The 288358-nt window shown below is 40.5% G+C and overlaps 2 protein-coding genes and 1 pseudogene across 4 annotated transcripts; 1 reads left to right on the forward strand and 2 right to left on the reverse strand.

Moving 5' to 3' along the window:
- Positions 1–2005: 2005 nt before the first annotated feature.
- Fam237a (family with sequence similarity 237 member A) lies at positions 2006–5959 on the reverse strand. Its single transcript, XM_012947741.1, has 2 exons — positions 5548–5959; positions 2006–2142 (listed from the first exon to the last, which is right to left on the reverse strand). The coding sequence occupies exons 1-2, from the start codon at positions 5957–5959 to the stop codon at positions 2006–2008; spliced, it is 549 nt and encodes a 182-aa protein (XP_012803195.1).
- Positions 5960–33753: 27794 nt separating this feature from the next.
- On the reverse strand, positions 33754–199219 carry Adam23 (ADAM metallopeptidase domain 23). 3 transcript variants are annotated; one of them, XM_045147781.1, is made up of 26 exons: positions 198994–199219; positions 197577–197794; positions 162061–162137; positions 118485–118548; positions 106206–106288; positions 104415–104478; positions 100564–100636; positions 99792–99865; positions 97622–97687; positions 90127–90198; positions 87752–87915; positions 86533–86617; positions 85374–85464; positions 82804–82852; positions 80496–80595; positions 77829–77900; positions 77056–77145; positions 75756–75836; positions 67853–67903; positions 66769–66832; positions 64970–65075; positions 61887–62006; positions 58797–58965; positions 56552–56663; positions 42823–42913; positions 35547–35730 (listed from the first exon to the last, which is right to left on the reverse strand). In XM_045147781.1, the coding sequence occupies exons 1-26, from the start codon at positions 199217–199219 to the stop codon at positions 35682–35684; spliced, it is 2511 nt and encodes an 836-aa protein (XP_045003716.1). In that variant the 3' UTR covers positions 35547–35681. The 3 variants fall into 3 exon arrangements, with proteins under 3 accessions (XP_045003715.1, XP_045003716.1, XP_045003717.1); XM_045147782.1 differs by lacking the exon at positions 42823–42913 and adding an exon at positions 46827–46917; XM_045147780.1 differs by lacking the exon at positions 42823–42913 and having other exon boundaries at positions 33754–35730.
- Positions 119094–152225, forward strand: LOC123460077 (annotated as a pseudogene).
- Positions 199220–288358: the final 89139 nt, after the last annotated feature.

The following is a 288358-nucleotide window of genomic DNA, read 5'->3' on the forward strand; positions in this document are numbered from 1 at the left end:
GACCCTTTACAAAAGAAGTGGTGCCAACTGGTCCCTGTTGTGGAGCGCAAGGTAAGCCTCCATCCTCCCGAACTGGTGTCTTTTCAGTTACATATAGGAAGCCATCAGCTTCTCAGATGGTTGCTAAGAGAATGACGAAACACATCAGAGAAAACAAAAGGAAAGCAAACTCATGAGTTAATGTAGAAACCTAGTTAAAGTATAGGAGCTTTTGAATATTCCTGTTCTCCCAGTTATCCAAAACTTGAGGCTGCTCCACAGCAGCTCCTTCCCCAGGGCTCCTTCTCCTGATGTTGAGAGTTGGCTAATTCTCTGATGGAATTAAATTCTGAAAACTGCTTAGACATGATTTCTAACTTTAGGAGGGTCCCAGACCTTCTGTGAAACATTTCCTCTGCTTTCTAATCACCAATGCATCTGAAATTCAAAACTTCCTGCCAATCATTAATAGACAAAGATTACAAACACAGCAACAATGCAAGATAAAAGTGACACTGTGTCTGGAATGCAAATAAATGTCCTAATTTGCCCTCACAGCAATGGACCTCATTCAGGCCGGATCAGTTTTTCTGGAAAAAAAAAAAAATCTGTAAGTTTTTCTTTTATTATTTCCACTTTTCTTTTATTTTTCTTTTTAATGCAAGGTAAACTCACTTATAGAGTTTCAATATTTAATCAGAACAGCAAATGCAGGGGCTGGAGAGATGACCTTGTGGCTATGGTGCTTGCCTGTGAAGGCTAAGGATCCAAGTTCAATTTTCTAGTACCAACATAAGCCAGATGCACAGGTAGTGTAAGTGACTAGACTTTGTTTGCAGTTGCTAGAGGCCCTGGTGTGTCCTTTCTGTCTCAAATAAGTAAACAAAATATTTAAAACATAGCAAATGCGTGCTGAAGAGTTAGCTTAGTGGTTAAGCAGTTGCCTGTGAAGCCTAAGGACCCCAGTTTGAGTCTTGATTCCCTAGGACCCACGTTAGCCAGAGGCACAAGGGAGCATATGTGTCTGGAGTTTGTTTGCAGTGGCCAGAGGCCCTGGTGCGCCCATTCTCTCTCTCTTTCTCTCTTTGTTGCTCTCAAATAAATAAATAAATAAGTAAAAATAATTTTAAAAAATATAAAATGCATAATTGAGAGATAATTTATATTTATGATCTTTTAGCAGAATTTGGACATGACCAGTGGTTAAAAAAAAAATACTGAAGAGCTGGGAGAGATGGCTTAGTGTTGAGCGCTTGCCTGTGAAGCCTAAGGATCCCGGTTCAAAGCTTGATTCCCCAGGACCCACGTTAGCTAGATGCACAAGGGGGCACATGCATCTGGAGTTCATTTGCAGAGGCTAGAGGCCCTGGTGTGCCCATTCTCTCTTTCTCTCTCTCTGTCTCTGCCTCTTTCTCTTTCTGTCACTCTCAAATAAATAAATAAATGAGAATGAACAAAAAAAAATCTTAAAAAAATACTGAAGTAAAAACTCCAATAACATTAAGTCCAATCCAAAGCTTTTATTAATTTTGTTTCCATTAGAACAATGTCTTACTCCCCAGATTTTCTTCATTCAGTATTCAAAAATATTATTTTCAAACAAGATTTAGTATCACAGATTGCCAATAGCTGATAATTAGCACATAGATTCCCTTACATGCCAGTGTGTAAGCAATGCAGTGGTCAGTGTCTCCGAATTCATGCAGTTTATTCAAGTCAAGTATATGGCATCCTAGTTCATTAACAACATCAAGCATCCCAAAACAAATGATCAAAAAAACTCTAAAGAGGCAAAGTCTCCCAATCCACAAGGCATCCATAGACACTATTTAATTCTTGCAGTCAGTTGGATGGTCAAAGTATAGTCATCATGTATGGGAATGTGGCAGAAGCCCAAAACAATGAAGCTTTTAAGTAAGTATTTTTAGACAATTTTCCATAATAATTATCTCTGGACATTTCTGTCATTTAAAATAAATAACTGGTTGCTAAGAAAATATTCATGTATATTATCCATATATAGGCATTAATTCCAAGGCTTTGTTTTCAGGCTTGCTTTTCCAATGAGCCGAGGTCCACTTCTGCGCCCATGCCTACTTTTCAGATCTTCAATCAGCTCTTTCTTCTTTAGATGAAGGAGCCTTAGGAGTTGAGAATATGTACCTGAAAATAGAGAAAAGGAACTCCATCAGGCCACCAAATAATTTTTGTATTAATTAAATACTCTTTTTTTTTTTTACAAGAAAATTGATGTTTTGGCTACTCTTCTTTCACCATCCTTTATATATTTATTGTAGGTGTATATATGTAAACTTGTATTTTTGAGGGGTTTTTCTGTCCTATGTAGCTCGGTCATATAATTTAAGTATGATACTACTATCATTTCCTAACCCCTTCATATAGATAATTTAGAAACATTTAAACAGCCATATAATCCTCCAGAATAGCCTTGACTTTATGTATATATTTTATGTTGTCATTTGTTTAACTACTACGGCCTACTTTGAGGTGTTTGAATATATCAGACTTTGGTATTACAAGTGATATTTTAATAAAGACCCTGCTAATGCATCACTGGTAGTACTTCTGAATATCTTCTTAGTGATGACTTCTAGATGGGTAATTGCTGAATATGTTGATTAGGAAATTTCTTAGGTACATCAAGGAGAAAATCAAATAGTTTCGAGTCTGTTTGAATCTCTGAAGCATGGCTTTCTCATGTTTGGTATTGAAAAATAAGGGCTGTGTACATTTGTCAGTTGAAGCCTAGTAATTAAATTCTCAGTTTTCTTTTTTCTTATCACAGAGAAAGAAAGATTCACAATTTTTTTCTAGAGCATACAAACTACCAGCCATAAGGAGTTTTGTTTTTTTTTTTCTTCTGTTCTTATGGCCAGGGCTAGATTTGTTAGAGAAAGAGGGTATCAGTTTTGACACAAATGAGATTGTGTCTCAAGATCTTTCACTTGCATGGAAACCTTTATTACCTAATGAGTTAATATGAACTCTGCTATTTCCTTTTTGGGAGTTAATGGTGTTCTCTTGACTTGCCTATTTTCCCTCCCTTCCTTCCTTTTCTTCTCCTCTCCTTCTTGCTCTGTCTCTCTTGACAGTGAGACCTATCAGAACTCAGAAGTAAATCCTGTTACATAGATCGTCTTCATGTTCTCCTCCAGATATGTCAGCATTCAGCCAGTAATCATCTTTCTAGCGTCTTTTCTCATAATGGCAACCCCGGTCCTCAGAACGCTTGGAGCTGTCCTGTGTTCCTCCTCCCATTGTGACAAACAGCCATGGTGTTCTGGTCATCCCTCACTCGGTCAACTGTTCCTGGAGAAAAGCTCTGCCAGACTTCCCTGCATTAAATAAGTGGCTTTCATGCATTCACTGTTATAGAATCACAGAGAACATGAAGAGACTTTGAAGGTCATCAAATTCTTTCCACAGCCTACCTTTCAAAGTGAAGGCACAAAGAACTAAATACATAAATTAATTGGCCCAAGGGTTCATAGCCATTTGATGTCTCATTTCATATTTGTTGGTGCAGTATTAACAAGGGTGCTGTATCATATGCAAAATTACATGAGTTAGATGTTTTAGCAAATCATGATTCGTAGGAATATTTCATTAGTAGATCTAAATTATTTGATTTGAAAGACATCAAAACAAGAATGTTTTGATATTATATGCTCACTAATTTTAGTTTTTCTGCCCTTCTGTTTGATACTGTGATTTCTCTGAGAACTATGAACACAGACACCTTCATTCCAACTTCATAGAATCCCACCCCCAGGAACAGAAGGGAAGTATTACTAGAGGATACTGTCTGGTACATCTAGAGCCTGCTTGAACCACTAGAAATGTAGTGAAGGTACTTGAAAGGAAATCTCAGTGTTCCTGTGACTGTCTAACTTTTAGATTTGTATCTTCTTGACCCACGATCCTCCTTGATTGTGATATGCTAACTAAATGGAAAACCTAGTTTCTTAATCTTCTAACAATTGTTTGTGCCAAACATTACAATAGCTTCAATAAAATGAAATACTCACTCCTACTGTTGAGTTACTTGCAAAGCAGCTCCCCTTAAGTTTGGAGAACAGCTCAGTGAACAACTCTCTAGTTCAGTGAGCAAAATGACCTCCAAAGCTGAAACTTTTCTCCATTTATTCTGTACATATTTCTTGGAGTTATGCAAAGTGAGTGCAACATTATAAGAATCATGGTGATGTGAATATAATAGTGAACCATGTTAGGAAGGGAGATAAAACCCCAACAGAAGAAAATACATGGTCTTCACTAATGTTGACACCTGGGTAGCTTCAGTCCAAAACTTTTTTTTTTTAATTGGTGACACTTAAAGACATTCATTCTGTATTTCTACCTTAGTAGTCAATCTGCTGAGAGAACATTTCATCTAAAAATGAAATTGATGTAAATAGTCATTTTACTTACCAAAATAATACACATACCTATAAGAAATATCAATAGATTATCTGGTTTCTTGGCTCATCAAATCATGAAGCTTTTTAGTGACTGAGGTGAAAACAAGCTAGATACAAAAAGGCGTAGTGCCAGAGTTGTTACTCTTAGTTGCTACATGAGTACAGCAATTGTAGAAACACATGACCATTCTCATAATTAAATTTTCAATCATGAAAATTAGTTATGCCTCAGTTTTCCACAGATGCATAAATAATGTGAATGAGCTACTGACACAAAATAGCCCTTGAGGGAATGTCAGAAAACCCACTGGTTGAAATTACATCCGAAAAGGAAGGAAGACGACATATGAATAGGGCTCAAGCAACACCTCTACTCACTTCACAAGGGACTTATTCACTCACATCCTAATATAAATAGGATACTTCTTTCATACTCTCAGAGAAGAATGTATTTGAAGTCATTTAGAATATTCACTTTGGTGAAAAGGTCTTTAATTTTTGAGGAAGTTACAACTTACTGAACATTAATTATTGGCTAGAACTTACTTATCTGAGATTCATTCAAAAAGCAACAAGGGATGAATCTGCATGCAAGCTAATATTTTACTGTTTACTCCATCAATTCAATGTTTTTAAAAGAGCCTCCCCATTTTACATGAGAGCAAAGGTGTTTGTTTTCAGTCTAAAATAGGCAAGAATTCGCATGCTGAAACTATCCCCTGGGCTTTTTACTCAACTCTCCCGAGTTTCATAGCAAGTAAACACCAGTTAATGACTTCTGGTGTCCAGACTAACTGTAAAGATTAGTATTGATTTGAAGTATTCCTTTGTACCTTTAAATTGTATTTTGGGAATTATGCCTTTCTTTATGTTGTCTTTGTTACTCCTTCTTACTAATGTTCACATGAAGTGTGAGGATGAGGATAATATGATGATGTTAAACATCTTTGTAAAATGCAAAAGGAAATGGGTATCTTTCTATGTATTGTGCCCTCTTGACATCCATCCCTTGAGAGGAAAATGTGTGATGCTCGCTTCCCATAAGGCCCTTTCCCTCTTCCTCAGAATTCAGCACATTGACCCTTGATAGACCCTTTCAACAGGTGCAGGAGCTGGAGCTGACCACCTTTTCCACTCCCTGCATGTCGCGGCTGCACTGCTGGCATTTTCTCTTCCTCTCCAGCTAATTGCCTCCTTCCTAAGCCATGGTTTCTGGAGAGGACACAGTCCACATAGATGTCCCAGAAGAGTTGGGCCAGATCCCAGAACAGTGCCCCATGCTTCAAGTTCTCAGATGACTTCAGGTAGATCATAAAGTCCCAGAAGCCAGAAACAGTGTTGGAAATACGAGGCTTCCGCATTTCCAGGAGGAGCACTGAGGAGGATTCCCAGCACTGAGGATCAGCTTGGTTGAGAGCCAGCAGATCTGTCTGGCTATGACAGAAGAAAGGAGACACACAGCACATTCCCACGATGAGCAGGGAGCAGATGAGACTCGGGGGGCAGTTGATCCCTCTTCTGTTCCCAGGATCAGCCATGGCCCTGCAACTACACCGGATGGAAACACATCAGTCCCTGCCTGTGCTCCACTCAGCAAGGGAACTAAGTGTGCCCTTGAGAACCTTAGTCCCAGCAAAGGAAGCACATCACTGTCCCTAATTACAAAAATCCTTGGGCTGGAGAGATGGCTCAGCAGTTAAGGTGCTTGCCTGCAAATCCTAAGGACCCCAGTTTGGTTCCCCACTACCCATGTAAAGCCAGATGCCCAAGGTGGCACATGTGTCTGGAGTTCCTTTGCATTGGCTAGAGGCCCTGACATATTCATTCTCCCTCCCTCCCTCTCTCTCCTACCTCTTTCTTTCTCTTGCTCACAAATAAATTAAGTATTTTAAAATGAAAAGGACCCTTAACCTCTTCCTCACCAGATTATAAACTTTACACTACCTAAAATGGCCTATTGCAAACCAAGGCTAAAACCAAGGCTACGACTATTCTTCAGATGTGTTCCTTTGTAAAATGAATGAATGAACCTGGTTTCCCTTGATTCATAAGAATATAATTTTAAAAAATATTAATTGAAAATTTTAAATCTATTACATTTCCCTGATTGTTTTTCTTTTTTTTTTTTTAAATCAAGGTAGGGTCTCACTCTAGTACAGGCTGACCTGGAATTCACTATGTAGTCTCTGGGTGGCCTTGAATTCATAGCGATCCTCCTACCTCTGCCTCCTGAGTGCTAGAATTAAAGGCATGCACTACAATGCCTGGCTTAATTGTTGTTTGTTTGTTTGTTTTTTTAATTTTAAACCTTAAAAAGCCACCTTATACGAAACAATACAAATAATTTTGCCCTTTTATGGTCATAGTGGCTTTTTAATTTTTAAAGATATTATGGCTATTAAATGTTATTATAAGCCCAAGATAGGGGCTGAAGGTGAGGATAAATACACTTAGAAACCTAAGAACATGTATTCAACCCATGAGAGTAGAATCAAGAGGCATTTTGACAAACACTTGAATTATCTGCAATTCTGATATAACTTTAATGAAGACAATGCTTCCTAATTTCTCTGTTCTTGCTGTGAAGCTCAAGGATTTAAAATAAAGGATTTGTTCCTCCTTTAGCTTTGCTAGCTCTTAATGCCTATTGTACTGAAATCCTCAGAATGGCCACGCATCATCTGAAATGATTTTTACGTTTCCACTTCAGACAAGCACAATGAGAAGTCATACCCTTGAGATAGCTGACTTTTTTTTCCAGAATAAAAGTTTATCTGACTGTCACCAAACACACAAAATGTATGTTACATGCAAACATCTTCAATGAAAAGGAGAAACCAAATGTGCACACACTGCTCACTGGCCTTCCAGGTGTATATCGCCCACCCTTTTACATGTTAGCGTCATGAAGGCAAACAAGGCACAACAGCCCATGGGAATTCTTATGGGAATATTTCTATATCAGAATATGTAATTATATTACCAGAAAATGGAAATTTCTCTTGTAAATGATAGCAAGATGTATCAAGGCATCATTAAATAAATATTTCAGAAACTGTGTATGAACATGCACATACCAATTTTGAAGTGGCATCTCTCAGACAAAAGCTCATTGAAAAATTATTTTTACATCATTAGCATGTTAGTGTGCTTTTAAATGTAAATGTAAACTAGGGTTTGCATGAGTTCTCTTCTGAATAAAAAGATCAAAGTCGAGATCCCAAAGAAAGGTTATCTTTCTTTAAGGGATGCAGGGACACTGCCACCTAGAAGTTTTTAGGAGACAAAAGAGCGGGGCGCTGTCCGCGGTGCTGAAGTTGGGGTGGTCCAGTACTGCCTGGGACGCCGGAGATATACCTAGTCCTTTCCATTCCCTTCTTTCTGGGACGTACAGTCTCTTCAGAAGATGTTCCTTAAGTTCCCTAACGAGGGAGTCCCCCAGGCGACGAGTTTTAAGCCCATGGCTAGGGGAAGAGGGACTTGGCAAGTCTTGGCCCCGCACCTGGTCTCCCACACTTAACCTCCCCGGGCAAAAACTTCGGGGACCCCCTTGGATATCCAGGTCCTGTCCCAGGTCCACCCCAGGTCCCTCCGCACTCACCTGCCCGACCCGTCCGGGTTCCCTCGAGTGCGCGGAGAAGAAGCGCTCAGGCTGCGCCCTGGCGAGTGTCTGTCCCCGCGCCCGCGTCCTCAGGGCTCCCCTGCCTCTTCCTAAGCAGTGGGAGTGTTCGGTGCCTCTTAGTCTACGTCAAAGCGCCTGCAAACTGCCGCCACCTCACGCCTCCAAGTCCATCTCCCGCACCCTCCTCTTCCCTCCTCCCCTCCCCGGAGGCTTTCCTTTCAGGAAATGAGGAGGCTTGGCTGCACACTCCTTCCCGACCCCCTACCCACGCCCACCCTCCGCCAGCCGAATGTGCTGAAATCGCTGTGCTGCTGGTGGGAAGTAGAAAGTTGGGGCTTGGCTGGATGTCCAGCTAGAGGAGTTTCCCCATCCCCACTTTCCATGCGTGGGCTTCCTCTGGGCTTAAAAGGGTGACAGAAAAAAGCCTGGAATCTTGGGGTCCAGAGAAGAAACACGGATAACCTCCCTGCCTCCACTCAGAAAGGATTTTAAGGAAATAAGGAGATAGTCTACATGTGTGAATTTCTTGGACCAGACTGAGTCTGAGATGAACAGTAAATATCCTTATGGTGTACTCTAGTTATTCTTCCCTAGATCTCTACTGATCCCACTGAAAGTCCCTGCTTTCCTGGAGGAAACAACTGGGATTCCTTTCCTTTCTTCCCCCCACCCCTCAGCTAGTTTATAACTTAGTCTCAGCTTGCAGTCCCTCACTTCTGATGGGCTCTGCTGAGTGTTGGCGCCCACCTTAACAAAAACACTCCCAGCTTAGGGGCTTTAGGCAAAAGGTCCCTCTGCCCACATGTTTCTAGGAATTGTGTTTCACCTAAAAATCTCGTCAGGATCCTGAAAAAAAACACTTGTAATCTCCATTAGCTGAAGGGTTTTGTGCCAACACACAACAGTAACCATGGTTACCTTCCAAGGGCCAGGGGCTTGACAGGGAAGTTTATTAAGGCCACAGAAAAGGAGCCTCCTCCCCAAGTGACAGCAGAAAATCTCAGGAGTCTGGAGGGCCTCGGGCTTTGTCTTGTGCTGTGAACTGGATGTGTGCCTCATTTTCTCCATCTATGAGAGGTGTAGACTAATGTCTCTCCCTTGCCCCCTATGAATATAGGACACCATAGGCAAGGTCTTGGTCATGTCCTAAACTTCAAGATGGATATCAGAGAAGTGGTCATTTTAAGCACAAGTGTGGGTGCACAGGGATAGAGCCTGGGATTTGGAATAAGTGGAGCCTGTGAAAGAGATAAGTCTCTTCATATTTTTTTAAGGTATAAGGGACAAGGCTTATTAGTGACCTGGATTTGAGATGTAAGTGAAAAAGATACAAAAGTTAATACCAAGTGTGAGGGCCTAAACTACTGGAAGTTTGAAAGTACCATCAGCTGAGAGGAAATCTGATTTGAGGAACAGGTCTGAGAGAGGGGATTTTGAACATGTTAAGGATGAGATGAGTGACATCCTAAGAGAGATCCTATGCACATAGGCAGAGAAGACATGGAAGCTAGAGAAAAGCATGTGACATGCAGAGCTAAGACTTCTGGATTTTGAATTTCATTAACACAGGAACAATTTTTAAGGCTTTAAACCATCAGGAATTATGAAAAGAGTTAACAGTAGACTGACCACACAATTTGAGAAATGCCAACAGTTAAGTGACTATAAGGAATAGAGAGACTAGAAGAATGAGGAGAGTGTGATTCTTTGGAAGCCAATGAGATAAAGCTTTTCATGAAATGGAAAGAAATCAACTACACCACATAGATTCAGTAAAGAATGTTAATAAAATGAAGGGAAGGAATTTTCCATTGGGTCTCAGATAACTAAGAGCAATTTTATCTGAATACTTGGGGGCAAGTTATGGTAGGCACAACCAGGAACAGGGTTGTAGAAAATGAGAGCATTTGTACAGAATTCCCTATAGAGTTTTTGGCAAGAAGAAAGAGGTTAGAAATTGGGTCTTGGTCATGTTTATAGCTAAGGGAAAGAAATCGATCAGGAGGGAGGGGTTGAGCATCAGGAAAGAATGACTAATAAATTCCCAAGTAAGAAGCAGTAGGAATAAGAAAAAGAAGGAGCCAAGATGCAAATGAAGGACAGATATCTCACCCTCTGAAACAGGAAGGCAGAGAAGATGTCTGTAGGCATGGAAGCCTATAGGTGGCATTGAGGATAAGGTAGGAGCAGCTGACAGAGATGGGGACTGAAGCTTTCAATTTTTCTTAATGAAGATCAAAACGCAAAGAGGACAAGTGCTAAATGGAGAACTGCAAGAGAGTTAGAAAGCTAAGAACATAAAGATGAAAAGAGAGAGAAGACAGAGACTAAAGAATGAGATAAACTCTTGATGATGTTTGAGGCCATGAATTTATAGCATACGACCTTGCATGCCTGAATGGTTTGCATGAGGCAGAGTGGTGTAATGATGAGGATTCTTATGCACCAAGTCCTGAGTGCCTGGATGTGTACCATATGTCTTTCACTTGTCATATTCCTTTCATTATAAGATGCAGTTTTTGCACAATTGACACTGCTGAAATCAGTATGCATCTGTAAATCAATAGCACATTATAATTAGATTTGCAGCATTTTCTTTTACTTGTTAAAATAATGAGATGTCTACAATTGACAGTTCATTTGACTTGATTCAATGCTTTGAGAAATTTAATTAACCTCTGTGAAACCATTTTCATGCCTGCAAAATGGGCAAAACTCTCCTTCAGAATCAGCAAGAACAGAAGACTCTTAGGATAATGCTACATGTAGCAAGTAGATTTACAATATTCGTGGGTTTTTTTTTCTCCTTGCATTGCTTAACTGACAGAGACAAAAGAATTGTCATTATGACACTGATTCCATGTTCAGATTGGGACAGGAGAGATACTGATGAATAATAAGAACACAAGGAAATCAGGGGTGTAAGCCAGCTAGAGAAAAAGAAATGATGCGGGTGAAGAGAGAAAGATTGGGAGGAAATTGGAGGTTTCACTGAAGGGAAGCAATTGGCTATAAGGGGAGCAAAGAGAGAATTCTGGGATGTGGGAGTGTGTGGTCAGGGGTGGGGAGATTCCAATTCTGATTGCAGAGTTGGAATAGACTTTCCCACTTTACTGAACCGATAGATAAGGAGTCATGACTAAATGCCACTGCCTTTGAGCTCTCCCTTGCCTATACGTCTGAAGATAATGAACTGTTTCATAGCAGCTGAAGGTGTGAGACATGGCTCTCCCAGCCAGATGGCCTACACCAGCTCTTGCCAATGGAAGTCAAGATTTCAAGAACAAAAACTTGTAAAGCATAGCTAGTATTTACTCGACACTTTTTTTTTAAACTATTTTATTTATTTATTTATTTATTTATTTAATTTATTAGTTTTTTTCAGTAAATACAGGAAGTTTGGTACCATTATTTAGGCTCATCTGTGATCTACCCCCTCCCATTAGACCCTCCTTGTTAATGAAAATGGGTCGTGCATTATGGAGTTAGCCCCCAGTTATTGGTATGATAAATGTCTCTGCAAATCATGACCCAACATGTGACTCTGACATTCTTTCCGCCCCCTCTTCCGCAAAATTTCCCTGAGCCATGTTGGGTTCATTTTTGGTCTGCTTCAGTGCTGAGGTGTTGGGGGCCTCTGAGGCTCTGGCTCTCTGATTTGGTAGGAGTTGATTTTTCTCTGCGTTGATCTCCTTCCCCTTTGTGCTGGTATCCGGTTCACAGGAAAACATCACCCTTGCTTATTTCGCCAGTTGTCCTTAGTTTCAGTTGGGCCCCTTTTGAGGTATGTTGGGGCAGATCTCTTCTTAGGATCTGCATCTATCTGGAAAAGAGAAGCAGATTCTCCAACGGAGAGTAAGTTAGCACCCGGAAAATTGAGATCACACTTACTTTTTTGATAGACAGTATGGTAGGTTTAGGCCCTCTTATACCCCGTGATTGATGGTAGCTTGATATTGTAGAGTGGGCTTGTGTTTGGGTATGGTTCTGACTTGTTTCCCAGCTCCAGCTATGGGTCTAGTACCACTGTGTGGATCAGTTTGCCAAATCAAGAGCAATTGATTCCTCACCATGGCTGTGTACCACTATTGCACTTGTGTGGGCATCACATCCGGTTATTTGTTGCTAATTAGGTTAAACAATGTGTTACTTGGACAGATCTTGGTCATTTCCCCCAGTCGCCTATGTAGCGCCTTCTGGCACTAGACACGCTGACTGTCTGGGGACTGACTCTCTCCTGGCTTCCAGCCATGTCATTCCATTTTATGCGTCAGCTGCGTATGGAGTCTTCAGCAATAGGGTCTTATCACTGGCCTTTGGTGGGTCATCAAGTACTCTGACAGAAGTCTGTCATTGTTTTGGGAAACCTTGTAGGTTTCTCTGATCCAAAGCTCATTGTGGATGGTAGGCCCAAGCTGGAAGTGGGGGTTACAGGTCAGTGTCCACTAAGAAATTAAGGAAAAAGATAACTAATATACGAAAGTTAAAGAGGAGAGAGATAGAGGGGAGAGGGGGAGAGGGAGGGAGGGAAGATGTAGGAGATTTAGGTCAGTTTTGATCCTACCCTCTCCAGTGTCTTGTGGTTCAGGTGCTTCCTGTAAGGGTCTAGTGAAGGTTCAGCCATTTGGTCTGTCTTTTAGGAAGTAGAATTTTATGGTACCATTGCCATTTGGGTCCGGATTACTGTTTTCCACCCTTTGATTCCTTCCCCGCCCTCCCATCCATCTTATTGTCTAGTCCATGAGGTGCTTGCTGGGTATGTAAGGCATCTTGGGCAGATTCAGGTTAGGTGTTGCAGATGAGTGAAACTATGTGTCGATTTTTTTTCTGTGATTGGGTAAGTTCGCTGAGAATGATCTGTTTCAGGTTCAACCATTTTTCCTCAAATTTCTTTATGTCGTTTTTTTCTTACTGCTGTATAGAATTCCATTGTGTAGATATACCATATCTTTGTTATCCATTCTTCTAATGATGGACATCTGGGTTGATTCCAGCTTTTAGCTATTACGAATTGAGCTGCTACAAACATGGTTGAGCAAATCTCTCTGGCTACTCAACACTTTTCTTCTCGTGTCATTACTTGGCAAGGGAAGCTTTGACCTTCCAAAAAACTTTTGTGTGGCTACCCCAGAATATGATCTCTGATTAAACAATTCTCACAAATTTAATTTAATTTTCCAATTTCTACTTCATATCAAGCAGTCATTTGCTTGAATATTTGTATTACACCTAAGATTTCATCCACTACATACTTTGTTATTTAAAAAAATTCTATAGCCTCTGATTTATCAGAAAAATCTGGAGAGGTTCTTGATATAGATCAGTATCTATAGATCTATAGATATAGATGTATCTTAAAAGCAAACTTCACTTATCAGCTTTATAATCATGGGAGAAAAGTGACGTACTGTGGTGGTTTGATTCAGGTGTCCCCCATAAACTTAGGTGTTCTGAATGCTAGGTTCCCAGCTGATGGATATTTGGGAATTAATGCCTCCTGGAGGGAGTGTATTGTTGGGGGCGGGCTCATGGGCTTTATAGCCAGTTTCCCCATGCCAGTGTTTGGCACACTCTTCTGTTGCTGTGGTCCATCTTATGTTTGCCAGGGGGTGATGTCCACCTTCTGCTCATGCCATCGTTTTCCCCTGCCATCGTGATGCTTCCCCTCAAGCCTGTGAGCCAAAATAAACCTCTTTTTCCCAGAAGCTACTCTTAGTTGGGTGATTTCTACCAGCAATGCGAACCGGACTGCAACACGTACCAATTCTTGCAGTTGGATGAAAATAAAAACACCACTAAACCACAAATATTAAATGGTTTATTTTCTGTTGGTCACATGATGTTTGTTTTTTTCCTATCACTTCATTTTCAAACAGCAGAATCTCTCTAGCAATTCTAACATCTGGTCAGCAACTACAGCTTACAAGGCCCAGGGCCTCATGTGATCCTGAGGAAAGCAACATTTTTTTTTTAAATGTTTTTGTTTATTTTTATTTGAGAGCAACAGACAGAGAGAGAAAGAGGTGGGGAGAGAGAGAAAGAGAGAGAGAATGGGCGCACCAGGGCTTCCAGTCACTGCAACTGAACTCCAAACGCATGCTCCCCCTTGTGCATCTGGCTAACGTGGGTCCTGGGGAATCAAGCCTCAAACCGGGATCCTTAGGCTTCACAGGCAAGTGCTTAACCACTAAGCCATCTCTCCATCCTGGAAAACAACATTTTTATCCTCCCTTTTGCCCACTTTGCTATGGCATTAAGGGATAGTCCCAGAGTTGCTTAGCTGGGAAGAATTAGGAAATAACTCTGCTCCCACAACTCAGCTTTACTTATTGCCACTGGTCTGTCCTAAATAAGGTGCACATGCAGACACATGCTCTATCACTCTCTGTTCTCTTCAGGATAGAGTCTAACCTGATTCCTTTACTAGCTCCCCACTACTGACTTTGAAGGGACATATTATGACTCCAACATACATGGAAAATAATTTTAACAAGTTATACCTGGGCTCAGTTCATCCTTCTGAATTATTAAGGAATACTGAAAAAACCAATGGGTCATTTAAAATCACACACATTCAGGTGAATAACTGATTTGACTGGCATTTGTCATCCAGGGTTGTTTGAGTTTTATGCAGTTGCACATAGAGCTAAAGAATGTGTAGTTGAGAAGGGAATTGCAATTAACTGAATGCGCCCCATGGGTAGATTTTTCTGATTTTTGCCACTTGAAGCAATTCTCAAAGACATTAAAAGGGACTTCTGATTAATTTTAATGAAATTCAAGAGCAGTTATATAGACAGTTTGCATCCTCAGCAGTGCATTAAATTTGCAAATGATGGGGACAATCTTTAAGAATAAAGTGCTTCTTTAACATTCAAGATCAGATAGTAAAAATAATTATTTTTCTCTCATTCTTTTGTGCTTTTCCATCATTTGAAAATGGCAATAAACAGGAACAATTTCCTGGAATGCCCATTGGGTTGAGTGGATGAGTCACTCCTTAGGTGTCATCAAATTCACAAGGACAAGTTGCAATAACGTAGTCAGATGATATTGAACATTGATTCCAGAATGTGTAGAAGAGAAGCTACTCAGGAATACAGGAAAAGTTCATTCATATCTTTCCCATTTGAACAGTGGGAGATACTGCAATCACCAACAAGTATGATACAGCAAGTGCAATAATAAGTAGTGATGGTTTCTTTTCTGTGGACTTCCCAACGTACTTCCATTCTTTCCAGAAGCTCACAAATATTTCCAGAAGATTCCTATGGTTCTGTCCAGCCTTGGGTTTATTTCTTGCAATAGGAACAACAGTACAAGAGTAATCATGACAGGTACTGACATTGGAAATTGCCTTGTCTTTTAAGCATCTTATTTTCAAAGGAGAACACAATTTATGTGATTTGTTTTATTTTTTTAATTTGGTTTACATACCAAGGCCACCATGACAGTGGTCTAAAGTTTTAGCAATAGTGAATTCCTTTTTTTAAAGGCTTTAATATGGCTGAGTAGCAAAACATGGTATGGAAACCGTATACAATCAGGGGGAATGGGGGCATTTGCAGCCCCAAAAGCCAGGGATCAGGGATAATCACTGGCTTTTTCCTAGAAGGAGCATCTGTGAACAGACAAATGAGGATGTAGAAGGAGAAGGTAAGACGCAAGCATGTGACAATCAGAGCAAGGCTCCCCAGGATGAGAACTTTTTTTTTCCCTTGATTCATGTGTCCAAGGGATTTAGTGCTGTTCTACTTAAGATTTGTTTACAATTTGGTTCAGACTTTCCTTGTTAAGTTTGTCTTCTAATTGCTATGTGTGCCTTTCTGACCCTCCTCATTTCCCCAGTTCTACCGAACCAGACTGGGAGAACCTCTGAGAGATAAACATGCCTCATTTTTCTCAGTCTTGATGTCAAACACAGATAATAATTTCTACTTAAAAAAAAACTTTTTGTTGACAATTTTCATGCATGTACAAAATATGTTTTGAGCAGATAATTTCTTTATCAGTGTTGGTTGAATTCATTTATATAAATAGTACCCTCTTGATTCTGAGACTAGAGTAGTGAGATTCATTGATTAGCTTTGATAAATTTTCTTTCTTAGAAAATTAATTAAGTTTTTTAAGTGCTGGGGGGGGGTCTGGAGATATGTCTTGGCAGTTAAGGCATTTGCCTGTGAAGCCTAAGGCCCCAGGTTCAATTTCCCAGTACCCACATAGGCCACATGCACAAGGTGGCACATGTGTCTGGAGTTAGTTTGTAGTGGCTGGAGCACCTGGTACACCCAATTCTCTCTCTGTGTCTGTCTCTCTCTCAAATAAATAAATAAAATATTTAAGAAGCACTTACTGACAACATCCATATATGTGTGTGGAGATATGTATGTATGTATATGTATATATGAACAATGTATGTATGTATGTATTTCAGTCTTATATGTGGGTAAAGGAACAAAAATATCATCAATTTAGTCTTCCCTTTTCTTCCTCCAGTGTTCAATTGTGTGTGTGTGAGTGTGAGCATTTATGTGGTGTGCATGCATGTGTGCATTTGTGCTTATATATGTATGTACATGTATGTGTGCACAAAGCCATTTTCCCAGCCCTCAGTGCTCAAATTGTTAATTATGCTTTCTGAATAGGGATCTTCCTTTGTGCAATTGTGAACATATCCTCTGAAATGGAATTTTTATTGAAAGATTATAATGTTTAAAGTCAATAACAAATATAAGAGTATAAAATTATTTTTCCCTGAGGGATGAATTTTTATATCTTATGACCAGATTTTAAGTTTAAGGCATTGGAAAGGAAGAAACCTTTTTAAACTTACCATAGTTTAAACAGAAAGGGCTGTATTTTTCTTATCTAATGATGTTTGGAAGCATGAGGCTACTGGTGTTAGTTCAGTGGCTCAAGGATATCAGCAGACTCTACATTTCTACAATTTTCTTTGCCATTCTTGTAAACAAAGTTTGGTTGGTTGCTCCACTTAGCAACATCTATCACTTATAACAAAGAGAGTAAGAGTATATTCATTACCTTACCACGGTACTAAGGCTTGCAATCTATGTACTACCTCTAGGTCACGTGGTCATCTATAAATGTAACCCAGCTCTAGTAAAACATTGTGTCCAGTAGTTTGGGAATTATAATGTTTCTAGTCCACAAAGTTACCCCACAAGGCAATGTTAGATAATGAGAAACTACTTATCTAATAAATTCAAGTTTAAATATGTTAGGATATCCTTTGTTGTTTATTATTCATAAAATGATGAATCTGAAAAACAGCTGCTGCTCCTTAGGTAAACTGTGGATGCAACTGAGCATTCACTGATTTAAGACTTTGAGCAAGTCATTTCATCTCTCCAATGCATGGATGCTCTTCTATGTAAACTGAGTAGGCTCAATTAGTTAATAAAAAATGTTTTTTTTTATTATTCTGTGATCTGTGGCACTAATACACAAATTTAAAATCAATAGATCCTGACATGGTGGCACATGACTTTAATTCCAGAACTTGGATGGCATAGGAGCATTGTTGTGAGTTCAAGGCCACCCTGAGACTACATAGTGAATTCCAGGTTAACCTGAACTAGAATGAAACCCTGTCTAGAACACCCCTCAGAATCAATAGAGGGACAATCACTATAGAAAATAATGAGTAGTTACTGTAGTCCATGAGCAAGTGCACTCCTTGATATGAATACTAGAGACATTCTATCATTTGCAGTATGTATTTGTAACAAATACATAGAAGAAATTGGTACTGGTCACTTAACAGTGCTAGGAATGACACAAATGTTTAAAGAGGAAGGAATGAAAAATTAATTCACAGCAGTTAAAATTAACAAAGCATAGCAATTTGGAACATCATGCAAGGATTGTAGAAATACAATATTGAAAAGGAAACCTGAGTCCCAAAAGTTATGTAAAGAGTGTTGAGAAATCCTTCTTGTAAAGTTAAAAAACTATCATTTAGTATATGTATTACTTACACATGAAAGAGGGCTAGGGAGCAGGCTCAGTGGCTAAAGTGCTTACTGTGCAAGTTTAAGTACCTGAGTTTGGGTCCCCAGAGCCCATGTAAAGTTGGATGCAGTAGAACACACCTCTGTAATAGCAGTATGCCTTCAGAAAGATGGACAGAGAATCTCCAGGAAGACCACAGGCCAGCCAGCCTGCAGAATGTAGTGATGAACACAAAAAGACCCTGCCTCCAACAAGAAGGAAGGCGATGACTGACACCCAAAATTGTCCTCTGACCTCCACATGTGTCCATGTCATGCACACAAATGCACATACCTCCCCCACATGCACACACAAACACATATAAATGTGATTAAAAAAAACCTATGACATGATTATAAAAAGAATTATGATATTAATTTCATTGAGCAGAGAAGACTCATAGTGTGGTAGAGGACATAGAGGCAGGTGATATCAGTCACTGCTAATGTTCTAATCATCTTCTTGAATGGTAGACACAAGTGTATGTGTTATGATTTTAAATAAATAAGTTAACATATATGTGAACAAAATACCAGTGAACAAATGATACCAAGAGCCAAGGACTGTGATTGATTCTCTTCTGCACACCTACATGTTTTTCTTTTCTTTGTGACATAATCTCATTATGGATCTTAGGCTGGCCTTAAAGAATTTGCAATGTAGTCCAGACTGGCCCAGAACTCACAATCTTCTCATCTTAGACTCCTGAGTGCTGGGATTATAGGCGTGTACTATACCATGACCTGATTATCCAAATTCCAAGTATAAAATAATAGAGGTCAATACCATCTATAGAAGGAATTTATCCTCACCTGCTGCTATTCATTCTTCATGTAACACAGGTGATGTAAAAATTTACTTACAAAAATTAGAAATTTCTTCACTTTTGTGACAGCTACCTATCTAACTAGTGCTAATAAAACAGGAAGGAGAGTTAGAAATGTATCTCACACTGCTCTGAACTGTAGCCCCTCTTTGCCTACAGTAGTCATGATCTATTCCCTGCTGTCACCAGTCTAACCCCTGGTTTCTTGTCTACAGTGATCAGGGCAGCGGAATGGAAAGGTTCATCCATATCCCTTCCTACATAAAAGAATGTTGAGATGGCCCAATACTCATTATTTCCAAATGTGTCTTCTGCCTGGATGTTAAGATAGATTATTAAGATAAGTTTCAAGGGCTGGAGAGATGGCTTAGTGGTTAAAGAGCTTGCCCAAAAAGTAAGGACCCTTGTTTTACTCTCCAGGTCCCACATAAACCAGACACACAAGTGATGCTAGAACGCAAGGTCACACATGCACATAGGGTGGCGCACACATCTGGAGTTTAATTGCAGTGGCTGGAGGCCCTGACCTGCCAATTCTCTCTTTCTCTCTTTCTCTGTCTTGCTATTTCTCTCTTATAAAAAAACAACAACAAGAAAAATAAGATGTATTTCAAACAACTGATGAATCCAAAAGCTAATGGACAACACAGGCAACAAAAATAGGCAAGGAACAAGAAACTGAAGTATGATGACACATACCTACACCAAAGCAATGTACTTTCCCAATATTTTGTATGCTTACATTCAGTGCTATTCCTTGTTGTGGACATAAGAGGGTATACCAATGGTCAGGAGAAGCAACAACTTTGTTCTTGGGTAACTTACATTATACTGGAGAAGGATAGCTTTACTTAAACAAATAATCAGAAAATTAAAAAGGGGAAAAGTGAAATGAAGGCAGTATTATGAGTGAGATCAAGGAGAAAGCCTTCCCTGGAAGAGCACAAACAACTTCAGTCCTTCTAACTTTTTTAGATGTCCAATTCATTCAAGCTTTGAAATCACATCAATGTTCATCTGAACAAAATCACTGTCCCTTATTCTTAGTAAGTGGACTTGTTTCAGTCACAGTCAAGAGTCATTAGGCATACATGTTGGAAACCACCAAAACCTAGCCAGTGTGTGAGTGTAAGCCTCCTTGTCATCAGGTCATTCCATATCCAGGACCCAGTCCTGCCCTCCTGCCCCCGACACACCCAGGAAACCTCAGGAATACTTACAGTGACCTATATCCTTAAGGCTAGCAGCTCCTGAAGAAAAGAACAATTTTCTGGTGTCTGACCTACCTTAATTTTAGACCCCAAAGCTAATTTCTTATTCAAGGCTTTGTGTAACATGTATACACATGATATATATAAATAATACATGTTACTTATATCATACCATCTCCAGTGCATCTAAGTATTCCATATTCAGACCAATATTCATAACTTATATATTCTTCATCATTCATTTAGTATTTGATTAAATAGTAATGAAAAAGCCCGACTGCCTGACAGACTGGGTTTGACTATCCAGTACCAACAAAAATCCAGATGCACAAAGCGGTACATGCATGTGGGGTTCATTTGCAGTGGCATGAGAGCCTGTAGTTCCTATTCTTATTCTCTCTCTCCCTTCCAAAATAAATATTAAAAAAAACCAGTAATGCAAAAGAAATACCCTTGTAGACTAGTTGTATAACAGACACCAACCGAGGCAACAATTAAATGCTAGTAAAACATTACCATTTCCTGTATCTAAGTCTGATAATAAGTTAGTGATTTTTTTTTTTAACTTACCAGTCTGATCCAGAATTGCTGTCAGAACACTGACCACCTCAGGGAACACTAATTTCACTCCAAGCAGAAAAAAAGTAATTTTAGAATGTTTCTTGTGTTTTTTGTGTTTTCCTGGTGTTTTAGAATGTTTCTTGATCCAAGTAAGAATTTTATATTCTCTTCTTCAACCATTCATTGCATCTGGCTTATTTCAGCACCCGATAGTATCAGTCAACAATTTATGCCAGAAAAATTAGTATTAGACATTTCTTCAAGTGCCCAGCAGGATTTGGTGAGCTGTTGGTTGAGAAGACTGTTGAACTTCTTCCTTAACATTCCCAGTTGAAAAACAAATTCAGAATAGGAAAGGAACTCAAACCAGTAAAAAATAAAGTTAAAGCCATGTACATCCACTTTCTCTGACCACTTTAAAAAAAAATCGTATTTCTAGGTATGACCTACCTCATTTCTAAAGAAATGTGGTTCAAACATTGTGCACAGAACCATGAACACCAGTAGTTTTCCAGACACCACACTTTTCTCTTACCCTAAAGTGATCCCAGGACAGGAAGAGAATTATGGAGAGCTGGGATTATTCTGCCAAGAATGTTTCCTGGGTTTAATGCTTCCATGATGATTGTGAAGGGGATGTGTATTTCAAAATCAATGTTTCCCTGTGAATTTTTGCTGCCAGTTACTTCTTGTATGTGTAGTTCATTTCTAGATATTTTCATGGCTTAGTTGTGACATGCTTCCCCATATTCTCATTGTTTGAACTTTTGGTCCTAACTGGTAGTGTTGTTATAGAAGGTTGGTAGGACCTTCAGAAGATTGAACCTCATTGGAGAGAATGGGTCATTGGAGGTAGGTCTTAGGTTTGACAGCCTCACCCCACTTCCTATTTCCCCACTGCTTCCTGATGGCAGATATCATGTGATCAGCCACTTCATACTCTTACCACCATGTCTTCCACCACACAGTGGACAGTATCCATCCCTTCTTAAAATGAAAGCTGAAATAAACCTTTTCTCCCTGAAGTTGCTTCCTGGCAGGCATTTGGCCACAGCAATGAGAAAAGGCAACTAGTATAGATGATCACAGTTTGTGAAGAATTTCATCGTTCTTTCTTTTTCTTTCACAATAATAAAAGTATATCCATATCAAACTTTTGAACCAGATAAATCATAACACTACTTGGCAAGCTGTCAACATACTGCAGGAGGGTTTGGGGATGCAGCCCAGTGATGGAGGCTTGTCTAGCATACACAAAACACTGGTTTTTATCCCCAGTAGTACAGAGACTATTGCAGGCATGTCAGTCATGTTGCCGGATATTTGCGAAAGTCCACTAATAAAATGGCATGTCATGTACTGATACACGAGTTGTTTGCTTTTCTGGGTAACTAGAAATTACACAGATTCAGGTAGTCAAAAAACTTCTTCCAGGAATTTCCAATTCATTTGTCTGTATAAAAGCTAGAGGCTTTTTACTCCATCTGGGCAGCCATCCACTCAATATATGTCCTGAGAACAAAGCAAAAATGGACTGAACCGACTACATTTTCCTCCTTTCATCTGAGTGCATGGTCTCATATAAATACAAGGCCTCCTTTAATTTTTTTTCAACTTCAATGAAGAAGAAATAATTTCCTCATTTCTTCCCATAGCAAATTGAATGTGGCTTCTTTTACAACTTCACACAATGCAATGAGAGAAAAAGCTACGTAACTTTATGAGAGCTCAATGAAATGCAACCGGAGCCATAACCTGCTGCAAATGCCTTTCTACTTTCTACTTTTATTTCTTAGGCTTCGCATTTCTCAAAATGCCAGCTGCCTGATGAAACACCCAGCATGTCTCGCCTCTTCTTGGTGTCATGACTGGGAGACTGGACAACTCTGTCTTCCACACTATGCCACTCTTCTCCTTCCATGTGATAGCAGCACAGAATAGCATTTTTCAACAGGGAACTATTGGGTTATCATTGACAAACAGCCAGTCTGATGATAAATCAAAATTGGTTTCTAATAAATATGGAAGAGTCATGCTAATCTCTTCTGGAATGCCAAAATGCTATAGTTAAGTTTCAGCCCAAGAAAATCCAAGTATGGACATAGTAACAGAGATTAATATTTAAAAATCACTCTTTTGCTATGCTAAGATATGATCAAAAGTGTCTTTGCTCTAAACTTAATTTCAATTTTTTCCAAATGTTCCAATATACTCCCAAACTTCTTAGTAACTGGTTTTATTGTGCATTCTATGGACAGCCATTATTAATTCCCATATCAGATGGCAACAGGGAAAGGATTCCATTCACCTCTGTGATTAACCTTTGATCTTGGGAACAGTGGAATTTAGCTCTGTAATCTTGAAGTACACAGTTTGCACTTGGTTGAAGTAATCATACTGGCTCCTTGCTGTGTTTATTCCATATTTCCCCCAATCACTTCAGCTCCTTTTTTCCATCTCTTTATCCCTTTTCTGATTCATAACACTTCCCTCAGAAATTGCTTCTTAAGGACTGGAGAGATAGCTTAGTGGTTAAGACATTTTCCTGCGAAGCCTAAGGACCAAGGTTCAATTCCCTAGTACCCGTGTAAGTCAGATGCACAAAATGGCACATGTATCTGGAGTTCATTTGCACTGGCTAGAGGCCCTGGTATACCCATTCTCTCTATCTCTGCCTCTCTCTCTCTCATATGAATAAATAAAATATTTAAAAAAAGAAATTGCCTCAAGTTTTTTTTTTATATGGCTTAAATCTGACTTAAATGTTTGTGGTTCTCAAGTAACTAAATCTGTATGACCAATGAATGCCACCACCCCCCATTTTAATAGTCAGCTGAATATCTTTGCCTAGATTTCCTTCAGCCCCTCAACTCCAGCAGATCAAAAATGAGAAACAAAAACCAAGCAAGTAGATCTTTGCTTCCTGAACAGGAATTTCTTCCAGGCTCTCTCTATGTTCCAGACCCCCTGGGAATTAAACCCAGCTTTCATGATTTATCCTTCCCCTCCCTTGCTTTACGCTCAGTCTGCTGATGTTGCTTGAGTTGTCCTTCTTCCTCCCTTTCTGTTATGTGTCTCCTGATATATATCATGGCCCTAGTATCTGAGCTGGTTTGCCCACCTCTACATCTCTTGGCCACAGTCTATATCATATGTAACTGCCAGATGGCTCCCATGACTCTGATCATGAACTGTTCATAACTGCCTCAAGAATGCAGTCCACATACAGCCTCATCCAGGGCTACAGTTCCCTCCTCACTTTCTTCCTTTGAGTACTCTATGCTCTGACAAAACCAGGGAAATTGGCTTGATGACTGTTGCAGATCGGGCTTGTTAAGGAAGCGGATTCTGGTGTAGAGTTTAGCAGATAAACTGGATTATTATTATTAGGGAGTGTTTTTCTGCACTGGTGGAATGTGGAGGAAGCTGATAGGATTGGGCAGAGATGAGTTTACATGAGGTCCAACAAAAGAATGTTAGAGCTGGTAAGACATTGTAGAACTTTCCTGAGTTGAAGTGAGAGGACAGGCCTGGATGGCCCCACTTTGGTCAATGACCAGATAGCACCTGCTTTAATGATGGTAGTTTTGTTTAACAGGAGCAACCCTCAAAATACTCAGCAAGTGATGCCCATAAGATTTCCACACCTCAACATATGAAGAAGTAAATACTTTAAATCTCAATGGCAAGTCTGAAAACTGTTTTATGGTACCCCCCTTCCCCGCAATTTCCCAGAGGCATTTTTTGTTTGTTTCTGTGAGGTAGGGTCTCGCTCTAGCTCAGGCTGACCTGGAATTCACTATGTAGTCTCAGTGTAACCTCAAATCCATGGAGATCCTCTTCCCTCAGCCTCCCAAGTGGGATTTTCTAAAGCTCTGTAGCAGACAATACTATGGATGGAATATATCCCCTGAAATTTCACATGTTAAGAATCAGTTCTGTGGTGTGACAGGGTGAGACAGTGGGGACCAGTGAGAGTTTCTCTGGTCATGGAGGTTGGACCTTCATGATTGGATTAATGTCATTCTCATGAAGATAAATTCTTACTCTTTCAGGAACTTATTTGTTATCAAGAGTAATTTGGAGTTTTCTTTCTTGACAGTGGCTCATAATAAAGCATATCTAGTTCTCATGTTTTGCATCTTTCACACATGTGGCCATGGGTTGAATCAGCAGAAGGCCCTCTCTAAGTTGGGCCACATGATCTTGGACTTCCTAGCCTCTGGAACCATTAGAAAAATAATAAGCCACTTTTATTTGTAAGTTTCTCAGTCTTGAGTATTCTGTTAAAGCAACAGAAAATGGACCAAGGTAAATTGCTCACTCTGTCAATGCTCCCCTATATTCTTACTGCTTTAATCTTTTCTCATAAGTAAAATCTCCATGGTACCCTCTTTCTGCCTCTTTCTCCCATTGCGATGACATGTCCCACAGCAGTTGCCTCTTAAGTTTTCATGGCATAAATTTTCACATCTTAAACTTAAGTGTTTATGTCTGTTTATGGCTCTCAAGTAACTATTCTACATAAACTCCACCAATGAGTACCACATCTTCTAACCTACTTTTCAACACAGTATGCAATATATGTGATTAAAAAGTGTCACATGTAACAGCTGAATTGTATCTACAAGTGTTCCATTTCTCTTCCTTTCCCTTCTGTTTCACAGAAGCTGGGCAGTGGTGGGGCCCGAAACAGCTCAACTGAGATCGACCCTGTGGCTCACGACTGCACAGCAGTAACTTGTAAGAAACGTGGAGCCGTCATTCATGCTCTAGAGTCCTGTGCAAAACAGGAAACTTCTATTGTGTTCAAGTCCCTATGTACGGTTATTCAGCTGATACTGCATACCTTCTTGAATACCCAGATGGAGATGTTCAACATTTACAACACTGAATCCCCGCAGCCATATTCACTCTTCTATCAGTTGTTCAGATCTAGTTGAAATGTTTCTATGTCATGTGTGTTAACCTGCCCGTGAGGCCCCTCCAACAGAACACAGTATCATTCTCTGTTGACTTTCTCCAGTTATTTATCTGTATTTTCCTTACTGAGTATGAGATTTCCATAACAAATGAAAAAAACTCACATTTCCTAGCTCTGCTTCCAAGCTGTAATATCCTGTAGGGCAGTGTATGACCTGCAATGTACAAAAAAAAAGCATCTTTTTACTTAGCCCGTGTTTATATTTATGTGCTGGCTGAAATAAAGTACCTTTTGATATGGGATTGAAAGTGGCAGTCTATAATTTTTAACTCAGAAGTTTTGTAGCAGCACTCTTTTACTAAACATATGTAACAGAAAAGTTTCATTTCTTCTCTTACTTGTCCCTGCAGATATCTGTCCTTTTCAAGTGAAATATAGTAGGAATTAACTTGTGACGTTTTCTTGGATATTGCTAAATGCACCCTCTCATCTCCAGTTCTAAGAAAAGGTTGGAATTAAGACTTAAAGAAGTTAGCCTCTCAAAGTGGGCACTTCCTCCCTCTCTTGGTGACTGATGGTGGTACCAGCAGCTCTCCCAGCAGGATCAGCCTACAAAGGCAGGCAGCAAAGGATTCTGCCTGATCCTCATTTCTTTGCTTCATGTTTATGTCCATAGACTGTGTCCAGAAAAGTACTTAAAATGGAACTTTCTGTGTCATGATTCCGGCCCTACCACTTACTAGAAAGGTAATCTCCAGGAAGGTAGTAACCACTTCCAATTGTGTGCTTTATTTACTATAGTGGGTAATTGAGTGGTATGTTCAAAGGATGGACTCTGAGATGCCTGAGCTTTCTTCCCAGCCTGGCCACTTTTGCATCCTCCCTGTGTACACAGGAAGTTCTGGACTGATTTGGACAAGGGTCATAAAGGAGGTAATGTTCAAGGTGACACTCGAAAATTACAGGAAGGCTGTCCAACCGTGAAATGGTCTCAACCAAGGTTAAGAGTCTAGACATCATTTTATGGTTCTTGAGATACTGTTCTTTCCTTCTCTGGAGCCACTACAATGTAGAACATGGCATCTGGGAGATCTCTCAATCTCTCTCTCTCTCTCTCTCTCTCTCTCTTTCTCCATGAGCAGGGATAGGAAAGAAAAACCTTTGAGGAAAACAATGGCCATCCACCAAGGCTGCCTCTGAAGTTGTGGGACAAATAAACACAATGAAGAGTGATTTAAAATTATTAACAGAGATTACAGTGTGATGATTAGATTAATGGCTTTAATTGTTTTGTCTTCCAAATTGTCTGCACATTTTCTACATGTAAGTTTTATAATTAATAAGGAAGTAGAAAGGTTTTCAAAATGACCAGTTAAGTTGTCCTTACCTTTATATTTTTCAGCTTCTTCCTCTTTCTTTTCCTGCATCTTTGTTCAAGAACCTTTACCTAATTTTGCTCCATCTAGAAAATTACAAGTGGAGCCCAGGGTCAGCAAAATCAGTGGATTCACTCCTATATCCAATTGGCCTTCAAAGTCAGCCATACAAAGATCTTAAAATTTATGTGGTAAAGCCTCATGTGGTTTCTAGGCAACAGACATCCACAATCAACCACAGCATTGTCTAACTGATGCTAGGCATAGCTCAGGATTTAGGTAGCCACTGAGATGTCTCTGTAGCATTGAGACAAAGGCTACTTGCCTGAGCAGATTTACTGTATCTACCACAGCCAACCGCATCTGAATGAGCTAGGTCCACACGGAAAGCACCACCAAATGAAGTGCCTTCAAGAAGGCACTCCTCAAACCGCCCGACTTTCCACAGCTGATCTTTATCCGTGCCACACTGTTGCCGATCAGCATGGAAAGTGGCAAGCTCATGAGAACAGCAGAATGCTCTTCACACAGCAGCCCACCACCCAGAATAGAAGCAGGGCCACATCTGAATGTTCATTAGAGCTATCAGACAATTATAAGGGATTATACATGAGAATCTCCTATTGTTTCAGATATGTTACATTCCAGGGGACAGCAGAATCAATCTTATGTGAAGACTGTTTCCATTTGTAACATCTTGATCCACACAGATTTTTAAATATGAATTTCACTCTTTTATAAACTAAGATTTTATGTGCTAGATGTGGTGGCGCACACCTTTAATCCCAGCACTTGGGAGGCAGAGGTAGGAGGATCGCCATGAGTTCGAGGCCATCCTGAGACTACATAGTGAATTCCAGGTCAGCATGGGCTAGAATGAGACCCTACCTTGAAAAGCCCCCCCCAAAAAAAAATCAAAAAACCAATAAATAAATAAATAAATAAGATTTTATGTGAAACCCTCCATTTTGGGCTGTGATAGAAAATTAACCAAAATGAGCCATGGCAGACTCATTTTCCATAGAGTGACTATGGGCTGGAGCTCCCCAGCTCAGCTCCATCACCCTCATCTTCACCTATCTTCTGGATGGCTCGTCCAGGTTATTTTGATAACAGCCTCTCTCCTTGGACTTTTTTAAAGATCTGTGGTGCTTGCTCTGTGGCCTCTTTGCCTACATACTCAATGCACACTAAGCCTGCTTTGTATATGCCATTTCTGGCCTCTATGGGTGCTATGATGATGTTACAAGGTCTCTTTTGCTGTGGAACAGTCTTTTCTGAAGTCATTTATAATTCCAAGTCACCACCCCAATGCTAGAGCCGGAAGACTGGTGCAGGCTCATTAGCCTCCTGGGAAGGACAGATGGTATTTGAAGGCACCACAGAGACCTGGCACACTTGTAATATGTTCTTGACCGTTCAGGATGAAGAAGTTTTTAGTTCTGTTTTGCCTTGTTTTCGTAGGACTAATTGTCAGGACAATTTGGCTTTTAGTGGTCACCACAGTCAGGTAAATATTTGAAAAGTGAAATTTGTGGTGTCACACGTACTCTTTAAAGTCACACCAGGGCCCATGCATACTCCAGTAATCAGCTGACAAGAGTGCATCTGCAAATCCCAGTAACACTATTCCATGGAACAATGAGCCATGGCTCTTCCTTTCCCTCTAGAGGCCACACCTGTGGGCAAGAACTTATTAAAGGCAAGGAGCCCCAGTGATAGGTTTATAAAAAGGCCAAGAAATACAAGCTTCCCTCCAAGGCCCAACAGAAAGATAAACCCCAATTTTGGTTGGCCTAAAAGTGTGTCTGCCCTTGGGAAGTAATTTTGACCCTTCCTTAATGGAAATACTTACTAAGTAATGCTGTAACTGCTTATGATTCTGCTACCCCCTCATTGCAGCTGAGAGTAAATTGGAATATATAAATAAGAAAGAGTTAAGAAAGTACTACACTGTTTATAGGCAAGTTCAAGACATCCTCTTTGTCACAATCATGGGATAATATCTAATAATACAGGGTTCTTAACAGACATCATAATCTTTTTTAAATATTTTATTTTTATTTATTTATTTACTTGACAGAGAAAGAGGGAGAGAGAGAGAGAGAGAGAGAGAGAGAGAGAGAGAATGAATGGGTGTGCCAGGGCCTCCAGCCACTGCAAACGAACTGCAGACGTATGCATCCTCTTGTACATCTGGCTGTCCTGGGGATTCGAACCTGGGTCCTTTGGCTTTGCAGGCAAACGCCTTAACCACTAAGCCATCCCTCCAGCTCGACATCATATTCTTGATTCAAACAAGACACCCAGAGATTAGGGACACACAATTAGCCCTGAACATTATAGGTTGTTCTATTTCAAAGAACTATGAACTTTTCCCCACCAAAATGAGTGAATCTTTGTTGAACCCAACATGGCATTAGGTCCACTTGCACAGGCACAGCCTTTTGCTCAAACACCACTTGAGCTCTTTGATCCCAAGATTCATCTTCTTCCAAAGCACCTCATGTTTTCATTGACTAAGGGATGAATCATGTCATATTTAAAGGATGCATTCTGTTCACAAATGGGGAACTATTCGCTGTGTGCTCAAAGTGTGGAATAGTACTGGATTCGTACATGCTCAGCACTTGAAAAAGGTAGAGAGAGAAGATGAAAGGAAGGCACAAGGGTGGAAAAGAAATGTAGGCCGAGTGGATCTGACTCTTGGGTTTACTTACCTCACTCCAAGGTCTGTCTTCTTCTTTTGGGTCTTTGAACATGTTGTTTCTTGTGTCTTGTGTTTTTTTTTTAAATTTTATTAGAGATAAACTCTGGATGTCTTTCAAGATAGTTCAAAGCTCACTTTTGTCAAGAAACTTTTCAGCATCACTCTCTCATCTGCACACCACTTTTTCTGTTTTACTCTAGTTCTCAAGTAGCTTAGTTTACTGAACACTTTGGCTCAGAGATTTCTACCGTTGTTTTTCTTTCCACATGTGTGTGAGAGGGAGCACCAGGGCCTCCTCCCACAGCAAGTGAACATCAGATACTTGCACTACTTTTTGGGTCTGGCTTGTGTGGGTAGCTTGGCACTGGGACATGGGTTCATCAGGCTTTGCAGGCAAGCATCTTTAACTGCCAAGTCATGTTCCCAGCCCTGGTTTCTATCTTTTCTAAACCTGTATTGTGTGGGGTATGTGCATGTATTCATGTTGGTGTGCAGGAGCACATGTGTGTCCATGTATATAAAGGCCAGAGGTTGGTGTTGGGTGTCTCCCTCTACTGATCTCCACTTTATTTGTTGAAGCAGTGTCTTCACTGAACCCTGAACTGAACGAGCTTGCCTTGTCTCTACTTCCAGAGCACTGAGCTTATGGGTGTGCACCACCACAGCCAGCACCTATGAAGCTAGGTACAGGGGATCCAAACACAGGGACTCATATTTGGTGTGATAAGAATTCTCCCACTGGGCCAACTCAAGATGTCCACCTTTAAAAGAAACTATGGAATCATAGTCGCAATGATTACTTCATGAGCTGAGAACAGTGCCCCAAAGTTCTCCTTCCCATCCTCTGGCTCTTAGACTATTTGCAACCCCTCTTCCACAATGTTCCCTGAGCCTTGTAATTCATAACAGAGATGCCTCATTTAATGTTGAGCACTCAATGGTCACTTTTTCTCAGCATTGTGGTAAGATCTGAGTCTCCCCAGTACCCACTGCCATCTGCAGAATAAAAGCTTCTCTGACCGAAAGTGAGAGCACCTCTAATCTATGGGCATGACCATAATATAAATCAAGGGCAATTTCATGCCTATGATGTATCTGTTTAGTCAAACAACAGTAGGAGCTAACCTCTACAAACCTGCACAATATTGAGCCCATCATCACTTTCAACATGGATGATAGAGGTAAGCAAAAAGAAAAAAAGACATCAAATAGAAGAGGGACTAGTTGAAAATACGGGTTCAATGGAAGTGGGTGGGGAGGGGGGGGGACAAAAAGAAGGCAATGAAGGAGATGGTGAACAAATTACAGTATGCTCATGAATGAAATGAAGATTGTCAACATCTTTTAAAAAAATCTTTCTGCTTGCTGTGAACAACTTTAAGCCAAGAATTTTCTTTCATCCCTTCCTCTCTGGGAGCTCTGGCATAGGACTGAAGCATAACAAATATTTGATAAGTGGATAATGGGTAGGCATCCCTAATCCTTGCACATTAACTTATAGGACATCTGCCTTAAATTTTACTTAGGAATTTCATATTGAAGATATGAATTATCTACTTACTTATTTGTGACAGATTTTTAACTTTTGGCTACTGTTCTCTTATCTAGGGAGTTTCCAGTTTCTGGGTCACTTTTCTGAGTCAGTTACCAAAGGGAACATGGAGCATAACTCATTCCAATGTCAACCTCCAAAGAAGAATGACTCAAAAGGATAGTATACAAAGAAAGATGTCAGATCATTTCTTTAAAGTCAAATGTAAATGATAGTCTTCTACACTTGCTTTCATAAGTATAATATCTTTGCTACTTTAAAGTATTTTTTTTGTTTCATTCATTACATGAAATGGCATTGAAACAAATGAGTAATGGATAATGGACATAAAATTTAAAGAATGTTATTCTGATCTGGATAGAAGAGGCTCTTTTAGGGGACTTTGAGATGACTAAGAGAAGATGAGAGCCAGTGAGGCTAGAAAAGTAACCAGGAGTGAGGTCATGAATTGCAGCAGCTTTTCAGTCACTTGACTAAGCTTGGAAAGTGTCCTACAGGAAATGGAGAGCCAGGTAAGACTTTTATCCAAGGATCTCATCAGCATCTCTGTGTCACTGCTGTGTCACTTACAAATGTGGCATGACCAAGGAGCACAGGGAGACAGGCTGAGACATTCACCAAGACAGAGTATAACCCGGTGGCCAGGCCCATGTGAGCTGTTGGGAAATTTCGTCTTTTGAATGTTTTTGATAATGGAATCTAAAAACCTGTGTTTTGTTTTTTTTTTCTTTTTATGGGTGGGTGTGTGCCTTGATTACAAATTTGGTACCAAGTCAAAGAATGAATGTTACTGCTAGTCATATGCTCTTTACACTCAGGAGACAAATGCTAAAATCATCAAATAAAGCCAGCAATGGTATGATCCACGGTGGCTCTTTTCTCTTTTTCATTTGTAAGAGGCAAGTGAATGCAATGAAACTGAGTCCTAATAAAGAATGTATTTATCAATAATCAGAGATTTTATTTTGCTCCATTGACTGCTTCAATTTTCAGTGAGCCTTTGATTGAAACTAGTACTACACACTGATGACATCAGGCACATGGCCATTTAACCAACAGTGCAAGAAAACATGGGGGAGAAGGTTAAAAAACAGTTAAAAACATAAAGCTACAACATTCTACATTAACAAAAGTTTTAATACACATGTGACTAGAAGATGCATACAAAAACTACTGAATCTCTGTTCACCGGCAGCCAACAAGTTATGATTTTATTAACTTCAAACAAAAGTTCAGCTTATGTGCTTAAAAATTACAAACGATTGAAATTGAAAAAAAAAATAACAATGGAAGCAACAATGACTATAAAATATGGTGTGATGACTAAAGAAAGAATTCAAGTATTGTTTGTAAAGCTTTTCAGACACCAGTCTTGGAAAGTTTGTGCATTCTCATCTTTGCATAGTAAAAAAAAAAAAAAAAAAAAAAAGACAGAAAGAAAACACACACATTACTTGGCAAAACCCCACAGCTCTATGTGATTCATGTTTCATAACATGCACCTATGTGTAGTGCTCACTTATCTAGTAGGAGTAGCAATAATTCAGTGGGCTCATGCACTATCCCAGGTGAGCAATGGAGTCAGCACACACCTCCTCATCCAGGTGCCCTTAGTTATTGCAGCAAAAGTATAGCAGGTGAAATGGGAACTTGGTCATCACTTAACACTCTTGTTTGGATAACATTAAGAAAGTGAAATGCTTGTGCTTTGGGCTCAAATTAATAAGAAGGAATATTCACACCACAAAAATTAGCAAATGGATGGCATGTGCAAGAGAAAGTAGAGCAAAGAGCTGGAAACTACGTCACTGAAAATATTTATAATCCTTTTTTATGACTTGATTGCATTATCTTTCATAGCCACACACACGTGCACAGAGCTTAAAGCGTGTGCAGTTTACATATACACAGAGATAATTTAACATTGGAGCATAGGTTTGCTTACCTATGAAGCTGCCAGCGTAACGAAAAGTTACTCGGACATTTGCCATATGTACATAGTATTTGGGGACCACTGTGGTCTGATTTAAAACACAACATCGCACATTTACAATGTCGTCTGTGAAATGCTCAAAAGTCAACAACAGATTTTTGTAACTAGCATGGTTTTGTGTCAGTTAAGTCACCTTGGTGCCTCTGGAATACTAATGAAATGCGTAGGATGTGGTCAACAGCCACTTGGTATCTTGGAGTGTGAAGGACCCACCAAGCAACGTAGTGACAGGGACAAATACCAAGAAATCCGAGTTTCCTACAACCTCCTTCCAAGCTGAAAGAGCCATTGCCATTAAGTAAAGAAATACAACCTGTGTCCTATGAAACCAGGACTAAGGCTGACCATTCTTATAGATTGCCCTGTTATTACAATATAAACATATAGCAAGTTCTCAGGAGAAAGGATGCATACCTGTATAGCACCTATTACTCAGAAAACAAGGACAGGATTTCTAAGATGCTAGGTTGCGGTCTGTGGTAGCATATAGAAATAAAAGGGCTCTTCTCCAGGGCGGTGAAACTTACATGATTAAAGATGGTTGGGGAGGGGGAAAAAATTGACTGTTTCAAGCAGTATTTTTTTTTTTTTAAGGAGATCAACCACTCTAGTCAAAGAAAAAGTTGTCAACAGATGTTATGAATCTTGCTGCCAAGGACTCATATCTAAATCAATTAGTGATTTAGTGCATAGTACAACTGTATGTATTTCTCCTAAAATGAAAAGCCTGGAGAGCTGGGCCTCTTCAAGGAGTTTCAGACAAGCTATCTTTACATGGCTGGTCACTGCACAAAGCTGGGACAACATTAGCTGGTTTGCTAACCACTTGATGGAAGCTTTCTTAAAGAAGGAATGGGTGAAAGTGAAGAAAGCCCAGAAAAACTTGGAAACTCCAAGACTAGATCTGCAAATCTGCACGAAAAGAATACGTATTTGCACATGGTGGCATCCCACCCTAGTCCAGCAAAACACCATGGGCCAGCATGGCTCTGTGAGTGATGCACGCTGACTTCCCGCCTCCAAGAACAACGAGGCCGGTGCCCCTTTGTCCCCATCACCTCTTGCACAATGGGGCTCTGCAACATAGACTCTGAGGCATAAGTATGATGCATGGATGAAATGGACAAAAATAGGTGTGAACAGAATGGAAAGCGTAGCTTATGTTTTCAAGCTTTTGACATTTAAAAACTTTTTTATTATTATTATTTAAGGCTTTAAGTTTACCCTCCTTTCACATTAATGACAGGGGGAAAAAATTGTCAAAACCAAAAACTAAAACCATGAGCTTGGCACTTTTGTGAATATTTTGAGAGGGTCTCTATTTTCTTACATTATATACATATGTTTATGATGACATCAAAAAATTTGAGACTTATCAGTACATATAACTTTACATTTACATAATCTTTGTGGTTTTTGATATGGGTTATTTTGTTTGTGCCCCCCCCTTTTGTTTATTTTTGGTTTTGTTTGTGCCCAAACCCCCTGTATCTATGGCTATATCTGTCTTTTTAAGGAATCCCAACAATTCTTGGATATGTTATAAGAGAGAAGGACAGAAACAGAGAAGGGGGGGAAATAAAAGGACAAGAGAAATGAAATAAAAACAGATGGGGAGCAAGCAACAAATTCAGATTTAGAGAAACTCTTTACAAGAAGATTTCAATACAGACAAGTGAAATGATGTGTCGAAATCTCTTATTTCCATATTTACATTTACAAAAGAATTACATAATAGCATCATTGTTCAAGTTCCAGCTCCCAAATTTCCAGAGGAGAGAAACAGACGGGGAGAGTGAATCAACAAGAGCAGGGTCCAGTGGAGTTCTGCAGAGGCTGGTCTAGAGCAGGCAGTGGGGACACACAGGGAGCGGGACAGGGCGACCATGGGCGGGGTGTGGGGAAGTATCATCAGGCCCAGGCACGTTCTATGTGTTCATCCGTCATCTTCCAACTATGAATTCCATTGCAGGTTTTGCTGAGGATTGGCTTGCTAGCTTGTAATGTATGTGCCATGCAGTTTTTACCCTTTTCCAAAATTGGATCTTCATGCCACTGGGAGTTGTCATTGATAGTAAAAGGGAAACAAACATGCCAAATCATTTAGAAGGTATTAAGTGCCAGCAGGCGGAGGGAGAAAAATCATTTGCTGTTTTAATGTTTCTTTTATTGCACTTTTTGTTCCTTTCTCCTTTAAAAAGAAAAAAAAAAATCTAAAGTTTTTTTTTTTTTTTTCAAATGACATGGTCATTAACCCCCTCCCTCATATTCACAAGTGGTAGAAGAGGTTCCTTGATGTTATTTCCAAAAGGGACAGTTTTCTTTTAGCCCATCCCCGTTACCCCGATGTCAGCTCTGTAGTCATTACCACCCAGTGGTCTTGTCGCAGACAGAGTAGTTCTAGCAGCCTGGCTGCAAAGATGTCATACCCAGAACCCCACAGTGCAAGGTGGTACTCATCCAGGGCAGCTGATTCAGATGGGGCCTTGCTGAGTAGGGTCAAACCTCCGCTTCTTGACATTTCTTCCAGGGCACGTTCAAAGAAGACGCAAGCAGAAGAGAAAAAAAAAAATGCACAATATTAATCTGATTATAATGAGAGAAAGGCAGTGATAATAACAATAGTGCTCATTCCAGGGCAAAGTAATCCACTGATAGAGAGGCAGTCCTCAAGAGAATGGGGAAGACTGAAGAGCCAATGCTTCTCTCAGTATCTTCAAACTTCCCCATGAGACTATGCACTTTCACGAAGATAAAAGAAACTTCAATTTCTTCATTTTCAATTATAGACAAGCTCTGAGGCTGAATTTGTCTCTTATTTCAGAAGTAAATGACATTGACAATTCACTAGATGAAAAAAATAGTCCTACATGGAGACCTTTTCCATGTCTTTTCCTAGGAAAACTAGAAAAAAAAACTCTGAAGGTCTTGTAGCTAGCTGCCTCTCTCCGAACCTCCAGAGTTCTGTATCAGTGGATGACTCTTGCCAAGGTGGCAAAAAAAAAAAAAAAAGAAAGAAAGAAAAAAAGAAAAGAAAAGAAAGCATGCTCTACTCAGTTGTTCTCTGTCTTGGGTATGTAGGATCTTACTCCGCCATGGAACAAGCACTTTTCATACTAGAAAGTTGGAAGACAGAGTGCACAGTGAGGTGGACACTGAGGAGAATGGACACAGGCTCCAGTTAGTCAAGCAAATGCAGCAGCAGTTTAGCTCCATTGAAAGAAGCAAGTTAAAATGCCTTGTCACAGTGTCCAGTCTCCTAAAAAGTGGTTCCAGTGTTTGAAGAGAGAGAGAGAGAACCGGCACAACACGACAAAGCAACAACATGAGTTGGTTGCAACCTCCCCATGGTCTGGCTTCATGTGGGGCATCAAGCAAGGGGCTCATGCATTAATCTGCATACTGGCAGGTGCAATGCTGCTGCCACCACGGCATCATGCAAAACTGGAGACTGTGGAGCCCCCAGATCCCTCATTCCCCTGCCCACTCACTCAGGGCCAGCTGGACACTCTTACAGCCTCTAAGCACCAAAAGAACCACAAGGGATTCCTCCTTCCCCACAAGCCATTCAAAACAAAAGTGTACCGAGTTCAAAACATGGAGAAAAGTGTTCTACAAAGCTATTTTCCCCAAAATTGACCACTTAGAGGCTTCTCTTTTGAAATATAAAGCAATAACATCTTCAAATGTCCTTTTTCTTTTTTCTTAAATTTTGCCTTGAAACATCTTCACGAAGGCCTAAATATGTGGTGTGTTGACTTAACAGGTTAATTCAATGTAGCCAAACAATCTTTGTAACAGAGCTGCTGCCTCTTCCTGCCATACATTTAAGTCAATATTCTAAAAAGCAGGCGTAGCTGGTTCTGCACAAGAAACTCAAGAGAACTGTCTGGAATGTATCTTTCACCAAAATAACTCGCTGTGAGACATGTGACCAAAGCTTGTAGTCCCTGAGTAGACATCTAAGGAACGACGTTTCTTTGTGAGCCAGATAGGTGTACACCTAACTGCCTAAGTTGGAGACATTACCCTGGAAGATCAGAGACCCTAACATATTTAGCTATATATTATTAGAAATCAGAATAAAACCAACATCTCAACTTGTCCAAATGCAGAGGGGAAAAAAATCATACACACACCAAACTAGACCTGTGTATGAAATGACCATTCTACCCACATGTAAATCCTTTACTTCAAACACAAATCAATTGCCATGTCCAAGGTCATAATAGCAATGTGGTCATGTTTTAAAAAGAAATATGAAATTCTACTTTAGCCTGGCACTCAGAAAACCTCCAGTGTCCAAAAGTGTATGATTCTTTTTTAAAAGTCAGTTTCTGAAGTCTAGATCACACCTTTTTTTAAGAGAGAGAAAGAGAGAATGAGAGAGAGAGAGAGGGAATGAGAGTTGGCATGTGAGGGCCTCCAGCCACTGCAATTGAACTCCATCCAGATGTGTGCACATCTTGTGGATCACACTTTTAAAAAACATTCTAAATGGACACCGGACTCTTCAGTCAGACCAAGAAGTGAAGCCACCCTTGAGAACCATACATGTTCACAATTCCAAAGGGGGATTGGAGACCCTTTCCTCTTCCACTGATGTCACAGCAGGGGGAAGGCAGGCTGCAGTACAGGGGAACCAGCAATGAGGACGAAAGCTGACCGTAAGGATCCCTCGTGGGGAAACTGTAAAACCACCATGGGCCACTTGTGTTGAGAACTGCCTTACTGAATTTCCTATGTGAAAGCAAAGTTCTTTTGTTCAATTTTAATATGAAAGTGCAATTGTCCTAGTTAAGTCCTTGCTGTCTCCCTTCCGGAACTGTTTCCTCTGAATACCCTCTGCTTACCAGTGTATTAAGACCATTCATTAGCTGTCTCAGCATAAGCAATATTTCTGGAGCGCAGTAAAATATTACTGTTATCCATAAACCTCACAGTGTCAGATGTGACAGATTTTATCCATTTTTTGCTGTCTCTGAAACTTTGTGGGCTTTTGTCTGATGTATATTGTATATCTGTAGATAATAATAGCTTTAATAATAGTTATCACAGAGTCATAAAGCCTTCAGATCTCCTTATAAGGATCTAGAGTTACCTACTGCTACCACATTCTTATCTTTCTATGAGTACCCCTGTCCATCACCAAGGACTCTTCCTTTCCCCTATCCTTCCTAGACCACCTGAGACTGGGCTCACTTCCTCAGGGGTCTGAGTCAGGACAATGCATGTGTCTTCCTGGCTAGCTAGGTGCCATGGCCACTAGCTAAAGGGCAATTGAGAGTGCCTCATCAGGAGTCCTGGATATTAAGGGAATCTAACTCCTTATTTTACCCTGGAATATGGCCATAGAACTTAGAAAAGTGAAGGTTGGTTACCCTGCTCATAGAGAAACTGGCTAAAATTGATTTCAGTTTCCTAACTCTGTGAAAATCAAAACACCTTCCTACCCTTTACTTAAAGAGAAGACATGTTATTATTTTTGAAAATATATAATTATCAGGATTAGGTTACTTTTTTGCACATATCCCATCAACTATCATTTTGTAGGAGTACACTGGCAAACTTTCATTCAGAGAAATAGAACATAGGGCCAAAAAGAAAGTCTTGGAGCAAAAAGTATGCTCTATGAAAATGTAACCCAAGTCATTTCTCAGATAGGGTAAGCCACATGGGATAACTGTATGCTTATTTAAATGAACGCCTTTGTTACATGTTGCTCTTACAGGCCAGCGTGGACTCTGTTGGCGGTAGTGAAACACCGTTTACCACAGGATCTCATGGAGAAACAGGTGGAATAGTGGAACATGTGATGGGATTCCAATGATGAAGGAATTCTTATATGATGGACAAAGACAGTACTCATCCTGGAATCTCATTGTCACCATCACATTCTTCCCTTCCATCACTGAGAACTTCCCTTTTCCTATTGCTATCAACTGTGGTGTTGAATGCTGAATGCATGTGCTCACATTCAAATTCCTGTGCTCAGATTGAGGGGGTGCCTCACAAATAGCTTCCTTCAAAGGACTAATGGCAACCCCGTTCATTTTTAAATGCATATGTAAAATTCACACTTCATTTTCCCCCCTAAGCTTTAGGGAAGAGACTAGTAAAATGATCTGTCAGCTACTTCATTTATTACAATGTCCAACAACAGCTGTAATCATCTAAGCATCATAATTATTCATCAGATATCAGGAGGACAGAAGTTCAATCCTCTGGCTTAATTCTGTGTAGGTGATGAAGAAGAAAAGGACCATGGGGTAAAAGAAAATAAATGCAGATATGAAGAGAATGTAGAAAAATTGGCATGTTGCAGGCCTGTGTTCATTCTTCACAGGCTGTTATAAGAGTAAGCCTTGAGAACTTAAACACCCTGGGAACTAAATCATCCCTTTTGGCTGAGGAAATGGGTCAGTGATTAAAGGTACTTGCTAAATTGTCCCTTAGACTTCTGAAACTTAAGAGAATGGGATTAATCAAACTTACTAACATACCCAGCATATTGCTTAACATATCTGAATATATAAAATAATAAGAATGTTACCAAAGAAAGCACTGTTTATGTCTTTTCAAAAATCTTACATGCTTGTATGTAGAAGTCTAACTAAAATATTTCAGACTCTATTCTGCTAAAAAAAAATAAAGAGAAGGAACCTAAATTCATGTTTGATTTCACATCAAAATAATTTTGATAAGCATTCATAACTTTACATATACAAATGTGCACCATCCACACACGTACACATACTCACATACATTCATGCTTTATATCACCTAATTCAGAAGAAATGTGGTCCAATGAAAGAATTATTAAGAAAGGCAGGCAATGTCAAGGCTCTATTTCTCATGTATATTTGTATACTTGAACAGGTGAAGATGGCCTGACTCCATTCCCACAGCTAAATTACTCGGCATGTCCCCCTACAGGAATGTGACATCAGAAAAAAAAAAAAAAAAAGCTCTGCCTCCGCCGAGCAGTTTACAGGCTTTCCTTTAATCTTAAATTCTTTAGGCGCCTCTGCTTTCTATTCTAGAAATAAAATCCCATTTCTGGAAGAATTCCCAGCAGCAGAATTTAGAGCCATCTTCTTCACAGACTATTTTCAATTTCGGCTTCTACAGAAACCTGTTTTTATTTACATTAGCTCGGCAAAATTCTCAATGGCTTTCAGCCAGTACTTTCAAATTATCTCTAATCATCTCTGAAATTCCCAAGTTGTAGGAAAACCTAAACATTACCACTCAGCACTGAAAAAGTCTATTGTAGCAAGATAGGATTAACAATTTGCAGCCTGATATAAATTATGCAGTTACTATTCAAATCTAAAGCAAGCTGTGTAAGCCACTAATAGAGTGAAGTGCAATAGCTTCACGTTCAAAACTCTTAAAGTTACACAGTTCACATCATTCTTAATCATCTTCTTTTATTTTTCTTTAATATATGAAAAATATACTTTGCATTGCCGTGTGCCTTTCTATAATATTTTCCCTTACAGTGATAATTAAAGTCACAGGGACTTGGAAGGAGCTTTGACTTAGCTCATAGGGATGCGAATCTCTTCCACAGCGCCCTCACTGTCAGCAGAGCACTGATACCTCGCTCCATGACTCAGCATCAATGCCCCACCTTTAGTCTTGCTCTTCTGATGACCAGACATCTCTCTCAGATATAGATCATCTGCATAAGGTCTAGTCCAGTTACATACACACTGATCAAAGTCTTCTCCCCCAAAGAAACATGCAGTTCAAGCTGTGAGCTAGCCAGGCCACTGTTTTGAGGTCCTGCTACAGAATAGTGTGCTCTTATCTCCAAGCAGAAAAGGTGCATTTGGTATTGCATGGGGTTGTCGGCAATCATGAATTAAAGGTTTCTAAATGCCAAGACGGTGTGTTCCAGGGCATGAGCCAAATTTCCTTTTCTTGAGTCATTTTTTGGACTTGTTAAAAAATAAATAGACTACAGAATTATTTTAATACACAATAACGTTCTTACAGTAGTGGGTGACTAGAAGTTTTTGCTGGAATGAAGCCAGCCCAAATAAAAATACATTGCTTCTGAGATGCCAGGAGTGACCTACCATCTGGACAATGGTTTGTTAAGGTCCTAAGAGAAATACAAATGTCAGATGTCCATTTTGTTTATGTATTTCTGCAAGCATGCTGATGCCAAACCCACTATTTCACTAATCAAATTCTACCTTATTGATATCTCTGTAGAAATGATGTACCATCTGATAATAAATTTATAAGTTGGAGCCACTCAAGCACTATGGTCTTAATCATTTAAACTCCATGCAACAACAAATTAATGGACAATAGTGAACTGACTTAATTTGAGTAAAAAAATATTTGATATTTTTACCTTTATTAAACATATTCTAATAGTGAGATTTTAGTTGGACAAAGCGTATTGAATTCAGGGTTAAAACATAAAATAAAAAGGAGCTCTAATGAAGGCAATTTTAAGGCACTTCAGGGCAAAGCTTTCTTGATTAACTGGAAGGGGCAAAGTGGTGTTTGAATTTGGCTAATAGTTTTATTTCCCACTTAAACATGTTCTAATAGGTCTAGTTGAACAAGTATAAAAGTGATTTTCAATGAATCTGAAGTACAGAAATCCAAGCTAGGTAATTCAGCTTAAAAAATTTTAAGCCCAATTAAATTATTATTATTCCTCTTATTATTACTATTATTTTGGTCTTTTGAGGTAGGGTCGGACCTGGAATTCACTATGTAGTCTCGGGGTCGCCTTGAACTCACGGCGATCCTTCTACCTCTGCCTCCCATGTGCTGGGATTAGAGGCGTGTGCTACTATGCCTGGCTCCAATTTAATTATTTTTGACTATACAGTATGGACTATTTAAACAGTCTTACTTGAGTTATCATTATGTAACTCAAATTAAAAAGTCATTGTTTATATAGCATGCCTGTCAGTTATATCAATATTAGCAGTTAATTAGAAAATACTAAGTGCCACATAGCTATTGATTTCAAATTCCAAATAAAAGCCAACTCAGTTGATTAGGGAATTAATGGAAGCATTTTTAAAACTTTTTGTAGTAAATAATTCTTGCAGAATAGAAAACTAATATAAATAAATAAATAAAAATAAACTTCAAAAAAAACTTCTTTTGTAGTAAATAATTAAGGTTTCCACAGCACATTTATATATAATATGCTACATGTGAAAAAATGACCACCAGATGCCTGAGATTATGCAGTTTTCCAATGGAGTATAAACCATTTTTAAATAAATATAAACAGAAATTTATATTTATTTATTTCCAATCCTGTTTTCTTGATTGTCTGTACAGAAATGGGAGTATCTTGGAAGATTTCCTCCCACAAGGTAGAATGTTCTATTGAAGAGCTTCAACTTGATTCTTAAGTGCTATGAATTCCTCCTACTTTTCATGTTTCCCTACTTGCCTACAGATGACATTGGAGGCTGCATGTTTCTTCTTTTCTAACCCACTTCTGAACAGGCATATTTATTGTTCTCAGTTTTCACTTAAAGTCTTGTAGCAGGAACTCAAAATGTGGTGATGTAAGCAGGAGAGAGAGGTGCCAGAGCCACGGAGAAGAAGACATGCGGCATTGCTTACTTAAATCCCCAGCCTGTGCCCCCAAGGACAATAGCTGCTACCAGGATGGCACCAGCGATGGAGCCTATTATGAGATTGGTGGCACTAGGACCTGCGACAAAGGATCATGGGAAGAAAGTCATATGAGCCAACTACTTTCATTACCACAGGGAAAGGCAGTTAAGTTTCAGGAAGTAAAACCCTGCTGTAGTAGGTCCCCAAACACTTAACTTGCCTTTAATGACTTAGATTAATCCAACTTTAGATGCCACAGTTGGTGAGTGCCAGGACCTACATGTCTTTGAGTCTAATGTATCTGTACCAGTGACAGTTATGTTCCCTTAAATTCACCTTCCTCAGAATTCAATGCAAAACCACCCCCATCTGCCTTCACTACACATCTTTTGTCTCTTCCTTCCCCTTCCCGCATATCATAAATTAAACAAGTGAATGCATGTAAAGAATATGCTTCATTAGAATTAAGTACACATGATGCCAACTGCGGACACAGAAAGAAGAAAAATTGCTCGATGAAAGAGCTTCCCAAGTAACACGCAGTGTTTTACAGATGCCTTTATATTCCACATTTGGAGATAGACAGAATTTAGAAGTCAAAAGAAGGCTACCAATCAATAAATGGAAGAAATGAGTCTTTACATTCAGTGGAGTATAACTTTTAAATTTCTATTTATTACTCAAAGAAATTCGAGGCTTAGAGTTATAACAAAGGAGTGGGAAGGGAAGCAGGAAAGGAAATACAGGGTGAAGTTTCTATCAACTGTTAAAGGTTGATAAATTATGGTAAATCCACTCTTCTCCTTCACTTACCACTTAAAAATCTCAGCAATGTTACATTTAGTTTAAACTTATAAACTAAGAACTGACTTAAATGGCACATCCTCCAGGATTATGCTTTGCAGGTACAGTGTTTCTAATAACAAATTCTTTCAGTGCTAGCTACGAGTCATGGTGCCAACTTTTCTAGTTTTTGTAAAATCCTCATCGTTATACAGACATCCATTTCCATATAAAGGATTCTCTTTTCTGCTCACATCAGTGCCCTCAACTGTGTACATAAATGTACGCCACCTCTGGAAACACTACGGTTGTGTGCATGATGTTTTTCCCAGAGGACACACAGCACTATGGGCATGAGTGATTGGGTGGAGGGTGGTACAATGGAGTTCCATTGTCTCTTTGGGTGCCTGGGATTCAGCATGTTCTTAAACCACTGAGATGCTACAGAACACAAATCTCAGTAGCTCTTAGGGAGGCAACAATAATAATAAATGCAGAAATGAGGACAATAGAAGCAGTTTAGCTCCTGCAGAGTGATCACTTACTATATACCCAGTTCTGCGCATTTGATATATCATCTCATTTGATACACACACACACACACACACACACACACACACACACACACACACACACCAAAAAACCCACACATGATGTAGCAATCTGGACTATTCTGCTCAACATATGAGGGAACATGGGGTTCTACAAGTTACTAGGCAAGATGTGAACCCAGATTGGTGCTATAAATCAAGGGTCAAAAAACTAGGGCCCACAGGCCAAACCTGACCTCAGCATCTGTTTTGGCAGAGATTTCACTGGAACACAGCCATGCTTCTTCATTTACATACTGCCTATGCCTGCTTTTCTGCTAGGCCAGAATGTGGAGAAGCTCCAACAGATTTGCTGTAGTCTGGAAGATGGAACAATTTACCTCTGGCCCTTTACACAAAGATTCCCTGATGAAACCTTATTCCATTACATGGATTTCTTCCCCACATCTCTACTGTGAATCAATTTTGAAACAAACATTTAAAAAATACAGTCACATGTGTGTACTGTATACCTTGGACTATTTGCATTTTGCTAGCTCAGAAAACACAGGTTGTAATCAGACTTAATTCATAATCCATGACAACTGACTCCTGACTTACAATTACAAACTAAGAAATAGAAACAAGAAGGAAAATTGAATCAGTCTGAGGAGATCTTAATGACCATATGAACATTATTGCACTATTAGTTAAGCTTGAAAGGATTAAAATTAGTCTAAATTTCACTATGTGATTTCGTTTTTTGAAAAATTCTGCATCTTACAAAATCATGAAAAACTTGGAGCTTGGAGAGAAAAATAAGTAAACTACTAAGGAATACAGTTTATAAAACAATAATAATGTCTTTTTAGATAAAAATACTCATACATTTATGTGGACTTACCTGTCACAACCAGAAATAGCAACAAAACAACAACACTGGAAAGGATGAAACACATGCTGTCAACAAGGAGTACTCTACACAAAAGGCTTTTTGATTTTGTCTATAAGATTCAAATGAAGGAGGATTAAAATTCACCACTGCAGTTAGTAGTGTTTCTGAAATTATGGTTACTAAGTAATGTTTAAAAAAATTGGGAAATTGTTTAGAAAACTGCCTTCCATCTTGGAGGAATCTCACAAAATGTGTACTCTCACTGCTGTGAATGGATTGCCTGACCTGTTGTATCTGAGTATTGTGCCACTGTTACATACTTTCTTACAGGTAAGGAGACACAAAACTCTTTTCCAGTATTTCTCCTTCTCTGGGACTAACTAACTTCACAGATTACACAGATGGGATGTGAGCTAAAAGGTACAAGCCTGAGCTGGAAGGGTGGCTCACACCTGTAACCCCAGCACTTGGGAAGAGAATGAGACGGGAGGCTTGCTGCAAGTTCAAGGCCATTGTAGGCTATACATACTGTGAGTTTTAAGCCAGCCTTATCGACAGAATGAAACCCTGTCTCAAAAATTTAAAAAAAAAAAGTAAAATAAAGCAAAAACAAGATCCAAGTCTGGTCAGTCCTTCCACCTCAAGTGGAGCAGGTTTGTGGCCTCCTCCATGAAGGTGACCTAGGCACCTTCTCCCCACCTCATTGCTCTTTTGGTGCCCAGATATCCCACCTCTAGCCTGTAAGAAGAGCATCTGTGTCCTGCAACAAAGGAAACTGAGGGCTGTGTTAACAGAATACATGCCGATGACTTGGGTCATCTGAGTAGAGTATCTGGTGATGCCTTGAAACACTAGCAATTCAATCCTTGCCTGCCAAGATTTGTGAACCAACACCCCAGTAAACACAGATGCCAGTGTGTAAAGGGATATTTCTGCCAAGTTCAGGGTTTCTGTCTGCAACCTGTAAGCATCTTGATGATCTAGTCTACTGTTGAGCAGTCTCAGGAAGCAGTACTCTATGGAGAACTGAAGCTACCGCGAGGGTGTGGACCAAATGTAGAGCAACCTAAATTTAGGCACAAGGAGAGCTGTAGTTCTGAGAGACCCCAGTGGGCAAGTGGCACAAAATACACTGATTCACACACTGCATGCTTTTAAGACAAAGCCAGCAGATAAATTGCAGCTGTCTGCTTATGGTGGTACAAGTTTGGATTTTATATCTTTAAATTCTTGATGTTCCTTGCTCTAATATATATATGCACACTTCAAATTTGAACTACTAATACAAAAAATGAAAGCCATTTCCTTAATATCTTCTTTTTTAATAATTGAGTGGAGCCATTTATTAATAAGCACATATCATTATTATTAGCTTTAAAAATGTGCTGTAGCTACTGATAGTTCTTGGTTATGCTGGTAGATTGATTTGAATGATAAAAAAGTAAATTAATTTTAACACTCCTATTAAAACACTCAGATAAAAGCATCTTGTCAATAAATTTTTAGTTCTGCATTTTAAAATTTTTTTATAAGTGGTGCAGCAAGGGAAGTTTTGAACTATGGACTTAATTGTGAATACATCATGAGCACCCCAACACTGTGTTGTGCCCCACATTCTTCCAGACAGGAGAAGGTTATACACTGCACAAGAAACCACAAGACATAAACATATCCAGATCACACCACAAATGGGACAACCACAAAAAACATTCAATGAGACAAAACAAGGAGTGGGGTTCCACGTGTCAACTCACATATCAGGCACCAAACAGAGACACTCATAAACTCGTAAGGATGCTTACTCTATTCCCCACCCTGTGCCTCCAAAAATCACCCCCAGAGCCAGAACGGTGCCGGCCACAGCTCCTATGAGCCTGCTTGTGGCCATGTTCACTGTGTGGAGGGAAAAATGGAGATTTTTTTTTTAACAGAGAAAATTACACACTAATTTCACTAATATACAAAGCAGTATCTCCAAGAAAATTTTGAAAGGTAGTTAAATATGGAAATTTTTGATTTAAGGATTGAAATCAAAACTGACATACACATGGAAGACATTTGAAGATGATTTATCTTTACAAAATCTACTTTAAAATATAATCACTTATAAATACTTTTGAACACTTAAGTCAACTAATTTGAGTTAGAGTACCTACTAGATATTAGGTAAAATTTAAATGGAGTTGAAAAGAAAATCTGTGTTTTAACTATCTGTTAATACATATTTTGTAAAGTTCTCAAACTAAAAAAATGTGTCTACTATATTTTCAATATTGATACTGTATCATTCTGTGAAAATCCTTAGGAACTCAAAAGAGTAGCTTTAAAAATGAATGCACTTTACCAGAGAGGTTATTGAAAAATACATTATAAATAATTGCAAAGTTTAGATTTCTGTCATAAAAGATGGACATTTAGTTCTTTGGTTACAGACTCCAGTGTATAACCAGGCTGAGAGAACATCAGGGGCTCTGGAAAACTGTGCAGATTGCTTTGGGCCCCCACGTGGTGAAGAGCTGCAGAGCAGAAGCTCTCAGCAGCTGTGGGTCACTTCTGTGCTTAGCTTTCAACTGCTGAAAAACAGATTCGGATGGGAATCCCCCAGTATTTTCTCTACATAGGTTAGATAACATCAGATATTAAAGTGAAAAGGCACATTATGTAGGGACACCTGTGCCAGCAAGTGCACAGGAGCATGGGAACATATGCACTTTATTATCTCTTGTTTCTATATAAGTCAAATGTATTGGCTTCAGGTCACCTCACCAATAAAAGTAGAAATTAGCTTTAAAGAGATTCTACTTACTCTGCTTACACAGACTGTGTGCCATGAGACAGGATGAAACAAAACCAAGGACTGAGACTCAAAGTCACAATTTGATATGGCTTCATATTGGGCTTATTAACCTTTTTTAGTAAAATATTTTCCCAAAGAAAGTCTTGGATCTTTAACTCTATGCAACTTCACAATTATTTCACTTCATCACAGGGTAAGTAATATGAATGAGGGTCTAGTCAGAGTTGTCCTTTAAAAAAAAAAAAAGGTGAGGGACACAACAGAAAGTAGAGGAAGTCTACTGAGAGCACTGGGGGACTGGGGAGGAGAGCCCAACATATAAGGGGGGGATAATGATTTCTAAACATGATAATGCATTATAATTCAAATTATCCAAAACTTCAGCTCATATTTTTAAATTATGAAGGCAAACACTGGAATGGAAAGGTATTCCAATTATATAGCTTCAATTTTTGAAGAAAATCATTGTATTCACAAAATAAATTAACAAGTATATTAGTTTAAAGGTTTTTGGCTTAAATTCTAAGTACTGGCTCTCAGTAAGTTCTATTATCTCTTCAATTCTTACATAAACTAGATATGATAAATTATAGGAAAAAGTGCTTCCCTCTCCCATTAATATGATGCCAAATTAGTACTTGTTGATTTAAAAATATATGACCGTGTTAAAGATGAACAAAAAGAATTTCACAAAGTCTTTTGAATTTGCTATGGTATTCCTCACTGCAGAAGCAAGAGAATTAGGTAGGCCATTATGCAGGCCTTAGAACACTGATTGGTGTATGCTTCAAATGTGTATTCAAGATAGATAATCTGCACTGAAAAGGAATAATTACCTACATATTCTGAGCCTGCAAAATTCTCTTAACACAAAGCAAGATAAAGGAGAGTGGGAAAACAGCTTTCCCAGAAGTAGCCTCTACTCTCCTTAACATGACTTAGTTTCTTTTAGCTCTGGGACACTGAAAGAACATGTATCACCTTATTGTTTGCCGTGATAATGAACAGCGTTCTCTCTTTAAATACCAACTCAATCTGTTTTTAAATTAACATGAATTAAGTGAGTGGCTGCTCAGGTGGGAAGAGTTTTAAATATATTTGAAAATATATGTTATAATTGCTTATCTGAACAAAGGGGGAAGTGGGGGGAGGGAGGGTAGTAACATGGCATATTTTTTATAATCATGGAAGTTGTTAATAAAAAAAAATTGAAAAAAAAACCTTATAAAAATCACTGAAAAAAAATTCCTTGGTTCTTTGGAGGCCTATAATATAACGTCACTTATTGTGTTGTTTATTAGGTAGCTGTATTTATTCCTTAATTCACTCATTAGCTCATTCATTCTTTATCAACAAATGCCTTTTTTTTTTTTTTTTAACTCACAGGCTCAGTTCTGTGCTGATAATGTGCCTTATTTTTCTTCCATGGAGCTGAAAGTGAGGAATCGGGTTCCAGCCAATATTGCAATCTTTATTTTAGGAGCTTAACTTTGCCAACACTGCCCTTTCACTGTATTGTTTATTACTTGGCAGAAGCCTTTCATGTTTCTGTTGTCTACTGGTTCACTACTTTTAGTCTTGGTGCCTGTTCTCTAGGATCACCTGTCCTAAAAGGTGGAATTTTTAATAAGCCTCAATTATGAAGAAACAAACTATAAAATGTCTTCCTTTTTAAAAGCTATTTTCTACATAAAACTCCTCCATCAATAAGACGGACTTCCAGCAATTAGAGGTTGTGCTGTTTGAGTCCTGAGTGTTTACCCCTTTAGAGTTTTTGAACAGGAGAGTTCCCCAGTTCGTTCAAGTAAGGCAGTGGCAGCTCCAATACTGCACCCCTTGATACTTCAAGATCAGGAGGCAGCAAAATTGTCACTAGTACCCTACCGACAATCCTGGGGTCCTACAGACCAAAGTTATTCCTGTATAAATTTACTTGACTAGAATTTAGGGTTAGAAATAAGCTCTTTATACTTTACAGCATGATGCACTTATTGCAAACATATTTCATCTTGCTTCCAATTTCAGTATGTGACACCTTAAAAACAGACTCCTTATTCTTTCCTGTGAAATAAAAGGATTAAAGTTCATTTTCAGTTATGTTGGGGGAAAGGTCAGAAATTATGAAAAATAAAATTCATTTTTTTCATTAAGCATATTATTGCAGGGCTGGAGAGATGGCTCAGGGGTTAAGGTGTTTGCCTGCAAAGCCTAACAACCCAGCTTTGATTCTCCAGTACTCAAGTAAAACCAGATACACAAAGTAGCACATGCATGAGAGAGTTTGTTTACAGTGGCTTGAGGCCCTGGTATGCCCATTGTTTCTTCTCTCTCTCTCTTTCTGTCTCTCTTTTTCTACATACAAATAAACAAATAAATACATAATAAATAAATAAAATATTTTTAGAAAGAATATTACTTCAACTGGACATGGTGATACATGTTTGTCATCCCAGCAAGAGAGCCTGATGCAGGACGACTGGGTTGGAGTTTGTCATGTGCTACACAGAATTCCAGACTGGCCTTGGATAAATAGCAAACTCCTGTTTGAAAAATTAAAATCAAATGCAATTTTAAAAATATTACTTCAGGGTTGGAGAGATGGCTTAGCGGTTAAGCGCTTGCCTGTGAAGCCTACGGACCCCAGTTCAAGGCTCAATTCTCCAGGACCCACATTAGCCAGATGCACAAGGGGGCACATGCATCTGGAGTTCGTTTGCAGGGGCTGGAGGCCCTGGTGTGCCCATCCTCTCCTCTCTCCTCTCTCCTCTCTCCTCTCTCCTCTCTCCTCTCTCCTCTCTTCTCTCTTCTCTCTTCTCTCTTCTCTCTTCTCTCTTCTCTCTTCTCTCTTCTCTCCTCTCTCCTCTCTCCTCTCTCTCTCTCTCTCTCTCTCTCTCTCTCTCTCTCTCTCTCTCTCTCTCTCTCTCTCTCTCTCTCTATCTCTCTCTCTCTGCCTTTCTCTGTGTGTCTGTTGTTCTCAAATAGATAAATTAAAAAAGTGAACAAAAAATTAAAAATATTACTTCAATTTATGCTATTAAAAAATATGGAGGATTGATGGGTGTGAGTGTTCATGCACTTGAAGGCTGGAGGCTGGAGGCTTGTGAGTTTGAGAACATCCTGGTGTACACCATGAGTTTAGGACAGCCTGGGACACAGAATGAGGTCCTGTCTCATACACTAAAATTGGAGGGCTTCCCAAATTCAGATAAAATAAACTCACGATTACTAAACCTTTAAAAACTTTTTAAACCCTTAAGCTAATGGTGGTGCCATGGTCAATGAGAAAAATACCCAAGTTATGCACAAGCATAATCATATGTTATAATCACATTTAATGTTCTGAGCCACAGGTTCAAAGCTTTGTCACCATGAAAGTCACTAAAGGACATGTGAAAAAGGTACCTGTTAGTAATAACTACCCAAGATATGATAAAAAATTTTAGGGCTGGAGAGATGGCTACAAAGCCTAAGGACCTGGGTTTGATTCCCCAGTCTCCACATAAAGCCAGAGGCACAAAGTAGTGTATCAAGAGTTCATCTGCAGTAGCTGGAGGCCTTGACCTGTCCATAGTCTCTCTCTTTCTGCTTTTAAATAAATAAATTTAAACAAAAGGCTTTAAAAAATTAAAAGCTTCTGTTTTAGAACACTGAATTCTAACACTATATATCTCCTGCCTTGTCTAATTCCATAACAAGCACTGCCAGGAGGAAATGGATCCACTTGATCATTGTTTGGTCACTGCTTCGCCCTTTCTACTTTATATTGTGCTCAAAGAACAGAAAGGTTAACTTAACACTAGCTGCAAGTGTGGCGGTGTGGAACAGCAGGACCGATTACATTTTATTTTTGACTTTGCCACTAATTAGCTGTTAACACTGATAATTAAATTATTTTTCCAATTTGTAAAGCAAATGGACTGGTCTGGACTGAACTGCCTCTAAGGTCTTTTAAATCTCTGGTTTGGTGGCTGTGTTCTTGATTAATGGGTCTGTTCTGACATTCCTAGGGCAACTGTTCCTGTACAGTTATCACTGAAATGGTTTTATATAACCAGCTTTTTTCTCTCTTATCACAGTGATGCTATACAGATAACCTTTATCAAATGAGAAAATTCCATCACATTTCAAATAAGCACTGTGAAAAAGTGTCCACAAAGTGAACAAAAAGTAAGGATGCTAGGCATGGATCTCCTTACTGGAGATGTAAATTCTTTCAAATTTCTTAAAAATTTATTTTTAGAAATATTTAGAGGGCTAGAGAGATGGCTGAGCAGTTAAGCACTTGCCTATGAAGCCTAAGGACCCTGGTTCAAGGCTCGATTCCCCAGGACCCACGTTAGCCAGATGCACAAGGGGGCGCATGCATCTGGAGTTCGTTTGCAGTGGCTAGAAGCCCTGGTGCATCCATTCTCTCTCTCTCTCTCCCTCTGTCTCTTTCTCTCTCCATCTGTCACTCTCAAATAAATAAAGAAAAAAAATTGAAAAAAAAAAGAAAGATTTAGAGTACATTCCATCCTTGCAAAACAATGGAAAGTAATTTCTTTCACTGATTTCAGTATAATTTGAGAGATGGACCAAAAGGGTTTCTGTACATGAAATAAATTAGAACGTACAAAAATGGATTCTATATAACAGTAAATTTTTCATAAAATCCTTACTCAGGACTGGGACTGCAGCTTAGTGGTACAGCTTGCTTAGCGTGTATGAGGCTCTAGGTTCTAGCCCACTATCACCTCAAAAATGAATAAGAAGGCAGGGAGGGAGGAAGGAAGGAAAGGAGGTGGGGAGGAAGGGAAGAAGAAAGGAAGTCTTTATTCACATGATTTGTTCATGTGTGTTGAGATCCGACTTCTTTGAAAATTGTGGTTGAAGAAGTTGTGAGGAATGATCTAGCATACTAAACTTGGTCTATAGCAGACAGCTTTAGTCAGTACAATGACTGCAATGGTAAAGCTTTCCTTTAGGTTTTAAGTCACCACCCCAATGAAGAAGTGAAATTCTTATTCTTCCATGAAATACTGATTAAAAGGAAGAAAATAGAGATGATTTAGCAGTTAAGGTGCTTGCCTGTAAAGCCAAAGGACCCAGGTTCAATTCCCCAGTCCCCATGTAAGCCAGATGCAGAAAAGGGTCCATGTGGCTGGAGTTAGTTTGCAGTGGCTAGAGGCCCTGGTGCACCCATTCTTCCTCTGTCTCCTCTTTACCTACCCCCCCCCTCTCTGATTGCAAATAAAAGAAAAAAAAAGAAAAGAGAAGAAAAGAAAAACAGAAAAAAACAAATCACTTCATTTCTGGCATCTTCAAATCAATAGAAAAGGAGTCATAGGATTTGCCTTTATTTTTGCTAATTTCATCTTGAGCCAAAGGCTGCAGTGGGGTATAACTGATATTATATGACTGATTCATGATCAAGAAGGCATCGTTTTCATGATGCTTCCTGGATCCCTTTCTCTATGTCTAAAAAGTACATAAAACTTAAACAAAACTCAGAATTTTTTTGTTTTATTTCTAGAGGCAGGGTCTCATCATGTAACTCAGGCTGGCCTGAAACTCACTATGTATCTCAGGCTGACCTCAAACTTGAGTTCTTCCTACCTCAACCTCCCAGATATTGGGGTTATATTGCACGTGCCATCACACCCAGGTAAGAACTGAATATTTTTAATACCCTCTTACTGCACATAGGAAACTTTTTTCTATGGATATGACTGGCCAGAGACATTGTTTATTATATATAATAAGCATCTGGGGAGGGGTGACAAGTGCCAACTAAACCACGTGGATCCTAAAAAAGATGATCCAATGTACAGTTACAAGGAAAACTTAGCACTTGAGACATTACAGAGCAGTTCACAAAGTGCTCTTGGGCAAACTGAAAATTAGTATTGACATAAAGCTTTTCATTTCTTGCTATTGTTTTTGCTGTTGTTTCCTGGTAGCCTGGAACTCGCTATGTAGAACAGTGGCTGGCTTCAAACTTGAGGTGATCTCCTACCTCATCATTCCAAGTGCTAAAATTATCTGCATATACCACCAGACATGGTCATTTTATTTTTTACATTTTTTACAAAGGGAGGGAATGGATTATGTATTGAATTGCCACTCCTTTTAACCAGAATTATTAAAATTATAAGAGCTGTAACATTTTAAAATATTTACCTTCTGTTGTTTCCCATTTTAATAGCATATTCATGGACCTTTTCATGCAGAGTGAAAAAATATAAATACCCAATTATTAAAAGAGCTAGTTTTTAATTATAAAAAATTTGCCTGATTTATTTGGAAAACTGTTTACAAAATTAACTGTTTTCCATTTATATTAATTAATCACTGACTTCTCGATTCAATCAAAGGTGTCAGAGATTCACAAGGATTTTAGCATTTTAAGGACCAATGTGTGCTGTTAGTCTAATGGTTCATTAATAAGAAAAGGAAAACATGTAACAGGAAAGAAATTTATCTAGATGCTTGTATTGATAACCTATGACTGTGGCATTAAGGACAAATTTTATAGTTTTCATAATCATTCCTGTATGTACACAATAAATATATCTTCTACAATGTTCTCTACTGTAGAAAAATTTCTACATTAAACATGCATGATTTGAATGATCACAAAGGGTTATTTTCTTAAAGATACAGTAGAATATTACCATATAAAATGGGAGAAAGCAAAACAAAACAGATATAAACGCCCTTTTCTTAGCATGTAGCTAGTTCTTTACACCTGTAATTTTAACTTTTCTAGGCATGTGGGTGGATGAAGGAGCGAGGAAATAAATAAAAACAGAAAATGATAATCCCCTATACCATCTGAAGGAGGAGGACAGAGTCTAAGAAAACCCATCTCAGCTGATGTGCAAAGATGCCTGGACAATAGCTGAGGAGCTAACATTTAGATATCTTTAAAAATCACAGATATGGGCTGGAGAGATGGCTTAGCGGTTAAGCGCTTGCCTGTGAAGCCTAAGGACCCCGGTTCAAGGCTCGGTTCCCCAGGTCCCACGTTAGCCAGATGCACAAGGGGGCGCACGTGTCTGGAGTTCGTTTGCAGTGGCTGGAAGCCCTGGCACACCCATTCCGTCTCTCTCTCCCTCTATCTGTCTTTCTCTCTATGTCTGTCGCTCTCAAATAAATAAATAAAAAATGAACAAAAAAAATTAAAAAAAAATCACAGATATGCCAGGCATGGTGGCATATCTCCTTTAATCCCAGCACTCAGGAAGCAGAGGTAGGAGGATCACCATGAGTTTGAGGCCACCCTCAGACTACATAATGAATTCCAGGTCAGCCTGAGCTAGAGTGAGACCCTACCTCAAAAAACAAAAACAAAGTAAAAAAATCATAGATATGCCAAGGAAAGAAAATGTGGAGAGAGTGAACCAAAGCTTCTCTTGTTGGAGTCTACATTTCTAAATCTGACTTCTGAAGGTGGATCCAAGAATGTTTTGTTCTAGTTTAAGAGTAACAAAAAAAAAAAAAAGTAAAAGTGTAATGGGCTCACTTTTAGAAACAGAAGAACAGAATTAGACTGTGGGGGAGTGATAATTATGCCTATAGAATTTTAATATCCTGGGTATACTAACGAAAGGCATGCAATGTGTTTTAACACAATCGCAGTAATGGAATAATTCACATTCATCCAGTCCAGGCCGTCAGGAAGTGTAGACTACACAGCTTCAGCTGCTTTAGGAATCATGTTTTCCCATACAGACTACACTGAAGTTCAGAGTTTAAATGAACTCTCACCCAAAACAAAGTTGACCCAAATGATACTATTCCTATATGAATCTTCCTGCTCCCAGGGGAAAATTATGACAATTACATACAAAATGCTATATGCAGAACCACAAAAAAGAAGTTGACGTACAATGTCATATATATCAAAATTGGTTCTAGAAACTGCTTATTTTCTGAGGTATGATTCCATGGATGCTGTGGTATGTCTATTGTGACTGAGAACTTTTCTGGATCATTAACAATAAAATGAGGAGCTGAGAATGGAGAGAAAACTGAGAAAGTGATTATCATATTCACGATTATGCTACATCATATGATGATGTAATAGAAGAGAGCAGAATCTGGAATCAGGCCCTCTGTTGGGATCCCAGTCCCCATCTCATTGCCTGCATAACAGGTGTGGAGCCTGATCTCAGGGCTTAGGTACCTCACCTGCAGTGGGCAGCCACAGATGCCTAATGTTAAAATTCTAGTATGTCTTCCCTTAATGACTGATTAAAACACCCACTTTTTAAAATTTTCTCTAAATAATTATAGTTATCTGAAGATTCAAACTCCTTCCAAATAAAAAGGATGTTCAAAAAGAGCATAAAAGGCTAAGTATTCCTCTGGAGAGATTAAAATATTGAGGAATACCCAAAACCTCAGGTAAGCCCAGATGACTTTATCTATGAAAAAAAAAGGCACAGCTTAGACCAAATGTGAAATAATTAACATTTGTAATCTTGAGGGAAAAGGGACAAGGCTTGAAGAAGAGAAAAGAAACTAGATTAAAAGAAGTCAATATGTTCATGTCTTAATTTTGTTCTAAAGTAAGATGTAATTCAAGCATAGTTTTTAACATATAATATACACAGGATCCTTAACACTGCAGTGAAGGGAACTGTGCATCTGTGTCTCCTTTCAAAGCTATGGAAAGGCGATATTGGTGCAGTGGAAGAGTGGGGAGGGATGCAGTAGGCCAGGAGTTGAAACTGAAATCACACAAACCCTTGGGTCCTTCATCCTTTGGGGTGTGAGGGTGCCGAACTGGGTCCCGTATACTGCAATCTGTGCCTGCCCAGGTGAAATCGCAGATGCACGTGGCTTCATTGCTACACACCTATGAAGAAAAAAACAGAGAGGTGGGTCATTTTCATTGTTCTTCATGGAATATTGGTGATAAATGTAATCTAAAAGATATGGGGCAAGGAGGAATCTTTAAAAGACATTTGGGATATTACTAAAAGTTTTCTGTAGTTTTGAAGACCAGATGCATAAGTCAAGTATTGAATATATTTTCTGCTAATTATAAAAAATAAAGATTAACAGAAAAAAAAATTAAATAAAATTTTCAGATGCATAGGTCAAATATTGAATATATTTTCTGGTAATTATAAAAAATAAAGATTAACAGAAAAAAATTTAAATAAAATTTTCAGATGCATAAGTCAAATATTGAATATATTTTCTGCTAATTATAAAAAATGAAGATTAACAGAAAAAAATTTAAATAAAATTTTCACCATTCATGGCATTATTCACAAAAAAAAAAAATGTATTTGGCAAAGTTGTGCTTTCACAAGGGGTTATTTCTAGAAACAAACATGCACTGACACTGTGCTCAAGAGACACTTCCAGACAGCAGAGACTGTGAGGTGAAGATGGTCCTACCAGGAGACATAAGTACACAAACATGCATATATACAAGTACACATGCATATATACAAGTACACTACACATACATACAGATGGCAAAATATAGGTGGGACACGCTGAGCCCCAGCCTTTAATTTTTTGTGCTTCCTGATCTACTGAGATGGGAGAAAGCAGCATCCTGCTATCCTTCCTTCCTTGGCATGATAAACCACTTCCTTGAACATGAGTCTTAAGTTGCTCTCTCCCACTTCAGTAGATGGTGTCAGGCATTCTGTCATGACAAAAATGAAAGTAACTAATACGCCAGGCTATCCTGCCTCCTCCTGAGCCTGTGCTTTGACCCAACCCAAAACTCAAGATCCAAATGGAACAAGAGCACCATGGACCTCCCACCACGTTCCAGCCTGTGCTCCTGCCTACCATCTAGTTTGCATTACTTTTATCTTTATTCCAGCATCTTCTTTGTTATTTTTCCTCTGTCTTTTTTCTTCCATTTCCATTTGAAAATACAACCTTTGCCTAAGACTAACTTAAATGACTATTATTATTTTTTTAATATTAAACTTAGGTCTACCAAAAAGAGAAAATTTTCCAAACACTTTGGTCACTGAATTAAACATACATAGAGATAGGAACAAGGCATCTTTTCTTCAGATGACAATTGTCCAAGCCTAACTGGGAGATTTTAGAGGTATGAGCAGCATACATGACCCGGTGTCCAGTACAGTGCGATCTGGCACTCAGATACTCAGCATTGCACTGAGAAACCAAAAGTGAGTCACTGATACAGGTCACATTGTTTTAAACTGCTAAAACACACGTGGGTCTGTAATTCCATAGGGACTGTATAAATTTCCACCCAATGTTTGAGATTTCATGATGGCTAACTTTATTTGCCAAATTAACTGGGTCCCAGGAAGCCCAATTAAACATCAATTCTGGGTATGTCTAGGAAAGTATTTCCAGATGACAGTGGAATCTGGATGAGTGAACTCTACAGAGTTGATGGCGCTCCACAATAAGGTCTGAATATGGAAAAAAGGAAGAGGAAAAGGGAAGTAGTCCTAGAAATAGTCCCTGCTAGACCTGGCACACTTCAGCTCATTTTCTCTAAACCTGGAACTGGGATTTAGACCATCAGTTCCACTGCTTCTCATGTCTGTGGACTTGGACTGAATCACACCACTGCATGTCCTGAATCTCTTGTTTCACAGGCAACAAACTATGAGAGTTATTTGCTTCCGTAATCATGTGAGCCAGTCACTCATAGCAAACATTTTTTTAAGATTGATAGGTGACAGATACAAAGATGGGCCAATAAAAAGTCTTTTTTCCTGCAGAATTGTGACTAATAGAGATGTCAAGTTATATCTGCAGAATGTGGCTAATACAAATAGCAGTGATAACAGACAGCAAAATCCAAACCAAATTAATACGTAGTCTCTTTTATCAGGTAAAGGTATTGAGAAGATCATCACTATCAGTGACTAGATAATGCCTATGGGCACAATAGAAAGGCTGAGCTGGAAGTCCAATTGCTAGGAACTCAGGATCCCAGACAATGGAAGTTCAAGCTGGAACTCTAAGGTCTACTTACCCCATGGCCTGAACAGACTTTACCCTTGGAATCAAGTGGGCAGCTGCTCATATTTAGGGCTTGAATCTGTAGGCACTTCCTGTCTAGGCACATCATGGATGGGCCACACGGTGTTCCATCTTCTACGTAGCCCACGTCCGTATCATCATCTAAAACTACATGAGCACCACTAAAGGGAGAAAGATATCCACACACACATTAGCACCAAACTCAGAAATACAGTATCGCCACAAATGAGACTCGCACTTCATGACTGACGAGGCTGTCAGTAGGCAAGGGTTTCCTTGTCTTCCCTCTTTCCCATCTCCCCTTACTTAAAGAGGTTAAAAAAATTACATTATCATTATACCAACCACCATTAGGAAAAAAAAAAGATTATTCATAGGAGGTATGTTATAGCTCTTCACTCATTCCTAGTATTAAGAACAGTAAGAAATGTTTGTGCTAAGAACAAAATCTTAGCTTAGTAGAGAAGGATTAGTAGAAAAAAATGGTATGGAAGGAAATAAACAGATGATAAGCAAAAACAGAATAAGAAAGTATTTTAAAAATTATTGTTACTTCCCCAAAGGATTTGATTACTCACAACTAAAAATAAAATGTTTCTTCTCTATTGATATCTACTTCTAATCTCTCAAAATTAGGGACCACCTGAATTTGGACAATGAAGCCATAAATACTAATAGGATATCTTACTGAATATTTTTTTGGTAGTTTAGAGTATGATATAACTTAACAAAGCTGATAGACATGTCAAAATGTATACGTTGAAAGAAAGCTTGGTAACGCTACAAATTATTTCAGGAAGGATCTTATTGTCTAAGAGCCTGTTGGAATTGCCCTTAACCTTTTAAGAAACAAAAACAGCTGGGTATTCCTAATACAATAAAAATGAAGTCTGAAGTGCTCTAAGATCTGAAACTTTATGAGTAGTGACATGATGCCATAATTGGATAATATTGTCTTGGCCCAGTGACTGCTGTTTTTCTGTATTTTGAAATGGCTGTGAAGACAATTCTAACACCTAAGATGAATTCCTAGAATTCATCTGCAGTGTTAAAGCTAGTTTGATGTATACAAGTGTTTTTTTTTTTTTTAATATGAGAAGGTTCACAAGTCAAAATGGAAGTACTAAAAAGATTGTGTAAAAATTAATTCTCAAAAAATATATGTAAACAGCCAATAAATAGAGAGAAAATAATCAATATGATTCAGGGAAATGTAATCAAACATACAATGAGATATCACCTCAACCCACACAGAATAGCTATTATTAAAAAGTTACAAATGAAGCCGGGTGTGGTGGCGCACGCCTTTAATCCCAGCACTCGGGAGGCAGAGGTAGGAGGATCGCCAAGGGTTCAAGGCCATCCTGAGACTACATAGTGAATTCCAGGTCAGCCTGAGCCAGAGTGAGACCCTACCTCAAAAAAAAAAAAACAAAAAAAAAGTTACAAATGAGTTGGGCGTGGTGGTGCAAACCTTTAATCCCAGCATTTGGGAGGCAGAAGTAGGAGGATCGCTGTGAGTTTGAGGCCAGCCTGAGACTACGCAGTGAATTCCCGGTCAGACTGAGCTACAGGGCAACCCTACCACAAAAACAAATGTTATAAATGCTAGCCAAGACATGGCGAAAGATACACTGATGGTGGGAGTATGATGGTGGCAGTATAAACCAGTGTTGTCACCAAGAAGAAGAGTATGGTGCGTCCTTCAAAATCTGAAGAAAGGTTTATAAAAATAAAATGTAATTTTTGATAACATTAAAAATCTGAAGAGAGGGCTGGAGAGATGTCTCAGTGGTTAAGGTGCTTGCCTAAAAAGTCTAACAACCCAAGTTCAATTCCCCAGTACCCATGTAAAGAATAGATGCACAAAGTAGTCTATGCATCTGGAGTCCATTTGTAGTGGCTCAAGGCCCTGGTATAGCCATTCTCTCTGTAGCTGGATGTGGTGGCACACGCCTTTGATCCCAGCACTCAGGAGGCAGAGGTCAGAGAATCATTGTGAGTTTGAGGCCACCCTGAGACTACATAGTGAATTTCAGGTCAGCCTGGGCTAGAGCGAGACCCTACCTTGGGAAAACCAAGAGAAACTTGAAGAGAACCGTCATATGATGCATTCTTGGGTACACATCCAGAGGAGGTGAAACCATCAAGCAGTAGAATCCCCTGCATACACATGTCTATTGGGGTCTTACAAAAGCCAAGATATGGGATCAACATAGGTATCTGTCAACAGATAAATGGATATAGGAAATATGGGATATGTCGGCCAAAGAATAGTGAATAATGGGGACCAGGAGTTGTTCAGTGATGGAGTGTGGATGGATATGACCAATGCACACTGTAGGCTTGTATGGAAACTCATCTGACTCCAGTAGTGTGTACAGTTACTAGGCTAGTAAAATGAACAGGTGCATTACATTTTAAAAATTATGGGCTAAGAGATGGCTTAGCAGTTAAGCGCTTGCCTGTGAAGCTTAAGGACCCTGGTTTGAGGTTCCATTCCCCAGTATCCATGTTAGCCAGATGCACAAGGAGGCACATGCGTCTGGAGTTCTTTTGCAGTGGCTGGAGGCCCTGGTGCTCCCAATCTCTCTTTCTCTCTCTCCTTGTCTCTCTCTCCCTCTTTATCTCTCTGTCTGTCACTCTCAAATAAATAAATAAAAATAAACAAAAATTAAAATAAACATAAATAAGTTTCATGCTTAGACTTGGTTCTGATCCCTAAGGGATATGATTATGTATGTGCAACTACTCCAAACTATGAAAAAAATTTTTGTCATCAAATCATTTCTGCTACCAACCTTTTTGGATAAGGGATACTCAAGTTATACTTCTACTCTTAAGATTATGACTTGGAAAAGTGTCTTGCTACTAATCATGACTATAATTCTGAGCAAACATAATACAAATAAATATACTCCTTTATAAAGGGACTCTCACCATGAAAGGTAATGATAAAATCAAAGATAATTTTCCTCTTGTGAGAACTAGAAAAATCTTAAGATTTTTGTTGTTTATAAAGTTGATTGTTTTGAAATCAGAAATTGTCATGCTTCATGAGGTTTTCAACATTTCATGTTACCTGCAGTCAATCACGCGGCCTTGATGGTAGAAGGAAGTTGGGATGATCTCCCCTTGAAGCTGACCAATAAGTGGAGCTCGAGTAAGATTGGTGCAAAGTAAAAATCCACAGAACACATCACTGCACCAGTTCAAAAAAACAGAAAAAAAAGGAAATGTCAACTTCAAAAACATCCTCAGCTTGCAAATGTTAACTGATGTTTTTAATGGTTCTGGTGACAGAATGTAGGTCCTGTACATGGTAGGCAAACACTACTATTGAGATACATCTCCAACCATTCAAATATTTCAACATTCTCTTTGCTTTAAAATAAAAACATCTGTTCAGATACTGTTGCTTGGGTGAGGCCCTCTCCTTCCTGCTGAGAGGATCAGTTTTGTTTGGGGCAACAAAGTCTAATCTCTGAAAGAAACGTCAGAGGACTCTAAGTGGGTTGTGGTTTTCTCATTCCCTCCATCTTTATCCTATGTGTTCCTCTACCCCACTCCAGGGCTGAAAGCAGCCCAGGACCCAAAGAGATGTGAGGAAAAGCCAATTAGAGAGTTGAAGGAAGAATCTTGCTTCCAGATGAGAGGTCAGAATCTGACAGAGGGAAGAGCTTGTGCTCTTACCCCTTTCTCCCTACTTTTTGCATCTGCCAAGGAATCTTGAGTTCATATGCATATGAATAAAATTCAACATGATAAGGGTTACATAGCAGAAGGGGAGAAATTGCATGGCCACTTGGTGACATGACTATATGACTCATCCCTTTATGAGAACTCTGCTACCTCCAGACTAGCTGTCAAGTAAACAGTGACTCTTACAAAACTACAAAGAATGAAAGTGGCACATCAATTGTGAGGAAATCTTCAACCAAAAAATGTTTAGAAATGCACTAAATTCCATGTATGCCATGAGAAGCGCCAATTAAAACCATGATAATATCATTGTTCACACCCACCCAGAGCAGATAGAAGTTAAAATCTGATAAAATCAAGTGTTGATGGAAATATAACACAACAACATTGTCACATACATCTTATGACAGTAGGGTTTATCAGGATAGCCATTTTTAGAAAAATGTTTCACATCATCTGTAACAACAAAAATATTTACTTCCTGTGACTTGGCAATTTTTATGCTATGTTCAGACCTTAGAAAATATATGTAAGAATATTCACAGAAGTGTAGCTGCTAATATCCAAATCACAAAACGACCCAAGTGTCAATCAACATAGAGTAAAACTTAATTGTAATATATTAATATACACATTTATAAAAACAAGACCAATGAACAAGTAAAATGAAGGACAGACTTTCATTCCTCAAAAAGCTCTTAAAATTCTAAATTTCAGAAGCAGTATATAAAATAGCCCATAAAGTACTGGGTTTGAAAACTCCTATAATAAAATACTTTATATATATATATATATTTTTTTTTAATAAAGCAAGAAAATCAGTGACAAAAGTCAGGATTAAAGGACTTCTGGGAATGAAAGAAGAATTGTCACTGGGAAGAAGACTTCTGAAACACTGGAATATTCTTTTTCTTGACCCCCATGACAGTTACTTGGGAGTTCATCTCATAATTACTTGATGAAAAGTCTACTTGTGTATTGTGCATGGTTCCTTTTATGTGCCACATTTCACAATTCTGAAAGACTTCAAATGTACATATTAATTTTCTAACTCACTGGGGTTTGGTTATTCCCTTGCCAAATATTACAAAGCTATCTTTTACAATGCTTTCATTCAATGCCTCCCAAGTATTTCACAGTCGCTGAGATGGACAGACGATCTGCTTTGTCTAGGACATGAAGTCGATGAATAAAGATAATCAAGTTCAGAGACACCCAATTCCATGGCTTTACCTACCTCCGCCTACTCACTTCACCTCAAGAATTTAGGCTCAGCAACTTGGATCACCTGTACCCACACATGAGACAAAAGACTCTGCCCACTCTATTGGTTTAATATTAAAGAATTATAGTCAAAGATTTTTTTTAATCTTTTATAGCCACCTCTAGCACCAAAGAGTACATGACCTTGCCAAGCTTCATAAAGTTATAGCACAGAGATCATTACTGTGATTCAAGCCTGGGAGAAAAATCCTCACTGTTGTAGAAGGAAAATGAAAGGGCATCTGCCTAAACTTCCTTGTTCCAGGCAGCGAAGTCACCAAGTTAACCTGAATGATAAACTATTAGGCCACAGTTCTAACCTTCTCGACCCAATCAAAAGGAAATAACCAATATTCTCTGAAAGTTTGTCATTATGAATAAAGATGGCCACAAAATATGCTAACTGGATGCCTTTAAAAGGGAAAAAATCTGATATAGATATTAGATCACTCATTAGATCAAAAGGTGACCTGATATAAAATATATTATTAAAACAAAATGAGGGAAGAACACAACAATATACTATTGTTTCACTTTGAATAGTCGTACAATACATAGATTTGTAACATATGCCTCTTAAAGTCCATTCGCTAGCACATTCACAGGTTGTATGTTTGAGCCAAAATAGAAAATTAAATCCTAATGTTGATTTGCACTATTTTGGCACAAATTATCTCTTCAAAACACGAATCAAGGGCTGGATAGATGGCTTAGTGGATAAGGCACTTGCCCACAATGCCAAGGTCCCATATTTGACTCCCCAGGACCCACGTAAACCAGATGCACAAGGTGGTACATGCATCTGGAGTTCGTTTGCAGTTGCTAGAGGCCCTAGCATGCCCATTTCTCTCTCTCTTTCTCCTCCTTCCTCCTTCCTTCCTTCCTTCCTTCCTTTTTTCCTTCCTTCCTTCCTTTCTTTCTTTCTTTCTTTCTTTCTTTCTTTCTTTCTTTCTTTCTCTCTCTTTCTGTCTCTTTCTCTCTCAAATAAATAAATAAAAATGAAATATTAAAAAAATAAGAATCATGCGGTTTAGTCCACTTCCACTTACCTCAAGATACTCCAATTTAGGTTTAGATGCATGGTTTAGGTAGTTGAAGATTTGAATATTTATTAATAATGAGCAATATTTATTTTGTGTTTGTTTTGCATCTGTGCCAGGCCTAGAAGTTCAGTCATTTCTCCCCAAACCACCCACTCACTGTTTGCTGCACTGGATCCATCGATCTCCATCCTTCCCGCAGTTTCCCTTCTCCGTGCCTTCCGTATTTAGCTTTTCATAACAGAACTTGTCAGACCCTGCAGCCTCTTTGAAATGGTCAAGAGAAGAAAATTAATTGTAGTTCATTTTGTTACTCAGAACCAGGAGCAGGGCACTAAAGTAACAACTATTTCCCCAGAAACAGAAAATAATAAATCCTGATTTGGAGCATTTTCCTATTTCAGTGGTGTAAACACGCAAGACTGATTTCAAGAAACCAATGTGATGCCCACTGGTTTATCAAATCCCTAAAATTTTAGTAACTGGCTCCTGTGAGCTAGTACTAAAAAGCTCCGATGCAGCATTGTTTTAACACAAGAAATTTTTTAACAATTCTTTGTGTGTCTAAGGTAACCAAAAGCAATGAGTGAAATAAGTACACACAGCAAAATAGTAAGCATTCTTAATCCTTGGAGATTAATTCTAAAGTCTCGGTCCATTGAGATTTTTTGTTTGTTTCTTTCTTTGGAATTTTTGTTTGCCTGTTTTCTTAAGATAAGGTCTTACTCCAGTTCAGGCTGGCCTGAAACTTGCTACGTAGTCCAAGACAGACTCAGGCTTTTGGCAGTCCTCCTGCCTCAGCCTTCCAAGTACCAGGATTATAGGCATGAGCCACCACACCCAGCTCCACTGTGATTTTACACTGGTGCTTGAGCTTTGATATTTAAATCTTTTCATTGATTGTGAGCTTTACTGTATGAACATATTGTGTACTGGACATATTTGATATTTATACCTTTAAAGGACAATGTGCCCTTATTACTTTTCCTCAGCAAAACTAAAGCACTGAAGATAAGTCTTTCAGATAAATGACATTTATCAAACAATGAAATCACTCATACCAGGGGCTTGTTTTGCTTTTGCATGTTGTCATCTGGCCCTCATGACTGAAGTTCATTGGTGAGGCACTGCACGTGTCAGTGAAGATGCTCATATTAATATCTAGGGAATATCCTGAGACTTATCACAGACCTTTCTGTTCTACAGGAAATTCCTGTGTGATTCAACTGAGATAGTGATTGAATTTATATTTTAAAAGTCTACTACTTCCCTGAGGTTTTTTTTAAAAAAAAAAAGCAAGTTACAGGGGGCTGGAGAGATGGCTAAGAAGTTAAAGGTACTTGTCCAGCTTGGAGATCTGGGATCTAATTCCCTAGTACCCACCTAAAGAAAGATGCACAAAATGATGCATGCATCTGGAGTTATGTGCAGTGGCAAGAGGCTCTGGCATGTCCATATGCTCTCTCTCTATGCTCTCTCTCTAACTCTTTCTCATTCTCTTTGCTTGCAAATAAATAAAAATACTTTTAATAAAGCAGGGTATAAAGCAAACCTGCACATATGCAAGTGACATGACAATTAACATGACCATTGCACCGAGCCCAGGCTTTGCCGTCATGGCAACATCCCATGTACGACAGCCACAGCCAGTGAAGGACACTGTTCAGTTCCCTCACTTGTACACTCGTTTTTCATAATTTTATATGTATTTATTATTATCATTATAGTTTGAGGATGACGGGAATCGAACCGAGGTCCTGTCATGCGCACTGGCACACAGCACCCCGACACCTCTGCAGTTTTAGTAGATTCGCCCATCTCCTTATGTTCATTGTTTTCTGGACTTTTATTTCTCTCATTGCACTCCAAGTTGTGTACCTCTCTCAGCGAGACTGGAAGAGAAGAACCGTATCAAAAAGAAACTGCTGTGTGACTATAAGGCGGGAAGACGTGACTTACTTGTCCCCCAGATGTACTGACACTGGTTGTCCCTCGTCTTGCACTCGCCATTGTAGCAACGACCCTGAGGACATGAGCACAGAGGTGGTGAGACAAGAGGCCCCAGAATCATTTTTCCCAAAATCCCGGTCTCCTTCTAGTTGAAGTAAAGTTTTACTCATTCCTTACTCTAATATATTCTTAATGGCCAGTAAGAATCACAAACATCTTAACACAAAGGATGCCACAGCCTTAAAGGGTAAAGCTCAAAATAGATCCCTTAATAAAGCTTTTTAAATGCAAAAATAGGCATAGGAAACTTAAAATTTGGAGAACAAAACTTACTACCGTTCTATGAGTAATACCAAAATGACTTTTTTTTTTGTTTCTCAGTGTGTATACATCTACCTGTGTGTGATGTGTTTGTACACGTGTGTGTGAATTCATGCACCATGGTGCGCATGTGGAGGTCAGAGGACAGTTCTCCGTATTGGTCCTCTCCCTTTACTTTGTTTAAGGCAGTCTCCAGTTGTTCACTGTTCCCTGCTGCCTTCCCCAGGCTAGCGGGGCTAAGAGCTCCTGGGAAGTTCTTTCGTATCACCTCCTGTCTTGCTGTCCATCTGCTGGGATTACAGAAGCCCTCCAAAACTTCCAGCTTTTACACTGGGTTCTGAGGATCCAAACTCAGGTATTTGGACTTGTGTGGTAGGTGCTTTAGCCACTGAGTCACTTCCCTAGTCCCCCCAAAATGACTTAGCTTGTCTTGTATGTGAATGGTTGGGTTATAACATTATTTTAAAGAAAGGTGCTATAAAACATTATATTTTTTCATAACATACAGGCTGAAATTATTTAAAGATGGTTGAAACTCAACAAATTAGATTTCTGATTACAATTTTTCTTTCAATCTAGATAATTTTTCAACATATATATGTATATATATGCATGCATAATACTTGGCATGAAAATAAAGCAAGTTTGAACCACGGCCCCATTAAAATTTACTTGAGTATATTTTCTTTCAAAGTCATACTCATAAAAAAGAGAAAAAATTCAAACTAATCTTTTCTAAATTACACTTAAAACTTATTGATGGCCTACATACCTGGTTTTGATTGCAGGCATATCCATCTTGCTTATGAAGATTTGGTGGACACTGAAAAATATTATTTTTAGTTGACTGCAGCAAGGTAAGTAGTTTTAAACAGTATGTTCCGTATATCAAAATAAGGGAAAATACTAGCGTGGTGAATTGGACACATTAGAATAACACAAATAACTCCATAAATAGGTTATCCAAATTAATTCTACCATTGCTAAATTTTTTAAAATGCAGTTGGATTTTTTATATGTTCCTCTTTTATATGTTACCAAAAGATTGACTAGAATAACCAATTGCATCCACCTGCCTAGAAGATACAAGTAGAAGGAATTAAAATGGACAATTAAGGAAGTGAATCAGCTTGTTATATAGGAGTGAACATATTCAGGAACTAATTTGCAAGACCTTTCTGAGCTTCCCGAAAATGTCAAATCTACATGTGACATTATAACACTGGCCATTGGCTACTTGAAAGAGAGTAAGAGAGAAATGGAGAGGTTTTTGCAATATAAGTGCTATATCACCATATTTCTGAGCTCCCAAACCACAGACTTTGTTACTGGAATAATCTGTGACATGACAGATGTTTCTTCTCACCAATTCATTTATCATGTGATTTTTACATATATTTCATTTTCCTGGGAAATTTCCCAGAGTAAGTTAAGTTAAGCCTCTCACACATTTAAGAGAGTGGGAAAGAGGTCAAATCAAAGGCCGGCCACAAAGTAGAAAGCAAATATGAAAGAAAATGATACATGTGTGAGCTAAGAAGATGGTTCAGTGGCTAAAATGCTTATCATGGAGTCATCAAGACCAGAGCTCACTTCCCCAGCACCTATGTAAAAGTGAGGTTGCAGCGGTACATGCTTGTAATCCCAGAACAGGAGAGGTTGAGACAGGAGTGTTCATGGGGATCACTGGCTAGCTAGTCTAGCCAAATTGGTGAGCTCCAGGTTCAGTAAGAGGCCCTATCTAAAAATAATGGCATAGAGCAATTGAGGAAGACCCTCAACATGGACCTCTGGCCTCCATACATACACACATGCATGTCATCACACACAAACACAAATACATACATGCATATCATATACACATGGCCATGTCAAAAAATACGTATGTTATAATGAATGAGAAGGATAGCAATACACATCAAGGTCCTTTCACATTCTTCACCTTCTCAGTGAGTGACCTTTATCCCTCCGGTGAGTCAGGTGCCAAACCAGACCTCAGCGCCTGCTCCTCAGAGTCAGCCCCTATTTGAATTTTTGTCCCTCATACTCCATCCAGTATCTCAACAAATACTCTTAGATTCACCTCAAAATGTCTCCATCTAACCTCTCTCTCTATCTCCACTGTTTAAGCTCAGCTCCAGACTGAAGCACCACTTCCCCCGGGGAGTGTGCGCTCCCACCCAAAGCCTCTGTCTCTGCCTTGCTTCCCTTTGCCTTACAGCATAAACACTCGATCACACCAGCTTCCTGCTCCAGTGACCTTGAATGGTTTTCCAAGTTCCTGCTTCTCTCTGCCTCACCCCAAATCTCTGACATCATTTCTGGCTGTCTCCCATGGCTAATGTGAGGCTTCATGATATGTCAGGCAAGCTGCCAACCATGGCCTTTTTCTCCTTTTCAGTCTCCCCACTGGTTTCTAAGGGGCTTCTCAGTCCTTTCTTTGGGGGCCTTTTTCAAATATCCCCATCTCAGCAAGCTTTCTCTAGCCATGCTCTTTAAAACCACAACTCCCTCTTCTCTTGTGCTAGCATTTTCTGTGCCCTAAATCCCTGATTTTTCCCTTCTCCATAGCCCTTATCAACAAATGACAATTCAAATTTACTTTACCTATTTGTTTACAGTTGTTCCTGTTTTCATGTGAGCCCGATGCTAGCAGGATTTTGTGTTCGGCTCCCAGTTGCCTTCCTGGCACCAAACACAACACCAGGTACATGGCAGGTGCCTGATCACCACTAGCAGACTAAGAAAGTAACTGGGCGGCCCACACAGACACAAGGAAGTTTTGCTACTCGTCACACGTCAGGCTATTTATCAAGTCCCTCACAGAAAGACAGCAGAATGAATGCAGCCTTCATACCAACGTATGCCAGGCAGTTCTACATCTGCTACAGGACGACCTCAGCTTTGCATCCCAGCTGGTGCCAAGTACTCCAGAGAGGCACTTACTGGCACTAAACCCTGGAAATCTGGGGCCAATTGCATGAAGATGGAAATTCCTATGGCCTCTTTCATCTATCTATCTGAATTCCCTCATAACACAATCATCTCATTAATCAGATGTTATTAATTATTCACTTACTCTAAAACTAATGCAACCACTATAAACAGAAATGGGAAAAAAAAAAGTCCCAGAATAAACACTGATGAGTCTAGGATTAATTTTCACATTTCATTTTGTGCTGTTTCAAGAACGAAAAACAAACTTTGGCAATTCTTTAATGACCAAAATAAGCCCCAATTATAGACTCTTGTGGCCATATGTACGATTTCTAGTCAATCTGCTTTTAGTTTAGGCTAATCAAAGGCAGTGCACACCTAAAACCCCAGCATTTTGGGAGACTATTGTAGAAGAAAATCATGAATTACATGATAGTATGGCTGACACAGTGAGACCATGACTCAGAAAATAAGTAAATGAAACAGTTCTTATCATTAATATGTTAACAGGCAAAATATGGGCTTTTTTGTTCTGTAAAGTCATTCAGAAAAGGAAAACCATAAACCTAGGTTCCTGTGAGAACAGTTCTAGATTCTGTGTCTATCTGTCACTCCATCTCCTAGCTTTATATTGGGAAAGATGACTCACCTAACACACCTTCAATGGGTCTATTTAAAACTGTGCAATGTTTTAAAAACTTATCTATAGATATCTATCTATATTTTTTAAACTTCTATAGATAAATGATCTATAGAAGTAACACTTTCTATAGTTTTCAAATATCTTTACCCAGTATCACCTAGTATTGCTTGCCAAGGATTTCTCCTAACTGCAGAAGTATTGATCATTCTGTCATTAACTGTGACTTTAATATTTATTTATTTGAGAGAAATACAGAGGCAGAGAGAGAGAGAGAGAGAGAATGGGTGCACCAGGTCTTCCAGTCATTGCAAATAAACTCCAGACGCATGTACCACCTTGTGCATCTGGCTTACGTAGTTCCTAGGGAATTGAACCGAGGTCCTTTGGCTTTCCAGGCAAGTGCCTTAACTGCTAAGCCATCTCTCCAGCCCATAATCGGTGACTTTAAAGCATAGATCAGGGATATCAGTAAATGCTAACATCATAATTAAGCAAAATCATGAGGAGACAAAAAGACAGTTATACTGCCATAGACACACTGATTCTCAGAAATGCAGAGATTCTATTTTTTAAGTTATTAATTATTGGGTTGAGAAGATGGTTCAGTCAATAAACCACCTGCCACACAAGCATTGTACCTGAGTTCAAATCCCCAGAAGTCATGTGAAGTTGGATGCAAGAGTGTCAATGTTTGCAATCCCAGTGCACCTATGGTGAGAAGGGAGGCATGGACAGGAGAGTCCCCTGGAACCTCACAGGCCAGCGAGTCTGGCAAACCCAACAGTGAACAATGACAGATCCTGCCTCAAAAGACATGGAAGGTGGGGACTGATGCCTGAAGCTGTCCTCTGACCTCCACATGCATGCCGTGACATGTACAGAACCACACTTACATGCATGAGCACGCATGCACACACACACACACACACACACACACACACACACACACACAAGTTAGTAGTATCAAATTCAAACTTCACTGTATAAAAAAGTAGAAGAAATTTTTGAGAGACTTTAACTCCATCTATCAACTTATTTATCATTTTGACAAAGTTTTAAAAATTATTAATGAGGGTATGGGGAGATGACACTGGATAAAGTGCTTTCTGTGTCAACATGAGGCCCTGAGTTCAGATCCCAGCACCCAAGTACACGCTGGGTGGGTATGGCATCCTCCTGTAACCCCAGTCTTGAGAGGCCGAGATGGGGAATCTGTGGAACAAGCTGACTAGCGAGACCAGCTAAATCAGCAAACCCTGAGATAACTGAGATACCTGCCTCAGTAAACCAAGTGGACGACAGTCGAGGAAGCTACCCAAGGTCAACTTCTGACCACCACATGCACACGCAAACACACACATATGAACACACATGTATACACCACACACACATAAAAATAAAGTTATTAACAAAAGAGCATTCTATCATGCCTCTGAGAAATTAATTTAGCAGTATGATTTTTTTCACCCTAGACACATGTGCTAAAAAGAAAATAAATCTATTTCTTAGACAATAGAATATGAGGTTTAACAAATAACCTCATTGTTTAAAAATATATTTTATTTGCAGACAGAAAAATAAAGAAAAGAGGGACAGACAGAAAGATTAGGCATGCCAAGGCCCCCAGCAGCTGCAAACAAACTCAGATGCATGTGCCACTTTGTGCATCTGGCTTTATATGGGCAATGGGGAATATAATCTGGGGCATTGGGCTTTGCAGGCAAGTACCTTAACTGCTGAGCCATCTCTCTAGCCCCAATAAATCTCATTTTAAAAGCTTTATTCCTTAAAATTCAATGAAAATTCAGGAATTAAAGATGGAGCTGAAAAACTGTATTTCTAAAAGGATGGGATGCCAAGAACTATGACTATATCATATAGATATTTTTAAAAAATGGGTGGAGGGATGGCTTAGAAGTTAAGGCATTTGCCTGAAAAGTCAAAGGACCCAGGTTTGATTCCCCAGGACCCAAATCAGCCAGATGTACGAGGTGGTGCATGTGTCTGGAGTTTGTTTGCGGTAGCTGGAGGCCCTGGTGCACCCATTCTTTCTCTGTCTGTCTCCCTCTTTCTGTCAAATAAATAAATAAAATATTTTGAATATATATATAAAATATTCTGGGGCCTGGAGAGATGCTTATTTGGTAAAGTACTCGTTGCACAAGCATGACACCTAAGTCCATGCATGAGGGAGGAGGGGACTATGATCACAGAACACTATCTGTATGTATAGAGGTTATAAATAAAAAGTTAAAAAAGAAAGAAAGCAAGCTGTGCACATTGTGGTACACACTTACAATCTCAACACTGGATAGGCTAAGATGGGATTACAGGGATTTGCTGGCCAACTAGACTACTAGCCAAATGAGTGAGGTTCAAATTCAGTGAAAGACTTTGTCTCAAAGAATAAAGTGGGCTAGGTTATGAGCTGAGCTCAGTGGTAGAGTGTGTGCTGAGCAAGTGTCAGGCCCTGGGTTCACTCCTCAGAACGAATGGTGGGGGAAGGAAAGGTGGAGAGTAACTGAGGGAGACAGGCAGTATTGTCTCCTGGCCTCCATGTGCACATGTACATATTTACATGTGCATTTGTGCCCACACATGTGATCATGAATATACACATGTACACATCCCATACACAATCAGTATCCACACAAAAATATTACTCTAGGGCTGGAGAGATGGCTTAACGGTTAAGGCACTTGCCTGCAAAAGCCAAAGGACCTTGGTTCAATTCCCCAGGACCCCACGTAAGCCAGATGCACAAGGTGGCACACACATCTGGAGTTCGTTTGCAGTGGCTGGAGGTCCTGGTGTGCCCATTCTCCCTCTATGTGTCTATCTGTTTCTCTCTCTCTCTCTCTCTCTCTCTCCATCCATCTTAAATAAATAAATAAACAAATAACTCTAGAGCTGGAGAGATGGCTTAGCAGTTAAGGCACTTCCCTGTAAAGCCAAAGGACTCCGGTTAGAATCCCCAGGACCAACATAAGCCAGAAACACAAAGTGGTGCATATGTGTCTTTGCAGCAACTGGAGGCCCTGGCATGCTCACTTTCTTTGTATCTGCCACTTTCTCTTCCTCTCTCTCTCTTTCAAATAAAACAAACAAAAAAAAATTCTACAAAAGTAACACCCTAACTCAGTAAAATAGTACCTCAGTATTTTCAATATACTTATGAATAGAAAAACCCACAATTCATTCACTGTCATCATGTGAAAAAAAATGAAAGGTATCTGTTTATGAATATATAAATATAACCAAAAGATATGTATGTAACACTTTTCAAAAAAGTTAATTAGGAAACATTCTCTTTCCAAATGTCTCCTTCCAATGATTGCAATACAGTGTAACTCCAACCACTCTGCCCTTTTACTCACTTCCACCACTGGAAACTGAAATGACTCACTGAAAAGCCTATGAAGAATAATTAAACACTATAAACCAGAAAGTCTAACGTGGGTGGAAAGCAAAGGCCTCACGTCACTCATGCATTCTCCGCTGCTTCTTTGGCCATCCATCTTATAAGGGCTACATCTGCAGGGAGAGGTCATACTGGAACCAATTTTGTCAATAATCTTTTGCTGCAACTAAAACGAGAATCCATTAAGAGACCCACTTAGGGCTTTGGAGATGGAGTAGCAGATAAAGTACTTGTTACTCAAGCATGAGGACCAGAGTTCAAATCTCCAAAACCCATATAAAGCTGGATATGGTAGCATGCATCTGTAATTTCAGGGCACTTATGCAAGAAGAGAGTGGGAGATAGAAGAATCCTGAAAGGTCAAGAGAACACAGAGGTGAAACAAGAGACCCTGACTCAAACAAGGTGGACGATGAGGACCAACACCAGAGGTTGACCTCTGACCTCCATATGCACACACATGCCCTCACACACATGCACACATAAACAAATCAACTGATAAAGTCCGTATAATATATTCTCATACAATCATGAGAAAAGAGATTTAGGGCTGAAGCGACAGCTCCATCACTAAAGTGCTTCTCTCACAAGCATGAGGACCTGAGTTTGATCCTCAAAACCCATGTAAAAAAGATGGACATGATAGACAATGGCCGCATACTCTGTGCTGGGGAGGTGGAGACAAGTGGATTCCGGGGCTTATTCTCTACCCTTATTGGCTAGTTTCAGGCTAATGAGAGACCTTGTCTCAAAATGAGATGAAAGATACCTGATAAACAACACCGAAGTTATCCTCTGGCATGCAACACACACACCTGCACCCATCCACACACATGAAAATAACACACACACACACACACACACACACACACACACACACACACGCACTTCTTTATAAATGGGTATTTATAAGAACTGCATACTAGTACAATAGAGGAAAATGCTTTTGAGGCATAATACAAAGAAGGTAGAATCTTGACCATAGCCTACAAGTCCCTGCGCGCCTAAGTCCTGAGACCCTATGCCAACCTTCTCTACATCCTCCAGCCCAGCTTTCTTCTAGTCCACTGTTTGAGGAAGCCAAAGTTCTATGCTTGTTATTTGTCTCTCTCTCTCTCTCCATTGTCTCCTCCTCCAGGAAGACACATGTGGTGGCCCCTACCTGATGGGAAGGTTCTGCTGAAGATGTTGAGACCCAGGGGGAAAATCAAGTAGTTGAGTATAAGTCATATAAAGATAACTATTTATGGAAGGGAATTTACAAATTAAAAAACATGCAGATCCTAATAAAATAAAATAAATATTTGGGCTGGAGAGATGGCTTCGTGGATAAGGTACTTGCTTATTAACCCTAAGGCCCAGGTTCAATTTCATAGTACCCACATAAGCCAGATGCACAAGGTGGCACATGAGTCGAGTTCATTGGCAGTGACTGGAAACCATGGCACACCCATATTCTCTCTCTCTCTCTCTCAAAATAAATAAAATGAAATAAATTTAAAATATGCAGATCCAAAAATCATACACCAAACTTTTCTAAAGTAAGAGTATGATGAAAAATTAGAACTAGAAAACAAAGCAAAAAAATCAAAGCAAGCCCACACATGTACTACATACTGAAAGTTTTAAAATATGGATCATATAATATATTACCTAAAACAGAGTTTGCCATACCTGGCCAGAGTCTCCAGTGCAATATTCAGTAATGTCACACCCATTCACAGCATCCCGACATTCATATCCTCGTGGCTGAAACTGCAAATCAAAACCCAGTATCAGGAGCTGATATCAATTAATATTCCAAACAGTCTTCTTCCATTTACCAACAGTCTTTAGACTTCCCCATTGTCATCATCAACCTGATCTTATAAATTACTAAAATAGTTGCAGGATAGAAACTCAGATGCCTCTTTTACACTAAAGATGACCATTGAAAAAGTCACCAAGTGCTCACATTTCAAAAGAATATGATCAGCTATGAAAAGAAGAAACACTGGTTTGCCTTAAAACGGAACAAAACACTTCATATAAACATTTAAGATTTCTCTAAGCCAGGCATGGTGACAAATACCTTTAATCCTAACACTTGGGAGGAAGAGGTAGGAGGATTGCCATGAATCTGAGGCCAGTCTGAGACTAAAGAGTGAATTCCAGGTCAGCCTGAGCTAGAGTGAGTCCCTACCTTGAAAAAAAAAAAAAAAGATTTCTCTGAAATACTGACATACATATACAACCTTCACTAACTTATCCTTGAGCTTGGATGTCAATCTTGCTTTAGCCAAAGATACACAATAAAAATCACAATGAAGAAAGGCCCATTGGCCTCAAGCAATTTATTATCTTATAGGTGATGTGGAGCAAGTATAAACTAAGCTAGAATCTTCTGGAATATGATACTGGATAACCTCCCTTGATATTCAAAAAGTAATAAAGTAATGTAATTTCACAATTTTCAGGGATATCACAGGTCTGGTAAGTGAAAAAAAAAAAAGAATATTAAAATGACCTTTCAAAAGTAACTGGTAGGTCAATGCATGTGGAATACGGCCCACTCACACAAACTGTGCCATGCACACACGATCACACATCATTCTATCTTCATGGATTTTAAAAGCTAAGTGAGAAAATGTGAGCACTAAGTAGGACATATTATTTTTAAAAAGCCAAAGAAATTGTACCTTTTCCATTCAACAACTTAATTTGATTTTCATCTGTGTTAGTAGGACATCTCAGGGTTTATTTTGGAAACTATGGGTATACTCCCTTGAGGGGGCTTTGGAGGATAGCAGATAATGAAAACCAGAAACAGTGAATAGTATGACCCACAAAAGCCAGGTGGAATTATCTATTCTACAAAATTACCAAGTAAATATGCATAAATTTGTAACAAGTCTTACAGGGCCTCAACAAGCATTCTGAGATATTTGGCTGATTTGCTGATTAGAAAAGAAAATAAAAGTATCAGAGAACTTACAAGGCACGATGTACTGTTACAGCACGGACCATCACTGCAGTGGGCCCCGTTGGAGAGTGAGCATTTCTTACAACACAATCCATAGCATTCCTAGAGAAAATATTCCATGTAAGTTAAGAACCCCACGGCTATGCACTCAACATTCCCTCCACACATAGCTTATGCATCATTCAAATGACTAGGTTTATGTAAATAACAGCACGCAGACCTTTCAGGAAGGAATTAATCACTTTAAACACTAATGCATCATGCAAGTGACTAGATTTACATAAGCAACAGTAAACAAACATTTTGGGAAGGAATTAATTCCCTTAAACATTATTGGACTGCTTCTGCCACTTCTCTCAGCAGACTGATCTCTGGTGAAAGGGCTTCCAGATCAAAGAGTCTGATCTTGTTTTTAGCACGCACTCCCGCCTCCAGTTGGCTCTGTTAACAATCTAAACACCAGTTTAGTTTTATAAAAGACAAAAATAACGTAGAACATGGGTAAATGTTCATGGTTTGGTATATTTGCCCACAATGAATATGAACTATGAATTTTTAAGAGATTGGGAATTTGACTAGACCAATCCATTAGACTTTCCAGACAAGATCATAAAGACATAACTAATGTGTGTGAGCTGGGATGAAGCATTGATCAGAAAGATCAGTAAAAGTGGGTGGAAGGCAGTGAGGCCATGGGCAATGGTAGCATGGCCTCTCACTAATGCTATTCTCATTAGCTCTGAGGAAGAGCTGGACTGAAGGTGGAGAAAGTCTCTTATACCTACCACATGGAAACCACAATCACATTCCTCCCCAGGTTCTACATAGCCATTTCCACATTCTGTGGGCTCAAATAGCTGAAAGAGATTGAGGAGGGAAAAGAAAAATATATTAGTTTATCACACAAAATTATACACCAACCTGGCATGTATATGGCCCTATCAGCAGCTATCATGTGACTCTTCTGTGGCCTGTTGTTCTGGCATCTTGTGATTGTGGTGTGAGAAATACTGTTCACTCACTAATGACACTTCCAGAAACATATCTGAAAAGGGGCGATGTGATGTCTTGGGATTTCGGTGGTGGTGAGCAACGCAGATGGCCCTCCCTTTCATGTGGCTAAGCTGTCAAGAGAAATAGATCGTTCTCCATGTTTGCTAATGGAGCTAAAATGCATTGTTAATGAGACTTGTGGATATCTAACCTGCTGACCTGTGTCAAGGCAGCTGAGAAGACAAAAAAATAATTGCCAAAAAGATAAATATATTTCAGATATAGCCAATTGTAATATATGCAATCAAGTAAATGCAAATAAACATAGGAAACAGGTTGTTGTGAGAAATTCAAGACCATCACTGTCATTGAAAAGAAAGCTTCCTTGTCTGAAATATTTAAGTAAAATGTGAAGGTATACATGGATACACAAACGTCTCTCAATCATTGCTACATCCATAGAAGAGTAAAATTTCTAGAATAATCTACCCTCCACATGCCAAGAACATGCTTCTTGATAAACAATACTGTAAACCAACTGTGGAGGCAGCTGCTTACTTATGACAAATGTGTCTATTTCCTATAACAGGAGGTAGGTTTTCCCAGGGCATGATCGCCACCCCTGGGTGAAGACATACCCCAGCACTAATACTTGAGGCCTTGGACAGGAGAGGGAGACAGGGGAAGTGTCCCTGGCAGTTTCATAAGCTCTGAGCAAAAGTTACCTCCCACCAAATACATACAAGAGGGACCTGGTCCTCCTTTTACTTCCAGGAGGAAAAACTATCTTGAGAGGCAGGGGCAAATTTAAAGCCTAGGAGTAGGGGCTCAGTGGCCCTGATCTCTGTGGTATTTTGATAAGTAGCGGTGAGAAAATGGGAAAGGACCAGGCCAGCTAGAACATGACCAACACTTGGTATCATTTTTAGGCTCCTTCTCCTTCAGTTGGGACGCTGTTTCAAACCTGATAGGAACCATGGCCACTTGGATAATTCCTAAAGTGTAGCCACTACACATATCAATGAAAGTGACAATTAACATGTGCACTGGCATGAATTTATTGACTGTAAGCACATCGGAGGAATAACTAGCTCTTTGATAGCTGCATACCCACTATTCCACTGAAATCCACAAGATATTTTTTAGCCTTGTAGTTGGTAGTTTTTTTAAAGAAATGATTCTGTATTTACTAACTTCTGAAATTGAATATGCATACACAGTTATTTTTATTAAATTCCCAAGTTACTTGAATAATTTTCTTCCTACTCACAGGTAATTTGAGAGCAGCAATGATGGATTTTTATGCATACACTAGGAACTTTAATCTTCCCAAACAAGTGAGTGTTGTTTCCTTAAGCACAATGCTTATACTTAGCTGGTAGCTACAAGGTAGATAAAATGACCATGTATATTGAAATCACAAAATGCCAGCAGCTCACATTAGCTCTTTATTATGGATTTCATCCATTCCCAAAGCTCTGAAGCTTTCAAGTTTCTGGTGCACTGAGATCACTGAAGATAGGTGGCCTATTTTAATGATACAAGGTCACTCAGGAAGTCCTGTGCATGTGTCTGGAGTTCACTTGCAGTGGCAAGAAGCCCTGGCATGCCTATTCATTCTCATTCTCATTCTCATTCTCATCCTCATCCTCATTCCCTCTCTCTTTCTCTGTAAATAAAAAATTTATGTATTCTAAAAAGTTTTAAAAGTCCTGTTTCTTTTCCAGAGCTTTGCTGAGATTTTATACAGATGTCAGACATCAACTTACCCTAACTCCACCAGTATCACTCCGTTGTGGAGGTGGGATAAATTGTTCTATCAGTTATTCACATTAGTCACTGATTTCTTTCTCTTTTTTTTTTCAGAAAAGGTTAGCACAATTTCACTTCTCTCTTAATTTGCAGAGCACTGAACATTTTCTATATTTCTATGAGGTTTATTTTATAGGAACTATGGTTTGCTATAATGGAATTTCTATGCCATCTGCAATGAGTAACAGTCTTGTCTTTTTGTATGTTGGGTAACTTTATTTCTGCACTAAGGGATCACAGGACCATATTAAATGCTTTTGGAGGCAGTGAATTTGCTGGATTTTAGAAGAGTATGATGGCTGATCATGTTGGAAGTCAAGAGGCCTCGGGCATACCCTATGATCAAACACATTCATGCTTCTGCAAGAAAACTTGCAAATATTCACTCCATGAGGGATAAGTGAAGATTTTTGGTGCAGGAGAATTTTACTATCAAATGTGTTTTCTAATATGTAGCCCCTCACTCACAGTCCTTCTACCTCAGCCTCCTGAGTTCTGAGATTACCACTATGCACTGCTATACCCAGATTATAGCTACATATTACTCTAACTCATGGGAAACCTACTTTGTGAGATGAATGTATGCTATTTGGCCCTGCTCCACAGTTAAACATAAGAGAAATAATTTCACTTTCCAAGTGACTAACCTTTGTAGGCCTATTAAAAAGACAGGCTCCGCCTCCTCTCTGTAAAAAGTCTCTGTATTCCAAAATGCTGCACTTTGAGAACTTCCGTGAATGAGATACCCTGAAGAAGCAAAGAACCATTTATGTGAATAAGTTAACGAAAACAATCATTAGAGGAGAAAATTAAAACCCATGAATTAGAACAAAAACGTTCATTCTCAATCTAGACGAATTTACAAAAGTTTTGACAAGACACTTACATTTAAATTGCTAAGTTAGCAGGATGAAGTTTATAAAAGATAGAAATACAAAGATAATCACTTAACTACAGACTTGCTTGTAGCCTCCTCAGTAGCCAAGCCTCGCAAAAACCTGTCTAGAAGCACGCTACTTAAAAGGCTCACTATAAACGGGCATGGTGGCGCATGCCTTTAATCCCAGCACCCAAGAGGCAGAGGTAGGAGGATTACTGTCAGTTTGAGGCCGCCCTGAGACTACAGAGTGAATTCCAGGTCAGCCTGAGCCACAGTGAGACCCTACCTTGGGGAAAAAAATAAAATCTCACTATCTCACCATATAGGCTATATTTTGAAGTGTGATTATTTTTTATTTACTGTGTCTCAATATAGACAAACACATTTTTAATCTATTCTGAATAAAAGGAATTCTTGAGTCTAATAGACTTTATTATAGAGGAGGAAGTTGGAAGGGTAAATTTATTTAAAAAATACTGTAATTCAGCTGTTAAAATCCAAAATTCAGGACTATGAGGAAACCCTAAGGAGATATGCTGGGCCTTCATACTCAAATATGCTGCCAGTGTATATGTCCACAATGAACAAAGAACTAGGGAATATTCCTGTGAACAAGAAGTCCTTATTTTTTTCATGGTAAAAAAAAATACTACTGGGAAATACTCATGACGTAACAAGAATACAAGATGAATACAAGCCTGTGAGTTAATCAAATTAATACTGTTCTATCAGTACACAGGGTAATATGACACAAATGATCAATATACACACAAGGTCAAGGTGAAACTAAACCACACACATGGCTTCCTCAGGAATGTCCACAATTTGGGAGATCCTTCTAGGATATAATACAAGAGTTTTATGCATTATGAGTTATGAAGGTATTTCATGGAAGTAAGTAAAACCCACCATTATTGTTAGTGACCTATTACCAAAGGTATATTATAAAGTACATTCTTCAGAAAAATGTATAATAACTTTAATAAATAAATGGTTTATTACATACTATGACTAGTCAATCCAAAAATCTCATTTAGAAATTGAGTTTAAAAGCCATAAACATGTCCATATAAAACCAATATTGTAAATGATGCTATCTTCCTATAGCAGCCATGAAGCCCGTGTACACATCGTGACCATCCATGACTCAAGTGTAAGGTGATAGTCACGTGGCCAGAGAAGGGAATTGCTTCAAAGGTAGTAGGCTGCTTTTACAGGAATATGTTCTGAAGCCTTAGGGATAATGGCTAACTGTACAGATCTTCTTTTTCCCAGGGTCAGGTGGAAGGAAAAAAAGAGGCCCTCTGCAAATGAGTGACTGACAATGGGATTCAGAAGGGCAGGGGCAGAATCAGAAACTGACAATGTACAGGTGTCTGGCATGAGCAGAAGCAGCAAGGAGACCCACGTGCAAGGAGACCTCTCTCCCCTGCTGGGAGTAGGCTGCACGGTGGAGGCCTTGGGGCAATGGCTCGCGTGGACACGGCTCTCTTTGGAAGGTCAGTGGTGCCTCAGTTCACTGAAGCTGTGGAGCAGCTGCTCTGGTTCCCAAAACTTCCACAGAGAAAAGAGAAGCAATCTGCGGGTGTGTTTGTCTACTACAAGAATGCTCACTACTTTAGGCACAAGAAATCTGATAATTAAAAAGTTTTGTTGACTCTGTGAGCAGCATATAGAATTTTTCATTACCACAAACATATTTATGAGTTCCTTAAAATGTAAATTGATAACCAAATTGATTTTCACTGAGTGCTTCAGGTAGACAGCAGCTTTTATTCTAAGTGTACTAAAACATTAATGCCTCCCTTAAACTCAGAAGCTTTTAGGCATGTGCTTGCCTTAAGGGTTAATAGATAGAAGGAGGTAATACATTTTACTTTTATCACCAACCTTAAATAAAAAATTAAAATATGAAGTGAATTAGCACTGTCAGCTTCTAAATATCAGGCCATTAATTATTAAATTTAAACTAAGCACTTAGTCTAAAAGACCAGTACCCAAGAGCTTGTGTCTCTAATTTATGCAGCAATTTTGGCAAAGGACATACATCAAAAGCCTATGCGATACAAACTCACCCTGTTTCCTCCATGATGCAGCCACCCCAAGATTCTGTGCAGTAACATTCTAGTCCAGTGAGACAATAAAAGCACCAAGGAGAAGAGGAAACAAAAGTCACACCTTCAACTTGCACTACAGTTCCTTAAAAAAAATTCTTTAATAGCAATTGCATGTGAAATATATAGGCAATGTGAAGAGAACAAAATTCATTTCCTTTAAGTCAATAAATAGTTCCTTATCTATTCCAGAAGGACAGGTTGCTTCCAGAGAAACACTGTGCCTGTCCTCACTTCTGTAATGCTCAAAGCTCAATTGGGTTCCCCTTTCCAAAGTTCAGTAAGAAGTACGCTGGTCTGGAAATAGGAAAACCTGGATTCTAGTCTACGGATTCTACTATATGGAAAAGTCTCCTAGGCATGTGAATTAGCATTTCTTGGGTGTGTGTTTCTGTTTCTAACATGGGAGCGACATCTCTCTTTGCATCTCCCAGAATGGCCCTGGGGCTCACATGTGATGGTGTGCCTGGCGTTCTCTGTGAACGCGACTCGTTCATTGTCACGGAAGGCCTCCAAGCAGTGCACTGGAAGTTAGAGAACACATTTGCTGAACTCAATGCCAGGGTAAGCCAGAGACTTGGAGAACAGTGAGCCAAATGGTTTCATAAAGGAGAGCAATCTAAAATGAGAATAATCACTCAAATAACCATTATAAGCATACCAGGAGTGACACACTGATGTAATAATGGGTTCTTCTTTTTATATGTTTTCTATTTTCTATCATAGATAAATGTATTTTTAAACAAAGACTTCCACATGAAGTTTTTTAAAACACAAAATCTAGAACTAATGGAATAGCTATCTGAATGAACAATTCACACAGGAATAGAGATTTAGAAGGATGAAACTAAGGCAGACACTAGGAATCAGCTCTTGCCCCACATGAATGCAGTACCCAATCCAGTGATGTCTCTCTGGCGCCAGCACTGGCATGCAGGGTCTTCAAACAAGCACATAAGCCTAGTGACATTCCTTTCCCATTAATCGGGATCTGTACCAGCTAACAAAGTTTTAGTGTAGCGGGTGCACTTTTTTAAAGAAAGCACATACTGGGCTGGAGAGATGGCTTAGCAGTTAAGCGCTTGCCTGTGAAGCCTAAGGACCTGTTTTGAGGCTGGATTCCCCAGGACCCACGTTAGCCAGATGCACAAGGGGGTGCATGCGTCTGGAGTTTGTTTGCAGTGGCTGGAGGCCCTGGCGCCCCCATTCTCTTTTTCTCTCTCTCTCTCTCTCTCTCTCTCTCTCTCTCTCTCTCTCTCTCTCTCTGTAGCTCTCAAATAAATAAAAAAAAAATGAGAAAAAAGAGAGCATGTACTCTGAGCAAGGAATTAGAATATGAAACTTTGTGAGGATTTGCAAAAATTCCTCCAAACTCTCAGAATTACTGCAAACCTGATCATTAATGTGCCCACTACGAGAACCAAGATGTTCATGGATATATGTTTTGCCTTTTCCCACACTAGTGTGCATCAACTACCTAAAACGTATAAATACAGGATAATGCTAAGATAAATGCTTCCTTTTCTTCTTTGGGGAAGTCAGGATTGGATGGGAGATCTTAACTTCTAGTTCTTTCATTTTCAGCAGAGAAAAGACTTCAACAGAAGTTCTAATTCAGTTATTAGTATTAGTGAGCATATTGGTCTTCCTTTCATAGGATTTCATCATGTTGTTCTGCCTTCTGCCATAAAAGAATGTGTTAAAATAGTATCTGGGCTGGAGAGATGGCTTAATGGTTAAGGCACTTGCCTGCAAATCCTAAGAACTTCATCAAATTGCTTACTTTAAATATATCAACTTATTGCATGTCAAACTATGCTGCTCAATAAAAATAAAACCAGCCTAAAAATACTTTCATTTAAAGAAAAAGGATAAAGGACAATATTTGACTATTGTGCTGATATAAAGAGGAACATAAATCAGGTTTGACTTTGCCCTGATTTTAACAGATATTAGATATTTCCATGGCCCTCACAAATTGTGATGGACCCTTGACATTTTGCCTACTGAACAAATTAGCCCTATCCTTCCATCTCTCATTTGATCAATGAAGACTGTGACACCAATAATCATTCATCGGGCATTTGTGCTGCATAGCACTTGTGGCCTTGTGTGTATTCCTTCGTGCGCCTACTTCTGCTCCAGAAGACAATTCCGTCCTCTCCCACCTAGCCTAAAAGGCCAAAAGCAAGCTCTGTCTGGGCAAGCCTTCTCCAGCTATCCTGATGTGGCTCATTTTGTGTCTATACTCAACTGGTTAGAACATAGCAGAGAAGTATTCGCCACCCCTAAACCTACTGTCCTGCAACGTTAGAAAGAGCTAACTCCCATCCTGAGAAACTTGGCACGATTTTATTGATTTTGAAATGATATGTATTCAACACTCATAGTTTAGTAATTACCTCAAGTGGCTTGATTTTTTGGAGGACAGAAATGTACTATAATAAATGACCGTGACTTGGGAATGAAAAGTATTTAACAAGTACACATATATTACACAGACAGAATGACACATGAACTGGAGTACATACTTGGCTTTCTGCTAGAAGGTTCCCATTGGATTCCAAGGTTTTGAGCCAGGCTCTGCGATAATACTTGTGCCACTGCCATTGGAAGACCATACTGTTTTTCAGAGTTGGAAGTGTGTGGGAAACATTTGAGAGAGTGCACAAAGCTAGTTACTATTTCTTAATTGTCATCACATATCATCTCAGTTCCCTACATAGAGCCTCACAACATCTAAAGATGGTATATGTTATCACTTCTTCCTTGCAATGGGGCCCAAGAAGCAGAAAGCCTCTTTTCCTCTGTAGTCATCTCTCTTAAGCATGAAGCTTTTACATAGACACATAAAAATATGTCACAAAGTCTATGTTCCAACTCAAATCCTAATAAACCAAACATATACTCAACCCAGTATAAATACACCAAGAAAGGTCCCCCACTGATGGTAGCTGTTAGAATTTCCCAGAGAAACACATTCTAGTATTAACAGTCTTATAGGCTTTCTGGGTGCTTTTGTGAACTAAGCATTTCCTTCATTAAAAAAAAAAAAAAAAAGCTAGTGTCGGACATGGTTGCACATAAGCTTTAATCCCAGCACTGAGGAGGCAGAGGCAGGAGGAGCATCATGAGTTCGAGACCACCCTGAGACCAACTCCAGGTCAGACTGGGCTATAGCAAGACTACTTTGAACCTGCCCCCCCCCACAAAAAAAAAAGCTAGTAGGGTTTAAACAGTAATATTAGGGAAATATTTATTTCATCGCATTCTAAAGAATGTAGAAGGCCAGGGATAAAAAAAATACACAGGGAGAACAAATATATACACTTTATAAATGCTTTGATTTAAACAAATTAATTCTAGTAGGAGCAAAAACAACATTAAAACTATTAAACAAACATAGGGAAAGGATTAATAAACTCATAAAAACCTAACACCCAATCCATACAAGCTAAAAATCTCAGAGCCAATTTTTAGCTTAACTTGGTAAATGTGCAGAACTATCATTATGATACCCAAAGATATCATTATGAACTCACAGAACACTCTGAGTTCTATTTGCTAACCTAAGCCTCTCATGCAAAGTCATCATTCAAACCACACATGAGAAAAGCTGTAAACTAGGCCTTAAGGACAAAAGAGATCCGATGCACATAGAGCTCTACTTAAGGAAAACTAGAAACTTACCTCATTCACACCAACCCCTCTTATGCGAGAACAGACACCTCCAAAGTAACTCAGACTGCTCCTCTTGTAGTAGAATGTCACGCGCCTTAAGAAAACAAAGTTTTATTAGAAAACCAGCATGAAAACTTTCCCCAAACTCGCCCACACTGAACAGCCTGAAAAGTGCCCTCTAACAGTATTTGAAACACTTTAAATGGATGTTAAATACTTTCTGTTGCCCAAGCATCCACTGAGCACCAACATATCTAGCACAGGAACTGAGGACACAAGAGCCAACAAATCACAGCTGCTGAGTTTTTTTTTTCTACTTACAAACATCTAGTAGTTATAAAAACATTGCTGATGGGCTGGAGAGATGGCTTAGTGGTTTGCGCTTGCCCGTGAGGGCTAAGGACTCCTGATGGAGTCTCAATTCCCCAAGACCCATGTTTGTTAGCCAGATGCACAAGGGGGCGCACGCATCTGCAGTTCGTTAGCAGTGGCTGGAGACCCTGGCATGCCCAGTCTCTCTCTCTCTCTCTCTCTCCCCCCCTTTTTCTGTCACTTTCAAATAAATAAAAATAAACAAAAAGAATTTTTAAGTATTGCTGATTATTTTAAATTGATGAAGTTGAGAGAGAAAAAACTAAAGGGTAACTAGGTAACTATGAGAAGGAAGGAAGAATTATTTGAGTTGGTTTGATTCCAGGACAGAACCAAGGAAGAATGTCTGAAAACAGCTTTGCCATGAGTAGTGAAAGGGACCAGCTTGTCATAACAAGAAAGAAAGTATAGTCTCCCTTTATTCCTTAGTCAGAAATGCTATTGTTTTCAATAGCTGTTCTATAAAGAGATTTCCTAGACTTCTTTACAATTAGGTGTGGCCAGGTGACTAAGTGCCAGCAAATAACTCGTGTGAAGTTGACACATGCAAGCTTTCAAGAAATCTGCTTTACAGGGCATTGGTTCCTCTGGAAGGAAGGAGAGCCCTCCTGTCCTTCCCATGCCTGACATTCCCATAATGGAGGCTGCAGCACCAGCTCTGTGCTTTGACGGTAGAGTCATAACCAGGGAACCAGCAACATCCCAGCATGGGAATTCTACCCCGATGACAGGGACAAGCATCAACACCAACCTTCTCCATGTCACCATTCCCCAATATGTTACTTAGCTGTCACCAGAAGGGAGTAAAGACAAAGGTCCCACCCAAAGTGCCGCCAAAGCCTACGGAAGTACACACGAGATGAGGTGCACAGCATCGGCGTGCTGCTTGATCCGCTGTCGGTACTGGGAGAACTCGTGCAGCGTCTGTACCGGGTTGGTGGTGATGTCAATGTGATCCTTCTCAGTCCAGGTCTCTACAGCCACCAGGACAACCCTGGTATTGAGCTGCTCCTTGTAAATCTGAGGGTATACAACAGGACAGGCGCAGGAGGAAAACACTGGGTCAAACATGCACGATCAGTGAGTCAGAGTCAGCGGAAGGACAGGAAGGGGGAGGTGAGAGAACATGGGGTCAGAATTAGCTCATCATAAAGAATCTGCTTATCCTTTCTTTTTTTTTTTTTCCAAGAGCAAAACTAAAGAAAAGAAATCAGACAATTTGGTCTCATGTCATCTACTCTCTTCGGAGATTATGTCCACCCCACATCAGCAACTTGAGCAGTCTGGCATCTTATGAGGGAATACACAGCAGGGATTTTAAGACTTGCAAGTCAGCACTTAAACCAATGACAGGGTCCAGAAAAGCAACCTTATAGGGGGTAAGAGGTTGGAGCTTGACATAGTGGCTCTCACGCAAGACAACCAGGTATTCTGGCAAGACTAAGACCATTCACCAAACAATATGGCTGGCTTGCCATGTTCTATACTAACTCCGGGAGAGAATCATGGACCTGCGGCCAAAAGGGAAAAGAGTAAATTTGTGTCACCAATCGACCTCACCCTCACCACAGAGCCACTCATCTTTACGATGTGACTCTTCCGCTCATTCTCTACTTTGAGCCAAACAACTAAATAATCCACACAATTAAGCAACATAAGTGACTGCTGCCATTTTGCCCTGCTTTCCAACTAATTAATGGTCTTTGAGTACATGGAATAAGGATTATCATCATACTAAAGTTTTATATGGAAGAGAGTTACATGTCTTATCTTTTTAAAATAAGCGGACTGCTCCAAAACCATATACGATGACAAAATAGAAATTAAGCTTAGCAAACTATGATTCTATTCAATCATGTTGAAATGATTAACACAGGGATGCTACCAAATAAATAGCTTCTGCACAGGAAAAGATGTGTTTAAGATTCTATTTTGCATATTCAGTTATAGCTTTCCTCTGAGCAGATTGACAAGAGGTGAAATTAAAGAAAAGCAATAAAGCAGATGTAAACTGGCACTCAGGGGTTCAATCTTAATTTTATATTACATATTCTATGCACATCAACTCATTACAATTTGCTCAGCTGTGCCTACCAGGCACATAACATACGCTAGATGCATAAATATGTTATGAATATTTACATGACCGGTGGTTTGGGGCTGTTTAGAAGGCAGAAAAGAAGGAGCTTCTTGGTGGAAATATTCAGATGCTTGGCAATTTATTAAAAGGTGGGTGATTTTTTTTTTGTACAGCTAAGAGGAACCATACAATAAATACCAGATAAAAATATATTTGGCTTAACAAAATACTACTTCATATTAGAATATGTAAAGTAGCATGTTATATTTAATTTATGCTCATCAGATTGAATTATTTATTGGAAAATAATGCATAATATTTCAATGCATGCAGTTTCTACCTAAGGCAGGAAGCAAGAAGAAAATCTTAACCACCATTCTTCGTAACTCAGAAAATGACAGAAGGAAAAATATAACCATAGTAAAGAGTTGTTGAGTTCTGAAGGAGGTGTACAATTTATCAGATTAGATTTATGTGTCTATGACACCTGAGTCTGTCAACTAGGAATAAAGTCTGAAATATTACACTATAGGAAAACTAAGATAGCAAATATACGCCTTTTAAAATAAAGAGTATTAATCTACTTCCTCCTACTTCAATCTATTGATACTTCTAATAGAAAATATTTAAGAAAAGCCCAACTTATTTTTTAGCAAAGCCTCCTTGCCAAGTATAATTTCTGGGTTTTTGGTAAGTGATTTTTTTCCATTGCTTATTGTCCTTCATGGACTCTGGTAACAAAAAAGGGAATGCTAAACCATGATTATGTGTGCATAAAAAATCCTTTCATGTTTAACTACTCTGCATTAGTATATGCCAAATTAACACACTGCACACTGGATATTATCCACATCAAATTTAAACACTGTGCCCACAGATATATACAATGAGGGTGGTAATTAACAAAAATAAGAGAAGGAAGCCACAGTAATGTATCTTGGGGATCCTGAGAATTAACTGACTCTTCGGAAGCTCTGCTAACTCTTCTGCTCACAAAGCTCACCTCACCACCCTGGAATTGCTTCACTGATTCATGACATTTTTCATTTCTGCCCCAGAAATAACCAAAGTAATCAGTGAGCAAAGTGAGCTAGAGATATAAACCAGGACATTTTTGGTAAAAATAGGTTTAAGAAAAGCAGGATACTTACAGAATCCACAAGGTTGACCACAGACTTTGCGAAGTTGTTGGTGTGTGCATGAGAAGAGCGGTGTTTCTTATACTGGGGGAAACAAAGAAGATGCACCAGTCACTGTCTACTGACGATAAATGCCCAATTCTAGAAATGAACATCAAAATTACAGAATTTGGTGCATGCCTTTAATCCCAGCACTTGGGAGCAGAAGTAGGAGGATCACCGTTAGGTCTAAGGCAACTCTGAGACTACATAGTGAGTTCCAGGTCATCCTGAGCTAGAGTGAAAACCTACCTCAAAAAAAAAAAAAAAATTACAGAATTTGGCTTGTGCCATATTACATATGGTTTTCTTTCTCTTTTTCCCTGCTTCTTCTCCCTCTCACCACCTTTTCTTTCTCTTTCTTTCTTCAATACCCACAAACTCCAGGTAATGTAAAAGGCCTACTTGAATTTAAAACTGGGAAGTTTTTTATTCACTCTAATGTCTACCTATTCACTTGTCTTATTTTCACTAAAATAACTCTTCATAGTTTATGAAAGGCTAGACCCAAAAAACACAGTCTAGAAAATAGACACCTTCCTCACTTGAAACTCAAGGCTACACAGGTTATGGTGGTTTGAATGTGGTCTTCCTCATAAACTCATGTGTTTAGGGTACTTGGTCCTCAGCAGATGGCTGTTCTGGAGGCGGAGCTTTGCTGGAGGAGGTGTCTTGTTGGGGGAGGGCTTGGAGGTGTTACAGCCAGCTCCCCTGGCCAGAACTCGACTCACTCTCCTGCTGCTATTTTCCACCTGCTGTGGCAGAGATGACGACCAGCCTCCGCTCATGCCACGCTTTCCCTGCCACCATGAAGCTTCCCCTTGAGACTGTCAGGCAAAGCAATCAACTTTCCCCCCATGGGCTGCTTTTGGTCAGGTGCTTCATCCCAGCAATGAGAAGGTCACAAAAACATGGGTCACTATGACATTTCTTTCCTAGGCAGCTCTTTAGAAGCATAGGTCATGCATTTAGACTATTCCTCCTGACGATTTCCACCCTCTGATGAAACCTTTCCTTTTTACTGTTAAAAGCCAGACAAAGAGAAGATAAAGGAAGTGTGATGACAATGGGTCATCGTGGTAATTATTTAAGGAAATAAATTAACAGAACCATGCTTTATCAATATTTGGGCTGAGCACAGTGCTGCGCACTGTAGTCCCAGTACTCACAAAGCCGAGATGGGCGGATCACGAGAGCCCAGGAATTCAAGACCAGCAAACATAACACAGTGAGACCCTGTTTCAAACCAGAACAAACATCTGGACGCATGTGTTTGTCTGTCTTTCTGTCTGTCTGAGGGGGTGTTTTATTTTGTTTGTAGCTGAGGAGATAGAGCCTAAGTCCTTGGATGTGCTAAGCAAATGTACTACCACCAAGGCTCCACACTTTGTTGAAGAGCTTTTTTTTCTTTAAAGCAAGGAGTGGTGTACTTTGCTTAACGTCTTTCATAATTTAAAAATTGAAGTTTCCCATATGAAAATTATGTCCTCTGTTGCTCCATGAGGCTACTGTTACTTTTATAACCCTAAGGAAAAAGAAAAACATAATTTAAACTAATAATTCAGATTTATACCAGAAGTCTCTGAAATTTGTCAATTATAGTTATTAAAATAATTTTATCTTTCATAAAGACTAAAAACATTGAACACATCAGAAAAATCACGTTATGCTTTTTCTCTCCTCACCTAATCCTACTTAGTATCCAAGGAACTACTTCTAAATACCATTAACATGTGAATTTGGGAACTAAGCCTCCAGCACATGAGTTTCAGAGTGAGGCAGTTTAGGAGTGAGAGGACTGCAGAGTGAATAGCTTTCTCTTGGCTAAATATAAGAACTGCCACTGGGCCTGCAGGGAAAAGTATAGGACATTACACTTCAGAAACATCAGAAACGTCAGAAACATCAGAAAGCTCTGGCTTTTAAAAAAACAATAATTTATTTATTTGCAAGCAGAGAGAGAGAAAAAAAAAGATAGAAGAGGAAATAGACAGAGAGGGGATGGGCATGCCAGGACTTCTAGCCCCTGCAAACGAATTCCAGACACATGTGCCCCTTGTACATCTAGTGTACGTGGTTCCGGGGGAATCAAACCTAGGTCCTTTGGTTTCGTAGGCAAATGCCTTAACCACTAAGCCATCTCTCCAGCCCTGGGTCTGGCTTTTTGGCCCCCTTAGGAAGTCCTACCTCTCTCTTCTGAGAAGGCCCTTCATAGGGAATGATTAGATTGCCCTTTTCCAGAAATCCTGACTCCAGACACCTGATATCAGGACTAGACTTGCTAAATTAGAGGCCCACTCATGAGGCTCATTAAAAAACCCAATCTGAGTCTTTAGGTGACTATCTCAAATCCCCTCTTGCTTCCTTGAGAAATAGGCCTACAGTTCTTCCTTTCCTTAAGTTCTGGGCTTCTCAAACCTCCTTGGGCAAGAGCTATGTCTTCCTTCCCTTAACCTCCCCTTTTCTTAAAGTTCTAAGCTGTAATAAAATCTTTCTCAACCTTATCTCTCTTGTTTGTGGATTTCATTTGTCTAATACATAAGACAAATCCAGGGACACCCCAAAATTACTGGTGTGTTGGCATACATTTGTGCATTGGCGGCAGACACCCCCAAATTCCTGTATCAAGAGGATTCATTCAGATCATCACGGAAACTAGAACTGCGATTTAGATGTGCTACATGTCAGCTGGCTGTTCAGTACTGCAGTGGAAATGTCCATTGAGCAGTTAGTACCTGAGCATGGGACTCAATGCCAGAGCCGTGGGGAAGCGGGATGCCTGGAAGCTTTTGCATATAGAATGAGAGCCCTGAGCAGGGTGAGCCCTCTGTACAGAATCTTAGGGTAAGACTCAAAGGACTTAGAAGAATAGCAGAGGTGGAAGAACTACTGAGGCACAAAAGCCAGGAGAGGAAGAAATGGCTCAAGGAAAGAGTAACCAGCTGTGTATCCAGTGTTACCAAAAGAAGAAGAGAACAGGAAAAGGCTGGGGAGGTGATGAGCCCAGGGATGAGTGCTTACATAGCATATGTTAAGATCCTGGGTTCAAACCCCAGCAACACCCACCCCCCCCAAAAAAAAAGAAAAAGAAAAGAAAAGAAAGATAACTAGATTTTCTCTTTTAACCGAGTACCTAGGATTTATGAAGAACTATGGTAAGTGTATTTGCTCCTCATAACTCTATAAAATGAACTTTATTATGCCCAGATAACATTTCTAAGATCACATGGCTGCAATTCAACTCTACTGTGGGTTGCAACAAGAGATAAACTTGCTTGGCTAGCATTTCTTATGAAACAGTTTATCAACTAATATTTATTATATATTACCAATAAATCATTATTATTAATGAGAAGTGGTAATTTGTCAGGCACATATAGAATACAGTGCTTTTTAACTAAGGAAAACCTAATGAGGTCTAAATTAAAAAGTATTTGAGCTATCATTTATTTGCACTTATTGGCTCATACTTAATAGCATAGCAGAAATGTCAGCAAAACACTTTCTGCTCATGCACTTTAACATAGCTCAACCCATTTATATTAGAAGGATTTTAATATTTATTTTTAGCTTAAGCAGTTAAAAAAAAATGTTTACAGACTCTTATCAAGCTGTAATTGGTCACAAATTAGGTTCCGCCAGCCAGGTACTAAGATGCTTTCTACAAATTTGAGAGCTTTTTTTTCTTTCTAATTGAAAGCCACTTGTAATGGGCTGCTTGTTCAAAAATACAACATGTGCGATTTTTCAGGCAGCCAATATTAGGTTCCTCTGAATTAGAGAGGTAAGCCTGAATGCAAATGTGCGCAAATTGTTTCCATTTCCTGCATGAATGAGGACTAATTTGGCAAACAAAGAAAAATGGGCAACCTCTATTTCTGATAAAACTTACCTTCACATTTTCTGATTACTGAAAACCATTTCCATTTAAACTGGCAAATTTGCTCTTACTTCCTGAATGAATGAAGCCCTTAAGAAATTTGCCTTTTGAAAACAATTATGTTAGAACTTCTTTTCAACCCAACTGTAAGAATTACCTAAACCCTGCTGCCCGGCGCAGTCCAAACACGTCACGATGAGCTCCCAGCGTAACCGGGACCAAAAGCCAACAGCACCCTCCAGACATGGAGAACCAGGTGGTCTGAGACTCCTGCTCAGTTTGTCTTTCTGGAGCGGAATTTCAGGGTCCTACTCTCTGTATGCATTTATGGCAAATGTATTTAAAATCTTCTTTCAGTGCCAAGAGACCACCTCTAAAAAGGATCTTTTTCAATTCTTAAAGGAAAATCCTTAGAAATCAAATTATCTATTGAGGACTATTATAGAAGACAATGTAATTTGGTCTCACAGCCAAAGGAATGCATTTAGTTATGTTCACCCTAAAGGAATATTTCTTTAAGTAGTAGAAAGCTCTTAGGCAATTTCATTCTATTTTGGCCATTATTGCCATTCAACTATCAATCTTGTTTTTGAATTTTTGAAGACATGTATTGCTCTAAAACTAACTTTACAAATTACAGTTCTTTTTATTTCTACTTTAAAGCCAGTCAAACATATGCCAAGTTCTTGCTCCTATAAATAATTGTTTTAATAAAATGAATTAAACTTCACCAATAAAAATGGATTTTTAAAATTAAAAATATTGTAACCTAAATAAGATAACTTTATCACGTAATAAATGGCATTATGTATAAAAGTTTTCTATGTGGAAAACATGAAGAGAGGATCTATTTCATGATGTGTAAATGTTTATAACTTTTAAAGGTTAAAACATAAGTTAAGAGTGTTTGGGGAAAGCTCAGTAGTAGAGGGCATGCCTAGCATTCATGAGGCTCTGGGTTCAATCCCCAGAATCCCCAACCCCTCAAAGAAAATGAGCAAATTATATGATGTTTAAAAAAAGTTAACATTTCCTGTCTCACATGGTCACCTATTCTCTGAGTGACAGCCTTGCGTTTCTTTCGTATGTTCCCTAAAGGAACAAGAAATTTAGAATTGCAAGTGAGCACCTGAGAACTGATGCTATCAAACCATTATTATCTGAGGATGCACTCTGCACATTCTGCATTGGGTACACCTTAATTATTCTCTACTACTTTTAAAGGTCTAGGGAAACCATGGATTTCTAAAGACATAATTTCACAACATGCCATTATCATCATGTTTGAGAAGTAGCTAAAAATAAAAAATTCTTTGCCCAATCAACCAAACTAATTCAGATAAAGGTAACATTCATGACCTCCAGGAACTCTTGTTTTTAGGCTCCCTACCTCAAATCACTACCTGTACATTTGGTTTTCCTTACAGGGGAAGACTTCTCTGAAATTTTGTGTAATTCTAACAAAATTTTCTTCTCACTAACATATCTCTAGAAGTGTAGTTAAAGGCCACTAATTCAGAAAACAAGTCTTCCTATAAAAATAAGAGAAATTCTGGGGCTGGAGAGAAGGCTTAGTGGTTAAGGCATTGCCTATGAAGCCTAAGGACCTCGGTTCAACTCCCCAGTACCCATGTAAGCCAAATGCACAAGGTGGCATATGCATCTGGAGTTCATTTGCAGTGGCTGGAGGCCCTGGCTACTGATTCTCTTTGTGTGTCTCTCTACCTGCCTGTCCCCCTCCCCTCCCCCCACTCTCTCTCTCTTTCTTTCTCTCTTAAATAAATAAAAGTACCTTTCCAGTGGCAAGAGGCCCTGGCAGGCCCATATGTTGCCTTTGTCTGTTTCTCCCTTTCTCTTTCAAATAAATAAAAATAGTTTTTAAAACAATATATAAAACGTAGTTTAAAAAAATAAAGATGTAGTTTCCAGACTCCCCTGAGCAGACTTAGCTGCTTAGAAGTTCATGTCATTTTAGTATGGAGCAAAACTTTATCATAGAGCTCCTAATTGCATTGTGCTTTGCTTACGTTAAAGGAAGGACTTAATGATAGCTGAATTTTTGTTCCAAAGTTTAATAAGGTCCTTATCCATGTCTGACCTTTAAGCATTATTTTAACATTTTTAAGCTTTTCCAGAAATGCTGCTCAATTTCCATACAAATGACTCTTAGCACATGCAATTTTTAGAATTAAGTTGTGCCACGGTAGCAAAAGTAACAACTGAACTCAAAAGTTTGGGAGTATGTTGGTAGTGCTATAGCAAGACCCTTACAGCTCAAACCAGCCAACTGGACACATCCTGAGAGACTTCTTAGATCATGACTGAGTTCATAAATCAATAGTCTCGCGCTGACAGCTTACAGCGGCACAGCAAGAACAGTTACACCATGGAGATGGCTAACATTAGGAACTGATAGTCTTCTTCTGCCCTGGGCTGGATGTTAAAACCTACCAGCCCACCATTAGCATTGGGCATAGTAACATAGAGCTTACTGACCAAGACACTGTGCACTTCAACCAGGGCATGGGACAAGGGGAATAGTTAGGTAGAGTACAGCTAAGACAGTTTCTACGTTAGCTTGGAGAAGGGCAAGTGGAGAGTGACGATTGTACTGAGCTGATCACTCAAAATGTTTTATTACTTCAGAAGGAATATGAGATTATTCATATTTCCAGTATTTAGTGAAATAAATCATTGCTTAAAAATGATCTTTTGTGGGGCTGGAGAGACGGTTTCGTGGTTAAGGTACATGTCTGCGAAGCCTAAGGACCCAAATTCGATTCTCTAGGTCCCAGGTAAGCCAGATGCACGAGGCAGAACATGCATCTAGAGTTTGTTCGCAGTGGCTAGAGGGCCTGGCGTGCCCATTCCCCCATCTCTTTCCCTAATAAATAAATAAATAAATAAGATCTTTTTTAAAAAATGATCTCTTTTTTAAAATTAAATTAAATTAAATTTATTTTTTATCTTTTCACAATTTTTATTAACATTTTCCACGATTATAAAAAATATCCCATGGTAATACCCTCACCCCCACCACACTTTCCTTTGATGCCACCCTTTCTCTCCCCTCTTCTCCCTCCCCCTCTGGGCTGGCAATGGAAACCAGGGACTTCTATATGCTAGGCAAATGACCTATTGCTGAGCTACCTCTCCAGCCTCAGATCTATCTTTACTGTGCGTGTTTATTACTCATTTTAGTGTTTATTACAAATGCTGAGTGAATCATATGTAAAACACAGAACAAAGGTCTGGAATAAAACAAAGCAGTGACCAAACACAGAGATGAAGAAAAGAAAAGAGTAAGTATTTAAAATGGAGACAAATGAGAAAAATGAAGTCTGGGCTGGGAAAATGGCTCAACAGGTAAAGGTGCTTCCTCAAAGAGCTAAATCCATTAATTGTAATCCCTATTAAGCAGAAGAAAGTTTCAAAGTTGTGAAATTTCTGTAAAACTTGTCTTCCCATCACCAAGAAACAATTTTTCAAGTCATTTACTATTACCCAAAAATGTGCCTAAATGTTTTAACTTTAATAGGTAATAAATTGTTCAACCTAAAGTAAAATCTCTTGCAAGTATATTCTTACCGTCTTGTGGTCATTAACAATCATAAGCTCCAAATATTTCATTTCTTCAAACACACCGCGAGATGGCTAAAAAATGTAAAAATGCATTATCAGAATAGTAACCATTACTTCTACTGCTCAGTGTTAAGTTATAGGGAGACCTTGAATTTCAAAAGAACTCTGGTACCGACTTTATAAGCACCCTAAAAAGAAGGGCAAAGCAAAATTTTTGTGACTATAAAGTATTGGTAAACATTCAAGGAAACTATTTCACTATCTTTAAAAGTACTTTTATATGCAAAATTATTTTTAAAAGTGTAAAGCATAATAGCTAAGTAAGTCTCCACTTCTTTAGCATTAAAATGTGACAGAATATCCATATCTACTTACAATGTCAAACCTACTTTAAGCTCACTGACAGGAATGACAGGAACTACAATTGCCTCAGCTGTGTCTTCAGCACACAAGCTTCAGCATGGGCAGAAACATCCCTTCACTGGAGTGAAAGTCCAGAAACAATGTCCTAATTCTCAGTCAGAGAACTCAGAAGCAAACACTGGCAGCTACTATAGTCTCAATTCTTCTAAAGTTTAAGTGTTGCTAGATGATGTTTTTAAAAAAATGTACGAAGTATTTTAGCCCCTGTTTGAACTTTCTTTTTCATCATGGAAACACTAATAATCATAGTTCTTTTTTCTTTATGTGCAGTGATGGATCAGTCTAGGGGTTTTAATCCTATGCAGATTATACTACTACCAAATGCACCTTCAGAGGAAGCAAAAAGCGGCTTGGAGAGATGGCTCAGTCAAGCTGCTTGCTGCACAAGTGAGGACTTGAGTTTGGATCCCTGATGTGAAAGTCAGGCATGGCAGTGTGCTCCTGTGATTCCAGCACGGGGAAGGCAGAGACATGGGTCCCTGGGCCCTGCTGATAGGTAATCTAGCCAAATCAGTAAGCTATGGGGCCAGTGAGAGAACCTGACTCAAAAATAAGCTGGGAGCCGGGCGTAGTGGCACATGCCTTTAATCCCAGCACTTGGGTGGCAGAGGTAGGAGGATTGCCCTGAGTTCAAGGCCACCCTGAGATTACAGAGTAAATTCCAGGTCAGCCTGGGACAGAGTGAGACCCTACCTCAAAAACCCCCAAAATAAGCTGGGAGGTAATTGAGAAACACACATAGTTTTGACTCTGGCCTCACATGCACACACACAATGCTATCACATATGCATACCACATACACATGCCCCAAAATCAGTAAGCAAAAAGGAGTTTTCTAAATACAAAACAAAAACAACTATACTCATAATCACCATAATATTAGCACAGGCTATAGAAGATGATGATTTAAACTTGAATTAAGTTTTTGATAGGTAGGGGTTTAATTTATTTCACAAAAAATAAAACATTCAACCAAGAATTATCTAAGATGTGTTTTCTGTACTACAATTACTCATTAAGCTATCTAGATAATTATTATGCAATCTATAAGCTGTAGAATTAATTCTTGGTTACATTGCATTCACCATATAATTACTAAACATCATTACAGCTTTCTAATCTATTATGCAAAGGCAAGGGACATAATTTCAGTTATTAAGCCCCTATATATTTATCAATGCGTGTAAAACATATAATAGTTATTGATGATATCATTGTATGAGTTTTTTTGGTAACTTTCATATCACTAAAAATAAAATGACATTCTGTCATTCTGTTCTGAAAAACATGACCAACTTCCGAGTTTTGCATAACAGAGTTTTTAATTGGGAAGAAATACAAATAAACTTGATTAGTCAATATTTTAAAACAATATCACTCCCCCTCCATTTCAGTTGACAGACATGTTATACGTGATGTGATATAAGCCATATCACCCGCTCCAAATAAAGCTACCCCCCTCTCAGTAGAAAAAATGAACTATTACTCTTATAAGAAAACACGTTAAAAATAGAGCTAGGCAATTTGTTCTTAACATGACACCACTGTGCACAGAACACTACAACTAGGATGAGAGAATGAAGGCAGTGTGCCGATAATGCTCAAGCCATGGGGTTTACGTTTGTTGTTGTGTCTTGAAGAGGAAATTTCCCAAATCTAAACTGCTCTAGGAAAACTTGGGATAGGACATGGTGACCATCACACAGAGAACCTGGGTAAAACAGCCCCACCTGTGGCTAAAGGCCACACTCACATTCACTGCTCTCTTCCTTCTTTTCAGCCACTGTAATTCAGATAGCAAAGGCCACTGGTCATTGTTGTCTGTACCTGTAGAAGAGAAAAATAAATATTAAAATGAACGCTGGATGAAACAGCAGTAACAATCATAACCTACGTCATCGCAAAGCCAAAAGGGACCATAGTGGAAAAGCACATTGGTCACTAAACACTGACACTCATAATTACAAGTACAGTACAAACAGATGACTTCCTTCCAATAATCATGAAAAGTTGTGAGCTGTCCAGGTTTCATTAGAAGAGGCACACGTGACCTGTAACCCCCAGCAGTGTCTGGAGAATGCCACTATGATTAGTTCACTCCAGAACTTAACATTTATTTGATAAACTCTGAAGAACTTGTGATACTGATACACAGGAATAGTACCACTTATCCCAAGGCACCAAACACAGCCTGTGCCAACATCAGCACTGTGAGCTTGCTTTAGGGGCAGGGTAGACGAGGGACCCAGGAGAGCTGGCCGAAGAGCAAGGGAAATTTACTAGGATGAGTCTGCTTACGAATCAGTCTACACTTGGTCACACTGGGATTCCAGCCCAACTTGACTAGAGAGTTTGCCATGGAAACAACTTTCTGTGCCTCATTCTGTGAAAGGCTCAGGTAACTTCAGGTCTACCCAGCTCACCCCAGATCTCATAGTTGTCCCACTTTTCCCAACAAGCCTGCAGCCCTACAGAGTTCTGCCAAGTCTCATCTCCTACTATGTGACATTTTATTGAAAACTTACTGAGATTCTTCATTTGCTTAAAATACTGTCCTGCCAAGGTCTTCTGGATCACATGTGGTCGGCCTGTGCTTTTCTGAAACAAAAACAATTGTAGGAAGTGAAAAATCAAGACACAAACAAGCCTGTAAGGAATAGTGTTAGGACTATCGCCAATATCTTTCCTTACAAGGGAATACTTACATGTCAGTATTTCAGCTACCAAAAGGAAAAATGTATCTTTTATTGAAACTTTCATTTTAAATAAAACAGCATCTACCAATTGTGCCAATTCAGATTAAAGGACAGTTTCATGAGCTTTAGCCGAGAGTAGGAAATGCTTATGAAAGAAACAAGAAAGGTCCATAAGCATGTGAAAATGCTGATACTTTAATACCCGAATCATGAAAATGTTTAAAAGGTGAAATCGTATTTTTTACATGAAGCTGTAAATTATTTAAAATTATGCTACCTGTAGCTAATTACGGTTTCAAGGAAGAAAGTACTCATACATTGCTGGTGGAAGGAAACTAGCAGCACAACCTGAGAGAAAGAGACTGAGTGATTTCTATCAGCAACCTCGGAAACACTCGGGTCCCTTCGTCTAGAAAAGACACTTTCAGAAACGCCTTACTGTTAGTCTCAGCGCTACATGAGCACTTGCAGTGCCCGCCAGTGCTTATCTACGTATTATCCAACTGATTCCGAACAAGCCCACACAGTACAGATATTATCCCTATTTAACAAATGAAAATGCTGAGCCTCGGGGATATACATGACTTGGTTAAAGTGTACTATGAAGCAATGATCCAATCAATTTAAAAACAAAAGTGGAAATACAGCCTTGAAAAGTTGGAAGAATAACGCTTGCAAAAAGGTGAAGAGAAGTTGTCTTTTGGGATGTGATAGTAGATGATTTCAATTCAGTTGTGTTTGTTTTGTTTTACCAAACTGCTTACGTTATGCTTGCTTCACGTGGTGCTGCAGTATTAGAGGTTGAACCCAGGGTCTTGTGCATGGTTAGCAAGCTCTGCGCCTTTGAACTATCATACTCAGGCCCCTTGTTAAAAAAAATCAGCAACTTTATTTTGAGACAGTCTCACTAAGCTGCCCATCTTGGCCTTGAACTTAAAATCCTCTGCCTCGGCCTCTATAATGGCTAAGATGATAGGCATGCACCACTGACACCCAGTTAATAGATTAGCTTTATATTCACAAATATCCTTATTAAAAACCTTTTCAATAGATTTGATAAAATAATTGAGACTTTTCTTATTTATTTGTTGCTTGTGCTAGAACATGAGTTCTCACTGGAAATAACCTGTCCTATATGCTTGACTTACTACAAAGCATACTAATATTCATAATAATGATAGTAATAATAACTCCAAGTAATAACATCAAAATATCTAAACTCAATTACAGTCAGCTCTTTATTCTGATAACAGGGGAAAGGATACCTGGAGTAATGAAATTCACAACTGGATCATCAACATAATTATGAAAACTGACTCAAGTTTTAAGCACTATTCCTTTCCCCACAACCCTGGTGAAGATGAGAACAAGTCATTATGTGAACAAAAGGTAGGCAGTAGGAAGAAGGAAAAAAAGAGAAGATAATGAGCATGTAACCATCATCCCTGAACAATATAATTATCAGTTTAACAATGAAAAACTAGGTCTTTACACATTATGATAATAACAGTTTGCATGTATATAAACCTTTTCAACAGCTTAGCAGACACTAACACATTTACTAATTCGCCAAATCTACAAAATTGCCCTATTAGGGATGCACTAGAAAATTATCCCATTTACATATTTTTAAAATTGGAGGATAATTTTTGATTTTTTGTTTCCTTCATTGGGATTTTTTTCATAGATAAGAAAGTCATTAATGAAAGCCCAACGTCATATTTCTTTGCTGAATGAGTCTGGCAATCTGGCTGTAAACAAGTTCTATGCCTGCCAGTGCAATCAGGAGAATATTTTACTTATCACAGTATTTTAATCTAGGTTCAGTTATTAGCCCTCTCAGTAGTTTTTACATGTTTACGCAAGCAACACCACATATAACTTAATGCCTTTTCTGCCTCAAAGTTGTTCTAAATTCCCATATATGCTACCATAACCAAAAAATGAGTGTGCTGGTCTAATTAACTTTTGTTTTATTTTGTTTCAAGATAGGGTCTTGTAGGCTGGAGAGATGGCTTAGCAGTTAAGGCATTTGCCTACAAAGCCAAGGGATCCTGGTTTAATCATCCAGGACCCACATAAGCCAGATGCACAAGGGGGCACATGCATCTGGAGTTTGTTTTCAGTGACTGGAGGCCCTGGCATGCTCATTCTCTTTCTCTCTCTGTCTCTCCCTCTCTCTCTTTCTCTCTCTCAAATAAATAAATAATAACAAAAAATTACAAAGATAGAGTCTTACTTTGGAATTGACTATGTAGTCTCAGGCTGGCCTGGAACTCACAGGGATCCTCCTACCGTTGCCTCTCCAGTGCTGGGATTAAAGATGTACACCACCACACCTAACCCTATTTAACTTCTATTATTAAAAGCCTACATGAAAATTACTTCTTCTAAAAATTAAAAGAAAAGAAGTTTCCAGGAGGCTGAGACAGGGGGGAAACTTAGTTCCAGACTAGCCTGGAGGACACAGTCACACACTGTACAGCTTTGCCCAAAATACATTTTCTGCTTCCCATTACTGTGACCCACTGATGCCATCACTTACCATTTTCTACCTGGATCTCTCTCTCCAACCTAGTTGGGTCCCCCTGAGGCCTTAGAACACACTAGATATGCACCTACTTCAGGGCGTATGCTTTTGTACATATCTTTGAATGTTCCAGTCTCCTTAAGATCTTTCCTCAAAACTCACCTTATCCTTGTGGACCCGCTACACCGTGAAGGTTAAGTATGAATCTCTTCTCCAGGTGACTGTCTTTGCTTGTTCCCCTCAGCAAATTCCATCTAAAACTAAATTTCATCTAAAACTCCCTATATGATTTCTAATTTATCTTTTCCATTTCAGAGTTCCATTGAGCTCGGGATGTGAATTTTGTCACAAATATAACCCCAACATCTAAAATATTATGAAACATGTAATGAGCTTTTCATATGCTGCTAGATAAATATATATATCAAAATTTAAATATGGTTGTATTCTATTAGGAGCAACCTCAGTGGAACAGAGGATTTCTAATGTAGGCTACTTCCTGTGCGTGACCAAACATTACCATCCTCTCTATTTCAAAACCACACATTGTATCATGAAGTGATGTGTTCCACCTACACATTTCCCACTAAATATTTCTGACTAACAGAAGTGGAGTGAATGTTTATAGTCACAAATTATCTAAAGAAGACAGGGGAGTGAAAATGAGAGCTGGGCTGAAGGAGGTAAGGTTGCAAATTCAAGGCTTTCCCTGTTCTTTCTAGAGACTGGGAAGAAAAGACTTGCTTCAGAATACCTAATTGTGATGCCTCTGAGCTGCTCTTTGTAGTATGTACGACTTCAGCTCAAAACTCATGGCACAGGCTGCAGAGATGGATTACTGGTTAAGGCACTTGCCAGCAAAGCCAAAGGATCCAGGTTCAATTGCCCAGAACCCACAGAAGACGACCCATGCATCTGGAGTACCTTTGCAGTGGCTAGAAGCCCTGGCCCAACCATTCTTTCTCCAGCTCCTCTCTGGCCTTGCAAATAAATAAAAATGTTTAGAAAACCCATGGCACCATTGTAGACTTGAAATGATGTAACATGTATAAATGCTTTTTGATGTCCATATGTGTTTTCTCTGTACTGCTCAAAGATAGAGATGCTAGAAAAGTCAAACCCTACAAGGAAACTGAAGCCATAGACCCACCTCATCATGGATCAGCTCCAGCGGCTCTATCATGTACACAAAGGTGTCATCTTCAAATATGCCACTGTAACAAGAGACACCAGACAAGGAGAGAATTAATAACCCCAGAAAACAACAAGAAATGACAAGTGAACAACAGTGCCATATCTTTAGTGTGTGTCTGAGCAAACATCCTTATACTGCATGGAGCTCCACACTGGCCCCAGCACTTCACTAGATAGCATTCAGTCACAAAGTATAAAAGCATACACAAAAAGCATTCAAGCCATTCCCGATGTAATTCATTATTGTCAATATATCTCCACATTAATCTGGTATATGACTTCTTTGCAGTAGGGGTATATCAGGATATTCTAGAACTATGTCCAAATAGTACAAATTTCTAGTTAGGCAAATTGGGTATTGCCTAAAAGAAAACTGGTGATTCCTTCCCATAAGAATAATCTGAAACCATCTAATATATCTAATACAAGCAAGCAGTATGTATGTTTATAAATTGTGAATTTCAATCAAGTAGTCTAAGTGTGTGTCTTATAAATCACATCTATCTTGGGAAATATGAGGGTTTCTTTCCAAGAAAGTTTGGGGAAAAGCTTTATAACATGGCTAAAACTAAGTTTTCGCCTGAGATGCTACTCAGCTCGGGCCAAAAGGTGCTTAGAGATGGTTTGTAGAGCCCGTTTCTACATGAGTGCATGGTTTCCTCTTATGGCCATCCCACCCGTGCCCAGCTAACTTCCAGCTATACTTGAACGTGACGCTTGGTATATAGCACTGAGTACTGCATGAACTAGGTCGAGTCACTTCGTAATCCCCCTGTTGCAATTTGGCTCTGGATGTCCCCACAGGAACATGTGTTAAAAGTTTGATCCCGGGCTGGAGAGATGGCTTAGCGGTTAAGCGCTTGCCTATGAAGCCTAAGGAGCCCGGTTTGAGGCTCGGTTCCCCAGGTCCCACGTTAGCCAGATGCACAAGGGGGCACACGTGTCTGGAGTTCGTTTGCAGTGGCTGGAAGCCCTGGCGCGCCCATTCTCTCTCTCTCCCTCTATCTGTCTTTCTCTCTGTGTCTGTCACTCTCAAATAAATAAATTTTAAAAATGAACAAAAAATATTAAAAAAAAAAAAAAGTTTGATCCCAAGGGTGGTGCTACTAGGAGATGGTGGAACCTTTATGATGTGGGACTTTGGAGAAGGACTTTAACTCCTTGGAGTTGTGGACTTGAAGGGAACTATGGAACTACAACCTCATTTTCACTCTTTTTTTCTTCCTAGCCATGTGATGAGCAGTTGTGCTGCCAATATGCACTCCCATGATGGGCTACCTTACCACCAGCCCAAAGCACAAGCTTGAACCTACAAACTGTGAGCCCTTAAAACAAACCTTTTCTCTTTGAAGTCTGAGATACCCCTATTGCATAAGAAGTCCTATCCCAAATTAATGTTGAAATATATGATGAAGTTCTCAAGAGCTTTGTTGTAGTAACAGAAAGTTGACTAATGCCTCCTGTCCTTCCTCTTCGTAGCACCTACCAAAATGGTAATTACATATTAACCCATGCAAATCACTTGTTGACTCTCTGACTCTCCTGCAAAGCCTAGTGTTAAAAAAAAAAAAAAAAAAAGAAAGAAAACGTTTTGCTCCCTGAAACTATTCCATATCCAGCCCCTGACTTGGGATTGAAACAGGAGAGTTACTAAGGTAAAATATCTATCTGAAGAAAATAAAAGGAAAGAGTAAATGGATTAGAGCAGGCCTGGAGGTAAGGAGGAGCCAAGAAGATTCCCACATACTGAAGCCCGTTGCATGTTGACAGAGCCACCCTGGAATCTTTGACGCCTCTGATGCTTCCATGGTAGTAACAGTGTTCTCCACCCTGCAAAGAAGAAGGTTTAATTGACTCATCTTAGGCATGGGGAGTTGTACTTTAGATTGCTCTATAAATAAAAAATCAAGGATAGGAATGTATGTGCCCCATGCATTAATAATCCTACAGGGCTGGAGAGATGACTTAGTGGTTAAGTGCTTGCCTGTGAAGCCTAAGGACTCTGGTTCCAGGCTTGATTCTCCAGGACCCACGTTAGCCAGATGCACAAGGGGGCACACGTGTCTGGAGTTTGTTTGCAGTGGCTGGAGGCCCTTGCATGCCCATTCTCTCTCTCTCTCTCTCACTCTCTCTATCTGCCTCTTTCTCTCTCTGTTGCTCTCAAATAAATAAAAATAAACAAACAAAAAAAAATACTACAAACTCCTTCTATTTGAAGTTGAAAATAGGGCTAGACAGTTATTAAACTTTTCTATAATAAGCATGTGTGTGTTTAATTTCATGGAGGAAAAATGCTTTAAAGGGAATAAAACCAATGTAAATGATAAAATCTATATACATTTCTTAAGAGTGTATTTATAGTAGACATATAACAGAGGTGATTACATAGCAGCTTCCTTTCCTTTTTTAATATTATCACATATTCTACACCCGGGTTTATTCCACTTTATAAATTATTTCCCTAATACAGAATCACAAAGCCCCCTTTATCCCCAAAATATTTCAACACACATTGCCCATTTTTTTTTTTTGGTTAAATTGCTAGTTAGTGTTCATACTATGACTGTAAAGATTGTTCACAGCATGTTACTATAATTACAGTTTCTTCCTTCCTCTACTTTTTTATGAAAAGTCTAACTTCATTTTCTTGTCTCTTTGTTTTCAAATACAATTAGGACATATATATCCCTATTACAAAGAGTTCTCCAAAACTCCTCAATGTGGTGTAACATCTCAGTTAATTTTGTCCCATTTTGTTCCTGGAGACACCCCTCTGGTTTCCATTCATTGCACACACTGTTGCTTTAAGGGTCCTGTGCAAAGATTCATGGAGGACAACCCCGGAGCCCTCATCTCCCTTCCTCTGCCTTCCACATGTCTTACATCCCATGTCTTCCCCATTAATGACCGCCATCACCACCACCATCCTCCTGCAGGAAGCACATATTCTCTGCTACTTTGTTGATAGAGTGCCATGACCAACAAATTTTATGAGAACTTGCATAGATGAACATTCCATTTTTAACCCTTGCAGCAGACACACACTTCTGTTGGGAAGGGAATGCTAGGTTGGACATTATTTCCTTCTGGCATTTCAAATGACTTGTATATAGTCTTCTAGTTTCTGATATTGAAGACTGGATGCAGTTTTAATGTCAAGTATTTTCTATAAAATCTGTTTGGGGGTCAAGCTGGGCATTTGGCTCAGTGGAAGAGGGCTGGCCTAGCAAGCACAAGGACCTGGGTTTGCTTCCACACTGGAAAAAACAAAACAACTGTTTTCAATCATTTAGGGAGACTTCATAAAGTTCACTTCACAGTAATACAGACCATGATATGCTTTTGGTGGGATCTTCATGTCTTCACTGTACTGAGTGCTCTGGGCACCTGGTGACTGAGAGTTCTTGCACTGCAGTTCTGGGAATCTATCTTTCATTGATCATTCCCTCCTTTTCATGTTTCTCCATAAACTGAGTTGCTTCACCAGACTAGAGAAGAAATGGCTGCCTGGATAGATGGGGTATGGAATGAGCCAGGGATTTAACAGCTCTCCAGCAAAACATTGTTGCCAACCACTCTCTTTTCAGATGCCTTTGATTTCTGGGCCTTTCTAGCTTTAGTGACATGGGTGGGCTTTCTGCTCCTGGCTTACCCCACCCTTCCAGAGACCCTAACAGAGCAGGAAAAGCTCCGACCTCAGAGAGTTCCCCATACATCCACTCTCTAGTCCTGAAATCTCATGGACACCTCTGACCTGCTGTCATCTCTCGCATTCTTTCTCATTTTATTTACGTCCTACCTATCCCTCAACTGTTATTTGGGTGCTTTATTAGAAGGGAATATAATATATCACATAGATATTATATATGTGAGCTGTTTTTCTCTTCTCAAATAGCAAACTTGTATGTAAGTATTGATTTGTATATAATATGTCAAGTTCTATTTGTATAATTATGTTGTGTAACTATGGGATTTATAAGGATGACTGATATCACATATCTCAGCAAATTGAGAATCTAGGTCAATATTCAGCAATTACATTTCAAACTCTTAACATGTTTCTAAAAAAAAAAAAACAAAGCCAGCAGATAATTGTAAATCCCATCAAGCTGGCCCTTTAGCACTTTACATCTCACCAGAAAGCTATGTCAAGTCATGTGGATGTTAGAAGTGAGTACACAGGAAACATTCGTATTTACTTGACATTTCTTTTAAAAAGCTATTTTTAGACCCTCCTTAAAATATGCTTAGTTCTCCACATAAAATGTCACCAAGTCCTTCTTTGATCTAAGTTTCCTTTATTTGCACTGGAAAATGATGGATGACACTCTTTGACTATGAAGGTCATTGTTACCTGTTTGACTTAAGGCAGGAGGGCTATTATCCAAAGGAAACTGGCTGGCTTCTCTGTACATTTGAATGCGGATCACCCTAGTTTCTAAACCTTAAGGGAGAATGGAGAGAACATTAATCCCTGATGTTTATCCTAGTCAGGAAGCCTTAATACCTAAACTGTATTTGAGAAGTTTTATAGTTTTGACTCAGTATTAACATTAGCAAATATTAGAAAAATTTCCAAGTTTATTGTTAAACAAATACCATTTTTTAAAGTATTACAGAAAACAATTACTTAGTAACTCTTCAGAGCTATGCTGCATTTTATAAATTGTACTGCAAAGTTGTACCTGCAGGGGTTCTGTATACAATAAACCTCGAAAGAAGACAAGCAGCAACGCCTCTTGGGCAGCTAGCATAGAAGTAAGGGGACAGTGCAGTCAGACCCCATATGAAGGACCTCATTCCCCATGACACAGGGCCGCCTGCTCCAGGGGTGACCAAGAGGATCTGCTATCTTGAATAATCCCTGTCTGACTGCAGCCAATACCTCCATGTATGGACTGGGAGACTGGCATCAAGCACTAAAAAGCTCTGTCAACAACAGTTGAGGCCCAGCTGAAACCCAACAAATTTAGGTCTCCAAGTCAGTGGTGTCTTCCAGTGAGAAAGGCCTCAGACTACTCAGGAGGGCTGCCCAGTGCCATCCTGAAAGAGGGCCCAAACTTGGGGTTGGACAAGCAGAAAGGAGGAGAAGGAAGAGGGGCTAACTCAGCACACAAACAAGCCAGTGAGTGTCCACAGAAAACAGCATTTTTCAGGTCAATCAGTTAATTACATTCAGCAAAAATGGAGCATCTGATAAGTGGAATTTACTGTCCAGTCACAGGAAAATTTAAAATCCTGGAAAGTTTACTTGCTAACCAAGCCATTTCCACAGAACCAAATGTGCCAAGAGCAAAATATTGTTCAAGCAATAACTCTGCTCCTTAAGGCTAACAAGCTCAGAATCCCATTGGGAAGTTCCAGAAATGTTCAAGCAATGAAACCCTGAAGCCAATGTATCTGTTACTGTTTTGCTATTGTTGTTTGTATGGAGGTTTTGGGGAGTTTGTTTGGGGAAAGAATGTCAGAGTCTGGCCCCTTCTTGTTGGGGTATATGGGTCATGCATTGTGGGGTTAGCGCCCTCAGTATGGGTAGGAGGAAATGTCTCTGTGTATCATGACCCAACATGTGGCTCTAACATTCTTTCCGCCCCCTCTTCCGCAAAATTTCCCTGAGCCATGTTGGGTTCATTTTGGGTCTGCTTCAGGGATGAGGTGTTGGAGGCCTCTGTGTCTCTGGATCTCTGATTTGGTAGGAGTTGAGTGTTCTCTCTGTGTCGAGCTCCTTCACCCTTGTGTGGCACGCACTCTTAACCACTCTCCCAGCCCCTGTTTTTCTAATCCTTCAAATTTCCCTAACAAGGTATATTGTCCCATTTTAAAAGTCAATAGTCGAGTAAAAAGAGAAGAAAATACATTATCTATAACTAAATCTGCATGACTAGGTTGGAACACTGCAGAATGAGGAAATAAAAACAATAAAAATTTCAGGGAATCGTGAAACTTCAGGCCCCCAATACCAGTTTAATTGTTTTCCTTGATTAAATTAAGTAAGGAAAAGTGTTCTTACAGTGATTTATTAATAAGGTATTAGAACAGTTTGGCTGTACCAATGCCACAGAAGTTTTTAATAGTTCATATAAATTACACTGTTCAAACTAAAATAGCTTTGTAATGAGCCAATGTTGTCTGCTATCTTGATTTCATGAGGCATTTTTTTAGCTCCATGTTTCTATCTTATTCTAGATGGTATTCAGAATATTGCCAGAAAAGACAATATTTTGAATGATGATAAATAATAATTTCAAGCTAAAATTAAAATTTTAATGATTTGCAATTTTGTATCTAATATAAATATTTTAGTATAGGGAGTTTTGCTTTCCCATTTTACCCAGTGGTAAGCAACTTTACAAAAAACAAAGGCTTCTAAAATTCTAATGTATACACAAATAAAAGTCTTTTTAATGAAGTATAGGAGTAGAAATAGAAGCTTTAAATTCTCTAACTTTCTGGTTAAGAACAGAACACACAAATAATTTTTTAATCCAATTATGGCAATCTAAGAAATGGGATAAAAAAGAAAATTAGATGAAGAAAAACAGTCTAAGAAAATTCATTAAATGATAATAAAGGCAGAGGGAAAGGGGAGAAGGAAAAGGAGTAAAGAGAAAAAGAAAGAAGGAGAGGGAGGGAAGGATGGGGAGGAAGGGAGGAAGAGGAAGGGAGGGGGAGGGAGGGAGGGAAGGAAGGAGCAAGGAAAGAAAGGAAGGAAGGAAGAGAAAGAGGAGGGGAAGAAGGACAGGAAGGAGAAGTCAGACAACATGTGGCTGAAATCTCTGTCCAATGCAGGCACCACAGCAAACTCTGGTTATTAGCAATGAAGCCCACACCTCTTTTACACAAGCACAGTCAGCCTACAGCATCCTTAGGTTTGGCCTCTAAAGACTGAACCAACAGTAGGTCAAAACTATTTAGAATGAGGGACTAGGAAGATGGCTCAGCAGTGAAGCACTTGCCTGCAAAGCGTAAGCACCTGGGTTTGATTCCCTCGTACCCACGTAAAGCCAGATGCACAAAGTGGTTCATGTATCTGGAGTTCCTTTGCAGTGGCTAGAGACCCTGGTGTGGCCAATTTATTCTCTCTTTCTCCCCCACCCCTCCCCTCTTTGAAATATAAATAAAATATTTTTTAATATATACATATTTAGAATGAAATGATTGTCTGAAACAACCATGTATAAACCTTTCTCCTTGTCATTCTCTAAACAATACAACTATTTACATCTATTTACATTGAATTGGGCATTATAATAATCTAGAGGTGAGTTTTAAAACACACAGGAGCATGTGTGGGTTATACACAAACACTCCCTCCATTTTATATAAGGGACTCAAACATCCATAGGCTGTGGTATCCAGTATGGAATCCTGGACCCAGTTCCCCAAGGAGACCAAGGGATATCTGTATTAGGTAGGGTCTTTGAGACATTTGCTTTACAAATCCACTCTGCTCTACACTTATATCCTCCTTCCCAGCCAGGAGTGGGCCCACAGAGGTCAACTGTCCCAGATATAGTAGTCCCTTAATCTCCTGTTATCAAAAGGCCCTCATTTATAGGACAGATTTCCACTAAGCCATGAGGAAAATGTGATAAGAAAGAACATTCTAGGTCATGTGGTTACACAGATAAGAAAAGAACAAAGGGGAAAATAAAATGTTCTCCCCATGAGGGCAGGGATTTACATTTGGTTAATTACTGCACATCCTTAACCAAGAATGGGGACTTGCCAGCAACAGGGAGGCAAAGGTAGGAGGATAGCTGTGAGTTCGAGGCCATCCTGAGACTACATAGTGAATTCCAAGTCACCCTGAGCTAGAGTGAGAACCTACCTCGAAAAAAAAAAGGGGGGACTAGGTCAGAATAAGAGCTGAACTTTTTTTGAGTTTTAAAGAGATTTATTTATTTGCAAGGAGAAAGAGAGAGAGAAACAAAGTGGGTACACCAGGACCTCTAGCTGCTGCAAAGAACTCCAGACACATGTGCCACTTCGCGCATCTGGCTTTAGATGAGTACTAGGGCACTGAACTCAGAGCACCTTAACCACAGAGAAATCTCTCCAGCTCTTATATTTTCAGGGTTTTTTTTTTAATTGTATGTATCTAAGATATACAACATGATGTACTGTTATATATACTGAAACGACTACTAGTCAAGCACATAAACATGTCTTGTCACATTATATAATTGGCCTTTTTTGTGGAGGGCAAGCACTCTTAAAAATCTCTCTTAGCAAATTTACACCATGCATTAGTGTTGTTGACTGGTGCCTTTATATTGTACACTGTACTTTGCACTTATATCCAACGTCATTTACATCTTGTACCCCTTGACCTACATCTCTGTCCCTTTCCTCTGCCCTGGCTAAATCACTATTGTACTGTCTCTGTGTATTAACATTTTTAGACTCCAAATATTAATAAGATCAAGCAACTCTTTTTTTCTGTGTTTAGCTCACTTCATTGTCTATAAATACAATATAATAATGCTCAACCTTAAGAAAAGGAGATCCTGCCTTTTACAACAACATGAATGATCCTAGAGGATATGTTTATTCAGCGATTAGATATACTTCCTTAGGTCTGTGAAGGTGTACCACATATTTTTATTTATTCATCCACAGATGGCCACAGGGATTGTTTAAACTTTGGGGCTATTATGAATAATGATTACATGAATATTCACGTGCTCATTTCTATGTGAACACATCATTTTAAATATATATATATACATATACATATATATACACACAATGATGACTCTATGGTATCTTCTGAGGAACTGTCAAATCTGTTTTGTGTGATGGTACCAATTTCTTCAGTTTTATCAGCACTAGCTAGTATATTTTTATGATTGCCACCCCAGTGAGTATGAAGTGGTACCCACCCATGTTTAATACCACACAGACAACACAACTGTAAATCAAAGATCAAGGCATCTCTTGTGGATAAAGTCATACTACAGGATGCTGAAAATCTAACAAGTATGCCAGTGCTGCAGACTTAGAATGATGGCTGCCAGGAACATAAGGTATAGGGGAAAATGGAGAGATCTTGGTCAAAAAGTATAGTTTCAGTTAGGCTCAAGCAATAGATGGTAGATATGGGATTCTCAGCACATTGACTACAGCTGACATATTCATATATATGTATTTTTTCTTTTTAAAAAAATATGTTTATTTATTTATTTGAGAGTGACAGACACAGACAGAAAGACAGACAGAGGGAGAGAGAGAATGGGCGCACCAAGGCTTCCAGCCTCTGCAAACGAACTCCAGACGCGTGCGCCCCCTTGTGCATCTGGCTAACATGGGACCTGGGGAACCGAGCTTCGAACCGGGGTCCTTAGGCTTCACAGGCAAGCGCTTAACCATTAAGCCATCTCTCCAGCCCATATTCATATATTTTTTATCTGAAATGTTTTCACTATAAAATGATGGATAAACTAATTTGCTTTAGTGTGGTAATCATTCCCCAATGTACATTTATAAAAGAATGACATTTGGCACAACTTAAATACACAAAATTCTTCTATGTAAAATCTAAGTTGCACACTTTAAACATATACAATTTGCATTTTTCAATTACATTTCAGTAAAGCTGGAAAAAAGGAATCATTCACCAAGGACCACATATTATATGATTTCATTTATGTTCAGAATAGGCAATTTACAGAGACAGAAAAGTAGATTAGTGGGATTATCTACAACTGGTGGGAGAGAGGCTAGGGAATAATTCTTCATAGTTAAGGTATTTCTTTGTAGGAAAATGTTTTTAAATTATATTATGTTGATGGATGCATAATTTTGCAAACATACTAAAAACAATTTAATTGTATACTTTATGGTATGTAAATTACACCCCAATAAAGTTGTTTAAATGAAAGAAAAATAAGTTGTCTCTTAAATGAGCAAAATAAAATTAACAAAGTTGCTTCATTGTATACTGTATGAAAGACACAGTGGTAGGAATTCTAAATAAAGGTACTTGGTGGGGAACAGAAAAGAAGTAATTCCATGGACATCAACAGACACCTGGCACCTAGACCATGCATGTAATTTTTTTTTCCTGTATGATTCCCATATTTGCTTCACAGGGAAAGGAGTCTTTTTAGCCCACTTTCATTCAGTAAAAGTCAAGACACTAACCTCTTCTAGCCTGAAGTAGGAATGAGGGAATGCTTGGTATTCATGAAATGGAAACCCCAGACAGTGCTCTTCAGAGTGCTGGTGCACTGTTTTGTTTATACCCACAGCCAGAATAGTTATTATGATTTAATATTTTCATGTGCCCAAATCTACATTTTACTGCAAAGTCAAATGAGCTTTTTACTTATTCCATTCTTTTCCGGTCCTGTGAAAAACATGCTAGGTCTGGAGAGGACATGTGTTTTGTGTACATATAGCCTTGTCTAAAAAGTTGGAGAACTTTGGAAGACAGATTGCATAGTATGTAAAAACACAGCCATTCGGGCTGGAGAGATGGCTTAGCGGTTAAGCGCTTGCCTGTGAAGCCTAAGGACCCCGGTTCGAGGCTCGGTTCCCCAGGTCCCACGTTAGCCAGATGCACAAGGGGGCGCACGCGTCTGGAGTTCGTTTGCAGAGGCTGGAAGCCCTGGCGCGCCCATTCTCTCTCTCTCCCTCTATCTGTCTTTCTCTCTATGTCTGTCACTCTCAAATAAATAAATGAAAATGAACAAAAAAAAAAAATTTTTTTTAAAAAATAAAAAAAAAACACAGCCATTCCTTCATATTAATTTCCCTTTCTGATATTCTGAGCAAGAGTTCTCTTAAACCACACTGATGGCAATCTTTCGTAAGTTCATTTTAGATTTGCATATGTAATGGGAATATAAACTTATGCAACTTTCAGAAGCAAAAACTGTCATTATTAACCAAAGGTCATAAAAAATATACAAACTCTTTGACCCAGAAAATCCATAAGCATTTACTAAGGATATGCTCAGCCCATATTAAGAAGGCTTTACCTCAGGATAGTTGCATAGGAAAAAATTGGGAACAATATAAATGTCTACGGCATGGGATGCTTTTTTAAAAAAAAAATTACAACAAATGAATTAGAAAGACTGTCATGAAATCTTATGCAGAAAACTATTTAAAGCACGATAAAATAATTATATTACCATCAGAATTTTTAATACTACACAAAAATGTGTGCACCATATCATCCTGAGGGTTAAGGGTGTGCGTTGTAAATACAGATATAAAAAGCAGGATGTTACCATTGATTCATTACCTATGAGCAAGTGAGTTTGGGCACGCAAGCTGTGTAGAGAAAATGGGTCATAAACGAGAGCAAAGGAATGTATACAAACAAACTGCAGTGAACACAATTTCTTATGCCAGTGTTGATGAATCTTTTGCTTCAAATTTAAGTTAAAACCACAGAAGGCTTGGAGTATCTTATTAATGATAAGACCTTCATTTTTGTAACCTCAAGTGAACTCCGGAGGCCAATTAGCTATTTTGCTTCTCTGAAAATAATAATAATAATAATAATAATAATAATAATAATAATAATAAAAGACTGAATTTGTCCGTGCAAAGTTTGGGTCAGGTTACTGCGGCTGCAGAGGTGCCCCATTTGCTGAGTCTAGAAAGTCCTTGTGCAAACTCGCCCTCTCCAGGTTCATGATTCAGCAGCTGCGGAGCTGGGGCACGGCTGCCAGCGAGCGCCATGCTTGCTTTCGCACCGCTGGTCGCTGTCCGCAGCACCGGCACCGGGGAGATTGGAAACTCCCAAGGAGAGAGCGGGCAGATAGGCAGGAAAATTTGTGAAAGTTCCTCGTCTGTGGAATGCGACTCAAAGGCTGCGACTAACCACAAATTACAAACGTTAACTTTAATTGATGACAGTGTTAATTGGACAGCTATAAGTCTTGAGAAACAGAAGGCCCTTGGGCCATGTTTATAATGAAAGCCACCTACAAACGTGTGAGAGGCCGAGACAGGAGCCAAGCGCCTGGCCACGCGTGACAGGCGCCGCCGCTGTGCCACTGCCAGCAGTCTAGAAACCCAAACCTGCGGGCGCTTCTCACTGTCACACGAGATGCTCACGCCCTGCTGCCTAGCCAGTGCCCGTGGGCACCGCTGAGGTACTGCACATGCATGAGATACCATCTCACATAAGATACGATCCCCTGGGTCTGTGGTTTCCATGGCACTGCCAAGGCTTGATGGCACTCCAGTGACAACTAAAAATCAGTTTCCAGTCTATAGGCACTCCACGGATGGTCAACTTCTCTAGTGGAGTTTCTCACAGACAAAGACTCTCTCTCTTGCTTTAACGTTAGCACTGGCTCCTTAATGATTCTCCGGGGAGAGAAGACAAGTTCATCGCCAACTGAAGGAAATTAAGTACCCGATTACCTTGTCATGACGTTTGATAGCCTTGGGCAGTTTCATTGGTCCCTTCTCCTGTCTGTTTCTTCCTTGGCACAATAGGAGTAATAATACACACTTCACAGAATGGTTGTGAAAGTTAAGAGAGAGGTTGGGGCTATAGCTCAGTTGTAGATCATTTGCCTAATATGTGTAATGTCCTGGATTTGATGCCCAGCACCAAAGGAAAAAAAAATGCCAAGTATGGTAGCACATGCCTACAATCTCAGCACTCCAGTTATGAGTTTGAGGCTTGTCTGAGCTACATAGCAAGACCTCACCTTAAAAAAAAAAGAAAAGAAAAAAGAAAAAAAAGAGGAAGAAGGGAAATTTCTCACAATTCTTACTTCCCCTTCTGTCCTTCCTTGGCTTCAGTCATTTCCATTAAGCAGTCATTCTAACGATCTGTGAAGTCTTATAGCTCAGACTCTATGGCTGAGAGAGCCTGGATGGGCATCCCTAACCCAAAACCACTTGAATGTTTACATGACACAAGTTATTTTCATCCCATGCATATGAAACGAATTTAGGGCTGGAGATATGGCTTAGTGATTATGCCTGTGAAGCGTAAGGACCCAGGTTCATTCCCCCAGTACACACATAAGCCAGATACACAAGGTGGCGCATGCATCTGGAATTCATTTGCAATGGCTGGAGGCCCTGGTGTGTCCATGTTCTCACTCTTTCTCTATCTGACTCTCTGTCTCTCATAAATAAATAAATAAATAAAATACTTATTCAAAAAACTTATTTAAGGGTTGGAGAGATGGCTTAGTGGCTAGGCGCTTGGCTATGAAGACTAAGGACCCCAGTTTGAGGCTCTATTCCCCAGTGCCCATGTAAGCCAGATGCACAAAGTGGCACATGCATCTGGAGTTCGTTTGCAGTGGCTAGAGGCCCTGGCGTGCCCATTCTCTCCATCTATCTGTCTCTTTCTCTCTCTGTCACCCTCAAATAAATAAATAAAAATAAGTAAATAAAAATAAGCAAAAGAATCAAAAAAACTTATTTAAAATATAAAATTCTCATGGCATATTGTATATACGTATGGAGGTTGTCAATAAAAAGTTTAAAATGTTCTGTAAAGTTAACTTCAGGCAACATGTGTAAAGTATATGTGAAATACAAATAAATTTTGTATTCAGACTTGGATCCTATCCCCAAGATATCTATGTGTGCAAATATTCCTAACTCAAAAAAAAATCCAGTCAGATAGAAACATTTTTTATGGCAAGAGACCCTGGCATGCACACAACAAGCACATACATACATACATGTATTTTTTAATTCCAAAATACAAAATACTTCTGGTCCTGAACATTTTAGATAAGGGATGCCAAAGCTGTATTTAAGCTGCTGATATGGAATTATTTCTTTCATTACATCATTAAATAAAGTACTGAACATAAAATCAAAACAATAAACATTCCTTTATGGTTCTCAGTATATATACTTGCTAATGTTACCTCAAACATTAGTGAGTTTTGATAAATTTCTCCCCACTAAAGTTATTCCTTTGCACAGGAGGCTGGGTGATATTACTAATATGGATGAGCGATGGGTATGTGTCTGTCAGCTTGTGGGTGAGTATGCTCCCATTATAGGATGCCCTGCCCTTATACCATACCTTAGAGTACTGTGGTTTCCCATTTTCATAGTGGATCTCCACATAATCAGATGACAACAAACCACTGCAAAGGGAAAAAAAAAATAGAGTGAAGTGAGTTCTGCATCCACAACATAGAAGGTTTAAAAACAGCTCAGTAAATGGATGTTGTGGGGGGCGGGCATGTAAACCACAGTCCATGGTTAGGACAAAATAGGGCTGCTGTCAAGTCTCAAACATCACCCAGCCACAAACCAATCTTCAACCTGTTCAAATACAAAAAGACATAGGCATTCTGAAGGTAACCCTTTAAGACTGGAGAGCCAGCTCAACAGTTAAGAACACTTTCTGTACAAGCATGGGGCCTGAGGGGACCTGAGAAACTGCTCAACTTTGAGCCTCAGGACCCATATAAACAGCTGTGTGTGGCTAAGTGGATCTGTAACACCAGTCCCAAGGAGAGAAGAGACCTGAAAACACAGCAAACTCCAGCATCAGCAAGAGACTCAGGGTCAGATGAGAATGGGCTGAAGTGTGTTTCATGCAATGACATTCTGTTCTGGCCACTGCAGAAGAGCACACCCTGCTGCAGGCGGGAGCAGGAGGCATCACACGGGCACATGTTCGTGCATGTACCATACCCACACGCTGCATAAAGGTAAAGGTAACTCCTCAAATTCAGCATCTAATTAGATAGACCAACCTGTATGTAGGAGGAAGCCGACCTTATTTTCAAAACTTCTGTAAATGGGCTGGAGAGATAGCTTAGTGGCTAAGGTGCTTGTCTTAGAAGCTTAAGGACCCAGGTTCAATTCCCCCAAGACCCACATAAGCTAGCTGCACAAGGTGGCGTATGCATCGGGAATTTGTTTGCAGTGACTAGAGGCCCTCTTCCTCTATCTGCCTCTTTCTCTCTCTTATAAATAAGTATTTTTAAAAATTCTGTAAGTCTGCTCCCAACCATGGAAGTTTCATTAAATGTGATTACTGAGGAAGAACACAGAACAAGAGCTGGCAAGCACTTGCCATCCAGTCCAAATAGCAAATATCTACTGTTTGGTCACAGATGTCAAAAGGGTCTGTGCTACAACACTCAACTTTGCCACCAGAACAGTACAGGCAATATGTAAACAAATGAGTGTGGCTATAAGCCAATAAAACTATGTAGACAACTGAATCTGAATTTCATACAATTTTAATATACCATGAAGCAATATTCTTCTTTTGATTTTTTTTTTTGCTCACTTAAAACTACAAAAAAAATTCTTCACTTGCAGAGTGCATAAAAAATACATATGGTGGGATCTAGCCTGTAGACTGAACTACTAGAATAAAATAATGGTTAAGAACACAAACCTTGAGGTCAGATAGAGCATAATTTAAAACCTAGCCAAATGTTACGGCACACACCTTTAATCCCAGCATTTGGGAGGTAGAGGTAGGAGACTTGCTGTGAGTTTGAGGCCATTCTGAGACTACATGGTGAATTCCAACTCAGTCTGGGCTAGAATGAAACCCTGTCTCGAACAAGAAGGAAAGAAAGGAAGGAAGAAAGAGAGAGAGAGGGAAAGAAAGAAAGAAAGGAGGGAGGGAGGGAGGGAGGGAGGGGGGAGGAAAGGTCTAACACACTCCTATAATGGTGGTGTGGCTCCAGGCAAGTTCATAGACTTGTATCAAATGGAGATGGTCAAAAGTATGAATATCACAGGGCTTTGTGAAGATTAAATAAGACCCCAGTAATTCAGTGCTTAGCCGAGACTCAGTGTTCAGTGCTAGGTGATATAGCTGTCTCTATTGTTACTTTAAGTTCTTAAAATACATCATTCCTCATATAATATGGAAAGGCAAAATTTGTGCTCTGAAGAGTACTGGGTTAGGGAACCTAGGTTCTTGTTTGGCTCTACCACTAGGAACAGTGAAAAAACATAATCACTTCCATTTATGAAACACTTGCTACATCTAATCCTAAGAGAAATTGATGGCCCATAATAAGTACTTCACTGAGCCAGTCAGATGCCCAGAATTTGGATCTGTTTCTTCTCTACAGAACAAATGGAAGGCTTATAAGATTCCTCAGGTCTCTTCCTGTACTGACTTCCTAGAATTCAGCTTAGTGGTCGGTTTGCTTGTTAAAAAATAGTGACAATACTGAAAAATGGAAGGACTACGTGATTTTGAAAATTTCTCCAGTGACCCCATGAACAGGTTGGAAAGGGGTGACTCAGAGCCCCTTAGCAGTCACCTGGGAACCTCCCATGTATGTTGGGCATGTTGTCCTGTGTGCACCAGAGGACAGCCTTCACAACACAAACATAAAAGTAGGTGCTTATGCTCAGACATGCTTCCCTGTGCAAACTGTGAATTTAGTGTGTGCAGACTGATAGGTCCATATCTGAATGTAAATTATGATGTGGGTACTCATTCCCTTTTAAAATGTGCAGTGGGGCTGGAGAGATGGCTTAGCAGTTAAGTGCTTGCCTGTGAAGCCTAGGATCCCAGTTCAAGGCTCGATAGCCCAGGACCCACATTAGCCAGATGCACAAGATGGCGCAGGTGTCTGGAATTCATTTACAGTGGCTGGAAGCCCTGGCATGCCCATTCTCTTTCTCTCTTCATTTTCTCTCTCTTTCTCTCTGCCTCTTTCTCTGTCTGTCACTCTCAATAAGTAAACAAAAAAAATTAAAATGTGCAGTGGTGAAAGAATAATATCTAATTCTAACTACATAGGAATTCGTGACAGAGTGTAGAAACTTCTTTCACTGTAATTTAAGAGTCAGCTCCCAATTCCGTGAATCTGCATTCCTAGAGCTGTTGATGCGAACATCTCTTGGAGGAAGGCTGCAATACCAACTGTGTCCTAAGTAAGTCCCTCTACGGATAATTCATTGTTTTCAACACAACCACACAACCACTTCAGGTGGGCTAAGAGTTGGAAGCAAAGTTATTTTAAAACACTATTCTTAGGCTAGAGAGATGACTCAGAGGTTAAGGCACTTGCCTGCAAAGCCTAAGGACTCACGTTTGATTCCTCAGTACCCACATCAGGCCAGATGCAAAAGGTGACACATGCATCTAGAGTTCGTTTGCAATAGCTAGAGGCTCTGGCATGCCCATTCTCTCTGTTCCTCCTCTCCTCTCTCCCTGCTTGTAAATAAGTGCATAAAATATTTTTAAGGGAAAACACTATTCTTCCTTGTCATTACAAAACTAGATAATGATATTTCTACTATCATCGTCTAACCTGATAAAGTTCACTATAAGTACCCTAAATTTCCTTTTAAAGGGGCTCTTCTACCTATAGCCACTCCCATTTCTAGTAACTCCTGCATTTGAGAATCATGCACATATGTGTTTGTGCATGTGTGGGAACACCTTTGTAAAGTGGGAGGGGTGCAGAAAACAACCTCAAGTGTCGCTCCTTGGGCACCATCCACACTTTTTGTGACAGTCTCTCATTGTCCTAGAGCTCACCAATTAGGCTACACTAGCTGTCCAGGTGAGGTCCAGGGATCCACATGTCTCTGACTCTACCTGGTGGCCAGGATTACAAGCATGTGCCGTGGTCTGGAGATGGAACTCAGGTCTTCATGCTTACTTTACTGACTTAATTTTCTCCCCAGCCTTGCATTTGAAAATCTTAAGAAAAACAACTGCTTTCCAGAGAGCCTAAGGCAGATACTGTGTGCATACACACACTACCACACATACGTGCAACAAAAAAAATGGGACTCTGAAATGAACCTAAGCAAAATCAGAGTAATCTCCCTGAAAGTGCACTAACACAAACTGAAATACCACCTAATTCATTAGGAACATCTTGAAGCAATGCTGAAATAAGAGACATTTTGATGGCCAGCAAGCAGCACTGAAACGGAAGACTTGAATGGCTGATTATGAGCTAGGTTGGCCTGCCCAGCAGAGAAGAAACAGGCACTCTCCATCTCCTGACACCTGCCTGTGAATGAGTTGTCTGCCAATCCCTCTAGCAGATGGCTGTAAGTCCCAGTCTCCACCTCGGCTCCCTGTAGCTCCCCTAGTGAATTCTCCTGCTGTGAAAGAATGTTCTGACACGTCAATACCAATGTATACAGTAACTGGGGGTGTGAACAAGCTTAAGTTGGTATTCTCTCTATTCACTGCCAATTAGGCATTTAGTTCTAAGGAGTCTAATAACTTGTGGGGGTTGGGAAAAGAAAATTTGTGAACATCCCAAGTTCTAAAAGAAACTTCTTTTTTAATCATTTATGTTACAGAAAAATTTTTAAAAAGCTATTCGCTGTAGCTATAACATGCTTTTCATATGTTACCCAGTGAAAGGAAGGGTGACTCTTGGAAGTAAAAGGCATGTATACGACAGAAGTTCAAAGGCAGGAGTAAGAGGGAAGAGCAAGGAGGGAGGAAACTCATGAGCCTACTCACTCTGCGACTTCATGGTGAATTTGAAACACCCAAGAACATGAACTCAAGAGCCAGACTGAATAGGACTCTACTAAATGTGAAAAGGACAAGATGCACATGAAGATGCTGAGCACCAAGAGTGATCATTAGTACGCGGGAAACAAGGTCAGTGCAGGACTGTGGGAGGAGTCACGGTGTGCAGCCACCAAACGACACGCCATCTCCGCCTTCCTGGCATAATGAGAACGCATTCCACAGCTCCTCCAGAGTCAGGTCAGGGCTAGAAGACTGGGTTGTGGCTTATGTGAGATGGAGGAGCAATGTGAGCTCTTTTAGAGGGACCATTAAAATACCTGTGTGGCTATCCAAGATCTCCCATGGCAACCCCAGAGCCACGGGCTCCCTTTGACACAGCCAGACATGGACAGATGCAGATTGGGTTCCATTAGATCTAGGCACTGGAAAGTCATACAGAAAGAAATCTGTCTAATAACAGTCTTGCCTATGTAAATATGTATATAGGTTCATTGGAATTCTTCAGCTTGAAATTCATACATTAAGCTAGGGAGAGGGGTCAGCCTGGTCTACAGTAAGACCTTGCCTCAGAAAGTCAAACAAAAAAAATAACTCAAACAAACAAAATAAAGTAAAATGATATTTATTTATTTATGGAGAAATACAGAGAGAATGGGCACACAAGGGCCTCCAGCCACTGTAAACGAACTCCAGATGCATGCCCCACAATGTAAATCCAACTCACTTGGGTACTGGGGAATCAAACCTGGATCCTTAGTATTCATAGGCAAGCACCTTAACTGCTAAGCCATCTTTCCAATCCTAAAATGAGTATTCAATTGTACTTTTCTCAAGTTTTAGGAAAAAGTTGGACTGATGTTCCCTAAGGCAATTTTTATATCAAAATTTATTTCAACTAGAAAATAAGATCCTCTTTTGACTGTAAACAATAAAATAAGGCTTCTAATCTGGGTTAAAAGATTACAGACATGTAGAAATTGGGACTCAAGAGGATAGCGCTGACACATGATATGAATGAAAATAATTATAGGCTGAATGGAAGCTTTGTGTTACATAGACAGAGATGGCATATTAGGCAAAGGCTGAGGAAGAGTGGGCATATTCCTAAGAACAGAGCTGTGGGGAAAACAATCCTTGCAAGGGTAGGACACAGAATTTAAGCTACTTTAGGGTCACATGTGGAATTTAATGAGTATCTAAACTACCTGAGAGATCGTAGCAGAATTTTCAAAGTATAGGTGTTCCTATATTTCAGATGGTAAGTCCATATAAAATAATGTAGTTTGGAAAGCTGTGTATAATTCGGACAAGAAATATATGGCTGGAAGTCCATGGTTGAGTGAGGAAAGAAGTTAGAGGAGAAACATAAGATGAGCCTGAGGTAGTATAAAAGCTGTGAGTCCCAGCCGGGCATGATGGTGCATGCATTTAATTCCAGCACTCGGGAGGTAGAGGTAGGAGGATCACCGTGAGTTCAAGGCCACCCTGGGACTCCATGATGAATTCCAGGCCAACCTGGGCTAGAGTGAACCCTACCTTGAAAAACCAAAAAAAAAAGGGGTGGGGGAACTGGAGAGATGGCTTAGCGGTTAAACACTTGCCTGTGAAGCCTAAGGACCCTGGTTCCAGGCTCAATTCCCCAGGACCCATGTTAGCCAGATGCACAAGGGGGTGTATGCGTCAGGAGTTTGTCTGCAGTGGCTAGAGGCCCTGGTATGCCCATTCTCTCTCTCTCTTTCTCAAATAAATAAAAAAAAACAAAAAAATTAAAAATAAAGGAGTGCATCCCCACACAATGGCTTGAGCAACCAGCAAGAGCCAAGTAACAACTCCTTTCTGAGTAAGTAGCTTCAGATCACACAAAGCAGCTAAATTATTGCAGGGCTGCCAGTGCCTCCACAAATAACTCTGAGAATCTCAAATTCACAATTTAGTTTTACTCCCACAGATCATTAAAAAAAATGCACAAAACAAAGATGACATATCCTATAAATTCAACTACACACAGCTAAAAGCCTTTTATGTATAAATTTTAAAGATGACGATGGGTGCTGTTAATCCAGGCTCTTTTCTGACATGTCAAATATTTATTAAGCCATGCATTACACGTAACAAAACATTAGAGAAAAGAGGATGCCTTACCAATCTGACCTGGGACAACCTTGTCCAAAAGAAACAGCTCTCTTCCAAGCCCAGTTCTTATGAATTCTAGCTACAGAATCTACTATTCCTTCTATTTTTCAGTCTATTAAATAAATAAATAAATAAATAAAGGTCTGGAGAGATGGCTTAGCAGTGAAACGCTTGCCTGTGAAACCTAACGACCCCGGTTCAAGGTTTGATTCCCTAAGCCCACATAAGCCAGAGGCTCAAGGTGGCACATGCAACTGAAGTTCCTTTGCAGCAGGGGTACCCACTCTCCTGCCTCTTTCTGTCTGTCTACCTGTCACTCTCAAATAAATAAATGAAAATAAACAAAATATTTTAAAAAACAAGCACATTTGTTCCTACAATATTCAAGTCTTCCGAGGTAGACATGAAATGGTCAAAAGAATTAAAAGAAAAAAGAAAAACTGCCAATAGTCAGAATTAAGTAAAATGACTGGTTACAAGATAAAAATGCAAAAACAGAGTACATATCATATATGTCAGCAAAAACCATGTATAATGGAGAGAGTTTCTAACAATGACAATAAATTTTACATCTATATATAAAATTTAAAACATGTATATAAGAATAAATGGGTTTAAATATATGCAAAGACAGGTACATATGGAGTTAACTTCAAGCCCTTAGTAAAAGCCTTAAACTAATAAGTCATGATGGAATGAACCACAGTCCCTGATCTTCCATGCAAACACTCGCTGTTATGAAAGTGCCTTTTACCCTCAGCCCACTGGAGTCTTAGTGAAATTCCAACAAAAATCTCAGAAGTTTTTTAAATTGACAAAATGACTCTAAAGTTCACCTTTAAAGAAAAATAAGTACTGGGTTGGAGAGATGGCTTAGCGGTTAAGGCACATGCCTGCAAAGCCAAAGGACCTCAGTTCGATTCCCCAGAACCCACATAAGCCAGATGCACAGAGGGGACACATGCATCTGGAGTTCGTTTGCAGTGGCTGGAGGCCCTGGCTCGCTTGCTCGCTCGCTCCCTCTCTCTCTCTCTCTCTCTCTCTCTCTTTCTCCCTCTTTCTCACAAATAAATAAATAATAATAAAAAATAAATACTTAAGATCAGCTCGAACACTTTTTAAATAAAAGTGGCAAACACGGCCTTATATTACTACTATAATAACCTAAAACTCAGAATACTGGCCTAATAAGATAGTCAGCCTAAAGGAGATAGCAGAAAGAGGTTTCAAGTTCATATAAAAAATGTAACATGGGGGCTGGAGAAGTGGCTTAGCCATTAAGCACTTGCCTGTGAAGCCTAAGGACCCCGGTTCGAGGCTCGATTCCCCAGGTCCCACGTTAGCCAGATGCACAAGGGGGCACATGCGTCTGGAGTTGGAGACCCTGGCACACCCATTCTTTATTTCTCTTTCTCTCCCTCTCTCTCTCTCTCTCCCCCTTCTCAGTCTGTCGCTCTCAAATAAATAAATGAAAATAAACAAAAAAAAAAAAAAGAAAAAAAATGTAACATGGGATGGAGAGATGGCACAGCCTTTAAAGCACTTCCCTGTGAAGCCTAAGGACCCAGGTTCAATTTCCCGGAAACAACATAAGCCAGGTGGGCCTTGGCATGCCCATTCTCTCTATCTGCCTGCCTCTCTTTCTCTCTCTCTCTCTCTCTCTCCCTCCAGCAAATAAATAAAAAAATTAAAAATAAATAGAAGAGGGCTTAGTTAGAAATAAGGGGCTCAGAGGAAATGAGGAGGAACAACAAGAGAAGGAAAAGATTATGAGCAAAATGCTTCATGTATGAACATTGTCAGTAAAAAAGTAGTTTTCTGGCAAGTGACTAAATATTTGAGGTAATTAAATGCCAGAAGCATACCATATGCAATTAAAGCTCCATATGTTTTAAAATAAAACCATAAAAATTTACTATGAAAACCCAGCTGAACATTAGGAAGAAGAGGCCTTTTAACATCTGATCCTACAGAAACTTCAATAGCTTTCCATTTCTTTGCTTTCCTTGCATATGTTTCTGAAAGTTTTTTTCAACTAACATAGATTAGATGCCACCAAATAAGATGTATTACTTCATGAGGTAAAGCAGCACTCCTGTAATAAAGTGTTAAATAACCAGTTTCAAGGCTAGGAAGAAAGGCAAGGGATCACATATATTCATTGTCACCATCAACCTTACACTGAACAAAGGGCAAAGTCTGACATGCCCTCCGTGCAATGAGATGGACATTTCCCACAGGGAAGCCACTCATGATGGAGGGAGTGGGAAAGGACAGAAAGCAAAACAACGTGTATCAAAGCCCCAAAGGCAAGATGAACTGCAACTACTAAGATAAGAATTCTCTAGTGAAGACAGGCTTAGGCAAGTTTCAGGACAATCTGGATAGGACCTGTGGACAGGAAAGCAAGACAGAGACTGGTGTGTGTAAACACAGGGGCCAGGACAAGACAGAAAAAGCATATCCAGGAACAGTGAAAGGCACAGTTTGGCAAAGTCATTAGTAACAAGACAAGAGGTGGTGGAAGTTAAAAAGGTAGGTTTGTAACCAGATAGTATCAACCCGTTTATTGATTGGAAGGTACTGTGTTTAGTTTTGCAGTTCCTTATATATTCTAGACATTCAAGTACCATAATTAAATGTATAACATTATATTCTAATTTTTAAAAATTAACAGAGGAAAAGACAAGTACAAAGGAAAGGCTAGGGGATGAAATGCAGAAATTAAAAAACTTTAAGTTGAAGAGACTTCAGGACCTTGATAGGACTGAGTACAGATAAGGTTCTTGTGTTTTGTTTTGTTTTGTTTGTTTTTGAGGCAAGCCCAACAGACTGGCCTTTTTAAGAGAGAGAGAGAGAGCACGAAAGTAAAAATGAGAAAGAACTGGCATGCTGTTATTGGACTCCAGAAGCATGCACCACCTTGTGCACAGGTGTGACTTTGCACTTGCATCATTTTGTGTGTCTGGCTTATGTGGGATCTGGGAAGTCAAACATGAGTCCTTGGGCTTCACAGGCAAGTGCCTCAACCACTAAGCCATCTCTCCAGCCCCAAATAAGGTTCTTTTACTGGGTCAGTTACAACCATCAGCAAAGTAGTTTATGCTAGCAGCAGGACAGAATGTCAAGCAACCAGCACGTGCACTAGGAAAAGGTCTATTCCCATAGGAAAAGCTGTAGCTGCAATTCCCACATTCATTCAACTGATGACTCAAGACTAAATGATGGGGGAAGGAAGATAATTAAATAAACAATTAGCAAAGATGTAAGATTTATTTCTCCCAGAATGTTTCCATTTCTTTAAATGCTTTTACTGTAAATTACAAGTTCATGCCCTATAGATTCTGTTGGGCAAATGCCAGTGCATACACTACACTTTCCTGCTGTTTTAACAGGTCAAGAGTCAGATTCCCATAGGACAGCCACAATCTCCTCTTGTTTGCTCTCCTCCTATTTTTTTCCCTACTTACAGAAGCCTAGCCCTTGATTTCTACAGGCTGTTACCACCCGAGTCTCCACTGCTAGTTGAGCAGAGACATCCCCAAAATACTCAGACTAGGATGAGTCTGCCTCTCTCAATACAAGAAAGAGAATTTGAAGCTGACTTCCCTGTGCTATTTCTCTGTGGTATACAGAAACAGCATTCTGTCCAATCATGACATACTACATGATACAAACAGCAGAGATGAGTAGATATGATCACTGGTATACTGCAGAAATGTAGACAGGCTAAAGAAATTGTTACAATGAGGCAATTAGGAAAGTACTTCAACAGTAATAGTAAGTCATTATGACAAATAAGAACACGCAGCAATAAGAAGAGAAGAGGAGGAGGGGAGGGAGAAAAAAAAGTTCTTAGTGGCTTCTTCAGAAAAACACAGAATTACTATCATACAAACATCTAATTTTAATTGCCATTTAGGAAAATGACCTGAGAGCAATCATAACTTCTGAACATATCTAATGGTAGCAAAAACTATTCAGTGGGCACATCCCCTTAATCCCAGTTCTCAGGAAGCAAAGGTAGGAGGATCGCCATGAGTTCCAGGACACCCTGAGACTACATAGTGAATTCCAGGTCAGCCTGGGATAAAGGGAAACTCTATCTCCAAAAAAACAAAAACAAAAAAATTATTTGTTGGGCCTTGAATTATTTTTTTTTAAAAAACTCTGATTTACCTAAAGCACCAATGATTTCTCTAAAGACAATTTTCATTCTTCCCAAGGGTGCCATTTTAAAATAATAACAAGGTAAGAGGCTTCTGGAAATTATAGAATGAGAAAAATTACCACTCTTTTACAGCTTCTTTACAAAAAGAGTTCTTTCTGCCCCGTAGAGAACTTTGAGAGTCCGTGTCGTTTATGACCAGGCTGGCTGGAGCTCTCTCATTTGGCTCACTGTGTTCTGTCATGACCTCTGGGAGCTGATGATCCCTGAGATCTGCGAGAGGCACCTCACACTTTGTGGCTAGCTTTTTCCCTGGCATAAACCAAGGATGCTGGATTATAGGACAGCGAAGTCACAGTACGACTGTCATCATCTCCTGCTCTTCTGGATCAATGTGAAATGTCTCCACGGGCTTATGTTGTAAACAACTGCTCCACAACTGGTGCGATTTGAGGAGGCTGTGGAATCTTTAGGGGGTAGAGCCTAGCTAGTGGAAGTAGCTCACTATGGGCTATTCTTTGAAGCCTAGGGCCAGGCCCCTATTTGATGTCTTGCTCCCTGCTTCCTGGTTCACTATGATTTGAACAATCGCTATCATATACTCCTGCTGCCAAGAACTAAGCTACCCCACTATGCCTCCCTCACCAGGGTAGACTAAAACCATGAACTAAAATAAACCTTTTATTACTCCCATTAGGTATTTTGGTCACCGTGACACAAAAGAAACTAACACAGGGGTGAGGTGGAAGTTGGGCATTACCGGCACACATATTCCATTTAGTTGGTACATTATTTGTCAAATAACTAGCTAGCCATGCACTGAAATAGCTTTAATCCAGAAGGTACTGAAAGAACAGCTCCATTCATTTTACATAAATATTCAAAGAAGCTGCTATTTTTTTCTAATTCTATATATTTCTATAAAAGAACAGCTCCATTCATTTTACATAAACATTCTAAGAAGCTGCTATTTTTTTCTAATTCTATATACTTCTGCATACCACAACCAAAAGAGAAAACAACTCAGTCTCCAAGATACAAACTGATAACTCTTTCTACAGAATAATGACTAACAAAAAATTACTTTTCACACAGAAACAAATCTGAAAGCTAATGACCAAGTAATGCTAATCCTACATCTGAGTTAACACCAACCAATCAAAGATCTGACAAAAATTAGACAACACAATTACAAAGCCATTACTTCATTGTGACAAAAATAAACCAAAAACCTTAGCTGGGCATGGTGGCACACACCTTTAATCCCAGCACTTGGGAGGCAGAGGTAGGAGGATTGCCGAGAGTTCGAGGCCACCCTGAGATGACATAGTGAATTCCAGGTCAGCCTGGGCTAGAGTGAGAACCTCAGAAACAAACAAACAAAAAAAAAACCTTGCAGTCATATTTACATTCTTCATCATTAACACACTAAAACCAAGTATAACAGGGAAAAATTAGTATTCATCCTGCAAAAGTATCTTACTATAACAAAAGTGGATGACAACTAATGTCACTTTGACAGGTTTTATACATGTATATAGCTTAGAAGTGAGTAATTTAATCTATTCCAGCCTAATTATAGAGTCTAGTCATTTTGCACAATACTAAAACTGAATTTTTATCTTTTAAACAGTACTTAGATCATTATTTGTGATGCTCCAAAAAAGGTAACTTCAGATCATTTAAAGTAACTAATAAAAAGGTATGTTCTTTTAATGTACACGTGATATGTCAATAATAAAACCAAATAATTTGTAGCTTAAAAATGCAGCACAGATCAAAGTTTGAAAATAATTTCTAAAAATGGGCTTTCTTCCTACAGCCAGCCAACTTTCATTAAATGGTCTGAAATGTTAAGTCCAGGTAGACAATCTTTCATTCACAAAGTGTCTCTCAATATTTGGATCAAAAGCAAAACCTTTATAAGATTCCAAATCAGTCAAATTCCAGACAGACTAACAGAGTAAAAGAGAGAGAGAGAGAGAAACTATTCCACTTAGGTCTTTTTTTAGTTTACTCTTAAAACCAGGCATTTTTAGAACCCTACTGAAAATTCTGTCACAAACTATGTCACCCAAAGGAGTGACTTTCTTAAGTATCAATATAGGTTCTAGAATGGGTAGGATTGAAGATGAGAGAAAAAGAGAAGGGTCCTGAATGATTTGATTCACATCCAGGGAACCTATATCAAACTTAGTCATTCAGAATAGGAGTAGAAAATACAGCAAAGTACTCTGAAGAAAATCCAGAAACCAGCAGCCTAACAGAGTCAGACCTCTGGGTCCAGAGAACAGCCAGGAGTGGAAACGCTTGCAGAGGCTGGAGCTCAGACTAGACCGTCACGCAAGAAAAAGCAAGTAATTTATCATCTCATAGGAAAAGCCCTTGCCACGGCTCAACTATAGTTCTTATTCAGTCATCTACATGGCGTAGACAGTCTTATGGTTTTGTGTTGCTGACAACTCAACAAGTCAAGAAGCTAAGAAAACAAAACAAGAAAATGTGAGACAAGACAGCATCGTGTAGGGCTTGGCTCAGCGCATGGTCAGAAACGAGGCCATGAAGAGCCTCAGTGAGCACGTGACGGTAGCAGCAAGAAGTCCATAAGATCAAAAAAGCTGTTTCTCCTCAAACTGATAGGACACCATAAAAAATCTCAACTGTTCCTTGTAACACCACATAAGGGTGTGTTAGATGACTCAGCCCACTCGGTATATTCATTATATATGCTGAATTATTGTTTTTACCATATATTTTTATTTATTTGTTTGCAAGTACAGAGAGAGAGCCAGAGCCTCTTGCCACTGCAAATGAAGTCCAGATGCATGTGCCCCTTTGTGCGCCTGGCTTTACATGTGTACTGTGGAATCAAACCTGGGTTTGAAAGCACGTGATTTTAACCACTGAACAATCTCTCCAGCCCTGAATTATTCTTTTTATCCACTTATCCTAATATCAATAAGCATATTGATCATTTTGCCTTTGCCACCACAAAATACACAAAGCAGATAACTTTATAAGAAGAAGTAAGTGCCTCACTTAGCTCACAGTATTGATGGTAGAAGTCCAAATAGTATGGCACAGGTCTAGCTCTAGTGACAAGCCATGAATCACATCATGAGCAAGGCAGGGTGTATGTGGATGAATTTATAATGCCAAACAGGAATTCAGAGAGAAAACAGGATCTCACCTGAAGCCCAGATTCCCAAAGTCTCCACCAGCTTCTGGCAGCAGCATGTGGGAATAATTACTTTATCACAGTGGACACTTGTGGAGTACAAACAAGTAAGCTACATCCAAAACACAGCAGTGAGACAACATGAATAGCTGAAACCCTGCAACAATATTGCTATGAATAGTCAACAACCACCACCTCAAATTTATCTATTAAACTCCTACGCCCCATCGGGTTTGTTGCAAGTGGAGGCCTTGGGGAAGTAATTTGGTTTAGATATGTTCATGAGAGTGGAGTTCTCATGATGGAATTTGTGTCTCTTTAAGAAAGAAATTAGGTATCATGAGTGAGGCCCTGAGTTTAATCTCCAACAGCAGACTGAGATCAGAGAACTTTCCCTGTCTCTTTCTCTGTGCAATGTGAGGGACCCAGCAAGAAGACAGTCGTGAGTTAGTCTAGAAGAGGCCTCCAGCAAGTAAATATGCCAGCACCTAGCTTGGACCTCACAGCTTCTAGAAGTGTAGAAAATGTCAGTTATTTAAACAGCCTAGTTTGTGATATTTTGTTGGAACAAGCCTGAGGAGATTAAGATAAATTTTAATCCTGCTCTCAATTCTAAACAAGTTTTACACTACAGGATGCTATAAATAAACATAACTCTTTTCTAATGTTGTTACTGAAAATTCAACTGCTACTGCTTCTTTTTGTCACTATTATGTATTCTAGGGGGGTGAGATTCCCAAATCTCCTACCTAAACTTCAAGATGAGGAGTTCTGAGTAGGAGGTGGAAGTGGATGACATATGGTAGTGAGGGACACACAGTGGTCTTCTAAGACACTACGAATGTTCTCTTTGTCAATTTGGGTGGTGGGCATATGTGAATGTGAAGTTTTATTATTCCTGAAATTGTATACATATACTTTCCACTCATTATATACATGCTGTGACTTGAATAAATTAGAGGAAAAGGAACCCAAAAACATACAGTTAACAGAAATAGAAGAGCCCGGTCCAATTATGACATTAACAATTTTAAGTATGAGACAAGCTGAGCCAGAAGCAGGACACAGAGAAAGCATGTGGAAGTAGAAAGCTGTCACTACTAAGACCAGAGGGGAGGAAACGTCGAAGAACACGTAGGAGGCGAAAAGCACAGAGAACAAAAGCAACTTTCTCCTGCTCTAAAATTAGCAGGCCTATCGGGCCACTTTTAGACGCCAGTGTGCCTGTAGGAGTCCATTTCTATTTAAAGAGAAAAACTTGGAAAGGGAAAAGTTCTTGGAGGATAGCAAAGTGTGGCAAGGAAAAGTTCAGAAATGTCACAAAATAACAGGCCAGACAGGATTGGAACTACATCTGACTTTATTGCCCAAAATAGTTAAATCTTGTACTAGTGGGCTAAAAGAACAGAAAATTAAGAGAGAGAGAGAGAGAACAGAGCTGGGCGTGGTGGCGCACGCCTTTAATCCCAGCACTCGGGAGGCAGAGGTAGGAGGACTACCGTGAGTTCAAGGCCACCCGAAGACTCCATAGTGAATTCCAGGTCAGCCTGGGCTAGAGTGAGACCCTACCTTGAAAAACCAAAAAAAAAAAAAAAAGAAAGAAAGAAAGAAAGAAAGGGAGGGAGGGAGGGAAGAAAATAGCCAACAAAATTCTTCCTGTTATGGTTTACATTTAAAATGCCATGTGTGAACACTTTCCTGTGCTCCTTGGGAAGGTTGTGTAACCTCTGAGAGATGGGGCCTAGCTAAGAAGTGAGTCACTAGGGGAGCAGGCCTTGAAGTTTACCGGCCATCCCTGCTTCCTGTCCTCTCTCTGCTTCCTGACTTCGCCTCGTGCTCCTGCCACCATGCCTTCCCCACCATCAAACTACGAGGAAAATAAATCCTCCTCCCTTAAGAAGCTTCTTGTCAGGTATTTGGTCACAGAAACAAGAAAAATAACTAGGACACCTCCCTACACTTGTTTTCCTAGGGGAATTCTCAGGCAAGTGAGTGAGTGAGGAAGGTGTGGTGGCACATCTAGCTAGAAAACCTTATACAGAGCAGTGCCCTGGACAAACTGGCTTCCAAGTAGAAGGAAAATGATATTAGCTCTTGCCCTTCCCTGGAAGAATCTATGAACTTAAATTATTTTTAAAAAAAAAAAAAAAGATCCATCTTGTTTTTCATTCACCAAAGTTGCATGGCTGGTAGATACTATTCATTTAAAATATATTTCTGGGCTGGAGAAATAGCTTTACCAGTTAAGGCACTTGTCTGTGAAGCCTAAAGACCCAGGTTCAATTCCCTAGTACCCATGTAAACCAGATGCATATGGTGACACATGCATCTAGAGTTTATTTGCAGTAGCTAGAGGCCCTGACATGACCATTCATTCCCTCTCTCCCTCTCTCTCTCTCTTTCTCACACTCATAAACAAAATATAAATGAAAAATAAATAAAAATGTATTCCTGAATTCATAACAAATGTTTTCCCTCTCTCACAACCACATTCTCTCATCATACTGACAAGTTTCTATGCAAGGAAGTAAAATTTCCAGATACCAGCACCAGCAGTGAGTCTAAGGAAAAGCAAGACCAGTGAGCCTGGTTATGCTAAGGTGCCTTCATATATGCAGTATCTTTATGAAACTTTTTGCTTATTCTCAAGCAAGACTTTTTTAGAGCTCTTACTTTTTCATCAAAGACAATACATTATACTGAGAATATGTAGAGCATCCAATAATGATGAAGAGGGTTATTCTAGCAGTGTTTTAAATGCATAATCAGAGGGTCAGACCAGTATTATAAATTGCTCTGCTTCTTCTGCACATAATTTTTAAATCTTAAGGCCATGGAATGGCACTTAGCAGCCTTTTCAGATGATTAATAATATCTAAAACCAGAAGACATTTTGAAACGGCTAATAATTTAAACGCCCACTCTAAGCAGCTATCCAAAAATCAGGAAGATGAGTGAAAATAGCATAAGGCTTTTTTTTTTTCATTTTTCTGTGATTCATGCCTGAACATTTCTATAATCTTAACTAGAAAAGAATTGTTCCTTTGCTCAACCTTTGAAAGGGGACACAGCAGCTTGTTTTGGAAAACAAAAGATAACTTTAAAACTTTATATTTTTTTAGTTGACATATAACTGTTCTTCATGGGGTAGTGTGATAATTTTATATATTTAAATGGGTAATGATCAAATCAGGGTTGATTAGAATTTCCTTCCCCTTTGGCATTTACCATTTCTTTGTATTACCTCCAAAATCCTCTACTAGTTCTTTATAAAACATGTTAATAAATTGTTGGGAACTAAAATCTATGTGTTATAGACCATTAGAACTTACTCTTCCTATAAAACTTGTGTGTTTGTTACATGTCATCCAGCCTCCCTTTGTCTTCCTTCTCTCCTCTCCTTCTTTGCCTATAGTTATCATTATGTTCCTCTCTCACTACTATGCAATTAACTGTTTTAGTTCATACATGAGTGAAAAGAACAATTCTAGCCTTGATGCCACGGTTACATACAGATAATGAGCAGGCAGCTAGCAATGCTAAAACTTTTGTATCATTTCCTGGCGTTGCCTATTATTTACCCTGTGTGTCACTGAAACTACTCTACATACCTAAAACATCAGGCACCTTCCCCTTGTGTTTGGATAACTTAGTCAACGTTTCTACCCAACCCACCCATGCTGCTACAGAGTCATGCATCCTAGTAGTCCAAATTTACTGCCATTGTGACTTACGCAATGGTGAACTTCCCAAGAACTGAAAATGTTTCCCCTCTCGTTTTCTAAGACTATCATTAATATTCCATGTTTGGATTCCTGACACAGCTAAGTTCCTTATAAATAACAACAGAAGAAAAAAAGGAACAAGAAAATCACTACACATTAGCTCAAAAAAGAAACATTAGTCTCGAGCTAAATACTGTGACTTCTGAGCCAACGCATACCTCCCAAGAACCTAACAGGTCTCAGAATCCGTCAGAGGTACATGAAGGACTGTGGGTGTACATGATTGCCACACAGAGCTCCCGGGAGACTGCCATGAGCTCTACTGACGTCACTAACACACTCTTGCCCCAGTGAGAGACACATTTCTCCAAGGAGCAGTCTCCAAGAGACAGGTGAAGCGTGATTAAAAGCAATAATCCAAACAAATTGAAGAGCACTGGCTTGCTCTCCCTCCCTGTCTCTACTCACTGCCCTCCCCACACTTCACTTCAGCGGACAGCTGTCTCTGAGCATGGACGAATAATGACACAGAGAGAACGGGGGCCTAGGCATAGATATGGAAGAAGAAATAAGGGAAGTGCCTGAGCCCGGGGGAAATGAAGGATATGCACCACAAGAAAACAGAGGAAATGTTAAAATACTGTAGCCTCAAAGAAGCTATAGAAATAACTTCTTTTTTAAAAGGAACCTCAAAGGAACATCATAAAAAGAAGATGGGAAGGAAGCTAAAGTTCAGAAGGGAAAAATGACATAAAAATAAATGTGACAAGGATGGAAATTAAATCAGAAACAGAAAAGGGATAAAGAATGAAAACACAGTCAGTAATCAGTGATGGCATGGTTCAGAGATAGTGGACGACGAATAGAATGACATGTACATGCCATTGTGTTCCTGAATAAAGCATTAAAATACAAAGAAAGGGGGAAAATGGGCTAGAGCGGAGCAGAACATTCATAAAAGCAAAGAAAGACTTGAAAACTTATGATTCTAAATGGCAAATCATGTTTATAGAAAAACTGATAAAGCGATATTGATGAATGGCATTATTAATCCTGGTAAAGTAACTTGTGAGGAATAATGGTATGATGATCTAGGATGGAAAGACGTACCTTCTAAAGAGGGAAAACTCCAGTGAGGCAGAGTCATTTCTGTAAAGTCCTAGAGAAAGTGGCATTTGACATTTTCACATCCAGTCAAATGATTCTTCAACTATAGCAACAATAAATAAACTTCAACATGAATTCTTGAAATATTACACTTAGGGTTCTCTCTTGGAAGATCTACTTCTCTGTTTGCAAGGAATCCAGTCAGAATGTAGAAACCATATGATAACAAGCTATGATGGGCCTTTCAAATTATTTTGAAAAGAATATTTGCTTAATATTAATTAGTTGCAGAGACTTTGGCTAATGATTAAAGGACAAATCTTATAAACCTTGACAGTATACAAAGAGAACTATAATAAGTCAGGATAAAATGGAAGAAGTATTAGTGTATTAATTTTTATTTCAAATATGTAACCTAGCTAAATGTTTCTTTTTAAATAATTCCCAACAACAATCTTTGTAACTTTAGTGAGACATTTTTTAAAGACATACTGCTTTAAAATATTTTTTTGTTTATTTTTATTTATTTGAGAGTGACAGACAGAAAGAGAAAGAGGTAGAGAAAGAGAGGGGGGGATGGGCACACCAGGGCCTCCAGCCACTGCAAACAAACTCCAGATGTGTGCACCCCCTTGTGCATTTGGCTAGCGTGGGTCCTGGGGAATAGAGCCTTGATCCGGGGTCCTTAGGCTTCACAAGCAAGCGCTGAACTGCTAAGCCTTCTCTCTAGCCCTTTAGTGAGACATTTTGAACAAATCAATTATTTTGTTATGAGGAAACATTCAAGGGAGCCAAGGAGGTGGCTCAGCAGGTAAAGCGTGTACATACGAGCCAAGTGTGGCAGTGCATGCCTATAATACCAAGACTGAGAAAGAGGAGACAGGTGGACCCCTGCAGCTTGCTCCAGGTGCCGTGGAAGACCTTGTCTCAGTGAATGTGGTGGAGAGTAGTTAGGGGGACACCTGATGCTTACTTCAGTCTCTAGGCACATGTACAAATGCACCTGTGTGCTTACCCTCATCCATACACACAAGCCTGCAATTTCAATTATTTCTCTTTCAAATCTCATACTTGGAAATTAAAACTTTTTTAAATATGATCAGTTATGTTTAAAATATTGTAGAATAATTTCATTTTTGTAAACATCTATCTTCCCAAGACTTCAGTATATCAGTATACTTAGAATACTCTCAAGAAAGTTTACAAAAATGAATAATGGTTATCTCTGAAGAGCAATCTGGTTTTTGTTTACTTTTTCCTTACACTGTGTGTGTTTTCTAAAATTTCACAATAATAGGTATTATTTTTGCAAAAAATAATACAATATTTCTTTCAAAACTATTCTCTCTAAATTAATAGCGCTTATCCCACTTAAACTGTGTTGACTTCTCTCTCTGGTGAAGAATCTGCTTCTCCTTTTCAGGCAGGAATGACAGCCAAAGAGATAAACTACCCATCGCACTTCACCCCAGCCCCAGGTGAAACCACAGAGAAACTGTGGAGATGAGCAAGAATGCTGCTTCCATGGTGAACCTGACAATCAGCACCAGGTGAAAAGGAGACAGACATTGAAGACACTCAACACCTACCAAAGCAGAGATCCAGAGGCTCCTAAGAGCCCATCACTAAAGTAGACTTAAAACACACCCAACATGTCTCAGAGAATTTTGCAGAAAGGGGACGAAAAGATTGTTAGAGCCACAAGTTGAGACATCATGCCCAGAGACATTGCCTCTCCCCAGTAACTGACTGACTTTTCCACAACACAGAACCCACAATCTTCACTGGGATAACCTGTGACCCCAATGAGGAAGACCCCTTCAGAAAAGGGGCAGGGATGAGTGAAAGGATGGTAGCAACATGTGATGTTTCCATATATTCAGTATGTCCATAACTAATTTTTAAAAGGTGAAAATAGAGCTGGAGAGATGCTCAGTGGCTAAGGTGCGTGCCTGCAAAGCTAACGACCCAGGTTTGACTCCCCTGTACTCACATAAAGCCAGATGCACAAAGTGGCGCATGCATTTGGAGTTCATTTGCGGTGCTTCGACTCCCTGATGTTCTCTCTCTCTCTCCCTTCCTCCCTCCCCTCCCCCCCCCCGCCTCCGTGCAAATAACTCAATAGAATATTTAAAAATTAAAAGAATTGATTTAGAGGTCATTCTTCCACATTTCAGACATTCCGAGCTTACTGACTGTGAAAGGGAAACTGATAATTGGAGCTGGGGAAATTGACAGTGGATAAAGTGTTCACTACTCAAGCCGGAGTTATCAATCTCCAGAACCCATGGAAAAAGCTGGAAGTCACGACGGGCTTTTGTAATCCCAGCATGCTGATGTTGACTTGGGAAACAGAGACAGAATTTCCTAGAAGCTCATGGCAAATATAGCAAGTATAGCAAAAAAAAAAGGCAGAGTGAAATCAAGAGACGGGACAGCAAGGACCACCCCAAAATTGTCCTCTAATCTCTACATGCACACTGTGGCTAGCACACACACACACACACACACACACGCACGCACACAAAATAGCTTTCTAGACATCCACCACTAGCTGTGTTTTATGTGACAGTTCATGAACAGCAGGGCTATAACTGTGGAGGAAGAACAAGGAACTTGGAATAGCCATTGCTTCACCATGGCAAGCTGCCACTTTAATGAAGCCTGGTTTCTGGATGGAGATCAATGGCATCAGGATTATCACGGGGAGACAAAGGGACTTGTGTTTCAAGTCTTGGGTTGCTGCTGACTTCTCAGAAATAAGACAAGGTCTTTATTACTAAGAAAAATGCCTACTTTAGCATCTCAAGCTTGGTAGGAGTTCAGTGTGTGCTATCATCTAGCCTATTAAGTGATATCTGAAAAGCAGAGAGCTTTACCAAAGCAATGCTCACTAGTAGGTAAAAATGAACAAGGCAATTTCAAAAAAAAAAAAAGAAAACTACCTCCTCACCTCTTCTTCCCCAGCACATAACACTCTTATTTCTACTAGAAAACAGACCTAGAAATGAAGGAATTCAACCCAGTGTGATGAACACCAGCATGCAGATCTGGGATATATACCCAGATTTTACTCATTTGTTCCCAGATTATTGTTATAAGGATGAGAATAAAACTTATCAAAAAAAAAAAAAAAGAACACTCCAACAAAGCTCAAAGATACCTATGAATGTACAAAGTATTTTTGCAAATTTTCATATCCGTAAGACCAAATGCAAAAATAAAGCTACCACTGGAGAATGCACAGCACTGGCCATTCAGACAAAAATCTCATTAAAATACATACATACACTCTGGAAACAAGCAACTGGGGACAATCCATACCATTAGTCCTCATGCAAGGCTGACTTCAACTTGTCATACAAAATGTTAGGATTTTATTCTCAAAACTTTCAATAGAGGCTGGGGAGATGGTTCAGCAGTTAAAGTTGCTTGCTTACAAGCCTGCCTATCCCACTTTAGTTCCCCATCACCCCTGTAAAGCTGGATGCAAAGAGATGTACGTGTCTGTCATCTCAATGGGCCTGCAGCAGCAGCAATGGGAGGAAGGGCCAGGAGAATGCAGAAGCTCGCACACATAGCAGCAGAGAGAGGGAGACCCTGCCCCAAGCAAGGTGGAAACAGAGGACAAACACCCCAAGGCTGTCCTCTGACCTCCACACAAGACCCTTGGTGCATGGGTGTCAACACACACACACACACACACACACACACACACACACACACGTCATACACACAGAAAGAGAGACAATTTAAAAACTTTAAACGTACTTTGTTATAGTTGTTTAAATAGTGCTATATTTTTTTCTCACTATGTGAATGTTCAAAGGAAGGTAAGACTCCTAAAAATAGACATAAATCTCCTATTACTGCAAGACAAGGTACAATCTGATCCTACATCTTCAGATCCTCTGATCACCTTTCTGTACTTTTAAAAATAATTTCAGCCTCCCCACTCTTTTTCATTTGTACTGCTGGGTTTACACAGCAATTAATTTTGAAAAAAAAAATGCCTGCTGTTCAACGTCAAAATAAAAGAATGATTAACTGGAAAACAAGATTTTTCTCTTTCTATTTAGACAAAACTAAGGGACATAGTAATTTTAGACCTGTTTAAGAACTGGGTTGTTCTGTGGACATAACAGAAGGTAAGAAAGTTTTCCCAATAGGTAAGGCTTCATCCTTGCAAAAACAAAGACCCTTACACACAAGAAGACCAGGTCTGCAATCCCCAATCCAACTGGAGGCCACATATTGACTTCACTGTGCAAAGACAGAATTAAAGCCACACCTCAGGAAATGTTTGAAAGATTAAAGGCAAGAGACGGGGAACCCAGCAATATTAAGGTAAATGGGGGGCCAGTATTGTGAGTAGGTGGATTAGCCTTAAAGGAAGACAAATTGAAGTTCTCTCCATCCAGATAATATAAACCACTCAATGATGCTTGTAGCAGGGGCTAAGACCATCACATTTCAATGTTCCTTTCCTACTATTTGCATCTCTGCCTTGCTTCCATTTTATTTCCCCACCACCACGATCCTGAATGCTTGTGTATTATTCTTTCTCCTAAGCCCTTTCTTCTACACAAGACACATGACAAATAATGCATGTACAAAGCCTGCCTTTTACTGAGAGAGGTGGTAGTGGGGAGCGAAACAAATGACTTGTCTAGAATCTTGGAAAGTCATTTCATGGAGCCCAGTGGCCTATGAAAAGCATATGGTAATTTAAAACAAACAAAAAGAAAAACAATGCTGTCATGTATGCACGAGAGCTCTAAACTACTCTTCTTTTGTCTGAGGAAGGGGGTAAGACAGGGACTTAGTCTGTAGCCTCGGATGACTTGAAACTCCTTGAAACTCCTGCCTCTGCCTCTCAAGGTCTGGGGTTTATAGGTGTGAGCCACCCTCCCAGTTCTAAATTTAACTTCTTCAAGGGTTTATTTCAGAATTCCTGAGAGTAAAAGCCATTATAGTGGCAAAGGCATGTCAGAAGCAGGAAAGTCAGCGTCATGTCGTCACACCAGCAAGGAAGTAGAAGGTGACAGAGACTCCTAACTCTTCTGCGTGTGAAAATCATTTCACACTTTTCACTTGAGAGACCAACTAAAGGAAGGCTGGACCTTCCCAGGAATCTCTCCTGTCTCTCTTTTCCACACCTACCTCCTTCCCTTCCCCACTGGAAAAATCTGGGAAGCTCTGTGAATATTCAGATACCTTTGCACTCCCAGGTGAAGAGGCTGCTTGTTTAGAACACCAAGAGAATTCTGGAGCCCAAACACTCATTAAGTTTCAGGGCTACAAGTTATACAAACATCACCTTAATTCCTTCATGCCTCAGATTCATCATTGGTAAAAGGGGGTGATAATAATAGTAACTCACTCCTCGGCCATTATGAGGATTAAAGACTTAATTCACCCAAGGCACTTAGACATGGCAGCACATACCACAAATACAACATCATTGCTGTAATGGCTATCTGAATTTCAATTCCTGCTGCTTCAGTCTGTCCAAACAAACTTTTGTACTTTTGCTAATGATTCTGGGGATAAAACCAGATCTAAGACTTCACTGTTAGAAATTTTCATTAGCAAATTCAAATAAGAAGTAGGTTTGATATTCCTCTCTTGATCTGCAAGCCACCCAGCCCTATCAAAGTCATGAAAGGAAAACTTATGGGAATGAGGTCTGACATTTGACCTCCAAACCTACATTCCCAGTCTCAGAATCTTCATCAAAGCTCAGATACACCAACTTCTTTTCTATTTAACCTTTACTACTTAAATATTATAAAATATCTGGACACGTAATATACAGCTTGATAACTCTAGGTAATTTGTAGCTTATATACTTAAGAATCACCCTGGCAACGCTCTACAAGTTATAACAGAAGAACGCCAAGAGCTGCGGGCTGGAAGTCCAGAGTGTTGGGCTCCAGACCTCAGTATATCTCAGGTTTTAGGACCTAAGGAATGATGATCGATTCCTTAGGGTCAGCGTGTCAATCCGTGTACTCCCTAGCTTTTGTGTCACTGTGATGAAATACCAGAGATCAACAATTTAAAGGAGGCAGATGGATTTTCTGGCTCACAGTTGCAGAGGTTTCAGTGGATGGATGGATGGCTGGCTCCACAGCAATGGGCCTAATGTAGGTAGGAAACATGGCAGAAGTGTACAGCAAAAGAACATTGTTCACCTCATGATAGCCAGGAAGGGAAGGGAAAGAACGAACCCAGGACAAGATAACCCTTTCTAAGAAAAACAGTGATTGCTTCCTCTAACCACACCCCACAATAGCCCACTCATTCAATTTGTTGTTCACTAAGTCGGTGCCCTCGTGATCCAATCACCTCTCAATATAGCCATCAACTAGAACCAAACCTTCACACCACAAGCCTCTAAGGGTCTAGTTCATATTTAAATCATAACACTCTGTAAATGATGAAATTTGGTGCAAACTCCTATGACTTAACAAATTACAAAATACATGTCAAATCAACAGCTACACTTCTAACACGATTCCATTATAATGTAAAAACAAGATATTTTGTTTATCAGACCTTAGATGCCTCACATTCTTAAGCACCTGGAATATGGCCATCACCCAAGACATAAAGCACAAAGTTATGGAGCCTTTGTGGTCTCTGTGTTAAAGGGACATCTCTTGACATTGGAATAGAAGAGACTGGAGGTCAGTAACCTTATTCAAGGTTATTGGCTATTAACTTGCAGAAAATGCTGATAAGGTTAGTTATTTCTTATTCTGACTTTAACTTGTCAAAAAGGAACAAATGGCTACGAACAAGGCTGAAATGTCAGGTTAACTGAGGGCAAAATGTGATAGCCTACAATATAAAAAGAGTACAGATTTATTATCATTATCCTCCTGCTCAAACAGGCAAAACAGTAACCATACAGCAAAGTAAAATTACAGCTAATATCCAGATATAATAAGAAGTTTTTGAACAATGACTTTTTTTAAGTTTAACATATTAAGGCATAAATTTTATTATTTGAAAAACCTATTTAAGGTAGAATAACTCATTCCCAGAAATCTGTATAAATAAAGCTTCTCACTGAATCTTTAAAAATAGTACTTTATGTGTCTCAGGCAATGGGAAAAAATATAGGTCAAAATTTACATAGCCATAGCATATATAAGTGTGTAAATGAAACCATAATGATCTTAAATAGAACATTACAATATTTTCAATTGAGTGTTTCTATGTATAGCAAAAAGAATAGAGACTGCCTATAAATTCTTATAACAGCCATCAAAAAGAATGAGGCCAGAATCAACTTATGGCAGAATCTATGCAAAGGAGCTGATGACTGGTCAGGGCATAAAAAGTGTACTTTGTTGAAGGGACCTATTACATGTCTGTTCTACATGAAGCTCCTTTTCAGCCATTATTCAGTGAGTCCCGCCCCGGATCTCAGTTTACAGTTCAATACACTGAGGCTCCAAGTGGTCCCATGATCTCCCCCAATGACAGGATCAGAGTTCAAAGGAAGATATTTTGCTACCAAATCTAAAGCAAGCTCCCCACCACGCCACACCAGCCATTCACTTACTACACATGAACTAATGGAGGCAGTCTTATGTACTAACCAGTGATATATTCTTTCTTCCCTCCTCCTTCCCTCAACCTTGTTCCTCAACTTTCACACAGGTACCTTCCAAACTTGACTATGGTAAGAAGTCAGCTATTCAAATTCATACTCCTTCTTCCACGTGTGCCAAGGGCTTTCTTGGTACATGGCACAGTGCTTGGCCTTGAATAAATATGAATCCAGTCCTATCAAGTAAATAAGCTTCCTCCTTTACTTTTACTAACTCCTCAACTTAACACCATAGCAACACTGGGCAACAAGGCACAGGAAGAGTAAAACTCCATTTTCTAAAGAACCACTGGCCTGACCAAATCACTGCAATCCCATGGGAACCAATTTATACTGAAGGAGATGCTACTTCTCCTCACAAGGTTAGTCCTCTATTCCTGAAACTACCAACCAATAAGTATAAGTAATTAGATTCTCAACACACAGAGAGTAGATAGGTCTACAGGGAAAAAAAAAAAAAATCACTTGGTTCAGTCAGTCCACAAATGAATCTGGATTTAAATATTCCACCCAGCACTGTGCTTACTCAAGAGTAGACCTGTGCAGCCTACAGAAGATAATACCACAGTGCCACAGCAGAACTGAGTGTACACAGTAATCCTGCTCTGTACATGTGCACCAGAGATGTCCTCACATGGGCACACCGGCCTAGCACCACACTTGCTCAAGAGTAGACCTATGCAGCTGTGGTGGTCTGAATGAATGTATCCCAACTGTTTCAGGAGTTTATTAAGAGCTTGTAATTTGGATCTCCAACTGCCTAGCTGGAGGGGGTATCACTGTGGGTGGGTCCGAGGGTCCAGCCAGGATTTGGAATTCCAGTCTAAAGATATGCAAAATGTTTGAGCTTTGCGTGGAGTTCCTGAAGTGTGCTTACTTGACTTGGGGTGGTGGTTTTTCCTCTCTGCTTCAATCTGTGAAAGCAGGCCAGCTTCTTCTGTCCATTATGAAACTTCCCCTGGAGCTGTAAGTTTCAAATAAATTCCCTTCTTTCCATAACTGTGTCTGCTCTGGAGGTTCATCCCAGTGACCTTAGGCTATCTGCTACAGCAGCCCAAAGAGGAGAATCCCGCAGTGCCACGGCGGAACTGAGTGTACACAGTAATCCTGCTCCGTATGTGTGCACCAAAGACGTTCTCCCGCGGGCACACTAGCCTCATTTATACTGGCTCATACATACACATTAGGATGAGGCTTATTCTAGAGAATCTCCATCTTTATCCCTGGGGAAATGAATGAGTATCAGATGCACTCCATAAAATCCTCTACCACAGTTAGACAGTATGGAAGAGTCGTCCACAATTACAGGCACTGATCTTTAAATACTGAGCTGAATACAGATCTATAGATGGCATCACTCATATTAAATACCTATAAAACTATAATAGATTTTAAAAGAACATACACAAAATATTATATAAAATGCATTCAGAAATAAGAAGAGAAAATACAAAGGGGTCTATGAAGACAAGAAAGAAAAATTTAAAAACTACAGGGCCTTTCTCAGATCAACTGTTGCATGGTATGAATGTGAAAGATGAATAAGGCAGCCCTCCAAACCTAAAAGTTCATTTGAAATCCTAAGACGTATAAGTTAAAATCTATAAAGCATGTTATTTATAAGTGCTAGACTTCTAGTCTTCATCAAAGTAAACGGGGATACCAATTCGTTTCCACCAATATTTGTATCATATACTAAAAATTCAATGAACATTATGCCTTAAAACCAGCCAAGCAAACCAAACAAGAAGACTTTTAAGTGCCTCATTACAAAGGAGAAGTTTCTGCTGGCTTACAAGTAGCATAGCAGGAAAATAATTGCAGTTATTCATGAAATTTTACATAAAGTCATCAGTGGGTGACTTGTCTTGGGCATAGACAATGATCGCATAGCCATTTTATTTCTGTTGGGTGGGGGTTGGTTGATTGAGGTGTATTTTATATTGGTATTATTTTGTTTGAAACAGTGTCTTACCATGTAGCCCAGGTTGGCTACCTAGGTAGTTAGAATTCATAATTCTCCTGCCTCAGCCTCCCAAATTCTGCACCTACAGACATAAGTCATCATGCCTGGTTTTCAAATACCCATTTTAAGCAGCATGCTCTAACACACAGATGCCTGCTGTGTGCATGCCAAAAGGGGGAGCCTCTAGTCAGAGCTGGATAGTAGATGTATTAGTAATAATTAATAAATACCAAGTATATTAAGTAAATAATATTAACATTGTTTTAAGTATAATTAATCAACATGAAATAATGGTACCTCACACTGACAATTTCTATAACATGTTTCTATGCAGAACCATCATACCTAAACTAAGAAAAAGGAAGTTAGTGTGCTTTTAGTATTATTGCTCCCAAAACAATCAGATCAGGTTCAAATTAATTGTTAACATCAAGTCTGACTTTTGCAATAGTCTAATATTGTATCTGAAGAACTAAAAAGATATTTAGGGTGCTGTGTTTCATTTACTATCTCCTTGCATTTCAATGCTACTGTATTTATATTATATTTAATTATGAGTGGTCCTCTCGTAGTGGACAACACTAAGTTTATTTCCTCTGTAAAACATCGAGACAGCAAAATCTGGCAGAATTCAACTTGAGATGGCTTTCAGCTTGCAGAAAGTTCTTAAGGATTTCAAAAAAATCTTTTTGAGACTTCAAAAATCCCCTGCTGTTCAATAGTACTGAACACGGCAGGAGAAATCTATAAATAGCTTCTTACGTATTTCAAATGTAGTATTTTTCATGTATTAGAAAAATCCTTTCTATAACTTTCTTTTCTTCATAGAAAATGACCTGTAATCTTTTCTGTACTCTAGGTGACCATAAATGAACAAAACTTTGGCTATTTTCTTGGGGACAATAGCAATCTCATGAACCAATTTCCCAAAGGTACTGATAAGTGACTAAAGTATACTAATATGCAGTGTCCATGAGTAAGTGGCTTTTAAGAACAAAAACCAGGAAGAAGGAACAAAAAAAAAGAGAGAGAAAGAGGAAAAGAAGGCTCTCTGGCAGTCAGCTTAGTTGAAACAGCGGCTATGTCAACTCTGGAGGTGTTCTGGGAGCACAAGCAGATGTCTCAGTGGGGATAAGAGCCAACTGCATCCTCCAGAAGTCCTCCCGCATGGCCTTAAAGAGTCTAACCCCAATGTGTTACAGAAAAGTAAGGTCTATTAAAGCTTCAAGTTGTTCCTGGTGACAGGAAATAATCAAACACACATGCTTTATTGTCACTTAGGTGTCCTTATTAAGGCTCCTTTCATCAGTAACAGCCTCTATAAATCCCCCTGCCTTTGGAGTAGAAATTCAGAAGTCAAACACTTAGACAAGTCAAATAAGGGCAGATAGCTCCCACTAGGCAGGAAAGGAGAAAGTTCAAAGAGCTGTTAACAAAATTATACTGAGAAAAATATTCCATTCCAGAACCCATACCATGCACTATTGAGGAAGAAATAAATGTTACTAAACAAAAAAGTTTAGCTAGGGGTAAGGTGATGGCTCAGTGAAGCAGATAAAGTATTTGTCACAAGCATGACTATCTCATAAACAACACCTGAACATGAGCTGGTATACCCTAATATTAGTATCCATCAACACAACCAGGCATTAACAAACCTTATATCATGGGCTTCATCATACAAAAAGATTCCCTGCTCAAAAAAACAGCAAAGAGAAATTTTCAAACAAGGCATACAATATTTTCATCATTAAAATGGTTTTCCAAACTGAATATCCTGAGGAAAGATGTACACTCAAAGCAAGGAAAATGTAATATGAGTATTTTGTGCACAGCGCTGGGTACAAAACAATTTGCTACCGTAATCTACAGATCTACAGATCTGGAAACCTTGCCTCGTGCTGCCTTTATGAAAAAGAACATGGATGGCTTCTGGTGGCTCGCTCATTTTTCATAGTCCATCAGCACAAAAGCATGCACAGAATCTGAAAGTTCCAAGCTGGATGGAGAGGTAGAAATATTATTTACTTCTGAGAGCTCTGCTCTCATTAAGTGTTTCCCTTCAGCCATAAATAAACTAATGATTTCATGGGGCCAGAGTTAACTGAACGCCCCAAAGAGATAAGAACACATAGGCATTTCTCACCCCAGGTAAAATATCAGTACTTCTGTGTGCAGCTTATAAAGCTTTATCTGTTAAAGCCATATCAGGTAGAGACATCAGTGAGAAAAATGATGCAAATAACAGCGAGCTGGTCCCAACAGCCATCATTTATATGTATCTATAAACGCGGCATGTCAGTGACTCATCTGTGAAAATTAACGGATGCTCAAACAGAATTCTGTTCCTTATCACATCTAAGAGTACTGAAGGACTTACTCATCCTTGAAGTTCTCCGCCTGCAATGGCAGATCAACCAAGGCCCCCCCTTTCCCTGATTCCCCTCTAAAGTGCGGGCTCCTTAAAGGAAATATATTTATTTCACTTCTGTTTTCCCATAAGCGAACACAGAGTAAAAAGCAAAAAGGAGAAGGGTGGGCAACAGCTGGAACTCACATGGAGAATCCCTTTGCCATTGTCTGAATTTTTTTATTGTTTTTTTTTTTTTTTTTTACTTTTTTGTTTTTATCTGAATATTTTAAAAAGCAAAGTATCATCTTAGGGTCAGACACCAGGTCAGCCTAATGGAAAAAATGCTAATAAGACCAGACAGGTGCCTCTGCCAGACAATTACTAAGAAATCCTTAATTGTCAAAGGACAAAATGTTTCAGTCTAGCTGGGCGTGGTGGTGCACGCCTTTACTCCCTAGCACTCGGGAGGCAGAGGTAGGAGGATCACTGTGAGTTCAAGGTCACCCTGAGATTACATGGTGATTTCCAGGTCAGCTTGGACTAGAGTGAGACCCTACCTCAAAAAAAAAAAAAAAAAAAAAAAAAGAAGAAAGGTTCAGTCAAAGAGGATAAATAATTTCTAGGGATCTAATGTACAACACAGTGACAAAGTCTATAATACTGTATTATATACTTGAAGTTTGGGTAGGAAAGGAGTAGAATGAGGGAGAACAGAGGAAGGAAGAGGCAGAAGAGAAGGAGGAAGCTGTGTCAGGGAGGTATGTGGTGATTATTCCACAGTGTATATATATATATATCAAGACATTGTGTCAGGGTTGGGGAGATAGCTCAGTAGATAAAGCACCTGCCTCCCAAGCATGGGGCCCTAAGTTCAGACTCCCCAGAGCCCATGTAAAAGCTAGAGTGTGTGCCAGGCATCTGTGACTGCAGCGTGCATACAGCAGGAAGGGAGGAGGAGACAGGAGATTTTCCAGAAGCTTGTGGCCTTAGCTAGCCTGGTGAATGAGCACAGCAGTGAACAATAAAATGGGAGACCCTAAGTCGAACAAGTTGGAAGACGAGAAGCAAGGCCCAACGATGTCCTGGGACCTCCATCCAGGCACCCTGACACACACACACCTGCATATACACAGACACACGTGCATGCACACACGCACGCACATCATACACTGACACAAAATAACACATTATACATATTAATATGTACAATTTTGTTAATTGCCTCTCAGTGGAGCTGGAAGGAGTATTAAAATACAAACCATAGGGATTTATAGGAAATATAGTCTGTCCTTATGTTAGGAGTCACAGAGTACAGTCAGACTTATTGCATGTGTGAACTCACTTGGGCAGAAAAATAAATGAGGAAGAAGTGAAATGTGCATTATATAACACATTAGAGGTTTTCAGCCTCTTACTTGAAAAACATTCTAATAAAACAGTAGGTATAATTTTAATTACTTTTAATTATTTAAACTTAAAAAGGTTATGCAGAAAAAAATTGTAAGCCTACCACTTGCTTTGTTTTAAAATAGTGTGAACACTAAAGCACATGGTGATCATTATGGACGATGAATTAGAGCTGACATTTTCAAAAGTGCATTTTTTATAAGCAAATCACAAGCCATAGCAAGGAGTCTAATATTGGGGGCTCCTAATGTACAATTAATTTAAAAGAGTAGGAGAAATGAGTCTCTCAATGAGACTCTAGCCTGTGAATCATCAAGAGAAATAGTTCTCGAAATAATGCCATCCTTATTGGCAACAGAAAACCACCAAGAATCTTAATGAGCCATTTCATCTGATGTTAAGCTGTTACTTTATATAAATCTATATAGAATCAAGAGGAAATTTTAATAATTTGTTATTATGAGCTAAATTTGTACATGGAGTAGGAATAGTAAAAAGCAAAGCAATATGTAAAAGACCAATTATGTATTTTTTATTTCTCTAAGGTTCACCTTCATAGAGCTTTTCAAACACATCTTCAGTGAGATTTCTTTCTAACTGAAAAGTACCTGCCATGGTTTGAATGAATATGCCCTTCCAAACCTCATGTTGGAGCTTAGACCCCAAAGCAATAATGTTAAGAGGTAAGGCCTTTGGGCCATGATTAAGCCATGAAGGCCCACCCTTCTGAATGAGGTTAATTAACACCCTTACAAAACAGGTTTCTGAAAGTAGTCTGACCTCTCACCTCATTCCCCCACGTGAAGACTACTTCGTACTTGTGCCACATGAGGACATAGCAACATCTTAAGCAGACATCCCTCACCAGACATCCGGTCTGCTGGCATCGTAATCATACACTCCCTCACTTCCAGAACTGTGAGAAATGGACTTCTGTTGTTTGTGGTGTTACAGTCTGGGGCATTCTGCCCAGCAGTACAAAGGGACTAAGGTCATGTCTCAACTCGTAAGAGACTTGACGACAGGCAGCCCTGGGTTCTGAGCTCGCTCTGTCACTCACGAGCTGTGTGTTCTTGCTCATCTCTCTGAGCCTTCATGTTCTCTCACTCCATGCCCCATGCCTTGTGCACACCTTCAGGTCTCTAGCTTCTCTTATCCGTCAAGCCTCTGTGTGGTCAACTCCTGAAAAAGAGCTTTAGGACTTCACTGTGCTGGGCTTGAGAGGCTCATGTTGCTTTCTGGCAAAGCTCTGTGGCCCCAAGCTGAAATGATCCGCACCCCAGAGTAGGGACAGCTGAGCTGAGTCTGGCCCATGCCAGTACAGCGGTAGCAGTCAGACTGCTTCAGGATTTGCAGGTCATTGTGTTTTATGAGCTGTGGAGCATGTGGACCCAGCCTCAAGTAAACAAGTTTTTCAAAGTCTATTAAAGCCTTCAGTGGAGGCCGTTACAGAGGTGGGATTGAACCCAAATTTAAAAAACAGGAAGCAGCATTAATACCAGATTGTAAATTGTACTGCCAATAAAAGAAGCTCATTGAGAAATTATGCTCTTAAATCACCCAGACAAAGGTGGATGTCCTTATATAGCACCAAAATCAATGGAACTAAAGATTTAGTAGGAGGCCAAGCAAAAAAAAAAAAAAAACAAAAAACAAAAAAGAAGTAATGGATGCTGAATTTTAAGTTCATATTAGATTATGTATATGAGCACCAAGTTTTTGCAATAAAATGCCTCAAAGCTACAATTTATAAAAAATGGTGGGGCTGGGGATATGGCTTAGCGGTTAAAGTGTTTGCCTGCGAAGCCTAAGGACCCAGGTTCAATTCCCCAGGACCCACGTAAGCCAGATGCACAAGGGAGCACATGCATCTGGAGTTCGTTTGCAGTGGCTGGAGGCCCTGGCGAGCCCATTCTCTCTTTCTCTTTGCCTCTTCTTCTGTCTCTCTCTCTCAAATAAATAAATAAAATATTTTTTTAAAAAAATGGTTTTGTGAGCTGTAGAGATGGCTTAGCGGTTAAGCGCTTGCCTGTGAAGCCTAAGGACCCCAGTTCAAGACTTAGTTCTCCAGGACCCACATTAGCCAGATACACAAGGGGCGCACATGTCTGGAGTTCGTTTGCAGTGGCTGGAAGCCCTGGTGCTCCCGTTCTCTCTTTCTCTCTCTCTACCTCTTTCTCTCTCTGTTACTCTAAAATAACTAAATAAAAATGAAAAAAAATTAATATTTAAAAATATGGTTTTGTGCGAGTTAAGAAAAATACCCAAGCTGTAGGTATAAACTGAAATCGTTCCATAAGCATTTAGCTTCTTGTCTAGTCTGACCCCTAGTCTAACTTACATGCCCCTCCTGTGTGAATAAAAGCATCCTGTATTCTCCCCATAATGATACTTTTCTGGCTTTCATTAAATGCCTGTGGTCTTATCTTTCTCCTCCACTGTTCTGTCAGCTTTATGAGGGGAGGACTGATCTCTGGTGATTTTGACAGGGCCTCGCACTTAGCAGGCACTCAATAAACATTTGTGAAATAAAAGTACTTGGGATGGTTCATAAAAAGCGTCCATCAATGGAAATCTATTGATCATTTCACTGAGCTTAGAAAGAACTTTATGCATTTGGCTAACATAGGTCAATGAGAAGTCCATTTAAGTATTAGCTCTGGTCATTTGCAAAACAATGACTTTCTATATATTAACTGTTATGCTACTAAATTCCTTTCTATATCAGAACCAAAGGAATAACTTCCTTCTTGACAGGAAAACATATCTTCACACAGATAAGCTTCTCTTAACAGATAGTGAAAAATTATACAACCCAGGATACTGCCTTTCCTCACTTAACTGTCTGAAAAGTAAGATCTAAATTCAGTAAAACCATAATTAACTCATCTCAAATGCCTAGTCACACTGAACCCTCTGTGCTTTTAACTATTTGTCATTAGTAAAACCTCAGATAGAATTTTTACATATTACCCTGTCTTCAAAAAAATCAGGGGGCTAGAAAGATGGCTCAGTGGTTAAAGGTGATTGCTTACAAAGCCTGATGCTCCTGGTTCAATTCCTTAGTACCCATGTAAAGCCATATGCACTGGGCGGTACCTGAATCTGGAGTTCATTTGCAGAGGCAGGAGGCCCTACCGGGCCCATTCAATCATAATCACTCATTCTCATTCTCTCTAATAAATAGATATTTTAAAATGAAACTCAAGTGGCTGGAGGTGAAGCTCTCAGTCGGTAGAGTACTTAACCCGGTGTGCACAAAGGCGTGAGGTGGACCCCACACCACATAAGCTGGGTTTTGCAGTGCATGCCTGGGTGTTGTGGTCTATTCAGGGAGATGGAGGAAGCAGGATCAAAGTTCAAGGTCATCATCAGCTCCATAGTGAGTTAAGGCCAGCCTAGTATACATGAGACCCTACCTCCAAAACAAAACAATGCACTGAAGAACAAGTCCAGCTCAGGTTGTATTTATCCATATTCTGCGTAAGACTAGTTATCTCTCTAATCCATCAGTGGGGAAATAATAGCTTGACTCCCTAGGTAACATCTGTTTGATGTCTTTTATATCCTCCATTGGATAAATAATGGAATGTGCTGTGCTAGAAATTCTTAACTGTCATATGTTTTTCTCTGCGATAGCCATCAGCTCCTTCTCTGGACCATCGCAGTGCTCTCTGCTACTGCAATCCAGAGAACCTAACCCTAGCCCTACTGCCCGACAGCCCAAGCGTTAGCCACATGTTGACCATCCTTGGAAATCAAGAATCAACGTATAGGCTGGAGGTATAACTCAGCGGTAGAGTACTTGCTTAATGGCTGCTAGGTCCTTAGTTCAGTCCCCAGCATCATACGCGCGCGCGTGTGTGTGTGAGTGTGTGTGTGTGTGTGTGTGTGTGTGTGTGTGTTTCACAGTCTGGGAAGCCCCAGACCCAGGGTTGTTTTCATTCTCAGGGCCTCTCCCTGGCTTGCCAATGGAACATTCTGTGTTTTCATGCACTCTTTCCTCTGTGTCCATTCATGCCTGTGTCCAGACTTCCTGTTCCTGTAAGTCATACTGAATGTTGACCTACCCTCAAGACTTCATTTTAACTAATTACTTCTTGAAAGTCCCCGTCCCAAACTTGGCACCATCACGAGGTGCTAAAGTTTAACAGGATTTCAGCATTTAAACTTGAGGAATAGATACAACTCATCCCAGACCAGATGGTCCTGTTCAACACAGGATTATTTTAAATCCTACTGAGGCCTCATATACATTTGTTATATTGTTAAAAGATAATCAAGATTGTTCTGCTCATTTTTCTCACTTAACATGGACACATGAAATCATGAGACCCATGCCCAGCTCTCGAGTGAATTGGAAATGCTGTGACGGTAACAGCCACACGGAAGGAGACTTCAGGCAGAGAGCCCAGGCTCTCTACAAACATGTGACTGAGTCCCAGCAGGCCTCAGATGGCACACCAATAGAGAGACTGAGCACACCTCCCTCTGAGAGTTAGTAGAGGAGTCCAAACAGAAGACTATGGGTAAAGGGCTCAGGTCAATCACCATCATTATAGTCACAGGCAGTAGAAAGGCTTCCTTCTTCAGACCCCTTGCACTTTGGAAAGAAAGAATTTGACCTATGCATCATGGCATTAGAAGAATCCAGAATCCTGAAACAGAAATCACTAGGCACATAAGCTTCTCTAACTTCCTCAGACTAAAGCTGTGGCCAAAATGGCCATGGTGAAGGAAACGCTAGGCAGACAGCCCAAGCTGGAATCCAAACACACGATAGAGCGTCACCTGGTCCCATACTCTCAGCAGCTGTGAGGACGGGTGCCTCTCCCTCAAAGGATATGGCAGAGCTGAGGTGGGAAGCCTAGACTCCAAATTCCCAGCCACTCTCCCAGGTGTGAGTGCAGTGGGCAGCTGGCCTCAGCCTGCTGCTTGGTGGTTTGGGATCTAAAATCTAGCTCCCTCACCAGTCCAGTTGGACAGCTCTCTGGCATGATCTAAGAATCTAGACAGTCTAAGGGCTCCCTAAGGAAATTAGCCCCAACTGGACACAGAAAGAACTGGAGACACTTCCTATGCCAGTCTCCGTTCTCTTCCCAGCCTCACTCTCCCATCACCTTCCAGTAATCGAAGGTAGTAGAATCTGTGCCTCAGGCTCTGCTACAAGGAATTCATACTACAGCAGTATCCTGGGCAATACATTAAACCCCACTTGCCCAGAAAAAAAACTCTCATCATCAAGGACTCACAGTCACATTCCATCATGTTTGTCTTTTTAGTTTGTATGCATTTTAATCTCATTTCTCTACTCTGAATGTTTTCCGCTTCCCTTCCCTCCTCTATTCCTCTTGTTTCTTGAAAAGGGGAGAAAAGCACAAAGCTCTGAATTCCGGGCATTGCTCAGCACAGCATCCTCCACCAACTAGATGCTCAATAAGTGTAAGTTAACTGAATGAAAGACAAATTAACTGCCAGTCAGCACAAAAGTTGGCGTCTTTATTTAAGCTAGCTGAAACTCCTTCAGTGTGGCTGTTTCCTTTCAAAAGCACTGCATAAACTGCTTTTAATGAGCAAATTACTGTGTGTATACATTTCTATAAATCCGTGTTTTCTAGATACCCATCTTAAGTCAACACCCTTGAGTCTCAGAAATTTTTAACCAAAGATCTCTCTATAAATCCAGAACTGACTTACCGGACATGTCATGTCAACCTCTTTTATCCTTGCATAACTTTTCTCTTGGGCCATCCCTATCTATCCAGAGACCCTGAGACCAGGGAGCTCATCCTATCACGCGCCACTGCCTTGCATGCCGTCTCACTGTGTATCCCAGGTGTCACCCTGAGGACAAGGGGCACAGGTGACAAGCTAAATTAATGATCTGTTCATTGGAGAACACTGCAGTTGAAGTCTGTGTGTGACTCTGGACCGGGTATACTACATCGAGTTTCCTCTTCTGAGGTGACAGCTTTTAACAGTGCCCCACCTGGTTCAGGGCTTCTTCTCTCAGAACACTTGGTACCTAATAAAGCAATGTCCTTACTCTGCAAGTCTGAGGTCTGCTCCCCCACTTTAGGTGACAGCAATCTCCTGTTGAGTGTACACACTGATCTCACCCAAGCAGAGCTTTCCCTGAGCACTGCTGAAGACAAAGCCACAAGAGAAATATGTACGATGTCCATCTTCTCTCTCAGGAATAACGAACTCTTCAGAACCCTGTCACTGCTTTATTTGCCTAAAAAAAAAAAAAAACCATGCTGAAAGCTGGGGAAATCACCTTGGAGCCAATTGTGTGGCCTGTAAATGTAAGTGTCCAAATCATCAGTGACCTGCAAGTCTCGTCATTTTTTTTTTTTTTCTAAAAAGGAGTGTCCCTGGTAAGCAACTGCCAAACGATGTAAGAAGTACCAAATGTATCACACAAATGTGTTCAACTCAGCAAAAGAACAGTTGGTTGTCTGAGTGTCTGCCTTCTTCTTCACCCCTCAATCTTACCAGCTCCATCTCTGCCCACTTGCTCCATCATCACATCACAAAGAAGCCTACCATTAACCTCGTGGTTGTTTTGTGGAGATTTTTTCCAGCTCTCCTTTCCTCTCAGTCTGCCTTGGTACAAGAGGTGCAAGCTACCCAATGTCTCCATCATCTCTTCTCATCTATGGTCAGCTTTGTAGCTGTCTCTGTCTCCCAGCCCAGAGACTCGCAAACTGCTGTCTTCAGACCACAAGTGGAAAACCCAAAGGACAATTATTGTTCCCTAACGTACTTGGTCACTTAACTGCAGGTAATGCCCACATCACCTTTCCATGTTGGCACCCTTCAACATTCTCCCGATCCTGCTAGTCCTTCTCCATCCCTCGCTCTAAGTCTCCCGCGCAGGCTCCTCTTCCTCTCGCCCTGCTCCTCTTCACGCCACCTCTCCCCTCTCACTTAGAGATAGTTCCCATTAATGTTGAGATGGAAATGGCCCCCAAGTCTACACTCTTTAGTTCCCATCTCTTCCCTACAGTTTTATCCAACTACACCCCCGCATGCCAAGCCCTATAGGTACCTAAGCCCCTAAAGTCTATTATGTCTGTTCTGACGACACATCACCCCCTTCACCATTGTGTGCTTCCTGAGCTTCCCTTTGGAGCTGGATGTCACTTTCCACACAACTGTCCAATCACGGCACCTCCATGGGCTTCCATTCTCTTGCTGCTTTGTCCTTCACATCAAGCCAATGCTAAGAATTTTCAACAACTGAAGATTTCTTGAAGGTATTCCTTCTCCAGGTATCTTAGCATTGCCTGAGAACAGGATCACTCTCCTTGCTTTTTTACAGCCTTGGGGTTGATGAACAAGCACTTGCATATTAGATACCAGGTCTTCCAGTAGTTTGCTACCAAGGAGGGGGGGGAAGAAACTTTTGAAGTAGCTTCACTTATTTGTAATTTTTTAAATTACTTTGCAAGGAAAGAATGTACACTGGGACTTTCTGCCTCTGAAAAGAAATTCCAGATGCATGCATCACTTTGTGTATCTGGCTTTACATGGGTATCGGGGAATTGAACACAGGCCATCAGGCTTTGTAACCAAGTGCCTTTAACTGCCTAGCATTCTCTCCAGTCCCTCACTTGCTCTTAATTGACTTCAAGATCACCAATTGTGCAGGCCACAGAGCTGGGCAATACATGATTATTCTCCCACTAGCTCTGCTGACTCCACACTTGGCCTGAAGATATCGTCTTGAGTGACTGGAATGGGATGAAAAGGCTTGGGACCCGTCTTTACACTGTGTCTGTCTGTTTGGGGATATAAGTTAACTTCGTCCTGTAAATAAACATACTGGTCAATGAGAAATGCTTTGTCCAGGGTTAATTTAACATAGACTCACCTAATCTCTCTCCTCTTCCTTAGCAGGGTTAGTTTGGCATAGACTCACCTAATCTCTCTCCTCTTCCTTAGAGGCTACAGATGCTTCCAGTCACCACGAGTAGAATTATCAGACCAAGAAAGGGGTGAGAGAAAGGGAGTAGCAAGCTCCTGAGGGCCAGGGGCAGGGAACGACTTTACTTTGTCTCAGAAAAGACATGAATAGTCTTCTCTTCAATGAGACCATTCTCGCCCTCTGTATTCCTACCCTGTATCATAACCCCTGAACTCCTGGGAGATGAACAACTGATTTTTGAGTCCAGATCCTTCTTCCCCATTCTTTGGACACTGAATAGCAACTTGCTTTCCTCTTCCATCTTTTAGAAACTAGTTTTTCCATAAGATGAGCTTCCAGACCTGGTTCCAGTCCCCGACAAGTCGAGCAGTCCCTCTTAGCTCTTCTAAATCACCCAGCCTTGTAATTTGCAAAGATCAACAAAAGGCTGATCTTCCTTCATGTGACATAATTCTACCTGACTCCACCTCCTTAGCCCACACTGTCTTACCTGCACTTTGCTATCCTCTTCCTTTCTCTCCATTTCCTCCATTTCCCAACTTGCCTTCCTCACTAGCTCCTGTCCTACATGATGTGGCTCAGACATCCCCTTTCCAAGAGGCCTTTCACACTCCTCCAGCCAGAAGAGCTGCCTCTCCTTGGTGTGACTATCAGCTGCTAAGCAAGACCTTTCAAGTGCCGCAAAAGGAGCCGCTGCCCCTTTCATGACTAACATCCCTTCACGCTGCTTTGACTACTGTGATTTCAGATGAGGCCTTCTGGAGAAAACTATAAGCAACCAGTTCAACCAACTAAAATGGCTGAGTCATTCTTCCAGGTGACCTAAAGTAAACTTTGCTCATTAAAATTTCACTAGAATGCTAAATCCCCTGCCTTTGTATGTTTTCATCAACAGTCTGTGAACGTGTGATGTATGAAAACACACGTTCACATGATCCTGAGCTGAGCTGAGCTGACCGCCTCTCTATGTGATGAGAATTATTTCCCAGATAAATATGCATGAGACATCCCAATAAAATCCTCTTGCTTCCGGTGTCAGAGAGACACTGCTGCTTTGGAAGTTATCCTCAGTGTTGTCCTTACTTGCAAGTAACAAGCCTCTCTCCACTGGAAGCGCTTATGGGCTTGGTGCTTACCAAGGGGTAAACCCATTGTGTTTGGTTACACTACCTAAAAATTCCAAGTTAACCTTTAATACAACACATTTCACACTCTTCTTAAAAGTTATATTTATCTATCAACTTTCCCCAACTAGACTTTAAATTTCTTAAAGCAGGGAGTACTCCTAACAAGTGTTCAACTTGATTCCTTTGCACATTAAATGTTAGTGGTAACTTCTGGCATGTTTCCAGAGCTCTTTCTTTGTAAATACTTAGTGTTTTAACTAAAATAAATATTTGTAAATATTTTTTATTTTAATTTATTTATTAAAGAAAGAGTGAGTGAGAATGAGAATGGGCACATGTGCCAGGGCCTCTAGCTACTGCAAACAAACATGCACCACCATGCGCATCTGGCTTACGTGGGTACTAGGGAATCAAACCCGGGTCCACAGGCTTCAAAGGCAAGTGCCTTAACTGCTAAGCAATTTCTCCAACCTTCCAGAACTCTTAAGTACCCTAGGCCATCCCGTATGGCTTTTCCTTGGTCACCTTCTCTTTGACTGGAGTGCTCTGCTGAGCCTATGATATCTTAATAGTCACAATAGATGGCAGTCGGTGCAGCACTGGTGGTAAAGTGATGTGCCCAGCTCCAGTGCTGGTTGCTTCCACCATCATGCTACTTCTGGAATGGCAGCCTCCACGTCAGGAAACAGTAAACACACAGGGGGCTGAGATGAACTAAAAGTACCCATTGCTTGGTACTCAACATAATCTAAGATCTGGCGAAACCAGCAAGCACACTGCTGACACAGCATGGTGGAATGGAACTCAACCAAAGAGGAAAGCCAGAAATATCTGTAACACAGAACGATCTGCTGATTCACTCTCACTTGAAGCTGCAGTAACACTCAAGTAAGGAGCAGCCAAGCTGACTCCGCAACTTTTTCCTGCAGAGCTGACAGAATTTGCCACACGGGGAAAATAATAGGTGTTCTATGGAGTCTTCTACAATTCCTCAGGTACGGTCTGTGGTCACCTACATCACAGCGTCTGCTGGCAGTAAGTGGTACCTTCTTACACAATGCAGCCCTGGTTAAAATATGAAAAGGAGATGAAAATCCTGTCTAAAAGTTCATATAAATCAAGAAAACTATAATGGAAAGCTTTCTCACCAAAGGCTTGGTGTGCACTCACTCTACCTGAGCTCTTCAGGCCTCTTGTTCGGACTTTGCACCAGAATATCTGTACCACTTGACCCAATTTAGGAAACAGCATTTAAGTATCAACATAAGCACATACACAGATATACTCAGGTAAGTTTCTAAAAATCATTGTTATAGTGTAAATTATGAAACAAAAGACCTTCACCAGATAAGGGCTTGCAAGTTGCCATCAACTTTGTTGTTCCTACAGAAGTCTTATGAATTGTATTGTAAAAGGAAAAAAAAATGGAAGGTATCTCTAGACTATAGTTATACTTTCATCAGTAATTTATTATGCTTCTTATACATAATGGTGATTACTGTTAACTTTTTTGTTTTGTTTTGTTTTGTTTTGTTTTTTTTCGAGGTAGGGTCTCACTCTAGCCCAGGCTGACCTGGAATTCACTATGGAGTCTCAGGGTGGCCTTGAACTCACAGCAATCCTCCTACCTCTGCCTCCCAAGTGCTGGGATTAAAGGTGTATGCCACCACACCCGGCACTGTTAACTTTTAATTAACAGCCATTACTTCAACTATTTATTCCATTTGAAATCATCATATGTAAATTCTGTATTTGAGTTATTTAACAACTTCTTTCAGGAACAGGAAATAAAGACAGAGTCACTCTTCATACTTCATATTTTTTAAAGTCTGCTATGACACATAATCAACAAGAAAATATCAGTTGTCTGTTGTCCATTGGAGAATCTATTCTTTTTCAGAAGGTATTAAGACCCAAGAGGATAAACTACCCCCACACTTCAGCCAAGCCACAGCTGAAACCACAGAGGAATTGGGGAGATAAGAAAGAGGGCTGAGGATACTTAACACCTACCAAAGCAGAGATCCAGAGTCTCCTAAGAGCCCATCACTGAAGCAAACCTAAAACTCACCCACCATGGCTCAGGGAATTTTGTGGAAGAGGGGGCAGAAAGATTGTAAGAGCCACAGGTTGAGACATCATGCCCAGAGTCATTCCCTACCCCCCAAAATAACTGACTGCTGCTCCCACAATGTATAACTCACAGCCTCATAGGGAATACCTGAAACCCCACTGAGGAGAGTCCCCAAGGGGTGAGGGCAGGGACGAGGGAAAAGAGGATACCAACACATGATGTGTTGATACAAGATATGTTGTTAATAAGAATAATATCCAAAGAAAATTATCAGTTGCTTCAATATTCATCATTTCAACTAAACAATAAACTAAGAAAAGAGGTTTTACTGTACCTGCTTCTTAAAAGGACCACTATTGTGTACTTACTGGTTCAGTATAAGGTCAAGAATGAACTTGGAGCCAAAGGCTTCAATCTGGAAGCTTGCTTGGGCCAGATGGACAGCCTAAATGCAAAAAGACAGAAGGAGTCTTTTAACTTTCCTGTTTTAAGGTTGGTTACAATCATACCTAGGATGTTATTTAACAGAACCAGCATTCTTATATATTGACTTATTTTTTATGTATCTTTATATGCCAACTCATTCCTTTAAAACACTAGGTGTGCTTTCATGGCTTTGTGGAAAAGATCTAGATTTCTGAGCAGAAAGAACTAATAAAAGACAACCATCTTTTAAAATAAACCCATTGGACTAAAACGTGAGAATATTAGGCTGGACTTCCCAAATGACCACAATGAGTTATACAAAAGTCAAATTAAAACTTGATTTTGTCTTATTTTGTGCATAAAATGAATCTTTCTGCACACCTAAGTGAAAAATTATGTCAGCGCTCTCTTCTTCATTGGAAACTGGAACGGTCTTGGGAACTTTCTTTAAATGATGTATCAGCAGAATGTGGCAATAAAATGTGATGGCACAGCCTTCTGACTTCTGGAAGCACGCAAAGCTTGGCCCTCTGGAAACACTGAATTTATGTCCCCTTTTGAAAGTCACACATTTACAAATATTGTCATTTTGATACCTTAATTTAAAATACAAAAATAATTCCATTTGAGTCTCAGTGGTATTTACCAGGTGTTAAAGATTAGGATAGCTCAAAGAAACACCTTGAGTAATGAAAATTAACAAATCATGCAGTGCTGTCAAATTTTATACAAGAAAAGCTTTCTTTTGTCATCCTATCAGGAAAAAAGAAAAGGACAAGTATATACATGATATCCACGCCCCACTCCCACTCCCATAACTCATAAATGTCCTTGCTCCAATGTGGATTTCAAAGGCAGTGGGAGTCCCAATGATCTGTAAAGTGTTCCCTGCAGGGCATATGGCCACCAGACACCCCCTCCCAGTACTTCTCATTCCCAATCCCACCTCCTAGATCCTCCCCTCTATTAATTATCCAAACGCTCCCTCTGAAATGGCTGATTTCCCACAGAGCCCTCCATCACACTGAACCTCAGAGCTTCAGGAGCACTTGATTTCTTCCTCCCTCTGGTAGGCTGTCTGCTTCCTTCAATCCCTCCCCTGGACAGTGGACTCCACTACACAACATCTGGTGAAAGTTGTAGATTAATGGATGTAGATCAATAGGACATCTTGTAAACAGCTGTAGATTAATGACCCTTTTCCAACGAGTCAAATTTCAAGTAATGTGCCAAATATTTATTGGCAAGATGATTTTACCTGGACAAATCCTTAAAAATATCAATATTTCCATGCAAGCACAACTGTTGGTACAGCGATAAAGGAAACTAACATGTTAAATTTTACATGAAAAACAATGAGATTTCCTGACTCCCTAACACCCTAAGACATCAGGTCAAACTGCAAAACATGCAGAAGATTATCATCCAGGGTTCCTGCATCCACACACCTGTGTGGTGGGGAAGGAAGCATCTGTCTTGTCAAGTGTGGTCTCTGCCACCTGCAGCAGAACCCCTCCTTATCTGACACAAACATCCCATACTCGTTATATGAGTCCACTTTTGTATCTTGCACATTTAATCTCTGCATGTACACATTTATTTTTTTAATATTTTTATTTATTTATTTGAGAGTGACAGACAGAGAAAGAGGCAGAGAGAGAGAGAGACAGAGAATGGGTGCGCCAGGGCCTCCAGCCGCTGCAAACGAACTCCAGATGCATGCGCCCCCTTGTGCATCTGGCTAACGTGGGTCCTGGGGAATTGAGCCTCGAACCGGAGTCCTTAGGCTTCTCAGGCAAGCATTTAACCGCTAAGCCATCTCTCCAGCCCTACACATTTAAATGGATAAATTAATTGGGTGCAGAAATATTTTTCAGCTATGTTTTTCAAAAACTTTTTTAAAAATGTAAATCAAGCCGGGCATGGTGGCATACACTTAATCCCAGCACTGGGGAGGCAGAGGTAGGAGGATCGCCATGAGTTTGAGGCCACCACCCTGAGAATATAGAGTGAATTCCAGGTCTGCCAGGGCTAGAGTGAGACCCTACATTGAAAAAAAATTGTAAACCAGGGTCTGGAGAGATGGCTTAGCAGTTAAGGCACTTGCCTGTGAAGCCTTAGGACCCAGGTTCAGTTCCCCCCCCCCGCCCCAGTGCCCACATAAGCCAGATGAAAAAGGTGGCACATGCGTCTGGAGTTCATTTGCAGTGGTTGGAGGCCTTGGTGTGCCCATCCTCTTTCTCCATCTGCCTCTCCCCGGCCCTGTCTCTCATTCATTAATAAATAAGTAAATATACTAAAAATGTAAATCAGGGCTGGAGAAATGGATTAGTGGTTAAGGCATTTTCCTCCAAAGCCAAAGGACCCAGGTTTCATTCCCCAGGACCCACATATAAGCCAGATGCCCAAGGTGGTACATGGGTCTGGAGTTTGTTTGCAGTGACTAGAGGGCCTGGAATGCCCATTCATATTCGTTCTCCCCCCCCCCTCCCTCTCTCTCTCTCTCTCTCTCACACACACACACACACACACATACACATAAATAAAATTTAAAACATACTTCCTTAGACTAAAAATACAAAGCATATTTTCTCATAAGAATACTACATAACAGAGAAATGTTCACTCAAGGCAACCTGGCTCAATGGCACTGAGGCAGATACTGCCCACAGCTTCTTTAGAAGTACCAAGAAGAACTTGGTAGTGACCCAGTAAGAGGCGCATTTTCTCTCAACTGTGCAATAACACAAACACAAACTCTAAGAACACCCTGTTGGGAAATAAGGTAGTCTGGTGGTAAACAGCACCCCCGTTTTAATAGAACTGTTAAGACTGCGACGGGAGGGGGTGGCTCATGAGTAAGAGCACTTGTTGCAAAACGCCTGAGTTTAAACCTCAACATCCATACAAAACACAGCACAGTCACGCATACCCATGACCTCACGCTGGGAGGGGGAACTGAGACAGGAGGCTCACTGGGGCTCACTGCTTACTGAAAGACCCTGTCAAGCAAGTAAGGCAGAAAAGTGATAGTGGACACCCAATGCCCTCCTCTGACCTCCACACATGTGTGTCAAAACATGTGCACACATGCACACACACTGTACACACACAGACACCACACCCCAAATTGTTAAGGCTTACCTTATCTGATAATTGTTAAAATAAGATTACAACAAGCCACTTTAACAGAATCTAAAAGACTTAGCCAAAAAATGAAAAAAAAAAAAATTAAAACCTAGGCTTGCCTTTTCCCTCCCATTCACTCACTGAACCTGTGAAATGCCACCACACGACTGCGTCCCAGCCCTCCACGAAGCGCAGCCCCACGGCAGCAGGTGGGGCTGCCAGCGAGTGTCTGAGTGCCCACAGGCACTAGGCTAAGCCACACTCAGGACAGCATAAGGGCAAAGGTGAGAAAAGCCTCACAGGCAAGGCGATATTTGAATAAAATTTCAAAAGTGAAATAAGACTCCACCTCATGAGGGCAAGACATTCAAGAGACAGAGGAAAATATTTACAGAAAACAGAGTCAAAACATGAATGTGGGGGAACGGGCTTTGTAAAAGTTTTTTTTTTTTTTTTAATGTATGCTGGGCTGGAGAGGTGGGTTACTGGTTAAGGTGCTTGCCTGAGAAGCCCATGGACGCACGTTCAATTCCCCAGTATTCACATAAACCAGATACATAAGGAGGCGCATGCACCTGGCGTTCATTTGAAGTGGCTGGAGGCCACAGAATGCCCATTCTCTCTATCTCTCTCTCTTTTCTCTCTCTCACTTTGTCTCTTTCTCTCACACACAAATAAATAAAAATAAAATACTTTTTAAATATGTGTGACCTCTAGGCAAACGGTTTCTAGAAGAAAGGACAATCAGTCTGAAAAGATGGGCTCTGGTGACATGCTCAGTGATAGCTGTGATAGCAAAACTGCACGTGGGGCGAGACAGAGCTTTCCTCTAGGTGCCCACTCTCTGTGCTCCTCCATGGTAATGTCTGGTACGTGCCATCATCACCCACATATCTGATCAGAAAATTCAGGATAATGGATGTCGCCCACCATGCCAGCCACCATGCACCTGCTTGGCACAGCAAAAGAAAATCTTATTTTGTCTCTATCAGCACAGATGTTTTAGCATTTCATGTTAATTCTAACCGGCTCTGCACAAGTTTTTTTTCTAAAAATTAATTTAATATTTCTTCCACCCATGAAAGTGATTTTGAACATTAGCAGCCACGGTTCTTCGTGCTTGGCTTGCCTTCCCTCTGCTCTTCATTCTGCAGTCGTGTGCACAGCAACGACCAAGCAACGGCCTGTGAAGTGCTTCTTCCCCTCTCCCTGTGCTGTTTCTGCTCTGTCCTGCACACAAATTCACTTCTGGACTCTCTTGTTGTGTTTCAATTTATCACACTTTCTCTAATAAAATAAGGTTTTGAAAAACATTTTATTTATTTGCAAGGGGAGAGAGAGAATGGGCATGTCAGGGCCTCTGAACTCCAGACGCATGCACCATTGCATCTGGCTTTACATGGGTACTGGGGAGTTGAACCCCAGTCATTAGGCTTTGCAGGCAAGTGCCTTAACCACCATCTCTCCAGCCCCAAAATAAGTTTTGATAAATGCAGATGTTTAACATGCTTTAAAATCAGTTAAAGAGAGGCCTTATCCCTGCTGTTCATAAACAGATTAGATAGATGATAGATAGATAGTTGGATAGATAGATAGATAGATAGATGGATGGATGGATGGATGGATGGATGGATGGATGGATGATAGGTGTACATTAGATTTTCATATACTAACTTATGTAGATGCATATATAAATGTTGGTCCATTGCCTCCAAATGACAGAAAATTGGAAGAATCACTAAGATGATTATAAATCGTTGCACAGGGTGAGTCACACCACTTCTGGTTGACCTAATGTGAGTTTAGAGTTGACAAGATGACATGCATCACTAAAAAAATGAGCCGGGCGTGGTGGCGCACACCTTTAATCCCAGTACTCGGGAGGGAGAGGTAGGAGGATCACCATGAGTTTGAGGCCACCCTGAGACTACATAGTTAATTACAGGTCAGCCTGAACCAGAGTGAGACCCCACCTCGAAAAACCAAAAAAAAAAAAAAAAAAAAAAAGCAAAGGCCACCTACAATATTGCTTGTCTTTCACCAAGAAGGAACTATATGATGAGGTCTAAAAATGTGTTCCACAATGCAGGATCAGATCACAGGACTACTTCAGAGAAGAGTTCATGAACTCCCCACGAAGCCACAGTTCTCGTCTCCTTCAGGACGTCTGTTAAACAGCCTTGTTCTGATGAGGACACGCACCACAGCAGCACCGGGGAAGGGCGCACAGCTTCGCAGCACAGAAGCATCACTTCACACCAAGAAGGAGCACCTCACTAGGCGCAGAATTACCACCCTGAGGGGACTCGGAACAGCTGTTTCCTCTGTGGTATTTTTCTTTTGACTCGGAATCTGGCCCAGAGAAATTACAGAAGCTCTATAAACAAAGACAACTAAATGCAGTTATGTACACAAGCCTCCTGTGATGAAAAACAGTTCACAAGTCTTGACTATGTGCTTTTGTTTTCCTGTTGTTTTCCTTCTAGTAGATAGAACCCAATGGTCCCATAGTGAGGAACTTTTTAGAAAACTGCTTTGTCAGCTAAGCCTGGTTTGCATCTTATCATCATGCAATTCTACGATGCTAAGTAGCCCCTTATGTTCAACTTTGCATAAGGTGTACCGCATTAACTAAAGAGACATACTTAGGTTTTTCTTGAGGCACTTTCTAGAATAATTAATATGGACATAAAAATGAGAAAAACACACATGCTACTTACAAAACTCAAGAGCAGCCACTTGAGCGTCCCCGGTGCCAGGCAGCAGTATCCAATGCCGTTTGGCAAGATCTGCAAGATCTCCACAATGTACCTATCCCCGGCACTGGAACTGGAACTGGGGAGTGGAAAGTTTACACTGCCCAGTATTCACCAATATGGAAAGGCTGAATCTCATGCCCCAGTAGAAATCGAGCGGCTTGGAGAACTGTCTCTCCTGTCAATCCCTGTCTCCTTTTACTCTGACACGCTCCACAGCATACATGGCTTAGGAAGCAGAAGAAAATGTTAAAATGTTTTCCCCGCTCTTAAATCTATTCCATGTTCAAAGTGACACCAATAAGATAAGAAAATGCTTTACAGATGGAGGTAAGAAATCCTGAAGAACCCCAGAAACTCGAGTTCAAATAATTCATTCCAGCCTCACTTCCTAGACAGGATGGCTGTGGATCTAGGCTACAAGGAAAGGGGTATTAGAGCGAAACTTGGTTACTAGAATTAGAAGGCAGGATTAATAAAAGTGTCTTCTCAGCTAGAAAAGAGTAACAGGTAATACTGCTAAAGCACCAGTAACTAATGGGACAAAGGTAATCTTTTTCCCTGTTTTGTTTAGCTTTTTTTTTCTGGGGTTTTGTTTTTGTTTTTGTTTTTTTCTAGGCAAGGTCACACTCTACCCTCGGCTGACCTGGAACTCACTCTGTAGCTCCAGGTTGACCTCAAAGTCATGACAATTCTCCTACCTCAGCTCTGGAGTACTAGGATTAAAGGTGTTTACCACCATGCCTTATTTTGTTCTGTTTTTAATGGCTTTCTTTGCTAAAGTAATATTGCTTATTCTATGGTTATTAAAATATGGAATATACTAGGTTATGCACTGTGCACTTCTGTGTGAATTGTAACCTTTTTGCAAGTACTTTATCTCAAATGTCACCTCCTGAGATCCAGGATATTTTATGATGTTTCCCAGAAGATGGATTTGGAAATTCACCTGCTCATGAGAAGGCAGCTATTCGGAGAGCAGGATAAGCCAGGCTGTAAGGTGCTAAGCTGTTGAAAGAGAGGCCACTACCCTGGAGAGCCTTTGACACGAGCTGCTTTATGTTTCCCTTGTCATGTAAAAGCGAGACACACAGAATCTAGAAACTCAAATGATTAAATACTTACAAACTTTCAAGTTTAAGTTAACATACGTTTGGAGAAATAAGTCACTTTTAATCACTGGGACTTTTCCAGATGACTAGTCAGGATATACCCTGATGCCACAAAAACACGAAAGGCCAACTGGTGGGTCTTTGTTTCTGTGCAATGCAAAAATCCAAATATTTGAAGATATATTTGGAGTTTTAGAGTCCCAAATTAATATTAATATACAAACAATGTGGTTATCATCCCATATTCAAAGTTAGCACATAGTTGATGGCACAGACTTGTGTTATAATAAGAATAACAGACTCTTATTTTCTCATGTTTAATCATTTCCAAGCACTGTCATGTCTACCCAGAATGATACAGCACAGCACCCCACGAAGTTGGTAGGACAGTGTTTTTAATAGCATTTCATAGGAGGAAAATGGTTTTTAAAGCCACAGAAAGTTTAAGTCATGTTTTTTTTTGTGAAAGGTCACATATCAAAGGTATTAACTGCAGCTCAGTGAGAAGGCCAAGTATTCCAGAGTCCATAAATCTTTAAGACTCAATGTTTCCTAGTTATTAAAATATAAATAGTAATAGCTCACCACAAGGACATGTATGAGGATTAAATTATACAACAATGTAACAGAAAGTTCCTAGAAAATGTTGGTCACGCTGAAAAAGTTCAATAATTTAGCAAGATAGAGCAAAATAGGAAAAAAGAGGAAAAGGGGAAGTATATATTAACATTTTGGAAAGGGTATTTGTCAGCCCACTTAATATTCTTTTGTAATATAGGTGGTTACCTTCTATCAAATTCTAATGTGCATTTATACTCTGCATAATTGGAAAATGTAGTATTTCTCCATTATTCATCGCCATCACATATTGTGCTTTGGCCTTGTTCAGGCTGTCATGTCTTTGAAACAACATGAATCATTTTTCCGCAGAAGTAAAACAGCTATACACATTACATGAAGGCAGTTTTGCAAATTCAGGTAATTTGCCTAACAATTCTTGCCAAGTTGCATTTAATAGATGGTTTGTGGAAGAGAATACCATCATGTTTTCTTCTAGCATGTTGCAATGCATGGCACTATGGGAGCCATGCACTGTAACATGCTAACTTTTTTTTTTTTTTTTTTTTTCTGAGGTAGGGTCTCGCTCTAGCCCAGGCTGACCTGGAATTCACTATGTAGTCTCAGGATGGCCTCAAGCTCACACCTACCCTCCTACCTCTTCCTCCAGAGTGCTGGGATAAAAGGCGTGCGCCACCATGCCCGGCCTAACTAATTTTTTAAAGTATTTTTATTTATTTATTTACAAATAGACAGAAGAAGAGAGACAGAGAAAGGAGAGACAAGCAGAACAGGTATTCCGGGGTTTCTCTCCAGCTGCAAATAAACTCCAGATGCATGTACCACTGCATCTGACTTTACATGGGTACTAGGGAATTGTACCTGGGTGTTTAGGCTTTGCAGGCAAGCACCTTAATTTCTAAGCCATCTCTCCAGCCCTATTAATCAATTTGAATTAAATACCTACCCAATGTAAGCTGCTGTGGCAGATGTAAAGATATAGAAAAATTGGGATTTAATATCAGAAAGTTTACCATCTGTTTGGGAAAATGAAATAAGAAACACAATGAAAAATACAATGAGCCAATGAAGTAATTATAAAAGTTATTTGAAATTACATTACACATAATTTAAGCATGTTTAATTATAAAACTTAGTACAGAGGCAACAAGTATATTTGCATTTTAGGTGGGGGAATTCTGGGGACTAGGGATAAGTGAAAACAGTTTGGGAAGAAGTCTCAGCATTTAAAAATGAGTAGAATTCAGATAACTCAAGGATTGACTTAATAGGAGGAAGTTATAAAGTGTTTCTAAGTGTTTGCTAATAAATAGATGCACCAGAAACATGCTTTTAAAGTAAAACACAGGATGTCTTCCATTCTGGGGTGTTAAAATACAATTTAGATTGCAGTGAGAATTAAACATGACAGTTTATTATAAAAACAAAAGCATTTCAGGACATCAATAAATGGTGTGAATGTCACATGACCCCCCAAAAAACACTAATGTACTTTGTTAACTGACCTAACGTTTAACCTCAAACTAAGAAGCTGAAGTCCTGTCCTTTGGAGGATATTATAGAAACAAGACCAAAACATCAGCAAAGCACGCTCTGCTCTGGGCCCACAGATCAGCATTTCCCAATAAACAAAGCAGGTCACGGTCTGCCTTTGTTCTTGGTGCCAGCCTCACCAAAAAGAAGGAATGTGGACTCTGAAAGAACCCTTGCCAATATTCAATTAGCGAATCTGATGATAGAGAAAAAGGAACACATGGATTTATGGATGTGTAAAACTTCTGGCAAATGTATAAGAACTCTTTTCTTAATTAACCATCTATGAAGAGACTCCAGTTGCATCTCCCCTCTCCCCCACTTTTCTTACCTCCCTTGAATTTGAGGTGTTTTTTTAAAGTATGATGCTTACAAAAGATGGACACACAGGAAAAAGAAACAGCAGTTGTTGATGATCCAAGTATTACAGGAAGTCAGCAGTAGTTTGGTGTACTGACATTTTCTTCTTAAATTTTTCAAATGTTAAAGGAGATCTGGGGCTGGAGAGATGATTTTGTGGTTAAGGAACTTGCCTGCAAAGCCAAGGGACCCGGGTTCGATTCCCGAGGACCTATGTAAGCCAGATGCACAAGGTGGCACATGCAACTGGGACTTTGTTTGCAGTGGCTGGAGGCCCTACCTTACCCGGTCTCTCCCTGTCTTTCTCCCTCTCCCTCCCTCTCCCTCTTCCTCTCCCTCTCCCTCTCCCTCTCTTCCTCCCTTTCAACTAAACAAATAAAAATAAAATATTTTAAAGGAGGGCTGAAGAAGAGATGCTACATTTAATATTATTGGAAGAGAAGGGGACCATCAAGATTTTCTTGAAGATGATTCCACAACCCTGGAAAATTCTCTAATACACTTCATGGACATTTATGTTAAACATCTTCTACGCGCTTGCCTTTGGTAATTACTCTTTCCAGGCTATTCAACCTACAATGCCAACAAAAAGAGATTGAATCACAAGCCTTCACAGCAATTCTATTCAAAAATGAGTAAAGCATTACAAGTATCACAACAGCTGTATTCTTGAGCTTTCATGTATTTTATGAAAAGTGAGTAAGACTGCAACTATGACAACAGTTACCATGGAAGCAGTTTCTTTTGCTGCCTTTCTGAATAGTAACATTTCATTTGATGCATTAATCTTGTACTTACGGTGTGACTCACCTAGTTCTTTCTCATCAGTTCCTGTATCACCAAACTGTACAACTCCAAAGAGTGTTTCTCTCTTTCTCCTCCCTCTCACTAACTCTTTTGTCCTAAGATAAGAATATATTCATTCTGTCTTTCTAGCTAGTTATTAAATGGCCACTAAAGGATTTCAATAATAGAAGAGAATAAAGTATAAGCTTTAGAAAGCAAAAAACTTCAAGTGCTATGCTTACTGTCTAAGACTCATTAGCATTTTTAAACTTGCTTATACAATGGTAGTACTGTCTGGAAAGAAAAGGCCTCCTTGAGACAGACGCCATGAGAACCTGACCAGCTACTCTGGTTCATGGAATATTGGCTATAACTGTTACTCAGTGGATTCATTTCAATTAAATAACCCTCTAGGGGACTAGAGAGATAGCCCGGTGGTCAAAGGAATTTGCTTATGAAGCCTAAGGACCCAGGTCCAATTCCCCAGTGCCAACATAACGGCAGATTCACAAAGTGGCACATGCATCTGGAGTTCGTTTGCAGTGGCAGAAGACCCTGGCATGCCCATCCCCCTCTTTCAAATAAATAAATAAATAAAATATTCAAATATACCTCCAGGACAGAAGAAGATTCTTAAATTTCTTTTTTTATTTGACAGAGGGAGAGAGAGAAAGAATGGACATGATAGGGACCCTAGCCACTGCAAACAAACTCCAGATGCATATGCCACCTTGTGCATCTGGCTAGCTAATGTGGGTCCTGAGGAATAGAACCTGGATCCTTTGGCTTTGTAGGCAAATGCCTCAACTGGTAAGTCATCCCTCCAGCCCCAGAAGAAGATTCTTTAAAACTTACAATGGTCACACAAAGATTAGTTAAGAAAGAATGATGCTAAGATACAAAATGAGAATGATGGTCCAGTAATTGCACAATTCAGTTGAACACTGTTATATCTAGCCAACCATAAATAATACAAATTAGATCTAAATATTAATTTCCTGTTCTCCCTCAGAAAAAGAAAATATCAAAAATTTACAAGTAAAGGGAGTCTGGGCAGACCATTAAGACAGAGTCAAGGGACTCTAAGTAAAGGAGGGTCTAGCGTAGATAGAGATCTACAAAATATCAACCACTCAACCTATATTCACACAATGCTAAAAATGAACATATAGAACACTGACCATTACAAAGAATGCACTACCTATTCTAGCAAGCAAAACGATAGATCATGATGTCAGCAGCAGTCAGTTCCTTGTTACTGAAACAAACATCCAACCAGACACATCCTGTGGGAGGAAAGGGGTTTATTTCAGGCTTGCAGAGGAAGAGCCAGGCTCCTTGCACAGATCCAAGCAGAGAGAAACAATTACAAGAAGCAAATCCCAACACCAGCAAGCATCAACCACCAGAGCTCAAAGCTACTCTGAATACAAGTAGGGCTGGACTCAGATCACCCCTCCCTCCAGTGACACCTCTTCCCAAGTAGGGTTTCACCCACTAGAGAACCAAAATTCAAGCCTGAGTCTATGTATTCAGACTACACAACATCCAGGTAATGTTTTCAGTCTATTAAGATATTCTCATTTCCAGGGCTGGAGAGATGGCTTAGCAGTTAGGCGCTTGCCTGTGAGGCCTAAGGACCCTGGTTCCAGGCTCAATTCCCCAGGACACACATCAGCCAGATGGACAAGGGGACACATGTGTCTCGAGTTTGTTTGTAGCGGCTGGCGGCCCTAACGTGTCCATTCTCTCCCTGCCCCCCACCCACTCTCAAATAAATAAATAAAAATAAAATATTTAAAATATTCTCATTTCCGAATGAATACCCAGAAATTACTTAAGGAGGTATAGAAATAAAAATTATACTTTGGAATATATGGATTTTTTATCAGATTATATGCCACTTTATTAGCTTCTAAATCATACATGAAATCATTTATGTATTTAACAAACAATTATATGTTCCTATCATATTCCAAGCAGAAGCTCTGGTCCTCTGGAAATGGCAATTTTGTATGTGTATTAAGGGGATAGTAATACAATCAACAAATGAATTTGTAGCAAGTGAAACACTGAGTAAGTGTTTTAGGTGGAAAAGATTAAAATAAATAAAAGACAAAGGAGTTAACAAGTATTTGGTATGAAGAAAATTCAAAAATTCAGTTCAAAAGTCAATTTTAGGTTGTATAGTCAAAGAAAGATTTGTCTCTAGGTAGTGTTTTTGCAAAGACAGGGAGGTAATGAAGCCAGCCTTATGCACATCCAGGCAGAGGGAAAAACTAGCTGCAAAAGCACTACACAGAGCAGAGGGTAGCGGGTGTATCAGGGAATAGCAGTAAGTAAGGGCAGCTTGGGTACATTGACCAAGTCGTGAGCATCACAGGCAATGAATTAGAGAAATAATGAGAGTCAGTTGTATAAGAATCCAGAGGCCACTGTGAGAACTTTGCCTCCTGCTCTGAACAAAACAGGAAACCACCGAGGAGTGACATGACCAGTTTGAAAGGTATACACATAACTAATTTTTATTCACTATCTTTATCTTCCATCTCTGGGGCCCAGTTTTAAGTCACAAAAGTTAATTTCTACATCCTACTAAATAATGTACTTTTTTCAAAGTCTCATACTAAAATAGTGATCAAAGTGTATATTGTAAAATCACTTTTTAAAAATACTTGTTTATTTATTTGCAAGCAGGAAGAGAGAGAAAAGAGAGGCAGTTAGAAAGAATGGGCCCAGCAGGTCCTCTAACCACTGCATACAAACTCCAGATGCATGCACCATTTTTGTGTATCTGAATTTACATGGGTACTGGGCAATCAAACTCAGGCTGTTAGGCTTTGCAGGAAGTGCCTTAACTGCTAAGACATCTCTCCAGACCAGCCCCTGTTTTCTGTATGCAGGATCTATATGAATTTAGATTCTTTTAGATACCTTGCCTCCACATAAATTGACTCAATCTTGTTTTCAATGCTCATTTGCAGTACAAAATCCTTCGAATGAAACAGAAGGAAGCAACTGATGCAGAAAGAAAAGATTGGAGGCTGGAGAGATGGCTTAGCAGTTAAGGCGTTTGCCTACGAAGCCATAGGACCCAAGTTTGATTCCCCAGGACCCACGTTAGCCAGATGCACAAGGAGTTACATGTATCTGGAGTTCGCCTGCAGTGGCTGGAAGCCCTGGAATGTCCATTGTCTCTCTGTCTCTCTTATCTCTATCTCTCTCTGCTTGCAAATAAATTTAAGAAAAAAAAGAGTTTGGGTCTTTCCACGGGTGAAGTAATCCACCAGATAAGCAGGAGGGAGGATTGTTGTGTTATTGCTATTGGGGGGTGCCCAGATGTGCACGTGCCATGGCAGTCAGAGGACAACTTAGGATGGTCCTCACCTTCCACCTCATTGAAGGCAGTTTCTCTTGCTGTTCACTGCTGCCTCCATAAGCTTCTGGGCATTTCTCCTGTGTCCACCTCCCTTCTCCCTGCAGAAGCACTGGGATTCCAGTGGGTCTAGGGATTCAAACTCAGATATACAGGGTTGCACGGCAAGCACCAAATCCACTGAACCACCTCCAACAGTCCAGGTTTGCCAAACTTCATACCCACAGGGATGCCTCCAAATTCAACTACAAGTTTAAATCTGTCAAATGCACTCACATATGTCCTTCAAACAATAATAAACAAAGCACCGAGGCAACTCTCTACGTAGTCTAAAAATTTGATCTTTATTTTTTTTTAAAGGATGCTTCAATTTGCTTTCTTTCCTCCCAAAGTGTCAGGCAGCTTTTCATTAGTTTTTGAAATGTCATTTGGTGACTCAAAAGAAAACAACTGTAATTCAAACAGCAAGAAATGAGAGGGAATAAAGTCAGTCTGTGGCCTCTGGAAGTTACAAAACTATCTTCCTACAATTCATGCACTATCCTCTGTGTGGGTGAGACACCCTGGTCCCTAAATGTCATCTGCCTGCTGACGGCTCCCATATTTCTGTCTCATCTCCACCTGGCCCTGACACCAATGCTAAAGTCGTCATCACAGTATGCACAGAGAGGACCAAACATCCTTCCAGGCAGTGTGAGCTGTTTCTTCTCAGCCTGCTTCTAAACCTTCCTCTTCATCCTGCCCTGTGGGATATAGGAGCAATGGTCTGGAGCCACAGTAAGCCTTGACTCGGGTTTGTCGCCTGTTGCTGCTCTCCTGAATTCACAGAAATGTTAGGACTCCACAACACAAGTTGTTATCTTACACTTATGAAGATCAAAATTCCGAAATCAAAGCCCAGGGCCTAAAGTGGAGATGCTGGGGTGGCTGCTTCCTGGAGGAAGAACCTGTTGCCTGGTCTTCTGCAGCCTCCAGGGACCGTGGCACTCCTGGGCTTGGTGATGCTGTCGTCACCTCTCCTCTCACTCTAACTCTCCCAGTGGCTCTTACGATCACATCAGGACACTCAGATATTCCAGGAGAAGTTGCCATCCCAAAATTATTAACTTAATTATATCCACCCAGTCTCTTTTGCCAGGTAAGAAATCACTTTCACAGGCTCTGGGGAAGCAAAGGGGAAGAGGAGCCCTTTTCTCCCTACCACAGCTTTTCTCTTTCTAGCCCAGTCATCAGCACATGGGAGGCTCTGCCTGTGAAAACAGTCCAACTCTGCGTCCTTCCCTTATAGTCCTTCTGCTGCCACTCCAGTACACAACACACTATCTCTGCCACAGACACCTGGGAAGCCCTCCAAGCAGGTCTCCCAAAAGCCACCCTTGCTCCTCAACAGTCACAGGCTTGCCACAATAACCTAAAATTTATGAAGCAGATAACGTTATGTTCTTTAAAGCCCGTAAGTGGCTTCTTTACGTAATCAAAAGAAAATGTTGTCCTCTGACCTTCATTACCTTTAAGAAGATTACGAAGCAGGACAAAAAAAATTTTCCCCCACAAAATGTCTCTGTCCTTCACCGTCAACTATCGGAGGCCTGACCTGCTGAGCAGGAGCTCCTGGCGACCCATCATAGACAGTAACGCGTTCCAGCTGCTCTTCCTAGATCTCCAAGGTCATTTCTGTCCCCAGAGGCTGAAAACAGAAACTTAGCACGGAACTCTAAACATAAACCCCACCCCTCAAGGCCTTTTTAACTGCATAATGTCTACTAAAACAACATAAAGTCCAAAAAAATGTACAAAGTAATTCAGGAGTTGGGTAAGGAAAGAACAAGCATGCTACGGTGTGATATATTCACCGTCTGTAGCAGGAGACAAAAGAAGATGAGTATCTTAAAATAGGGTAAAGATAAATTATTAAATGTTGTAAGCACTAAAAACAGAAATTCAACAGTCTTGGAAGAGCAGTAGGAAAGAGACTTTTTATTCATGCCATATATCTCTGAACTCTGAATTCTTAGAACATGTGGGAAAATATCAGAGTAGCCACGAATTTCATCCAACATACTTACACTAACTTCACACATGCAAGTGCATATCTCTCTGCATACCGGTCATCACTTTTTCACCTGTTCTAACATTTCCTCCTTTGGGAGTCCCAACACTGCTCTTTGGAATTCCCTCACCAGAAACTGTCTGCTAAAGACATCTTGGTGCTAAGTCAGGTACAAAAGGATTCAACCAACAGCTTTTCTATTGAAAGCTGCTCCCTAGCTACCCCTCTGCTTCTGTTTTACAAAAACTCCTTTCTCCTGGAATCCAGTCATACCAACTACTCCCGCAGCCAGACACCCTCTCCATTTCCTTTCTACTCGGTCTCCGACGTGCCCCAGACTCAGAAGACAGCTACTCTACAGACTCAGCTACCTCCAGAAATAACAAAAGGCCCATCACTCAACAGCACATACCCATGTTTCATCTCTTCCGAGGATCACCCAGTCATCTCTTTTTCAAGGACATTTCACAGGATTTTAAGGCCATGAAGGGTTGTAGAGAATAAACTCTCCCATGTCAAAATTAACTGACACATAACAAACTCAAATCACTAGATGCCATGCAGACCTACAAAAACTCATAACCTTTTCAACAACCTTCCCAAGTGGTTCCAACACACACTAAAAGTTTGAGATTGCCAAATCGGGTCCGATTTTATTGTCTTTATTATAATTTAAATTTAAATCCAGATAAGCAGTTTGCCCAAAACTGGCAACCTACAACCTACTATTCTCTTCATAGTCTAATCTTAAAAAAAAAAAAAATGTGAGGCGAAATATGCTAAAATTAAAAATAGAATAAAATCCCCTGATAATAATAAAGGCCATATAATCAAAAACTGATTTCTGCTGGGTGTGGTGGTTCATATCTTTAATCCTGGAACTTGGGGGGCAGAGATAGGAGGGTCACTATGAGGTCAAGGACAGCCTGACACTACCTAGTGAGTTCCAGATCAGCCTGGGCCAGAGTGAGATTTTACCTCAAAAGCCAAAAGGAAAAGAGGGCTGGAGAGATGGCTTAGTGGTTAACTGCTTGCCTGTGAAGCCTAAGGACCCCAATTTGAGGCTCAATTCCCCAGGCCCACATTGGCCAGATGCACAAGGGGGCGCACGTGTCTGGAGTTTCTTTGCAGTGGCTGGGAGGGCCTGGCGCTCCCATGCTCTCTCTCTATATCTGCCTCTTTCTCTCTCTCTCTGTCACTCTCAAATAAATAAATAAAAATGAACAAAAAAAAAATTTTTTAAGAAAAAACTGATTTCTAACATCATGCTGAATGGTAAAAGACTGACAGCTTTTCCCCTAAGATCAAAAAGGAAACAAAGATTCTTGCTTTTGCCACTTTTATTCAACATGGCAGCAAAGGTACTAGCCAGGGCAATTAAGCAAGAAAAAGGAATAAAGGTGCCCAAATTATAATTAAAGACATGAAATTATTATTGCTCACAGATGACATGATCTTTTATGTAGAAAACTCTAAAGGGTCCACAAAAAAGAACCCTAGACCTAAAACATTGAATTCAGCAAAGTTATATGATAGAAAATCAACACACAAAAATCAGTTTGAGGAGCTGGGTCTATGCTTCAGTAGTAGAGAGTTTGCCTAGTGATTATAATACACTGAGCTTGATCCCCAGCACCACACAATAATGTTTTATTTCCATACACAAATAGTGAACAATCTGAAATTGAAATTAAGCAATTCCACTGACAATAGTGTCAAAAAGAATAAAACACTTTCCAAGAAGACAAAGCACTGGATCCTGAAAACAAGAAAACCTACTGACAGAATTCTAAAAACACAACTAAAGGGAAATATGGGGCTGGGGAGATGGCTCATCAGCTAAAGGCGCTTACATTCAAAGCCTGTGAACCCAGATTCAATTCACCAGCACCTACATAAAGCTGGGGCAAAGACCCTGAATGCTCATACATGCAGACACACATGCAAATGAATAAATGAGATTTTTTTTGTGGTTTTTTTTTTTTTTTTTTTTTTTTTGGTCTTTCAAGGTAGGGTCTCATTCTGGGTCAGGCTGACCTGGAATTCAGTATGTAGTCTCAGGGTGGCCTCGAACTCTCATCAATCCTTCAACCTCTGCTTCCCTAGTGCTGGGATTAAAGGTGTGCACCACCATGCCCCGCAATGAGATTTTTTTAATGGTAAGGTATCAGGAGTTCAATGATTAAAGGAATCAACAATAAAAGAAAATTTCAACCTTGTCAAAGTGACAATATCACTCAAAGTAAGTTATACAGTGCATATAATCCCTATCTAAATCCCAGTGACATTTTTGCATAAATAGAAAAATTGAAAACATTATAGTAGAATTACAAAGGAATCCAAACAACTCAATCAATCTTGGCAAAGAACGGAGATTGTGAATGTAGATCAGTGATAGAGTGCTTAACATGCACAAGACATTGAATTCCACCTACCAAAGAAAGAGGAAGAAAGGAAAAAAGGGAGGGATAGATGGATAGAGAGAGAAGAAAAAGAGAAAGTGACATAAAGGGAGGGGAGGAGAGACAGAAAAGAGAAGGGAAGGAATGGGTGGGGGAAGATGAGAAAAGGGGAGAGACATAGAAGTCTCATATACTTCCTGACTCCCAAACTTACTACAAAGCCATAATAATAAAAAAGTGTGGTACTAACAAAACAAAAGACCTATAAACCATGAGAACAGAATAGAAAGCATCATGTATATAGTAAAATTTTCAACAAGGATGTCAAAAACACTCAAAGACGAAAGGACAGTCTTTTCAATAAATGATATTAGGAAAACTGGATATTCACATGCAAAAAACAAGTAAGCTGTACCTGACCTTATCCTTCATATAAAATAAATCAGAGTTTATCAAAAGCCTATAAACAACAAAACATTTTTTTCTTTTCTTTTCTTTTCTTTTCTTTTTTTTTTTTTTTGAGGTAGGGTCTCACTCTAGCTCAGGCTGACAGGCTGACCATGAAGCTCAGGGTGGCCTCGAACTCATGGTGATCCTCCTACCTCTGCCTCCCAACTACTGGGATAAAAGGCGTGCACCACCACACCCAGCCCAACAAAACTTTTGAGAGAAAACATGGGAGAAGCGAGAAAGCATAAGAAGAATTTAGTAAGAAAGAATCTGTCTTCCAGGAGCAAAGTGCCCTTACTATTCAGGGCCTCACAGTCGCTGATGCTACCTACCCAAGGCCTGCATAACGGAAGGGAAAAGATGATGACATCAAAATAGAAGAGCGACTCGTTAGAAAGAAGAAGGGCTCCAGAGGAGGGGGGGTTGGGGAGAAAAGATAGGGTGATGGGAGGGGATTTCCATGGTATACTGTTTATAGTATATACTGTTGTCAATAAAAAATGTTTAAAAATATCTGGCAATAAATTCTTGACTATGACAATAAAACCATCAAAGAAGAAATTAGATAAACCTTACATAATAAAAATTTAAAACTTTTGTATATCCGTCACCATAAGCCTGGTGGTGCAAACTGTAATACTACCTATTCAGAAGGCTGAGGCAGGATGATCCTAAGTTCAAGGCCAGCCTGAGCTTTACAAAGTGAGTTCAAAGCCAACTGGTCAGCATAGTGAGATACCTTCTCTCGAAGTGAAAAAGAGAGTGCTGGTAAAACTCTTATCTAAATGCACCACGTCTCGGGATTCCGCCCCTAGTACCAGAGGAGAGGGGAGATACCAGCAACACGATGGGAGCCAGCCCACGGAATGGGAGAAAATATCTGCAAGTCATAAACCCCATATACCTGATGAGGGATTGATACCTAGGATATATAACTAATTCCTACAACTCAACAACCAAAATGGGGAATGGGTTGAATAGACAAGTTTGCCAAAGAAAACATACATATCAACACCATATACATGAAAAAAATAATTTAACATCGGTAATCATTAGGGAAACATAATTCAAAACCACAATGACACACCACTCACACTTAAAATGGTCAATATAAAACACTGAAAAGAAGTGCTAATAAGAATGTCCTAGCCTCATTGCTGTGAAAATTATACAGATGCTGTGAACATTCAAAAAAATAAAAATAATAGATTAATCAAGAGATTTACTATTGGATACATACTCAAAGAACAGAAAAAAAAAGTGCTCGAACAGATATGTGTCCATCCATATTCCTAGTAGCATAATCTGCAATAGCCAGAAGAAAGAAAAATAAACCAAGTGTCCATCAATAAATGGTGAGGTAACCAAAGCATGGTATGGACTCACGTTGGACTATAATTCGGCCTTAAAAGAGAAGGCAGTTCTACTACCTATCACAACACGAGTGAACACTGCAGCCATTATGGCAGATGAAATAAACAGCCATGAAAAAGGCACTATACCTTAACTCATATGAGTACAGCAGTCACTTTCCCACTGCTGGGACAAAATGACCAGCCAGAAGCAGCTTGCAGAAATGTTATTTCAGGGCTGGAGAGATGGCTTAGTGGTTAAGGCGTTAGCCTGTAAAGCCAAAGGACCTAGGTTTGATTCCCCAGGACCCACATAAGCCAAATGCACAAGGTGGCACATGCATCTGAAGTTCGTTTGCAGTGGCTGGAGACCCTGGCACACTCATTCTCTCCCTGCCTCTGTGTGTGTGTGTGTGTGTGTGTGCCTCTTTCTCTCTCGCTCGCTCTCTCAAATAAATAAATAAAATTTCAAAAAAGAAATGTTATGGGCTGGAGAGATGGCTTAGCGGTTAAGCACTTGCCTGTGAAGCCTAAGGACCCCGGTTCGAGGCTCGGTTCCCCAGGTCCCACATTAGCCAGATGCACAAGGGGGCGCATGCATCTGGAGTTCGTTTGCAGAGGCTGGAGGCCCTGGCGCACCCATTCTCTCTCTCTCCCTCTATCTGTCTTTCTCTCTGTGCCTGTCGCTCTCAAATAAATAAATAAATAATTTTAAAAAAAAAAAAAGAAATGTTATTTCACCTTACAGTTTTGAGTGGAAATTTCATCCTAGTAGGTAAAACATAGTAGACCAGAGTGGAAAGCCCACATCACATACCAGAGCCAGAAAGCAAAGAGAGAAAGGACGGCATGTGGGGCCCAGGTTTTAACATCGCCAGGTCCACCCTCAATGGCACACTTCCTCCAACCAGATGCCATCTCCTAAAGGTTCCACAACCTTGCCCACCAGCACCAGCAGCTGAGGATGGTGTTCAAACACACGAGCCTGTGCAGATCATTTTACATACAAACCACCACATTAAGATCCCAAAGAATCAGGTGACAGAAAGTAGAACGCTGGTTCCCCTGGGGCGGGGGGGGGGGGGAGTCCGTGTTTAATAGGCGCAGTGTCAGCTGAGGAGGATGCAGTTCTGGACATAGATGGGGAGGCTGTTCGACAGTGTGCATATACTCAGTGCCTCAGAAATGCACGCCTACAGGGTTAGTATGGTCGATTTAATGGGATGCATTACTCCCTATAAAATAAATTTAACCATGAAAAGCTGAACTGCTCATCCTTCTTTCCCTCAAATGTTGTTCATTGTTGTCTTATTCATTAAACCGGTGTCAGATTCAAGCAAATCTCCAAATATTCCTTTCAGCAATTTTCTTTTCAGAACTTCAGCATATACCTACTTTTCTGTGATTCCCCCCCCCCCACCGCAGGAAGCCCTAAATTTCCCTTTACTTTTCCATAAGAGCCCCACCTCCAAAATTCTGTGAAGTCTCCTATCGCCACTGTGAAAGTCCCCATCTTTGGCCTCAAACAAAAAGTAAGAAAACGGCCCTTTCCATGGAAACACCAAAGCCACGGCTCCCACGCCTACCACAGCGATAATTCTTGTTCAACCCGCTGACGGCTGAGTCCACGCGTACGAGCCCGTCCCTGTGATAAGGGACTGAGAGAAGCACAGACCTCTGACAAGCCATTAACAGATGAAAAGCATTTCTGGGTAGCAAAATATATCCTTTAACATGCCCGTGTCAAAAATATATTTAGAGCCAGGCGTGGTGGTTCGTGGCTTTAATCCTAGCACCCACGAGGTGGAAGTAGGACTGCCGTGATTTCAAGGCCACCCTGAGACTACAGAGTGAATTCCAGGTCAGCGTGGGACACAGTGAGACCCTCCCTCAAAAAAACAATAAGATAAAAATACGTATATAAACTATACATACATACATATGTGCATGTTGCTTTTGTTTTCTGCTGTTATAATGAAAAATTCATTTTCATTGCATGATCTATGATTTGATAATAGGAAAATAAGGTTTTTAATGAAAATATGAATTAAGCTAAGTACATAAACCAGTTACTTTATTATATTTTTAAGTGTTTAAAGAATGATTAAATTCTTATGGAAAATGAATTATGTAAACTATAGCTGATTATATGTTTAAACTACTTAGTGAACGTGATATTTAAGTTACATGTTTAAACACACTAACAAAAATAATACACCCTGTCCTCCAACTTTACTAGAATAGTTTGAATTCCTCCAGTGACTACATTATGATTAGAAGGCCCACGCCACTCTGAGCTCTGGGATACTGCTAAGGATTGGTGAGCTGATGGAGCATAACCCCTGAGGAATCTGAAAGGACCATTCTGCCTGATGGGTGCAGAAGCGACAAGAGTGCTGGGGTCGGGAGCAAGAGCAGAAAGAGCTGGCAAGAGGTGACGGTGCATTAGACCAGCTGAGCAGCAAAGGAGAGCTGGTCAGACCCCGGATAGCTGCTGAAGAAAAAATGAGACTTGATGGCCTGAAATGAAGCTTTAGGAGTGAGAGAAAAAGATCTTAGCCCAAGTAACTGGAAGATGCTGTTCCCATTACCCAGCTGGGAAGGATGTGGAGGGCTGGCTTTGGATAAGAGATGTGAGAAGTAATTTTTCCATTTCGGACAGGGAAAGCTTCAGTTGTCTATTGCGCATCCAAGTGGAATAGAAGAATAACAGTGGCAGTGCCACAGGGGAGAGACTATATCTCCTACGGAATGGCGAAAATCCTCAAATGTCACGTCACAAACCAGGGGAAAAAGCATGAACATGGAAGGGAAACTAGTTACCCAGTTGGGAAGGACAAGAGAAGGTAAATGAAAGATTGAAGGTGATCAAAATACATTATATACATATATAAAACTGTCAAAAGATAAATAAGAAGGACTGGTACCCTCAAAATAAAGAAAAAAGAAAATAGAGATGAAATTAGTAAGAAAGCAAAAATACTGATTAACAATTTCTTTAATTTCGGTTTTTTGGGGGGGTTTTGGGTTTGTTTGTTTGTTTGTTGAGGAAGGGTCTCACTCTAGCCCAGGCCAATGTGAAATTCACTATGTAGTCTCAAGGTGGCCTCAAACTCATGGCAACCCTTCAACCTCTGCCTCCCAAGTGCTAGGATTAAAGGCATGTGCCACCATTCCCAGCTAATTAACCATTTCTGAAAACTATCTTACACAGCACTTCAAAGTTAGAAATAACATGGCACCATTTCATGGTGCCATTGGTTCTGAAGGGAACAAGTGTTGGCATTTATGGAGCCCAACAGGGACAAGTACTTCTAACTTCACTCCCATCACTGCAGACAGGAAAGGCTATTATGTCACACAGGTCAGCCCGCAGTAATTAGCAAAGTAATTAGTGAGAGTTCACTAAAAGCCATCATTTATAAGAAGGGAATCAGTGTGCCAACTCTTGCTGGTGAAGATACACATTGTGAGATTTTACCTTCAGGTCACAGGACATTCAATTATATGCTAGTGTCCAAATAACAGCAAAACTGTGTTTCTGCTATTTTTACCCTGTTGAGTTTTTTGGTGGCTGGAAGATCTATACACATTCTCTTTGCCATGGTTTCATCATGGCTATATTTCATTCCAAAGCCAGAAAACTATCAAAGGCAAAGGAAAACATTTTGTGAGCTTGTGGTGGCACACACCTTTAATCCCGACACCTGGGAGGCAGGGGTAGGAGGACTGCTGTGAATTTGAGGCCACCCTGATATTACATAGTGAACTGCAGATCAGCCTGAGTGAGAGCGAGACCTTACCAAAAAAAAAAAAAAAAAAAGAAAGAAAGAAAGAAAAAAACTTAATAAAAACCACTGGTTCCAGGAAAATGCCAGGAGATACCATGTGGGGATGAAAACAGGTACATAGTTCAGATGTCACTTACTCACAGGATCTAAATATCAAGGTGGCAGGTGTGTGTTTGCAGAAAGAGCTCAGTCAGTAAAGGGCTTGCCTTGCAAGCCAGAGGCTGAGTTCAATCCACAGTACTCACATAAAAATGCTGGGCATGGTGGCTGAAGTCCCAGCACTGTGAAGGTGGAACCAGCAGGATCCCTAGGGCTCAAAGGTCAGCCAATCTAGCCGAAATGGTGAGTCCCAAGCCAATAAAAGACCCTGTCCCAAAGGAAACAGGCAGCGTTCCTTTGACCTCCACACATGTGCACCTGTGTACACATACATAAAAATAAATTACTTGTATTAAAAAGTAAGTGAAAGAAAGGAAAGATGTATAAAAGGGAAAGAAACCTCTCTATCCCATCCACAGAAGTATTTAAACCTTGGGACCAAGGTTCTGATCATTTTGGCCATGCTAATAACTCTCACAACCTCGAGTGACTGACCTGACTGCTGAGCGTTTACTCTCCTCATCCACGAAAAGCATATAATAATAATCTTCTCCATCGTTTCACCATGAGGACTGTGTGAGATTACAGGCACAATATTATGTCCATAGAATTGTCTAGGTTCAATACAAAAGCTGTATGTCACACTTGCTCTTACCACAGCACTGAAGACTTGAGCTATAAGTTGACTGAATGAATTCTACTTAACCAAGAAAGTAAGGAGCCAAGAACACATGGGAACGGGGAACTTCCCTAAGTATGGATTGATCTGTGTTGTTAACGGAGCACATCTGCAATGCCATGGTGTATTAGCAGGCCTGATGGCAAAAAGCAGCACAAAACAATTCAAGTGATCTTGACTACAACTTGATGAATCAAATTCTTATTTATCCACAGTAAATAGAAGGAAGCTCTGGAACCGAAACTGGAACTCAGCAGGTACTCAAAACTTAAAATTCAGACCACGGAAGGTTCAAGCTGGCACAGGGTAAGGCCTCCAAAATGCCTGGCCTCTTGCATTTGGTGGAGGAGCCTGCAGGATCTGCAGACTCTTCCTCTCACTTGTCATCCCAGGTGAACTGCCTGGGACTGGAAGGGAACCTCCAAGGTGACCCCTGCCCCTTTGCAGTGACCCCCCCAGAGAATCAGAAAGTGGGATCCGGCTCTATGTTCTGCAGGCTTCAGTGCGTGCAATCAGTCAGGCCTGCTTTGTGCAACTGGCTCAGATCCTAGAAAGCCACCTGGACTTTCTGGATGCATCACACAGTCACCTGCTGTTGAGTGCCAGAGATGGGAGAAGCAGACCCACAACCTGGGGAGGTCAGAGGACCTCAGGTGGGGAGTCCCAGGAGAATGTGGCCTGTAGGCTGGATGGCTCGCCCCGCTCCTTGCTGCCACAGGCCAAAGAAAAGGTGGTGTTCTGAATATCGAGTTCATCAGTGACATCCTGCAGGCCCCTCCTCTCTGTTCTCTGGCTCTTCCAACTCCAAACACCCCTCCCTCCAAGGCCAGATAAGATGAGCTGTAACTGGTGAAGGCTATGGGCATGGCACTGTTTCAGCCACCTCTTCCCCAAAGAACATCAGAGCCGTCTTTCTGGGGACACTCCAGAATCCCCTCTTCTTAGCATGGACAAAGCTGGGAGAGGCATCAACACAGAAGAGCGTGCAAGACCCCCAAAGGACTCCTTTCCACCCAAGGAGCACAGGACCCTGCAGCTTCAGCCCTGGGCATGGGTCACAGTCCTCTCAAGCGGAGGATCTGAAGGAAGTTGGAAGGGAAGGCTAGGGCAACAAAAATTATTGGTTTGGGTTATGATTTTTCAAAAAAAAAATCAACTTCTCCATATTTCTGGAGTAGTGCCTTTTTTCTTTTGTTACTATTTGTTTGGTTTTGCTTTTTGGTGGTCCTAAGGATTAAATCTAGGTCCTTGAACATGCTAGGCAAGTGCTCTAGCTCTGAGATATACCTCCCTTAGGGTGTTTTATAATGATCTGCCAGTACTGGTTCTTGTATTTGATAACTCCTAAATTTCATACTTAGTCCTAATGATGACAGAAGGAGGAAGTCTAGGAGCATATGATTTTCTGCCACTACACACCTAGAATTTAAAATTCAGAAGGACAGTTCTCCCTAGTGAACACTATCATGCAGATAAGCAAGAGGTGAGTCAACCCAATTATACAATTAATAGATTTAAGCCCAAAAGCAATGTAGTCATGGCCATGGGATCCTATCCATACTTCTGTTCACCTGTTGTTGCAGTCACCTTCACATTCCTGGCACAAAGCACCTGACCAAAAGCAGCTCATGAGAGGAAAGGTTTCATTTTGGCTTACAGACTGGGGAGGAAAATTCCATGATAGTCGGGAAAATATGGCATGAGCAGAGACTGAACATCACCTCCTCCTGGCCAACACCAGATAGGTAATAGCAGCAAGAAAAGTGCCAAACGCCAGCAAGGGAAAATTGACTATAACACCCACAAGCCCATCCCAACAATGCACCTTCTCTAGGAGGCTCCAATTCTCAAACTGACACCAGCTGGGAACCTACCATTCAGAACACATGAGGTTATGAGGGACACTCTATTCAAACCACCACCCCTATGTATTTGAACTTAACTACTCTGTAATTAGGGTCTAGCAGTAGACAGCATCTACCTGAACTCCCATCATTTTATCTCAAGATGTTAGAAAAACATTTAGTGTTAAGGTAGATCTGGTTAATACATGCATTTCACAAAAAATAAAAGTAGAAATGAATTCATTAATCTGAATAGTTTCTATTCACTCTTTAGTCAAAAAGACAACTGCAAAAACAAATTTGATTTGAAGAACTGAGCTATTCACAGCTGTTCCAAAATGGGTACCCAGTGATGGGGGTTTTTATTTGAATTTGTCATGAATGAACATGACTATTGTTAACTGTTCATTATTCTGAATAAAAGAGAACTGGACCTACCCTCTTTTATAACAGAACTCCTAGCATTAAACTCAATTCAATTTTACTGAGTTTACATAAATTCTAAATACAAAGACTCCTCTGTAAAAAGTGTAGAAAACAGACACTCAGGGGGCTTTGAATGAATGAATTATGTGAATGAATAGATGAGTGTCTCATAAAGCTAAAGGGAAGCTCTTTCAATTGTGAGCTAAATATTTTGTATGAATGAAGTCTTGTAATTACAACATTCTTAAAGAGAAAAGAATCTTTTTTTAATTCTCAAAACTCATACCTTAAGAGCAACTAACTATTCAGGTCTTAAATATGGACCTGGTGGGAACTTCTGAAGCAAGCAGGAATTAAACTAAATTTGGGCTTCAAAGAGCAAGGCTATGTCACTGATTTCCTTTCCATTGAATAGAGGATTTGAAGAGGTATGGATGCAACCATTCAGACAAAATTCCCTCATACATAGACTGACCTTTGAATAAACAGGCCTCGAAAAAATGCTAACGGGGGGAAAGAATGGAAAATGTGGGTACAAGGAGTAAAGCAGAATTTTACATCCTTTACTCAAGGAAAATTTATGTAGCTGAAATTATGCTTGTTGAATGTGAAAAAGGGAGTCACGAGATGAAATAAATGTTCTGCTAAGATTAATCTGTCACCAGTGGGACTGATAGATTGACAGAAAGTGAGACAAGAGGTGATGACAAGAACACAATGCAGAGAGAGGAGGAGGGAGGGATTCAAGGGAGCAATGTCAAGACTTAATAAGTGACTATTTATAGGCAAGAGATGAAGGAGAGAGAAGGATCAAAGATGAATCCCCAGGTTCCCTCTTCCATGGTTAGGAACCCAGCAGTGCCACTGAGAAAAAAAAGGAAAAAGTCAAACACCAAGGACAGCATTCTACTTGTCTCAGTTAGTTTATCACTGGCTGAAGTCACCAAACCTGGACAATGCCATCAGCAAAGGTACCTGGGTTACTTTTTGACTGGTTGTTAAAAAAAAAAAAAAAAAAAAAAGCCTCTCTGCAGCCAGTGGGCCACTCTGTTAACTAAACCTGAGAAGAAATGAAGACAGAATGATATCAGTGGTTGTATAGTTAGAAAGAATGAGTAAGCCCATGAGCAGAAAAACCATTATTCAAGGGCATACACTGAAGGCAAGCCTTTCAAACAACATAGCCCAGCTGTGGAGGGCTCAAGTCAATCCAGATCAAAAGTGGCCTAGACTATGGAAGAAAAGGCTCTAGTGCCTGCTTCTCTGCAATGTCCCACACTTGGGCTTCTCACGCCCTTATTCAGGACATGGGCCAGGCTGCCTTGCTCCTGAGCAAAAGTAGAACTAAGTGCTACTCTCTGTCGTTTTTTCCAGAGCTCAGCATACTGCTTGCTTCAAAAAAAAAAAAAAAAAAAGCATCCAATAATGGTTTGCTGAATCAAACAAATGTGAACACCTAACACATATCAATATGACATGCTAGAAACCATATGAGTAGATAGACACATCTTACTTCACTATCGAGCAACTGACCTACAATGACAGAAACGACCACATAGTCAGCTCCTGAGGCCTATCAGTGGTGAGCAATAGTGATGGAAATCATCTGAGAATCTGTAATTCAGTAAATCCTCCCTATTCTAGAGGGATACAATTCTGAGACATTCAGTGGATGCCTGAAATCACATATAGTAATGAACTCTATATATACTTCATTATTTCATATACACACATACTTATGATAGAGTTTGATATATAAATAACAATAGCATAATAAAATAAAACAATTATAACAGTAATATGAACGTTCTTCCTCCCTCTCTCTCTGCCCCCTCGCTTTCTCACTTCCCCTGCCCTCCCCCTCTCTCTCTCACCTTTTGGCACGATACTCACCCTTCTTCTTACCCACAGCTGACCACAGGCAACTGAAACGGCTAAAAGGAAAACTGAGGAGGAGGGAGGGGCTGCTGTTTAGGTATTTCTGCTAGTTTCAACGGTGTAAGTATGTTTAATGACTTACACAATGACAAAAACTCAAGACCAAAATTACTTTTCCTCAGCTAACACTGTGCCAAAATTACTTAAAAGTACCTTGGGGAGGATCTCTTTAAAATTCATTTTGATTATAACATAAAATGCCACAGGAATCACTACGCTCCTCCTAGCACATGGATGCTCAATCAGCAACTCATCCAACAGACATACACTGAAGGCCTGCTGCTGGCCAGGGGTAACCGGGGCCAGCACTGCACATCTCAATTCAATGGACTAAGTTCGGCAATCACTGCCTAGGAACCCCTGGAAAACTTGAGAAAGTTGGTAAGGCCATGATAAAGTTTGTATTGGAATATAACTGAACAGTTACCATTCCACCAAATCTGAGGAAGGACACTGCGACTATTCAGACTTATCAAGCAGTCAGACTCCTCCTACAGCTCACAAAGGAAGTACAGGAAAGTTTCCATATCATAAGATTTTCTGCAATATCTCTATCACACCTTCCAAGGCTCAGGGTCCATTGTGGAAGAGGTGGCAGAAAGAATGTAAGAGCCAAAGGAAGGGTAGGACTCCTTACAACGTGCTCCTCCAGAAACAAAATGGCCTGCATATCCATGACCTCACAGCACCCGACACTACCTACACAAGACCACCATAATAGGAGGAAAGATCATGACATCAAAATAAAAGACAGACACTTTGAGGGGGATATGATGGAGAGTGGAGTTTCAAAGGGGAAAACGGGGGGGGGGGGCATTACCATGGGATATTGTTTGCAATCATGGAAGTTGTTAATAAAAAATAAATTTTCACCTTTAGATTTAGACCTTTTTAGACTTAAAGATTTAGAACTTTAGCTAAAACTTGGGCTTGTGAAAAAAAAAATTCCCAAAGAGATTTCTCCCCCTCCCACACGTTTTACAACATGAGACTTTCTGTTGACTTAATTAGTTAGGTCAGTTGGTGGTTTCGGTGTTGTTTCTTTGAGACAGGGTCTCACTCTTGCCCAGGCTGTTCTGAACTCACTCTGTAGCCCAGGCTGGCCATGACCTCATGACACTACACCTTCTCCAGGCTCCCGAGTACTGGGATTACAGATGTGAGCCACCACACCCAGCCTTCCGTTGTCATTTTTAATTCTTGGTAACAGGTTCCATAAAAATATATGCCCCAAAATTCTTTTTTAAAAAGTTGTGAGAGCATCTTAAAGGTCAGACACTTGGACCCCTAGTTCCACACCCTTTTTTCTGTTTGACCCACACTAAGAAAAATGGAGCATCTGGCTTCTGGGATTTCAGAAAGAGCAGAATCATCCTAAAGTATAATCCCTGTGGTCCAAATTCTCTTATAACTGGGGTGCATCTCAGTAGTAGCGAGTATGGTTAGTATAAGACAAAGTTCCGGATTCAACTCCTAGCAGCAGAAAGAAAAGAAAAGAAGGGAAGAGAAGAGAAGGAAGGAAGGAGAAACTGCATTCACTAAACTTCTCTCCTTTCTCTCTTCAACCTGGAGTGGTGGGAAGTGGAGACTAGCCTGTTTGCCCCCACATGACAGAATGTAACTTTGTGTGGATGACTCCTATCTGTCCAAAGTCTGAGCAAGCTGTCTCCACTCTGGGCTGTGCTTAGTGTGCCCTTCCTTTCCAATCAACAGAGGAAATAACCCTGAAGGACCAGACTTATATAAGCCAAGTAAAGTTGACCAAAGGAAAATTTTTAGGAAAAGTCTCCTGAACTTTTCTGGATGTATCAATGTATTTCTCTTGCATTTTAAATGTATGGTCCATTTTATTAACTCACTGCATTGATGGTTAAAACAATAATGTTTATATGTAACTATCATATAATTACACATAGATTTGTAAAGTCCCACGCATAAAAAGGTAAGTGTTAATAGCAAAGAGACCTAAGAAAGCAGTGTGCTTGCTTCTCCGTTTCACACAGAGCTCACTCGGCACACCACCGCTGGTACCAGTTGTGTGGGGCTTTCTCCCCAAACACCAAGCAATTCGCAGATTCTCCATCACACACAAACCACATGTCCTCTAATTCAATTTAATTCTGACACTATCCATCTGGAGATTGCATCGGATCCCACAGGTTCAGGGCTCAGTCCCACGGGACATCAGATGTCCACTGCAGATGCCAATCACAAGCCCCAAGCGAGGGCCTGTGCTGCTGGCAGGCAGGCTGCAAATCAAGGTTCTCATGACCCCTCCATAGAGTCAATTAACTTTCTTTTTTTTTCAATTTTTATTTATTTATTTATTTGAGAGTGACAGACACAGAGAGAAAGACAGATAGAGGGAGAGAGAGAGAATGGGCGCGCCAGGGCTTCCAGCCTCTGCAAACGAACTCCAGACGCGTGCGCCCCCTTGTGCATCTGGCTAACGTGGGACCTGGGGAACCGAGCCTCGAACCGGGGTCCTTAGGCTTCACAGGCAAGCGCTTAACCGCTAAGCCATCTCTCCAGCCCTCAATTAATTTTCTAAGAGTAGTTCATTGAACTCAGGGAAGAGTTGTTATGAAGGAAGAACATTACAACAGACATAGATGAAGAGATAGTAAGGAGAGGCACAGGAGAAGGGTGTGAGCTTCCTGGCCCCTTCCAGGTGCCATAGGAATGGGTACGTGAGCTCAGACTTCATACAACCCCGCCTGTGCCAACTTTCACATGTTCAGTTCTCCAAAAGCTTCAGAACCCAGTCCTGTTTGGTTTTTATATAGCTTTATTTCATAGAGTGATTACATCACTGGCCACTGGTGATCAACTAAACCTTTGCCCTCTATTTCTGACAGGTGAGGCTGAAAGTCCCAGCCTTCCAGTTGTGCTATGGTCAGAGCCTGCATGGAGGATTTAGATTTTGCTTGGTGTTATATTATGAAATACATATATTTGGTCTTGGTCACCAGCCCCATCCCAATGTTACCTAGAAGACCCTAGCCACCAGTCACTCTATAAAAGATTCTCTCTTCTGGGAAGCACCAAGGGTTTTATGTTTAGGTTGCAGAAAACAGAATCAAGGATAAATATATATTTCCCAGTATAAAACAAATAAAAAAATTAAATTTTACACGAAGGCTCTACTACTGCTACACCATTGTAAACTAACTTCCTACACAGTAAGAAAAATGTTATGGAGCCAGGCGTGGTGGCGCACGCCTTTAATCCCAGCACTCGGGAGGCAGAGGTAGGAGGATCGCCCTGAGCTCAAGGCCACCCTGAGATGAGAGTTAATTCCAGGTCAGCCTGGACCAGAGTGAGACCCTACCTCGAAAAACCAAAAACAAAGAAGAAAAATGTTATGATAAAACATCAGACAATAAAACTGCTTATAAGGACATCTAAGTTTGGGTGAGCACCAAAGGCCAAAGAACTTAAGTACCGAAGTATTTAAGTTTGAGGTGTTGATAAATTCCCCATCTCCTCTGGACTACCTTTGGTTTTTGCCTGATATCCTGGCATAATTAAGCATGCCCACTTCTTTCAAAAGCGGTGTCATTTGGATAACTGCATATATAACACTATTTGTGAAGGAAAACGATTCTTATAAATATTCCGTAACAAAGAAATTCTAAGGTTCTCAGTAACCGTGGTGTATACAGAGGTGTGCTTTTTAAACTCCCCAATTAGGAAAGAGTTAACCCACACTCTAGCTTTCACAGCTGTGAAATAAGTAGTACTCATCCCCACGGAGGATGGAAAGTTCCTTCAAACATAAATGCGGACCTTGACCTTGCAACCTATATCTGGGTCTTCCCTCTCAGAATCTAGTCCCAATCTAGGAATTCAGGAGAGAGGCACGGTGATTCAGCATTTCTAAGGCAATCATTAAAATGTGCTTCAGTGCAGGGAAATCAAGGAAGGGGGGAAAAAAGGTCAAAGTACATAGAAATTCAAATCAAAACTTTTTAAAGAGCAAAGACTATGAAATTCTGTGTTTTTGCAATGAAACATTTGTCAAACAGCCAGACTGACAAATGTGTCTTTCATTGCTGCTGTTAAGCAAGTCATCCTAAGATACAGCAGAAAACCTACGGAACGATTCTTATCAACTAGTCCAAGAGGTGCTTAAAGACAGAAGTAAAAGGGAAATCATGGAACACAAGGGAACTTCAGGGCACCCAGCCTAGTAAGAGAGGGCACTATTAATATCTGGCCTGGGACCCTTTCCAGAATCTTGCTTATGTCTTTTGTGTATATGAGCATGTCTTTTTCATCCTTGCTATCCTAAATCTCTTATCTGTGAATCCTTAGCATACAAGCTTGGTGCATGAGACAGACGCAGCAAATGTTTGTTGAATTAAACTCATAAGGAAAGCAGAAAGAGGCTTTCACATATAATTTCTGCATAAACATTCTTTTCAAAAGTAGAAAAGAAACCCCGCTATGAGGGTGGGGTGGGAGTAAGGAGGCTGAATCAACAGCAAGTAAGTGTTACATAGTAAGAAATCAGTTCCTCCACATAAGTGGTAGAGAGGTTAACTAACTCTGCTATCGCAGAACGTCCGATATGGTGCAGTGAAATCATCCCCCACAAACAAAAGCGCCACCGGAGGGCCGACCACAGAGCACAAAGGAGTCACAGCCTCCAACACCTGAGCTACAAAAGAAGTTCAGCCTGGGGCCGGCCATGGTGGCGCACACCTTTAATCCCAGCACTTGGGAAGCAGAGGTAGGAGGATCACCATGAGTTCGAGGCCACCCTGAGACTACAGAGTGAATTCCAGGTAAATCTGGACTATGGTGATACGCTACCTCGGAGGGGGGGCGAGTTCTGCCTACATTTCTTCCATAGGTCAGCTGAATGGGCTTGGGCATTCTTAAACATTTTTTTATTATTTTAGTTTTGAGAGAGAGAGAATGGGCATGCCAGGGCCTTTCAGCTACTGTGAGCAAATTCCACACGCGTGTGCCCCCTTGTGCACATGTGCAACATTGTACACTTGCATCACTATGCGTCTGGCTAAGTAGGACCTGGAGATTCGAATATGCATCCTTTTTTTTTTCTTTTTTTTTTTAACAGAGAAAGAGTGGGGGAGAGAGAGAGAGAATGGATGCGCCAGGGAGAATATGCATTCTTGGACTTTGCAGGCAAGCACCTTAACCATTAAGCCACCTCTCTAGCCCTGGATGTTCCTTAAGATGGGCTTTGAGGCACTTAGAGGTCTTCCTACAGCACCCAGTGCAAAGGCCCTGGAGTTTGAGAACTAGCAACTTGTCATAGATCTACTTCATATGGAAAGGCATAAAATGGTCCTCAATGGGGTGGGGGGAGCCTGGATGTCTCTTCGTAAAGAGAACACCATGTCTTCCTATCTGTACAATGTGAGGAGTCAGACTGCTACATTACAGAGAAGCGTAAGGAAATGGCCTGGCACAAGACATACCATCTTCTCAGCAGTGGTGGGCAGCAGCTCCTTCAAAATACGTGAAACAAAGTTAACAGTCAATATGAAGAAAGCACTTTCTCAGAGACCTCACTTGTTTTTTTAAGTGAAAACTAATTATTTGGACTCCTTGAATTTCAAAATTGTTGCTTTATAAAGCAACCTTTGGAAAAATCAACCCAAAGTCTTGCATTTTGACCTCCCCATTTATAAAATGGAGATAGTTTCCACTAACAAAACAATGATGTAAAAACCAAATGGGCTTTTCTTAAATTCTAGATGTTTAGTCAGTGCTCTTCTAACTGAACGGGGACAGTTCAAAATTAAATATTTAACCTACACAGTCTACCCTTTCTGCTCCTAAGAAAGAACAGAGGCATTGATAATATACTGTGTACATCTGTTTGGGATTCAAAAATGTCAGTAGTTCAAATAAATATAGGAAAAAGGAAAAAAATGATTCTTAAACTTGGACATAAAACACCTTCATCTTCCTTTGTATGAATCTTTTAAAACTCATAGCCAGGTGTGGTGGTGCACACCTTTAACTAGGGAGGCAGAGGAGGGAGGATTGCCATGAGTTCAAGGCCACCCTGAGACTACATAATCAGCCTGCACTAGAGTGAAACCCTACCTCAGAATACAAATCCGCAAAAAGAAAAAGAAAAAAGAAAATCTCAGGACCACATTCTCTGAACCAACCTAGAAGTAAAGCAATCAGTACAGATTAGATTTTAAAGGATTATTTCAATCAAAGCTGGTCTTCATTTTCTGTAAATAATTTCTGTTTATGCTTCACGTTCTTTTTGAAATACCAAGTCGTTTAACTACTGAACATATCATGGTGGTATGTTTTTCCTACGGACTAATTAAAGGAAGAAAAGGTAAATTTAAACACAAGTTCTACAAGGAAAGACTGCTGAGGAAACTGCGGCCTCTTAGATCAATGGTCTGTGTGCAAACCCAAAGGAGTTTGCATATCCCGGAAGGCAGAATCCTGCACCCTTATATAAAGGCTCCCAGAAACAAGCCAGGCCCCGCAACACCCCTGAGTGGTTCAGAGCCAATGCACCTGAAAGGCACATGAACCACCTCTCTTCCCAGGCTTCTCCAGATGCCAATATCAGTTTAGTCAAAAAGATACCAGCAGCAAACCCTATCCCAGGAGATTCCAAGTGAATTCCCTCCAGTTTCTCCCCTATTTTCATATTAATTTCATTTCATATTAATTGCTTTATTAATAAAATGCTGCAGCAAAACTCATGAAATCCGGTTCTGGCAGAAAATCAAACCAAAGGCGAAGACGTGGTGGCAGCTACTTTTGGCACACCCAGCCTTCTGCCTACCTTCTTGCGTTCTTGTTGGTGTCTTGTCTTTGTGTCAAGAACATGATAAGGGCTTTCTGAGTCTTGGTTGATGTAATATATGAGTCTTGAAGGCAGTGTGATTTCTCTCTGCATTGCATTGCTGTGGCTGACACTGCTGTTGCTATTCTGTGGCAATGTACTGCCTTCATCTGCCAGGACTCCTGATCTGTTTTCTGCAGTTTCATTCCAATGCAGACCTGGGGTGGGGTGGGGGGAGGAGGAGGACAGGAAACACAAATATATATACACACACATATATACACCCGGTGAGTACATAAGTTCTAAAATGCACGTTTAATTGACCGTGTGAATAAAGTTTTCTAATTATAAGCAGGTGAGAAGTGGAGACACGGAAAAGCAAGTTTTTGCGACAACGAAATGGCCTGGATAGATGAACAGCCAAGAAGAATTATGTAGACATGGATCACAGTCATGCATGTGTTTTCTGGCCACTCTCAAATCTGCATATCTTAACCACCATGGGGAGGAGACAGAACAGACAGTGAGGAGTCAGCAAATGCACAGGCTCAAGGGTCCTGACCCCCATCTCCACTCCTCTCTGAGGATACAGAAACTCGACTGCACGCAGCTCAGTCATACCACGTCTGAGCTAAGAACACCCTAAACTTGGGTGCTGAATTCACGTACACCGAATGTTAACTGATTCTTTTAACAAAACAACCACTCCACCACCACCTTTTTAACTTGGAGGTGAACAAAAACTGCTTTGCCATAAAGAGACACAAATGCTGGCAGCTTTCCAGTGTCTTTTTATTTTATGGCCAAGGCAACTTTCTGCGTTCAGTGACTTCCAGTCCCCGGTGTATTCGCCACTGGATTATTGTAATTGCTCATTATGATGGCGAGCATTTTGCGAGAGCACAACCAAAGGTCGTGTGCAATGTATGTCTTTGGGACTTGAAATCTTTTGGTCCCCAAAGTAAGCCTTCCTCACCTTAATACCCACATCAGGAACTAAACCAGGTGGGGAAACTAAAGCAGACGTGCAACTGTCACTATTATTCCGGCCTCCCCGCATTCACACGAAGGAGGCTTCAAACACGCTAGAAGCAACTTGCTCGCTGGCTGCAATTCCCAGCCCCTGGTTTCTCCTCCACAAGTTACACCGAGGTCGCTAAAGGACCACGAAACAACTCGTGGTGGAACCCACCGGCACTGCCGTGGGTTTTCTAGCGATTTCAAGAGGGAAAAAGTGAACTGGCACGAATGGGGGTTCGGGGATGAGGAGGGCGAAGGGAGCGGCAGGCCGGGAAGGCCGAGCTGGGGACCCCCGCGCCCGGAGCGCGCGCACCTGCGTGCCCTTGGCTCTCCCTCCCCGGGGCGCTCCCACCCACCGCGGGCGGCGCCGGGGGCCGCGGGGCCATGCATTACCCACCGCTGGGCGCAGCCGTCCCCGGGGCGGAGGGCCGGGACGCGGCGGCGAGCGCGGGCGGCGGCGGCAGCAGCAGCAGCGGCGGCAGGAGGACGAGGAGCAGGCGGAGGCAGGGCGGCGAGCGGGCCGCCAGCGGGCCGGCGGGGCAGCCTCGGGGGCCGCGGGAAGCGCCGGGCAGCCTGCAGCCCGCCAGGGCCGGCCGCCGGGAGCTGCTGCCGGGCGGCTCCATGGCTCATAGCTCCCCGGGGCTCCGCTCCGTGGGACCGGGCGAGGGCGCCGGGCCGGGCTGCGGGGCTGCTGCGGGCGGAGCCGGTCACGCCGGCTGGGCGCGCATGGTGCGGCCTCGGGTCGGGGTGCGAGGGATGGGTGGGGGTGAGCTCGGGGCGTGGGGCGCACGGGGAGGGTCCTCGCCGCTCGGACAACTTGGGGCCTCCCCGGGAGGGCGCGCGGACGGGCGCGGCCGCTCCAGAGACTGCGGGGGATGCTGCCGGGCCGGAGGCTGCCGGGGCGGCGCGCGGGAGCGAGCGCGGGGCGCGGGGGCGAGCGCGAGGCGCGGGCCTGCACCCCACCCTCCGGGAGCGCGCCCGAGCGGGGTTACGGGTGCGGATTTTGATGCCGGTGCTGATGCTACTGCCGCTGCCGGGCACCGACCGCACTGCGCATGCTTTACTGTGGCCGCCGTGGGGGGTGCGGGGCAGCTGGGGTGGATGCGGCGGGGGGGGGGGAGAAGGGACACAGTGATGCAGCATCCAGACAGCATCCGAAGTGACCCTGGTACTTCCAAAGGTGGGGGCGGGGGGGCAGGAGGAAGCTGGCAGTCAGGGATGGGCACCGGAGGAAGAAGTCTGCTGAGGCTTCCAGGCCGGTATTAGGAAAGCCAGTCTGCTGAGGCTTTCCAACCAAGGAAAACTACCTGTCTCTCCCCCCGCATCACCCCCAGCCCAGACCTCACATGTCTCTTCCTATGCCAGCAGTCTTCAGAGCAGGGAGAGCTGAGGACAAGCATTTTCCTTCTTGATCCTCTGTTTATCTCCTTTCTTAAAGTAAATATAAAGCCTTGTAGCCGAGAAAGTTAAAAATAGTCCTGCCCCCCCCCTTACTCAGAGAGTGGAACCACGGTGGGAAGGAAATACTTTGGCGTTTTGTGGGCCCGCGGGCCCGGGTCCTCCCAAGCACTTGGAGAAGAGCAAATGAGCCAGAGAGAGGCTCACGAAAACTTCAAAAAGTGGGACAGGAGAGAAGAAATATGGTGATTAGAAACCAAGTTTGTCAATATGAATGAAGCCTAACAGCTTTTATTTCCCATAAATGTATAAATGCAGTTTATGTCATAAAGAGGTTTCCATTTTATCATTGGCTTAGTAGTTCTATATGGAAACTATGAGCTAAACTTTTAATAAATGATGTTTATTTCAGTAAAAAAAAGTAAAGTTTGTGGTGCCTATCTTGGGGAATCCCCTCATTTGTCAACAATGGGAGTCGGCAAGCATTTCTGAGGACACGGTGCTATTTTGGGGATCCAGTCCTAAGTTCGGCAGAGAAAAGGGGGTATTTTCTCTCACTGCTGTTAATATATAATATTACTTATTACATCACATTGTATTTAATATCACAACAAATAAAATGGAGATAATAACATCAGTACAGTGGAAGGGGCAGGTGGGGCTGAGGAAGTCTGTGGCTGAACCACCACCATGTCAAGACCGTATTAGCTACTTTCCCCACCCCCGCTTTATAAAGCTGGACGACTCACACAGAGAACTATGATTAGAGAGGTCCTCCTTTCCAAATGAGAGTAGAGTACTTATTAGCTCATCAACTTGTGATTGGTTCTGTCTCCCCCATCTAAACCCAGTAAGCTTTCCTTGTCACTCACCATTGTGCTCCCAAGTCCTAGTTTGATATCTGAGGCCTAAAGAAATCTCTTGGAAAATATATGATCAATGAATAAGTTAGTAGGTAGTGCCTGTAAGCAGGAGTCTCACAGGGCAGCTGGTGTGCACCCCCACCACCCTGTGGCTCCTCACAGAGTGTTCCTGCAGGAGTCTCCCTCAAGACAATCATGTCCTGGCTGGATGTCCCAATATGTATTTGGTATAATGTTCATCCCGAAAAAGGGCCTGGAGAATGGAGGCCAGGAGGATGTACAAGGAATTGGAATGGAGAAGGAAATTAAAGAAGATAGGTGTCCAGATGAGTTATTTCAAAGGCATATCATGCAGTTGAGTGACAACCTCTCAAAGTCATCTTCCTAAATAAACCTACCAACTAAGCTGGGCTGACCGGTCACCACCAGTGATTACCCAGCCTTCTATGCATGTGGGGACAGAGTGAGGGTCCATTTGGCTCCTAGCAAAGATAGGCATGTTTACAAAGTAGAGTGCTGTCTTGTGCGCTATAATCAAAAAGTTGCCTTTGTTTACAGAACTTTATAAATGTTGTTACATATGTAGGGTCAGAAATAGCAAAACACTTAGAAAAATGTATTTATTGGAGATTTGGTCTTTAACCTGTATATTTAAAGGAAGATTAAAAATAGAATCATATAGTCTGTTGGATTTACTAATATTCTCATTAGATAGCTTGGATTTTTTTAATAGTTTATTTTTTATTTGAGAGAGAGAGAATATGGGCACACCAGGGCCTCTTGCAGCTGCAAAGGAACTGCAAACACATGCACAACTTCGTGTATTTGGCTTTATGTGCGTACTAAGGAATCGAACTGTGCTCGGTAGGCTTTGCAAGCAAGCACTCTTAACCACTGAGCCATCTCCCCATCCTATAGTTTGGAATTTTGATGGCAAGAGTTGATTTCTAAATATTCCTATCAGTGAGTAGTCACTAAGTTCTTCAAAGATGCTCATACTTGTAGGAAAAGAAGCATTGCTCCTTTAGAAGCCAATTTCCAGACTTAGATGATGGGAGAGATGTCAGAACTCATTCACCAAAACAACACACATGTCAGAAAGATTCCAGACTTTTCCTTTGTTGTGCCTAACTATGTTTTCTGCTGAGCAGAGAGATGTTGACTAGATACTACAGCCATGACAGTTCAAAGGAGTAACCCATTCACGAGCCGCCACCATCGGTCCTGGAGGGCAGCTGCAAAACAGTGAGCGTGTGCCCGAGGCTGACACTTGGTATCACAGCCAACCTATAAATTCCTGAGAAAAAAAAAAAAGTCTGCAAGTCTGTGTTCAGTGCATCACTGTTGGGGACTGAAAAGTGAATTTACTTGGTTGAGTGTTTGCCTAGTATGCACCAAGGCCTGAGTTCCATCCCCAGCACCAAATAAACTGGAAGGTAGTTATTACAGTCAGCTACATATCACTGTGATGGTCTTCCAACCAGACAAAGTTTGTGGGAAGAGGGGAATTTATTTCAGACTTACAGATCCAGGGGAAGTTCCAACAATGGCAGAAGAAGCTTGCTCCCATTTATAAATCCAAGCTGAGGGGTATCACTTACAGCCAGCACCACAAGATGCAAACATCAAAAGCAAGCAGGCACGCAAGCACAGCCAGAGCTCAATCTGCTTTCTCCACACACCTCTGGGCTGGAATCAGATCTGCCCCCAGTGGCATGCCCCCTCTAGCAGGAGTCTGCCTGATAGGGCCTGTATTTGCAAACTCAATTTTAATAAAATACCTGAATCTATGAAGCCATTCATTCAAAGTACCACAGGGGTGCAACTGTAATACAGCCCTCAGGAGGTGGAGGTAAGATGATCAGATATTCAAGGTCATACATAACAAGTTCAAGGCTGACCCTGTCTTGAAGAAAAAAAAAAAACCTAAGAACTATTAATTTTTTTTTCTTAAAGTATACAACTGTCTTTTCTGAAGGGTAGATCATAGTGCAACAATTTCAAAGGTCACCATGTGATTCTAATACTACTGAAAACAGAAAAAGAAATCATGAGCTGGGGAAATGGCCTAGCGATTAAGGCATTTGCCTGCAAAGCCTAAGGATCTCGGCTGGATTCCCCAGGGCCCATGTAAGTCAGATGCACAAAGGGGCACATGCATCTGGAGTTCGTTTGCAGTGGCTGGAGGCCCTGTGCACCCATTTTCTCTTTCTCTCTGCTTCTTCCTCTGTCTCTCTCTCTCAAATAAATAAATAAATAAAATCATTACCAAAGGGTCAATGGAAGCAGGCATTCTAAGGGAACAGTTGAACACACAAAAATGAATCAAGGTGTCATGTTTGAGAATGTCAAACTAAAAGTAACCACTGAAAAAAATCTTAAAATTAAGTACTTCAAGGATGGTATGTTGAGCTGGAGAGCTGGCTTAGTAGTTAAGGTGCTTGCCTGCAAAACCTAAGGACCCAGGTTTGATTCTCCAGGTCCCACATAAGCCAGATGCACATGGTGGTATGTACATCTGGAGTTTGTTTGCAGTGGCTGGAGGTCCTGCCACACTCATTCTCTCTTGTTATGTCTCTCATTTTCTCTCTCTTTCTCTCTCTCTTTTTTCTCCCTTCCTTCCTCTCAAAATAAATATTTTTGAGCCAGGCGTGGTGGCGCACGCCTTTAATCCCAGCACTCAGGAGGCAGAGGTAGGAGGATCACTGTGAGTTCAAGGGTACCCTGAGACTACAGAGTGAATTCCAGATCAGCCTGGGCTAGAGTGAGACACTACCTCGAAAAACCAAAAGCATAAAAATAAATAAATAAATATTTTTGAATCAAATAAGCCCCTCCCACCACTGTCCTTTGTCCCTGGTCCTTACTATTCCCTTTTCCATCTTGGTGTCTCTCTTTAAATATGTATATTTATATATATGTTAAATATATATACAGTTTTTATTTATTTGACAGAGAAAGAGGGGGAGAGAGAAAAACATGGGCACTCCAGGGCCTCCAGCCACTGCAGACAAACTCAAGATGCATGCGCCCCCTTGTGCATCTGGCTAATGTGGGTCCTGGGAAAAATGAACCTGGGTCCTATGGCTTTGCAGGCAAATGCCTTAACTGCTAAGCCAGCCCTCCGGCCCTAATATCTTTGATGGACCCAATATTATGCAGATCTTGTGCAGGGAGGTCATGAATGCAATAACCACTTTGTTCTGGAAAGCAGAGTTCTATAGCACTCCTTACTTGCCTACAGCTCTTACATTCTTTCTGCTACCTCTTCCACTAGTCTCTGAGGAGAGTGTGAAAGAGATGTCTCATTTAGTGCTGAACACTCAATTGTCACATCTTCTCAGCAAGCTGACCAATTTTAAGTCTTCTCAGCAGTCACCACCATCTGAAAAGAGAAACTTCTTTAACCAAAAGTGAGAGCAGCACTAAATTATGCTTGTAAATGTAAGTATTTAGAGGGTAATTTGGTAGGCATCCTACCAAGAAATGAAATTACTCAAAATACAAAAATCCAAATGAAATAATGTAAGGCACACAAAAACTTAAGGCAACAAAACTCCTCCTACAATTATGAATCCCACAGTAATGACTTCCAGTGAGACTGAACTAGATGAAATGCCAGAAAATTCAAAAGAATGATTACAAGTGTATTCAAAGAAATTAAAAGAATTAACAAAGGAAACAAACTCCTAAAGAAATTCCAAGTGAACACAGGAAATCAACGAAATAAGGAGGTAAATCCAAGATATGAGTAAGGAAATAGAAATACTAAAAAGAAAAAATTCTGAAATATTAGAAATAAAAAAAAAGTAAATCAAATTAAAAACTCCCTAGAAGCCCTTGCCAACAGAAGAGATCAAAGAGAAGACAACTGTCTGAGCGTAAAGACAAAGTGAGAATTTGGAACATTGAAACAAAGACAAAAACTAATAAGAAGATATGAATGGCAATTTGAAGACACTTGGGACACTATAAAAAGATCAAATGTAAGAATTCTAGTCATAGAAGGAGGAGAATTTCAATCTAAAAGCATAGTAAGTCTTTTCAGCAAAATCATAAAAGGAAAAATTCCCAATATTAGGGAAAGAAATGTCAATACAAATACAGAAGCATTTTAGAACAGACAAGACCAGAAAACAACCTCTCCTTGCCATACTAAAAACTACTAAATGCAAAGACCAAGTAAAATACACTGAAAGCAACAAGACAGAAGCCCCTGGCCACCTACAAAGCAAACCTATCAGAATAAGAACAGATCTCTAAACAGAAACTCTAAAAGCCAAAAAAGCTTGGATTGATGTGTTTTCAAGTTGTGAGAAGACAACTGCCAACTCAGACTACTATATCCAGCAAAGCTAACTGTCATAACGAAAGGAGAAAGAACATGACAAAAATAGGCTAAAGAAATACATGACCATCAAGCCAGCTTTACAGAAAATACTTGAAGGAATCCTTCAGACGAAAGAGAAAGAAAAGCACATACGTAATGCCACAGAAAAGAATACACCATGTGTGAAATACAGTTAAGCAAGAAAGGAAGAGAAAAACACTGTGAGGTCTAGAAAAATGCACTAAAGATACGTACTACCTTGGGGCGACAGATGGAAAATGGTATTTCAAGCAGATGGACTTGGGAAACAAGCAGGTGTTGCTGTTCTAATATCTGACAGGATAGAATTCAAATTAACATTAGTCAAAAAAGATAAAAAGAACTCACTTTATACTGATTATATGAATAATCCCCCAAAAAGGACATTAATTGTAAGCATATATGCACCAAACATGGGTGCACCCAATTTCATAAAGCAAACACTACTAGATGTAAAGTCACAGATAACCCCAAACATAATAGTAATGAGGGACTTTAATACCCCACTCTCACTAGATGATAGGTCATCCTGGCAAAAAAATAAACAGAGAAGCAACTTGATTAAATGACATTATAAAACAACCAAACAGACATCTACAAAACATTCCATACAAATGCTGTATAATACATTTGTTTTAAGGAGCACATGAATCTTTCTCTAAAATAGAACATATATTAGGATGCAAATCTTAACAAATACAGGGAAACTAAAATAATCCCTTTTATTCCACCTGATCATAATGGAATAAAACTACTAATCAACAGCAAGAAATACTATAGATTATTCACACTTGTGGAAATTGAACAACACACAATTGAATGATGAACAGCTCATGGAGGAAATTGAGAAGTAAATAAGAAATTTGTAGAATGAAATTATAATTTTAAAAATATCCAAACCTATGGGATACCATGAAGGCAGCCCTAAGAACACTATATTAATAATTTAGACTATATTAAGAAATTAGAGAGGTCTCAAATAAATAACTTAACAATATACCTTAAGACCTTGGAAAAAGAATAACAAGCCACACCAAAAATCAGTAAATAGAAAGAAATAATGAAAATCAGAGTAAAAGTTAATGAAATAGGGCTGGAGAGATAGCTTAGTGGTTAAGCGCTTGCCTGTGAAGCATAAGGACCCCAGTTCGAGGCTTGATTCCCCAGGACCCACGTTAGCCAGATGCACAAGGGGCACACGTGTCTGGAGTTCATTTGCAGTGGCTGGAGGCCCTGGTGTGCCCATTCTCTCTATATATCTGCCTCTTTCTCTCTCTGCCTGTCACTCTCAAATAAATAAACAAAAATAAGTTAATGAAATAGAAACAAAAAATAAACCAGGCATGGTGGCCCATACCTTTAATCCCAGCACTTGGGAGGAAGAGGCAAGAGGATCACTGTGAGATGGAGACCAACCTGAGACTGCATAGTGAAATCCAGGTCAGCCTGGGCTAGAGTGAAACCCTTCCTCGAAAAAACAATAAATAAATAAATAAACAAACAAAGATTTGGCTCTTTGAAAGAATAAACAAGACTAATAAATCCTAATACTAACCAAAAGAAACAGAAAGAAGACTCAAATTAATAAAATTAGAGGACTGGGGAGATAGTTTGGCAGTTAAGGTGCTTGCCTGTGACACTAAGAGACCCAGGTTCAATTCCTCAGGACCCACATTAGCCAGATTCACAAGGTAGTGCAGACATCTGGAGTCTGTTTACAGTAGCTGAAGGCTCTGGCATGCCCATTCTATCTCTCTCTCTCTCTAATAAGCAAATAAAAAATCTCCCTCATGAATATAGATGCAAAAATTATCAACAAAACATTGGCAAACAGAATACACAGATGTATCACAAAGATTATTCAACAAGATGAAGTTGATTTTATACAGAGATGCAGGGGTGGTTCAACATATTTAAATCAACAAATGTAATACACACATAAAGCAGACTCAAGAACAAAGATCACATGTTCATTTCAGTAGATGCAGATAAGGCATTTGAAAAATTCCAACATCCCTTCATAATAAAGTCACATAGAACCTGGGAATAGAAGGAACATATCTCAACATAATAAAAGCTACATATCACAAACTTATAACCAACATTGCAATAAGTAGGGAGAAGCTCAAAGGATTTCCACTAAAACCAAGAACAAGACAGGGTGTCCACTTTCTCCACTCTTGTTCAGTATAGCACTGGAAGTCTTAACTATAACAATATGACAAGAGACACAACTAAGATGAATAAAAATAGGAAATGAAGGCAAATGCTCTTTATTTGCAGATGACATCATGCTGTACATAAGAGATTCAAGAGACTACCAGAATACTGTTAGAGCTGATAAAATTTAAGGATATGTTAGCACACGGAAATCAGTAGCCTTCCCCTGTAACAATAATGAGCATGCTGAGGATGAAATAAGGAAAACAATCTCATTCACAATTACCTCAAAAACAAAACTTGAGGGCTGGAGAGATGGCTTAGCAATTAAGCGCTTGCCTGTGAAGCCTAAGGACCCTGGTCCCAGACTTGATTCCCCAAGACCCACATTAGCCAGATGCACAAGGGGGCACACGTGTCTGGAGTTCGTTTGCAGAGGCTGGAAGCCCTGGTGCACCCATTCTCTCTCTCTCCCTCTATCTGTCTTTCTCTCTGTGTCTGTCGCTCTCAAATAAATAAATAAAAAGTTTTAAAAAATAAAAATAAAAATAATGAGTATGCTGAGGATGAAATAAGGAAAACAATCTCATTCACAATTACCTCAAAAAAAAAAAAAAACTTGAGGGCTGGAGAGATGGCTTAGCAGTTAAGCGCTTGCCTGTGAAGCCTAAGGACCCTGGTCCCAGACTTGATTCCCCAAGACCCACATTAGCCAGATGCACAAGGGGGCACATGCATCTGGAGTTCGTTTGCAGTGGCTGGAGGCCCTGTGTGCCCATTCTCTCTCTCTCTCTCTCTCTCTCTCTCTCTCTCTCTCTCTCTCTTGCTCTCTCTCTTGCTCTCTCTCTCTCTCTCTTCCCCTCCCTCTTTCTCTCTGTCACTCTCAAATAAATAAACAAAAAAATTTTTTTTTAATTTGAAATATACCTAAGGAAGTCGAAAACATTGAAACACTCAAGAGAGACACTGAAAACACTCAGAAATAGAAAGGTATCCCATGTTCATAGATTAGAAAATCAATATTGTGAAAATAGCTATCTTACCAAAAGCAATTTACAGATTTAGTGTGTTCATCATCAAAAATTCAGTGTCACTCTTCACTGAAAAATAAGCCTTGAATAGCCAAAGCAATCCTGAGAAACAAAAATAAGGCTAAAGACATCATAATCCCTGATTTTAGGGTATCTTACAGAGCCATAGTAACAAAAACAGCATGGTACTGGCACAAAACAGACGTGTTATCCCTGAACCAGAATAGAGGACCTACATATAAACCTATGCAGCTACAGCTATCAGATTTGTATCAAAAATATTCACTGGAAAAAAAAAGGTAGCCTCTTTAACAAATGGTGCTTGTAAAACTGGATATATCTATGTAGAAGGATTAAACTTTATTCTTATCTGTCCATGCAAGAATCAACTCCAAGTGGATGAAGACCTTAAGATCATACCCAAAACTCTGAAACTGATAGACAAAAAAGTAGGGAAGCACTTCAACATAAAGACATAGGCAAGGGTTTTCTGACTAAAATTCCAGCTGCTTAGAAATAAGGCCAATAATCAATCAATGGAACAGAAAAGGTACATATGAAATTTTTTTAAATTTTTTTGTTATTTTTGTTTATTTATTTGAGAGAGACGGAGAGGGACAGAAAGAGGCAGAGAGTGAGAGAGAGAGAGAGAAAATGGACACACCAGGACCTCCAGCCACTGCAAACCAACTCCAGACGCATTAGCCCCCTTGTGCATCTGGCTAATGTGGGTCCTGGGGAGTCGAGCCTCGAACTGGGGTCCTTAGGCTTCACAGGCAAGTGCTTAACTGCTAAGCCATCTCTCCAGCCCCATGTGAAATCATTTCTAAAGACTACTAGTAGCTCCTCCCGGGTCTGAGTTCCTTGTGCAGTCAGTGGTCTGCTCCACAGTGGTCTGGAGTGAGTAGCCAGACCCATTTCTGGTCCCCTTCCACCGCCCAGGTCTGAGTTCCTTGCAAATCAGTGTGTAGGTGGTCACAGCCCTCTGGAGTGAGCAGGCCAGACCCCTGTATTTAGGCTCCTCCCACCTCCCCAGTCTAGGTTGCATGCACTAGTCTATGTCCTGGAGAGCTCAGCGCGAAGTAGGCCAGATCCCTGCCCCTTACTCCTCCTAGTCCCCTGGTCCTGGGAGGTCCCATTGTGCCTTGGTCAGGGAGGCCTGGCCCCTGTGTGAGCTGTGGAATTAGGCCTTTTTCTCTGGCATGTTGACTTTAGCACTAATTACCAACATCCCTGTTCACCTGAGTCAGAGGGTGAATGGGCCATAGGACACAGACTTGCTTCCTCCTCAATAAAATAAAGAGTCTTCCTAAAATGGATAGACAACAATGCAAAAAAGCCAATGAAAATCAGAAAACTGAGAGATCTCCACCAAGGATGCTTATTCCTGTTATGGAAGCCTCCAGTGAAATCATAGATAAATCAACAGAATTCATTTCCAAAATGAAAACACACCAATCAATGAGACCCTGATTTTTAAAAATAGTTGTTGAACTTGAAGCAAAGAACCAACAATAGTATCAATGAAATTGAACAGAATTGCCTCCTAGAGCATTCAGCATTTGACAGTAGGCTAAATTTGATGGAAGAAAATGTTAGAACCTTCCAAAGAGATATGAATAAATTGAAAGTAATAAGAAATGGAAGATCTCAACAACTGGTTGATTAAGCTTAATGAAGATTTGATCAAATGCAAGAATAAACTATAAGAAGCATCAAGAAAATCAGAATTTGACAGCTGAAACTAACAACAATGGGCCAAACAAGCAAAGGTGCTGTTCTCTTGGTGAAACAAGTATGAGCACAAGGGTGAAGGAGATCAACGCAGAGAACAATCAACTCCTACCATATCAGAGATCCAGAGACCCAGAGGCCCCAACACCTCAGCACTGAAGCAGACCAAAAATGAACCCAACATGGCTCAGGGAAATCTTTCAGAAGAAGGGGTGGAAGGAATGTCAGAGCCACATGTTGGGTCATGACATGCAGAAACATTTCTCCTACCCATAACTGTGGGCTAACTAAACAAGGCATGACCCATATACCTCAACAAAGAGGGGCCAGGGGGGAGGGGGTAGTACATGGATGAGCCTAAAATGGTACCAACTTGACTTTATTCACTGAGTACAAAACTATTTAATAAAAAAATAAAAAAGAATGTGTATATTTAAAAGAAAAGAAAGAAAATCAGAACTCAAATTGAAATCATACCTCAAAAAAGAGATGGACATGTTATAAAACAACACAATGGAAAACAAATATCAAATAGAATTTATGAAAACCTCTCTAGTACCACTCACCAACAGAGTTACACATGTGGAAGACAGAACCTCTGACCTGGAAGATAAGACAGAAGAAATTGATATGGAGGACAAAAATTTTGCCAAGTTCAAAAAAAGTCAAGTGAACAGCATATGAAGGAACTGTGGGACACTCTAAAATGACCAAGCATCTGGATCATGGGTATACCAGAAGGAGAGGAAATCCAGACCAAAGGCATAGAAACCATACACAACAAAATTATTAAAGAAAAATTTCTGAACTTTACAAAAGAGAAGTCCATCCATATAGAAGAAGCCTGCAGAACACCAAACAGGCAGGACCAAAGAAGAACCTCTCCAAGACACATGATAGTTAAAATCCTTAACAATGAAAACAAAGAGAGAGTGTTAAAAGCAGCAAGAGAGAAGCAATTCACAACATACAAAGGCAATCCCATTAGAATAATATCAGATTTCTCAATGGAAACCCTGAAAGCCAGAAAGGCCTGGCATGGAACACTTCAAAGTCTGAAAAACTATGGCTTCCATCCCAAGCTACTTTACCCAGAAAAAGTATACCTCGTAATAGATGGTGAAACAAAAGCTTTCCATGAAAAAAGTCAACTCTATAATTATATGAACACAAAGCCAAACCTACAGAGACTACTTGAGGGAATATTCCACACAGAACAGTCAAACAACCAATCTCAGGAGCCAAGAAGAAGATCACAATAACTAAAATAAACAAGGCTCAAAACAATACATGACACAAGTAAGCACCCAACCCCATAAAACACCTCATCATGGCAGGGATTAATTCAAACCTCACAGTAATAAACTTAAATATTAATGGTCTTAACTCACCCATCAAAAGACACAGGCTATCAGGTTGGATCAAAGGACTTCTATCTGCTATCTTCAAGAAATCCACCTGACTACTAAAGATAGATACTTCCTCAGGGTGAAAGTTTGGAAAATGATATTCCAAGAAAGTGGAAATAAAAAACAAGCAGGTGTTGCTATATTAATATCTGATAAAATAGACTTCAAACCAAAAGTAATCAAAAGGGACAAAGAAGGCCACTTCTTACTCATCAAGGTAATGATCCAACATGAGCACATCACAGTCATAAATATATATTCCCCAAACACAGGGACACCACAATTTATAAAACAAAATATACTGAACAATAAAACAGAAAAACACCAACACCATCATAGCTGGAGGCTTCAGTACTCCACTATCATCAACATCTAGATCACCCAAACAGAAAATCAACAGAGAAATAATAGAGCTCAACAACATCATAGATCAACTAGACCTAATGGATATCTACAGAACTTTCTACCCCAACTCTACAGAATACACATTCTTCTCAGCAGCCCACAGAACCTTCTCCAAAATTGACCACATATTAGGCCATAAAGTATGCCTTCATAAAGTCAGGAAAATTGAAGTAACTTCCTGCATCATGTCAGATCACAATGCTTTAAAGCTAGAAATTAACAAGAGACACATCAAGAACTCCACCAACTCCTAGATATTAAACAACACACTTTTAAACAATGAATGGGTCATGTAAAAAAAATCAAAATAGAAATTGTGAAATTCCATATTTGCATGATAATGAAAACACAACCTACCAAAACTTATGGGATTCAATGAAGGCAGTCATAAGGGGAAAATTCATGGCCCTAAATGCCTTCATTACAAAGACAGAGAGATCGCAAATCAATACCTGACTTCCCACCTAAAGGCGCCTGAAAAACAAGAAGTTTCCAACCCAAAGAGCCGCAGATGGAAAGAAATAATCAAGATTGGAGCAAAAATTGATGAATTGGAAACTAGGAAAGCAACTTTAAAAATCAATGAAATGAAGACCTGGTTCGTCACAAAAACAAACAAGATTGGCAAACACCTGGCCACAGTGATGAAGCACAAAAAAGAGAACTCTCAAATTAAAATCAGAAGTGAAAAAGAAGAAATCACAACAGACATCAATGAAATTGGAAGAATCACCAGGGAATACTTCCAAAATCTCTACTCCACAAAATTAAATAACCTGGAAGAAATTGATGAATTCTTAGACACATACCACCTACCAAAATTAAACTCAGAGCAGATTAATCTCCTAATCAAACCTATCACATCCATGGAGATTGAAAAGGTAATCAAAAACCTCCCCAAAAAGAAAATCCAGGACAGGATAGTGTCTCAGCTGAATTCTATCAATCCTTCATAGAAGAACTGAAACCAATTTTTCTCAAACTATTCCACATAATTGGAATCCAGGGAATCCTCCCAGACTCCTTTCATGAAGGTATCATCATCCTAATACCAAAAACAGACAGAGAAGCAACAAGGAAAGAAAATTACAGGCCTATACCCCTAATGAATTTAGGTGCAAAGATCTTGAACAAAATCCTTGCAAACTGAATTCAACAACACATCAAAAGCATTATCTATTATCAATTAGGCTTCATCCCAGGAAAACAGGGATAGTTTAACATATGGAAATAGGTCAACATAATACACCACATAAATAAACTGAACCATAAGAACCATATGATATCCCAATTGATGCAGAGAAGGCCTTTGACAAAATACAACACCACTTCATGATCAAAACACTGGAAAGAATAGGCATGCAGGGGTTATACCTCAACATAATAAAGGCTATATAAAGCTCCAAAAGCCAAAATAATTCTTAATGGGGAAAAATTCAAGGAGTTTCCACTGATATCGGGAACAAAACAGGGGTGTCCACTCTCACCACTGCTCTTCAACATAATACTAAAAGTACTAGCTAAAGCAATAAGACAGGAGAAATAAATAAAAGGAATTCAAATTGGAAAAGAAGGACTCAGATTAGCCCTATTTGAAGATGACATGAAACTATATATAAGTGACCTGAAAGTCTCCATCCCAAAACTTCTAAAGGTGATAAATTCCTTCAGCAAAATGGCAGGATACAAAATCAATGCACAAAAATCAGTAGCTTTTCTATATGCAAAGGACAAATATACAGAAAAAGAAATCAGTGATTCTGTCCCATTTACAATAGAAACAAAAAAAAATTAAATACCTTGGAATAACACTAACAAAGGATGTGAAGGAACTATATAATGAAAACATTAAAACACTCAAGAAATAAATAGAGGAGGACTTAAGAAGATGGAAAGACCTCCTCCAATGTTCCTGGATAGGTAGAATTAATATTGTGAAAATGGCAATTAGACCAAAAGCAACATACAGACTTAACACAGTACCAATAAAAATACTAGCATCATTCTTCACTGAGACAAAAAAAATGATCTCAAAATTCATATAGAATGGCAGAGGCCTTGGATATCCAAACATATCCTCAGCAAAAGAAACACCTCTGGTAGTATCATCACCATACCTTATCTAAAGCTATATTACAAATCCATAGTGACAAAAACAGTATGGTACTGCAATAAAAACAGAAACATAGCCCAATGGAAAAGAATTGAAGACCCAGACTTTTGGGCAAGCAATGATGGTTGCTTGATCTTTTACAAAGTTGCCAATAATGTACACTGGAGATAAGACAGCATCTTCAACAAATGGTGTTGGACAAATTGGATGATAGGAAGCACTCTCCATGATATAGAACTGGGAAGAGACTTCCTGAACAAAACCCCAATAGCCAAGGAAGTTAAACAAGCACTCAACCAATGAGATCTCATGAGGCTAAAAAGCTTTGGCACAGACAAAAATACCATAAGCAGAGCTAACAGATTTTCCACTTAATGGGAGAAAATCTTTGCCAGCTATACCACTGACAGAAGCCTAATATCTGGCATATACAAAGAACTAAAAAACCTAACAATAAACTACCAAACAACCCATTCCAAAAGTGGGACAGAGAACTAAATAGAGAGTTCTCAGAGAAAGAATTGCAAATGGCTAACACACACTTAAGAAAATGTTCAACATCCCTAACCATTAAGGAAATGCAAATTAAAACAACTATGAAATTCTACTCTACCCTAGTAAAGATAGCAAACATTAAAAAATCAAATGAAAACAAATGTTGGCGAGGCTGTAGAGAACTATGAACCCTCATTCACTGTTGGTGGGAATGTAAGCTGGTACAATCACTGTAGAAAACAATTTGGAGAGTCCTGAAAAGGTCGAATCTAGAGTTACCAGCATACCCAGTTATTCCCTTACTGGGCACTTACCCTAAAAGCTCCACATCTCAGTTCAGAAATATTTGCTCAACCATGTTTATAGCTGCTCAATTCATAACAGCTAAAACCCAGTATCATCCCAGATGCCCATCTTTGGATGAAAGGATAACCAAGATATGGTATATCTACACAATAGAATTATACTCAGTAGTAAGAAAAAAATGGCATATTGAAATTTGCAGAAAAACGGTCAAACTTGGAACAGATCATTTTAAGTGAATTCACACAATCACAGAAAGACAATCATCTTATTATCTCACTCACTGGCAGTTCCTAACTTAGATCATATCAAGTTGCTGACATAACTAAATAGCATCTTGAGGTTTGGACAATGGGGAGGGTAGGGCTTGGGGAAAGGGAAAGGGTAAGGGAGGGAAACAAAAGCTGATCCCAAATTGAACTGGTACCATAGAATCCTATATCCTGGAAATCAGACCTTAGAGGGAACACCTGAATTGAAAGGCTCTGGAGAGAGTGAGACAAACCTAACCTCAATTTTCTCCATTTCTCTTTCTTCTCTGTCTTTTTCTTGTTTCTTTTCCCTTGGAGCTGGCCTGTAATTCACTGTACCAGGATGTGGTCTACATCCACAATGAGCTGTTGATCAGAGAGACCTCCTAGATCTCCCAAAACAAACAAGACAGACTTCTGTTAGAGCACTTGATTACCCACCAGTGATTAATGGTAAGACCCTACTGCTGAAGACACCAAACACTGTCAGAACAGACCATAGAGAGACCTAGTTGGAATCTGGAGGAAAGCCAGTCCTCAGATTATTAGCCCATTTAGTGCTGGAAGGCACTACATGAGCTACCAGGAGAAAGTGGCCAACATCTTTCCAAGCAACTCAAAGTCGAAGCAACTCAGAAACAAACAACCTGACATGATGCTCACACAAATGCAATAGTGGTACACAGTCATGGTGGGTAACCAACTGCTCTTGGATTGGCTAACAGATCTGCACAGTGAAAAGGAAACCATATCTGGAACTGGGAAACAAGTCAAAATCATATCCAGATAATGATTCTGCCTTCCTTTGTCAAGATCTCACTAACCTTACACTAGAAAAGTGTCTAAACCCTTTCAATTTTCTCTAAATTAATAACGGTTATCCCATCTAACTGGCACAGATTTCGGTCTCCATTGGAGAATCTGCTTCTCTTTTTCAGATGGGAACTGGGCTTGAGGAGATAAACAACCCAGCGCACTCCACCCCGGCCCCAGCTGAAACCACAGAGGAATTAGGGAATGAGCTAGTTAAGCTGATATCAGCACAAGGATGATGGAGAAAGATACTGAGGACACTGAATGCCTACCAAACCAGACATCTAGATGCTTCTAAGTGCCCATCCCTAAAGCAGACCTAAAATGTTCCCAGCATGGCTTAGGGAGTTTTACAGAAGAGGAGGTGGAAAGATTTTTAGAGCCACAGGTTGGGACATTTTGCACAGACATTGCCTCTCCCCCATAACTGACTACTGCCCCCATAATGCATGGCCCACAACCCCCATGGAGTTGACCTGCATCCCTAATGAGGAAGGCCTCTTTAGAAAAGGGGCAGGGAGGACAGAAAGGATGGTACCAACATGTGATGTTTACATACAAAATATGTCCATATCTAATAATATAAATAAATAAATAAAAATACTAATAGTAACAACAACAGGAAAAAAAAAAAAAGAATGTTGTGGGCTTGTTCTCAAGATTTCATGTGTTTGAAGCTTTGTCGCCAGTGTGACAATATTAAAAAGTTCTAGGACCTTTAAGCGGTGGGGTTTAGTGAGAAGGAGGTCAGTCAATGTAGGCCCTGCCCTTGGATGAAATTAAAGTAGTTCTCATGGGATCCTGGTTGGTTATCCCCAGAGAGTTAATAAAGTGAGGACCCTCCTTGCTTGCTACTATGTGGTCTCTCCTGCTCATGTTCTCTTTCATCATGATGTTCTCTTGTCGTCATGTGATATAACCATGGGAGCCTCACCAGAGTGAACCTCTGCTACTTGGATTTTCTGCCTCCAAAACTATGAGCTAAATAAACTTCCTTTCTCTATAAAGTAGTCTACCTTGGATATTTTATTATAATAATAAAAAACTGATTTTCAGAACTCCCATGGTTACAGATGAAGTAACTAAGGTTTACAGAAGTTATAAATCCCTTATTAAGGCTCTCAACCACACCATAATGATTCTTAAACACTATTGGTCCATCAAATATAATAACAAAAATATTTTAAATACTAAAATAATTTTTAAAAACTAAGATTAAATTCTCTATTCATTCCCCATTAGCAATTAATTGTGTTAAAATAAACAGAGCTAAAGCCAGCCATGTTGGTACACACCTTTAATCCCAGCACTCGGGCAGCTGAGGTAGGATGATTGCCATAACTATGAGACCAGTGGGGACTACAGAGTGAGTAGTTCTAGGTCTACCTGGGCTACTATGAGACCTTACCTTCAAAAGAAAAAGAAGATAGCTGAAAAATCCTGATGTTGCAGGATCTTTTTGGATGCAATCTCAAAACGGAACACTTGAGACAGCATCATCAAAGGAACCGAAGCATTTGAGAACATGTAACTTAACTATAAATACAACCTCAATTTTATTCTTGTCAGTTTAAAACCACTCACACATTGATCTACACACAGAACTCTTCTAAATTGGGTTCTTAAATTCATATTAAAGATTCTTTTATATAGTCATTAAATACAATTAGTTGTGTATCTCCAAAACAGAGACCTAATTGTGGTCCAGATGTTTTTTGCTTCAGAGTACTGCCCCACATGATCCTTGCTAATCATAAATTTTAATTTCATTCTAAATTTTAAACTGATCAGCATAGCCAACTATTAAGTTTAGTTTAATATGATCAATTTTAATTAGCAACATTTATTCTCCTACCCCAATGACATTAGCTTTTGCCTTCTTAAGATGTTTCGATTTCTAAGAAATAATTATGAAAATCTTAAACCGTGAGCGGAATTCATTAAATGTTGTTGTTATATTGTTCTAAGGCAAAAAGAATAGCTAACACTAGAGCACACAACATGATTTTGCATATCTTATGTCATTTAGTCCTGCATTGTGTAGACCAATGCTAAACTGCGGCATTACTTGTTGGACTGTCATGGGAGCAGACTATCACGTCATGAATATGGACATGGATTAGAGGCAGGAAACAAATAATAGAGACAATCACTTCTCCAGAGGAAAAAAATAAACTGCAGGGTTCTGCAGAGTCCAGTCCTAAGACATTTTACTTGCTGCTTCGATAAATTATCTAAAGGAAGGATTGTATAGTGAAATGCTCTATCTTGTAGGAAGCACTGTTTTTACATACACTAAATATTTGAGTGAATTGGGATAAGCTGTAAACAAATTTCTTGAGGCTGTGTGATGTCAGCAAGTACATTTTTGAAGAAGTAATCTAAAATGCTTATATAACTACACAGACATTCTACCCACCTTGAAACAGCACTGCACACAGATTTACATCCAAGCAACAACTGTCAATATCACACACACACACACACACACACACACACACACACACACACTACATATGCTCAGCTCCAATATGGAAAACAGATTGTGGTGTCTATATTCACTAATCCTGGAATGAAGCAACTTCCTCCAAAAATGCCAACAAAACAATGTTAGGAGCCAGATAGAAAAGGAAATCAAAATTTTACCAGACTGATGCACAAGCCCTAAAAAGGAGCTCAATGCAATCTAAGAGAAAGGATGTTCAAATCTACCCTGTTGACAGATAACAACGACCTCAAAAGATAGGAACCAAATCACCTGGCATGGTGAAGACAGGATGACTCCAGAGCTTTCCCAGTCACCAACAGGGTAGGGGAGGAGAACAGGGCCACTCCGATCCAGAGCTTCACCACTGAGGAAGCATCTGAAGTTTTAAGGAAATAACAAATAGAACACATGTGTAGCACTGAAGTAGTTTGTAGTAGGGAACCTTCTGGCCAGATAGCCTTTCACTCCTGAAAGCCTTTTAGAATAGGAGCACAGGGCCATGTCCTTTATTTCATGGTCTGTTCCTCTGAAACCCAATCACAGCTCATTCCTCTAAGGGCAGGGACCAGATCCCAGTGAGGACCCCTTACTGGTTCCTCGCCTTCCAGTCCCATTTGACTGACTCAGTGTGGACAATGAAATAAATCTTGACTTCCGACTCATTCTCTTTTATTATCATCATCATCATCATCATCATCATCATCATCATTAAACTGGAACTATGAAAAGAGAGTATGTTTCCTCTTTTGGATATAAAGCCTTGCCACTTTGAGTCTCGGCCTGCTGAGGATTGACATCTGCCCGTGGTGAGCATCAGGAGATTCCTGCTCGTAGACCAGGCCATCTATTTTCTATATCCAGATCGTGTTGAAATTAAAACAAATGCTACAAATAATGAAGTCAGAATATGAGGCATAAAATAAGGTTACACTAGGCAACCCCAGGTAGAAGACTCGTCTAAGTCCTTACTGACTGACACCCAGAAACATCCTCTGAATCATATTCACTTTCATTATCATAAATAATAAGGCTAATTTGATGATTTTTTAATATTTCTGGCTGCTCTAGGGAAACATTAGAAATAAGGAAGGAGCTGTGAGCCAGCTGCTGGGCATGCTGTCAGGAGATTGTCTCGGCCTCAGCCTAAAGGAGTTGTTGCAGAATGGAGAGCTGTGGCACCCAGGCTCATGCCATTCCCAGGGGAACTTACATCCAGGAACCATGGAGGTAAGTCCGGCCATTTGGAGTAAGCTCAACATATCTGCAATAAAAATACAGAAAGCCCAGTTAAATTTTAAATTTCTGATTTTTTTTAAATGGATTATTTTTTAATATTCCCCATTTAAAATTTGATTCTGAAATTCAGTCTTATGAAATGCCTATATTTTTATCTGGCAACTCAAATTTCCATCTACAATACAATTCTAACAGGCCATTCTCACTCTAAAGCTCTCCATGAGGTATGAAAAAAGCTCTTGAATGAGCTTTCTTATTGTGCCCCACCCTCTCATAGACACTGATTCCCCAAAAGCTTCTGAATGTGAAAGTCTATGTCAAAGTCCATTTCCCACAGAGCCCGATCCTCCAGAAAAGGTATTAACCTTCTGTTTTTTTCCAACTTTGGAAAACTGCAGATCATAAAAATATCCCCCCCACAGGGGCCAGGAGATGGCTTAGTGGGTAAGAGTGATTGCTATGAAAGCATAAAGACCCTCAGTTAATCCCCAGCTCCCACATAAAAAGTTAGGCAGATGCCTGGAGAGATGGCTCAGTGGTTAAGGCACTTGCCTGCAAAGCCTAAGGACCCAGGTAAGATTCCCCACTATCCATGTAAAGCTAGATGCACAGGGTAGCTCTTGCATCTGGAGTTTGTTTGCATACCCATTCTAATTCTCTCTCTCTTTCTCTCTAAAATATTTTAAAATAAAGAGCTAGGCATGGCCACACACACCTATAACCCTAGCACTAAGAAGGCCAGAGATGGAAGAATTGCTGAGGATCCCATATATGTACCCATATATGTTACACACACACACACACACACACACACACACACTCAAATATGTGTATGTAATATGTATGTGTGTGTCCCCAAAGTTCTCCAAAGTCTAAAATAACACGAAAATGCTCCTAAGCAAATGTTTTCATGAAGCTTATTTTTCCATTAAGAAAAAAATAGCAGGCTGGAGAGATGGCTCAGAAATTAAGACACTTCCTACAAAACCTATTAACCTGGGTTCAATTCCCCAGTACCCACAAAAAGGCAGCTGCACTAAGTGGTGCATGCACATTTGCAGTGGGTGGAGGCCCTGGTGTGCCCATTCTCTCTGTATCTTTTCTATCTTTCTCTCTACTTGAAAATATAAATAATTTTCTTAAAGAATAGCCAAGCATGGTGGTTGTGGTGGAATGAGTCAAATGTCTCCCATAGAGTCATATGTTCTGAATGCTTGGTTCCCAGCTGATGCAATTTGGGAGGTGGTGAAGCCATTCTAGAGGATGTGTGTTTCTGGGATGGGTGTTGAGCTCCCTTTTGCCAGAGACTGTCTCACTCTCCTGCTGCTGTTATCCACCTGCTATTGGCCAGGAGGTATTGTCCAGCCTCTGCTCGGGCTCTGCTTTATCCTGCCATCATGAAGCTTCCCCCTGAGACTTTAAGCCAAAATAAAAGAACTTTCCTCTCATCAGATGCTTTTGGCAGTGTGCTTTATCCCAGCCACATAAAGGTAACTGCAACCCCTGCATTCTGAGGTTCTAGCACTCAGGAGGTGGAGGCAGGAGGATCTGAAGCTCAAGGTCAACCTCTGCTCCATAGTAAATTGGAGGCAAGCCTGAGCTACATGAGACACTGCCTCAAAAGAAATTATTAGGGCTGGAGGGATGGCTTAGCGGTTAAGTCATTTGCCTGCAAAGCTAAAGGAACCAGGTTCGATTCCTCAGGACCCACATTAGCCACATGCACAAGGGGGGAAATGCATCTGGAATTCATTTGCAGTGGCTCGAGGCCCTGGTGTGCCCATACATTCTCTCTCTCTCTCTTTCTCTCTCTCTCTCTGTCCCTCTCTCTCTCTCTTTCTCCCTCTTTCTCTGTCAAATAAATAAATAAAAATTAAAAAAAATTTTAAAAACTTTAAAAAAAGAAATTATTAATTTATTTAGAATAATATTAATAATGATTACCTGTTAACAGAGGAACATATGTTAATGAAAATAACTATTTTCCAAAATAGTGTAGTGAGATTAGTAGAATCTTTTACATTGCACATTTCACTTTCTTGTCTGTCTTATTAAAGCTGTGGACTTATGGACTGAGAATATGGCTCAGAAGTAGAGTTTGTGTATCACACATGGAAAGTCCTGCATTCAACCCAGGCTCTTCAAAGAATACCAATAAACAATTAATAAAACTACACAAGTGACAGTTTCTTCACAGTGGCTTCCAATGTAAAAACTAAATATTCAACCTTACATTAAAATACTTGGGTCTATCATTCCTTTCGCAGATGGTTATTTTAGCAAATATATTCACTTTTGATGAGTCACACTGATAATATACTAGTGCTAGAATTTTTCTAGGTTTTCTATATGCTTAATGTTATAGTTGAGACCTTATATAATCAACATATACAGATATTCATTTCTTTTTATGGGGTTTAATGTTATTACTTCTAATTTGCTTGATACATTTCATGTTCTAAGTCAGGAAGGCAACTTTCAATTCATAACATTGTTCTTTCGGCAATTCACAGTTCATTTTGCGATGACTTGCTTGGCTGAAAGACTTGCTGGAAGTGCCTCTGAACGCAGGTCCAGGACTGCTGGGGACAGCAGGAAGTAGTGGCAGGAGCAATTGAGAACCAGAGTCAGAGGCCACATCTCAGCTTAGATGTATAAGATGGTTAAAAAGTGCCACAGGGCTAAAGGGATGGCTTAGTGGTTGAGGTGCTTGCCTACAAAGCCAAAGGACCCAGGTTCAATTCCCCAGGACCCATGTAAGCCAAATGCACACAGTAGCACGGGCATCTGGAGTTCTCTCTCTCTCTCTTTCTCTCTCTCTCTCTCTCTCTCTCTCTCTCTCTCTGTGTGTGTGTGTGTGTGTGTGTGTGTGTGTGTGTGCCTCTTTCTCCTCTCAAAATAAGTTAAAAACAATAAAATTTCAAAAATATTCAAAGAAAAAAAGTGCTGTGCATGGAAGCACTCAGTAAACTCCTTTACACTGCAAAACTGTCAGTTACAATATGTTGGAATTTAGATTTAGCTAAATGTTTATTATGTCAAAATAAATTATTAAAATGGAAAAAAAAAGCTGAGCATATGTCTCTTATATTTGATGATATTTATGTTATGGAAAAAGACATGTGGTTTTGTAGCATGGGCCTTGAGGTGAATCACAAGGACAAATACTGCATAGAGCTGGAGCAGTACTGTGAACTGAGCAGTCAGCCCATGAAGTGAAGCACTACAGATATAGAAAGCCTGTTATGGTGGTTGTCTACTGTGAGAACACATAGTCCTTATGAGGTAAGAGAACTTCTAAGGTCCCTGCTCCCTTTCACGTAACAGCAGGGGTTCATCTATTTCATTGGTTTGTTAATTATCATAAGTAAATGAGACATAAGCCATGTTCAGTCAACAAAGAGAGTGAGCTAAACCTGAAAGTAACGCCCCTCCAGCCCAGTACCAAACTCTACATGATAGTAACAACAATGTTTAGAACCCCTAGTTGACAAGGATCTTCCTGCACCCATTCTCTACTGCACCCACACTTTGGAAGACCATCTCCTACCTTAGCTGCACCCTCTTGACCTAGCCTCCCATTGTTCCTGCTCCTGGAAGCCCTTTCTAGCTTCTCCCATGTGGGTCAGACTTCCTAGGGCTGACGATGGGGGAATATACCTTCCTGGCATGGATTGAGGATCACTGCCCATAAATAAAACCATGCTAAGCAATTAGAAGACCAATCAGAATCTATACAGGATGCTCTGAGGTCATGTTAAGTAGTGACTAAGGAGGGTAAGCTGAGATAGCCAATGCTCCCAGGGCAAGCGCCCAAGGGCACCTCGCCGTCCAGAAAGGGAATGCTGAGGTGGAGAAGCAATGCCTCCAACAAATTTGGCCACATGTCCATTTGGCCTGGGATCAAGTCTATCTAGAGATCCTGTTGGGCACTTTGGTATTTATTTCCAGATGAAAAACTCTGTTTTCCTTGTTTCTAGAACAATGGAAAGGTGTGTCATAAACACAGTATATTACAAAGGGAACCTGATCATATTTAAGGTGAAATAATGTTGGCACAGGTCACAGAAGTCTCATGGAATCCATTTTCCCCCCTGTGTACGTGGATCCCCTGTACAGGAGTGAAATGCGAAATGGCCCCAGGAACCAAGGAGGTAACGAAGCAACGCAAGGCATGGAGGAGACTGTGGAAAATCGGGAAACACATGCCTTGTCTACATGGGACAGCCTCAAAACGGCTCTCCGTGGTATCAGGTAAGTAGACCCAGTGCTGCTCGATTTTCCGGTCTTACAACATAAACTGAAAATCCAAATTTTGGATGAGTTTAACGTTTTTAATCTATGTTGTTTTGTTTTTCAAGGTAGGGTCTCACTCTAGCCCAGGCTGACCTGGAATTCACTCTGTAGTCTCAGACTGGCCTTGAACTCGTGGCGATCCTCTTACCTCTGCCTCCAGAGTGCTGGGATGAAAGGCATATGCCACCAGGCCTGGCAACATTTTTAAATTTTTAACTATTCATTCTGTTTTAAAGCACATAAAACATGAATAGAGACCAGGCCTGGGTCACAGCAGTGACTTCTTTATGACAAACCTGACTGGACCAGTACACACATCCGCAGTTCTGAGTTCCTCCTCAAATTGAACCAAAGCCCCAGACTGTCAAAAATTCCACTTTCGATTATAAATCTCTATCTTACAAGACAGCAAAGAATAACCATGTGCCCTGCTTAACCTTTTTATTCTTGAAATGTCCTCCAAAAACAACGTCTAAAACTTTATTACTTCTTACATTTTCTCATCATTCGTTTTCTTTCTCTTCACACTATAGTGTTTTTTTTTTTTAACTTATTGATCACTGGGTTATGCTTTTCTTTAAACTATTTTCATCTTGTTCCTTCTCAAGTTCCCATAGCGACTTCCTATTGATTTCTATTTACAGTGTGTCTAGGTCTGACCTACACTTACTAGTTAAAACGCTCAGTTTGCTGCCTCTGTTCTAACAAATTATTAGCAGGAAATGATTTTTCCCTTCCTGGTGCTTCTTTCCAAGGGGTTTCAAGTCTATTACACGCAGCAGGCTTCTGTCTGACCCTTTGCTTTTCACACTTCTGAAGCACATCCTTGGTGGGTCTGATGAGTAAACTGGAGAAACTGAGCGTGTTCTCATCAACATTTGCTTCTTTTCCTCTGTTCCTTCCTTTCTCCTGCTGAATAGCACTTCTCACAGAGCCCAGGGTTTCTCCACCAGTGACCTCCTTCCATAATAAAGTGATGTTTTGGCCGCCATCTGCCTTTCAGCTTTCAATTTGTACAGAACATGGCTGCAGCACTGGGTAGCTGCATCCTGGCACTCCACGCATTCCTTCCCAACACAGCAGATTCTGAAATACAGTGAAAGATCGTTATAACCAAAAGAGACCTCAGATAACACTGAGTTTTACATTACAGACAGGGAAAATGAGTCCTTGAATTTTAAGTGGCTTGACCCACCCCCAAGCTAGCTATTAGTAGCAGACTTTAGACTGAATTTTTAAACTTTTGGGGGAGGAACTGGGAAGGTGGATCAGTGGTTAAAGACATTGGTTTGCAAAGCCTGTTGGCCCAGGTCCAGTTCCCAGTACCCACATGGAGACAGATGCAAAACCTAGCACATGTGTCTGGCATTCATTTGCCTGGGCAACAGACTCTACATATACATACATGTGAAAATAAACACTTTAAAATTTTTTTATGTTATTTATTTGCATGTGGGTGTGGGTGAGAGAGAAAATGGGCATGCGATAGCCTCTTACCACAGCAAACTACCACCAGATGCTTAGGCCACTGTTTTACATAGGTGGCTTGGAAACTACTGCCCAGGTAAGTGGGCAAGCACCTTTACCACACTGAGCCATCTTCCTAGCCCCTAAATATCTCTGTCATATTGAATCTTCAAATTTAAATTAACTATAAAAATTTATTGATGTGTGGTAAAATTAAAAAACTGTTATCATAGATAAAGATTTCTCAATTTCAGGGTCTGGGAGAGATGGCTCAGCAGTTAAGGCACTTGCTTACAAAGCCTAATGACCCAGGTTCAGTTCCCAGTGTCCATGTAAAACCAGATCCACAGAAGTGTACATTCATATAGAGTTTGTACCGTGGCTGGAAGCCCTGGCATGCCTATTCACTACGTTTATCTCTCTCTCTCTCTCTCTCTTTCTTAACACATCTTGCAAATAAATTTTAAAATTGTTAAATATTTATCAACTTCCATAATTTTGCTGTGAAATTTGCACAATCTCATTACTTAAAGAAGAGTGCCCTAAAGGACTTGAACTATACTGGATTGCTTTACAAAGGGTGGTCTTATGGACTAACATTCTAGAAGTCTTTCTTTTTTTAGAGTTTTGGACACAGGGTCTCACTCTGTCATTCAGGCTGGTGGTCCTTCTGCTCTGGCAGTTATTACCCAAGAACAATCTATTTAGAGTCATAGTTCTTCAGAAAAACGGAACCAGCATAAGGAGTGGGCTCACGTGAATAAGGAGGTGAGATGTGGTCAGTGGGCCCAAGGGAATCAATGGTGTCAGTACTCTCTGGGAGCCAGAAGTCTCAAGGCCAGTGTTTGAATCTGAATATAAGCTCTTGGGAGATCAATGTGCCAGTTAAGAGCTCCCTTTTCCTCACAAGAGATTCCCTTCTTTCATCCTATTCAGGACTTAGACTGAATGAAGAAAGAATACTAGCATTAGGGACCGCATCCTGACTTACTCTGTCTTCAGATTCAAGTTCATTTCACCAAACGCATCCAGAATGTTTGACCAAATATCTGGTTGACTCCTCACCCAATCAAGTTGACATAGAAAATTACCTGTCACAAGTCCACCTCTTGTCAACTTGGTATCCAGACAGGTATCTTTTTATTTTATTTTATTTTATTTATTTATTTGAGAGTGACAGACACAGAGAGAAAGACAGATAGAGGGAGAGAGAGAGAATGGGCGCGCCAGGGCTTCCAGCCTCTGCAAATGAACTCCAGACGCGTGCGCCCCCTTGTGCATCTGGCTAACGTGGGACCTGGGGAACCGAGCCTCAAACCGGGGTCCTTCGGCTTCACAGGCAAGCGCTTAACCACTAAGCCATCTCTCCAGCCCCAGACAGGTATCTTTAAATCACACTAATCTCCAAATACAGACAATAGGCAACACCATAATTCTACCTAACATGACATGCTGACTTGTCTAAAACTGAAAATGCCCCTTCATGACAACTTATAACTTACCATGTTGATACTCTGGTGTACGTTTGACTCAGAATCTGGGTACACAGAGAAACCTGGAACAGGCCAGTGGTTCTGACCTAAGCTTCCTAAGGTGCCTCTTAGCACAACCACATGCGCCTGTAGTCAAAACCTGTCCTAAATTCCAGGATTATGGCTTACTTATCTTTATTTCCTTCATCTCTCTGGAATTGAGCAGTGGGGTAGAGCAAGCAAAACTGCTTATTGAGAGACAGACAAGAGCATGTAGCCTCCTCTGGCAGGGAAAGGGGGACAGAGGGTTCAAAACGCTGGCGTCAAGCCAGGCATGGTAGCACACACCTTTAATTTAATCCCAGCACTCAGGAGGCCACCATGAGTTTGAGCCCCCACCCCAAGACTACATAGTGAATTCCGAGTCAGCCTGGGCTAGAGTGAAACCCTATTACCATTCTCCCCCACCCCAAATAAATAAAAGCCTGGAGTCTTCAGGATGCTGGATTGGCCATTCTGAATTGGCTTGGTCAGAGAAACTTGATTCTCAGCTACCATTTGATTGTGTGGAGTCTTTTTGTTGTTGTTGTTCTTTTTTTTTTTTTTTTTTATTTGAGAGCAACAGACATAGAGAGAAAGACAGATAGAGGGAGAGAGAGAGAATGGGCGCCCCAGGGCTTCCAGCCACTGCAAATGAACTCCAGACGCGTGCTCCCCCTTGTGCATCTGGCTAACGTGGGACCTGGGGAACCGAGCCTCGAACCAGGGTCCTTAGGCTTCACAGGCAAGCGCTTAACCGCTAAGCCATCTCTCCAGCCCTATGTGGAGTCTTTTTAAAAAAACTAACAAAATGCAGACAGCGTGCAGCAGGCACATGTTCATTCCTGATACAAATGCAACTGAGTGCCAGCATTCTGGACCTGGACTAGGCTTTCACGTTTTTGGACTTTTAGGAATTTTCCCTAAGGAAAATTTCAAAACTGCAAGCAAAATTATCCCCAAAGACATTCACCATGGCAGTATTTTGTACCACAGAGCATTGATTAAATTACCATGTGATAAAATTTTACAAAGTTTTTTAAGCTTCATTTATAATGAGCTTTGATAAACATAGGAAAATTACATGTTGCATTATTAGGCAATGGAAACTTAATAGAAAAGAGTGTATGAGCTACAATTTCACCCATTTTAAACATATATACACTTACCAATATCCAAAAAAAATTATTAAATAGCAACTAAGTGGTGAGATATCATAGGCTATTATTATTTCTTTTTACCTTTCTGTATTTTCTAAATTTTCTACAGCAATATTGCTTTATTTTTAAAAATGATAAATGTTATTTAAAATCATGTCTACAGAATCTGTAGTGAAAGGAAAAATGCTTTTAGTAATAAGCAAAAGTTGTCACAATGTATAATGGTATATATAGCAGGATTGCAACTGCTTAACTGATAAAATATGTTATCTATATTAACAGAGGAACTCTAAAATGATTACTATGGCTAATAATATTGAGAAATTCTCATTTGCTTTGATACTTTTCTGTATTTTTCAATTTTTTACAATAAAAATATATTATACTATGATAGTAACAGCAATAAAATTCTATAGTTTCTCATTCCAAGTTCAACTTTTTAGCTAATCTTGGTAGAAGTTTTCTACCAAGGAAGTAGAAAGATTCAATAAGGCTGAGAGATGAAGGAGAGTGAATCACCACTACAAAGCTTGAACAAAACCGTCATTGAGACTACATTGGCCTCACTAGAAGCCTTCAAAAGACCCTTTTAGCTCCATTGTCACAACCAAAGTCTGCAGCTACAGTTAGACTTGAGCACAGCAATTGAACTCTGACATTTTCTCCAGTATTATAGATAGTGACAATTCCCCATCCCAGCAACTCACTGCTCAGTCGATTTTTAAACCCAAAGCATCTCAGAACTAAGATACTATCTAACAGACATAAAACATGAAACTCTGTCATCTCCTTATTGCGTTTTTCATCTTCACATGCTTTCTGAAATTCATTTATATAACAGTGCAGATGTAAAAATTCTACCTAGAAAGGGCACAGCCTTTAGCCTATGGTGAGGGAAGTTATCTTTCTAATGATCTGTGTTAACATGATCTGGCCATATGGTGATGTTTACTGCTTGGAAGTGAGTTTTGCCCCATGTTTGGAATACTTTTCTGATGCTTCATAAGCCTGACTGTGAGCACTGGCGAGCCCTAATAGAATCTGGCAAGCAGTTCTGTGTTTCCAATGACTGGCCATTTGTGGTCATTTGGAAGCGAAGACAGAAAGAACACAAGTGGGGGAGGGTCCATCAAAATGCACCACCATTCGAATGGTGAAATTTATTTCTTCTGGTCTTCTACTATAATCTGTGGATAGCTTGATATGTTATTATGCTGGGATTGAAAAGAAGCTACTATCAACATTTTAGCTGGTGATGCTCAGTTTAACCCAAGACTTTTTCTTTTCTAATCAATTATTTAATACATGAGAGGAAATACCAAGAGACCTCCTCTGTGCCTCATAGCCTGAGGCCATAACCCTGGATCACTTTATCATGCATACAAAGGTTCTTTGACATGTTAACAGATTCTTGGAATTTAGTGGGAACATTCATTTCTATTCTTTCCATTCATAAGGTCTTTAAAGTGAAAGCAGAGTGACTGGTGCATTCATGACCCCAAAGTGACTACGGATAACCCCCAGCCCAGGGTCTTCAGTGGAATAAGAGCAAGGGAAAGAGAACAAAAGAGTATATAACCAGTGGGACTATAACCAAGATATCCATACAGTAAAGTTCACAATCAATAAATTTAAACATGAATTAATAAATGAATTTAAAGAATAAAAAAGTAAAGTGAAAAGTAGAAGGAACACAGATAAATGCTAAATGCGTATAACCTAAAACATGTTTAATAGAAGAAAGGACATTGTGACAGAGGGAACTAATTATTCATGAATATCTAATTTCTCTCTTCTCTGGATCCATAACCAAACTACATTTACCAGCCTCCTCTGAAGTAATGAGGGGCCACATGACTGAGTTCTGGCCAATGATATGCAGGCAGAAGAAATCAATATTACATCTATATCTGAATTATAAAAACTTTACCATGGGTTCCCACTGAGGAGAAATTAAGAAATTAAGAAAGAAGATAGCCAAACATGACTGCTCACACCTGTAATCCCAGCACACAGAAGTCTAAAGTAGGGGAATTTCTGTGAGTCAAGCCGGGGCACCATGTTGAGTTCTAGAACAATCCGGACTACAGAGTTGGGACCCTCTCTCAAAAAGAAAGAAAGAAATAGGTAGGAAGGGAGGGAGGGAAGGAAGGAAGGAGGAATGGACAGAGGAAAACGACCCAGAAACTGACCATGAACATACATGCTGAACTATCTCATGAGCATGACAGCTACCTTCTGGCTGCTGGAACAAAATGCTCTACCAGAAATAGCTTATGGGAGGAGGTTTGTTGCAGGTTAGTGTAAGGCTCAGGAGTGATTAAGACCACGCAAACTATTCTGGGGCAAAGATGAAAGCTTTTATTAGAGAAAAACATGAGCTGCCAGGACTGACTCTCAAGAGCAGAGTACAGCCAACCTGAGATTCCAGATAGTGCACTTTATAGGGTTCTTCAGTTGGAGGAAGTTGAGGAAGGGAAAAGAACTCCTTTGTGCTTACATTATCCATTTCATATAGCTAGGGTGTGAGGCCAGAATAGTGAGCAGGCAATTTAGAAGATAAGGGAGCAGGAAATTATGACCTGGGGTATTGTTAGGCAAAAAAGGGATAATGGCTGGGCAGCTTCTTGAGGAATGTAGATACCCTACTTCCTTATGTCTCTGTCACCCTTCTGCTATCCTTGGTGACTCCATTTTTGGGAGCTTGTTCTGACCTAACATTCCAGCCTTTTGTTAATGATAAGAGACAAAGGCTATTTTTTTTTTTTCATGCTGACCATTGAGGCAATGAGTTATTATGGTAGAGGCTGAATAATGTAGTCAATGGGTCTCCCTTTAGGCCAGGTGATGAGGAGACAGTTTCACGGTGGCAGACTGGTGAGATTGATGGCATCATTACAGCACGTTGATACAACTTGGTCCTGAATGAAACAGAAACTTCTCTTGTACCATCCCTGTACTGAGCTGGCTTTAGGGCAAGTTGATACCTGTTATAGAGAAGGTGAGGGAGATGGGCTCTGTGTACCCCATGAGAAGACAGAAGGGAGAATTAAGGAGCTTGTTACTCTTGTCAGCAGCTATGACATCAAAACACCAGGAATAAAGGGAGGAGGAGCATTCAGAGGCAAGGGACAGAGGGCTTAGGGCAAGAGAGAGGAGGCAGATGGACATCAGTGTATTCAAAAAGAGCATTTTGGGATCAGGGCAAGAGTAGGAACACAAGAGAGTTTAAGTTTGACAGTGCCCATTGGGGTGGCAGTGTACTTATCCCTGGATGAGGCAGTGTAATGGGCTAAAGAAGGAGGGGGTCCAAGGAATAGCTCTCATTCTGGCTAAGGCAAGTGGGAGGAGCTGGGGTCAGGGTAGATGAAGTTCGTCAGGGACATGAAGAGGCAGAAGGCATGGGTTAATGTTAGAGTTTTGTATTATAAGTCAGCATCAGGAACAAAAATATTGGTTCTCTTGGGCTGGAGAGATGGCTTAGCGGTTAAGCGCTTGCCTGTGAAGCCTGAGGACCCTGGTTCAAGGCTTGATTCCCCAGGACCCACGTTAGCCAGATGCACAAGGGGGCGCATGCATCTGGAGTTCATTTGCAGTGGCTGGAAGCTCTGGCGTGCCCATTCTCTCTCTCTCTCTATCTGCCTCTCTCTCACACTCTCAAATAAATAAATAAAAATGAACAAAAAAATTTTTTAAAAAAATATTGGTTCTCCTTTTAACTCCAATGTTTTTAACTGATATTGGATTTTACATATGGTTATTAATCACTCAGAGAGACTGTATATATCTGATTAGCAAAACAGATTAGTAAAAAGACTGCAGAACATATCTGGTTAGCAAAGCAGATCTGGTTAGAGAATGACACAATAAGCTTAAAATCATTCTGATTAATATTTAAGTTTAGTTGTCAGGTGACAGTGTAAGCTATATCTGGGACATAGAAAGCATATGCATTTTATCTTTTAAGTATCTATCAGTTATAAGTATAGGCAGTACATTTTAGTAGCCCTGAAAACACTATTTTATCAATAACTTTAAGGCAGTTGATTTAATCTAGAAACTGTATGTCAGGAAAAAGACAAGACAGTATAAAAACTTGGCATCTGTGTTTGAAAACAACTTTGGTTAGTCTGTATACCAATGTAAGTACCAGTTACCCCCCAAACTGGAAGCAGAATAGCAATTTAAGATTATTTTTCTAGGGCAGGAAACATGTCTTAAGTATCTATATCGCTATACACAATGAACCTAAGATACCAGAAATAAGACAATTAATTGGGTGAAACCTTGACTGAGACTGATTATACATAGCTTAAGAATAAAATAAAATTTGGTTATTGTTGAGTTGACTAAGCCCAATTTTAACATATATTAGAGACAATATGACAGACATAAATTAATTTTTTTCAATAAATACCTTTTACAATTGAACAATTTTAAGGTTTAACTAAAGAAATATTATGACTGTTACATGAAACTTAGACAAACTATATGAACATTGTTTTTATCCAGTGGAATTTCCTAAGACATGGGGAGCTTTATCAGTTTTCCTGAGAACATAATCACAATAAGTCACTTTTTGTAAGACTTAGATTAGAACCTCAGTGATAATCATCCAGCAAAAGCAGCCTGAACAAGACAGGAACCACCTTAAATTTATCAAGTTTTAGCCAGGCATGGAGATGTATGCTTATTGATAGCCAAACATCATGGACTTTGTATAAGCCAAATTGCAATATTCTGATATCTGTAAAAGTCTGATATGAACAAAAAGTACAATTATTTAAGGCACATGAAGATACAGAGAGTAAACTATGAACAAAAGATTTGCTAACAGAATTAAAAATAAATAAGAAATGTATCTTATGTAGCATTTTTGGCTTAAATATGAAGACATGAAAAATGTTACAACTTTTTAAAGCTCATCAGAATTGGGATATTCAGTTTCTGAAATTAATTCAGCTATATCTACCATACCCAAGGGATAGAGGAACTAGAGTAAACTGCCATGATCTAATGAAAAAAGTAGACAAGACTCAGGGAAAAGAGAGGGAACGGGCATGCCAGGACCACATGCTCCACTATGTACATTTGACTTTGCAAATAAGCACCTTTAACTGCTGAGCCAAAAAGAAATAATTTTAATCTCTTCCAAATCAATTTTATAGAACTATATTGAATTCCAAACATACACAAAATTTCATGACACAATCTATAACTGATTTGAACCTTAACCAACTCTATAATTCTGCCTGTGGTACTTTGGTAAGCTTGTTCACTAATGACATAAGTTAAATTGAAAGCACTAAGACTGATTGTAGGAGGAATTGAGGAACTACGTCTTAAATGACAACACAACTTCGTTTGGAATTTTCTTTCACTGTTCACCATGAAGTAAATAGTTTTCAAGTGTGTGAGAGATAAATACTGTTTAATATTTCCAAATGTGGTCTATTTACCTTATAAAAAAAAGGGGGGAAAGAGTAAATAATTCTTCTGTGAGAAAAAAAATGAGGCAGAGTTTTAGATATAATAGCCATATAAGAGAATTAAATATTGAGTCAATTTTAACCTTAAGATTTAGTTAAAAGGTTGACAAACAGAGGAACTTAGCTAACTTGGTTGGGTACTCTAAATTCAGTCGTTCATAACCATTATCATGACCAGATTAACATCAATGAGTTAAAGTTAAGTTTACAACCTGAACAGCATAGCAACCTGCTACCGGCCATACTTTGTTAGTCTGATGTAAGCCCCAGGCTAATGGTCATTTTATATCTCAAGAAGTCTGTCATCTGATTAAGTACTTTGTTTTAACCTTCTATTTAAGCTTTCTCATACCTTCATCTATATGCTTTCATTCTACAATCTATATAACCACTCTGTAACAAGCTTTTTCATCAAACATTTAACATCCAACATTAAAAGTTTTCTCTCCAGTTTATCTTCTTTAGTCAGCTCATCATAACTACCAACAAAAACTTTCACTGTCCTTACCATAAGACTTTTAATATGACCATCTAAGGTTTTTTTTCTCAAAAGGTCTTTTGAAATAACTTTATTAAGAAAGACTAGATCAGATTTGACTTACACTATTTACCCAGAATAAACACATAGATTTTTTATTGATTTCGGAACTTTGTTTCTTATAACTTTCCTGAAACACATTTAAAAAAAAAAAAATGTGAAAGCAGATTCGAACATTATTAGAAATTTTAGAAATTTTCTTACAAACTCAGTATTGAGCACTTCTAAATTTAAGCATAAATATTGAGGCGGTTGTTTTTTAGTAGTTTCATAGAAGCATAGAAAGCTAAAGCAAACATAAAACAGCTACAAACTTCTTATAATAAGAACCCACCTGTTCAGAGACCCGCCATTCACCCATCATCATGCTGGGGCCAGGATCCTGAGATTCCCTGTGCTTGCAGCCCTCTGGCTCTGCAAGGCAGGGCAGCTAAGAAAGAGCCTTTTTTCTTTCCTTCCTAAATTCCAGGGAGAGTTTTGGACTTCCCTTGGGGTTATAAGACGGCAGCTTTCTGATCCTGCCATTTTACAACTCTTTTTATTTTTGCTTATGATCTTAATTATTTTTAGTGTTCCTTCTGAGGGGGACACTCAACAGTAAAAATTGGCTATACCATCTAGTACAGTGGGCTTGGTGGAGAATCCTCCACCCCGGCACAGTGAAATGACACTGCTCAGAACAGAAATCATTCTGCAGCCTTAGTACTATGAGCCACATATCTACTCATACACACACATTCATTTTAGGTGGACTTTTCATACACACTCTAGACAACCATTTCTTCTTCACACATTTATTCATTCATTTATTTACCCATCAGCTATGCATTCCCATTTTCAATTTCTATTGTGTTTACAACTCCAGAGACTAACATCAAACCTTGTTACCAGGCAGGGGGTCAGGAGAGGTGGGGGGGGAGCCGGAGGAGCTGTTGGGGAGAGGTCATCTATGGCATCTGGGTCAAAAGCAGAGGGTGGGGATGAGTAGGGGAAGAGGTTGAGTGAGAGCGCCTCCCCGAGACCTTGACTAGAGGGACCTGGAGAGAAGGGCAGGTAGAGCAGAGAGAAGGCCGTGCATGCGCAGTGAGAAATAGGGTATTTCAGATCATTTGCTTGTACGTTGGCAAAAATTTTTTAAATCAGTGAGAATTTGGAAACCAAAAGTACCATTCCCAGGCCATTTGAACCCAGCGTCCAGCTTATATGGGGGCCAGGCAGAGTTGCACACAAAGATAAGATGTTGTACAAGAGTCACAGAGGCTATAAGTTCTTAAGCAGACAGGGAAAGAGCAAAGCAAGGGTGAGAGAAAAGAAACCAGGGTTTCAGCTGGTCTTACAAAGAACATCAATATGACCCCCTGGCCCATTAGGGTGAATGGGGACTACACCTCCCACGTGGGCAGAGAACGTACAGGTTGCAACTGCTGGCTTTTTAGCCTGTTAGTGGGTAAGGCAGGCGACTATCCTCCCAATGGAGAAAGTGGCTGGAAGTGAAAGTTGAGACCTCAGGAGGAAGAGGGAGGAGGAGATGTCCCGAGATGGTACAACCAAACCAAAAGGTGCCCCTTAGTGTACGGTAGACCAGAGCAAGAGGCCTGAGGTGTCCAGAGTGTGTCTTTTTCGAGACATGGGGTTTGGGACCCAAAAGCAGCTGAGGGTGTAGCCTGGCATGCTGGCATGGCTTCCATGAGGACAGATTGAACCTGAGAGCAGACCAACCCAAGAGGGACATTTACCAAGAAGGAAGGAGGTGAGGAAGGGAAGAAGAGCGAGACCGAATTGTGGTGGGTGAGAAAGCTGGTACCAGGCAGAGATGGTCCAGAGATGTCAGAGGGTCAAATGGCAGCTCGGTCGTCTTGTCAAAAGAAAGGAGGTCTGGCCACCCAAAGAGGACAACTGGAAGCCTCCTATCTGAGTCACGAGCACCAGATGCAAGATTTGGAAGTGACCAAGACCACACAAACCACTCTGAGGCAAAGATGAAGCTTTTATTGGGGAAAAGCACAAGCTGTCAGGACAGACTCTCAAGAGCAGAGCACAGCCAACCTGAGATTCCAGATCGAGTGCTTTATAGGACCCTTCAGTTGGAGGAAGGTGAGGAAGGGAAAAGAACTCCTTTGTGCTTACATTAGCCATTTCATATAACTAGGGTGTGAGACCAGAACAGTGAGCAGGCAACTTACAAGATAATGGAGCAGGAAACCATGACCCTGGGCATTATTAGGCAAGGAAGGGATAATGGCTGGGTGGTTTCTTGAGAAATGTGGATAACCTACTTGCTTATGTCTCTGTCATCCTTCTGCTGTCTTTGGTGACTCCATTTTGGGAGCCTGTCCCAGCCTAACAGTTAGTTTCGTAAACTAAAACTCCCAGAAAATAGCTCTATACACTGCACCTAGTTCCAGCAAGGCTAAATGAACTAATAAAGCTCCTGTGATCACAGAGAGATGGAATGTTGCAAGTCAAAGCCAAATTACCTTGGGCTACTTTTAACCTCTTCATAGTCATTTGTTGACCACCTCTGTGTCTAAACTAATATCCTGATGACTATCAGTTGATCAGGTGTAATCTCACTTGAAATGCATAAACAGAACCCAATTTCCACCAACCCAAGGGCTAAGAGTGTAATCAGATAGCATCTGAGGCTTATGGTAAAGATTTCCTAGAATTGCTATAGCCCGCCTACTTGATGGTCAGCCAATGCATTTGAAAAGTGCCTTGATTTATGACTTTCTTTGCCCTATAACTATAAAACCTTCATGAAATTGCCAACACGTTGGAACATAGAATTTGGAGTAACCTAAGCCTGTGTTCCAGGGCCATGATCACTCATGTTTGGCTCCAGAATAAACTCTCTTATCCCCTTTGAGGTGAGAGCTGTGCCTTTTGCATCAACAGTTTCAAGAAGAAGGTTCATGGTGGTAGGGAAAGCATTCAGAAAAGGCATCTGGAACATCACATCAGCCTTGGGGAGGCAGCAGAGAGAGTGACCTCTGGCAAGGGGAAGCTGGGCTGTAACACCCCAAAACCCATCCCCAGAAATACACCTCTTCCAACAAGGCTCCGCCTGCTAAAGACTCAACAACATTCCTAAACTGTCACCAGCTGAGGACCAAGTACTCAAAATATAGGAGCCTATGGGAGGGGCATTTCATTCAAACCACCATAATGAGCAAAGACTAAATTTCATTACATACTGTGGTAGTTTGAATAGATGGCCCCCAATATATTCAGGTTATTTTTATTGTTTGTAGTTTGCATCTGCAGCCACCTGGCTGGAGGCAGTGTCACTGGGTGGATCTTAAGGTGTGGTGGTGGGTTTCAGATTTAAATCTAAAGATATGCAAAGTGTGCTTTTTGGCTTTTGGCTTGTGCTTCTCTCTGTCTGCTTGGGCCTGTGAAGGCAGGCCAGCTTCTTCTGCCATTATGGAACTTCCCCTGGATCTGTAAGCTTCAATAAATCCCTTCCTCCATAACTATGCTTGGTCTGGAAGTTCATCTCAGTGAACCTGAAGCTGTCTGCTACAGTGTCCTAGGATTATAAACAGAAAAAAGACCTTTTTGTAAATATTTTTGTTTATGTGCCAGCAGCGAGTGAAAGAGTATGAGCACAGGAGAGACAACTGCCACCGCAAATGAGCTCCAAATGCACGCACCACTTTGTGTATCTGCTGTTTATGGGCACTGGCAGGCTTTTTCAAGAAAGCACCTTTGACCACTGAGCCATCTCCACAACCCAGAAAAGAGTTCTTAGGCATAGAGAGTGTAAGAACCAGAGAAGGCTCTAGTACTTGTTTGAGGTCTGTTTTAGTTATCTTCAGGTTGCTAGGACAAAACATCTGACCAGAAGCAGCTTATGGAAGTAAAGTGTTCAGTTTCCAGGGGAAGCTTCATCAGGGTAGAAGAAGCTGGCTGGCTTCATCATGCAGCCACAGCAAGCAGGAGGTCACTCTGAACACATATGGCTGGACTCAAGCCCAAGGCCCACCCCTGGAGACTCACTTCCTCCAGCAGGGCTCCCCCACCCAAAGAACTCCATCAGGTGGGGACTAAACAGAAAGCCCAAACACAAACCCCTGAGGTTATGGGGCATTTACATTCAAAGCACCACAAGGTCACAATAATGTACCACTGCCATCCTTGGGATAGATGAGGAATCTAGTGTTTCCTGTAGTTTTCATATTCCCCCACATCAGTACACCTAGGAAAGTGTAAGAGTGCCTGAATTGCCTGTCATAAGATAATGACCAAGTGCATTTTCAAGTATCTACCCATGCATACAGGTCTAAACAAATTTAAATGAGTGTTAGGAGGTTCTTAGGTGATATGGAGCAGAATTTCTGATATAACTATTTCCATAATTAAGGAATACCATTCTTGCTGTCTCCAAATTGTAATTACCTAGCCACATACACGAAGTGGTAGTTAATCTCCATTGGCGGTTACAAAATAATATGCCTCATGGTATCTTTGTGTGCCCCCTCCCACTATAGTTGGAACTGTCCCAAGGAGCCAAGATATTCTAAAGAGAGACACCTGTGCCCCTTTCTTTGGTTATCAGACTATTTAGATAATGGGCCCCAAGAAATTAGAATTTCCCAGAGGTCTCATGGAGAGGAAGGAAAGGGACTCTGGTGACAGCCCAGCTTGTTTCACCAGAAAATAAATTTGGTACAGTACTGACATTCTAGTGGACTGATGAGGCAGAGAGGAGGACCCAAGACAGTGATAGATCAATGACGGGCACGACCATAACGTGACCAGGACCACCTAGTGCTATCCATACCCTGAAGACTGACGTGGGGTATGCTGGACTCTTTATTTTTTCCTCATCCCAATGTGACCACATTGAAAAACATATTTTCAGGCTAGAGAGATGGCTTCGTGGTTAAGGCATTTGCCTGCAAAGCCAAAGGACCTCAGTTCAATCCCCCAGGACCCACATTAGCCAGATGCACAAGGAGATGCACACATCTGGAGTTCATTTGCAGTGGCTAGAGGCCCCAGTGTGCCCATTCCACCTATCACACTTCTATCTCTCTCTGCTTGTAAATAAATAAATTAAATTAAATTACAACTTAGAAAGAGAAAGACATCTAAGGCTGCAGAGATGGTGTCAAGGTTAAGACACTTGCCTGTGAAGCCTAATGACTGCAGTTTGATTCCCCAGTATCCATATAAATCCAGATGTGCAAAGTGGTGCATGCATCTGGAGTTCATGTGCAGTGCCTGGAGGCCCTTGTGTACCCTCTCTGTTTCTCTTCTTTCTATCTCTTTCTGCTTGCAAATAAATAAATACAAATATTTTTTTAAAGAGTCATCTGAACACTACCATTCAAATCTCTCTCTCCTTCCTCCCTGCCGATGTAACAGACTGATGCCGGCTTCATGCTCCTGCTGTGTTTCTCCTGCCGTGACAGACTCTACACTCTGGAACTCTGAACCAAAACAAACCCATTCCTTACACACACTACTTCTAGTGGGATATTTTGCCTAGCAACAAAAATGTTACTGATACATTTCCCAAAACACCCATCTCTGGACATTGCATTTGGGATCAAGCCTTCATCATATGAGACTGCTAGTGGAATACCTGATAACTAAACTATAACAGTGGGACTGAGTTAAATATGCCAGAAGTCCAGAAACACAGAGAAAGAGAGAAAGCAAATGTATGTATTTCCAGGATCTGATATACATTCTTCCTCTCCTATCCTTGGAAATTAGAATCCTAGGATACTCCAGCTTTGACATACATGACTTATACCAGCAACCACTCAGTTTGAGACTTTCAGTCTTGACACAGATAGATGATAAATAACATATGTATAGAGAGAAAATACATATATAAAGAGAAGATACATATATCAATATATAAACATAAAGATATTGAGAGAGTATCTGTCTTTCTGGAGAAATCTAATTCAACCACCAGCCACCATTCTCCCATAAGCCAGACTCTAAAAAGGAGTCTTTCATAGTGAGTAAATATTTAATAAAGGGCTGGAAAGATGGCTTAGTGGTTAAGCGCTTGCCTGTGAAGCCTAAGGACCCTGGTTTGAGGCTCGATTCCCCAGGACCCACGTTAGCCAGATGCACAAGGGGGCGCACACGTCTGGAGTTCATTTTCAGTGGCTGGAAGCCCTGGCATACCCAATCTCTCCCTCTCCCTCTCCCTCTTTCTCTTTCTCTCTGTCTTTCTCTGTCATGCTCAAATAAATAAATAATAAACAAAAAATTAAAAATATATTTAATAAATGCAAACCTTGGTTCTGAGTTCAAATGAAGCCCAACATCAGCTGTCTTGATCCCTCTACCAGGATGCCTATATTTAAGGGTAAAAAACAGAAGATTGTCATAAAACAATAAGTAATAAGAGAAAAAAAATGTTATAATGTTATCACTATGGACATACACAACTGTACCAGCAGACATCCTTTCTCTCCCCTCACCTCACTTCTTTCCCATGTTTCCATTCTGTCAAAGGATAAGGCAGAGAATTTGTCGACAAGCCTCAAAAGTGGAGCATAGGTGAGACCTTGGATATCCAGCCTAAGTCAAACAATAGAGAGGGCTGGTACCACCAGTGTGGACATGCCAAAAGATGATCCTAATGATTAATGAAGAGAAGTCAGCAAAACTGAAGGGTGGCAGAGAATGGTTCTTGATAAAACTGAATGTTCAAAAGCTGCCATTTTGTAAATGCAGAGAAAGAAGAAAGATTAGGGTGATGTGAGCAGGTTAATACTCTAAACACATATGAACACTTGGAGTCATCTTATCTAGCAGCCACAAGCTTAGTGGAGACATTTGGGTTGCATAGACAGATCTTCTAGAACTTATCACAGTGAACAAAGCCCATGTTTCAATCATCTTTGTATCAAGAGCTTCCGGGACCATGCATGTTACCTAGTAGGTCATTACACATTTGTTTAGAAATATTATGGCAATCAGAAATAAATGACTAGCCCATTGTGGTGGCACATACCCACACCGATAGGAAATGGCTTAAGAGACAGAGGCAAGAGGATCAGAAATAACTGACTGGCTTATACTGACTGTAACTGGAGTCAAATGTACATTAAATAGAGTTATATTTGTTTATATAGAATGGCCTTTTATGTTTAAGACAAACTGAATTGCTGTATGCCAGATGGAAAATAAAGAAAATATTAATAAATACTGATTAAAAATGAGTCATTCCAAGTAAAACTACATCTAATTTTATGCAAAGAACTAGTTCATTTAAATTAAAGTTACTCCTCAAACCAGAGGAGGATGCATGCCCAAAAAAGCACTAGGTCAATATGGGAGAGACATGTGGAGAAGGAGCCTCTTTCAATATGACAGGAATCCATTTATCTCCTCAGTCACCTTCCATAATGCAGAAAACTAAGCTGAATAACACAGTGTCCTTATGAAGGTGACAGGTCAGAACAAAGACACAAACATGTTGAAAGCCAATTCAGAAAGGTCTTGTTAATTATGTGACTTCTCTTCAGACCTTCCTTAACAAGCTCCCTGAGGTTGCTGGGATAACACGAAGGAGCCAGAGCCCAGCTTGGCATGTGGACCACTAAGGAACCTTATCGAGAAGTCAACTTTGATAAAGGCTGTAAGGATTATAGTCCTGCCCACATCACAGGATGTTTCAGAGTTCCTGCCCAGGTCAGTGTCTCCCTCTTATCACCACATAATGTGCACCCAGGAATAACTAGGAGAATTATGATCAGGAAAGATGATACATGTGATGGCAAATATATCTTCCTCCAATTTAGTTTGCGAGATTTGAGAGGATAGTATTGAGAGAATGTATTTTTATCAGTTTCATTTGGGCATAATTAACAAATAAATGTATATAAAAAGTATATGTGATGTTTTGATATATATACATTATGAAATTATTATCACAATCAAGTGAATTAACACATCTGTCACCCACAGCTCCGTATGTTTCAAGTGCCCAATATCATCTTGTTAAATAGAACCACCATACTGTATATTAATTCTTTTAACTAATTAACTAATTTTTCATTCAGTTTTATTTTCTCAGGTCTTGTTTACCATTCTTCTTCTTCAAGGTGGCTCATGGATCTGTTAATGATATTCACCACATCCTGGCACTGAAGCGTGTAACATTTCCAATATCCAGTAAGCATTTGGTTCACCAGGAATCTAAGATTGTTAACACAAGCCAACAGTTTAAAGAAATACATGGAATGTCTGTGGAATTAACAGGATAAAATCCATTTTTTACCTTCTTCTGGTGAACAAATTATTCTGGGATCATCTTTTGTCTACTTTCAACATATTAGGTTCAAAAGAGGTGAGCTACAAGCTGGTTCACAGGATGACTGGCAGACAGCTAAAGGGAACACCTCTAGCCACCGTGATTGGCCCAATGGTATGTCTATCATCCAACTAAAGTAACTGAGGTTAATTCTGGATATTTTCTAGAAGGGCCTCCCTCCCATCTTCCCATCGGGAGAGAAAAGCTTGCCTGAGAAAGGAGCTAGTGCAGAAAAAAAGCAGAGGTAATAGATGAAGAAAGAAATAATAACACCTACTCTTGAACTTCCCAGAAAGGTGATTATATTTCTCCATAAATTCAATAAATTTTTTCTCATACTTGCAGTCCTTTGGTTATAACTTTTGTTTAATTATAACTAAAAGTTTTCTAACAAAAGAAGTTTTTTAGGGATGGAGAGATAGCTTAGTGGTTAAGGCACTTACCTGCAAGCCTAAAGACTAATGTTCTATTCTCCAGATATCCCACCTAAGCCAGACCCACAATGGTGAGGCAAGCCCAAGGTGACACATACCCACTAGGTGCCACAACATCTGGAATTTGACTGCACCGGCTGAGGCCCTGGTGTGCCAATTCTCTCTCTTCCTCTCTCTCTCTCTCTCTCCCTCTCTCTTTCTCTCTCTCTCTGTTTGTCTCTAAAAAAAAGATTTTTAAATATATATTTTATTTATTTACTTATTTGAGACAGAAAGAGTGAGAATGGGCATGCTAGGGCCTTTAGCCACTGCAAATGAACTCCAGATGCATGCACCAACATGTGCATATGGCTTACATGGGACCTGGAGAATCAAACCTGGGTCCTTGGGCTTCACAGGCAAGCACTTTAATGGCTAAGCCATCTCTCCAGCTATAAATATATTTTATATATATATATTTGTTGCATTCTACATGAAAAAAATAATAAGTACTGGGTCATCCCAAATAAAATTAGAACTAATAATATATACAAATACTATCTTGCAAAGTTTACTCTGTGTGTGTGTGTGTAAGAGAGAGAATGGGGGTGGAGGAGAGGAAGCATGAATGTATAACCATGTATAACCAAATGGGAATATGACCAATATACAATATGTCAAATATATGTGTGTGTGTGTGTGTGTGTGTGTGTGTGTGTGTGTGTGTATGCATATATACACACAATGTCCTTGTATTAGTTACTTTCTCATTGTTGGCACAATGTAGCTGACAAAAACCAGTTTAGGAGAGGAAGGGTCTATTTCAGTTTAAGTTCATGCTCACAATCCATTGTGGGAGGGTATGCATCATAACAGGAGTTTGAAGCACAACTGGTCACGTTCAGCCCACAGTTAAGAACCACAGAGTGATGAATGCCAATGCTCAGCCAGGTAGATCCTTTATATACAGTCCTTATATACAGTCCAGGCCCCTAGCCCATGGAATGGTGTTAGCCACCTCAATTAACCTAATCAGGATAATCCATCATAGGTATTCCCAAAGGATAACCTAATCTAGATTATCTTCACAGGTTATTCTAGATCCTGACAAGTCAACAATCAATATAAAATATCATAATTCCCTGGTAATCTTTACTGAATGCAGAATGCCCCAGAAATACTTCTAAAGTCAGGTGTGGTGGTTCACACCTGTAATCATGGCACTTGAGAAAGCAGAGACAGGTGGATCTCCATGAGTTGGAGGCCAGCCTAGTCTACATAGCAAGTTTCAGTCTATCAGGTCTATAGTGAGGCTCTGTCTCAAAAAAAAAAAAAAAGGGGGGGCTGGAGAGATGGCTTAGCGGTTAAGCGCTTGCCTGTGAAGCCTAAGGACCCCGGTTCGAGGCTCGGTTCCCCAGGTCCCACGTTAGCCAGATGCACAAGGGGGCGCATGCGTCTGGAGTTCGTTTGCAGAGGCTGGAAGCCCTGGCGCGCCCATTCTCTCTCTCTCCCTCTACCTGTCTTTCTCTCTGTGTCTGTCACTCTCAAATAAAAAAAAAAAAAAATTTAAAAAAAAAAAAGAGGAAGTGGGGAGGAAAGAAGAGAGGGAGGGAAGGAAGAATTGTGGAAGGGGGGCAGAAAGATTAAGAGCTACAGGGTGGGAAGGCATACTCTGAGGCATTGTGCCCCCCCATAGGGAGTACCTGGTGAATTTATCACCCCACAATGATTACCAGTAGCACAAATGAGGAGGGGCCACAGTGTAATGGAGGTGGGGGAGACAGAACATGAGTGTATAACCAAATGGGAATGTGAGCAGTATGCAATATGTCAATAAATAATAAAAGAAAAAGAAAGGAAGAGAGAGAAAGAAAGAGAGAGACTTCCAAGACATGAACTATGCTGCAATAACAGCAATAATGGAAATTCCATTGTGTGCTACACTACCCTACTATTTTGTATTAGTTCAACTTTGTAAATTGTCCCTTTGCCCAATGTAGCAAAGTCTTAACAACAACAACAATAAATTACACTTTGAATAGCTAAGATGCTAATAGTTGGAGTCAAGTATTACAGAAAAAGAAACAATGACTGGGATTCAGAAGTCCATACCTGTCACCACAAATGCTAATGAGCTGAGATTGGAATTAACTCTTTGCTGTTAAACTTTTTTGTTGACAACCTCTATACCTACACACAGTGTAGCTGCATCATATGCCCTTCCATCCACCCTCCTTTGTTCTCCTTCCTCCATCCTCCCTCCACTGAACCCTTTCTCCTTCCCCACTAGTTCCTGGTCTGTTTTGATAACATCTTTTTTCCCCTCCTCCATCATCCATGACAACATGATGGGCCCAATGTTATATGAGTCTTGTGCAGAAAACAAGAGTTGCTGTGAGGTCGTGAATGCACAGGCCACTTTATGTCTGGAAGACAGCATACCAAAGCACCCCCTCCCCATCCTTTGGCGCCTACATTCTTTCCATCACCCCATGTGCAATGGTTCCTGAGCATTGGAGAGTCTGATAGGGATCTCTCATTTGGTGCTTAACACATGAGTCTCATTTCTTCTGAGCAGTTTATGGAGTTTTGAATCTACCCAGTAGTCACTCCCATCTGCAAAGGGAAACTCCCCTAACCAAAATTGAGAATAGCATTAATATATAGGCATAAACACAAATACTTATAGGCAATTTAGTGTATATAATATATCCACTTAACCAAACAAAAGTAGTAGCTTCCCTCCTAGGGCTTATGCTCCTCCCACTATAGGTTATTGATTAAGTTTTCATTGTCAGGCATGAATTCCCTCCCATGGAATGGGTTTCAAATCCAATTACAGGGCAATTAGTTACCTTCATAGTAGCCATGCCACTATTGCAATAGTGGGCACATCTTGCTGGGCTAGCCAGTTGTGGAATCACAGGGTCTGCTGCTGGTTAAGATTGTTGATGACTTTTCTCCTCAAGCACATTTCATAGAACTTATTATTATTATTAGTTATGTACACGGTGTGTATATAGCCATGTTGGTGCCATCATTAGCCTCCTTCCTGTCCTCCCTGCTCTGCAGGTACCTCCTCACTGGGGGATGTGAGTCATGCATTGCAGGGTTAGCTATAAGCTATGGGGAAGAGGCAATGTCTCTTTGCATAATGTCCCAACATGTGGCTCTCACAGTATTTCCACCCCGTCTTCTGCAAATTTCCTTGAGCCATGTTGGGTTCATTTTAGGTCTACTTCAGTGATGAGGTCTTGGGAGCCTCTGTCTATGGATATCTGGTTTGGTAGGAGTTGAGTGCTCTCTGCGTCTATCTCCTTCACCCTTGTGCTGGTACCAGGTTCACCAAGAAAGCAGCACACTTGTTCATTTCCCCAATTACTCTATGATTTCAGCTGGGGCCCTGGTGAGGTGTGATGGGCTGATTCTCTCCTCAGGATCTGCATCCATCTGAAAAACAGAAGCAAATTCTCCAACAGAGTGAAGTCAGCACTAGATAAATGGGATAACCCTTAGTATTTTAGAGAGAATTTAACGGTGTAGGTCCTCTTGTAGGAAAAGACTTCCTGAAAAAAATTCCAGTAGCTCAGGAACTTAATCACTTAACCAGTGGGATCTCATAAAGTGGCAAAGTTTCTTCACAGACAAACATACAGTAAGCTGAGCCAATAGATTACCCACAGAATGGGAGAAAATTTTGCTAGCTATACAACTGACAGAGGCCTTGTAGACCACTATTGGTGGGAGCTTGATATTGGAGAGCAGACTCATTTTTGGATATGGTTCTGACTTGTTTCCCAGAACCAGCCATAGGTTCCATTCCACTGCATGGATCTGTTAGTCAAGTCAAGAGCACTTGGTTACCCATCATGGCTGAGTGCCACTATTGCACTTGTGTGAACATCATGTCAGCTTGTTGGCTGCTGAGGAGCTTAGACAAGTTGCTCTGGACAGATGTTGGTCATTTTCCCCCAGTCCCTCATGTAGCACCTTCTGGCACTAGACAAGCTAACTGTCCGGGGACTGACTCTCTTCCAGATTCCAGCCAGGTCACTCCATGTTCTATATCGATAGTGTACAGTGTCTTCAGCAGTAGGGTCTTACCACTAACCCTTGATGTGTCATCAAGTACTCCGACAGAAATCTGTTTTCTTTTGGGAAACCTTGTAGGTCTCTCTGATCAACAGCTCATTGTGGATGTTAACTGTATCCTGGCACCAGGAGTTATAGGCGAGTGCCAAGGGAAAGAAGGAAGAAAAAGATAGGTAATATAAAAGTGAAAGAGAAAAGAGAGAGAAAGAGAGAAACAGGAGAAGATTAAGGTCAGTCTTCATCATACCCTCTCCTGGGCCCTGGGTTCAGTGTTCCCTCTAAGGACCTGGTGAAGGTTCAACCATTTAGTCTGTGTTTTAGGATATAGAATTTTATGGTACCATTTCCATCTGGGTATAGCTTTGTGTCTTACACCTACTCTTACCCTCCCCTCCCACCCCACCTTCCCTATTGTCCAGTCCTTGAGATGTTTATTAGACATACCAGCATCTCAAGCAGATTCAGGTTAGGAGCCACAGATGAGTGAGACCATACAATGATTATCTTTCTGTGATTGGGTGAGTTTGCTGAGAATGATCTGTTGCAAGTTTGACCATTCTTCAAATGTCTTCGTGACATTTTTCCTTAGTGTTCTGTAGAATTCTATTATGTAGATATACCACATCTTGGTCATCCTTTCATCTAATGATGGACATCTGGGTTGATTCCAGCTCTTAGCTATTATGAACTGAGCAGCTACAAACATGGTTGAGCAAATCTCTCTGGACTGAAGCATGGAGCTTTTAGGGTAAATGCCCAGTAAGGGAATAACTGGGTCTGTTGGTAACTCTATAGTCAACCTTTTTAGGGGTCTCCATATTGCTTTCCATAGTGGTTGTACCATCTTACATTCCCACCAGCAGTGAATGAGGGTTCCTATTTCTCCACATCCTTGCCAGCATTTGTTTTCATTAGATTCTTTTAATGTTTGCTATCCTTACTGGGGTAAGGTACAATCTCATAGTTGTTTTAATTCGCATTTCTCTAATGATTAGGGATGATGAACAGTATCTTAAGTGTGTGTTAGCCATTTGTATTTCTTCCTCTGAGAACTCCCTGTTCAGTTCTCTGCCACATTTTATGTGTGGGTTGTTTGATTTTTTATTGTTTAGGTTTTTGAGTTCTTTGTAGATTCTAGAAATTAGGCCTCTGTCAGTTGTATAGCTAGCAAAATTTTCTCCCATTCTGTGGGTAATCTATTGGCTCAGCTTACTGTATGTTTGTCTGTGAAGAAACTGCCACTTTATGAGATCCCACTGGTTAAGTGATTAAGTTCCTGAGCTACTGGAATTTTGTTCAGGAAGTCTTTTCCTACTCCTATATCATGGAAAGTTCCTCCTATTTTTTTTGCTTGCAGTAGTAGCAGAGTTTCTGGTCTTATATTGAGGTCTTTTATACATTTGGACTTGATTTTTGTGCATGATGAGATGTGTGGATTGAGTGCATAGCACTTTTCAGCACTATGACAGCTAGCCAGCAGGAAGAAGGCTTCCAGCCTAATGCTAGATTGATTTCTCAGTGTCCAACTGAAGCATGTGGTATCTTCAGCAATAGTGTTTTGCCATCTAGTTCTAGTGGGTTTATTTTAATCTAATTTTAACTAGAACATTGGCAATAGTCTGTATTCTTTTAGAAGCTTCAGAGACCTCCCTGCCCAACTGTAAGGTAACCCACTCCAGAAACAATCTATGGCACCAAGATGCAGCATTATCCATCCTCAGAGAGTGCTTCTGTCCAAACTCTTCTCTTTAAAAAAAAAAAAAAAGTATATGTTTTTAATTATCTTGAGGATCACTGTGGAACATTAGAGTGAATTGCAGGTCAGCCTAGGCCAGAGTGAGACCCTAACTCAAAAACCAAAACAAACAAACAAACAAAAAAAAATCATTACAAAAAAAGAGCTGGGTAGATGGCTCAGAGGTTAAGGAACTTGTCTGCAAAGCCTAACAAACAGGATTTGATCCCCCAGTACCCATGTAAAGCCAGACGCAGAAAGTACATATGGAGTTCTTTTGTAGAGGCTGGAGACCCTAGCACTATACCTCTCCTCTCCTCTCCTCTCCTCTCCTCTCCTCTCCTCTCCTCTCCTCTCCTCTCCTCTCCTCTCCTCTCCTCTCCTCTCCTCTCCTCTCCTCTCCTCTCCTCTCCTCTCCTCTTCTCTCTCTCTCTCTCTCTCTCTCTCTCTCTCTCTCTCTCTCTCTCTCATTGCAAATAACTAAATAAAACATTTAACTGTTTAACAAAGAAGTAGGTTTCCATATGGCTTATTAAATAACATCTTGAGTTTTGATTAACCTTCTTCTCATTCCATCTTCTTCCCCATTCCCCTTCCTTGGCCATACTCAGACCTCTCCACCCCTAGTATTCTACCTCTCCACCTACATATCTACTATCCCCTCCCCTTAAGCCCTCCAGAATTAAATCTCTAGGCTGCCTGCACTTTATTCAGAGAGCCAGCAATCTGGGAAACAGAGTACCAACATCCCCAAACCTGCTTTCCTCGCTCATCTCCAGTGAGCAAATTTTATAAGGAGGAATTGGAACAAAGGCAATAAATCATTCCAAAGTTTAGTCTGGTCCCTCTGGTCAGGTGGTCAGCCTTGTCTCTGAGATTTATGGTGTTGGTATTTCTCGTCTTATCTTCTCCTGCACTTTTCCTTCATTACCGTCTCCTGCATGGCAAGGGCTCCCACACTCCCAAGGCTGCCGAGCCTTGCGTTCTTCTGGGAAGAGCATGCATGTGCTGATTTTTACAGTATGAGCATGCAGATTCCTTTCTACAATCAGAAGAACAAATGTGCTTGTATCACACAACACATAAAAATGTTCCCACCCATGCCTCCTGTCCCCTCCAGTCCCCACGACCAGTATAAACTCTTACAGGATCTGTATTACATCAAAAACAAAAATGGCATCCCGCCACCACATTTCCAGCCAATTGTGAGCATGGCTTCTTACCAGTAAAGGGTTTTTCTAGCATAAAGCTGTGCACAGTGGAACACAACATATGCCAACAGCAAACAGTTATTCAGAGAGAAATGTAAAAAGGAAAACTAGGAAGACTTCTTTGAGTCCGGGAAATCTCAGGAGCCAAAAGGTAATAACAGATTACAACTAAAGAAATGTTTTCTTTCTTTTTTTTTTTTTATCAGAGACGATTTTATGAACTATCTTAACTTTTTGTTATAGCTAAATGGTTTTAACCTATTCCATGAGGACAACACAATTTTTGGCAGAGGAGATATTTATGATATCTCTTCTCATGCCAGCATGGTTACAAAACTAGATTAAAAACTGTTCCCTGCTGCCTGGGGAGATGGCTCAGAGGGTAAAGGAGCTTGCCATATCCAACAAAATTACCTTTCAAAAGTGATGGAGAAATAAGGATATTCTAAGACAATACAAATTAAGGCAATTCATGACAAAAAAAAAAAACAGTATGGAAGAAAATTCTTTTTTTTTTAAATTTTATTTATTTATTTATTTGAGAGTGACAGACTCAGAGAGAAAGACAGGTAGAGAGAGAGAGAGAGAATGGGCGCGCCAGGGCTTCCAGCCTCTGCAAACGAACTCCAGACGCGTGCGCCCCCTTGTGCACCTGGCTAACGTGGGACCTGGGGAACCGAGCCTCGAACCGGGGTCCTTAGGCTTCACAGGCAAGCGCTTTACCGCTAAGCCATCTCTCCAGCCCTGGAAGAAAATTCTTAAAGGAGGGCTGGAGAGATGGCTTAGCATTTAGGTGCTGCCTTGCAAAGTCTAAAGGCCCAGGTTCAATTCCCCAGTTATCCACATAAACCAGATGCACAAGGTGGCACATGCATCTGGAGTTCATTTGCAGTGGCTAGAGGCCCTGGAGTACCTATTCTCTCTCCCCCTCCCCCCGCCTCTCTCTCTCTCTCTCCCTCTCTCCCTCCCTCCCTCCCTCTTTCTCAAATAAATAAAAATAAAATATTTTTAAAAGAAAATTCTTAAGGGAATACTATATAAAGAGGAAGAAGAAAAGTTGTCTCAGGCTAGGGAGAAGGCTCAGCAAATAAAGGCACTTGCTTGCAAAGCCTGCCAGCTCTGGTTCAATTGCCTGTACCCAGATGAATCTAGATGCACAAAGTGGCACATGTGTTTGGGGTTTGTATGCAGCAACAAGAGACCCTGGTGCACCTATACTCCTCTCTCTCTCTCTCTCTCTCTTCCTCTCTCTCTCTTTCTCTCTTCCTCCTTCAAATAAATAAAAGCTTTTTTAAAAAAAAGAAAAATAGTTTCAACCTTTAATGAGTAATCTTTCCTTTTAGTTTTTTAGCCTGGGACATCAGATGATCTTTAGATAACATCAAAGTGTGGGCCAAGGACTTGCTAATCTTGTTCTTTAATTAAAAGTGGCATGATGTTGAACTTACAGAAAATAATATGCTTATACAAAGATTTATAGGGGTTAACTTAGCAGATGAAAGTTGATTGTTATCTCAAGGATATTCTGGCAGAAGAGAAAACACAGGTCATGGATGATGAAGACCTTGATCGGCATGGGGTCTTCGTGCATCTTGCCCTACATGCCTCCTTGTCTCCCCATCAGAGCCCTTGCATATTCCTGGCTCCCCTAATGTGGTTCTTGTTTTTGGATGATTGATGCACACACATAGGGACAGGCAGACACACAGACACAGACATACACACACACACACACACACACACACACACACACACACACACACACATCTTCTCAAGGCCAGTTCAATGTCCTTCTCACTTTGTCTCTCAAGAATTGGCTTTCAAGCAGAAAGCAAATGGATTTGAGTCCAGTAATACTGTCAGTGGCTGGGATTAAAACTATGACAAAGACTTTGGCACCTTCTCTTGTGTATATACAATATCCCTCCCTGAATCTCTAAGGTCTAGTGTATCTTTATCTCCATAGTTCATGATTTTTACACCTACAAAAGCAAAATGAAAACCAGGCAAAGGAGTACATGTCTATAATCCTAGCACTCAGGAGACTGAGGCAGGAGCTTCATGTGTTTGAGGCCAACCTGGGCTATAATGAGACTCATTATTAATAAAAAGGAAAGAGGGAGCTGGACATGGTGGTGCATGCCTTTAATCCCAGCACTCGGGAGGCAGAGGTAGGAGGATCACCATGAGTTTGAGGCCACCCTGAGACTACATATTGAATTCCAGGAGAGCCTGAGCTAGAGTGAAACCCTACCTCAAAAGAAAAAAGAAAAAAAAAAGGAAAGAGGGAAAGAAAGAAGGAAAGGAGGGAGAGAAGAATGGAGGAAAGGAGGAAAAAAGTAATTCTCATAAATTGATGTCAATTTTTTTATTTATTTGAGATGCAGAGAGAGAGAGAGAATGGTATGCCAGGACCTCCAGCTGCTGTAAATGAACTACAGACACCTGCACCACCTTGTGCATCTGGCTTACATGGGTCCTGGAGAATCAGAAATGGGTCCTTTGGCTTTGCAAGCAAGTGCCTTAACCACTTAGCCATTTTTCCAGCCCTAATGTCAATTTTCAATGTTTTCTATGGTTTTAATTTCCCCTTCAAAATTCATATTGAAATGTAGCTGACACTCTGACATCATTGGCAGGTAGATGGACCCTTGAAGAAGTGATTAGGTTATAAGGGCCTCACCCTTGAGAACAGAATAATGCCATAACAATAAATTCATTAGCTCAGGAGCAATGTCTATATAAGTGAGCATTCTCATTCATGCATGCTCTCATTCATGCATGCTCTCCTCTGCCTTCTCTTGCTCTTGCTTTCTCACTTCCTTGATTTTTTCATGTAGTGTCTTCTGTCATCATATGAACCAACAAGAAGGTCCTCAGGAAATTAGATCCTTCATTCTTGAGCTTCCAGTCTCTGATACACACTGTGCAAAACAATATAGGGATGGAGGGATGGCTTAGCTGTTAAGGCATTTGCCTGCAAAGCTAAAGAACCCAGGTTCAATTCCTCAGGACCCACATTAACCAGATGCACAAGGGAGCACACATGTCTGAAGTTCACGTGCAGTGGCTGGAGGCCCTGGTGAGCCCATTCTCTCTCTCTCTCTCTCTCTCTCTATATATATATATATATATATTTCTTAGATATATATATATATATCTAAGAAATAAATAGATAAAAATAAAATATTTAAAAATATAGACTCCTGTTTATGATTTACCCAATCTGTAGAATTCTACTATAGTAAACAAAAATGAACTAAGACAAAGTTATCTATCAATTTTTAATCTAAAAACTACATAATATTAGTGAAAATCTGCCTATGGTCTCCCTTTGTATAGTTTTTTACATCCTCCTAGAGATTAGAAAAATTTCATGAGAATCCCCCAAGAGGAAGATGCTTCTGTGATGCTCTTTTGCCTATATGTCTTTCCTATCCCTCACCCCATTTTCCTTGTGCTCAATGTAATGGTCTCCACACACCCTGTTCTTTGTTCTCTAAATTAACTTTATTATAATTACCTTCTTGCTGCTGGGACAAAACACCTGAACAAAAGCATCATATGGAAGGAAAGGGCTTATTCTAGCTGAAAGTCTAGAGGGGTGGGGGTCATCATGGCATGGCAGAGCAGAGGCTGGGCATCACATCTTTCTGTGGCAAGTAGGAGGACACAGCAAGAGTGAGCTAGCCCTGACAAGAAAGGCCTGGGCTGGACCACTGCAAGGCCTACCCTAAGCTTCACGCCTCTTCCAGCAAGGCTCCACCTCCCAAGACAATATCAGCTAAGGATCAAGTAGGAGGCTTAATCACAAGCACCTGGAGCTGTGGGGGCATTTCACATTCAGACCATCACATGGCTCCCAGAGACTCGGAACTCTCTCATGATTCAAAACCCATTCAGCCAAACTTTAAAAGTTTGTATAGTCTTTGTCGATCACAAGACTGCTCAAAAGTCCAAAGTTCAGGTCTAGGGAGACAGCTCCATGATTAAAGACACTTGCTTGCAAATCTGAAAGGTAGGGTTCAGTTCCCCAGTACCCAGGTAAAGCCATATCCATAAAGGGATGCATGCATCTGATCATTTGCAGTAGCAACACACACACACACACACACACACACAAATAGTTTTTTTAATTTTTTTTGGTTTATTTTTATTTATTTATTTGAGAGCGATAGACAGAGAAAGAGGCAGAGAGAGAGAGAGAGAGAGAGAGAGAGAAAGAGAGAGAGAGAGAGAGAGAGAGAATGGGCGCATCAGGGCCTCCAGCCACTGCAGACAAATTCCAGATGCATGCGCCCCCTTGTGCATCTGGCTAACGTGGGTCCTGGGGAATCGAGCCTCGAACTGGGGTCCTTAGGCTTCACAGACAAGTGCTTAACCACTAAACCATCTCTCCAGCCCCACAAATAAATAGTTTTAAAAGTCCAAAGTCTCATCTGAAACTCAGGACAGTTTTTTAACTGTGAGCCTATAAAATCAAAACACAAGTTGCATACTTCCAACACATATAAAGTTCTAAGAATAAGGAAGTCTGTAGTGCAGGAGATCTCACTGCAAAATGAAGGCACAGCAAGAGTGGGACAATGCAATAAAGAGGGGTAAAGGTATTGCAAACATCATATCTTATAGCTCCAAGTCAGCATCTGGGACCTATGACAAAATCTATGGGCTCTAAACTCCACCCCTCCAGCCTTGGTGACTTGTCTTTGAGAAGATGCACCAAAGCCTCTGGACTATGTCCCAGAAGTGTGTGTGTCCCCCTGCCTCTCTCACCCTGCAGGTACATAACTGATGGTGCTTTAGAAGGAGAGGATGCAGACGTAAGAAGGCTGAGTCATCCACCCTCCTTGCAGGCATCTTCTTTCCTGACAAAGGATCAGAGCAATTGTTTTTAAATCTCTCTTGAATTCTTTCTTTTAAGTTGCCTTCTAAAGATTGTCATAAATTACTTTTTAAACAGGAAAGAAATATAAGTGTCCTGGCTAAGGCAAAACAGGTCAGAGGCTCTTGTAAATAATACCTGCAGTCCTCCTGATCCCTCTCTGTCTATCAGTCTCCGGTTTCAAATCTGATGTTCTTTCTTCAAATATTTGTAATATTTCACTATTTACTAGAGATGGAGAAAGGGAAAGAGAGAGAGAGATTGAATGGGCACACCAGGCTCTTCAGACATTGCAAACAAACTCCATGCATGCACCACCTTGTGCACCTGGCTTATGTGGATCCTGGGGAATCAAACCTGGGTCCTGGAGCTTCACAGGCAACTGCTAAGCCATCTCTCCAGTCCTCAAATCTAATGTTCTATGTCCAACCTGTGGCCTCGCCCTCATTGATCCTCACTTGATACCTCATCTCCTCGAGCTGTCAACTCAGAGGGACATTGCTTTGATTGCAATGGCTCAGGACACTCCCTGGTGCTTCCTATGCCAAATCTCATCTTCCCATAGATCAAAAAAGACCTAAGAAAAACACCAATGTGCATTAGTACACTATCCACATACTCTTTAGAAGGCAAAACTGATTTCAACGAGCTTCCCTCCTCAACTGAAAAACAGGGAATGATGAAAAAGATGCTACTCAAGCAAATTAAACATAGCCATGATGAATGAAAATATGAGATAAATTTTAAATGAAATGTTTTGCTTTAAAATATACTTACAGTAATTTAAATTGGGCTTAAAGTTTTCATTGGATACAGGTTCTTGTGATGGATAATCTCAATTGTCAATTTGGCTGGATGTAGAATTATCTAGGAGACAAATCTCCAGGCACATCTGTGAGGGCATCTCTGGATGAAATTTATTGCAGTAGGAAGACCCACATCAGTGATGGGCAGTACAGCCCCATGGGCTGAGGTTTCAAACTAAAGGAAAAGGAGAAAGCTAGCCAGCACTCGTTACTGTGCCCCCACACTGTGCATGCATGGTGACCAGCTCCTCATGCTTCTGTCGCCTTGCATTCTCCTCCATGATGATCTCTACCCTCAAACTGTGAACCAAAGTAGCATCTTCCTTCTTTAAGTTACTTTTGTCACAGCAAAAAGAAAAGTAACTGATACAGTTCTTTAGTAAATAAACCAGCCTCTCCCTTGTACCTTGTCCCAGAGCATATTGCCGTTACCCTGTTGTTTTTCTTTGTTTTCCACATCTCTCTCTCTGAGAAACACTACGTGATTTCACTAGCAATTTTCATTAGGAGCCATTAACTCACCCTTTTGCTCACTGTAAATCCATGAGTGTCTACATTGCTGTGTTAGTCACAAGTACATCCAATCTGGGCGTGGTGGTGCACGCCTTTAATCCCAGCACTCAGGAGGCAGAGGTAGGAGGATCACTGTGAGTCTGAGGCCAGCCTGGGACTACAGAGTGACTGTCAGGTCGGCCTGGGCTAAAGTAAGACACTATTTCAAAATAATAATAATAATAATACTAATAATTAATAATAATAAAACAAAAGAACAAGTACATGCAGCCCACGTACACAGTATTTGCTACATTGTACCTTTGAAGTGCTGGGATGGATGAAGCATATTCAAAGAGCGTGAATGCTCTACTGGATTTTATTTTTCATTTCCCTTGCATTTGCTCAAGTTATAAACCAAGCATATTTTGTTACCAAGGTCCAAATAACCTAGTTCTTCTGTTCTTTGTCCCTCTAAAGATTTCAAACATAATTTATAAGTCATTTGATATTTTTCCTTTTTTGTTTGTTTGTTTGTTTGTTTCACCAAAGCAGATTTGTCTCCTCTTGATGTTTTTGGTTGACTAACCTTCTTTTTTTTCCAGACAGTATCTCCAGTATCCAAGACTAACCTCAAACTCTTTATGTAGCCAAGGATGACACTGAACTTCTCATATGCCTGTGTCTATTCCAGGCATGTACCACACACCCAGTTTACCATCTTTTCAATGGTCGTTTCATTAGAGTACTTGTGATCATTGGTCCTTTCAACTTGACAAGGTTTGAAACCACCTGGGAGACACATCTCTGAATGTGAATGTGTCTGTAAGGCCATCTCCAGAGATATTTAACTGAGAAAGGGAATTCCCATATCCCCTTGAGTAACACCACTCCATAGGCTGGAGTCCTAGCAGAACAGAAAGAAGAAAGTAGGCATAGTACCAAAGTCCATCTCTCTCTCTCTCTCCCACTCTCTCTCTCTCTCTCTCTCTCTCTCTCTCTCCTCATGGTGGATGCAGTGTGGCCAGTCACCTCATGCGCCCCCCACCACAGCTAGAGCCACTCTCACCTCCACTCCTTATGTCCATGACGAACCACACTCTCAAAAGCCACAAGCCAGTCGGCTGCTGCTCACTGGCGCAGCACGAGGAAATCACCGGCTGAGCGGGCGATCTCCTGACCTTGGAACAAAGACACCCCTTGCAACCCATGTGCATCATCTTCTTTAAGTTTGATCCTCATCCTGTTTCCAAAAATGCATACAGGCTCATCCTGGCAGCCAACAGAGATGAATTCTATCACAGACCATCCAAGTTAGCAAATTTCTGGGGGAACAACAATGAGATCCTCAGTGGGCTCGACATGGAAGAAGACAAGGAAGGAGGCACATGGCTGGGCATCAGCACACGTGGGAAGCTTGGGGAACTCACTAACTACCTACAGCCCCAGCAGGACAAGGATGCCCGTGGCAGAGCACAGCAAAAGGAGACATTGTTTGCTACTATGGAAACTGAGGGGAGTCTGAGCCCGTCATCCTGACACCAGAGAATCTTCTCTTTCCAGATGGCAGTGACCTTGGGATGACTCAGAAGGCATCATGGTGCTGGGAAGAAGTGACAGGAGTGCTCAGTACTGCAATATCTCTATTACACCTTCCAAGGCTCAGGGTCTATTGCGGAAGAGGTGGCAGAAAGAATGTAAGAGCCAAAGGAAGGATAGGACTCCTTACAATGTGCTCACCCCAGACACAAAATGGCCTGGATATCCAAGACCTCACAATGCCTAACACTACCTACCCAAGACCATCATAATAGGAGGAAAATAATCATGACATCAAAATAAAAGAGAGACTGATTGAGATGGGGAGGGAATATGATGGAGAGAATGAAGTTTCAAAGGGGAAAGTGGGGGGAGGGAGGGCATTATCATGGGATATTTTTTATAATCATGGAAATTGTTAATAAAAATGTGAAAAGAAAGAAAAAAAAAACACAAGCCAACACTAAGCCTCTCTGTCTTGAGTTGCTTTACTCAGGCACTCTGGCACAGCAAAGGGAAAAGTAACAAGCATGGCGATGTTGTGTTTGGGGTGGTAAAGCTCGTCCTGCATGGGGCTGGCTTTTGTTGCTTTGTCTTGTGCAATTTTCTCTCTGCACTGAGCCCTGCGTGTGTGTAATTCTTGCAATCACCACCAAGGACAGTTTCCATCAAGATCCAGAACCAGGGCTGACTTCGCAGCCCGGAGTGATAGAGCTGCTATGGATCTAGTACCTGAGCCAAATCCGTCGTCCTGCTGTGTGACTTGCTCTATTTCTTTCCCAGCTCTGCAGGGATTCATCTTTAGAAAGCTGCAGCCTCAAACAGTGATCAGAGCCGTTCCAGCTTCTTTTTGTGGTCAGGACAAGCCCCACCAGCCTTTGATCTTTACATAGTCATGCCAGCTCCTGAGCTCCAGCCCATGCGGCCACTTTGGTTTCCATTGCCCCGTGGAAGTCTTGCTCCCAGCGCCGCCTATTTCTGGACCCACAGCCCAGCAGGCAGCACTGCAGTCCCCGCTCACGGCTGAGTGTTTCCATTTCTGGTCCACGAAGATGTTAGTTGATGTGGGTTTTCTCCCCCCACATGCAGTTTTGTCTTTTAAGCTTGAAGCAGAGAGGAAAACTTTGAGGATACACTCGCAATACCCCTTAATGGAACTGTCTGGAAAGAAGACAAGGCAGGAGTGTGTGGTTTCAGGTAAATCTGAGAGTCAGGAGTTAAGAGAGAAATAAGCAAACCACGGGTAGTAGGCATGCCAACTGAGAAATGAATGGAGCTCAAACGCACATTTGGCGCAACACTCTGTTATGGAGACATTCTAAAGAGAAGCGGGAGGAGTGGAAAGCGCCGTGGCCAGGAACCCAGTCAATCCAGGCAGCTGTCCAGGCTCCACTCCCTCCACTCCTGGGACTTCAGGTGCAAAATAAATGTGATCAAGAGACTAACCAGAGCACTCCACATTTCATTGAAAACTCCGGCATTCCTGTAGAGTGGTGCCTCTTCCTGCACACTGCACAAAATGGTCATGACAATCTCATTGATCTTTCAGGCTTATGTAGATTTTTTTTATCCCTATTAAAAACATCTTCATTAACTTAAAATATTTAAAATATCTCCATACTTTTAGTCCCCGGATGCAAAAGTGAGCTGCGCGTCCACCTAGGAATGCGGACCACACTGTCTTGCAGCAGTTCTCTGAGCACTTACAAGAGGCACTCCAAGTGTCCCAAGTCCCTGGACTTCTGTTTCCCATAGTCCCAATTTCCTGCCCCGATTCATTTCTCTCTCCCAACAGTTTTTGTTGGCTGCTTACTTTGGTTTTGTGGATTTCTCTTTGAAGTCCAGTGAGGTCAATTTATGCTGAAGACCCTACTGCTTGATACTTTGAAAGTGTTTAGTCCCAACAAGAGTACTTCTTACCTTACATCTCCCTGTGCCTCCACATTTGTTCCAGCCTGAGAATCCACCCATCACACACTTCTGAACTACGGCGGCTGAGGCTTCTCCAGCCCTGGGTGCTGCAGGGAGAAGCAGCATGTCATATCCTACACTGTCTCCGGCTTCCTTTCAAGCTAACAGCCACGCAGCCTCTGGACCATTTTCCCTAATAGCCCAACCTGCCTCCTGTTGTCACCCAGTTCCGCTTCTACCTAAGGGAGTCCTCTCTCCCTCCAGCAGACTCATTCTTTCCAAAGTTTCACCTGTTCCTGAGGCAGTCCCAGCCCTCCTCCGCAGCACGGAGGCTTACACTGTCTGTCTGATTGATGTCCTTGTCCCCTGATGTTCTGATTCCACTTGATCTCAAGAGAAAAAAAATCTATTTTTAAAGCTAGTTCACAGCATTCTGGTACTAAAAGCCTTTGGATTTTTCAAGATTATACATTCTTGTCCAGGAAATTTCACTTGGGGAGGGAAAGGAGACGGATGAGGTGGAGACCACATGGCAAAGGCACTTCCTTTAATGTTAAAAATTAAGATGAGGTTCTGGAAAGAGGGCACAGTAGTTAAAGGCTCTTGCTTGCAAATCCTAATGGCCCAGGTTTGAGTCCCCAGTATCCACAAAAAGCCAGGTGCACAAAGTGGCACATGTGTCTGGAATATGTTTGCAGTGGCAGGAGGCCCTGGAGCGCCCATTCTCGCTCTCTCGCTCTCTCTCTCCCTCTCTCCTCTCCTCATTCTGTCTCATAAATAAATATTTAAAACCAAGATGAAAAAAATACACAACCAAGATGCACAAGGAAAGACTGGTTAACTTGGAATCATCAGTATTGAAGCCTGCTTGACTAAAGGCTCAGGGACCATGCTAAAAGCTAAGCATAGCCACCGGGAGAAGGTAGAGGACTATACTTCCCCAGAAAAGACAAGCAAGATCCTGCAGATATGGACACAGACTCTGCACAGACCTTCACACAAGGGAAGCACAAATGGTCAGTAAACATGACAGGGCTCAGGGTCACTATCGACCAGGGAAATGCAGATTTCACCAATAGCAGCATACTGTGTCTTTCCACCAAATTTGCAAAAGAAGCTCAATTTTATTTCTGAGTTTTTACAAAGACATGAGAAATTGGACACTTTGAAGTATAAATTGGTTCAGGCAATTTTCCTGCTCCTTGCAAAATGGCAGTTCTCGATACAGATTTTTGTTCAAGAGAATTTTTGACAAAAACATACAGAGAAACATATACACGCACACACCAGAGACACATGTGTGAAGTTTCTGTGCTGTGCTGTTCATCATGGACAGAAATTAGGAACATTTTAACTGTCTATCAATGGAGAAATAGCTAAGAAAGTTTTATATGCAATAGTATATTGTAGGATAGTTAAAAGGTGCATAACAGGGCTGGAGATATGGCTCAGCAGGTAAGACACTTGTCTGCAAAGCCTAACTGCCTTGGTTCGATTCCCTAGCACCCACATAAAGCCAGATGCACAAAGGGCTATATGCATTGCAGCTGGAGTTTGTTTATACCAGCTGGAGACTGTGGCGTGCCCATTCTCTCTCCCTGTCTCTCCTCTCTCTATCTCTCTGCTTGAAAGCAAATAAATTATTTCTAAAGGTGCATAATAGATCTGTTTTTATCAGCACAGACAAGTCTCCAAACACCACTGAAGATTAAAATGGCAAGCTACAAAGTAATTCATATAATATGGCAGACAATGTCAGTCATGCATAACCGACACCAGAATATGTGAAGCTCATGACAGTGGTTACTTCCAGGAGTTGGGAAGAAGTATATGTCACAAGTGGTAAATAGGATAAAAGTAGTTATCATTTATGATATGCTTACAAAGTTCCATATATGTTTAAGTGCTTTATATACATTATTAAGTTGAGTCCTTAACACTAATTTCAAGTAGGAAAAACAATTATTGTATCTTAGATAAGACTTCATCCAAAAGAAAAGGATGAATGAACCAAAGGGGAGGAGAGAGGGAATAAGAACAAAAAGCAAGCCTGTAATTTTCTCATCATCTCAGTGATACATTTCACAACTCTAACCAATCAAAGCCTCCAATGCTCCAAATTTCATGCCAGACTTTAATCTCTTTGGGTTGAGAAAAGGGAGATAAAAAAGCAGGAAAAAATACTCTGGAATTGGGCTGGAGAGGTAGCTCAGTAGTTAAGGTGTTTGCCAGCAAAGCCTAAGGACCTGAGTTCAATTCCCCAGTACCCACAAAATGTCAGATGTACAAGGTGGTGCATGCACCTGGAGTTCATTTGCAGTGACCATAGAGTCCCTGGTGTACCTATTCTCTCTCATCCTCTCTCTCTCAAATAAATAAATTAAATAAGTAAATAAAATGTTTAAAACATTTTTTAACTTTAGGATTGTCCTGGTGTCTGTGGACCAGGGCATATCCAGTCCAAAAGCATCTGCAAGGGACGCTGGGTCTGTATGGAGACCAGCCTTCCTCTCCCTTGAAATTAACTCCTAACACTTGCCACTCAGTTCTGTGTCTGTAGAGGATCTGCCTGGACCACAGACATCCTCAATGCTTGTTTCTAATGGAAGGAAAAGACAATTCTGGTCAAGTTGCAATTAAAGCAAGGAAGAAAAAAGCCTTTTTTTTTTTTTTTTTTTTTAGTTCCTAGTAACCTCCTACCCATTGCTCCCTAAGACCTTCAGGGATGGGAGCAACGGAGTGCATGTATCATGTATCTAATTAGAGCCTTAGATTCCTTTTATGGCCCCAGCTATAGTGAAAACTCCTTTCACATATAGAATGGGTTTGATGTCCATTACTAAGAAGCCAATCAATGAAAGAAAATAGTAACATGTGAGCTAAAAAGTAATTTGGGCCGGGAATCATGTGTAATCTTTTCTTCAGCACTGAGAGAGTTTCAAGTCAAACATGGTGCCTTCAATTGCATTCTTCACCCCTCCCCCGGCCCCCCAGAAATAGAGTCTTACTCTAGCCCAGGCTGACCTGGAATTTACTCTGTAGTCACAGGCTGGCCTCAAACTCACAGCAATTCTCCTACCTCTGCCTCCCAAGTGCTGGGATTAAAGATGTGCGCCACCATGCCGGGTTTTGCAACTGCATTCCTAGGCTTGACCAATCCAGCATCAGAAGTCATCCTACTTGTGGATGGGGTAATAGATGAGGCAAGTGAGATGGGAGCGCCCCCTTGTGGTGAAAGTCTTCCACTAACCCCGATGGGGCTGGTAAGTTTTTGCAGGCTAGCCCAGCCAGAATTTTCAGATCTATTGGTTTCTTTGTATCTCAGTTTTAATAATGTTTCTCAAATAACATTTTGGACAGGAGTTCTTGCCTTACAACATTGAATACCTAACTGCTGGTAACTAGAGTTAGCCCAGAATATTTTCTCAATAATAGACAGTACAATCTGCTTACTCGTCTGTTTTGCTCAGCCCACACTACACTTCTTATGTTATCTCATTCTTTGAACACATTTGTTTTTGCTTTTAGGAAGCTGTGTTACAACTAGTTTAATATTATCTGATTTTCTAAATGTTCTATGGCCAAGGAAAAAAGTAACTCTAATAAAGAGGGCTTTTAGTCCTGTAAGAACAAAATAAATCCCGGTAGGTTTGGAGTCTATACCTCATCCCCAAATCACCTTGAAAACACAAATCCCAGAGCCCCTTAGCCACAGCTCGCAGTACTTCCTTCCTCCTCTGGCTCAGGAACTCCTTCCACATACAGAACAGCCTTGAGTTTGGCAACTCGTCTCGTTCCTGCGGCACACTGTGTCATCCCCAAGAAAATGCTCTTTCTCCTCAAGAGTAAAACAAACAAAATTAAAAGGCGAATGACCAGCTGTGCTTGTAGATGCTGAAGCAGTTATATAAAACTATTTCCAAAGGGGAATCACTAAAGGGCTACAGGAATTAGAAATACCTCACCATTTGAAAAATTTTACTTGCAAATTATGATATAATGCCTTTTGTCTCTCATATTCATAAAGATTCTTCAATGCCTGCCTGTGGTAAGCATACACAGTAAGGTATACACTGTACATCTTGCTTTTGAAAACAAGTTTGACAAATGCAAATAGGAGCCTTAAAAATATTCATACTGGGGGCTGGAGAGATGGCTTAGCGGTTAAGCGCTTGCCTGTGAAGCCTAAGGACCCGGTTCGAGGCTCGGTTCCCCAGGTCCCACGTTAGCCAGATGCACAAGGGGGCGCATGCGTCTGGAGTTCGTTTGCAGAGGCTGGAAGCCCTGGCGCGCTCATTCTCTCTCTCTCCCTCTATCTGTCTTTCTCTCTGTCTCTGTCGCTCTCAAATAAATAAATAAAAATTAAAAAAAATAAAAAATAAATAAAATAAATAAAAAAATATTCATACGGGGGCTGGGAAGATGGCTGAGCAGTTAAAGGTGCTTGCTTGTAAGTCAGACCATTCAATGCCATGTAAAAGCCTGCTGCAAAGTGGCACCTGAGTCTGTGTCTCAACGGGTCTCCCACAGTGGGAGGTGAAGCCATGAAAATCCGAAGCCCCCGGGCCAGCGAGACTGACGTTCATTTGCAGCAGCAAGAGACCCCGTCACAAAGAGGGAGGAAGAAGAGCGCAGCTGCCTTGAGGTTGTCCTCTGACCGCCACGCGTGTGTCGTGGAATGCGCACACGCACATGCCAGTAAAAATAAATAATGAAAGTCTTTAAAGGAAACAATAATAGAGCTGGAGAGATGGCTTAGTGGTTAAGGCACTTGCCTGCACAGCCTAAGGACCCAGGTTTGATTCCCCAGTATTCACCTAAGCCAGAAGCACAAGGTGGCACCTGCATCTGGAGTTCCTTCACAGGAGCCAGAGGCCCTGCAGCACCCATTCTTTCTCTCTCTCTCTCTCTCTCTCTCTCTCTCTCTCAAATAAATAAATAAAACTAACATAACATATGTATTCACAGCTTTTGACTGTACATTAATGTGAATAGCATAAGATACAATAAGGGAACTATCTATACCAAAGATTTTTCTTGAAATATTGCAGCTAGAAACAAGCTAAATCATCAGCACTACGGGTTTTGTTACTCCTATCGCTTTATTAGCCTGGTGGTTCTGCTTTTGAGTTTCACATTAGGACCACCTGACAGGTTTTATCTTTCACAGTAATGATGCCCAGTCTTGGAATAGAGACAACTGAGCAAAATCTCTGGAACATAGAAAATGAGTCTCTGGAGGTGGAATCTGGGCTTTTTTTTTTTTAACCTCGGCCTTTGAGAGTCATGGGGCTAAGGAATAATAGATTGCTATGCAGTAGCAATTATACAACCAAAACAGGTTTCTAGGGATGCAGCTCAAAGGGAGAGCCCTTCCCTAGCCTATGTACATCAGCGACTCCTGTGTTCTCCACCCAGCCCTTTGTATAAGTCCTTCCAAACCTTCCCCAAAGTTGTGAAGAACAAAGAACCCCTAACACCCACCAGCCACAGACTCCATTCAAGTTGAGCCACTTGTCCCACAAACAGCCTTTTCAAAAGCAAAGGATCCAGTTCGAGGTTTCTCATTGTTCCCAGTTGTTAGGCTCCTTCGACTACCCTGTCCACAGCCTCGGGAAACGATAGGGTACTTGCTCTTGGAGAATGTATTTCAATATGGGGATGAAAGAGTCTCCAAGATCATCCTCAGGTTCCAGGATCGGCAGGGAGGATTCACAGGCCCCGGGTGGACAGTCATTCCAGGCCAGGTTGATGCCAGCCAAAGAACACAAAGAGAAGGTCAGCAAAGAAGCAAAACATGGTGAGTAAACTCCAGAGACCGCCCCCCTCCAGGAGCATGCTCTAAAGAGCCCTACCCCCGATCAGAGCCTGACCAGACGTGTTCAACGCCCCCAGCATGAGCTGTGGTAACACCTATGAAAGGGTGCCTACCAGGGTCGCTTATCTCGAGACTCCATGCACATGGATTTTACTGGAGGGGTTGACAAGACGCTCTAACATGTGCCAAAATTCCAGTTTCCCCAGAGCAAAGCACAATGTAGAATAAGGTACATCCCTTGTGCACATCCTTCAGGCACAGGAAGCCACTCCTATCAGTTAGTACAAGGACACTCCTGTAACCCAAGTTTCCAGCTGCCAATCAGAGGACAACGATGTAAGCAGGTCTGTGTAAAGACAGCCCCAGGCCTGCTGTGTTAACTCTTGCCAGCATAGCAGACTTGGCTGATATTCTCATAATTAGGCCCAGTGACTGTAGTTTCTGCTGGACTCTCAGAGATGTGACATGGTGTTCATTGCTACTATCGGGTGGAAGTGGAAGCTAAGAGTACCTGCTCGCACTATGCTTTTGAAGTACGACTGATAATTGACAACAGCCTGCAAGGCCTGCGTCTTTCTCTTCCCTGTCTGCCACACACTAAGAAAACTGGAAAGAAAGCCTGTGTGTTCCCTTTCGGGATTCCGGCGGGATGTTCAAGCTACACGGAGCCCTGGCAGATGTCAGGAACCCTCCAGCAAGTCCTACCCCATTGATCACAATAAAAACCATAGCTTGGGGCTGGAGAGACAGCTTAGCGGTTAAGCGCTTGCCTGTGAAGCCTAAGGACCCCAGTTCGAGGCTCGGTTCCCCAGGTCCCACGTTAGCCAGATGCACAAGGGGGCACACGCATCTGGAGTTCGTTTGCAGAGGCTGGAAGCCCTGGCGTGCCCATTCTCTCTCTCTCCCTCTTTATCTGTCTTTCTCTCTGTGTCTGTCACTCTCAAATAAATAAATAAATAAATAAATTTAAAAAAAAAAAAACCATAGCTTGTACTCTCACTTTTGGTAGAGAATCTTCTCTTTTCAGATGGCATTGACGTTGGGATAACTCAGAAGGCATCATGGTGCTGGAAAGAAGTGACAGGAGTGCTCAGCACTGCAATATCTCTATCACACCTTCCAAGGCTCAGGGTCTAATGTGGAAGAGGTGGCGGAAAGAATGTAAGAGCCAAAGGAAGGGTAGGACTCCTTACAACATGCTCCCCCCAGACACAAAATGGCCTGGATATCCATGACCTCACAGTGCCTGACACTACCTACACAAGACCATCATAATAGGAAGAAAAGATCATGACATAAGCCAGGTGTGGTGGCACACGCATTTAATCCTAGCACTTGGGAGGCAGAGGTAGGAGGATTGCCATGAGTTCAAGACCACCCTGAGATGACAGAGTTAATTCCAGGTCAGCCAGCACCAGAGTGAAACCCTACCTCGAAAAACAAAACCAAAACAAAACAAAAGATCATGACATAAAATAAAAAAGAAACTGATTGAGATGGGGAGAATGGAGTTTCAAAGGGGAAAGTGGGGGGAGGGAGGGTATTACCATGGGATATTTTCTTATAATCATGGAAGTTTTCAATAAAAAAATTTTTGAAAAGAAAAAAATAATAAAATAAAAATGTGCTTTGTTTAAAAAAAATCATAACTGGGGGGCTGACAAGATGGCTTAGCAGTTAAGGTGCTTACCTGCAAAGCCAAAGGACCCAGGTTCAGTTCCCCAGGACCCATGTTAGCCAGATGCACAAAGGGGCACACACATCTAGAGTTCATTTGCAGTGGCTGGAGGCCCTGGCATGCCCATTCTCTCTCTCTCTCTCTCTCTCTCTCTCTCTCTCTCTCTCTCTCTCTCTCTCTCTCTCCCCCTATCTCTTCTTAATAAATAAATTAAAATTTTTTAAAAAAATCATAGCTTGGGATGGATAAATGGCTTAGTGGTTAAGGCACTTGCCTTCCAAGCCTAAGGATCCAGATTCAACTCCCCAGAACCCACATAAGCCATATGCACATGCAGGTGCATGAATCTGGAGTTTGTTTGCAGTGGCTGGAGACCCTGGTGTGCCAATTCTCTCTCTCTCATAAAGATATAACAATAAAATATTTTTAAATCATAGCTTATGAGCTGGAGAGATGGTTTAGTGGTTAAGGCACTTATCTGTAAAGCCAAAAGACCCAGGTTTGATTCCCCAGAACCCATGTAAGCCAGCTGCTAAGGTGGCACATGCATCTTGAGTTCATTTGCAGCAGCTGGAGGCCCTGGCACACATGCCCTTGCCCTCTCTCCCTCTCCCTCTCCCTCTCCCTCTCCCTCTCCCTCTCCCTCTCCCTCTCCCTCTTTCTCTTTCTCTCTCAAATAAATAAATAAAAGTAAAATATTTTTTTAAAAAAAGCATAGTCCAGCCAGGTATGGTGGCACATGCTTGTAATTCCAGAACTCAGAGGTAGAGACAGAGGCAGAAAGGTTGCTACAAGCTTACGGCCAGTCTGGACTACATACTGAAACCTTATCTCAAAACCAACCAAAAGATGACTCAGCAGTTAAAGGTGCTTACATACATTGCTGCTGGTCGAGGTTCAATTCCCAAGCCACCTACATAAGCCTCATTCAGAAAAGTCTACAAGTGTCTTATGGCTCTGATGCACACACACGCACACACACACACACACACACACACACACACACACACACATGTGCACACGTGCACGCAAATAAGTAAAGAAAATACCGTTCAAGTAATCAGACAATCTAAACCCATTATACCCTTGCTCTTGCATACATTTTCAGACCTGGCTGGGGTCTGTGCTCTTCTACTCAGCATGAGGGTAATAAATCCCTCTTCGTATGGTGTGTATGGCAACGTCGAGTTCACCATTTGAAGCCACAGGGTGTCAGGAGGGTAGGGTATCTCCCAGGTGCAAAACGTTCTTGTTAGGGTTTCACTTAGTCAAGACAGTATCTGCCAGGTTTCTAAAGCAGTAGCCACACTTTTCTCCTTCTTCCATCAATAAATATTTTACCAAAAAATAAACAAAAATATTTATTTACCAAAAATAAAGAAAATATGGCTCTACATAAAAATCCCATGCCTTGCCCACCTCCACCCCCTAGTTTGGGCTGTCATTTATGTTAATTATTATTATGCTTATTACCGAATGGAGATTTTCTGATATCAGCAGTCCTTCTACATGCTCTCTACAAGAGAGACTTCTTTGATATTGCCATTTATTTCTTTTAGCATTGTGGAACCATGTGTTCCTATTTTATTCAGTGAGTTATAATCTACAACTCATTGCTGAAATTACCAATCTGCCAACAAAGAAAAGATTCTTTAAACTGGCTCCTGAGAAGTTTTACTATCTTCCCATCATTGTTTGAGGACTTCTTTGCTTCCTGGCTCAAAAGGACCTTCAAGTTCATCTTGTGCTTTCTAGAGATAGCCCTGGAATCAGCTATTTTTCCAAAAATCCCCAATCCTTTTAGTGATAAGTTCTATGAAGAAGAGTCAAGACTAGATTTCTGCATGTTCTGGTTATAACTGGAGCATGACTATTTCTAGGTCCTTACTGTGGACAGAGCTGGGATATATATGCACATAGGCCCACATCAAATCCCTACCTACATACATTAAAAAACTGTACGATTCACACAATACTGCCAATTCCAATCCATCAACTCTTTGTGCATCTGGCTGTATGTGTGTCCTGGGGAATCAAACCCAGGCCATCAGGCATTGCAAGCAAGAGCCTTAGCCAGTGCACTGAGCTATCTCTCCAGCCTCCATGAATTTTTCAAAGTTTTAAAAATAATATGTTAAATATATAAATATATACTTACATATATTTATATAAATAATAATAATATGTGTTGGCAAGGAAAATGGTTCAGTGGTTAAAGGCTTTTGCTTGGAACACCAGATGGCCCAACTTCAAATCCCCAGCCACCCCCATGAAACTGGATAGGCATTTGTTTGCAGCAACAATACACCCTGGTGTGCATGTACACACAAAAAAATAAATAAATAAAACTGGGCTGGAGGGATGGCTTAGCAGTTAAGGTACTTGCCTGTAAAGCCAAAGGACCCGGGTTTAATTTCCCAGGACCCACATTAGCCAGATGCACAAGGGGGCGCATGTGTCTGATGTTCCTTTGCAGCTCTCTCTCTCCCTCTCTCTCCTTCTGTCTCTCTCTCTCCCCCCCCCCCCTTTCTCTGTCAAATAAATAAATATAAAATATAAAAATAAATAAAACTAATCTTTAAATAATGTATTATCTTGATAATGAAAGAGAAAAACATAACTGAGATTAACCAGATTTACCATAAAATCAGAAGTAAAATGAAAGGCAGCAAAATGTCCTAAATTTGATGACAAATTTTACATGGTTCTATGGATTTCCTTCTTATGATTAGAAATCCTACTAACTTGGCTTACTAAAATGTCACCACCACCACCACTGAAATGCAGTACTCAAGAATCCAAGACACTTGCTATTCCAAATAAGACTCTCCGTGATACTAAATAAGTCTACCTTCTCACACTGACCTAATGATGCTTCAATGATAGTCAGTGGCCAAAGACCTTCTGGCATGTGACATGGATGCCAGAAATCTGGCTCTAGCTGTCTAGATACTTGGCTTAATGCTGTGATGCCACAAATAAGTTTCAAAGTAGATGCTGAACTTTCCACTGACATTTAATGTCCATAGAATTCATAAAAAAAATGATTTTAAATGGTTAAAAGAAGAGCGAACAAACACGTAAGGGCAGTGCCCACAAAAACCTGACTTCTTTGTCAAACTCGTACGTAGTGTGCCTTGCACCTTGACTCTCTTCCATCTTATGAGAATAAATTCAGTATTTATAGGAATTCAAGAGACTGTGTGAAGCTAGTTTGTCCGAATTAACACAAACAAAATACAAATTCCCTTTCCTCCAAAATCCATGCGTTTTGCTTCCTTGCTAAATGATTCCCTAGTAAAATCGGGTCCTTGTTTTTTAGGTAAGCCCTGTATTTGCTACGGCTAATTCCATTTTCTGCTGTCCTGTCCATACATATTAAAGGTCTCCATGACATAATGGGCTTTGCTTTTCACTTGGTTGCTTAGGGCTTTCGAAAATAAAACAGAACTATCCACAGCTGTTCCGGGCAATCACTCAGCTCTTTGGGAAGAAAGTACAGATATAGAGACAGGTGGCTGCTCTAAGCGCACATCCAGCGTCAAGAACAGGCAGCACAGCTGTGTCTCCAAGGGAAAACCAGCAGATGCCGGGGTCTCCATACTAAATAAATGTGACACCCAGAACCAAGGTAAAGGCCTTTCTTGAGTCCTACTTCTCCTGGAAGTTGACCAACTGATACCTACGGTCTTCCACCTAGCAAAGGTGGGTCAATAGTCCAGAGAACTGGGAATTGACAATATACTGCCAAGTATGAGGTTGAACATACCAGTAAGCTTTCATACTATTTTTTTAAAAAATATTTTATTTATTCATTTGAGAGAGAGACAGACAGAAAGCGAGGGGAGAGAGGAAAAAGAGAATGAGTACACTTGGGCCTCCAGCCACTGCAAAAAACCTCCGGATACTCACGTCACCTTGTGCATCTGGCTTTACATGGGCACTAGGGAATAAAACTTGTGTCCTTAGCCTTTGCAGGAGGCACCTTAACCACTGAGCCCTCTCTCTAGCCCCTGTCTTACCATTTTGACAGCGAACCTTATGATAATACTTTGACTGTGGCAGTACAGTTCAGAAAAGGCAGAGAGGCATGGGAAGCTGACAGCACTCACAGGTTTGGAGGAGAATAGCCAAGTGGATGACAATGTCTAATGCTACCTTCTTATTTCTTTTTATTTTCTTTATTTATTTTATTTTATTTTATATATGTGTGTGTGTGTGTGTGTGTGTTTTGGGTTTTTTTGTTTTTTTTTTTTTTTTTGGATTTTTGAGGTAGGGTCTTACTCTAGCCCAGGCTGACCTGGAATTCACTCTGTATTCTCAGGGTGGCCTCAAATTTACCGCAATCCTCCTACCCCTGCCTCCTGAGTGCTGGGATTAAAGGTGTGCCCTACCATGCCCAGCTTAATTCTGTGGTTTTAGATGCCACATACCCAGTGTAGCAGTTACCTTATTTTGGCTGGAACAAAACGCCTAGCTCAAACAGATTTTGGAAGGAAACAAATTCAAAGGGAAATTTCCTTGTCAGTTTTGAGGAAAGTTTTTTATCATAAAAAGCAGGAGCAAACAGCCGGGTAGCACATTTCCACATCAGCAGAAAGGAAGCAAAGAGAGTGAGCTGAGTACAAGAAGTCAGGCTGGGCTGTAACACGCCAAGGTCCAGCCTCAGTGACACACCTCCGCCAGCAAGGCTCTGCTTTAAGCACGAGGCTGAATCACAAACACATCAGGCTGTGGAGCACATTTTACATCCAAACCACCACTCCCTACCTAATCAAAGTTTCTGACCACTACTTAAAGAATGTGAGGCCATAGAAACCATGACTTCTTGTTTCAAACACTCCAGTCCAGGCTGTGCCCAGCTTCCTTCAGTGCCCCACAAAGCTTGCCTTATAACTCCTTAAATGCCCCTGCACACTATCAGAGGCTTCATTCATTTATCTGACTTCAAATTTACCACAGAGGTCTGGAGAAATGGCTAAGTGGTTAAGGCATTTGTCAGAAAAACCAAAGGACCCAGGTTTGTTCCCCAGAACCCACATAAAGGCAGATGCACGAGGTGGCATATGTGTCTAGAGTTTAGTTGCAGTGGCTGGAGGCTCTGGCATGCCCATTCTCTCTCATTAATCTTTCTCTCTTTCTCTCTCTTTCTCTGCCTTTCTCTCTCTCAAATAAATAAATATAATAGAATGAAAATCTTTGAAATATAATATAAAAAAACTACCACAAAATTAGGTCAGGAAACCCTGTGCTATATCTCTTAACCCCATGAGTCCCAAATCTGGCCACATCAGCCTTCTCTCATCTAGAGAGACTCAAACACAAACTGTACCAGTGTCTTTAAAATCTTTCTACTCTACATTACCATAAAGTCTTTCCAAAACAATCCAGTTGTTGACACTTCTGAAGCTTTTTGTCCCTCCTTCACCCTTTTTCCATTGAAACTTCCTATTTTCAAGCAGCCTTTCTTTTTCTGTTCCTCTGTCTCCTCCTCCTCCTTCTTTTGGTTTTTCAAGGTAAAGTCTCTCTCTAGCCCATGCTGACCTGGAATTCACTATGTAGTCTCAGGGTGGCCTTGAACTCATGGCGATCCTCCTACTTGGCCTCTCGAGTGCTGGGATTCAAGGGGTGCACCACCATGCTCAGCCCTTTCCTCGATTTTGATGTCTCGTCTTTTCTGTCCTGCATCCTCTGTGTCAAAATGTTGATGGGGGGCTGGAGAGATGGCTTAGCAGTTAAACGCTTGCCTGTGAAGCCTAAGGACCCCGGTTCGAGGCTCGGTTCCCCAGGTCCCACGTTAGCCAGATGCACAAGGGGGCGCACGCGTCTGGAGTTCGTTTGCAGAGGCTGGAAGCCCTGGCGCGCCCATTCTCTCTCTCCCTCTATCTGTCCTTCTCTCTGTGTCTGTCACTCTCAAATAAAAATAAATTTTAAAAAAAATAAAAAAAAATGTTGATGGGCTCAGAATTGTACAGATCTTGTGGGGGTGACAAAAATCACTATGAGGTTATGAATGTACCAGTCAGTTCATGTCGGGGTTACAGCACCCAGTTGTACACCTCACCCCATGGCTCTTACATTCTTTCTGCCTCCTCTTCCTCAATGTTTTCTGAGCCTTGGGGTATGTGACAGAGATGTCTCATTTAGTGCTGAGCTCTCAGAAGCCCCTTGTTTTCATCTTTAATGAATTTTGAGTCTCTTCAGTACCTACTGCCTTTCCATAGAGAAGGTTCTGTGGCTAGCAGTGAGAAAGGCACTGATATTCTTTCTGCCTCCTCCAGTGCAATGTTCCCTGAGCCCTGGCAAGTAGGATAGAGATGAGTTGTCCACTACTAAACACTGGGCTTTCTTGTCACCTTGATGAGTTTGGGGTCTTCATGGCCATCTGTAAAAAGAAACTTCTCTCACCACAGGTGAGAGCAGCATTAATCAACTGACGTAAACATATACTTTAGAAGGCAATTTGATGGACTCAGCATACCCATGTACCCAAAGACCAGCAGCAGCTTCCCTCTGGAAGGTACATCCTTACAAGCCATAGGATGGTGCGTCGGTTCTCAGTACCAGGCATGAAGTCCCTCTCACTAAGCCAACCTCGAATCCAGTCAGAGAACAGGAGGTTTCCCCTTTGACTTAGGTGTCACTTTTGTACTCATGGGCATATCTTGCCCGGCTGATTGATTGTGTAGCGTACGGGACCCACTGCTTGTCAAGACTGTTGATGGCTTTGCTCCCTTACCAGCCGACATAATACTTTGCGGCACCAGGCAGCTAGCCAGCAGGGCAATGGCTTCCACCTCAGTCCTAGCTGGATTTCTTAGTGTCCTGCAACCACAGCATGTGATGCCAGCAGTGGGATCTTACCCTTTAGTTCTGGTGGGTAACCAAGAGCAATGGCTGGCAATAACCTGTATTGGCTGGGGGTCCCACGGGTCTCTCTGACCAACAACTCACTGTGGAAGAGACCCATCCTTGCCACCAGCATTTACCTACAACAACCTGAGGCTTCAAGGGAAAGCTTTCTCCACCCCAGAAGGGTACTTCTGCTCGCTCACTTGCTCTATCTCTCTCTCTCCATCTCCACCCCACACTCTTTTAGATTATATTGTGTTAACTAACAAAGAAGTAGATTTCTACAACTTTTTCATAGTCTTTCATTTTGTGCCCCTTCCCCCTTGCCTTTCTCTCCTCTTAGGGGCACAACCATGAACCAGTTCCAACTTATCACCTAGTCTTTTTTGGGGTTTTTTTTTTTGGATTTTCAAGGTAGGGTCTCACTCTACCCCAGGCTGACCTGGAATTCACTAATTAGTCTCAGAGTGGCCTCGAACTCCTGGCAATCCCCTTATCTCTGCCTCCAAAGTGCTGGGGTTAAAGGCGTTCACCACCACGCCTGGCTTCTGATTCCTAATTTTCAATAGGAAAAAGAATTTGACAATAATTCCTAAGATGATAACAATACAAGAAAAGTAAAGTTTAAAAAGGAAATATCTACTAGTGATTTTTCATACATGCTCCATTGTGGAAAGCCCTTCTCCCATGATTCAGCTGATTTCTCAAGCAAGTATCTGGCTAGTATGTTTTCTCTTCTCTCTCTCTCTCTCTCTCTCTCTCTCTCTCTCTCTCTCTCTCTCTCACACACACACACACACACACACACACACACACACACACACACACACTTTCTTTTTCAGGGAAAGGCCTGGTCTCAGAAAACAACTGAATAGAAACTTTTGTTAATATTTTAGACTAATATAGTTGGCGGGAATATACCTTACAACAAATAAGTAAAGGGAAGAATAAATAAAAGCAAATCTTGGGGAAGAAGAATTAGATTTCCAGAGTTACCACATACAAACAGAAAAGTTTGACCCAGTCAAGTGGAAAAAAAAGTAAATAAATAGAATCTTTCCCTAAAAAAGACATGAATTCAAATATAATAAATACAAATGTTCAAACAACTGTGTGGTACATATGTAGAATCAAAACACTCAGGAGGCCGACATAGTTGGTACATGAGTTCAGTGCCAGCCTGGGCTACACAGCTAGTTCCAGCACAGCTTCATAGTCAAGTTCTATGGGCTACATACAGAGTGGCACCCTGTTTCCAAACAAAACAAAGTAAAAACTGTCTTGAAGATGCTCAGAAAACTAAAGTAAAATATTGAAAGTCAGGAAAACAATGAATGCACAGAAGAGAAATAAGCTAAAAATAAGATGAAAAATTTTGGAACCAAAGAATAACTATAATGAAAAAGAAAAATCACTAGGGAGATTCAAATGCAAATTTCATCAGGCAGAGGCATAATCAACAAACTTGAACATAGAACAATGAAAAGTATTGTGTCTACAGAACAGAAATAAGATTAAATAAAAGTAAACAGAAGACTTCCAGGTAAGATGGTGGCATAGTAGCCATGCCAAAGCAGCCTAGGGAGGGAAATAAGCAGACAAATAGCAAAATACACCAAAGAGTGGAGGTGTGTAAGTTATTATCAATCACAGCAAAGAGGCAGGAGAGACTAAGATCTTCCAGAAAGGAGGAAACGACCCAGAAACCTACTGGGGAGCCAGCGGCCCTGGTCCACATGCCCATGTGTCCACCCTCCAGGCGTAGAGCTGCAGGAGCAGAAACCAGGTGGAAGAATTTTCCACCCACACAGCCTCCTCATAAAATCAAGAAACCTGAAGGGAAAGAGAGCAGGGACCAGCTGAGCAGCTCTGGTAGAACTCCAGGCATCCTGCACAGGCTTCCATCCCCTAACAATCAGTGCCCTAAGCCTCCAGAGTACTGCTTCTCCCCCAGCCACAGGGCATCCAGCACTAGATCCACAGCACAACAGAGAGGAATCAAGGTGGGCACTCAGCACTGGTGAGATTGGAAGCCATCCCGAAAGGTAACAGAACCTACTTACACGAGGACAGGTTTATAGGCCTGCACTGGAAGTGCTAATCTCTCTTTCTATGTCAGGAAAGGCTATGTGTTACATATTCTTGGTTGGCTTTGCCATTCTTAAATAAGTTGTATTTTGGTGTTGACTATTGTTGCTTTTCTGATTCTTAGGGCCTTTGTTTCTTTTGTCATCATTGGGGTCAGGGTCTGACTGGGCCCTAGGCTGATCTGGAACCCATCTCAGACCAGAAATCTCAACCTGCCAGTTGACATGATTAAGGGTGTGGGGCAACACACGCCCTTAGGACTTTGGCTTTACTAGACTATGCGTTTGCTTTAATCCCCACTCGTGCATAAATATTCTGTGCTGGTTTGGATTGAATATATATATTGCTCAGTTGACTTTTAGATTTTGCCAGTAAATTGCTCCACCCAGTCTACTAGAATACTTGGATAGCAAGCAAACTCAACACCTAGGGTCACTTCTGCTGTTTTCTTGGAGTATAAGAGCTACACTTGGCACCTTAAACTCCTACCCTGAAGAGTTATAAAATCAGAGAACACTGCAGATAACTAGAAAACCCAAGCATCAAATTAATTCAAGATGCAAAAATCTCTACATTCTAATATAAGAAACACAAACAAAATCAAGGTAATACTTTCCCACCAAAAATTATAAATCTATCAGAAATAACCCTCAGTGAGACTGTATTAGATGAAATGCCTCACAAAGATTTTTAAAAAATGATTGCATCTATACTCAAAGAAGTCAACAGAATCAAAGAAAACAAACTTCTGAAGGAGAACACAGAAAACCAACAGAATGAAATAAGGAGGTCAATACCAGACATGAGTAAGAAAACAGAAATAACGAAAAATATCCAATCAGAAATATTAGAAATGAAAAACAGAATAAGTCAAACATAAAACTCTGTAGAAAGTCTTACCAGTTGAATGGATCGAGGAGTGGACAGAATATCTAAACTAGAAGACCAGGTGGCAGATCTAATACAGTCCAACAAAGAGAAAGACAAACTAATACGAAGGTATGAATGGGAATTTCAAAACATCAGGACACCATGAAAAGATCAAACATAAGAATTCAGGGCATAACAGAAAGCCAAATATCACATGTTCTCTCTCATATGTAGATCCTAGCTACAAATGTTTGCACTTCTATGTGAGTTGAAATAAAAATCAGCAGCAGAGGCCAGTAAGCTAAAAAAGGGATAGAAAAGGAAGAAAAAGGAAGGGAGGAGTGGGGAATTTACAAGAATGATACTGTATATATGTAAGTAAAAGAACAGATCACTGGGGGTGGAAGACCCTAAGTGAGGTCAGGGGAAGAGATTGAGTAATGGAAAGATGGGGAGAAGGTTAATCAAAATCTAAGAGGCTTTGAATAAGTCATAAGGAAACCTACTTTTTGGACATTGGCCACAGATTGTTACTAGAAAATTTTCAGTGACAGGGATGGGATACCTTCCAGTGAGTTGTTGGCCAGGGAGATCCCTGATACCCCTAAAACATTATAGGCTATTGCTGAGGCTCTTGGTTTCCCAACCGAAATAGATGGTAAGACCCTGTTACTGAAGACTCCAAATATTGGGCTGCAAGGTCACTGAGAAATCCTGTTGGAGTTGAGCTGAAAACCTCCTCCATGTAGACCAGCTGACCAAAAACTGGAAAAAAAAAAAAAAAAACACCAAACTATGCTGCAAGCAGGAGAGAGTGAGTTCACCAGTGGAGATAAACAACAGTGGACACTGCAAGCCTTAATTTTGTCCAGCCAGGCCAAATGAGCCAATAGGTGCAATAGTGGTATGTCTGTTATGAGGGAACCAGCTGCTCTCTAACTGGACTGGAGGCCCACTCCATGGGAGGGAATGCACCCCTCATACTGAAAACCTATTGCAGGGGAAGTCATGAGCTCTAGGGAGTGTAAACGTATGCTAGTATCTGCCTAAATGGACATATTATGCTCACCAATCTGCCCAGTAAGCAGTTCTCATAATGTTCATACCCATGTATTAATGCTACTCTCACTTTTGGTTAGAGAAGCTTCTCTTTTCAGATGGTGGGGACCTTCAGATTACTCAGAAGTCACCATGGTGCTGAGAAAAAGTGACAGAGGAGTGGTCAGCACTGAAACATCTCTATCACACCTTCCAAAGCTCAGGGTCCATTTTGAAAGAGGTGGTGGAAAGAATGTAAGAGCCAAAAGAAGGGTAGGAGTCCTTACAATGCACTCTTCCAGACACAAAATGGCCTAAAAAGCCATGACCTTGCAGTGCCTGACATTACCTACACAAAACCATAATAATAGGAGAAAAAGATGATGACGTCAAAAATAAAAGAGACTGAATGAGAGGGGGAGAGGATATGATGTAGACTGGAGTTGTGAAGGGGAATATGTGGGAGGGAAGGAATTACCATGGTTTATTGTCTATAATTATAGAAGTTGTCAATAAAAAATAAAAATTTTTAAAAGTTGTAAAGCAATAATCTTATTTCTGATAAAGATAAAAGTCAATTAAAAAGAAGAAGAGGGCTGGAAAGATGGCTCATTTAAGGCAATTGCTTGCAAAGCCTAACAACCCAGGTTCAATTCCCCAGTACCCATGTAGAGCCAGATGCACAAAGTGGCACATGCATCTGGAGTTTATTTGCAGTGACTAGAGACCCTGGCATGCCCATTCTCTCTATTTGTCTCTCTTCTACCTTATTCTCTCTCTCTCTCTCTCTTTTTCTCTCCACTTACAAAATGAAGAAATAAAATAAAAGAAAGAAAGAAAGGAAAGGAAAGAAAGACATTCACAGATAAATGAAAGCTAAAGGATTCCATTACCACTGTAAGATGGCCTTGCAAGAAATGCTCAAGAAAGTCCTTCAGAATAAAAGAAAAGGACACTTAATGGTCACTTAAAGCAAGAAAAATAAAAGAAAGAAAAATATAATTAAAGTGAATAATAAAAACTAGAATGATCTTTGTAACATTTTGTAATTGCACCTTTTTGTTTTCTTCATGATTTAGGAGATTAATACATTAGAATATTATTACCCTAAGGTCTAGTATTATTACAACTTTGGTTCATAAATCTACATTTTATTTTCTCCATAATGTATGAAGCATATATTTTTAAGGTATTGGTTTCTATTTTTGAGACTAGACAGATAGAGTTTTGTAATAACAACTGAAAGATGTTGGACAGAGATATAAAAAAATAGAATTTTTGTATATCATTGGAATTAAATTGGAATAAGTTCAAATTTATCCTTGAGAGTGTCAAATTCCAATACCATTATTTTCCAAAAATAGTAACAATTCTCAAACTGGCATGGAATGTCAAAGACCCGGAATGTCCTAAACAATATTAAATACAAATAAGCAAAGCTAGCTTGGGATGTGGCTCAGTGGTTTAGCACTTGTCTAGCATTCATGAAGCCATGGGTTCAATCCCTAGCAACTGAAAAACAAAACAGTGCTAGAAGGTATAGCACTACTCAATTTCAAAATATATGACAAAGCTAATAATCAAAACAGCATGGTACTGTCAAACCAAAAATTAGACATACACACCAATAACATAATAGTGAACCCACAAATAAATCCATGCCTTTATGGTCAGATAATCTTTGGTGGAGGTGCCAAGAATGCACAGTATGTAAAGGGCAGATTCTTTAATAAGTGATGTTGAAGAAACAGGATATCTGTATGCAGAATAAAATCTTACACCATTCACAAAAATCAATTTAAAAATCATTAAAGTGAGCTGGGAGTGGTGGCGCATGCCTTTAATCCCAGCACTCGGGAGGCAGAGATAGGAGGATCCCTGTGAGTTCAAGGCCACCCTGAGACTACATAGTGAATTCCAAGTCAGCCTGGGCTAGAGTGAAACCCTACATCAAAAAACCAAATAAATAAATTAAATTAAATAAAAAAACATTAAAGGTTTGAATGTAATATGTGAACCAGGAAAACAACTAGGAGAAAACACAAGGAAAATTCTTCATGTTTTCCAAATACAAGGTTTGTATTATCATTATATTAACTATACAGAATAATGGGTTTCATCATGACATCTTCATATATGTATATAACGTATTTAAGTCATACTTCCCTAACCACCTCACATTTTTGTCTGCCCTCCTCCTACCACTTGACTCCTTCTTCTTCCCAAATAGCCTTCTTTCTATTTACATATCCTTTTTTTTTTTATCATTAAGTTGCCTGTATTCAGGGAGTTGGTGACCTGAGAAGGCAAAAGATTAACATATTTTTTTTTTAAGTTGCCTTCCATCTCACCTTCAACCAAGCTGGGGTGAAGGTTGGGGTCCGAAGGTAGTAAGTCACTCCAGAGCTCTTTTGCCCCTCTAGTCAGGGATACTATGGTTTGAATATGAAATGTTCCCCTTAGGCTTATATATTTGAACGCTTGGTCCCCAAATGGTGGTTCTATCTTGGAAACTTTTAGGAGGTGGATGGTTGCTGAAAGAAATGAGTCACTAGGGGCAGGCTTGGACCCTGTTGCAGTTACCTTCACAATGTTGAGAAAGATGTCCAACTCAGAGCAGCTGATGGGAGGAAAGGATTTATTTTGGCTGACAGTATTGAAAGGAAGCTTCATAATAACAGGGAAAGGATGGTAGAACAGAGGCTAGACATCACGTCTTGCCTTATCAGCTGGCAGAAAGCAGCAAGTTTGCTGAGCTCTGGCAAAGGGGAGGCTGGCTACAATGTTCCAAAGCCTACTTCCAAAAACATACCTCCTCCAGTAAGGTTCCACCTCCAAAATTGCCACCAGCTGGGAACCAGGCATTCAAACCACATGAGCTCATGGGTGGCATCTTACTCAAACCACCATAGACCCACTTCCTGGCTGCTGGCTGCTGTCTTCTTGATTCAGATGTGATCTCACCAGGCCTGTCATGCTCCTGCTACTATGTCCCCCCACACACAGGGATGAACTGAATCCTTTCTTAAGCTGTGGGCGAGAATAAACCCTTCCTCACTTAAGTTGCTTCTTGTCAGGGATTTGGTCACAGCAATCAGAAAAGTTTCTTGAGGAACCTCCTTACTGATTTCCATAGTGGCTGAACTAATTTACATTTCCACAATGTATAAACATTTCTGGGAAAAAAGGTTCTTGGTATGACAGCCAACAGGGGAAAAATAAACAAATGTGATAACATTTTAATTTAAAAGCTTCTGCACAGTAAGTGATACAATCAACAAAGTAAAGATAAAATCCAAACAATGTGAGAAAATATTTGCAAACCATATCTGCTAGGAGGTTAATATTCAAAATAAGTGAGGAATTCAATTCAAGAAAACAAATATCCCTATCTTAAAATACCCCCTATCTTAAAAGCACATATCAAAAGAAGGCATACAAATTACCAGTAGGTATATAAGAGAGTGTTGAACATCATAAATCATCAGGGAAATGAAATTTCATCTCATACCTGTTAAAGTGGCCATTATAAAACTGATCAAAAATAATAACCAGTGTTGACAGAGATGTGGAGAGAATGGAACCCTTCTATATGAGTGTTAATAATACAAATTAGTATATTCTGTAAAAAAATGCACAATAATTCCTCAAAAAATTAATAAGCACCATATGGGATCCAGCAATCCCATTCCTGGGTATAAATCCAAAGGAAATGAAATTCGCATTTCATAAAGATATCTGCACTGCCACGGTCACAGCAGCATTCATCATTCATAATAACCAAGATAAGGAAACAACTCATCTGTCAGTCAACAGATAAATGGATAAAGATAACGTGGTGGGCCATGCATGTGTGTGTAGATATTGTACGCCATAAGTACATATGATTTTTATTTGTTGATTATACCACAATAAAGCTGAGGAGGTAATAAAATTAAAGGGAGTAATAGATTGTTCTATGATAGCAGTTGAAGGCTTCAATATCCTACTCTCAGAAATAAATAGAACAACCAGACACACACAAAAAAGTAAGGAAAGAGAGGAGAAGAACAACACAATAAACTAACCAGACCTAATGGGCCTGTATAAAGCAACAGTAGAATAAATATTCTTCTCAATTTCATATGGTATATCTTCTAGACCATATATAACACCATGAATTTTCAACAGAGTTTTTAAAAGACAGGTAGCATACAAAGAATATTCTCCTATAACATTGAGAAAAAGTTAGAAATCAATAACAAAAAAATGGAAAATTCATAAATTTATAAAATTAAAACAATACATTTTTAATGTACCAAAGAAGAAGTCACAAAAAAAGGTTTAAAATGCTTTAAAGTGGTTAAAAATGTAAGTACAATATACCAAATTTATTGGACACAGCTGAGACAGTCTAAGGAGGAAGTTTATAGCATTATCACTATGAAGGAAACCTAAGGTATGCTAACTTATAAAGAGTTTGACTTAATTCAATATTTTGTAGGTTGAAGGTCAAACAACATGATACAGTTTCAGGCAAGCACCAACCTTGGTTCTGTCACTTCACATGGGGTGACCCTTTTGCCAGCAGAACCCCAAGATGGCATATAGCATCTCATCACTGTATATGTGTCTCATTTCTCTTGTTTGCATGTGTATGGTATGTATGGTGCATATGTCATACATAAACATGTATGTGCTGATGCAGCACACCATATGCTTGTCTGGGAATACCCTGGGGACTGGCTGCAGCAGCTAAAGAACACCAGTGGTCCCCCTCCACCACCCACCCACCCGTTTTTCGTTGCAACAATCTCTCACTGACTCCGGAGCTTTCTGTTTGTGAGCCCCCAGCAATCACACAGTCTCTGTTCCACACAGAATGAGAGTTACAGATGTGCGTAGCCACACTCAGTGATTCACAGGGGTGCTGGATATGCCAACTCAGGTCATCTGACACGTAACCACTGAGCCATCTCTCTCAGGCTTCCTTCTCTTCTTACAAAACCACTGATGCTTACAGGGGCTTACATTTATGATTGATCTAATCTTAATTACTACCCAAGGGCCCTACCTCCAAAATACCATAAACATGAATTTAGGGATTAAGTTTCTTTTTTTAAATCCTATTTTATTTTATTTTTTCTCAATTTTTAAAACATTTTCCATGATTATAAAAAAATATCCCATGGTAATACCCTCCCTCCCCCCACTTTCCCCTTTGAAATTCCATTCTCCATCATGTCCCCTCCCCATCTCAATAAGTCTCTCTTTTATTTTGATGTCGTGATCTTTTGCTCCTCTTATGATGGTCTTGTGTAGGTAGTGTCAGGCACTATGAGGTCATGGATATCGAGGCCATTTTATGTCTGGAGGGAGCACGTTGTAAGGAGTCCAACCCTTCCTTTGGCTTTTATGTTCTTTCCACCACCTCTTCCACATTAGACCCTGAGCCTTGGAAGGTGTGATTGAGATGTTACTCGGTACTCTAGTCACTTCTCTCCAGCACCATGATACCTTCTGAGTCATCCCAAGGTCACTACCATCTGAAAAGAGAAGATTCTCTACCCAAAGTGAGAGTAGCATTAATATAAGGGTATAAATATTAAGAGAAGGGCAAACTGAGTAGTTTGATAAACATAGTATATACACTTATCGAGACATCAGCAGATGTTACTCCCCTAGGGCTTATGACTACCCCTGTTTTAAGTTTTCAGTATCAGGGATGTGTTCCCTCCCTTGGAGCAGGCCTCCAGTCCAATTGGAGGGCAGTTGGTTTCCACCATGACAGACGTGCCACTATTTCACTCATTGGCTCATTTGGCTTGGCTGACCAATTATAAGGCTTGCAGTGTCCACTGTTGAGTATCTTCACTGGTGGTATCTCTTTCTCCCATTGAACTGCATGTAGAATGGCTTCTTCCAGCTTTCTGTCAGCTGGTCTACATGAAGAAGGTTATCAACTCAGTTCCAGCAGGATTTCTCAGTGGCCTTGCAGCCCAAGTACATGGAGTCTTCAGCAATAGGGTCTTACCATCGATTTCTGGTGGGAAACCAAGGACCTCAGCAATGGCCTATAATGTTTTGGGGGCATCAGGAACCTCCCTGGCCAACAAGTCACTGGAAGGTAAGGGATTAAGTTTCTAACACATGAAATTTTGGGAGGACACATTCAATCTACATCACATTCATTTACTTGTTTGCTGACCTCTATCTCGTACTCCACCACTGCTCTGTAAGCTGGAGGCGGCTGGGGAGTCTCTGTCTTGTTCACCATGACATCACCACCACCTCGCAAAAGGAGCAATGGTAGGTTCTCAATTCAGATTATTCCAACGGGTGCAGAAGCTAAGGGAACTTAGAAGCACCTTGTAGTAAACAGCTTCAAGGTCTCTGGGATGAACTTCAAACCAGGCACAGTTATGGGAGGAAGGGATTTATTGAAGCTTACAGATTGAAGGGAAGTTCCATAATGGCAGAAAAAGCTAGCCCCCTCTCACAGGTCCCCAGAGTAAAAGAAACCACCACCACCACCACCACAAGCAGGAACACCAGGCTGACCACCTGCACTTTCCATATCTTTGGCTGGACCTTAGGATCCACCCACAGTGACTCCTCCTCCAGCCTGGCGGCTGGAGATCTACATTACAAGCTTTAACAAACTCCTGATTCCACTGGGGAACATCCATTCAAACCACCTCACACCTAAAAATGTCAGTGGCTAGGATGGTTAATCCGGGGTGCCAACTTGACTGGATCTGGAATCAACTAGGACACAGGCCTCTACTATCAGGGTGGCCTTGAACTCACAGAGATCCTCCTACCTCTGCCACCCGAGTGCTAGGATTAAAGGCGTGCGCCACCACCTCTGTGGTGGTGGAAGACTATGAACAACTTTCTAGGCAGTCTTCCCCCAGACCTCACCTAGCCCTCGGGACCTCAACCTCACTAGGCTGACCAGTGTGCAACATTCTCTAGTCATTCTTGGTGGTGGCAGCTGAGAATGGCTAATTTTTTATTTCTACATGCCCTGATTTCACTAAATGGATTTTATATTGCTTGAAACCGAGGTTATTAATCTTCCTGGTCTTCCCCACACTACCAAATACAGTTTCTGGTGACAAAAAAAAAAATTAGTTAATTGATTTAACTTATTCTCTGACCACTAACACAACCCCACAGCATCCTCTGCTTGAGCAGAACAGGCAGCTACTGGCTTGGTGTGAAGGAAATCTTAGTGTTTAGGAAATCTCTGCAGGCCAAGGACTATCTCCCTCTGCCAGGAGACCTAAAATAACCACATGACTCACTCCTTTGAGTCAAGGCCTGAAGAACTTGTTAGAATGCAAATGTCATCTTGGAGGGATAACATGAAGCTATCAATGCCTATTAATAACATCAAATATTATTAGCTTAGCAAGAATAAAACCATTCCAGAATATAGAAGGGCAAACTTAAGTCAGCTCAACCATTTAGGACCTGTAGAAATCACAAACATTTCAGCAGTAGGTAGGTGGCTAATGAAAGGAATAAGGGTCTCTGAAAACTCAAATGAGATGAGTTTTTAAAAGTACCTGGCATAAGACAAAGGAGATTAATAGTAACTAACATTTTTTTTTAATTTTTTATTTATTTATTTGAGAGCGACAGACACAGAGAGAAAGACAGATAGAGGGAGAGAGAGAGAATGGGCACGCCAGGGCTTCCAGCCTCTGCAAACGAACTCCAGACGCGTGCGCCCCCTTGTGCATCTGGCTAACGTGGGACCTGGGGAACCGAGCCTCGAACCGGGGTCCTTAGGCTTCACAGGCAAGCGTTTAACTGCTAAGCCATCTCTCCAGCCCGTAACTAACATTTTTTAAGCCTAGTTTCTGCCAGTAGTGTTCTATGCACTTTATGACGACCGCCTCACTTTCCATTTCTTCATATAGGATACAAGAATAAGGATTATTCCCCACTTTCAAGAGAAGAAAGCAAGGCAGTGTCTGTTGGAGCTCATACCTCAGGGTTACTGTGTTTCTTTTTCTTTATTAGTTATGTACATACTCAGTGTGTACACAGCCATGTTGGTACCATCATTACCCTCCTCCTTGTCCTCCCCCCTCCAAAGGGACCCTCCTCGTTGGGGATTGTGGATCATGCATTGGGGGGTAACCATCAGTTATGGGAAAGAAGCAATGTCTCTATGCATAATGTCCCAACCTGTGGCTCTAACAATCTTTCCACCCCTCTTCTGCAAATTTCCCTGAGCCATGTTGGGTTCATTTTAGGTCTATTTCAGTGATGAGGTCTTGGGAGCCTCTGTGTCTCTGGATATCTGGTTTGTTAGGAGTTGAGGGTTCTCTGTGTCTATCTCCTTCACCCTCGTGCTGGTATCAAGTTCACCAAGAAAGCAGCACTCTTGCTCATTTCCCCAGTTCCTCTATGGTTTCAGCTGGGGCCCTGGTGTGGTACAATGGGCTGATTCACTCCTCAGGTTCTGTGTTCATCTGAAAAAGAGAAGCAGATTCTCCAACAGAGAGTGAGTCAGCACCGGATAAGTGGGATAACCATTATTATTTTAGAGGGAATTTAATAGGTGTACACCATCTTGAAGCCCAAGATTGATGGGAATTTGATATTGGAGAGAAAACTCATTTTTTGGATATAGTTCTGACTTGTTTCCCAGTTCCAGCTATGGATTCCATTCCACTGAGTGGATCCATTAGCCAATTCAAGAGCAGATGGTTGCCCACCATGGTTGTGTGCCACTATTGCACTTGGGTGAGCATCATATGAGGTTAGGGTTAGGGATTTTGTGGGGGCGGAGGTTGAGGTAGGGTTTCATTCTAGTCCAGGCTGCCCTAGAATTCACTATGTAGTCTCAGGGCGGCCTCTAACTCACAGCAATCCTCCTACCTCTGCCTCCTGAGTGCTGGGATTAAAGGCATGGGCCATCTCACCCAGCTACTGTGGTTTTTAAAAAAAAAAAAAAAAAACTTCCTTGGAGTGACAAAGAATGGGCATGACAGGGTCTCTTGCCTCTGCAAATGAACTCCAGATCCACATGCCACTTTGTGCACCTGGCTTTACATGGGTACTGGGGAATTGAACCCTGGCTGGCAGACTTTATAAGCGGGTACCTTTAATCCATGAGCCATCTCCCCAGCCCTATTTCTTTCATCAGTAAGACCTTGATGTACAAGAAGACACTGAGGTACCAGAAGATCACTTACCTGTCCTATACCTCAAGGACACTTTGTAAACATTATTCCAGAGATTGGAATTCACAAAGGCCAGAGCCATTATTTTCCCATGTGACCTAACTACCAAGTTGTCCTTAAAACTTCCTAACTTTGTTCCCTTCGCTGCCCTTTCCCCCACCTTACCACTAATCAAGTCCACTGCGTCTCACTAACTCCTAATTATTCACACAACACTACAGCTGTTTTCACACCCACCTCACTCCACGGCAGGCACACATACCTGCAGAAACTTCACCAGCATATTTGGAAACATTACAAAAAGAAAGGTACAAAACATTGTAAAGGGTTATAAGACAGACACAGTACAAGTTAAGGGCAACCCAGGAAAATTATTTATGGTATATGTGACTAACGGCTGATTTTTCTAAGTTCCAAAAAGCTTTTAAAGATATACCCCTGTACCGCAAAGCTGAAATTTTTCCATGGAATATATGTAAGCAGGAAATTCACAGGATCAAATTCAATTAAAGCTGTTTGAATTTAACCATAGTTAAAGGGATGCTGTTCAAAACCACAAATGATATTATTTCACATGTATTAGCTGGATAAAAGTTTTCTTAGAGTAGAAATAGAGCCCTTAATGGGCTACATAGTTCTGAAAATAATTGATATGACTTTCCAGAAAACATCCTCAACTTTACCTCTTTACCAGAAACATATGAATGGTTCATAAAGAAACAACAAAAAAAAAAAAATTGAGGTGATCAGATCTGCATTTCAAACATTTATCTGGATTCATGCCTGGGCCTAGCTGGATAGGTGATAAGAGTCCACGTATGCACAGTGTGGGCCACGTACACGGTACAGCAGACACACAGAAAGCAGCTAAGTGCACGTGGGGAGGTGAAAACCAGAGGAAGGTCTTGGCCACTGGACCCCCAGAAAAGTAACAAGATCAGCACGGACCTCAAAATCGCCATGAGAAGATTAAGTTGAAAGGTACCTGGAGAGGCATTCTCCCTCTACACCTCACTTACGGCATCACCTGGTGCTGCTCTGTCGGCTTTGGAGATTGCTAGAGTGACAGGGTCCTACAAGGATGTTTTCCACTTACATCCTGTTACATTATGTGGAAGTATCATATATATATTCAAGTAGCAAGAAATACTGAAATACCCAGGCTTTTTTTTTTTTTTTTTACATTCAAGCTTTCGATCTGTAAAGCAACTCTCCTTCATTTCTGATTGCGAAAATGGGCCATGCTCACTTTCCTGCATCCATGGAGCTCTAATGTCTTTTTGATAGTTCATGCAGCCTCAGAATAAATTTCCCTCGAGATCATTTTCGGGCC

The sequence above is a fragment of the Jaculus jaculus genome, chromosome 4 (assembly GCF_020740685.1).
Source record: "Jaculus jaculus isolate mJacJac1 chromosome 4, mJacJac1.mat.Y.cur, whole genome shotgun sequence".
In the NCBI taxonomy this organism is placed as follows: domain Eukaryota; kingdom Metazoa; phylum Chordata; class Mammalia; order Rodentia; family Dipodidae; genus Jaculus; species Jaculus jaculus.

Bases quoted from the DNA above. Each gene is read 5' to 3' on its own strand.
- Fam237a (XM_012947741.1), bottom strand. From the start codon at position 5,959: ATGGCTGATCCTGGGAACAGAAGAGGGATCAACTGCCCCCCGAGTCTC. The intron at 2,143-5,547 runs GTGGTCAGCTCC...CTCTATTTTCAG, and splicing joins ACATGCAGGGAGTGGAAAAG to GTACATATTCTCAACTCCTA.
- Adam23 (XM_045147780.1), bottom strand. From the start codon at position 199,219: ATGGAGCCGCCCGGCAGCAGCTCCCGGCGGCCGGCCCTGGCGGGCTGC. The intron at 106,289-118,484 runs GTATGGTATAAG...TCTTCTTTGCAG, and splicing joins GGAAACCACAGTACTCTAAG to GGTGGAGAACACTGTTACTA. The intron at 82,853-85,373 runs GTATGTACTCCA...TCACTGGACTAG, and splicing joins ACCTTCTAGCAGAAAGCCAA to AATGTTACTGCACAGAATCT.